A 288,358-nucleotide genomic window follows, 5' to 3' on the forward strand; every position below is an offset into this window, starting at 1 on the left:
TTCTCTGCTCAAAGCTACTGCTCCCTGCTACTGCACCACTTGAACTCTAGGTGCATGAAGCAAGCTGAGCCGTCTGTGCTTTCTAAGTTGGAGTAAAAGAAAGGCTGACACACATTGGATAGATCATAATCGTCCATGTTTACGGTCGAAACTGTCCATAGACATGGAAATGGCAGACCCTACCCTAAGACCGCCCCTCTGACACATTTCATCCAATCAGGACTAATCTCTATGATTAAACCTTTATTTGGTGAAGCGCGTTAGAGGGGCAATCCTAGAGCGAGACTGCCATTGCCCAGTCTGTGGACAGTTTTTACAATAAACGTTGACACTTGTGATCTATTCAGTGTGTGGCAGCCTTTTCTTCTACTCCGAGCAGGAGCTGGGGGTTTAGTCCTACTTTCCTAGATGACCTACTTGCCTCCTCCACTAAAAACTTGGGCAGAAATACAGAAAAAACTGATTTGCTCCCAAAGCCATGGATTTCATCACTTCATAACGACATTGACATACTTCTCTGTATGATGCTGCATTATTTTTTCTTTAAATGTGATCAACTATATACCTGGTGAGTAGGAACATGTTTGATGACATCCTCTTAGAAGAGGGTAGTGCTGAAGTAATAGACTACAAAGGCTCCTATTTATTGACAACTGGTGCTGAATGATATGCAGCCTAGTGTCTCTTTTTGGCCTCAGAGGTAGCTACAACCACCATACACCAATGGCAGATGTGCCCGTGCTAGTGGTCAGGATGTTTTAGAACCCACCTACAGCACTCAATGAGAGATACAACACCCAACATACTGTAGAACTGCAAACTCATGTCTTAAACAAAGAAATTAGTTATATGTCATGTATATTATACCTTTGTATACAGTATAAAGACTATACTGAGGAAGAACTAGTTTGGAGGCTGCCACTACTGACCTCCCCTTCTAAAAATACTGATTCCCTGAATGTCATGCTGACCCAATGACTTCAGTACTGTCTTGACACAATTACGCACATTAGGTGTTCTGTCTTTACAGATCAGTATGCTTGTTCTAGGCCAGTGGCTCTCAAAGCATTGAATTTTAAAGACAGCCAGGCAGAAAATCATGTACCGTAAAAATTCAGTACAGGTTTCCTTAAATAGCAGATAACTAATGTATTGCCTGTGGGGTCAACTTATAATTGTATTTTTGTATGCTATTAAAAAAGAAGGGCATTAAGTGAAATTAACACTTTCTATTTGTTTTTGGTAATAATATTGGGCTGGTCCTTTATGAAATGTGTAAAATAAAATATGGTCAACAAGAACCATTTAGGTTTTGCAATTACTCACAAATATATGATGGCTTGTTCTGGACCAATTGACCCTGATTTTCTTGGAAAGGGATTGTAAGCACCAAATGTATGTGTTCTAAATTAGTACATTTAGAAAAGATAAATATTAGACAATAAAAGATAGTAAATTAGAGATGAGTAGTTTAACATAACTGACACAACAGGCCTTGTGATGATAATCAATCTATAAACATTTGTCCTCATATGACTGTTCTCTACTGTCATCTACATTTCTAATAAAACCTACCTCTTGCAGGGTATTAGGCTTTTTCTGTCTTCCAGAATCCGAATTCTCTGTTGTTTGGCATCATAAGTGACATTTGCCCTAGTGTTTGTACCAGTGTTGTGGTCGTACACTACTATCCTGCCTTCCCATTGCAAAGGTGCTTCACATGGGGTCACTGGATCCAATGATGATATAAACCTAGCATTTACGGAGCTGGTCACGGTGATTAGTAAAAGGCCTACAATTATGAAGCAGCATAAACCTTGCACTTGTCCTGTCTCCATCATCTGTGTTTCCAGCCAGCAGTGTTTACCCTTCCCCCTCCCTTCTCTCTTCTGTGCTGACTATCTGCAAAGGGAGGAGCAGTCAGTAAATGCAGTGATGTAATGCACTCAGATCACAAGATAGAGGAGCATAGAGCATTCATTGTAATTTATATACACAATTACTATAAGAAATTATAGGTCATATTTCAATATCCTACACACACTTACTGGAGCAATGTAGTCATACATTGGGCTTCTTAGAGCAGAATAAATGTAAAACATGTACAGACACACTTTTAATCAGCTTAAATGCTTTGCTCAGCCATCTGAAATAAAGGTGAGCTTGGCTTCAAAGGGAGCTGTTAGTCCTGGGCCAGTCAGCTACTGGTGGGGGATCAGCTGCAGCTACACAAAGGTACAGGGATGCTCATTATAATATTTTTCAAATATGGCCACATAGCCATATTAGGTCAATGGTCCTTTGTACACGTGAAGCTGGGGGGAACCCCCCTCCCACAGCTGATTGTCACGACACTGACAGCTTCCTTCTGGATTGAGATGAACATTAGTTCCAATCAGACCCAAGCTCCTCCCTAGCCTGAAAAGTTTCTGGAGATGTAGCTTACACAGCATTGTGAACTATCTGTGTTAGGCAGGCCACAGGTTATGCAGTTTTCTTTCCTTCCACCACAGGTGAAAGGAAAGAAAATTGCTCAATTCCACCATCAACACAGTCAGTGTTGATGGGGGAATCCCTCCTGTAGCTCTATTGAGTTTTGCTGGCAGGGAGCAGGGGATGCCTTCCCTGCCGGCAGAACACAATGATTAGTGTTGCCGGCTATAGCTCCAAGCACTATATACAGTATATATAGCTCCTGGCTATAGATCGACTTGTGTACAACCAGGGTGCCCATACATGGATTGAAATCCGTCTGGTACCTGCTGAAATTTTGGACTCATGTATGGCTGGCTTTATAGCACTGGGCCAAATGGCTCCTTCAGACATGCTCCTTCATACCAAAATTACTAAATAATTCATTTGGCTCCCGGTACTGAACACAGTTGTGAGGGAATGAAGTAGAGGTAGGCATACCCCATGAGCTCTGAGGGCGGAGTGAAACACATTGGGGGCATGGCCTGGCAGGGATCCAGGCTGAGACTGCCATTCACTGTCACACAGCAGGCTTTGACTTGATGTGCAGCTCCCGGGACACCTATCACTTTCTGCCTATTTTGCATTTTTGGGAGCGATTTTCCAGCAGAAAAAATTATGAATGGTTCTAACTGCTGCTAAAATGCTGCTAAAAGCTGGCACTGAAACGCTATGATGAGCGTTTTTCAGCCAGTGTTTTTCTGGCATATTTTTAGCTTATAGTGTGCATGAAGCCTAAGGGTTCTCTTTTTCCTCAGTCAGGAGTTTTCCTGGGAACTGGGCCTTGGGCCATGAGGAATCCTTGTTGGCATTCTGCCTAATACAGGTAGTGTTTATATTCATACATTGTTGCAATCTGAGGTGGCTTCAGCATCCTATGAGAACAAAAGATTTGTTGCTCCCATATGCGGGACCACTAAGGATAACTGGTTCCATGCCATGGCTATTGGGATACTTCGAGCATGCTCAGAAGCTACAGCTTTGCTCAGCGTTTAGGACATCTTTGTCACTCTCTCTAGTAGAACTAGTGGCACAGAGATATCATCCAGAATAATGGCTGGATGGGTCATTCCAGCTAGCCAACAGGCTCATAGAGCTTAAGTTTGATTCTTACGAAAGCAGTGACAATGCACTCAACCAGGAGTGTGTAGACTTTGTGGGCTCCCTGTGAAATTGCACCAAGAATATTTGTAGGGGGTAACATGTCTTCCATTAAGGTTGTCCTGGCTCATTTTGTGGTGTAGCTAACTTCTTAATACTGTTAATATCTATCCATAAGGTTTCTGTTGGCTAAGTGCTATGTATGAAACCCTACTTTTTTCGACATCCCACCCTTGTTTTTTTGGGCTAGTTAGGTCCAAAACATGTGCTGCCATGAAGTCTGTCCAGAAAACGGAAAATGTCCTATCAAATACTTATACTGATGGACTCCATGGCAGCAGGAGTTCCATCCCAGTGTCAAGAGTAGGCTAGTTACAGAACAGGGCCTCTGGCTCAGCCTGACAATTTATGGGAGTGGGGTCCTATGGGGTAGGAGCGAGGGTGGAGCTACCCAAAGGTATGCTGCCATGGAGTCCATCAGGAAAGGAAAATTATAGTAAGTATTTTATAGGAAATGTTCAGGATGTGTAAGGATGGTGCAATAGAAGTGGCTGGGTAACAGAGCAGCTACAGTGGTGGTAAAGTGATAATGATGGCTTTGGATGATGCAGATACTGATTGTGTTGCTTAATGGAAATTTTAAAATAATGACAATAATGGTAATTGTAGTATATCAATTTTATGACATGAGTAATAGGTAGCAGATAGTAATTGTTTATTCACATATCTCATATTTTGATAGTATTGATACTTTCACGCATCATTCTTGTGTGTGTTTTAAATGACAATGCCACCAGCCACACTAAATACAGTCTAAGAAAAAAATTGAATGGTGAACAGGAGAACACTAGAATTGGATCTCCTCTAGTTTGCAGAAGTCATTGATTATGGTCACAAAGACAGTTGATTTAAGCTGTGACCATCCTGTCCAACTACTATAAAGCTTTTTAAAGCATTGATAGCCTGCTGGAGAAGTTCACAGACTGGATCATACCAAGACACGACAGTATATAACATAAATATACATAAAAAAAGGATACCTTAACCACTTCAATACCCAGCCATAGTCAAATGACGCCCACAGATGGGATCTCCCATCCTGGGTGGGCATCATATGACATCCTCAGCTTTCCGCCGCTACTGCGGGCCCCCGGGGGCCCGCAGAGTGGTGATCAGGGATCTGACGTGTTCCTCGGGACACAGCCATTCCCCGATGGGGGTACTGGAGCGGCGGGCAGCAGAGCTTCCAGAGCAGCGTGACCGGCTGTCATTGGTCACTAGGCAGAGCTGCTTGTAGCGGCGTGCACGGCGCCCGTGCGCCCCCGGGGGTGGGCAGAGCAGCGATCAGGGCTGAGGCTTTTCCCTTGGATACAGCCCAGCCCTGATCAGTGTAAAAGGCCAATGAAATTGCCTCTCTAGTGACCGGCTGTGTCCAATGACAGCCGGTCACTAAATGTAAACAAACACTGTGTGTAACTGCTGTTGCTGGGTTCTCCTCTTCACACACCGATCCAGTGTGAGGAGGAGATCAGCTAACAGTGAGTTACATATTACATTACTATATATGAACTACTGTGCCCAGATTGCCCCTAAATAAGGAGGACCTGTCATCTAGTACCTGTCATCAGGAGTACCTGTCATCTAGTACCTGTCCATCAGGAGTACCTGTCCATCAGGAGTACCCGCCACCTAACCAGAGTACTCACCACTTCACCAGAGTACCTGCTACCAGAGTACTTGCCACCTCACCAGAGTACCCGCCACCAGACCAGAGTACCTGCCACCAGAGTACCTGCCACCAGAGTACCCACCACCAGAGTACCCGCCACCTCACCACCTGCCACCAGAGTACCTGCCACCTCACCACTTGCCACCAGAGTACCCGCCACCAGAGTACCTGCCACCTCACCAGAGTACCCGCCACCTCACCAGAGTACCTGCCACCAGAGTACCTGCCACCTCACCAGAGTACCTGCCATCAGACCAGAGTACCTGCCACCAGAGTACCTGTCACCAGAGTACCTGCCACCAGAGTACCTGCCACAAGAGTACCCTCCACCGGAGTACCCGCCAGCAGGGTACCCGCCACCTCACCACCTGCCACCAGAGTACCTGCCACCTCACCACTTGCCACCAGAGTACCTGCCACCAGAGTACCTGCCACCAGAGTACCCACCACCAGAGTACCCACCACCTGCCACCAGAGTAACTGCCACCAGAGTCCCCGCCACCAGAGTACCTGCCACCTCACCAGAATACCCACCACCTCACCACCTGCCACCAGAGTACCTGCCACCAGAGTACCTACAGCCACTATGTCCAGAAAGGTTTACACCCCAGAAGAGGGATACCAAATACTCAGTCTGACCGATGAGAGCAACGAGGAGCTCTCACCGCTCAGTTCTGATATCGATTCTGGTTCGGAATATGAGCCCCCGAAGGCAGCACATCATGATCCGAATCAGGGGAGGAAGCAGTCCGTCCAAAAAGAAGATGGTCTGAACACCAGGCAGCTACCAGCAGTGCCAACGGCGGTAGACCCCAGGAGGGGAGCCCCAGTACAAGCGCTGCTAGACCCCAGGAGGAAAGGCCCAGTACAAGTGCACGCCAAAGAATTAGGGCCTAAACCCAGCTTCCAGATGCCTTGGCAAACCCATTGTGGCTGCCTTCTACCACAGGGTCAGCCACGATCCCCCCTTTTACAGCACAGCCAGGTGTGCAGGTCAACACTGCAGGTTTTTCCCAAATGAATTTTTAAAATGTATTTTTCCCTGACAAATTAATTCAAGGCATCGTGGACCAAACCAACCTTTTTGCCCAACAATTCATTACAACCAACCCCAGCTCCAGCTATGCCCGCCCTTTTTAATGAAGACCCCTAACAGTGGTAGAGCTTAAATTGTTTTTAGGCCTAACGCTCAACATGGGGCTTACAAAAAAAATGAAATACATAAGTATTGGTCGACCAAACCCATCCACCATATGCCAATTTTTTCATCGGCCATGTCCAGGTCCCTATACGAAATTATAATGCGCTTTCTGCATTTCAGTGACAACTCACAGTGCCCCCCCTGAAAACTTTGATAAACTGTATAAAATTCGCCCCCTAATTATTATTTTTTTTTAAGAAGTTTGCCGAACTTTATGTCCCTGACAAAAACATATCTGTGGACGAATCCCTGGTGCATTTCACAGGCTGGCTGGGAATCAAGCAATATATCCCCAGTAAGAGGGCGAGGTACAGCTTGAGGTTCAACAAGCTCTGTGGAAGCACCACCGGTTATGTGCACTCATTCCGCGTGTACAAAGGCAAAGATTCCCAGATCCAGCCCCCTGAGTGTCCATCGTACATGGGAATAAGTGGAAAAATAGTTTGGGAGTTGGCATTCTCTCCACTCCTCCAAAAGGGTATCATATTTACATGGACAACTATTACACCAGTTTGCCCCTTCTCCACCACCTGTACCTAAAAAAACTTTGGCCTGTGGTACAACAAGGAAAAACAAGGAAAAACTGAAAGGGCTTCCCACAGCGTCTTGTCACCACAACCATTCAAAGGGGGGAATCGGCAAGCTTGAGGAACGAGGAAGTGTTGGCTGTGAAGTGGAGGGATAGAAAAGACGTATACATGATGTTCACCATCCACGATGACACCTCGGTGGAACTTTGCAGAAGAGGCAGTCCCGTTCGCAAGCCTTCCTGTATCAACGAGTACAATAAATAATAAATTTGAAAGCTGCGGAACCCCATTAAAGTCTATGGGTCACTAACATGAAAAACCAAAAGTGCTAGTTTTAAAGGCTCATATGCAAGTTATTGTCATAAAAAGTGTTTGGGGACCTGGGTCCTGCCCCAGGGGACATGTATCAATGCAAAAAAAAGTTTTAAAAACGTCTGTTTTTTCAGAAGCAGTGATTTTAATAATGCTTAAAGTGAAACAATAAAAATGAAATATTCCTTTAGATATCATGCCTGGGGGGGTGTCTATAGTATGCCTGTAAAGTGGCGCAGTTTTCCCATGTTTAGAACAGTACCACAGCAAAATTACATTTCTAAAGGTAAAAAGTAATTTAAAACTGATCGCAGCTGTAATGAATTGTCAGGTCTCGGCAATATAGATAAAACTCATTGAAAAAAACAGCATGGGTTCCCCCCCAGTCCATTACCAGGCCCTTTGGGTCTGGTATGAATATTAAGGGGAACCTCGAACCAAAAATGTAAAAAAAAAATGCGTGGGGGTCCCTCCAAAATTCATACCAGGCCCTTAAAGTCTGGTATGGATATTAAGGGGAAACCTGCGCCAAATAAAAAAAAAAAAAGGCATGGGGTCCCCCTCAAAATCCATACTAGACCCTTCATATAAGCCTTTAAAATTAGCACTTTTGATTTTTAATGTTCATGTCCCAAAGACTTTAACGGTATTCGTGTATTTGTCCAAATTTTTTGCCTGTTCGCAAGTTCTGGTGTGAACCGAACCGGGGGGGTGTTTGGCTCATCCTTAAACAGGACTCTATATGGACCAGGACTGCTCTTATAGAATCCTAGATATACTTGCCATCCCCTGTTAACCCCTGGGAAAGGCTGCTTAGAAAAGATTAGTGAGAATCTGCCCTCCTGTTATTTGTACTATTTTTTTGATTATCCAGATTTCTTAACCCCAATCCTGTTCAAGGTATTCAGCAATGATTTCTAAAAAGACATTTCTTAGACCATTCCTGAATTGTTGCTGTGCATGGAACTGTGCTTGTGACTGGCAGCCTCTGTACTAGCAAGGGACACCTGGGTCATATTCAGCAGCCCGGGGGTGAATGCTACAACTATAATTAATAATCACTGGAGAAACACACCGCCTATACAAAATGTACAAATGTGAAAAGTCACCTTCTAATTACATTATGCAGAACCCAAGTGCTCTGCAGCAAAATGTCAGAAAAATAACATTGTTATATTTCGCCCATTTCTTTAGGTAAAAATAGATATCTATCTAAAATATGCAATAATGTATTTTAATTGTTTTTTTGCAAAAAAGCATGTTGTGTTGCTAGAAACATTAGAACCAGGCATAAAAAAATGTCCAGGACTGCACGACTTACACCCAGGTTAACACCCTGAAAACTCATGGTCTAAAGCAGGGGTCTCCAAACTTTCCAAACGAAGGGCCAATTTACTGTCCTCCAGACTTGGGGGGGGGGGGGGGGCTGACTGTAGCCATAGGGATTACAAAATGTTACAGCATCAGTGGGAATAAACAATCCCCCATCATTGGTGTCAGAGGGAGGAATTGCGCCCCATCGTTGGTGTTATTGCGACAAATTTGTGCCCCATCATTTTTGTCATTGGGCCCCATTGTTGGTGTTATTGAGAGGAATTGTGCCCCATCATTGGTGTTATTGGGTCTTATTGTTGGTGTCATTGGGAGAAATTGTGCCTCATAATTGGTGTTATTGGGCCCCATTGTTTGTGTCCTTGGGAGGAACTGTGCTCCATCGTTGATGTCACTGGTACGTATTGAGCCCTTCATTGTTGTCAGTGAATAAAATAGCACCACAAGGCCTAAGGGCCACATAAACGCAAGCAAAGGGCTGCATCTGGCCCCTGGGCCACAGTTTGGAGACCACTGGTCTTAAGGACACTTTAGAATGCAATGAGTTTAAACATACTGTAAAATAACCATAACAAAATGCACAGTTCCAACTTGGCTCCTCTTTAGAGGAATTGTCCTTTTTTTGACAATTACTGTAAGTCCCTCTTTCCTCCTCAGTTGTCCTTCCTTTTAGACAGATATAAACTCTTCTATAAAAATGTATTATTCAACTATTATAAAGTTTTACTTTGCATTAAGCACTTCAGCCCCAGAAGGATTTACTCCCTTCCTGACCAAGCCCTTTTTTGCGATACAGCACTGCTTCGCTTTAACTGACAATTGCGCGGTCGTGCGCTGTTGTACCCAAACTAAATTGACGTTCTTTTTTTACCAAAAATAGAGCTTTCTTTTGGTGGTATTTGATCACCTCTGCAGTTTTTATTTTTTGCGCTAAAAACAAAAAAAATAGTGACAATTTTGAAAAAAAAGTAATATTTTTTACTTTTTGCTATAATAAATATCCCCAAAAATATATATATAAAAAACAAATTTCTACCTCAATTTAGGCCAATATGTATTCTTCTACATATTTTTGGTAAAAAAAATCGCAATAAGCGTATATTGATTGGTTTGCGCAAAAGTTATAGCGTCTACAAAATAGGGAATAGATTTATGGCATTTTTATTATAATTTTTTTTATTAGTAATGGCGGCAATCTGTGATTTTTGTCATGACTGCAACATTGCGGCAGGAAGATTGGACAATTTTGACACTGTTTTGGGACCCTTGGCATTTATACAGCGATCAGTGCTATAAAAATGCACTGATTACTGTGTAAATGTCACCGGCAAGGAAGGGGTTAAACGCTAGGGGGCAATCAAGGGGTTAAGTGTGTTCCCTCAGTGTGTTCTAACTGTAGGGGGAATGTGACAGAGATCACTGCTCCCGATCACTGGGAGTAGTAGATTCCTGTCATGTTGCTAGGCAGAACAGGGAAATGCCTTGTTTACATCTCCCCGTTCTGCCTCTCCGTGCCACAATCGCGGGCCACCAGCGGACATAGAGTCTGCAAGACCCGTGGGCACGCACGCGGCTGCTAGCTGCTGATGACGCAGTGACGTACGGGTACGTCGCTTTGCGCACCCGTGCCACTTTGCTGACGTATATCGGCGTGAGCCAGTCAGCAAGTGGTTAAACCCTTCATCTAGACACTAAATTGTTCCATTTGTTATAGAGTTAGTATAAAAGAAAAATAATGGTATAAAAAGCATTTGCTGATTTAAACAATCCTTTTCTGTGTATTGATTCTTCATGGTCCATAAAATTGTGGTATAGCAGGGGTGTGGGTGTCATACTTTGAGCTATTATGTCATACTTTGAGCTATAAAGTGTCCATCCCCCTATCTCTGAAAAATGAGAGGTTAGAAAAAAAAAAAAAGAGATAACAAATTTTTTAACTACTTCCGGACCGCCCACCGCACATACACTGCGGCAGGGCAGCCTGGCTGCACGAAACAGCGTACCTGTACGTTGTTTGCCCTCCCTGATCTGGGGCATGTGCAGCAATGTCGCAGTCCCACTAAAAATCGCTGATCGCTGCCATTACTAGTAGAAAAAAAAGTCCCTAAATCTATCCCATAGTTTGTGGACTCGATATCTTTTGCACAAACCAATCAATATACGCTAATTGGGATTTGTTTTACCAAAAATATGTAGCAGAATAAAAATTGGCCTAAACTGATGAAGAAATTAGATTTTTTACATATTTTTTTGGATATGTTTTATAGCAGAAAGTAAAAAAATAGGATTTTTATAACAGCTTACCTGTAAAATCCTTTTCTTGGAGTACATCAAGGGACACAGAGCCATAGTAGTTACTATGTGGGTTATATGCCACCTTCAGGTGATAGACGCTGGCACACCCTAAGACAGGAAGTCCACTCCCTATATAACCCCTACTACTACTACTGGGATTACCTCAGTTTTTGTAGCAAAGCAATATACGTGTATTAGAAGAGGGGAGGGACCTCTGTGTCCCGTGATGTACTCCAAGAAAAGGATATTAGAGGTAAGCTGTTATAAAAATCCTATTTTCTTTATCGTACATCACGGGACACAGAGCCATAGTAGTTACTATGTGGGATGTCCCAGAGCAATGCCAACTGAGGGGAGGGAGACACAACAGAATTAGGGCATCATGAGTCTAGAGGACTTATACTGCTGCCTGCAGCACACTACGCCCAAAGGTGATATCCTCATGCCTTTTTACATCCACCTGATAGAATCTGGTAAATGTATGGACTGAAGACCAAGTTGTGGCCGTGCAGATTTGAGCCATTGAATCTTGGTGAAGCACTGCCCACGAAGCACTAACAGTCCTAGTGGAGTGCGCTTTGATTTGAGAGGGTGGAATCCTCCTCTTCAAAACATAAGCTTGAACAATTACTTGCCAAATCAATTTAGAAATAGTAGATTTTGATGCTGCCTGTCCTTTTCTAGGGCCTTCAGGCAACACAAACAAAACATCCGTTTTTCGAATCTGAGCAGTCGCCTTCAAGTAAACTTTAACTGCTCTCACCACATCAAGAGAATGTAGTAATTTCTCTTCCGTAAAACAGGGTTCTGGGAAAAATGAAGGTAGAACAATATCCTGGTTTAGATGAAAACGAAACACTACCTTCAGAGGATTAAGCCGTGTTACCCCCTGAATAAAGCTTTGAACCAAAGAATGTGAAGCAAGTAGTCGTTGAAATAATACCGATAAGGCCAAGACCTTGATAGTACTCAAGGCCAGCTTCATTTCTAACCCCATCTGCAGAAAGTCAAGGATTCTACCTATGACATACTTCCTGGGGTGCCCACCCCTGGATCCACACCAGGAGACATATGCCTTCCAGACCCTATAATATATGATTCTGGAGGCCAGCTTTCTTGCATTAATCAAGGTAGATACCACTGGACCTGACAGCCCACGCTCCTTCAGAATGTGGGACCAATAGCCAAACCGTTAAATTTAGCATTTGTAAGGTAGGATGGAATACCGGACCTTGCGAGAGAAGGTCTGGATGTGGTGGTAGGGTCCATGGGTCCCCTATCGCCATCCTTATGATCTCTGCATAACAAGATCTTCTGGGCCACGCCGGGGCCACAAGAATCATTGACTTCACTTCCTGCTTGATCCTACGAAGAATTTGTGGAAGCAGCAGAATAGGAGGGAATGCATAAATCAGTGAGAACTGATTCCACGGGAACACTAAGGCATCTGTTCCGCATGCTAGCGGATGCCTTGTTCTCGACACAAAGTTGTCTATTTTCTTGTTGAACCTGGACGCAAACAGATCTACGTCTGGGATCCCCCATCTTCGGCATATTGCCAGGAAGATATCAGGGTGAAGGGACCATTTTCCCGGGAACAACTGCTGGCAACTCAAGTATTTTCTATTCCTGGAATAAAGACTACTGATAGGCAAGGTATATTGTTTTCTGCCCAAGTTAAGATATAATTCACCTCTCTCTGGGCCGCATGAATTCTTGTGCCCCCTTGGTGATTGATATAGACCACTGCTGTGGCATTGTCGGATAGGATCCTGACAGGACTGTCTGTAACCTGAACGTCCAGGCCCTCAGGGCCAAACTCGCTGTAGAATGGGCCCGGATCTGTAGAATGTTGATGGGCAAGGTCATTTCTGATCTGGACCATTTCTCTTGGACAGTCGCCTCCTCCAGGACTGCTCCCCAACCAGAAGGGCTGGCATCTGTTGTTACCAACTTCCAGGTAACTGGTAGGAAGGATTTTCCCTTCTGCAGATTCTTGGTTATCAACCACCAACTGAGGCTCCGGCGCACCCTCGGAGACAGAGACATTGGGAAATCTAGAGCTTGGACCTCTTGTTCCAAGTCGATAAGAAACTGTTTTGCAGCAGCCTTGAATGAAACTGAGCATAAGGAATGGCCTTGAATGAAGCCACATCTTTCCCAACAACCTCATGCAAAGTCAAATAGAAGGATTCTTCTTTGCCTTGACCACCTGAATCAGTTCCTTTATGGCACTGATCTTCACCTGGGGCAAGAATACCCTTTTCTGGGCTGTATCAATGATCAGACCCAAGTATTCTAATCTCTTTAATGTTTTTTAAGGAGGATTTCTCTAGGTTGAGAATCCAACCTAGGTATTCCATGTAGTTGACTGTGGATCATACTTTTGTCTAAGTGGGCTACCGACTGGTCTATAAAAGAAGATTGTCTAGGTAAGCTATAATCGTTATACCTTGGGCCCTTAATCTGGCTAGAGGAGGGGCCAGGACCTTTGTAAATACTTGAGGTGCAGTAGCTAGACCAAAAGGCAGAGTTACAAACTGAAAATGAAGATTTTCTACCTCGAAATGTAGATATTTCTGGTGAGCGGGAAATATGGGCACATGGAGGTATGCATCCTTGATGTCTATTGACACCTTGTAGGATGGAGACCACTGATTGGATTGACCCCATGCGAAAAGAGCGGATATTCAGAAACCGGTTTAGATCTTTGAGATCTAGAATGGATCTGACATATCCATTTGGTTTTGGTACATACATTTTTTTGGACATAGAAATACCCTTTTTGTGGTAAACAGGCATGTTTTTAAAAACATAAAACAATACACAACTCAGGAACTTACAAAGTTCAACTTTGATAAATTGAAGGCAATATCAGACATTAGTATGTCCAAACTGTGTTGATCTTGCTTTCATCAGATGGGGTGATCTCACCCCTGTAAAAGCCAAATTTTGAAGATGCACACAAATTGGGAGTCAAAATTGGGATTTAGCCTCCTGATCCCATGCCTAATGTCAACATGTGCTAGCTCCCATCATGGGGGATCAATGGATGTTTTTTCAGGGGTGCAACCCCTTCCTCTCATGTACTTTAGTTGCGAGGAAGGGGTAGCACCCACAAAATGTGTACCTTGATATCCCATGATGTCAGTTATCACATGTTGGCACACTGTGTGCATCTTCAAAATTTGGCTTTCAACATTTTTTAGAAAAGTTATAATAAAAAAAAATCAAAAATTAGGGTGTGTTTTATATTCTGCCTAAAACATTAATGATGTTTTTGAGTCTTTTCCCACATCATTGATGTCTTCCTTGATCTTCTGTAAATCCCGATTGCACACCATGATCTCCCCAATGAGGACGTGTGCACTTGCACTTGTGAAATGAGATTCTTCTTCCACAACATCCACATCACCTAAAATAAAAAAACACACCATGTATTATAAATATGCAGTCATACATCTATTACCTGAAGCTGTGGTCTCAGACACTCACCTGTTGTGGTCACTATTTTACCCACTTCATAAACCTCTCCTTCTTCCACATCCTGAGGTTGTGGTTTTGGGATTTCCCCTTCTTTAGGAGGTTGTGGGTCCCTGGTGTCCTCTGATGTCCCGATTCTTTTCTCCCCTATGTGAATAAAAATAGGTATACTTAGCACACAGATATTTGAGGCAAGAAATAGGAATATGAAACATTGCTTGGAAGTGTCATACAATTGTCTGTTTTAGCAGAGTTCCAAGCTGAAGACATGATTTTTCCCCTTTTTTTTTACCTTTTTGGGTAAAGTTTCACACATGGAGACCACCCCTATTATCCACTGGAGCACCTGTGTGGGACACCCTAAAAAGTTTGTTCTGGTGTCCCACACTAGTGCTCCTGAGTCCAGATGTGTAAACAGCTACTGAGTGTCCTCTCCTTACACTGAATCAAGCTTGCATTTCATTCTAGTTACAAACCAATCTAGACAACAGTGTCCTAAACTTCTTTTAATCCAAATAGGCATGAACAAATGTAGTTAACCTGCATCTGCCAAAAACATCGTATTAGTGGGCGAACGAACGATGTTTACTATGAATGATTTACTGTGCCCACGAACCTGAAACTTGCCATTTTAAACTGTACAACAGTAAAGAAAAGCACATGAAGCAGCACGAACGTAATAAGAATAATAGGGACACACGACAAATACTTACTTTTTTTGCAGCACTCTCTTGATTCTTCTGTACCGATCCTGCTCCCTCAATTTGAGGTCTGACCATCGTTTTCCTCAGTTGATCCTTGGATCGCCGTACCCCAAAATTCTTCTGCAGACTTTTCACAACTTTAGTCATGATCTTGGCCTTTCTGACATTTGGGTTTGGGTAAGGTCCATGCCTCCCCTCATAGTCAGCCCTCTTCAAGATGTCCACCATCTCCACCATCTCTACAAAAGACATATTAGAAGGCTTAAATCTCCTTCGGATCGGGACGTTCATAGCTCCGGGCTTTCGTCATTGCTGCTGTCTTCATGCACTTGTTCTTTCTCCACCATGTGTTCTCCCACTGCGCTGAAAGAGAAGGGGTGGGGAATATACTATAAAGAAGGTCAGGGGCGGGCAGAGTTTCACACATGCGCAGTGTATATAAAGCGCAACACGCGTGTGTCGTATTTACGATCTGTGAGCGAAGGACGGAGTAGCGGAAGTGCCGATCGTTCTAACGAAGGTACAATTTTAACTTGGGGCATCAGTGGCCTATACTGCTTATAGATTGAGGCCTATATTGGGACAAGATTATGCAAGTTTAGCCTGACATTAGGGTTTGTCTTGTGTTGTGTCTTGCAGATAAAATGGATAGATTCAACAATCATGATTTCCTCCCCCAATTCATTGATTTGTACAGAGAGCTGCCCTGTCCGTGGCAGACAAAACACCCCTTTTATACAAATCGACTAAAGAGGAAGGCAGCACTGGATAAATTACTGGTATTTGTGAAGCCGCAGATCCCCACAGCAGACATCAACTATTTGAACTGCAAAATTGGTGGCCTGAGGAGAACATATAATAGGGAGCGCAAGAAGGTCCAGGATTCCCAGAGATCAGGAGCAGCAGCAGATGACATTTATGTCCCCAGGCTGTGGTACTATGACAGACTGCGATTTCTGTCAGACCAGACTGAAATCAGGCCATTACTTTTAACCCTTCCTTCCACTCTTCCTTCCACCTCAGCTGAGGCTTCCGATGTCCAACCTTGGCATTCCACCCAGGAAGAAGATGTGGAGGAGCCCAGCATGAGTCAGGTATAGCATTGTTCAACTTATTTCTCAAAATTGTGTGTGATTGATGAACAATAAACTAAAACTATGTCCCTTTTTCATACACAGGAAATCCTCAGCCAGGTGAAGGCTGTAGAAAGTGGCAGCCAGGAGGTGGCAGGGGAAAATGGCAGCCAGGAGGTGGCGGGGGTAAGTGGCAGCTAGGAGGAGGCCAGGCCCAGTAGCCTGACCGAGTCCCAGGTCCCTCCCCTCCGCCTTCAACAAAAAAGGCCCAGGAAGGAGAGGAGCATGGAGGAGTCAGCACCTGGGTTAATTCAGTAGGCTTAAGCGGCCCTCAGAAACACCCCCAGTCTTCTTGAGGCCTATGCCTGCATGGCTGCCAACAAGATGCAGGAAATGGAGGTGGGCCACGCCTCTTTTGTGAGGAAGTGATATATATGGCCCTAAATAAGGGATTGAGGGGTGAACTCACAAGCAAAACCCACCTGTGTGAGTTGGACCATCCTCCTCCTCCTCCACCTCCTCCACCTCCTGCTAGACATGTGCACACTGAAATATTTTGTTTCGGAATTTCGTTTTCATCCGAAAAATAAATTTATTTAGTTACTCCTGAAATTCATTTTTATTTGTTTCGTTTTTCGTTAAAAATTGCATTCGTCTAGTGATCATCATATCGCAGGGACAACTGATAACGTTCGATGATCTGAAGAGTAAAAAAGGCCTCCCAAACCAGATGTTCTTTAGATATCTTCAGATAAGACATGCTTTTCGCTCCCAGTTTCCCAGTCTGGTAACCTTACAGATGTTCGACTTGGAAACTGAACTTCGGGCACCTGAAGGCACTAGACTGCTCTTGACTATTTATAACAGACTTGCCCTGTTGGACACATCTAGAGTCTCACAATTAATGTCACTCTGGCAGCGGGACATCCCTGACCCGACTGATGCCGATTGGGATGAGGGGGGGCAGCAATATCTAACCCTGACCATTTCCTCTAGGGACAGGTTTACCCAACTGAAATTTCTCCATCGTGCTTATTACTCCCCATCGCGCTTAGCCAAAATTTATCCAGATAGAACAGCCATTTGTCCCCGGTGTGGCTCAGACGATGCAGATTTTTATCATACAGTGTGGACATGTCCGAGGATAGTGGATTTTTTGAAGACAGTCCTGGATGATATTAACAGTCCTATACCCCTCCTACTGGGCATATGTGACTCTCTTGAGGCCCCCAAAAGGAAAAAATGTTTTGTTTTTTACACAGCGTTGTATGCCATAAAGGCGATTCTCCTTAGTTGGAATCAGCCTCAACCACCCACTAAACAACTATGGCTCTCACTCATCAATGCAGCTCTGCCCCTATACAAACTAACATATATGGGAAGAAATTGTCCGAAGAAATTTGATAAAATTTGGGCGGGCTGGGTGGAAGCCAAACACCTGACCATTCCGTAGACAAACAGAGTACTCCACCCTATACTCTTGGATATCCACTCATCCCTGCTTCATTTACTTTTGCCCTGGGCATGGCCTGCCCACTAAACAGTTAATATATAAATAGAGTTGGAGGGTCCCTGCCGGGCCCCCCCAACCCCTCCCCCTCCTCCCCCTCCCCCTCAAGAGGTCTCCTATAGCGATCCTGATTTGATTTCTTAAAAGTCTACTTTCGCCATTGATTGTGCTATTGAAATGTAACATCATTAATGTACTTATTGATTTGACATGGTATGGCTGATTATTGTACAATATCTGTCTTAAGCTAATGTAACTTGCTTTTTATTCTGTTTGTTTGTGACAAATAAATAAACTTTATGTTAAAAAAAAAAATAGCATTCGTCCGAAAATCCAAATCCCACCCTAGCCCAGCTGCAATTCAGCAGTCCAAAAAGGTACCATATCCCACTTGTGGCTACACAACAGCAGGCTCGCATCATAAATAGTACCTCGGGTCTGGCAACCTCTTCCAACTGTCCCCCTCACCTGTGACTGAGATGGAATAGCTGCGAGTGTTCTGTCCTGCTTTTATAACCAGCACTCTGTCTTTATAAATAGCCCGCCCAAGCTTCCATTCTCGATGGATGTCCTTAAAGCAGACCCAGACCTCACCTACTGGTACCCACTGTGGTTTTGGGATATGCAGGTAGTCCCAGATCATGTAATTCTCCCACTGCTCCCGGGAGTTTTCAACAACCTCCATGACATGATCCGGAACATAGGGGTAGTCCAGGCCCCACTCCCAAGCAACCCTCTGCTGTACCTCCCTCTGGAACCGGGATAGTCTAGGCAATTCTTTGGGCCTTCCTCGGCCAGGCAAAACACAGGAGTCAGGGGCCCTGCTGACCCATTGTCGGTACATAGATATTCCTTCAGAAGAAACACTTGGCAAACTAGTGAAAAGTCTGTGAGGTTGGACTAGGGGTTGTGCTGGGCGCGGTAGTTCCTCCATTGCCTTCGTTGAAGATCCAGGGGATGGAAAATAACCTAGGACCCATGGCTCCTCATCACTAGATGAGCCTTCCTCTGGGGAGGACCACTCGAATAGATTCTCCACAGATCCATATTTCTCCAGCATTTGGGGAGAACCCCAGTCCACAGCCCAGCCCTTGCTCACCTTGTCCAGCTCACCCGAGGGATCCCCCTCCTACAACCTAGGCTCCTTCCGAACAGGCGCCACAAAGGACTTACTTGAAGCAGGCTCCTCAGGGGTGTCTTCCGGAGTCTGCCCACTGACACTGGCATCTTCCGGGCCCCTGGCCAGGCCATGGGCCTCCTCAACATTTCCTTTGGCCTTGGCCTCTGAGAGCTCCGAAACAAACGAGTCAGACGAGAGCTCCTTCACCGCTGGGGTGGGGGATGCATGGCCCTCTCCGGCCTTCCGGGTCACCTGGATCTGCGGCAAACAAAGTCCGGTTATCAAGCTGGTGGAGTAATACCGGACCCCTTTCTGTACTGGTCCCAGAAGAGTCAATTGGTCTCCGCAGTGTCCACACCGGGTCCATGGGCTGACTCCAGCTGTAGGTCTGTGACATCCCAGACAGAGCATACATAACCGCTCCACACCTGAGATCACTCCCAAGGCCAATCCTCCAATCGGATGCCTGTATCGATCAACACCGATCCTGCATATCAGGCGACCACTGCATGGTGGGTGTGCTCTGAACACCTTCCGCCATCTTCCTCCGCCTCGTGTATGGTGCGCAGCACACTAAACACTTTCCGCTGGGGCGTAGCTCCACCCTCCACTTGTTGGTTCAGCGTGTGAGGAACTGTAACCATACATTTTCAAAGTGTACCAGGGCAACACCTGGCAGAAGACACTGTTGAATTGCAGGCTAACTTGGCAGCAGTCACCAATGACACAGGAAAGTGTCACCATTGCGATGTCCTACCGTAAGGGACTAACACGTGCAGATACCCCCGATAACCCCTTGTGTCCATGTTACTAAGGGCAACAGTAGACATCCACAATCTCACTCCCCACTCTCAACTGTGTTTAGCAGGACAATGAAGCTGTTTGCAAACAGTGGATGATGCCTGCACCGTGCAAAGCGTCAGACATATTTGTAATCCATTGGGCGCGATCACCCGCCATGGTTGCCACAGACGACAGCACAGTCACTGAGTTGCAAGATTTGTTACTGTTGTGAGTGTCCATTGGTACAACTGGGTGCAGGAGGCGTGCAGGCTGCACTGATCCTGCTATGGGCAACAGCACTTGGCAACAAGCTTGATTTGGTTGCTATGGGCAATTACCTGTAACAAAGTCACTTTTAAAAGCAAACACACAGTCCTTTTACTCCGATGCATCCCAAACTCGGCAAAACAGGCAAAGTCTCCCCCGGCTGTTGGGGGTTGCTAGGGGTGACGGCCAGCAGGTTAACTTTGAAGGCATATCTCGGTGGGACCTCCAAATGTAGCGGTATATTCACCACTTGGTTACTTAGCAATCCGCCACTCACCCTGCTGCCAGACCCCCAACTATCAGTGAAGACAATGGACAGTCATTTGCGCAGCTTTGTTACGTTTATTGAGGGATACAACTTGAATTGGGGAAAGGACGATATGAGATGCCCATAGCATTTAGCACATTATCAGAGATTATTCGGTGACCGTGGCCTTGCAAACTGGATGCACTCCTTGTGCCACCAGTATCCTTCCTTTGAATAACTTTTCTGCAGACTGTTACTCCTTCTTTACCTGTACAAATCCTTTGCTGCAAAACTACTGACATTCTATTTCTTCACTTCCACTGGGACAAGAAAGAATCACTCTGAATAATTGCTCCTTGCAGACCATAATGGTATTGTCTATGCGAATCAAAGAGCCATAAGCATACACAGCCTCTCCCCAATGGCCCAAAGAATCAGACAGCCACACAGTCTTTTGGAAGGTATTACCATTATGCTAACCAGACCAGAGATACACGGTACCTCCCCACGGTGGCCTGACACATGGTAATGGGCGGACTACTGCTTTCAGCCAGTCCATGACTATCAATGCTGCATTCCCCGGCCACAGCATTCTGCACTGACCTTTCTTTTAGAGTATAATAGTTCTATAATAGTATAATATATAATATATAACTATAATAGTCACAGAATGCTGCTCTACTCTCCTCTGCTTGACTGCTACTTCTTCCATTCTGATCTTCTCCAGCATGCAAGTCCCGTGTTCACCGGTCACAGCAGCTTGATACTTCTTAGAGATGAAGATCTTTATCTAGGACTCCCTCCTAGTGGTTCCTCCATCCCTCCTCTGCGCTCGGCGCATCCCCACGTGGGGACGCCCGGAACAGCAACTCAATACTCCATTCTGTCTGTTCCTGCTCTCCAGAACTCCTCCCTGGCAGCATGTGACCTCAGCTTATATGGGAGGCCTGCCCCTGCCAATACCAAAGGGTAATTGGTCAGAGCTCCTCACATGAGCTGCCTTCCTCTCAAACCTCGGCTCCAACCCCTCTTCCAGAACAATCCTTCTGAAAGCAGGGGAGGCACCTCTGAGTCAGAGCACAGTTGGCCACACCTACCACTGCACTGAACACTCCCAGTCCCAAAATAAAAAATAACCAGGTCCAGCCTAACGCACAGGCCTGGCTAAATTTACCTGTACTTGAACCCTGGGCTATAGAAAAAAACTATTTTAGCACCTACCTTCAGGTAGAGGGTGCTACATACAGTTTAAAATGGCAACTTTCATGTTCATGGGCACAGTAATCGGTCATAGGAAACATTGTTTGTTCACCCACTTATAAGATGTTTTTGGCAGATACAGGTTAACTACGTTTGTTCAGGCCTATTTGTATTAAAAGAAGTTTGTTGTCTACATGGGTTTGTAACTAGAATGAAATGTAAACTTGATTCAGTGTAAAGGAGAGGACACTCAGCAGCTGTTTACACATCTGGACGCAGGAGCACTAGTGTGGGACACCAGAACAAGCTTTTTAGGGTGTCCCACACAGGTGCTCCAGTGGATACTAGGGGTGTCTCCATGTGTGAAAATTGTACAAAACAGGTAAGTATTTCAGCTTTAGAAAGGAATTAAAAATTTCTTCAGCTTGGAACTCTGCCAAAACAGACAAATGTACGACACTTTCAAGCAATGTTTCATATTCCTATTTCTGCCCTCAAATATCTGTGTGCTAAGTATACCTTTTTTTTATTCACATAGGGGAGAAAAGACTCGGGACATCTGAGGACACCAGGGACCCCCCCGCCTCCTAAAGAAGGGGAACTCCCCACACCACAAGCAGAGGATAAGGAGGGAGAGGTTTATGAAGTGGCCGAAATAGTCACCACAACAGGTGAGTGTCTGAGACCACAGCTTCAGGTAATAGATGTATGCCTGCATATTTATAATACATGGTGTTTTATTTATTTATTTTTAGGTGATGTGGATGTTGTAGAAGAAGAATCTCATTTCACAAGTGAAAGTGCCCAGATCGTCATTGGGGAGATAATGGGGTGCAATCGTGTTTTAGAAAATATAAAGTAAAACATCAATGATGTTGAAAATGAAGAACATCATTGATGCTTTAGACAGAATATAAAACACACAAAAATTGTACCGTTTTATTGTGTATTTTTGCTTTGAAAAACAAGTTTTAAAGTATTTCAAAAGCTAAATTTTGCACAGGATGTGTCAACATGTGTTATCTGCCATCACGGGATATCAATGTACACGTTTTGTGGGTGCAACCCCTTCCTCACAACTCAAGTAGGTGAGAGGAGGGGGTTGCACTCCCAAAACACGTCCATTGATCCCCCATGGTGGGAGCTAGCACATGTTGACATTAGGCATGGGATCAAGAGGGAAATTCCCAGTTTGAATCCCAATTTGTGTGCATCTTCAAAATTTGGCTTTTACAGGGGTGACATCACCCCATCTGATGAAGGCAAGATCAACACAGTTTGGACATACTAATGTCTAATATTGCCTTCACTTTATCAAAGTTGAACTTTGTAAGTTCCTGAGTTGTGTATGTTATGTTTTTAAACATGGCTGTTTAACCAAAAAAAGGCTATTTTCTAAAAAAAAATGTCATACAACAAAGATGTTGGTTTGTTCAAAAACCCTTTTCTAACGCACATGTGAACGTGCTTTGAGTAAAATGTTTTCTACTCAACAATGTTTGGCTTCTTATTTCAAAGCTCAAAAGCAGTTTTTGTAGTAAGTTGGTGTTTACAGTGACAATGGGGGTTTATTACTAAAGGCAAATCCACTTTGCACTACAAGTGCACTTTCAGTGCAGTTTCAAGTGCACTTTTGCAGTGCACTTGGAGTGCAAAGTGGAATTTTCTTTAGTAAATAATTCCCACAGTGCTTTATAATTTGCCACAATCATGCCATTTTCGTGACTCCACAAATTTCAGTCATGGTGCTGAAAATTATGAATATTTTTATCAGTAATGCATTATATACATTAACAACAAAAACAAGGCATGTGTGCGTAGCAGACCCACAACATAATAGTTTGCTGAAGAAGAGATTGTCACCTCATGTATCCAAAAAGTGATGTTTGCAATATTGAACAAAAAGGGAAAAAAGAAAAGCCCATTGGATAACCTAGTACAATCGAAAGTTTTTCCTCTTAAATGGGATTTTGGAGGGCGGAAGTCTCAAATAATATATCAAAAAGTATAAAAAATATATGTTTTTATTATATCAAAAGATTAAAAATATGACACATATTATATAAAAAACAACAATGGGAACAAAATGGATGCCACAGTTGGCAATTGATGATAAAAAGATATACAACACAAATCAGGAGAGCTGCACTTAACCCTCAAAACGCTGTTTCAGGAAGCAGGAGCTAATAGGAGGTGCAGGTCCGACGCGTTTCGAGGTTTTTATAATGGTTATGACCTCTTCTTCAGGGGCTGGAGATGAGATATATATCTTTCATGAAAAACAGCATCACATGGCAACCAATTGGAGAGGGGGAGGGGAGGAAACTGTCAGCCACCGGGGTCCAGACCCGAATATCACACTGGTGGAGACACCAGACCGAGTGTGCAGCTGCCAGGATCTGTTAAGCCGCTGAATATAGGCGCTTTATTATTGTATCCTCCTGCACTGTGGCCTCTGCCAGCTAATAGCTGCCATAGACCACTTTCTCTTGTGAGCCGGCATAGGGATTAATCATCCATTACTAGTCCATAACATCTCTCATCTACCCCACATATCTGGCATGGTGTCAGTTGACGGATAATTATTCCTTAAAACGGAATAGGGACTTTTTCAGTCTTCATGTATTTAACGGCCCATTAGATCACTCATCATTCGGCTGACGGACGTGACGCCCTTTGTGTCCGGTCGTGTTCCGCTGATGGTTTTGGTCTCGCAGTGGCAGCACTGATATTCGGGTCTGGACCCCGGTGGCTGACAGTTTCCTCCCCTCCCCCTCTCCAATTGGTTGCCATGTGATGCTGTTTTTCATGAAAGATATATATCTCATCTCCAGCCCCTGAAGAAGAGGTCATAACCATTATAAAAACCTCGAAATGCGTCGGACCTGCACCTCCTATTAGCTCCTGCTTGCTGAAACAGCGTTTTGTGGGTTAAGTGCAGCTCTCCTGATTTGTGTTGTATATCTTTTTATCATCAATTGCAAACTGTGGCATCCATTTTGTTCCCATTGTTGTTTTTTATATAATATGTGTCATATTTTTAATCTTTTGATATAATAAAAACATATATTTTTTATACTTTTTGATATATTATTTGAGACTTCCGCCCTCCAAAATCCCATTTAAGAGGAAAAACTTTCGATTGTATACAAATATAGGGATGTGGACGGATTGTCTCCTTCCATAAAGTCCTTGTCACCATCCTCTGTTCTATTGGATAACCTAGGAGCCAGCTAAAAGAAATACAAGCAGTAAATCAAAGTAAATATTATTTCCGTTTAAATAAAAAAAAATATTTTTCACATGTTTGTTAAATATTTTGTGGCATATCAATGGCCCCCCCTACCCGCAAAGTACTCTAGATACTTTTCACAAACTTCATGGGCTCTTTGGGGAGCAAGCCAGGACGGCCAGCTTCAAGAGCCATCAGGGTTGTTGTATCTGGTAATAAGCCGGCCTCAGTCCCAACTGAGGCCACGTAGTTTAATGCATTTTTTCTGAAAAAGTTATGCAATATGCAGCATGCCATAGCGATGTGATTGATTTTATATTCTGCCATGTTTATTGCAGTGAGGAATAGGCGTAACCAGCTGGCTATTATTCTAACTCCACCACTCTTCTGGCTCTGGCCAGCCGGTAGTTAAAAACCCTCTGCTCCGGGGTGAGGGTCCTCATTGGGAATGGCCGCATCAGGTGTTCACCCAGACCAAATGCTTCATCAGCGACAAAGATGAATGGGAGTCCTTCCATGTTCTCTTCAGCAGGTGGCAATCCCAAGCCACCATTCTGGAGTCGTCTGTAAAACTTGGTCTGGGCGATGACTCCACCATCCGACATCCGGTCATTCTTTCCCATGTCCACATACAGGAACTCATATGTCTCAGACAACACCGCCAACATTACTATACTATTAAACCCCTTGTAATTATAATAGTATGACCCCGAGTTGGGGGGTGGGACTATGTGGATGTGCTTCCCATCAATTGCCCCTCCGCAGTTGGGAAAGTCCCACCGCTGGGCAAACTGGGATGCCACAGTCTGCCATTCCTGTGGCGATGAAGGAAACTGTGGAGTCAAACAAGAAATACAAAATGAGTCATTTTGCACATAAACATTACAAACGGATTAGACACAAACATTCTTGGCCAAAATCAGTGTTAACATTTATTTGAAGGAGTATTTAAAGACAAAAAGAGAAGGTCCACTTATCAGATGCCTCACCCCCTCTAATGGCCCATTGTTAAAATATTAGGGGGGGGGGAGATGTTTTGGACAGGTAACCCTCTCCACTTCATTGAGAGCTGAACGCATAAATAATGTGTGTTACTTTGGCCAGCCCCTCCTTACTTACACTATTAGCAGCCCACTGGACAGTTAAGAAGTGTCATAATACAAAAATATAAATACACACTGTACATATTGAAGCACATTTTTACATTCTGCAATTACCTATCAAGATAATAGGAGAACAAAATTTTAAACAGTACCATTTGAAAGTATTCAGGCAGGCCCTTTCACTACATGCTTTGGTGAATTCACCCATAAATCTGAACACAAAAGAGGTGGTTATAGTGTGTATGGGTTTGGCAAAGTCAGCAGATAGAGGATTGGTATCAGTTAGCGGTTGGGGGGAGGGAGGGTTCAAAATGATTTTGAGACCCCAAAAAAAAGCCTCTGGCACTCTGCATGAATTTAAGGACACAAATAACATTTGTACACATTTTAGGGGGTGTTTAGGGTAAAGCGCTACTATGGAACTGTCAAAATACATTGTTAAGTGACTAGGATAGATGTGTATGGGCCTAGGATAGCATGCTGGGGAGGTTAGTGAAAGCAAATATGCATGAAGGACAAAAAAGGAACTTTAAAAGCTTCCAGAATGCATGAGGACAAAGGGGACATTCACAGTATATTACAATCATGGTAATTAGGGAATGATTAAAGAAATACAATACATTAGCAAACATTAAATACAAATAATGTGATGTTAAACAAGAAATCTTACCTTAATATAGTCCTTCTGCAGGACCTGAATGATGGCAGAACAGGTATCTGGAATAATGATCCCCAGAGCCTGGGGGGGAGATGCCTGTCGAGAACTTGATGTCCTGCAGACTTCTCCCTGTCGCCAAGTACCGCAACGTGGTGACTAGCCTCTGTTCAGGAGTGATGGCTTGCTGCATGCAGGTGTCCTGCCTGCTAAAATAAGGAGACAACAAAGCCAACAAATGGTGAAAAACGGGGTCCGTCATCTGGAGATAATTCCTGAAATCATCAGGATTATTCTCACGGATCTCCCGCAACAAAGGCATATGAGAGAATTGGTAATGCTGGAGCAACCAATTCTTGGTCCATGAACTCCTCCCCGCCCTGTTCATGGACTGGGCTTGGGTCAAAGCAAGAACCCCAACACCAAGCCCCCGCACAGCACAAACTTTACGACGAGTACGTAACTGCAACATGGATTCAAAACGGTCAGCTGGTCAGAACGAACTAACAGAAAGTACTGAAAAACAGAAAGGCCTGAGAAGAGCGAGCTGAAAATCGGAAACGAGCAGACAAGAACGCACTAGGAATCAAATACATACTATAATAATAATACGCACTGACAAACAAATGTGAACTGACTACACGCACTGAAAACCAGATACGAACCCACAAGCACAAACTGAAGAGCAGTAACGATCTGAAAAGCACGAGTCTGAAAAGCGCGAATCGTCTCTCACCAAACTTCTACTAACAGGAGATTAGCAGAAGGAGCACAAAGGGTGGCGCACTTGGTATTGAACTTCCCTTTTCTAGTGCCGTTGTACGTGTTGTACGTCAGTGTGTTCTTGGCGTTCGCAAATTCTGACCAACTTTGTGTGACTGTGTGTATGCAAGACAAGTTTGGGCCAACATCCGTCGGAAAAAAAACATGGATTTTGTTGTCGGAATGTCCGATCGCGTGTACAGGGCATTAGGGAGCCTGAAGGCAGTGATTGGTTTTCGGGCTCCCAAAAAGTCTCACACATGTGGTATCCCCATACTCAGGAGTAGCAGCAGAATGTATTTTGGGGTGTAATTTGACATTTACCCATGCCATGTGTGAGCAATATATAATTTAGTGACAACTTTGTGTAAAAAAAGATAAAAAATTTATTTTGCCAAAACTTGTGGCAAAATATAAAATATACCATGGACTCAACATGCCTCTCAGCAAATAGCTTGGGGTGTTTACTTTCCAAAAAGGGGTCATTTTGGGGGGTTTGAACTGTGCTGGCATTTTATGCCCAACATTAAAAGCTTATGCCACACATCACCCACTCTTCTAACCACTTGAACCACCAAGTCCTTTCTGATACTGTTTGTTTATATGAAAAAATATAGTTTTTTTTGCTAGAAAATTACTTTGAATCCCCAAACATATATATTTTTTAAAGCAGAGGCCCTACAGATTAAAATGGTGGGTGTTGCAATTTTTTCTTTAATAAAGTATTTGCGCAGTGATTTTTCAAACGCAATTTATGGGGAAAAAAAACGTTTTCAAATTTTAATTCACAAAAACACACTATATTGCTCAGACGTTTAGTGAAATATAAAAGATGATCTTATGCCGAGTACATAGATACCAAACACGAGATACTTTAAAATTACGCACACCCGTGCAGCGGCGACAAACTATATACATTTTTAAAAGCCATTACAGGTTACCACTTTAGATGTACAGAGGAGTTCTACTGCTAGAATTACTGTCCTCTATCTGACGTTCACGGTGATACCTCACATGCATGGTGCAATTGCTGTTTACATACGACAGGAGCCTGACGCTTGCGTTCACCTTTGCGTGCGTGGGGACAGGGATGTTTTGATTTTTTTTTTTCAATTATTCATTTTGCTTTTGATTTTATTTGTACATTGCCCCTTTCATTTTTTTTTGTTTTTTATAATTTTTATTGTTATCACAGGGAATGTAAATATCCCCTATGATAGCAATATGTAGTGACAGGTACTCTTTTTTGAAAAATTTGGGGTCTATTAGACTCTAGATCTCTCCTCAGCCATTAAAGCCTCTGACCACACCAAGATTGGTGTGATAATATGCTTTTCCAATTTCCCAATAGCGCTGTTTACATCCAGCGAAACCAAAGTCATGAAATGCTCTTAGCTTCCAGTTTCTTAGGCCATAAAGATGATTGGAGCCATTCTAGTCTCTGATCAGCTCCATGGTCAGCTGGTGGAACCACTGGCTGCATTATTGGGGTTCCCCGGTGGAACAGGAGAGCCAGAGAAAACCATGTAAGATGGCGGGACGGGGGGACGTGACCGCATTTCTACAGCAGCAGCAAAGCCAAAGCTCGTCACCCGAGGTGGCCAGAGTGTGGCACAGACTGGAGGAAAATCTACAATAAGAAGTTATGGCATCAACTGACTCTGCAACTGCTGGACTTTGTGCAAGATCCTGAGTGCATTAAAGGAGATGGACTTATCAAGGAGTGACCAGACCATAGGAAGCTGTTAAAAGCCTGTTAAGGAAAAATCAGATCAGAAAAAAGTTCTGTAGGCTATACTAGTGCCACAGTGACAGAGAGTGAAAGGGTTAACTGGGGGTGATCAAGGGGTTAAACCTTTATTAGAGACTATATGGCGGGTACCCTAAACCTATCTGGGACTACTGCTAACTGCACTAACACTGTTTAGTGTCACAAGTGACACAAATACAGTGATCAGAAAAGAGATCTGTACACTATACTAGTGACACAGTGACAGGGAGTGAAAGAGTTAACTGGGGGCGATCAAGGGGTGAAAAGTGTGCCTATGCGGTCTGGTGTCAGTGTAGTGCTTGGTGTACTCACTATGGATGTCTTCTGCTCGCTCGCTGGAACCGAAAAGGGCTCCACGAGGGGAGAAGACATCACTTCCTCTGCCTGTGTTTACTATACACAGGCAGAGGAGGCTTTTCATTTGCCAGAAGCGATCAGCAGGTCCAGGCCATAAATCATTGGCCTGGACCTGTAGATCGATCGGTTCTGTAGCAAATCTGATCGCGGGCACGAGCGATGTATACCTACGGCGATTCACGCAGTCGAGCCACCTTGCCACAGTATAACTGTGGTGGATGGTCAGAAGCTGGTTAATTTCTATCTTAAATCATATTGCTAATTGCATATTGTACTTGTTTGTAGCCTAAATACTGAAATTTGCACTTAAAACTGTAATTTTGAAACATTTGGAAACGGCAGTAAAAACTTGGCTATGCCAGTAAATTTTGGGTATCGTGACAGTAAATTTTATTCTGATAGGTTGGCAACACTGGTGGTGGTGTGTGGATAGGAGCTCATTGCAGGGATTAACCCAGAGGTTGAATGGGAAGGGGAGTGGGAGAGCAAGTGTGCATGAGATACTGTATGCAAGACAAGAGCTCCAAGATCAGAAGGGATTAACAAAGATCTCTTACTTAAAATTGAAGGTAGAGAGCTAGGAAATCAGAGGAGACCTGGACATACTACAGTCGTATGCAAAAGTTTAGGAACCCCTGACAATTTCCATGATTGTCATTTATAAATATTTGGGTGTTTGGATCAGCAATTTCATTTTAATCTATCAAATAACTGAAGGACACAGTAATATTTCAGTATTGAAATGAGTGTCTGGATTCTGGATGAATGTATTTTGGACCATTCCTCCTTACAAAACATCTCCAGTTCAGTTAGGTTTGATGGTTGCCGAGCATGGACAGCCCGCTTCAAATCACCCCACAGATATTCAATGATATTCAGGTCTGGGGACTGGGATGGCCATTCCAGAACATTGTACTTGTTCCTCTGCATAAATGCCCACGTAGATTTTGAGCAGTGTTTTGGGTCGTTGTCTTGTTAAAATATCCAGCCCTGGGGTAACTTCAACTTTGTGACTGATTCCTCAACATTATTCTCAAGAATCTGCTGATATTGAGTGGAATCCATGCGACCCTCAAATTTAACCAGATTCCCAGTACCGGTACTGGCCACACAGCCCCACAGCAGGATGGAACCTCCACCAAATTTTACTGTGGGTAGCAAGTGTTTTTCTTGGAATGCTGTGTTCTTTTGCCGCCATGCATAACATCCCTTGTTATGACCAAATAACTCAATCTTTGTTTCATCAGTCCACAGCACCTTATTCCAAAATGAAGCTGGCTCGTCCAAATGTGTGTTTGCATACCTCAAGCGACTCTGTTTGTGGCGTGTGTGCAGGAAAGGCTTCTTTCTCATCACTCTCCCATACAGCTTCTCCCAGTGCAAAGTGCGCTGAATTGTTGAAGGATGCACAGTGACACCATCTGCAGCAAGTTGATGTTGTAGGTCTTTGGAGGTGGTCCGTGGGCTGTTTTTGACCGTTCTCACCATCCTTCGTCTTTGCCTCTCCAATATTTTATGTGGCCTGCCACTTCTGGCCTTAACAAGAACTGTGCCTGTGGCCTTCCATTTCCTCACTATGTTCCTCACAGTGGACACTGACAGCTTATTTGTCTGCGATAACTTATTGTAGCCTTCCCCTAAACCATAATGTAGAACAATCTTTGTTTTCAGGTCATTTGAGAGTTGTTTTGAGGCCCCCATGTTGCCACTCTTCAGAGGAGAGTCAAAGAGAACAACAACTTGCAATTGGCCATCTGAAATACCTTTTCTCATGATTGGATGCACCTGTCTATGAAGTTCAAGGATTAATGAGCTCACCAAACCAATTGTGTGTTCCAATTAATTAGTGCTAAGTAGTTACAGGTATTCAAATCAACAAAATGACAAGGGTGCCCAAATTTATGTACCTGTCAAATTTCGTTTTGATGCATATTGCGCATTTTCTGTTAATCCAATAAACCTCATTTCACTACTGAAATATTACTGTGTCCTTCAGTTATTTGATAGATCAAAATGAAATTGCTGATCCACACACCCAAATATTTATAAATGACAATTATGGAAATTGTAAGGGGTTCCTAAACTTTTGCACAGGACTGTATATGAGATAAAAGGCTGAGGAGATGGTTCTGTTGTGAAGAAGAACACATGGTAGAGTGTCAGTGGAAGTGTATTATTGACAAAGAGGGAAGAGCGAGGACAAGAGTGGAACGTGCAAGACAGTATGAGAGAAGGGAAGTAAAAAGTAAAGCAGCAGGAACAGATTACATACATCAGAGGGAAGAAAGGAGTCAGCAAGTACAGACTGTAGTTAGAAAAGGAGATAAAGGGGACAATGGGAGCTGCTTACAAGAGAAGTATGGGTATCCCCCCCATTCATACTTATCTAGGTGGATGAAGCATTGGTCTGATGCTGCAAATCACAGGAGTGAAAAACTAAATGCACGTACAGCGTGCAGGGTTCTGGGGTGAGCTACATACAGAGGGCAGGGTTCTGGGGTGAGCTACGTACAGCGTGCAGGGTTCTGGGGTGAGCTACGTACAGCGTGCAGGGTTCTGAGCTATGTACAGTTCATACATACCTAGGTGGATGCAGCATTGGTCCGATACTGCATATGTCCCCCGGCACTTCTACACTGAAAACTGAGCGATCGAACATCCCCGATCACTCGGTTTTTAGAGCTTCGTGAGCAGAGAGCTGCAGACTGTCAGTCACAACTCTCTGCTCTTCTCCCTCCTTGCTCACTGTGGAGAGGGCGGAGTGGCCATCTCAGGCTCTCAGCGGCACGCTAAGAGGCTGATATGGGTGTCAGTCCAGGCACCTGGCGGATCCAGACTCCCATTGTCGGGATGACGCGGTGCCTGGACAGACTGGGTCACAGGAGTGAAAAACTAACTGCACTCCTGTGATCAGTGCAATCTTAAGTGCATTATAGGCCCCTGGGCAATACAGTGCACTATCTACACAATCACGCACGAATGCCCATCAATTGCAGCTTTACTGAGCTACATACAGCGTGCAGGGTTCTGGGGTGAGCTACGTACAGAGTGCAGGGTTCTGGGGTGAGCTACGTACAGAGTGCAGGTCTCTGGGGTGAGCTACGTACAGAGTGCAGGGTTCTGGGGTGAGCTACGTACAGAGTGCAGGGTTCTGTGATGAGCTACGTACAGAGTCCAGGGTTCTGGGGTGAGCTACATACAGAGTGCAGGGTTCTGGGGTGAACTACATACAGAGTGTAGGGTTCTGGGATGAGCTATGTACAGAGTGCAGGGTTCTGGGGTGAGCTACGTACAGCGTGCAGGGTTCTGGGGTGAGCTACGTACAGCATGCAGGGTTCTGGGGTGAGCTACGTACAGAGTGCAGGGTTCTGGGGTGAGCTACGTACAGAGTGCAGGGTTCTGGGGTGAGCTACATACAGAGTGCATGGTTCTGGGATGAGCTACGTACAGAGTGCAGGGTTCTGGGGTGAGCTACGTACAGAGTGCAGGGTTCTGGGATGAGCTACCTACAGCGTGCAGGGTTCTGGGGTGAGCTATGTACAGCGTGCAGGGTTCTGGGGTGAGCTACGTACAGAGTGAAGGGTTCTGGGGTGAGCTACGTACAGAGTGCAGGGTTCTGGGGTGAGCTACGTACAGCATGCAGGGTTCTGGGGTGAGCTACGTACAGCATGCAGGGTTCTGGGGTGAGTTACGTACAGCATGCAGGGTTCTGAGCTATGTACAGAGGGCAGGGTTCTCGAATGAGCTGTGTACAGAGTGTGCAACGACAGGGCAAGCTGACACATGGCACTGGAAACACCCCCCCTGGAGGAGCCTGGCAGTCCCAAACACTCCACCAAAGTCCTCCCTGGAGCTGCACATTGCTGATCTGTCCATACATGGGGCTGACAAGTATCTGGCCAGCTTGGATCCAATGTACCCCAGGTGCAGAACAGCTCTAGCAGTGATCAGAGCCACCAGGAGAGCCCTGTGGTGCCATGTCCAACTCATCCCCTGTCCCCCAGTACAAAGCCAGGCACTCACAAAACCAGCATAAAAAATAGTATAACTGGCTTTGTAAATACTCCATAGTACTTAAAAAGCCTGCAATAAAGCAGTAGTTACAAAGCTAATTAAATAAAAACCCTTAACTTTTTTGCATATAATGGTCTGCCCAACAGCCTGAGCCAGGTGCATGGCTGCTGAGGGGAAAAGGACTGAGAAACAGTAAGTGCACACAGCTCATTAATCAGATCGATGTGCAGTGTACAGAAAAGCCTGGCCATGAGCCTGCTTACAATAATTAGCATTACAATGGTAATTACCATTTCAAAATGAGAGCTGCCTGGAGAATTCAACTGCTTCTGTGCACACTGAGAAGTGCAGAACGGACGCTGCAGGAAAAGAAGTGGGCGGGAATAATGGTGGGCGTGAACCAGCCGCACTGCTCTCCATGTATGCAGCTGCTGGCCGGCTTTTATGTGTATTGCCGCGTACACACGACCGGACTTTACGGCATACTTGGTCTGGCGAACCGGAGTCCGTCGGACAATTCGATCGCGTGTGGGCTCCAGCTGACTTTTTTTCCCCAAAAGTTTGACGGACCTAGAAATGAAACATGTTTCAAATCTTTTTGACGGACTCGAGTCCGGTCGAAAAGTCCGCTCGTCTGAATGCTAGTCCGACGGACAAAAACCGACGCTAGGGCAGCTATTGGCTACTGGCTATGAACTTCCTTGTTTTAGTCCGGTTGTACATCATCACGTACGAATCCGTCTGACTTTGGTTGATCGTGTGTAGGCAAGTCCGTTCATTCGTAAAGTCTGTCGTAAAGTCCGTCGAAAAGTCCGCAGGACAAAGTATGCCGCAAAGTCCGGTCGTGTGTACGTAGCATGACTCTCGTGTGCCACCGGGTTGCTGACCTGAACAATAAAGATATCAGGACAGAGCCCTTAATGGGGCCCCGGGCCCCCCACTGGCCAGTCCGCCCCTGGTCTCAGCAGACAGTCAGCTCCTTGGGCAGCTGGGCTTGAGGCCAGCTGCCTTGCAGTTGGTTCCTCTGGCTCTGTCCTGCTCTTCGGCCGCGATCCGCGCTGCCAGTGCCTGGCACTCCACAAACAGACTCCCAGCCCCTCCTCACAAAGAGAGATCACTCCACAGCAGGAGTCAGGACGAGTGGGCGGCAACGCTCCCCGGCTGGATCTACACAGACACTACAGCCTTGGCTGGAGAGACTGAGCAGAGCAGTGTGAGCGGAGTCATCAATATTATTAAAAAAAAGTCAGCGGCGGCCAAGCACTGCTCGCATACTTCCCACACAGCGGGATCGCGGGACAAGGGTGCAATCTGGGACTGTTGGGAGGTACCCTCGCTGGGGTCGCTGGGCAGGTGGGCCCCCCAGGCAAGTGGGGCCCCCGGGCAACTGCCCAGCGTGCCCATGCGAAAAAACGACCCTGCCTGTGATCCATAGGAGAAGTCCTATAAGAATAAGAAGATGAGGAGATGCGACAATATAATTCTGGGCTGTTCCCTTCTCCTGTGGACAGGAATAACAGTTCATACTCTTTTTCTCTTTGTGAGAAGTGTTGGTGCAACTTTTTAAAACAGTTATTACATGCTAAACCAGAAGTGGGTAACTGAAGCCCTCCAGCTGTTGTGGAACTACATGTCCCATGATGCATTGCAAGACTGACATTTACAAACATGACTCCCAGAGGCAAAGGCATGATGAGAAGGCTGAAAGTTACTCCCAGTGGCAGAGGCATGAATTAACCTGTAGATTCCCAACAGCTGGACAGTTGACCACTCCTATGCTAAACAGATGTAAGAGGAGGGTTCATGTTGTCTGGGAATAGGACTTTAGCAATTTTAAATATTACATTACCACTTGCTGCCAAATCATGTACCTGGTACGTCTTTGGACTTCAAGTGGTCGTACCTGGGTAATGCCTGCTGATGTTCTGCACTCTTGTAATAGCAATCAGAGGGGCTAACTAGCAACTCGATTGTTATTACAAGCAGTGGGAGGGGATATCCCCCCTACCACCGCCTTCCACGGTTTGCTGGTCTTATAGACCCCAGATTTCCATAAAGAGCACCTGTCACATGCCTATTGCTGTCACAAAGGATGTGATCATTTTTTTTTTTTTTAAAGCAACAGTGTAGAAGTAAAAAAAGCTAAATAAAAATGTTAAAGTGCCCCCGTCCCCCCATCCCCCCGTGCTAGCACGCAAAGGCGAACGAGCTTCTAGCACTAGACCTCCGCTTTAAATGTAAAGTGGTTACCTGTAAAGGCTTTTAAAATGCTGCCTAAGGATAGTAAAATGTACATTGTTTGTTGCCATTGCACGGGCATGCACAGTTTTAAAGCGTGACATGTTTGGTATCTATTTATTCTGCATAATATCATCTTTTATACTTTACAAAAAAAACTAGGCTATGTATTGTTTTTTTTTTTCATTTAAATTAAAAAAGTGTATGTTTTCCCAAAAATTGCATTTGGAAAAACGGCTTCACAAATACCATGTGACTTTAAAAAATTGCAAAACTTAAAAATGTATTCTCTATGGTCTCTGCTTTAAAAAAAATCAAATAATGTTTGGGGGTTCTAAGTAATTTTTTAGCAAAAAAAATTATTGTTACATATAAACAAAAAGTGCCAGAAAAAGCCTGGTCTTCAAGTGGTTAAACAAGTATTTTCTACCTGCCTGGAGTTCAGGGTTAAGAAAATCAGGTAAGAAGTCATTCAAAAACACCCCAATTTAGAAAAAGTTTTAAACAAAAGAACAGCAACTCGCTAAACATGGCTGTGCTACCTAACACAGAATGACAGGTTCTGTCACCGAAAATTGAACTGGGAAATTACATATTCACAAGACTTGACTGAAGCAATTAATCAATGGCAGCGCCGTAAGCCTGCAGTGGAGATGAAGAAAGCAGGAGGACTAAGGAATGGCCTGGGGACACTAAGAACTCTAGGCAGAGAGAAAAGAGGTCACAGTAGTTTCTGTAGGAAGGAAGGCAAAAGGTGTAGTGATAGTTGTGCGGTTGGGGGATTTCAGCAATGTAAGGTGAACTGTATGAAATTCCATTCCCCATCCATCACAGAAGCAAATGGTTTAAAGACTTCTGCGTTGCAGGTGTTTCCTGGCAAAGAACCGTGAGTGCTGAGATGTTAGTTGTGTTGCCTGGCAATTTCTTCTTTCCTGTTGCAAGCTACTGTTGAGAATTTTCCTTTAAGAGAGGCTCTGCCTGACAATCAAGCCGTAACATCTAAGATAGCCTAAAGCCTTAGCTTATCTAAAAATGTCCTTAAAGTGAAACTTATCCTTTAAAAAAATTATATTTAACCACTTTAGCCCCAGAAAGGATTTACCCCCTTCCTGACCAGAGCACTTTTTGCAATTCGGCACTACGTCGCTTTAACTGACAATTGCGCAGTGGTGCAACGTTACACCAAAACAAAATTGACGTCCTTTTTTTCATTTGATCACCTCTGTGGTTTTTATTTTTTGCGCTATAAACAAAAAAGAGTGTCAATTTTGAAAAAAAAAAAGCAATATTTTTTACTTTTTGCTATAATAACTATCCCAAAAATATATAAAAAAACACATTTTTTTTCTCAGTTTAGGCCAATATGTATTCTTCTACATATTTTTGGTAAAAAAAAAAAAAAAATCACAATAAGCGTCTATTGATTGGTTTGCGCAAAAGTTATAGCGTCTACAAAATAAGGGATAGATTTATGGTATTTATATTATTATTTTTTTTATTAGTAATGGCGGCGATCTGCGATTTTTATCGTGACTGCGACATTGCAGCGGACACATCGGACACTTTTGAAACCCTTTTGGGACCATTGTCATTTATACAGCGATCAGTGCTAAAAAAATGCACTGATTGCTGTGTAAATGACAATGGCAGAGAAGGGGTTAAACACTAGGGGGTGATCAAGGGGTTAAGTGTGTCCTAGGGAGTGATTCTAACTGTAGGGGGGATGGGCTCACTACAACATGACAGAGATCACTGCTCCTGATGACAGGGAGCAGTAGATCTCTGTCATGTTGCTAGGCAGAACAGGGAAATGCCTTGTTTACATAGGCATCTCCCCGTTCTGCTGCTCCATGACATGATCGCGGGACACCGGCGGACATCCGCAGGACCTGCGGGCACAGTCATGCAGTATGCGGAGGGTGCGCGCCCACTAGCTCCCAAATTAAAGGGGACGTACCTGTATGCCCATTTGCCCACCACTGCCATTGTGTCGATGTATATTGGCGTGCGGCGGTCGGCAAGTGGTTAAGTATTTATACTTAACTCAAAAAAAATATCTTCTATTGCTCTCAGCCTCCTTCTATTTCCTTTTTCTTTTTTGCTGCTGTGATTTAACCTCCTGTTAGAGGATGGCTACATGCATTCTAGATGGTCCCACTGTATGTAGGAACATAGCCATTCTCTCTTGTTCTCTCTTGAGATGGACTAGGTGCCCTGGATGTGTACTAATTTGTAACATGTATAGAGCAATGCACATACCTGCAACTAATATGCACTGCTTTTTCCAGAGTTGAAACTTCAAATCACCAGGCTCATTGATTCTGTCTGCAGAACTAAGAAGTCAAACTTGTAAAGAGTGTAGAAAAGAAAAAAGAAGAGCAAACGCGCTGTCTCTATAAACAATGTGTGATAGCAGCCAGCACAACCAAGGATCAATTTCTGGATGAATAAACTATATGTGTGGTAAAGTGCAGCGCTAATTTTAACAGTATTGAAGAGTGACTTCAACTACACAAACAATCGCTTGTATGCAGAAAATAATATGAAATGTAAAAGTTATGATTGGTGAACACAATATTTAGCATACAAAGAAGAATTAGTGCAAAAAGTACAAATTAAAGTGCGGTGATGCACAATATAAAGTGCATGTGCATTCTTAAATATGTAAACAGTCCAAACAGTGAGTGTTCTCAATGAATAAAGTGACTTCAAAAGGCATTCGTGTAGACAAGTTTGTCTGTAGATACTCCACAACCAGTAAAAATGAAGGCTTACCGGAAGAGTTGAACTCAGATAAGCGTACGCCTAATGAGTCAACTAAGCTTGTGGTGTTTTACACCAAGGGGAAACGTATATCAGCATACACACCTACCGATGCAAACGTATAGACTGCAATGGTCTGCCACAATGTAGTTTCCAATGGATTGCAACCAAGAGATTAGTGACCGTAGACAGGATCAAAAGAAAGGGATGGTGCTTGCTCTGGGTGCTCTGTAACCAATGACAGTCTTTTCCCTGCAACCGATTGCAATGTTCTTCTATAAAGATGATTCCTTTTTTTTTGCTTTTCCTACTCCGGGCTGCGTCTTATAGGCTGTGGCTTCTTTATATGTGGTTAGAGCAGCTCTGCCTCTTCTATAGCATGAATGACGAGCCTTCTTGGATTCACCGTCTCTTGAATTTCTGGCTCAGAGTCTTCCGAGTGTCGGACACTTCCCCCTAATTGGCTCCTCCCTCTTCCTCTCAGAAGGCTCCCGGCAGAACTGCGCAGGCGGGAAGTGGCTGTGGCGGGAAGAAGACTCTAAGACAGAAATCCAAGAGACAGTGAATCAAAGAATGCGATGTGAGCACCCACCCGATCCCCCACACCATCCTGCTCCGCAAGCCTCAAAATTGGTTAGAACTCTGCCTCCATCCCTAATTCATGAATACAAAGACATCTTTATATCTTTGTAGATATCTTTATATCTTTTTACATTCTTTACAGATATTTGTAGCATCTGCTCCTGATGAGTCGTATTTATCGATGCTTCATTCACTCGGGTTTCAATGCACTCCCAGTGGACATTGGTTCTCTCACACCATTTTGTGGCTGTGCTACCTGATTTTCTACACAAATAATATTTCATTTACTTTACAGACTTTTTTGTAGCCATCGATTGGCACAATACTTACCACAATATGATTACTTTTATCCTCCTTGGGATGCTCATATCTATGCCCGGTGTTCCTGCAGATCCCAACACCTGGCGACTCTTTTGGGTTAGACCATTCATTCACATCTCTCCCATAATATGGGTTTCCATTTAGACCATTATACATTTCCTTATATCTTTTCACATTCTTTACAGATATTTGAAGCATCCGTTCCTGATGAGTCGTATTTATCGACGAAACGTGTCGAGCTTCATAGGATCCAGCCTCATTTCCACACATATCACATGCTTTATCAACATCACATCTCCATCCAATATGGTTTGCTCTATTACATCTATGTACATTGTACATTGTTTTCATGACATGATACAATTTGTTTTATACTATGGCCCCATTTATGTGCAATTTGTTTTTTTGCTATTCCTGTTGTGTTCTGCATGCTAAAGGATCATTACCCTTTATGTACCTACCTATTGCTATGGGGTTTCATGCCCATGTCAATAAATGTGTCATTACCCTTTATATTTGTGTTATTGCCTGCCTCATTCAAAGTCCCAAAACTTTCTTTTTTTGTATCCAGATTAGGGATGGAGGTGCACCTCCCTTTGTGCAACTCATTTAAAGTCCCAGTATATGTAGATATACATTCTCCCTCTCTTTGTATTCACACTTGTAATGCTGGCGTTGGGGAGAGGCAAGGGAGAGAACAAAGGGTTTGGGATGCCACATCGCTGGATCGTGGGACAGGTGAGTGTGTGTTTATTAAAAGTCAGCAGCTACACTTTTTGTAGCTGCTGACTTTTATTAAACATAAAAAGACTGGAACTCTGCTTTTAATAGACTGAGCTCTTCAAGACACCAGGAACAATGTCCCCTTTAACCACTTCAATACAGGTAACTTTCTCCCCCTTCCTGTCCAGGCCAATCATTTTTTTGAGACATATAGAGCTTTCTTTTGTTGATAATTAACCACTTGCCTATAGTGCATTTTCAGCCCCTTCCTACCAAGGCCAATTTTCAGCTTTCACCTTGAATTACAATTGTGCGGTCATGCAAAGCTGTACCCAAATTAATTTTTTATCATTTTTTCCCTTAAATAGAGCTTTCTTTTGGTGGTATTTAATCACAGCTGGGTTTTTTATTTTTTGCTAAAACAAAACAAAAAAAGACTGAAAGTTTGTCAGTGAGGGACCCCTTGAAGACGATCTGGGCTGCTGTGTGCAATACCATTGCACAGAGCAGGCGAGTATAACATGTTTATTATTTTAATCTAAAAAGTAGCATTTGGTAACATTTTAGGGGCCCATTCAAACTACTGTGTATGTGTTTTAACGCTACTTATGCTGTGCATTAACATTTGTTGTATTAAGGCAGCCCTTCATTTTAATGGGCTGGTTAATGTAGCATTGCAATTAAATGAAGCATTGATGAGGTGCACTGGAGTGCCATTCAAAATGGTCAAGAGCCTACTACCACATTGCACCCACAGCTTACCAGTCCTTAGATGTGGTGGCTCCATTAGTTTTCTTTTTTAGACATTTTCTGCATATACAGAAAACTATTGATATTGTCAGGGTCCCAGTGTCCTTGTAACTTCCTGTACAGAACTGACAGCTCAAACGATTCTATCAGCTTTCTCCGCTATTTTCAGTGAACTACAAAGCAACTTCTCTCTATGTAATGGAGATACAGTAAATAGAGGAGGAGGTGTTTGTAAACCGAACTGGGAGGGCACCTTATGCCGCGTACACACGAGCAGACTTTCTGGCGGACTAGGTCTGACGGTCTTTCCAACGGACTTTCGGTGGAGTTCCGACGGACTTTCCGAACCAACGGACTTGGCCTCACACGATGGGACTATGTCCGTTCAAAAGTCCGGTTGGTTTGAACGTGATGACGTAAACAGGACTAAAAAAGGAAGTTCAATAGCCAGTAGCCAATAGCTTTCCTTGCGTTGTATTTGGTCCATCGGACTAGCACACAGACAAACGGTTTTCCCTATTTTTAGTCCGTCGGACAGATTTGAAACATGTTCTATTTCTAGGTCCGCCGGATTTTTATCCCGAAAAGTTATTGGACTAGCTCACACACTATCAGATTGTCCACCGGACTAATCCCGCCGAACCTAGTCCACCGGAAAGTCTGCTCGTGTGTACGCGGCATTAGGGTTACAAAGCTGTTCCATAAGTGTCAAAAGTCCAGAAATTAAACAAGAAGATCCTTTGCATTGGCCGCAACATCTATGAGGCCTAGCTCGGTGAAATTCACTATAGATATGCTTTTAGTATTTATGCACACCTTGATTTTGTAATTTTTGTGTTTATTTTTTATATATGATATGTTCTAATAAAAATTACTCATTTTTAAAAAATCTTGATATGTACCGTGTTTTCCTGGCACCGTCATAATCCCTATATTCCCCTTCTTTGACCTTATCAAGAAGATGTGGGATCCTCCGCTCAAAGTGGGGCTTAAACCAGAGTGCTTGTGTCTCATTACCTCCAGGAAGAGAAGAGATGCTGATGCAAGTAGAAGAGAACAAGAAGACCCGGACAGCCGCACACTGGAATGGATAAATCCATCTTTTTATTCAAAATACAGGATCATGGGGTACACAAAACACGACTGTGGGGTGGTACAAGAATAGCTGATGCGTTTCGCACTTACACCAAGTGCTTACTCATAGCTAGCTAAAATGGGAATGAAAAGCCATATATATACTAAAAATATTAGAACATGTGACCATGCAATGGTGAGAAGATACAGAACAGCTGAGAAGCAGCCGTATGAGATCTCCGCACCTGCTGCTGGTTAGTAAATCTAAAATGGAAATCCCCATAGCAAATAGGCATAGAAACAACAATTTGGAGATGTAATAAAATAAAATAAAGTGAAAAAGTGAATGAGATAAAAATAAAAATAAGTGTTAAAATAATGTGATATCCATAAATGTATAGAATACACATATAATGAATGAGCACATGTGAAAAAATGTGTGTGGTGATATGTGTTATAATATGAACAAATAAAACAATTTATAACCCAGTTATCCAGGGTCAAAATTTTTTTTTCAAAATGTGAATGTGCGTAGTGACAAAAGGGCAGTGATATATATGTTATCTGAATAAAGACTGAGCATGTATGAAAAAGATGTGTAGACACAGGGCAATCAATTCTAAAAATATATGTGTATAATAAGATGAGGACTGAGGGTAAATGCATGTGAGTGAATATGTGCAAGACATGCACGCAAAATTAATATGCAATAAATCAACGACAGGTGCCGTGATCTCAAGACAGCATGATTGTTAGATCTACATAGTCCATAATCATCAAGCCCACGATCTGAAAGAAAAACAAATATGTCACAGACAAACATTCAAAAACAAGTACAAAAAATATATTTAGAATATATAAAGAACTTTTTAGTTATGTGGTAAAGACGTACCTGTAACATATAAAAACATCATATACAAGATTAATATTATGTTTCTAGAATGGTGATGAACCATAAACTTGGACTCATCCATGTGGATGTGTAATTACACAAAGGTATATATATCCATGTGCATATATTGGTTCAAAACCTGAATGAAATTGGGGTACTGGAATGGTGTATGAAGTAAAAACGTCATGGGACAGCAGGCAGGAATCCTTAATAACTGAATAACTATAATCACTTAAATAATCACTCAGACAACTGTTGGATAAATAAGGCCGCGGCTGCTTTATTATTGGTTTAAAGACAATATTTTATTCAACATAAATAACACCAACTCAATAAACTTAAAACAACCTAGCCACTACGGCTCAGGCTGCATAAATATTATCAGAAACCAAATTTATCCACAAAATATTACTAATATCAGAAAAGCTTCAAGAAACAGATTTGTCCCCCTTTGTATAATCCTCTTTTTTTTTTCAAAGGTGACACCACCACATAATTACAGCCGCAAAAGAAAATAAAAATCAAAGGGAAGGGGGGAGGGGAACACCACAGCTCCTGTCTTCTGAGGCGGCTGAGGCTGACTAGACGGAACCCCCTTTATAAAGCCCTATAATCCACTAGATCCGACCAGATCTAACCAGTTTTTAACCCTAGTACTGCAAAAAGCCCGGAAAAGTCACATGTACTGCTCTGCCAGGCCATGTGAGCACCAGGTGTTCACCTGAGAGCCTTTATCTAGCTCCCCAAGGGGGAGACCTGAAACTGCTCATCCTGCCGCTCTCCCATGAGGAAAAAGGGGTTATTGAAACCGTTTACCCCTTTTTCCTATCATGGGACAGCAGGTAGGAATCCTTAACTGCTTGCCGACCGCCGGCCGTCAATTGACGGCCAGGCGGCGCAGCTCTCGTTGAGGACGGACGTCATATGATGTCCTCGCTTTCCTAGGCCACCAGGGGGCGCGCGCGCGCCACCGCCAGCGATCGCGCGTGCCCGCCGTGTCACTAGGCACCCGGTGCGCGTGCCCGACGGCCGCGATGTCCGCCGGGCACCCGCGATTACCGGTAACACAGCAGGACCATGGATCTGTGTGTGTAAACACACAGATCCACATTCCTGTCAGAGGAGAGGAGACCGATGATGTGTTCCCAGTACAGCGGAACACCGATCGGTCTCCTCCCCTAGTGAGTCCCCGCCCCCTACAGTTAGAATCACTGCCTAGCAACACAGTTTACCCCTCGATCACCACCTAGTGTTAACCCCTTCACTGCCTGTCACATTTATACAGTAATCAATGTATTTTTATAGCACGGATCGCTGTATAAATGTGAATGGTCCCAAATATGTGTCAAAAGTGTCCGATGTGTCCGCCGCAATATCGCAGTCATGATAAAAATCGCAGATCGCCGCCATTACCAGTAAAAAAATTTAAAAAAATTAAAATGTTTTAAAACTATCCCCTATTTTGTAGACGCTATAACTTTTGCGCAAACCAATCTATATACACTTATTGCGATTTTTTTTTTACCAAAAATATGTACAAGAATACATATCGGCCTAAACTGAGAAAAAATTTGTTTTAAAGAAAAAAAAATTGGATATTTATTATCGCAAAAGGTAAAAATTATTGTGTTTTTTTAAAAACTTGTCACTCTTCTTTTGTTTATAGCGCAAAAAATAAAAACCGCAGAGGTGATCAAATACCACTAAAAGAAAGCTCTATTTGTGGGGAAAAAATGATAACAATTTCATTTGGGTACAGTGTTCTATGACCGCGCAATTGTCATTCAAAATGCGACAGCGCTGAAAGCTGAAAAATGGCTTGGGCAGGAAGGGGGCGAAAATGCCCAGTATTGAGGTGGTTATTAACTGAATAACTATAATCACTTAAATAATCACTCAGACAACTGTTGGATAAATAAGGCCGCGGCTGCTTTATTATTGGTTTAAAGACAATATTTTATTCAACATAAATAACACCAACTCAATAAACTTAAAACAACCTAGCCACTACGGCTCAGGCTGCATAAATATTATCAGAAACCAAATTTATCCAAAAGACAGGTGGACTCAAAACCACCTGTCACCAACACCCCGCACCGCGGCCATTTCAACACAAGTACTCAAATTTGTGTTAAAAATATCCAAACCTATGTCGGATAAATGAATTCCATCCTTTCTATATAGACCTTTTATATTTCCCTCTAATTCCACATGCCTAAATGAAATAATACCCAATGCTTGTAAAAATTTTGCAACTGCCTTATTCACTCTCTTTCTAATTTTTTCCCCATGGCGCATGCAAGGTGGAGAGAGCCATCTCAACCTTTGCACAATTTCTGAAAAAACAATAACAGTGTGAGGAAAGGACAATTGTAACCTGTGTAAGTCATCTCTAATTTTGAAAATGATGTCTAACGTTTTTTGTTTTCCTATATCGTTCCCCCCCAGATGTATAATTAATACATCTGGAGGTGGAAAACGCTGAAGAAGCCTACCTATTTCCGACATTAAATTATCCCACACCATACCTCTTTTTCCATGCCAAAAAAAGCTAAATTGCAACGGATCCAAACCTAAATTATTAGAATACACTCTATTCTTAGCTCTCAGATGTGCCCAGAACACATATGAATGTCCAACAATCCATATTATCCGGCATTTACCTGAAACGAATCAAAAAGATTGATTAGGACAAATATATAATAAATAACTGTCAGATTTCCATCTACCAACTTTCTTTATCATATTAGTCACTCCAATTCTAAAAGAATGCGATGTCAGGTGAGAATTCTGTAAATTCAAAAATTCTAAACATCTTTTAAATACACAGTTGAATTGATACTTTGTTAATGGGGAACCAGACTCATGTATGAAAAATTTATCATAAAGGAAAGGTCTAATAGAACAGTATTTACCCAACAATTGAACAGGGCAAATAGGAGAGCTACTACAAGCATATAAAGTGATCCAAATACCTTTACCTAGTTGATCAGTTTTTGATCTTCTAATAAAAATTCTTAACCTTGTGTCAGAAATATTAATGTCAGAGGCCTGTATAAAAAACAATTCCGACACCTTAAGCGCGGCAAAAAACGTAATAGAAAAAACTGCATTAAAGAGTATTGATTCAAATAAGGAAAACCAGACTTGTTCAGTGATTGAACAAAGTTTTCTTAAGATATCAGGAGTAATAGGTTTACGCTGGTCCCATGTAAAATTCTTATAACCCTAATGGGTTCTTATACTAATGGCTAAAGCCAATGGACACTATTCTGTACTACTTCTCCTGGATCTCTCTGCTGCCTTTGACACAGTGGACCACCCCCTCCTCCTCAAAAAACTCCACTCCTTTGGTCTCCGTGACTGTACTCTTCGCTGGTTCTCATCCTACCTATCCCACCGCTCCTTCAGTGTCACTTACAACTCTACTTCTTCCTCTCCTCTTCCTTTGGACCTCTCCTTTTCTCAATCTACACCACCTCCTTGGGTCAGTTGATTGCCTCCCACGGCTTTAAATATCATCTCTACGCTGACGACACCCAAATCTATCTCTCCACCCCCCAGCTCTCTCCATCTGTCTCCTCACGCATTACCAACTTACTAGCAGACATATCAGCCTGGATGTCACATCACTTCCTCAAACTCAACCTATCCAAAACCGAGCTCATGATATTTCCTCCCTCAGGTGCCACTTCCCCTGATTTCCCTGTCAATATCAACGGCTCAACTATCAACCCATCTCCCCACGCCAAGGTCCTAGGTGTAATCCTGGACTCTGAACTAACCTTTCGAACCTTTCGAACCCACATTCTATCACTATCTCAATCTCCACAACATCTCCAAGATACGCCCCTTCCTAACCAATGTCACCACAAAGCTTCTAATCCACTCCCTGGTCATCTCCCGCCTCGACTACTGCAACTCCCTCCTCATTGGTTTACCTCTAAATAGGCTATCCCCACTTCAGTCCGTCATGAACGCTGCTGCCAGGCTCATCCACCTCACAAACCGCTCAGCGTCTGCTACACCCCTCTGCCAATTCCTCCATTGGCTGCCACTCAGTCACGAATTAAATTCAAGATACTAACTATAACTTACAAAGCCATCCACAACCTGGCACCCAGCTACATCTCTAACCTAGTCACAAAATACCAACCTAATCGTTCTCTTTGCTCCTCCCAAGATCTCCTGCTCTCAAACTCCCTTGTCACCTCATCCCATGCTCGCCTTCAGGACTTCTCCAGAGCCTCCCCCATCCTCTGCAATGCTCTACCCCAATCCGTCCGATTTTCTCCTACTTTATCCACTTTCAGACGATCCCTGAAAACTCATCTCTTCAGAGAAGCCTATCTGGCCCCCACCTAACAAGTGTACATTTATCTTCTCATTCAGCACATTACCCACAGTTATTACCTCTTGTATCTCTTGACCTTCCCTCTTAGATTGTAAGCTCTAAGGAGCAGGGCCCTCTGATTCCTACTGTATCAAAGTGTATTGTATTTGTACTGTCTACCCTCAAGTTGTAAAGCGCTACGTAAACTGTTGGCGCTATATAAATACTGTATAATAATAATAATAACCCTTCAACGCTTGACGAACGGAAAAATAGCGCAAGCAAGAAGGTAAATTCTTAAGCTTAAGAAAAAATGAAACTCCGGAAAGGGTCCTTTGCACATAAGACCACGAATATCCTTTGTTGAATAAAAAATTCAAAAAGAGCAGCACTAAATTTTCAGAAAACGAATTTTCAGGCTCACTGATGATGGATTCCACCGCTGACATCCCGACTTCGGCCGTCGAGCTCCCTGGACCTCCTGCGGCTGTTGTGGCTCCCACCGGAGCCTCTTGACATGGAGCCCGAGGTAGGTCTAAGCATCACCGGATCCATTCTTCACCTCCCTCCTCACCTGCCCGTTCGATCAGCCGCCGCATCAGGCTCATCTTCTGGCCCCAGAAGACTCTGTTTGCTCAATGGAGATAACTCCTAGAACACCACAGCTCCTGTCTTCAGAGGTGGCTGAGGCTGACTAGACGGAACCCCCTTTATATAGCCCTATAATCCACTAGATCCGACCAGATCTAACCAGTTTTCAACCCTAGTATCCCAAAAAGCCCGGGAAAGTCACATGTACTGCTCTCCCAGGCCATGTGAGCACCAGGTGTCCACCTGAGAGCCTTTATCTAGCTCCCCAAGGGGGAGACCTGAAACTGCTCATCCTGCCACTCTCCCATGAGGAAAAGAGGTTATTGAAACCCCTATCAATCCAGACGCCCCTTAGCAGAACTATTTTGAAACGCTCTCCAAAAACTTAAAAATATATGTTTAATCATTCGTATTAAGCAGCTAATTTTAGTAAAAATATGGATATAAGTACAACGAAATATATGTGCGAGCTCTCAGTGAACAAAGGGGAACCTTTTGTAGAAAAAAAAATTCAAAAAATACGGCACTTCAAATAACAATTCAGCAAAGAGAAGAGAGGAGGAAAAGGAATGGGACGGGAGTTGTGAAAACAAAAAATGTTGTTAAATGTTGGAGAACAATTTAAGTCCGCCCTTAGGTATAACCATGTTAGGATTAGAAGGATAAAGATTGGTGTAAGTGCGAAACGCGTCAACTATTCTTGTACTACCCCACAGTCGTGTTTTGTGTACCCCATGATCCTGTATTTTGAATAAAAAGACGGATTTATCCATTCCGGTGTGCGGTTGTCCAGGTCTTCTTGTTCTCTTCTACCTGTTCCATAAGTGTGTTTTGTCATTCTAGGGCAGAAAGTGTTACTGACAGGAAAAACAAAAATATGAGAAACAAAACGAATACACCACATCTAATGCCGCGTACACACGGTCGGACTTTTCGTCTACAAAAGTCCAACGGACGCTGACGGACTAAAGCTGGCTGGTAATCCGATCGTGTGTGGGCTTCTCCGGACTTTCAACGGACTTTTTTAGCCTCAAATCCGACGGACTTTAGATTTGAAGCATGCTTCAAATCTTTACGTCGTAAGTACGACGGACCCCGAAGTCCGCTCGTCTGTATGCTAGTCCGACGGACAAAAACCCATGCTAGGGCAGCTATTGGCTACTGGCTATGAACTTCCTTATTTTAGTCCGGTGTACGTCATCACGTACGAATCCGTCGGACTTTTGTGTGGTCGTGTGTAGGCAAGTCCGTTCGTTAGAAAGTCTGCTGCAAGTCCGCCGAAAGTCCGCCGGAAGTCCGCCGGAAGTCTGTCGGACAGGCTGTCGGACTTTTGTAGACGAAAAGTCCGACCGTGTGTACGCGGCATAAGGACTGGTAAAATGCAATATGTTTAATATGTTTTTTGGGGTTTAAATATGCTTTAAGCATACACTAATTAAAGCTTGGGAAGCATTGCATAATGCGCAAACCTAGTGGTTCTTAAGCACTAGGTAGCAACCTTGCTCTGGGCCACAGCCTTCCTCTTGCCAAGCAGTGGCTTTCTGTGTGCTTCAGAGTCCACAGCCATGATAGCTCTGAACCCAGCATTGTAAGTGGCAGTCCAGCAGGTGTTCCCTGAAAATAACCCCTGCTGCAAACCCCGTGCTGCGAATCCTCGCTATGATTTTGGACTGTTGGGAGGCACCACTGTCTCCTCTCCACTTGCAGCAGTGGAGCAATCACACAGAGACTAGGGGGAATCAGTGGCAGCATAGGTGAGCAGAGGAGACATACACTGAATGACACACACCTAGCACTAGTAAATGATCTGTAGCTGTAAAAATGTTGCCTGCCTAGTGCCTTTATTCTGCCCCACGTTTATGCAATCTTTTTGTGTTTTATTATACCGCATCAGGTTATTATTATTTTGTAGTATGCTAACACAATGTCTAATGACAGTTTGAGCCACTACAGCTTGTTTACTATGTGATTCTAGTTTCTCCCTCTGTCCTCTCCTGTTTGATGCTAGATAGTTCAGTCCTAGATAGACCTTTCCTGTTTTTTCCATGTTCCCTCAGTCAGTGTTACTTCACATAGACAGGGCTTGGGAAAGACATTGGAGTCTTACATTTCAAAAGACTGGAAAAACATCCTCTATTCTAATAGCTGCTGAAGTAAAATTGCAACAAAATCAATTTCTTTTAATCATCTTTCTTATTGAGGACTTAAGCTGCCAGTGGGTGGTGCAAAGTCAGCAGGTGACCATACTGTCTGGACTGACTGGGTTTGAGGAGGTATGCCAATGCATAAAATGGCATTTGAAACAGAACAGCCTGTTTTGTATGTCTATAGATCTAGCTTGTAGTCATGTTATTTTTAATCATTTCTTTTTAATGGCACCCAATTCACGAAAGTAGCCCAAGGCATCTGCATTGTAGCATGCCACATGGTAGTTTGCTGTGTTATAAGAAAGAGTTGTGTATAAAGTACGATTTTAAGCATGTTAGGGTGAGTTGGCAGCCCATTCATTTTGAGGCATTGAAAGTTTTGGAAATAAATTCCTGGCCCTGGTCTTACTAAGGTTGAGAACTATTGCACTAACCAATGCATGATATGGATATTTCTAAATATTATGTCAAATGTCAATAGTATCTATTTTCAGAAATATTTCAGAAAATTTTGCAATATGGTATGCTTTAACAATCATACTCCTGCGCGAAAGGAGTGACTTGTGAAAGTGAACCTTTTTTTTTGCAGTTTCTGAAAACTTAAGGTGTCTGTAAGAACAAACATGCATGAACTTATTCTTTCAGGCAACAAATACGTTTAAACACTCTTCAAAAATGTACTAGCAGGAAAAAAATCTGCAACTTCAAATGATTCATTGTAAGCAAAAAGTTCCGCGCTAGAAGCACAAAAGGATAAGCAGCAGTAAACAGTGCGACAACACCAAAAACAAAAAAAATATATATAAACTGCGCTAAACAAAGGTTATATGTGTTGAGGTGGATAAATATTGTGATCTATCACACAAAACAAAAATTATAAAATTGTCAAAATACACAAATCAAAAATGAATAAAGTCCAAATTTCCCACGTAGTAGGTATTCAGTATAAATGTAAAATGCTGATCCAAATGAGCTATGATTGCTCTTACCAGATCTCCAAAGAAATGTGCGGATGGCAAAAAACCCTTGCCAGGGCCTCTGGGGTATCAGACCAATCAGCACCGTCCGTGGTTAGATCAAAATCCCCTCAATGGATACAGGATAAAAGCAAACACAAGAAAAAAGAAGACTGGCCATAGTGTAGTATATTAAATACTGGACATGGACAAACGAACATACCAATCACCCGGGTGTGCACATATAAACAACCAAAAGACAGGGGGGGAGGGAAGTGAAAAACCCCACCACCGTGGCTGTAGATTGTGCTTACCGACTCACGGTGATACACAGGCTTTTAATAGGATGGGAGCTGACATATAGCTGGCAAGAAGCACCTTGATAAGTCCTCATTACACGAAGTCCACAACGTCAGTATACCACCCAGAATAGAATAATAAACTCTCCATGGTGAAGTACGTTTTAAAAGAAAATTTAATAAACAAAGTATTGCACTTACATAATAAAAGCAGTTAATATCGCATCAGTAAATATCGCCGGCCGGCATACAAGCATGGAAGCGAAGCTCGTCCTACTTCCTGGTCACGTGGTAGCGTCGCTGCGTGCGTACCCAGACGCGTTTCGTCATCAAAAGGACGTTCTCAATGGGGACGAGCAGCGCAGTGAGCCACCACCATTAAATAGACATCCAAGCCTCGTTCTGAGTTGCGAGCGCGAGGACGCCATCTTAAATATGGGAAAAAAAAACTAAAATATCCCAAAAAACGTGTGCTTAGCTGAGATGTTCACAATATCTACAAAAACATGTAAACCCTCACAAAGAGTATGGGCAAATGTCCTAACCATTAAAAAACAAGCAAAAAAAACGCACCCTAACTAAGGGTACGTAAAAGGTCACCAACGTGCCCAAAAATAGTGACAATTCAAGAATATGAAAATTTATTAACATAGGATGATAAACAAAAATTAAATTGATAAAATAATAAAAGAATAAATAAAAAATAAAAATTAGATAATGGAGTGAATGGGAAAGTGAATGAAAATATTATAAAGTATAAAATGTGCCACATATCTAAGTATGGAATATGACCAGATTAGATCTTAACTTTCACATATGGATCATAACATCCTATAATAGGACATAGTGAGAAAGAGTAGATGTTGTAGGGTTATGTTACAACTCCCAACAATATATAGCTGTGAAAAATCCAATAAAAAAAAAAAAAATATTAAAAAAATTCTTAGGAAGAATATTAAACGCAATCAGTTCCTGTGAATGGAAACCAAAAATGGAAAACAAAAATAAATGAATATAAAAATAAGAATAAACCTCCCTAAACCTAATGTTTAATAACAGTATACAGATTGCCTCAATTATTGCACATGGCGTCCTCTAGCGAGCATCCCAGAACTGGTATACTTATCGCATATGTTTATATAAAAAACAAATAAAAAGTACAATAAAATTACATCATGAATTGTCTATAAACGCGTTCACATCCATATCGATGTTTAACCCATAAGGTACATAAGTCCTTAACTTATGGATCCAGCTCATCTCGAGCTGGGATATACCCCTAATTAGGGCACTGCCCCTCCAATGGGGTCTAAACTTGTCTATCCCTAAAAAGAGGGTTCCTGAGGGGTCCCTATCATGCACCAATAGGTAGTGCTTCGACACTGAATGGTTCCTGAACCCCGTGCTAATATTAGTAATATGTTCGTTAAGTCGCACCTGGAGAGGGCGCTTAGTCCTGCCCACATATTGAAGGCCACACGGGCACTGCAACAAATAAACAACCCTCTCCGTGGTGCAAGTAACGAACGGCTTAATGTTGTGCGTTACTCCTGTGCTAGTAGAGGTAAAGGTCGTGGTCCTTCTATGAGAACATGCATTATACTTACAAACCCTGCATTTCCTGCACTGATAAAAGCCAGTCAATTGGTCAAAGAATGTTAGTTTGGTAATAGGAGGACTTAGAATATTGGGGGCCAACTGATGGCGTACCGAAGGCGCTCCCCTAAAAACGACACGAGGTCTATCTGGCAAGATGTTATTGAGGGTTGTGTCACTCTTAATTATATGCCAATGCTTATATATTAAACTTTTAATGTTATGATGTTGTAAAGAAAAGGATGTAACAAAAGGGACCCCTAAATCTAACTGGCCTCTATCAGCAGAGCTCCTCTCGACCAGCAGATCATCTCTATTGACAAGTTGTACATTCTCAAGAGTCTTAACAAGAGAATCTTTTGAATAACCTTTTTCCAGAAATCTCTCAGTGAGAATTCCGGCCTGTACTTCAAAATCTGCATGGCTGGAGCAATTCCTTTTAATCCGAAGATATTGACTCTTTGGAATCGACTCCAGCCACGGACGATAATGGCAACTGTCGACTGGTATGAACGAATTCCTATCTGTTTCCTTAAAAAACGTAGAGGTGGTCAATCTGTTACCTTCCACCGAGATTCTAAGGTCCAGAAAGTTAATAGTAGTCTGACTCCTCTCATAGTTCAACTTAATCCCAATAGAATTAGCGTTGAGGGTAGTTAAAAAATCATCCAAGGCCGAGAGCTCGCCATTCCATAGGAGGAGGATGTCATCTATATATCTAGCCCACAGGACCAACTGGGGGGTGTCCCTGGCATAGATGACATCCTCCTCCCATTTACCCATAAAAAGGTTGGCGAGACTAGGGGCGTATTTAGCCCCCATAGCCACCCCCACATCTTGTCTATAAAACTTATTGCCAAACCAAAAATAATTATGAGAGGCGGCATACCTCAATAAGTCCATCAAAAATGATATTTGAACCTGAGCAAGATTGGAATCTCTAATCAAATAATGTTCAACTGCCTGAAAGCCCAATAGGTGTGAGATATTGGTGTATAAGGAGGTCACATCCGCGGTGACCAACCACATTCCCGTCTGGTGCTGAACTCCTTTAAGCATTCGAATAATCTGTCTAGAATCCTTAACATATGAGGGCAAGCTCTGTACTAAAGGCTGTAAAAAGAAATCAATATATCTGCCCACCCGGGACGTCAGGGAATCAATCCCACTAACAATAGGGCGTCCCGGGGGGCAGATGGGATTTTTATGTAATTTAGGCAGGTAATAGATGGTAGGGGTGCGAGGGGCCGTAGGAATTAGATATAGGCCTTCCTTCTCCGTCAAAACCCCCATCTCCCTACCTTTCCTAACCAACAACTTTAAAGACTTCAAATACTTTAATTTGGGGTCTGAGGGGAGGGGTGTATAAGTGGTGGTATCATTCAGAATATTTAACATCTCATTAATGTAGTCCTTTCGATCTAGGACAACAATCCCCCCCCCCTTGTCCGCTGGTCTAATGACCAAATCCCTGTTGTTACATAGGGAATTCAAACCCTCCTGTAGAGTTGTATTGAGTCTGGCCTTTTTAACTTCTAATTGTTCCAAATCTCTCAGGATACCATCTCTGAAAACGCGCAAAGCTGGTGCTAATGCTCCCGGGGGATTGAACAAAGAAGCATTCCTCAATCCAGAATGGGTAATCCCCATATCATAAACCTCAGCACTCCTAATGGGGCGGTTGGCCATGTATCTTTTTATATTTAATTTTCTAACAAATTTATGAATGTCCATAAAAGTTTGGAATTTATTAAGTTTAGTGGGGGGGACAAATTTAAGTCCCTTATCTAGTATTGCTTTTTCAGAGCTAGTTAGTAATTTAGAGCTGAGATTAAAAATCCCAGCGCCAACTACATTCTGGGTTTTTTTGGCGGCTCGTATCCTCCTCCCCCCTCTGGTTCCTCTCCTCTTTCTCCCAACCTTTTGATACCTTGATTTGGTTTTTGAAAACCCCAACAGTTGGGGTCAATAGGTGCAGAAGCACCCATGGGGGGCATTTGTCCACCAAGAGTGGGGTATGGCAGAGTAGGGGTATTACCTCCACTTAAATTGAAGTCCCTATCGGGGCCCTCTCTATCTTGCAAAGGAAAAAAGGAATTAGAAGTGGGTATATTAGCCTCCCATTCAGTTCCTGTCGGGAAACCTGATCCTCCTTGCGGATAGTCAGGGTAACCCCTACCATATGCCCTCCAATCTTCATATTGATTCGAAGGGCGCCCTCTACCCCTTTGGTTGTAATAGGAACCCCATCCTCTCCCTCTCTGGGGAGGTGGTGTCCTATATTGGGACCCATACCCTTGCTGGTACGACATGGGGTTATGGTCCAAAGGTAGGGGGAATCTAGGGGGTCCATTTTGTCTTAGTTGTCCTCTAAGGGAGCCCCTATAATTGGCATTGTTTGTTCTATGGGGAGATTGCTTAGGATATTCATTCCTTACTTTTTGTGTTGATTTCACATAGGGTGCCCCCTGTTTATTCTGATTCCGTGGCACCACTGAGGAGACCCCACCTGAGTGATTGGTTTCAGCCACTATGCCAATCTCCATATTGGTGTCGTTTTGTTCGGCTAAAACCTCTAAGAGTTTTTTCTGCCAATCAAAAACGACTTTACCATGATAATCTGTGAGGTCCCTATTAAATTTTTTCTTTTTCTTAATCCTTTGATCCTTATCTTCTTTTTCAAGAATTTTTAGAAGGTTCTGGGATTTAGCCAGATAATCTTCGCTCCCCATAAGGGGGTGTAGTTTCTCTCTAATTATCTTGATCTCTTCATCAAGCTTGGTTAGCTTAATGGTTTTCCTATCTATCAAGAATCTAATTAGAGAGAGACCGGCTTGATTAAAATATTTAAACCAGCCCTCTAAATCAACATCTCCCTTTTGAGGTGCCACATCCCACCTAAGACTTCGGGGGACCATTGAGTGTTTAATATAAGTTTCTAAATAGGCTATATCCCATTTAGTATGGTTCTCAGACACCATGAGATTCTTAAGTCTCATAAAGGTTCCTCCCATATCATTAACATCACTACTGTAGGCTTCAAAAACCCCTTCTACATTAACCACATTAGTGGCACGAAATTCAAACACATCCATAGCACTGTGTCAATGAACAACACCAATATTAACCAGCTGCAGAAAATAAGTCGGAATACAATGTAAGCAAAAAGTTCCGCGCTAGAAGCACAAAAGGATAAGCAGCAGTAAACAGTGCGACAACACCAAAAACAAAAAAAATATATATAAACTGCGCTAAACAAAGGTTATATGTGTTGAGGTGGATAAATATTGTGATCTATCACACAAAACAAAAATTATAAAATTGTCAAAATACACAAATCAAAAATGAATAAAGTCCAAATTTCCCACGTAGTAGGTATTCAGTATAAATGTAAAATGCTGATCCAAATGAGCTATGATTGCTCTTACCAGATCTCCAAAGAAATGTGCGGATGGCAAAAAACCCTTGCCAGGGCCTCTGGGGTATCAGACCAATCAGCACCGTCCGTGGTTAGATCAAAATCCCCTCAATGGATACAGGATAAAAGCAAACACAAGAAAAAAGAAGACTGGCCATAGTGTAGTATATTAAATACTGGACATGGACAAACGAACATACCAATCACCCGGGTGTGCACATATAAACAACCAAAAGACAGGGGGGGAGGGAAGTGAAAAACCCCACCACCGTGGCTGTAGATTGTGCTTACCGACTCACGGTGATACACAGGCTTTTAATAGGATGGGAGCTGACATATAGCTGGCAAGAAGCACCTTGATAAGTCCTCATTACACGAAGTCCACAACGTCAGTATACCACCCAGAATAGAATAATAAACTCTCCATGGTGAAGTACGTTTTAAAAGAAAATTTAATAAACAAAGTATTGCACTTACATAATAAAAGCAGTTAATATCGCATCAGTAAATATCGCCGGCCGGCATACAAGCATGGAAGCGAAGCTCGTCCTACTTCCTGGTCACGTGGTAGCGTCGCTGCGTGCGTACCCAGACGCGTTTCGTCATCAAAAGGACGTTCTCAATGGGGACGAGCAGCGCAGTGAGCCACCACCATTAAATAGACATCCAAGCCTCGTTCTGAGTTGCGAGCGCGAGGACGCCATCTTAAATATGGGAAAAAAAACTAAAATATCCCAAAAAACGTGTGCTTAGCTGAGATGTTCACAATATCTACAAAAACATGTAAACCCTCACAAAGAGTATGGGCAAATGTCCTAACCATTAAAAAACAAGCAAAAAAAACGCACCCTAACTAAGGGTACGTAAAAGGTCACCAACGTGCCCAAAAATAGTGACAATTCAAGAATATGAAAATTTATTAACATAGGATGATAAACAAAAATTAAATTGATAAAATAATAAAAGAATAAATAAAAAATAAAAATTAGATAATGGAGTGAATGGGAAAGTGAATGAAAATATTATAAAGTATAAAATGTGCCACATATCTAAGTATGGAATATGACCAGATTAGATCTTAACTTTCACATATGGATCATAACATCCTATAATAGGACATAGTGAGAAAGAGTAGATGTTGTAGGGTTATGTTACAACTCCCAACAATATATAGCTGTGAAAAATCCAATAAAAAAAAAAAAAAATATTAAAAAAATTCTTAGGAAGAATATTAAACGCAATCAGTTCCTGTGAATGGAAACCAAAAATGGAAAACAAAAATAAATGAATATAAAAATAAGAATAAACCTCCCTAAACCTAATGTTTAATAACAGTATACAGATTGCCTCAATTATTGCACATGGCGTCCTCTAGCGAGCATCCCAGAACTGGTATACTTATCGCATATGTTTATATAAAAAACAAATAAAAAGTACAATAAAATTACATCATGAATTGTCTATAAACGCGTTCACATCCATATCGATGTTTAACCCATAAGGTACATAAGTCCTTAACTTATGGATCCAGCTCATCTCGAGCTGGGATATACCCCTAATTAGGGCACTGCCCCTCCAATGGGGTCTAAACTTGTCTATCCCTAAAAAGAGGGTTCCTGAGGGGTCCCTATCATGCACCAATAGGTAGTGCTTCGACACTGAATGGTTCCTGAACCCCGTGCTAATATTAGTAATATGTTCGTTAAGTCGCACCTGGAGAGGGCGCTTAGTCCTGCCCACATATTGAAGGCCACACGGGCACTGCAACAAATAAACAACCCTCTCCGTGGTGCAAGTAACGAACGGCTTAATGTTGTGCGTTACTCCTGTGCTAGTAGAGGTAAAGGTCGTGGTCCTTCTATGAGAACATGCATTATACTTACAAACCCTGCATTTCCTGCACTGATAAAAGCCAGTCAATTGGTCAAAGAATGTTAGTTTGGTAATAGGAGGACTTAGAATATTGGGGGCCAACTGATGGCGTACCGAAGGCGCTCCCCTAAAAACGACACGAGGTCTATCTGGCAAGATGTTATTGAGGGTTGTGTCACTCTTAATTATATGCCAATGCTTATATATTAAACTTTTAATGTTATGATGTTGTAAAGAAAAGGATGTAACAAAAGGGACCCCTAAATCTAACTGGCCTCTATCAGCAGAGCTCCTCTCGACCAGCAGATCATCTCTATTGACAAGTTGTACATTCTCAAGAGTCTTAACAAGAGAATCTTTTGAATAACCTTTTTCCAGAAATCTCTCAGTGAGAATTCCGGCCTGTACTTCAAAATCTGCATGGCTGGAGCAATTCCTTTTAATCCGAAGATATTGACTCTTTGGAATCGACTCCAGCCACGGACGATAATGGCAACTGTCGACTGGTATGAACGAATTCCTATCTGTTTCCTTAAAAAACGTAGAGGTGGTCAATCTGTTACCTTCCACCGAGATTCTAAGGTCCAGAAAGTTAATAGTAGTCTGACTCCTCTCATAGTTCAACTTAATCCCAATAGAATTAGCGTTGAGGGTAGTTAAAAAATCATCCAAGGCCGAGAGCTCGCCATTCCATAGGAGGAGGATGTCATCTATATATCTAGCCCACAGGACCAACTGGGGGGTGTCCCTGGCATAGATGACATCCTCCTCCCATTTACCCATAAAAAGGTTGGCGAGACTAGGGGCGTATTTAGCCCCCATAGCCACCCCCACATCTTGTCTATAAAACTTATTGCCAAACCAAAAATAATTATGAGAGGCGGCATACCTCAATAAGTCCATCAAAAATGATATTTGAACCTGAGCAAGATTGGAATCTCTAATCAAATAATGTTCAACTGCCTGAAAGCCCAATAGGTGTGAGATATTGGTGTATAAGGAGGTCACATCCGCGGTGACCAACCACATTCCCGTCTGGTGCTGAACTCCTTTAAGCATTCGAATAATCTGTCTAGAATCCTTAACATATGAGGGCAAGCTCTGTACTAAAGGCTGTAAAAAGAAATCAATATATCTGCCCACCCGGGACGTCAGGGAATCAATCCCACTAACAATAGGGCGTCCCGGGACGCCCTATTGTTAGTGGGATTGATTCCCTGACGTCCCGGGTGGGCAGATATATTGATTTCTTTTTACAGCCTTTAGTACAGAGCTTGCCCTCATATGTTAAGGATTCTAGACAGATTATTCGAATGCTTAAAGGAGTTCAGCACCAGACGGGAATGTGGTTGGTCACCGCGGATGTGACCTCCTTATACACCAATATCTCACACCTATTGGGCTTTCAGGCAGTTGAACATTATTTGATTAGAGATTCCAATCTTGCTCAGGTTCAAATATCATTTTTGATGGACTTATTGAGGTATGCCGCCTCTCATAATTATTTTTGGTTTGGCAATAAGTTTTATAGACAAGATGTGGGGGTGGCTATGGGGGCTAAATACGCCCCTAGTCTCGCCAACCTTTTTATGGGTAAATGGGAGGAGGATGTCATCTATGCCAGGGACACCCCCCAGTTGGTCCTGTGGGCTAGATATATAGATGACATCCTCCTCCTATGGAATGGCGAGCTCTCGGCCTTGGATGATTTTTTAACTACCCTCAACGCTAATTCTATTGGGATTAAGTTGAACTATGAGAGGAGTCAGACTACTATTAACTTTCTGGACCTTAGAATCTCGGTGGAAGGTAACAGATTGACCACCTCTACGTTTTTTAAGGAAACAGATAGGAATTCGTTCATACCAGTCGACAGTTGCCATTATCGTCCGTGGCTGGAGTCGATTCCAAAGAGTCAATATCTTCGGATTAAAAGGAATTGCTCCAGCCATGCAGATTTTGAAGTACAGGCCGGAATTCTCACTGAGAGATTTCTGGAAAAAGGTTATTCAAAAGATTCTCTTGTTAAGACTCTTGAGAATGTACAACTTGTCAATAGAGATGATCTGCTGGTCGAGAGGAGCTCTGCTGATAGAGGCCAGTTAGATTTAGGGGTCCCTTTTGTTACATCCTTTTCTTTACAACATCATAACATTAAAAGTTTAATATATAAGCATTGGCATATAATTAAGAGTGACACAACCCTCAATAACATCTTGCCAGATAGACCTCGTGTCGTTTTTAGGGGAGCGCCTTCGGTACGCCATCAGTTGGCCCCCAATATTCTAAGTCCTCCTATTACCAAACTAACATTCTTTGACCAATTGACTGGCTTTTATCAGTGCAGGAAATGCAGGGTTTGTAAGTATAATGCATGTTCTCATAGAAGGACCACGACCTTTACCTCTACTAGCACAGGAGTAACGCACAACATTAAGCCGTTCGTTACTTGCACCACGGAGAGGGTTGTTTATTTGTTGCAGTGCCCGTGTGGCCTTCAATATGTGGGCAGGACTAAGCGCCCTCTCCAGGTGCGACTTAACGAACATATTACTAATATTAGCACGGGGTTCAGGAACCATTCAGTGTCGAAGCACTACCTATTGGTGCATGATAGGGACCCCTCAGGAACCCTCTTTTTAGGGATAGACAAGTTTAGACCCCATTGGAGGGGCAGTGCCCTAATTAGGGGTATATCCCAGCTCGAGATGAGCTGGATCCATAAGTTAAGGACTTATGTACCTTATGGGTTAAACATCGATATGGATGTGAACGCGTTTATAGACAATTCATGATGTAATTTTATTGTACTTTTTATTTGTTTTTTATATAAACATATGCGATAAGTATACCAGTTCTGGGATGCTCGCTAGAGGACGCCATGTGCAATAATTGAGGCAATCTGTATACTGTTATTAAACATTAGGTTTAGGGAGGTTTATTCTTATTTTTATATTCATTTATTTTTGTTTTCCATTTTTGGTTTCCATTCACAGGAACTGATTGCGTTTAATATTCTTCCTAAGAATTTTTTTAATATTTTTTTTTTTTTTATTGGATTTTTCACAGCTATATATTGTTGGGAGTTGTAACATAACCCTACAACATCTACTCTTTCTCACTATGTCCTATTATAGGATGTTATGATCCATATGTGAAAGTTAAGATCTAATCTGGTCATATTCCATACTTAGATATGTGGCACATTTTATACTTTATAATATTTTCATTCACTTTCCCATTCACTCCATTATCTAATTTTTATTTTTTATTTATTCTTTTATTATTTTATCAATTTAATTTTTGTTTATCATCCTATGTTAATAAATTTTCATATTCTTGAATTGTCACTATTTTTGGGCACGTTGGTGACCTTTTACGTACCCTTAGTTAGGGTGCGTTTTTTTTGCTTGTTTTTTAATGGTTAGGACATTTGCCCATACTCTTTGTGAGGGTTTACATGTTTTTGTAGATATTGTGAACATCTCAGCTAAGCACACGTTTTTTGGGATATTTTAGTTTTTTTTCCCATATTTAAGATGGCGTCCTCGCGCTCGCAACTCAGAACGAGGCTTGGATGTCTATTTAATGGTGGTGGCTCACTGCGCTGCTCGTCCCCATTGAGAACGTCCTTTTGATGACGAAACGCGTCTGGATACGCACGCAGCGACGCTACCACGTGACCAGGAAGTAGGACGAGCTTCGCTTCCATGCTTGTATGCCGGCCGGCGATATTTACTGATGCGATATTAACTGCTTTTATTATGTAAGTGCAATACTTTGTTTATTAAATTTTCTTTTAAAACGTACTTCACCATGGAGAGTTTATTATTCTATTCTGGGTGGTATACTGACGTTGTGGACTTCGTGTAATGAGGACTTATCAAGGTGCTTCTTGCCAGCTATATGTCAGCTCCCATCCTATTAAAAGCCTGTGTATCACCGTGAGTCGGTAAGCACAATCTACAGCCACGGTGGTGGGGTTTTTCACTTCCCTCCCCCCCTGTCTTTTGGTTGTTTATATGTGCACACCCGGGTGATTGGTATGTTCGTTTGTCCATGTCCAGTATTTAATATACTACACTATGGCCAGTCTTCTTTTTTCTTGTGTTTGCTTTTATCCTGTATCCATTGAGGGGATTTTGATCTAACCACGGACGGTGCTGATTGGTCTGATACCCCAGAGGCCCTGGCAAGGGTTTTTTGCCATCCGCACATTTCTTTGGAGATCTGGTAAGAGCAATCATAGCTCATTTGGATCAGCATTTTACATTTATACTGAATACCTACTACGTGGGAAATTTGGACTTTATTCATTTTTGATTTGTGTATTTTGACAATTTTATAATTTTTGTTTTGTGTGATAGATCACAATATTTATCCACCTCAACACATATAACCTTTGTTTAGCGCAGTTTATATATATTTTTTTTTTGTTTTTGGTGTTGTCGCACTGTTTACTGCTGCTTATCCTTTTGTGCTTCTAGCGCGGAACTTTTTGCTTACATTGTATTCCGACTTATTTTCTGCAGCTGGTTAATATTGGTGTTGTTCATTGACACAGTGCTATGGATGTGTTTGAATTTCGTGCCACTAATGTGGTTAATGTAGAAGGGGTTTTTGAAGCCTACAGTAGTGATGTTAATGATATGGGAGGAACCTTTATGAGACTTAAGAATCTCATGGTGTCTGAGAACCATACTAAATGGGATATAGCCTATTTAGAAACTTATATTAAACACTCAATGGTCCCCCGAAGTCTTAGGTGGGATGTGGCACCTCAAAAGGGAGATGTTGATTTAGAGGGCTGGTTTAAATATTTTAATCAAGCCGGTCTCTCTCTAATTAGATTCTTGATAGATAGGAAAACCATTAAGCTAACCAAGCTTGATGAAGAGATCAAGATAATTAGAGAGAAACTACACCCCCTTATGGGGAGCGAAGATTATCTGGCTAAATCCCAGAACCTTCTAAAAATTCTTGAAAAAGAAGATAAGGATCAAAGGATTAAGAAAAAGAAAAAATTTAATAGGGACCTCACAGATTATCATGGTAAAGTCGTTTTTGATTGGCAGAAAAAACTCTTAGAGGTTTTAGCCGAACAAAACGACACCAATATGGAGATTGGCATAGTGGCTGAAACCAATCACTCAGGTGGGGTCTCCTCAGTGGTGCCACGGAATCAGAATAAACAGGGGGCACCCTATGTGAAATCAACACAAAAAGTAAGGAATGAATATCCTAAGCAATCTCCCCATAGAACAAACAATGCCAATTATAGGGGCTCCCTTAGAGGACAACTAAGACAAAATGGACCCCCTAGATTCCCCCTACCTTTGGACCATAACCCCATGTCGTACCAGCAAGGGTATGGGTCCCAATATAGGACACCACCTCCCCAGAGAGGGAGAGGATGGGGTTCCTATTACAACCAAAGGGGTAGAGGGCGCCCTTCGAATCAATATGAAGATTGGAGGGCATATGGTAGGGGTTACCCTGACTATCCGCAAGGAGGATCAGGTTTCCCGACAGGAACTGAATGGGAGGCTAATATACCCACTTCTAATTCCTTTTTTCCTTTGCAAGATAGAGAGGGCCCCGATAGGGACTTCAATTTAAGTGGAGGTAATACCCCTACTCTGCCATACCCCACTCTTGGTGGACAAATGCCCCCCATGGGTGCTTCTGCACCTATTGACCCCAACTGTTGGGGTTTTCAAAAACCAAATCAAGGTATCAAAAGGTTGGGAGAAAGAGGAGAGGAACCAGAGGGGGGAGGAGGATACGAGCCGCCAAAAAAACCCAGAATGTAGTTGGCGCTGGGATTTTTAATCTCAGCTCTAAATTACTAACTAGCTCTGAAAAAGCAATACTAGATAAGGGACTTAAATTTGTCCCCCCCACTAAACTTAATAAATTCCAAACTTTTATGGACATTCATAAATTTGTTAGAAAATTAAATATAAAAAGATACATGGCCAACCGCCCCATTAGGAGTGCTGAGGTTTATGATATGGGGATTACCCATTCTGGATTGAGGAATGCTTCTTTGTTCAATCCCCCGGGAGCATTAGCACCAGCTTTGCGCGTTTTCAGAGATGGTATCCTGAGAGATTTGGAACAATTAGAAGTTAAAAAGGCCAGACTCAATACAACTCTACAGGAGGGTTTGAATTCCCTATGTAACAACAGGGATTTGGTCATTAGACCAGCGGACAAGGGGGGGGGGATTGTTGTCCTAGATCGAAAGGACTACATTAATGAGATGTTAAATATTCTGAATGATACCACCACTTATACACCCCTCCCCTCAGACCCCAAATTAAAGTATTTGAAGTCTTTAAAGTTGTTGGTTAGGAAAGGTAGGGAGATGGGGGTTTTGACGGAGAAGGAAGGCCTATATCTAATTCCTACGGCCCCTCGCACCCCTACCATCTATTACCTGCCTAAATTACATAAAAATCCCATCTGCCCCCCGGGACGCCCTATTGTTAGTGGGATTGATTCCCTGACGTCCCGGGTGGGCAGATATATTGATTTCTTTTTACAGCCTTTAGTACAGAGCTTGCCCTCATATGTTAAGGATTCTAGACAGATTATTCGAATGCTTAAAGGAGTTCAGCACCAGACGGGAATGTGGTTGGTCACCGCGGATGTGACCTCCTTATACACCAATATCTCACACCTATTGGGCTTTCAGGCAGTTGAACATTATTTGATTAGAGATTCCAATCTTGCTCAGGTTCAAATATCATTTTTGATGGACTTATTGAGGTATGCCGCCTCTCATAATTATTTTTGGTTTGGCAATAAGTTTTATAGACAAGATGTGGGGGTGGCTATGGGGGCTAAATACGCCCCTAGTCTCGCCAACCTTTTTATGGGTAAATGGGAGGAGGATGTCATCTATGCCAGGGACACCCCCCAGTTGGTCCTGTGGGCTAGATATATAGATGACATCCTCCTCCTATGGAATGGCGAGCTCTCGGCCTTGGATGATTTTTTAACTACCCTCAACGCTAATTCTATTGGGATTAAGTTGAACTATGAGAGGAGTCAGACTACTATTAACTTTCTGGACCTTAGAATCTCGGTGGAAGGTAACAGATTGACCACCTCTACGTTTTTTAAGGAAACAGATAGGAATTCGTTCATACCAGTCGACAGTTGCCATTATCGTCCGTGGCTGGAGTCGATTCCAAAGAGTCAATATCTTCGGATTAAAAGGAATTGCTCCAGCCATGCAGATTTTGAAGTACAGGCCGGAATTCTCACTGAGAGATTTCTGGAAAAAGGTTATTCAAAAGATTCTCTTGTTAAGACTCTTGAGAATGTACAACTTGTCAATAGAGATGATCTGCTGGTCGAGAGGAGCTCTGCTGATAGAGGCCAGTTAGATTTAGGGGTCCCTTTTGTTACATCCTTTTCTTTACAACATCATAACATTAAAAGTTTAATATATAAGCATTGGCATATAATTAAGAGTGACACAACCCTCAATAACATCTTGCCAGATAGACCTCGTGTCGTTTTTAGGGGAGCGCCTTCGGTACGCCATCAGTTGGCCCCCAATATTCTAAGTCCTCCTATTACCAAACTAACATTCTTTGACCAATTGACTGGCTTTTATCAGTGCAGGAAATGCAGGGTTTGTAAGTATAATGCATGTTCTCATAGAAGGACCACGACCTTTACCTCTACTAGCACAGGAGTAACGCACAACATTAAGCCGTTCGTTACTTGCACCACGGAGAGGGTTGTTTATTTGTTGCAGTGCCCGTGTGGCCTTCAATATGTGGGCAGGACTAAGCGCCCTCTCCAGGTGCGACTTAACGAACATATTACTAATATTAGCACGGGGTTCAGGAACCATTCAGTGTCGAAGCACTACCTATTGGTGCATGATAGGGACCCCTCAGGAACCCTCTTTTTAGGGATAGACAAGTTTAGACCCCATTGGAGGGGCAGTGCCCTAATTAGGGGTATATCCCAGCTCGAGATGAGCTGGATCCATAAGTTAAGGACTTATGTACCTTATGGGTTAAACATCGATATGGATGTGAACGCGTTTATAGACAATTCATGATGTAATTTTATTGTACTTTTTATTTGTTTTTTATATAAACATATGCGATAAGTATACCAGTTCTGGGATGCTCGCTAGAGGACGCCATGTGCAATAATTGAGGCAATCTGTATACTGTTATTAAACATTAGGTTTAGGGAGGTTTATTCTTATTTTTATATTCATTTATTTTTGTTTTCCATTTTTGGTTTCCATTCACAGGAACTGATTGCGTTTAATATTCTTCCTAAGAATTTTTTTAATATTTTTTTTTTTTATTGGATTTTTCACAGCTATATATTGTTGGGAGTTGTAACATAACCCTACAACATCTACTCTTTCTCACTATGTCCTATTATAGGATGTTATGATCCATATGTGAAAGTTAAGATCTAATCTGGTCATATTCCATACTTAGATATGTGGCACATTTTATACTTTATAATATTTTCATTCACTTTCCCATTCACTCCATTATCTAATTTTTATTTTTTATTTATTCTTTTATTATTTTATCAATTTAATTTTTGTTTATCATCCTATGTTAATAAATTTTCATATTCTTGAATTGTCACTATTTTTGGGCACGTTGGTGACCTTTTACGTACCCTTAGTTAGGGTGCGTTTTTTTTGCTTGTTTTTTAATGGTTAGGACATTTGCCCATACTCTTTGTGAGGGTTTACATGTTTTTGTAGATATTGTGAACATCTCAGCTAAGCACACGTTTTTTGGGATATTTTAGTTTTTTTTCCCATATTTAAGATGGCGTCCTCGCGCTCGCAACTCAGAACGAGGCTTGGATGTCTATTTAATGGTGGTGGCTCACTGCGCTGCTCGTCCCCATTGAGAACGTCCTTTTGATGACGAAACGCGTCTGGGTACGCACGCAGCGACGCTACCACGTGACCAGGAAGTAGGACGAGCTTCGCTTCCATGCTTGTATGCCGGCCGGCGATATTTACTGATGCGATATTAACTGCTTTTATTATGTAAGTGCAATACTTTGTTTATTAAATTTTCTTTTAAAACGTACTTCACCATGGAGAGTTTATTATTCTATTCTGGGTGGTATACTGACGTTGTGGACTTCGTGTAATGAGGACTTATCAAGGTGCTTCTTGCCAGCTATATGTCAGCTCCCATCCTATTAAAAGCCTGTGTATCACCGTGAGTCGGTAAGCACAATCTACAGCCACGGTGGTGGGGTTTTTCACTTCCCTCCCCCCCTGTCTTTTGGTTGTTTATATGTGCACACCCGGGTGATTGGTATGTTCGTTTGTCCATGTCCAGTATTTAATATACTACACTATGGCCAGTCTTCTTTTTTCTTGTGTTTGCTTTTATCCTGTATCCATTGAGGGGATTTTGATCTAACCACGGACGGTGCTGATTGGTCTGATACCCCAGAGGCCCTGGCAAGGGTTTTTTGCCATCCGCACATTTCTTTGGAGATCTGGTAAGAGCAATCATAGCTCATTTGGATCAGCATTTTACATTTATACTGAATACCTACTACGTGGGAAATTTGGACTTTATTCATTTTTGATTTGTGTATTTTGACAATTTTATAATTTTTGTTTTGTGTGATAGATCACAATATTTATCCACCTCAAATGATTCATTATCTGCCTATCAATATGCTCACCTCTCCAGTACATTTCGATTAGTTCTATGCTACAACACTATGGACCTCTAGTGGCGAATTAGAAAAATGCAGCAGGTTCACATGTGCTTCTTCACCCTCCTAAAAAAGGGAAGGGAGGGGAGAGCAGATACTCTTGAAAGTTAAACCCTCTGCTATTATAAGATCTTTTTATTTTTCTAAGCTTTGCTTTGCTCTAATAAGACCTGAAAAGATGGGAGAAGTGGAAGTGGCTTCTTTTTTTTTTTTTTCCACTGCAGTTCTGGAGAAAATAACTTTGGGAGGAGGAGACTTTAATTGGAAATTGAACTGAAATTTAGTGATGTCGCCCTGGGATTAAAGGAATAGAGATGATGTAACTGTGTCTGCCAAGGAGAGAAAAAAAATGAATTATGCAGCCATCTAAAAAATAGAAGTGATGCACGTCACTTGTGGTACTGCTATAAAGGTAGTTGAACAATGTCCACTCTTCTCTGCAGTGGAGTCTGGGAAGCTGGAGGAAAGAAAGTTCTCAGCCTGTAATCTTTTACTGAGGGTTTAGCACAAGCAACTTTCTGGCATTGCTCTTATATGTTCTCATCAAGTTGCCTGTGAGTTACTCACTTCCACAATTAACCTGGCCAGACCTACATCTAAGAGCAGAAAAAAGAAATATTGCCTACAGCTAGAGTTTTCAGAGCAGTTAAGGCTGTTTTGCAACCATGCTGCTGGTTACAGCTGTGCTTTGTGCCCTGGTGATGGAGAGGGGAGTGCACCCAGCTCCCTGTGAAACTGTCAGGATCCCCATGTGTAAAGACATGCCTTGGAATATTACGAGAATGCCCAACCACCTGCACCACAGCACTCAGGAGAATGCTATATTGGCTATTGAACAATATCAGGAGCTAGTGGAGATCAACTGCAGCCCAGTACTTAATTTCTTCCTGTGCGCTATGTATGCACCTATCTGCACACTGGAATTCCTTCATGATCCAATTAAACCCTGTAAGTCTGTGTGCCAAAGAGCCAAGGATGGTTGTGAGCCTATCATGAAGAGGTACAACCACAGCTGGCCAGAGAACCTGGCATGTGACGACCTGCCAGTGTATGACCGAGGGGTGTGCATTGCACCCGAAGCCATTGTTACAGACATCCCTGAAGGTAACATTCCAATATAAAATGTTTTTGAACCAAACTCACTTAAATTTGAAATAATATGATGCTGATTTATAAAATGTTGGGAGAGGTGGTTGTGGTTTAGCATATTCAGGTAGGAATTAGGTTTAATTTGCTAACAGCTGGATTCTGATTGGATAATGCTGAAGGCATTTCCAGTTTTCTACCACCTTTTATTGATGTCTATATTTGTAGACTGTAATCTAGTTGGGGCGATGATTTAGCTAGTCCAGCAAAAAAAAACCAAACAAACAAAAAACGTTTTTGTTTTTTTCTTATAAATAATATTTGGTTAAACAAAAAATGAGATTTGAGAGGTTGGTGCAAGCAATTAGCTCCTATGGATCTCCCCCTAGATTTATAAGAGGTGCGTACCCAGTATTGGAGTATTGAACCTAGTCACAAATCCCACAAATAGATTGCAGTGGGAATTGCAAATAAGTATTGTGGTAATGCAGCAGAGCACTATCTGGTCTTTTCTTTTTTTTAAACAGACTGATAGTTATGTTTAAAGGAATTCCATACTAAGAAATACAATATACCTTACCTAGGTTACAATTGCTGATGGCCTTATGAAAATGCAACCCCTCTCCACCTTAAACAATAACCTCCTCCCCACCTCTTTACCCTAAACATTACCCCCCTCTCCACCTCTCCACCCTAAGCAATAACCTCTTCCCCACCTCTTCACCCTAAACATTAACCCCCCTCTCCACCCTAAACAATAACCCCTCCCCACCTCTCCACCCTAAACAATAACCCCTCCCCACCTCTCCACCCTAAACAATAACCTCCTCCCCACCTCTCCACCCTAAACAATAACCTCCTCCCCACATCTCCACCCTAAACAATAACCCCCTTCTCTGCCTCTCCACCCTAAACAATAACCTCCTCCCCACCTCTCCACCCTAAACAATAACCCCTCCCCACCTCTCCACCCTAAACAATAACCTCCTCCCCACCTCTCCACCCTAAACAATAACCTCCTCCCCACATCTCCACCCTAAACAATAACCTCCTCCCCACCTCTCCAGCCTAAACAATAACCTCCTCCCCACCTCTCCACCCTAAACAATAACCTCCTCCCCACATCTCCACCCTAAACAATAACCCCCCTCTCTGCCTCTCCACCCTAAACAATAACCTCCTCCCTGCCTCTCCACCTCAAACAATAACCTCATCCCCACCTCTTCACCTCTAAACATTATCCCCCATCCCCACCTCTCCACCCTAAACAATAACCCCTCCCCACCTCTCCACCCTAAACAATAACCTCCTCCCTACCTCTCCACCCTAAACAATAACCTCTTACCCACCTCTCCACCCTAAACAATAACTCCATCCCCACCTCTCCCCCCTAAACAATAACCTCCTTCCCTCCTCTACACCCTAAACATTGACCCCCCTCTCCACCCTAAACAATAACCTCCTCCATACCTCTCCACCCTAAACAATAACCTCTTACCCATCTCTCCACCCTAAACAATAACTCCCTCTCCACCTCTCCACCCTAAACAATAACCTCCTCCCCACCTCTTCACCCTAAACATTAACCCCCCCTCTCCACCCTAAACAATAACCCCTCCACCTTTCCACCCTAAACAATACCCTCCTCTCCACCCTAAACAATAATCACCCTCCCCACCTCTCCACCCTAAACATTATCCCCCCCTTCCCATCTCTCCACCCTAAACAATAACCTCCTCCCCACCTCTCCACCCTAAACAATAACCTCTTACCCACCTCTCCACCCTAAACAATAACTCCCTCCCCACCTCTCCACCCTAAACAATAACCCCCTCCCCTCCTCTCCACCCTAAACATTAACCTCCTCCCCACCTCTCCACCCTAAAAAATAACCTCCTTCCCATGTGTCCACCCTAAACAATTACTTCCTCCACACCTCTCCACCCTAAACAATTACCTCCTCCCCACCTCTCCACCCTAAACAATAACTCCCTATCCACCCTAAACAATAACCCTCCTCCCCACCCCTCCACGCTAAACAATAACCTCCTCCCTGCCTCTCCACCTCAAACAATAACCTCCTCCCCACCTCTCCACCCTAAACAATAACCTCCTCCCTGCCTCTCCACCCTAAACAATAACCCCTCCCCACCTCTCCACCCTAAACAATAACCTCCTCCCCACCTCTCCACCCTAAACAATAACCTCCTCCCCACATCTCCACCCTAAACAATAACCCCCCTCTGTGCCTCTCCACCCTAAACAATAACCACCTCCCTGCCTCTCCACCTCAAACAATAACCTCCTCTCCACCCTAAACAATAACCTCCTCCCTGCCTCTCCATCCTAAACAATAACCCCTCCCCTCCTCACCCTAAACAATAACCTCCTCCCCACCTCTCCACCCTAAACAGTAACCTCCTCCCCACCTCTCCACCCTAAACAGTAACCTCCTCCCCACATCTCCACCCTAAACAATAACCCCCCTCTGCCACTCCACCCTAAACAATAACCCCCCTCCCTGCCTCTCCACCTCAAACAATAACCTCCTCCCCACCTCTCCACCCTAAACAATAACCTCCTCCCCACCCTAAACAATAACCCTCCTCCCCACCTCTCCACCCTAAACAATAACCTCCTCCCCACCTTTCCACCCTAAACAATAACCTCCTCCCCACATCTCCACCCTAAACAAAACCCCCCTCTGCCACTCCACCCTAAACAATAACCCCCCTCCCTGCCTCTCCACCTCAAACAAAAACCTCCTCCCCACCTCTCCACCCTAAACAATAACCTCCTCCCCACCCTAAACAATAACCCTCCTCCCCACCTCTCCACCCTAAACAATAACCTCCTCCCCACCCTAAACAATAACCCTCCTCCCCACCTCTCCACCCTAAACAATAACCTCCTCCCTGCCTCTCCATCCTAAACAATAACCCCTCCCCACCTCTCCACCCTAAACAATAACTTCCTCCCCACCTCTCCACCCTAAACAATAAGCTCCTCCCCACATCTCCACCCTAAACAATAACCCCCCCTCTGCCACTCCACCCTAAACAATAACCCCCTCCCTGCCTCTCCACCTCAAACAAAAACCTCCTCCCCACCTCTCCACCCTAAACAATAACCTCCTCTCCACCCTAAACAATAACCTCCTCCCTGCCTCTCCATCCTAAACAATAACCCCTCCACACCTCTCCACCCTAAACAATAACCTCCTCCCCACCTCTCCACCCTAAACAATAACCTCCTCCCCACATCGCCACCCTAAACAATAACCCCCCTCTCTGCCTCTCCACCCTAAACAATAACCCCCCTCCCTGCCTCTCAACCCTAAACAATAACCCCCCTTCCTGCCTCTCCACCCTAAACAAATAAAACAATTAACCTCTGTGTTTAATGATGGGTTAGTATGAGGGAGGGGGTCCTGTGTACAATGGGGGGTAGTGTTGATGAAGGGGTCCTGTGTAGTGATGGGGAGAGGGATGGTGGTAAGAGGGATTAATTTGTTTAACCACGCCCCTTAAGCCCCTTCCACTGTTAAGAGTCTGGCCACACCCACTTTTTGGCGTGACGTGCCGCATGCTTACATCAGCCTCAAGCATCCCTCATTCTCAAGTTCTAAGTTGGGAGGTATGTACTCTGTCCTGTGATGGTAAGCTGTATACTCTGTCCTGTAATGCTGAGCTGTATACTCTGTCCTGTGATGCTGGGGCTGTATACTCTGTCCTGCGATGCTGAGCTGTATACTCTGTCCTGTAAAGCTGGGGCTGTATACTATGTCCTGTGATGCTGGGGCTGTATACTCTGTCCTGTGATGCTGAGCTGTATACTCTGTCCTGTGATGCTGAGCTGTATACTCCTGACACTATGGGTGAAAGCAAGTGGAATACAGGGAATGGAGTGTGTGGATCTATAAGGGGTGGGGCTTATGAGAAGTGCGAGGGATCAAAAAGGAGGGGCAGGGTCTGGTGCCCCCCATCCTAAAACTTCACTAGCCGCCACTGACCATGACAGGTTTGAATTCAGATCAGTGATGGCAGCCACCAAAGTTTTTGCATAACATTACCCCATTTTTTTAACCAGACTGATAGTTATGTTTAAAGGAACCCCACTATAAGAGATTTACATACTGTAGGTTACCATTGCTGACCACCTTATGAAAATTCAAGTTACCTGGCAGTCATTCTGATACAGGGTTGTAATACTCTAAATCACAAACCCAGAACAAGTATGCAGATCCTAACCTGTATATTTGTTCCAAGTTGGTGAAAATATTACAGCCAATTGGTCATCACCATGACAGGTTCGGATGGAGATCAGCAATGGCAGTCTCCAAAGTTTACACACATCACCCTATTTTTTTTAACCAGACTGAGAGTTATGTTTAAAGGAATCCCACCATAAAAATACATAGGTTAGCATTACTGACCTCCTTATGAAAATGCAAGTTTCCTGGTAGTCATTCTGATACAAGGTAGCAATACTCTAAATCACAAACCCAGAACAAGTATGCAGATCCTAACCTGTATACTGTATCTGTTTCGAATTAGTGAAAATATTAAAGCCAATTGGTCACCATGACAGGTTCAGATGGAGATCGGCAATGGCAGCCATCATAAAACATCACCCCACTGTGACCCTGTTACACCTTTTTAAGACCTTATGCACAATGGCCTTTGCCTTAAGAACATTAGCCATGCAGCATAGAATTAGGAATGTGCATCTGTGTGTGTTCCTAGTTCTTTGATTTACTGATACATTAGTCGTTGGGTTTTTTCCTCATGTTACTGACACATATTGAAGCTGCTAAATTTGGTCTGAGCATCTCGGCTTCACAATCTTCATTCATGGAAGGGTTAAACACTACTTTTCTGACAGTGAACTCATAGACCCTCTAATTAGCTATTTTCTTTCATTATCCTGGTACAGGGCTTGTGATCATTGAGGGATGCTTATGTTCCACTTGTTATTGCGTCAAAGTAATAATGATTGTCTGCAATTCCCTAGACAACATTCTGTAGTATATGTTATGAATGTTTAAAAAAATTCCACATTTTCTTTTTTGCTTGGCAGCTATGGTATGCAGTAAAATATATATTTTTAGATGAATGTCTTGCTTTCCTGCTTCACAGTGTACAGTATGTTTACCAGAGAGGGAGAGTCAAATATTAATTACACTAGGGCTGATTTTTTTAAACAGGTGCAAAAGCGGAACTGTTGCCCAAAGAAAGGAGATTGTTTCATTTTTAAGAAGAGCCCTGATTAGTTGCTAAGGACAACTGTTCCACTTTTTCTTCATAGAAATAAGAGAAAATGCAGTAAAGGAAACATTTGGTCTTGTGTAAATGTTACATCATTTAGTAATTAGCCCTTTAATCTAAGTAGGTCTTTATTAAAATAAAAAGCTGAGTCAAATTCACCAGAAATTTTTATCCTTATAAGTTCACTGTTGCAAAATTTAGAACGGCAACTTTTGTAAAGTTGCAAGTGTGTGATAATGAGAGGAAATGACTTTAGCACCTGTTTAAATAACTGGACAAGTTAAAAAGGAAATGGTTTGGGCCATGACTTTTATGTTTAGTTTGGACAGCCCATAGACCAACTAAGAACACACCATGTAATAGGTTCATTTATATAGTTATGCAACTTTATTAAAATAAAAGTGTTATTAAAACAATAATGTAATGCAGCCATCAAAAACACAAGTTCCTATGAAAGATTTATTTTAGACTTCTAAAAGTATTTATATTGCAGATGTGGAGAAATCGTCTTGTCCAGTTCAAGAGGTGTATTTAAAGACTCAAATTACTCCTGGTGTGTTTGGCATAGTGCAGTTATTTTCATTGGCAACTAATGTCTTGTTCTTTTTAGATATAAAGTGGATGGAGTTTACACAAGATGTCATAGTCCCAGAAAGACCAAGAATGATTCACTGCAAAAGTTTAAATATGGGTAAAGTCTGTATTTTCTTGTGATAACTCAAACAATACTAGTTATTGTAATTTGTACCACATGCAGACCTGTCAAACATACCTAACACAAACCAGTTTATATCTTTCATCATGTACCAGTCACCTTACCCTGCAGAAAATTTATTGATAGTAAATCACTATTTTGTTGCTTTAACCGCTTGCCGACCAGCCACCGCAGTTGTACTGCTGCAACATGGCTCGGCTGCGCAAATCGCCGTCATGTTATGTCGCTTCTCTGTTTATCCACTAGGGGCATGCACGTCGCGCCCACAATACGAGTGCCCGGTGGTCACGATCACCGCTGGGCTCCCGTGATCGCTCGGGGCACACGGAGAACCGGGGTCTGTATGTGTAAACACACAGTTTCCAGTTCCTGTGGGGGGAGAAGAGACAGATCGTCTGTTCCAGGGGTCTTCAAACTATGGCCCTCTAGTTGTTTAGGGACTACAATTCCCATCATGCCTAGTCATGTCTGTGAATGTCAGAGTTTTACAATGCCTCATGAGATGTGTAGTTCCGCAACAGCTGGAGGGCCGTAGTTTGAAGATCCCTGGTCTGTTTATACAGAGTATGAACAGCGATCTAGCTCTTCCCCTACACAGTCCACTCCCACTTCAGTTAGAACACACACTAGGGAACATAATTAACCCCTTGATCGCCCCCTAGTGTTAACCCCTTCCCTGCCAGTGACATTTTTACAGTAATCAATGCATTTTTATAGCACAGATTGCTTTATAAATGCCAATGGTCCCAAAAATGTGTCAAAATTGTCCGACGTGTCCGCCATAATGTCGTAGTCCTGATAAAAATCGCAGATCGCCGCCATTACTAGTACAAAAAAAATTAATAATAAAAATGCCATAAAACAATCCCCTATTTTGTAGACGCTATAACTTTTGCGCAAACCAATCAACATATGCTTATTGCGATTTTTTTTTACCAAAAATATGTAGAAGAATACATATCGGCCTAAACTGAGGAAAAAATAGTTTTTTTTATATATTTTTGGGGGATATTTATTATAGCAAACAGTAAAAAATGATGCATTTTTTCAAAATTGACGCTCCTTTTTTGTTTATAAAAAAATTAAAACCACAGAGGTGATCAAATACCACCAAAAGAAAGCTCTATTTGTGGGGAAAAAAAGGACGTCAATTTTGTTTGGGTGCAACGTCGCACGCACGACCGCACAATTGTCAAAGTGACGCAGTGCCGAATCACAAAAAGTGCTCTGGTCAGGAAGGGGGTAAAATCTTCCGGGGCTGAAGCAGTTAAAGAAGAACCCTGATCTGATGGAAAAGCAAAATGTTAAAAGTTGTTTAAACCTTTATGTATACCTAATACTATTATTATTATTATACAGGATTTATATAGTGCCCTCAGTCTGCACAGTGCTTTACAAAATAAGGGGAAACAGTACAGTTACAATTTAACTTGATGCAAGAGGGTTAGGAGGGCTCTGCTCAGGAGAGCTTACGATCCAAAGGGAAGGGCTGAGTGATACAAAGGCAATAACTGTGAGAAATGAGCTGATGGAGAGAGAAAAAGTCCAGTTCTTAGGTAGAGGTGGGATAGGCTTCCCCGAAGAGATGAGTTTTCAGGGATTGCCTTAAGGCAGACAGAAGGGGAGATAGATAGACAGATTGGGAAAATATGGGTGATAGCTTAATAATGGATAACTGTATATTTTTGAGGATTGTTACAAAGAAAAATGCTCTATGGGAAAAAAATGTAAAGCCTAGAACACCAAACAGAATCCTTGTGTCATTTTTAAATGTGTTTTGCAGAACTGACAGATACATTAGGATTGATTTCATAAGGAAAATAGGCTGTTTACTTTGCAAGGGAATGTCCACAGAGCTCAGTGAATTAAATTAAGTTCAATTTGCAAAGAATATCCAATCATGTGCAAGGAAAAGAAAACAGCATTTTTGCCTATACTCAATTGGATGATGGAAATCAGCAGAGCTTCCCCTCATTCAAGCCCTGGTGCAACTTACCATGCAATGTAAACAGTCTATTTGCTTTTAATAAATCAAGCCCATTATCCCTTGGACCTTTGGTATCACACCAGCGCTCACAAGGAGAGCTGATGGCCTTGACATATGAGCATGATTTTACTAAGAACTGAGAATATTTTATATTAGCCACCAAACAGATTTAAACTTAATCTAACATATACCACAATCAAACCTCAACGCTCACTCGTTCTCACATCCATTAGTGTGGCAATATTTCAGGCGATGCTGCTCTCCTTGAACATGGAAAGTCTAGAACACTATAGTGAGAAGAAAGGAGGGCGCAAACGCCTAGTGCATTTATTAAAAAGCCAAAAACATACTCACAAACAAGAGAAGAAATATAAGCCCATCAAAACACAACTCCAGTATGGTGGATACTCAGTGTCTGTAGTTGGAAAGCTGACGTATTTCAGGAGACAAGTCCACTACCTTAACTCTCTGAAACATGCACTAGTCACTCCCATACCTAAAAAGTCCTCCTTGGATACCCACCATTCCTAACAACCTATGACCCATCTCTTTGCTTCCCCTTTACCTCCTTGAACACCTGGTCTTTAACTGACTGACCTACCACCTCATTAAGAATAGCTGGATAGCCTATGTAAAGGTAATCCAACAAGGACAGAGTTGCAGTAATCAAGGCGAGAGATAACCAGGGAGTTAATTAGAAACTTTGTGGTGTCATTTGTTAAGCAGGGGTGTATTTCGGAGATGTGGCAGAGGTTGATTTGGACAGTGATTGGACGTGGGGCCAAAAGGAGAGTTTAGAGTCCATGATTACACCTAGTACCCTAGCATGAATACAATGTACCTCAAATGAGGAGAGGAACAGAGAGGGAGGTGAGTGAAGAAACTGAAAAGTCCTTTCTGGGGATAGAAGGATTTCAACTCCACCTCCCTTCTCTCCACTAGTTTTGGGAGAATCCAGAGAAGACCACCATGGGAGAGGGAATAGGAGAAGCAGAGCCGGTTTCTTAAATCCAGGTTTCAGTAAGAGCAAGTAAATTAAGTGATAAAAGGTAGTGATAAAAAGGTCATGGGGAGAGGTGAGTTTACTACAGAATGAGCAGGATGTGTGAGAAGAAAAGGCTAGTTTTGGGAAAAAGAGGAATAGAAACAAAATTGTATGGATTGCGACTACTGCCAGAAGGTTTGGGGTGATGGGTGTGTTGGCCACAGTTACATGATGGAGGCCCTGGGTTTGGGGATATATCTCCAGAACTTGGAAGAAACAGAGGAGTGAGGGATGTAATATTGGAGTGCAATTTCTATGAAGGAACATGCCTCAATGTCCTTGGGGTTTTATTAGTATGTGGGTTTTAAATTACCAGGAGTTGATGTGTGCAATAATAAAAGAGGACAGAAGTAAAGGTTATTTATATGGGGTTGAGAGGGGGTAAAGGAAAGAGAGTATAAGGAGAGAGGGCACAACCATGAGAAAGAGAGGTTGAGAGTGCATTTTACAGAGTGGAAGGAATAAGAAGAATACTGAGTAAGAGATGAAAAAGATGAATGTGGAAACAAGGTCACCTTTAGTCTGAATAAGTGTTTTGGAAAGCAGTTTGCCATAGATTTTCACTTTGTGCATTCGCTGAATTACAGAGTGGAAGTGCCTACTTAATCAAAGAAACCCACTTTATTGAAAGAAAACCAGCCTATGCCACCCTGCCATTTGCCCCCTGCACCACCATATAAAGGTTATCTAGCTTTATACTGTGATGGGTGGGGGTAGTATTTAGCAATTGGTCATTTAGGAGTTAATAAAAGACACATGGCTAGCAGAGCAATCATTTCCAAGCAGACTCAAACTACAAGAGGAGCAAGAGGGCATAGTTGTAAAGATTTGTTTCAGGTGGCTGTGAAAAGCAGCAGCATAGATGCATCAATTACCATATAACACAATGAGTGGCTATTCTTCCCAGTGCCAGATTATAGATTCTACACACATGTAGCTAGCCGCTACATTGCCTTGAAGTCTCGCCAGACAGCTGAAATATAGGCCCAAGACAGTGAGCCGACCCGCAGCAGCGGCCGCTACATACATTGCCTTGCAGAGAATGCTGCGCTGCATAGGCTCTGTACTAGTGTGCTGAGGCTGAGTGCACTCCTCCCCTTGACGTTCGGGGCAGCATGACCTCATCCAGAGGCCGACCCGAGAGGCTGGTGGGAAAGGAGAGTGGGCGGTGACGGCACCGCTGCAAGCAAGGAGGAGGAATCACCGTACAAGTACAAGAACAAGTAAACTCTGCCTCTGCATGGGGCTGGGGAAGTCAGGCAGATAAGTGCAGCTCAGTGTACTGGCTCTGGCTGAAGTGGGTTAACTGTTTGGGAGGGAGGGAAGGCGGGGGTCTGTCAATGCCTCCCAGGCCTATCACTACCAGTGCTCATTAGTGCAGCTCATCAGTGCCAGTGCCACCTATCAGTGCAGCTCATCAATACCACCTAACAGTGCCACCTATCAGTGCAGCTCATCAGTGCCACCTGTCAGTGCCAGTGTCACCTATCAGTGCCGCCTATCAGTGCCAGTGTCACCTATCAATGCAGCTCATCAGTACCACCTATCAGTGCCAGTGTCACCTATCAGTGCAGCTCATCAGTGCCACCTGTGTATGCCAGTGTCACCTATCAGTGCCAGTGTCACCTATTAGTGCAGGTCATCAGTGCCACCTGTCAGTGCCAGTGTCACCTATCAGTGCCACATATTAGTGCCAGCGTCACCTATCAGTGCTACATATCAGTGCAGCTCATCAGTGCCACCTGTCAGTACCAGTGTCACCTAGCAGTGCCACCTATCAGTGCCAGTGTCACCTATTAGTGCCACCTATCATTTCAGATCATCAGTGCCGCCTATCAGTGTTAGTGCTGCCTCATCAGTGCTGCCTAATCAGTGCCCATAAATGCCGGAAATCAGTGCCCATCAGTGCTGCCTATCAGTGCCCATCAGTGCTGCCCAGGGGCGTTGGTAGGTGGGAAAAAGACCAGGGGTTTGGCCCAAAGTTGGAGCCTGGCTCCTGGGGGGGTGTTGTGTGGTGGGGAAGCTCACTTGCTGGTTGATGCCTGGCTTACCAGTGCCCATCAATGCTGACCACTAAAAACTGACCTACATGACCCACACTGACCTACCTGACACACACTGAACATTACACTGACCTACCTGACACACACCGACAGGGCAGCCATCAGAAATTATGGGGCCCCTTACACAGCTTCAGGCCTGGGTCCCCCTGGGGCCTGAGCACCAACATTCCCCAGTGCCCACCTACTGGCCATCCCACTGAGTCCTTTGGTGCACCCATTTTCATTTTAACACTATCCCCACCTCTGACCCAGCACCATCTATCCCTCTTCACAATATATCCCCACCTGGGCCCAGCACCATCCATCCCTCTCCACAATATATCCCCACCTCCGCCCAGCACCATCCATCCCTCTTCAGAATATATCCCCACCTCCGCCCAGCACCATTCGTCCCTCTCCACAATATATCCCCACCTCCGCCCAGCACCATCTATCCCTCTCCATAATATATCCCCACCTCCGCCCAGCACCATCTATCCCTCTCCATAATATATTTCCATCTCCATCGAGCACCATCCATCCCTCTCCATCAAATATCCCCACCTCCGCCCAGAACCATCCATCCCTCTCCATCATATATCCCCACCTCCACCCAGCACCATCTATCCCTCTCCAGGATTCTGGCCGGGGATGGGGATATATTGTGGAGAGGGATGGATAGTGCTGGGCGTGGATGGGGGATACATTGTGAAGACTGGAGGGATGGATGGTGCTGGGTGGGGATGAAGATGATTGAGTTGCAGTATGAAAATGGATAAGGATGACTCTCCACAATGTAACTCATTTCCACCCAGAGTCATCCTCATCCATTTTCACACTGCAACTCAATCATGCCAGCTTGTCAGCCAAGGAGAAGGAGCTAAATAAAATCCAAATCAACTACAGCACAGGGGGCACAGCAGCACACACTAACTTTTTTTGACTTACCCTCCATGCTGCTTGTATTTATCTGCATGCACCTGATAGGGCTGGGTCCACATTCACCGCTGACCACACCCCCTGTCCATGTCCCGGCCAATCATATTGAAAACTAACCTCACAACAGCAGCAGCAGCCAGGGAAGGAAGAGCGAGTGCTGGCCGTGATCACCTGCTGGGGCGGGGGGGGGGGAGAGGGGATCCACTAGTCAGAAAGGCAGTGCAGGCTCGCTTGGGCTTGCTGTATTATATGATAATACTTTTTTCCTCTTCTCTATAGTGAGCGAGCGAACAAGGAGGGGGGGCTAGTGAAAGTGAGGTGAAGCATGCTCTTTCTCCCTCTCTATAGTGGGTGAAGGCTAGCGGCGACGCAGGTGACATTTATATTTCATGTGCTGCTGTAGGTGGAGCGGGCCCTGGCCAGGCGGGCCCCTTGGGACATTCGAGCCCCTTACATGGGTTCTGCCTGTACCCCCCTGATGGTGGCCCTGCACACGACCATTACACTGACCGACACTGACCTACCTGACACACACTGACCTACCTGACACACACTGATCATTACACTGACCCACACTGACCTACCTGACCCACACTGACCTACCTGACCCACACTAACCCACCTGATACACACTGACCTACCTGACCCACACTGAGCTACCTGACACACACTGACCATTACACTGATCTACCTGAAGCTCACTGACCTACCTGATGCTCACTGACCTACCTGACCCACACTGACCTACCTGACCATTACACTGACCTACCTGACCCACATTGATCTACCTGACCATTACACTGACCTACCTGACCCACACTGATGTACCTGACCCACACTGACCTACCTGACCATTACACTGACCTACCTGACCCACACTGACCTACCTGACCATTACACTGACCTACCTGATGCACACTGACCTACCTGACACATACTGGCCTACCTGACACACACTGACATACCTGACCATTACACGTATTTTCAGCTTCTTTAGTAAATCAGCCTGAGTGTGTTTTACATTTTTGCTAGTTGAGGTTTGCACTTTTGGGCATTTGAAAGTGTACCAGGGTTTTGCACTGAGCCCACAGCGGATTATTAATATTCCTGAAGAGAAAATGGGATTTTAGTACAGACCTTTGGAAAGCTAAAAAGCAGCTAAATTTTTTCCAGTTCATTGGTTTTCAACAGCCTGGATCTTTACAGAGAAACAAACTGACAGGGGTGTAAACAGATGGCAGTGTAAAGCTGGCCATACACCATACAATTTTCTTATTCAATTTTCTTTAGATTTACCTTCAACTATGTAGTGCAAGCGCCTGGCTGATTGCATACAAATTGAAAGTGTTTAGGTTTTACCTCATATTATATAGTTTTGGTAAATCTAAAGGAAAGTTGTACAAGAAAATTGTATAATGTATGGCCAGCCTAAATCAGTATATTTGATATCAAAGGAAGCTTGGATAATTATTTTTGAGGGTTGAAATAGAAGCTATAAAGTCTCTTCAGTATCTTTAGTAATTGTCTTGAGAGGTACATTGCTTTTTATTTGGAACATATACATTGTCTACTGTGATTGGATTATCTAAATAAGAGAATTAACATGAGAAAATAACTTATAGGGTCAGAGATAATGACTGTAACCTTTAAGGTGGTTATCTTACTTAACCACTTCAATACAGAGCATTTTCACCCCCTTCCTGCCCAGACCAGTTTTTAATTTTCAGTTTTAAATTTATGTCCTTTTTTTCCCACAAATAGAGCTTTCTTGTGGTGGTATTTGATCACCTCTGCGTTTTTTTTTTTTTTTTTGCGCTATAAACAGAAGAGCGTCAATTTTGAAAAAAACTCAATTTTTTTAACTTTTTGCTATAATAAATATCCCAATTTAAAGAAAAAACAAAACACATTTTTTCCTCACTTTAGGCCGATATGTAAGCAAAAGTTATAGCGTCTACAAAATACGGGATAGATTTATGGCATTTTTTTTTTTTTTTTTTTTACTAGTAATGGTGGCGATTTGTTTCGTGACTATGACATTGCGAAGGACATATAGGGCACTTTTGACACATTTTTGGGACCATTCACATTTATACAGCTATCACATTTATACAGTGTAGGGGTTAACATTAGGGGGTGATCGAGGGGTTAATTATGTTTCCTAGGGAGTGATTCTAACTGTAGGGGGCGGGGACTCACAAGGGGAGGAGACCGATCGTTGTTCCTCTGTACACGGAACACACCATTGGTCTCCTCTTACCTGACAGGACATGGATCTGTGTGTTTGCACACACAGATCCACGGTCCAGCCCGGTTAACGGACAATCGTTAAACACGCACCGGGTCCCGAGCAAAGCGGCACTCTCCCTAGACAGCCGGGAAGCCTAGGACCTCATATGACGCCCACCCAGGATGCGAGATCCCTCCTGCAGGCGTCGTATTACTATGGGCGGGTAGGGAAGTGGTTAATCAAGACCCCCACTCTAGCTCAGCTCTTTTCTTTGGGCCAGAGCCAAGATAGTGCTGGCCGTTTTTTTATGGCAAGGTAAATTACAATCTTTAGAAAGAGCCTTCTGTACAGAAACAGTGTCTGCCCCTATTTTTCATCAGTTTTAATATAATATATTTTTGTATGTAGTCTAAAATCCATTTTGCATTAACAAATAGCAACTTAACTTTAATTATGTAATGGATGGGGAAAGAGTAAGGAAGGTCACCTGCCATAAAAACTGCTCATTGACGTAATAGGTATTCATATGAAAAGCAAACTCGTGAAACTTACCAAAGCTAATTTAACAGTGTGCAATCTGCTAAATCCCTTAGGACAGTGGTCATCAACCCTGTCCTCAGGGCCCACTGACGGACCAAGTTTGCAAGATAACTGAAATACATCACAGGTGATATCATTTGCTGCTCAGTGATTGCAGTATTCTAGTCTGCATTTCCCAAAGGTAATACATAAAACCTGGCCTGTTAGTGGGCCCTGAGGACAGGGTCCACTAACAGGCCACTGCCTTAGCAGGTAGAAGCAGAGTAAAGTCAGACCTTACCTATGGTATTATTTTTCATACCTTGTGTTTGGAGGTAAGAGTTCCAGCATGAAAAGAGGCTTAGGGAAAATCAATTCATTCCTAGTAGGGTAGACCCTGAGAATCTAAGTTCAGTTTTCAGGTAGGGTTTCTGAACCACTGGTTTATCAGTCAGTTGGGTGGGAGGCATGAGAAAGATGAGGTAAAGGTTGGGAAGTAGAGAGAGAGGCTTTAAACCTAGCTGTTGGTGGAAAGTAGGTACAGTGGGGACGGAAAGTATTCAGACCCCCTTAAATTTTTCACTCTTTGTTATATTGCAGCCATTTGCTAAAATCATTTAAGCTAATTTCTTTCCTCATTAATGTACACACAGCACCCCATATTGACAGAAAAACACAGAATTGTTGACATTTTTGCAGATTTATTAAAAAAGAAAAAATGAAATATCACATGGTCCTAAGTATTCAGACCCTTTGCTCACTATTTAGTAGAAGCACCCTTTTGATCTAATACAGCCATGAGTCTTTTTGGGAAAGATGCAACAAGTTTTTCACACCTGGATTTTGGGATCCTCTGCCATTCCTCCTTGCAGATCCTCTCCAGTTCTGTCAGGTTGGATGGTAAACGTTGGTGGACAGCCATTTTTAGGTCTCTCCAGAGATGCTCCATTGGGTTTAAGTAAAGGGCTCTGGCTGGGCCATTCAAGAACAGTCACGGAGTTGTTGTGAAGCCACTCCTTCGTTATTTTAGCTGTGTGCTTAGGGTCATTGTCTTGTTGGAAGGTAAACCTTCGGCCCAGTCTGAGGTCCTAAGCACTCTGGAGAAGGTTTTCGTCCAGGATATCCCTGTACTTGGCCGCATTTATCTTTCCCTCGATTGCAACCAGTCGTCCTGTACCTGCAGCTCAAAAACACCCCCACAGCATGATGCTGCCACCACCATGCTTCACTGTTGGGACTGTATTGGACAGGTGATGAGCAGTGCCTGGTTTTCTCCACACATACCACTTAGAATTAAGGCCAAAAAGTTCTATCTTGGTCTCATCAGAACAGAGAATCTTATTTCTCACCATCTTGGAGTCCTTCAGGTGTTTTTTAGCAAACTTCATGCGGGCTTTCATGTGTCTTGCACTGAGGAGAGGCTGCCGTCGGGCCACCCTGCCATAAAGCCCTGACTGGTGGAGGGCTGCAGTGATGGTTGACTTTCTACAACTTTCTCCCATCTCCCGACTGCATCTCTGGAGCTCAGCCACAGTGATCTTTGGGTTCTTCTTTACCTCTCTCACCAAGGCTCTTCTCCCCCGATAGCTCAGTTTGGCCAGCTCTAGGAAGGGTTCTGGTCATCCAAAATGTCTTCTATTTAAGGATTATGGATGCTACTGTGCTCTTAGGAACCTTAAGTGCAGCAGAAAATGCAGCAGTGCAGCAGAAAATGTTTGTAACCTTGGCCAGATCTGTGCCTTGCCACAATTCTGTCTCTGAGCTCTTCAGGCAATTCCTTTGACCTCATGATTCTCATTTGCTCTGACATGCACTGTGAGCTGTAAGGTCTCATATAGACAGGCGTGTGGCTTTCCTAATCATGTCCAATCAGTATAATCAAACACAGCTGGACTCAAATGAAGGTGTAGAACCATTTCAAGGATGATCAGAAGAAATGGACAGCACCTGAGTTAAATATATGAGTGTCACAGCAAAGGGTCTGAATACTTAGGACCATGTGATATTTCAGCTTTTCTTTTTTAATAAATCTGCAAAAATGTCAACAATTCTGTGTTTTTCTGTCAATATGGGGTGCTGTGTGTACATTAATGAGGAAAAAAAGTTAACTTAAATGATTTTAGCAAATGGCTGCAATATAACAAAGAGTGAAAAATTTAAGGTGGGCTGAATACTTTCCGTCCCCACTGTACTTTGTGCAGAGCCTCTAAGACAAGGTACCGGCCCGCGGACCGGTTGCAAACTGCCTGCAGGACTGGTCCACCAGGATCAGGGCTGGACTGACCTACTGGGATACCGGGAAATTTTCTGGTAGGCCGCCTGCCCTGGGGCCGCTTTAAGCTGTGGCTGCAGCGACAGGGCCGATCCTGGGCAGGTGCACAGAGTGCACTGCACCCAGGCACTGCAAGCTGAGGCAGAGAGGGGGGGCGCCAAAGTGCCAGAGTGCTCCTCTCCCTCCTCCTCTCCTTGTGTACGTCACACACAGCGGTGATCTTCCGCTGTGTCACAGAGCTTGGGTCTGAAATGTTCGACGGCGCTGTAAAAAAGTCCTGTCTCCTAGACCGTCTCCTGTGATAGGCGGCACAGTGATCCAATATCAGGAAATTGAATCAGTGTGATATGTATCATAGGATTAAGTCTAGGAGGTGGGACTTTGTTACAGTGGCCACCTGGGTAATTCAAATCCAAGCTCCGTGACACAGTGGGAGATTGCCACTCTGGGTGATCCAGGCACTGGTAGGCTGCATTTGATGGGCACTGATTTTTTCCGACGGATGTTGGCTCAAACTTGTCTTGCATACACACGGTCACACAAATCTTGTCGGAAATTCCAAACGTCAAGAACGTGGTGACGTACAACACGTACGACAAGCCGAGAAAAAGGAAGTTCAATAGCCAGTGCGGCGAATTTCCGACGTCAAGCTCCCATCGAACATTTTCAGTTGGAAAATCCGACCGTGTGTACGGTGCATTAGTGTTAAATTCAAGTCCTGAAAAGTAATAGTAAACAATCTGTTTGAAAATTACAAAAAACGTCCTTCGAAAGTAAATAAAACAAAGTTACTGGTGCCTTATTCCTCTCAGTGCTTTTAGAAGATATCTTATGGTGCAGGTGCTTAACTCTATGCTCTTATTATATAAATGCACTTACCAGAGGGCTCTCCCCTCTAGGGGGTGTTGCGCCTTCACAGCCACAATGCTGTATACTGGAGCAGACCTCCGGTGGTAATAATCCTTGTCAGCCCCTTCTCCTCATGATTGCACAGTATATACAAAGAGAAAATGACACCCTGTAGTGCAATATCATTTGACTCAGTTTATTTTTCCATAAACATATAGATGTGCACTTACATTGGTAAATAAATTGATTGGCAGTGAAAAAAACGGGAAGTCCATGATTCCCATGAGTTGCACAGACCACACAGGAAGTAACGCAATGACGCTGTGTCTCCTCCCTACATGTTTTGTCATCAAGCTTAGGCGGCTCCCAATAAAGTTTTCCAAATCCTCCTGCACATGTATTTCACCCCCCCCCCAATATATTGCTGCTCATCTTCAACCAGGTTATGTTGAATAAAAGGATCATCGTGTTTTCTTCCAGTTGATCTCTGTACACCCCCATTCCCCTATCTTTTAGGTCCTTCAATGCTTAGGTAAAAATATTCTGTAAATTATTCTGTGTAGAAATTTGGTGTTAGGAGGGAACTAACTCTGGGAAATTCTAAAACAAATAACAGATTTCATATGGTCATTGCTCAGATGTAGGTTTTTTTTCTCGAGAAGGCTTTAGAAAGCAGAACTTCAATAACTAAAGACCTCCACACCTTTCTCGGTGAGCGCACCTACTCATAAGGTCTATCCCCCCAAAAACATAGGCTATGCAAACAGTGAGTAGAACTGAGTGGCAATCATGTGATATTCTTAGGCACCTGGACACCTTAAAAGAAATATTCTAGACATCAGGAATTAAACAGTTCCTGTGTATATCGATTTTTAGTGTGTATAGAGCTTTTTTTCTCTCCTCGTTTTTTCCATCTTCTCCATTACTTTCTATTTGTTCTTTTCTTTATCATAGTAAACCTATTTAGAAAAGTAAGCTTTCTTTACTTACCTTTCCAGCAGCTCGTATGTTGAAAAGTCCCCAATATAAACAAATAATTAAAGTAGCCAGCAACAGAGAAAAAGCATGCCAAGTCTGTGAATCATTGTATCACTTATATAAAACTAATACATACGTGAAATACATGTTAAAGCAGCAAAAATAAATACATACAAATTCAAACTTTTAACACATGTGTCATTACCAAGTTCTAGAAAAAAACATAGAATGCATCTTTATTTTTAAGGAGGGAGTTTGATTAGGTTAGATATAAACCTATTTTCTTCTAATGACGTCTTTCCCTAAAAATGCACCATGCTACAGGCAATCAGAATTTGTTTTTGTTCTACACCAAGACAGACTATAGTAGCAACATGTCCACCATTGTGAAGACACATACAGAAAGAAGACTTTTGGGTAAAGGAGAGGGTTACCTGATTATCTTTAACAAAGTTAGTAGAAAATAAGTTTGGGTGGAAATCTTTAAGTGGAACAAACATCAGAAATACAGTGTGTTTCACATCAAGTGCACACATGCTAAGTAATATATAGTATACAGTAAGTGTAACTTTTACTACTTGTTCATACTAAGGTGGAGCTGATTCTTCATGTTGTCCCCAGAGCAGTCTCTATAATGAGCAAGAATAAAAGTGTAAGGTGGGGCAGAATGTCCCCATCCCAACACTTATGGGATCATGGCAGACAATATAAATTACCTGATAGGTTAAAATAAAATTGCAAATACTTAACTGAAATCAACCAATCAAAAGTTGTCATTTACAAGTCAAGTTAGGCTATATAAGAATAGAAGGCATCATTAACGGGCAGAGGAGAGAAAAAAAAACGTTATTTTAACTTGGCATCTTGCTAGTATCGTCATGGAGTCCTTACTTCACTTGATGATGGATCGCGCTGCCTCTGCTGGTGGAGATGAATGGATTCGCCGCTGCTTATCTATTCTGTTGCCGCTGCCATCGTTGGATTCCCAGGGACTAGCTGCCGGTTTTACCGACGTTCTGACCGTGGATTCCGGGGATGGTATTGCCTCTGGATCTGGTCCCCCTTGCCATTCTTTGTCTGCCCCTTCCGCTTCTTATTCCGGATCTCTGACCCGGGAATGTTTTTCCTTTGCAGGTCCGCCTTCTGACCTCAACGCTTCGGGCCTGACTGCTGACTGCGTCATAGCTCCGCCTGCTGAGAGGTTTGATGGACAAGGCGATGACTCGGTTAGGCCTGGAAGGAGGTTGCATAGGAATTTGGTTCGAATCCCCAGCGCGTCCAGTGCCTGGGGACAGAGGAATGAAAAAGAAAAAGGGTAATAATACTAAATGTATTGGTTCTAATAATTTCTTAATTAATGCTGATAATTCTAGTAATGTATTGGATTCTGCTCGGAATGATTTTCAATCTATTGAGTCTGTTGTGTTACCTGTTTCTGCTGATGCTGTTGTTTCGGACTTAAATAATCTTGGTGATGCTGCGGATGTGATGGCATTGCGTCCTCCGTTACCTGATAAACCTAAGAATGCATCCATCCCTGCTGCCTTTACCGGGCATGGTGAGTCTAATAATATTGCTCAATTGAAAACTATTTTTTCATCTTTTAAAAATTTGATAGATAATTTTGATGTTAATGCTAATGTACTTGATGATTCTAATGCTTTAAATGCAGGTGTTGCACGTGCATGGTTGAATTCGCCTTCTGCTAGTCCTTTAATACCGATGCAGTCCGCAGCGACTATCTGTGTTGAACCTCCTATCCCGCCTCATTCTTCGGTTGTTCCAGATAATTGTCTTCGTGAAGTTATGACGTGCGAATTGTCCCCCTTGGGTTTTCATTTGAATATTGCTGTGAAAGAAAAAATTTGGCGTGGTGACTACATCGAGTTATTGTCTCTTCTACCTTTGAGTAGGGATTTTAAATTTGATAAATCTAACGATAAATTTGAGGATGATAAGCGTAAATCTCCTCCTTGATCGTTTAACAATTGGTTGCAAGCCTTTTGTATTTTTGCTGGTGTGCTGGGGGAAAAAAGACCGGATTTGTGTTGCGGTTTGTTTCAGCACGTTGAGATAATTCTTGAGGCTTACAAAAAATTTCCTGGGTTGTCATGGTTTGTGTATGATGAGTCTTTTCGTCAGAAGTTATCTGTACATCGATCAATGAAGTGGGGAGTTAAAGATGTGGGTCTCTGGCTGAACCTTTTGGTTCCACAACGGCAATTTGTTAGGCCTCAATTTTTGGTACAGCACTCTTTTCGTCGTGGAGTTTGTTTCCACTTTAACGATGGGCAGTGTAAATGGCCTACCACGTGTAAGTACAAACACGAATCTAATTTTTGTGCTGGTAATCATCCGGTGTCTCGTTGTTTTAAGAAATCTTATGCTATTGTAGCCCCTGCGAAAGAGCCATTTCTCAAAAGCAACCACTCCGGTGATTCTCAAAAATATGTTACCATGGCTTCTTCGTTACCCAGATCGTCGGAGAGCTAAAATCTTATATGATGGTTTTTTATTTGGATTTCTGTTGCCTGAGTTTCAAGGCCGGGGATGTGTTGTTTTTGATAATTTAAAATCTGTTCATCTGCATTCCGATATTGTTCGCTCCAGGTTGTTAAAGGAGCTTGCTGAAGGTAGAATTGCTGGCCCATTTTCGATTGCTCCCTTTCCGAATTTTCATGTATCCTCTTTAGGAATTGTTCCTAAGAAGGATTTGAATTCTTTTCGACTTATTCACCATTTGTCGTACCCATATGGGCTTTCATTGAATGATGACATGGATCCTAGCTTTTGTTCAGTTCATTATGCGTCGTTTGATGACGCGTTGTCTATCATTAGGGGTGTTGGTGATTCTGCGCTGTTGGCTAAAGCGGATATCAAGTCTGCATTTCGCCTCCTTCTGATACACCCTTCGGCGTTTAATTCTTTGGGTTTTAGATTTGAGGACCAATTTTACTTTGATCGCTGCCTCCCTATGGGGTGTTATTATTTTGAGTTGTTTTCTTCCTTTATCGATTGGGTGATTCGTCAACGTACTGGCCTGGATTCGGTTTTGCATTATCTTGACGATTTTTTTGTTTGTTGGTAGGGCTGGGACTCCTGATTGTTTATTTTTGTTCACTGAGTTTCGTATTCTTTGCAGGGAATTTGGTGTACCTTTGGCTGAAGAAAAATCTGTTTATCCAACTTCATGTTTGGATTTTTTAGGTATTCAGATTGATACAGTTGCCATGGAATTTCGGCTTCCCGTTGACAAAGTCTTGCGCATTCAGGCGTTGTTAGTTTTTGTTATGTCTCGGAGGAAGGTTCGCTTGAAATTCTTGCAATCATTGTTGGGTTTGCTTGCGTTTGCTTCCCGGATTATGCCTATGGGTAGAGTTTTTACTAAACGTCTTTATCGGGCAATTTCAGGTATTACTTATCAGTCTCATTTTGTTCGTATTACGTCTGCTCTAGTGGCAGACCTCAGGGTATGGCTTGATTTTTTACGTACGTTCAATGGTTGTTCACTGTGGCAATTTTCATTTTTGCCGGCATCTGCTTTAAAATTTTTTACTGATGCTGCGGGGTCATGTGGTTATGAGTCCTGGAAGTCTAAGGGTCTGACTAATAATATTGTATTATTGGAATTGTTTCCCATTTTAGTGGCTCTTGATCTTTGGGGTTCTCAGTTGATTAATAGACGCATATTGATTCATTCTGATAATAAAGGGGTGGTTTATGCTATCAACTGTTTGTCTTCAAAATCATTACCTGTTATATCTATTTTACGTGAAATTGTGTTTAGATGTTTGACTTTTAATATTTGGTTGCAAGCTACCTATATTGCTGGTGTTGAGAATGTTATCGCTGATTGTTTATCCCGTTCACAGATACCGGAATTTCGGAGATTGGTGCCGAATGCAGATCCTGTCGGTCTGGTTTGTCCTCCTCATTTATGGTCGATGGTATGAATCCCGTTTTTTCGTCTATTAGGAATTCCATTGCTCCTTCTACTTGGTCTTCCTACTGTACGGCATGGAATTCATGGCGTTCCTTTTTGGCCTCCTCTCATTGCTCTTCTCATTGTTTTTCGGAGAAGTTGGTGCTGTTCTTTGAGTTCTTTAATGTCAGCTTCTTATTCTTATTCTTACATTGTTAAGACATTGGCTGGAGTATGCTTTTTTAGACGTTTGCATGGGGAGTCTTCCTGTATGCAATTTTTTACAGTGAAATGTGCTTTGAAGGGTTATCGAAAGCGTCATATGTGTGCTGATTCCAGATTGCCGATCACATCGGATCTGTTATTTAGGATTGGTAATTCAACCAACGATGTCTGTTTATCGACTTTTGAAGCCTTATTGTTTAAAGTGGCTTTTTATTTATGTTTTTTTCGGGGCCTTTAGGATTTCTGAGTTGTTGCCGGCTAAGTCTATGGTTGGCTCTGGTATTTTATTCCAGGATGTTTATATAGCATCTGGTTCTCTTTCAATATTTTTGAGACAAAGCAAAACTGATAGGTTGGGGAAGGGTTGTTGGATCACATTGCAATCTGCTGCTGGTAATGTGTTTTGTATTGTTGAATTGGTTTGTCAATATTTACTGTTACATCCAGCTGGTTCTTCTTATTTGCTAGTCCATGCCGACGGGAAGCCTTTGACTGTATATCAATTCAAGGCAGTGTTGAAGAAATGTCTTTTTAAATTGAATTTAGGTCATCTGCATATCACTTCTCACTCTTTTCGTGTTGGTGCAGCCACTGAAGCAGCTAAGTATGGTTTCAATGATATGATTAAACATGTTGGTAGATGGAATTCTAAATGCTTTTGTTCCTATGTTTGTCCTAATGTTTCTTTTGATTTCAGGTCACATTCATAATGTTTGGATAGTCGGCCACTCCTTTGTTTTTTGGGCCAAGCATAGAGCAGATCGGAGGAACTATGGCTCTAATCTCAATTTGGAATTTGACGCCTTTAAAGTGCTTTGGTTTGGACGTAAAGGAATGCTGTGGAGAATGTTTCGTGATTCTTTGTCTTCTTTGCATGAGAAGTGGCCATTGCCTCGTGTTATTATTTTGCATTTGTCTGGCAATGACATTGGTAAATGTAACACGTTGCAATTGCTTGCTCATATGAAATTGGATCTACAATGTTTACATGCTGTATTGCCTCAAACCATTCTAGTTTTTTCAGAAATAATTCCTCGTAAGGCTTGGCTTATTTCTTCTGAGTTTCATTACTTTGAAAAAATTTACAAGCGTGTCGAAAGAGCGATGGCCAAATTTATGCCTTCTGTAGCTGGATTCTCTTTCCGGCATATTGATTTAGAGGGGGGTTTGGCAGGCTTCTATAGGGAGGATAATGTCCATTTGTCTGACATTGCTCTGGACATTTTCAATCTTGATATGCAGACCTGTGTTGAATTGGCTGTCGCCCGTGGGGTGTGCCAGGCTCTTTAATTTGCGCCTGGAGTGTGGGATGTTGTTTTTTAATAGTACTGTATTAGCTTGAGCTTGTGTATAGCTGAGCTATATATATATATATCTATTAGTACTTCTATGAAAATGATTTAAAGTGGTTATTAATAAATTGATTATTAAAAGATTGATTATTTATAACTGTTATTAAAAAATATATTATATATACCTATAATAAATGGGTCACGGCCTATTAAACCACAGGTGCTGCATTAGTGTGTTTATTATATTAATTGTTCTGTCTATGATCCCATAAAAGTGTAAGGTGGGGCAGAATGTCCCCATCCCAACACTTATGGGATCATGGCAGACAATATAAATTACCTGATAGGTTAAAATAAAATTGCAAATACTTAACTGATTGGCAGTTTTAAATCAACCAATCAAAAGTTGTCATTTACAAGTCAGGCTAGGCTATATAAGAATAGAAGGCATCATTAACGGGCAGAGGAGAGAAAAAAAATACGTTATTTTAATTTGCCCGCCCTACCCTCCCGAATTTTCTTTGTCGTGGCCCTGTTATGAGGTATTTTAAATCCCTCTCCTCGAGAGGGAATGTTTTTTATCATATTTTGGATTGGTGTGTGTATTGGGATGTTGTTTTTTAATAGTACTGTATTAGCTTGAGCTTGTGTATAGCTGAGCTATATATATATATCTATTAGTACTTCTATGAAAATGATTCAAAGTGGTTATTAATAAATTGATTATTAAAAGATTGATTATTTATAACTGTTATTAAAAAATATATTATATATACCTATAATAAATGGGTCACAGCCTATTAAACCACAGGTGCTGCAGTATTGTGTTTATTATATTAATTGTTCTGTCTATGATCCCATGCACAGCATACTAGCACATTATGGAAGACCTACCCCCTAGTGTGCCCTCCTCCAGCGATGTGCATGCGCACAGGAGTTACATTACTCCCGGGAATTATATCACTCACAGTTGCTGGGATTGTACACTGGACTGTGCATGCACATCAGTATATAATTAAAAACAAAATCTTGGAAGGGGGATTAAAGCCGCGTACACACGAGCGGAATGTCGAACAGAAATATTCAGATGGAGTCTTTTCATTGGACTTTTTTTTTTTCGAAAATTCTGATGGACCCAGAAATGGAACATGTTCTAAATATTTTCGACGGAACCAATTCCTATCGAGAAAACCGCTCGTCTGTATGCTGTTCCGACGGACCAAAAACAACGCATGCTCTGAAGCAAGTATGAGACGGAAGCTATTGGCTACTGGCTATTGAACTTCCTTTTTCTAGTCCCGTTGTACATGTTGTATGTAACCTCGTTCTGGACGGTCGGACTTTAGTGCGACCGTGTGTATGCAAGACCGCTAGAGCGGAATTCCGTCGGAGTTCCGCGGAGGAACCTTCGGAGTTTATTCCGATGGCAAAACCGGTCGTGTGTACGCGGCATAAGTTTTAGGGAGACATACAGAGTCCATCTGATCTAAAAATATACCTGATAGCAATTTATTTAAAATGCAAATGTAGTTCTGCTTTGGAAATGACAGCACACTTCCTCACAATGTTTTCTAATTCCCTTTTTCCCAAAAAGACAAGGACCATCTTTTGTCATCATTCAGGATCAGAATCTACTTATGGGCAAAGATTCCAGCCCAAGGATGATGCAGTCATGTATTAAAGTAAATCTACATCGGATGACATTTAATGTGCTAAAGCATTGTGTGCCATAAATGATTGCCATGTTTTTTCCTCAAACTGCTGTTTTCACATTTTTCATCTCAATGCCCCAATCTCCTTCAGGTTTTTTCAAACACTTCTTGTATACATGCATTTGATCCAGCGTCGACTACACATCATTGCTCTGGACAAGCTTTTTGATATGACAGCAGTGGAACATGCCTGTCCAATGTGTGTCCATGAGTAGCAAACATGGGAGTTCTTGCCCAATGCCAGGAAGTGCTTGAGGGCCATTATGGTAGGATCACAAAACATTCTTTTAATGAAAGCTACAGTTTCAGAAAAAAAAAATTTTGAAGTTAGATGTTACATTTTACAGACATTTCAGTGATATAGTTTAGTTCTACTATAAATTGTGATGCGTCAAGAATTGCTGTAAACGGGCTTATAAAGTAATGAGTAGCTCTGCACTGAGTAGTGTGAAGAAGGAAGAGAGAGCAGCGCAATATGTTAGTTAAAAAGCTTTAAATTTGCCTGAAAAGTAAACTCACATTTGAGCAGTGGTATACAGGCATTGGTTTTTGTGGTTCTGTAAGCTGTCCTGGATGTTCCCTTGGTTCTAGCTGGGCAGCAGTGATGGGTCAGTCTCGGCCGCTCTGGTGGCGTCTGTAGCTCAGAGGCTGGAGGATATCACAGCAGGCACGTCAGCAGGCATGTCAGACGCTTGAGAACAGGGCGGCGTGGCTTGAGCGCTCGCGTTCGGAGCATGCGTATTCCTTCATCAGGCGTATCATCATAAACCTGATGAAGGAGCATGCATGCAAGCTGGCTGCTGCTTTCAACGCCCACCAGAACCTTTGAAAATAAGAAGAAAGAAATTGAAAATGGACTAAGCTTCCAAACACTAACTGGACTTCTACTATTATTATTATTATTATTGTTTTTATATCTCACTAGCAGCCCCTGCCAGCGCTCCATCCTACCCTCCTTACTGCACTGAGTAGTGTTCAGCTTGTATTTTTATTATGGTATAGTGTAAAGTTTTTCTTCTATTACAGATCGTTGTAAATGCAAAACAATTAAGCCGACTCTAAATATGTACTTGGCAAAGAACTACAGCTATGGTAAGTGAATTTTATTTTTGTGAAACGGCGCTATATGGGAAAAATATGAGAAAATATGTCTGAGTCATGGCAGTATAGGAGCTAACTTTATTTCCACAAGACCAATTGGATGACTGTAAAATATTTAGAGCTGTTGGATCAAGTACATAAACTGTGTGAAATGAAGACAAATCATCTCCTTAAGGTATACTATTTCAAACACACAAACAAGATAAGCACAGTGTATATTAGAAACAGATCACTTTCCTGTAAGAATTTATGCTAAAAAATTTGAAGATTTCTGTTTTTTTCCGTAGCGTGCTTCATCATTTTCTTCTTTTTATTATTACCATTGTTTTTTTTCCCCCAAAAGTATAACTAAAGCCATTATTTTATTTGGAAAAACTGGTGAGAGGTTAAAACTTCTTTAAGGTTATTTTTTTAATTTATTCTCTAATTGCCCTGATCTCAAATGTCACCAGGAATAAATGTGAGGGTAAAGTCCAAATGTTTGGGTTGTCATCAGAATGGGAAATGTTCAAATGGGTACACCTGTTCCCATGACAACTGGAGGGGATTTCCTTCACATGTCTATAGATATCTTCTCACAGGACAGGAAGCAAATAAAAATCTTAGACAGAGATAGCAAACAAAAACTGACAGCATTTTTAACCCCACTCCTCTCTATCCAAAATGAAAGAAAAAGTTTTGCATTCAGGGACGTGCGGTGAGGTCAGTGGCTGGTGAGGCACTGGCTAGTATCACCAGATAGACACAGGTTACATACGCCACGATCGTTAAAGCGAGAGCAATGATTCTAGCACTAGACCTCTTCCGTAACTCTAAACATGTAACCTGTAAAAATGTTTACACGGTCGCCTATGGAGATTTTTACTTTATTTTATTTTAAGTACTGAAGTTTGGCGGTATTCCACAAGTGTGAGCAATTTTAAAGCGTGATATGTTCAGTATCTATTTACTCGGCGTAACATCATCTTTCACATTATACACTGCTTTTTTGTTATTTTTATTCATGAAACCGTTTCTTTCCAAAAAAAACGCGTTTGAAAAATTGCTGCGCAAATACCGTGTTACATAAAAAGTTGCAACGGGGGCATGGTCAAGATGGCGCCGTGAGCGGTCGGTCCTTTTGTGAGCTCCGCCGCTCCGTCTGTTAAATCCGGATCCATCGGCCTATATACTGCAGCGATCGCATCCCTGCTAGCTGGGGGGGACCCAGGGAATCCCTATCTACCGGAGAGTGAGGGAATTTTTCGCCTCCTGGCCCGAGATCGGCTCCCGGCCTACCGTGGGTTACTAGGCCGAAGCCGCGGACTTTCCTGCCGGCCCGCGCGGTGGACCGGGGGCCTCTATCACGGTCGGACACGCTCCCGGGCTTCATCGGACGCCGCAGACTCCGGACGGAAGGGGGTGAGCTGCTTCTACAAGGCAGAAACCCAGTGATTAGGCCCTGCTGCCTCTCCCTTTCCCCACGTTGTACTAGGCCGCGGCCGCGGCCTCTCCTGGAGCTCCGGCCTGTCAGTGTGGCCTATTTGAGGAGACCCTGGGTCAGCTGAGGAGGACTGCCTGATAGCAGGAGGAGACCATAGAGCGCCCACATCCTTCCCACCCAGGCTGTGTGGAGAGGTGGATGGGCTGAAAATCCTTGTGGCTCAGTGTGGGCCTGAACTAGTCTGCTCCTCCATCATACATTTCCAGGTGAGGGGGAGTACTATTAAAGGGGACACTCACTTTGCCCTATTTACTGCCTGAACACCCCTCACTCTGCGGACAGGTTCCCACACCCAGCTGTTGATAATCGCCCAGATCTGGGCCACTGTTATCTGAATGAGGCGCAGGAACTCCAGCGCAAAGTATAACAAAGGGGGTAAAAAGTTAACCTTCCCACCACAACCGGACTCCCCTCCGACGCTCAGCTGTCCCCCCCCAGAGGCCCTCCATACACGTAGCACCCAAAGGGCTCCACAGACAATTACTATGGAGCCGGATGACTCTCGGCCCCCCTGGCTGGCGGATGTTATGGCGGCCATAGCTACTTGTCAATCCACGCTAACAACAAAGATCGAAGCAGTCCAGCTAGATATGGGTCTAATTCGCCAAGATATTGATAAAATCCGATCACGAGTCACTGAGGCGGAGCAGAGACTGAGTACCGCTGAAGATACCATTGCGGAACATGGAGCATCACTCCGTACGCTTCAAACCAAAGTGAAGGCCCTTGAATACAGAGCCGAGGATGCGGAGAACAGAAACCGGCGTAATAATCTTCGCATTGTCGGATTACCGGAGGGGGCGGAGGGAGGCGACCCTACCTCCTTTATAGAGGGTCTGCTTCGTGATCTCTTACCCGAGGCCCGCTGGTCACCTTACTTCGCGGTGGAGAGGGCTCACCGCATACCGCCTAAGCCGGGGCCTCCTGGATCCCCTCCTCGTACCTTCATCCTCCGTCTCCTTAATTTCAGAGACAGAGACGAAGTCCTCCGTGCATCTAGAAACGTAGGGGAACTTAGATTCCAGAACACGAAGTTGATGATCTTCCCCGACTAGTCTGTGGAGACCCAGAAGCTCAGGAAATCTTTTGACCAAGTCAAAGCGGCTCTACGTTCACGCAGGATTCGCTACAGTGTGCTCTTCCCTGCCCGTCTGAGACTCCAGGACGGCGAGACAACCCGCTTCTTTACCAACCCGAGAGAGGCTTCTGCCTGGCTGGACTCGCTACCACGGATTCGCTGATGATCCACCTGGTATATGCTGTGTGGCCCCCTCTTGTTTACTCACCATAACCTGGGCTCAGGTCTCCGTTATCACACGAACTTCCACATGGATGACTTATTATGTTGCATAAGTTATGCCCAGTTCATTCCATGGTGTGTACGGCCTGGTGGGGGGATGATCCCTACCAGGGAAATTCTAAGATAGTGCCCCTGCCAAAGAACTTGGTCAGGAGATCGTTGAAGTATAAATCTTCTTCTACATATGCTTGTTTCCTTGAGGAATGCTGGACCTCTGGTTCGGTATCTCCACCCAAAAGATGGATCGAATTTACTGTGGGGTCGCATTATGGCTATTTCCCTTTGTTTGAATTTTTAAGCTCCCACAGCCTGCTGTATCACAAGCGGAGTTTTCACATACATAAGACGCTTGAACTACTACTTTCCCCCCCATGTGAAGTCTCGGGGGGGTGAGTTGCCTCTTCCACGGACCCCCTGTTGCAGCCGGCGAGCTGTATAAGTTAGGGATCGAAACCTGCCTCAGTTTTGGGAGGTTGGGTGGGGTGGGGGGTGGGGTAAGTTCCCCTAATGGGGCTAAATTCATCTACTTTAAATTTTGGTATTCGTTACCTGTTGTTAATTTGGTTTTGTTTTTGTTTGATATTTGTACAAAAAAAAAAATTGACTCATCAGCATTGCACTGTTTACAGAGGTATCCGCTTCGAGGGATGGGGTCCGGTCCGAGAGCCGTGAATTCTATTGATCCTAATACTCTCCATATTCCCAGTGGTCATGTCCTCCCTTAACATCATCTCCTGGAACACCGGGGGACTGAACTCTCCGGTCAAGCGCTCCCTGGTGTTCCAATTCATTAAAACCTATAACCCACATATATGTGTACTCCAGGAGACACACCTAACAGGACGCAGGGTTCTGGCCCTTAAAAAACCATGGGTGGGACACCACTACCACTCCACACACTCCTCATTTTCTAGAGGTGTTACCATACTGGTATTGAAGTCACTTCCATTCCGGCTCTTGGATTTGGCCCTGGACCCTGATGGTCGGTATGTAATTATTCATGCTAAAATATACACTCTAACGTGGACCATTGTGGGCTTATATCTGCCTCCCCCGGCCTCCTTGCTGGTGCTCAATCAGATCGCTAGCAGGATAGCCGACTTCGCATCGGACAATAATGTTATATTGGGTGATTTCAATCTGGTCCCTAACCCGGACTTGGATAGACTGACTCCTGCGGGACATCACTGCCCCGGGTTGGCTGAGTGGGCTGATACCTTTGGTCTGACTGATGTCTGGAGGTGGCGTCACCCCCAGAGCAGGGCATACACATGCCACTCAGCCTCTCATGGAACGTTCTCCCGCATAGACTTGGTCTTCGCAGGGGCTCAAGTCCTTCCACGGGTCACAGATATACAAATATTGCCTAGGGGAATTTCCGACCACGCACCCTTGTTGTTGTCATTGGACCTTTCCCTTGGCTCAGTAGAAAGGATATGGAGGCTCTCCAGATTTTGGATTTCAGACACTGCAGTAGACTCCCAATTTAGAACGGAAATGCTAGATTTTTGGGCTGTAAACGAGGGCTCGGCTGACCCCGTGGTTGTGTGGGATGCCTTTAAAGCCACGACGAGGGAACATTACCAGACCATCATTGCCAGAGTCCGACGGGAGCACAGGGCAGACTTGATTAAGGCTGAAAGTGAGGCGAGTAGCGCGGAGGCTCTTTTTGTTTGTACCCGAGACCCTGCGCACTATTCGCATCTACAACTTATGACGAAAGAGGTGGTTCGTCTCCGTACCTCTCTTACCCAGAAGAAAATGCTGGCTCAATCCCAACGGATTTTTGAGCAGGGAGAGCGATCGGGTCGCCTGTTGGCCTGGCTTTCCAAGGAACAGGCAAGCGGAATGAGCATCTCACATATTAGGGACCCCTCGGGACAGTTGATTCATACCCCGGAGGGAATCAACCGCTGTTTCGCGGAGTACTACGAATCCCTCTATGGGTCCAGGGTGGACTATAGAGGGGAGGATCTGGTAGCATACCTAGATGACATTGATATCCCAACCCTCACTGTAACATATCGTGACAAGCTTGATGCCCCAATCATGTCCTTAGAGATATTACAGGCCCTTAAATTAATGCAGACAGGGAAAACTCCGGGACCCGAGGGTGTCCCTGTGGAGTTTTATAAACAATATGCTGCGGAGCTAGTCGATAAGCTTCAGGCCCTCTTCTCTGCATCGACGCACCTCGGAAAACTCCCGGACACCACGAGCGAAGCGATCATAGTGGTGATCCCCAAGCCAGGGAAGGACCCCACGTTGTGCTCCTCGTACCGCCCTATATCCCTTCTGAATGTGGATGCAAAAGTACTGGCTAAAGTACTGGCCAATAGGCTTAACCTGGTAATTACTGCTCTCATCCACAGGGATCAAACGGGCTTCATGCCCGGGAGAGGTACGGACATTAATATTAGGCGTCTCCATACCCACATAGATAGGGCGGACGAGGCGACTAATGGAATGGTGGCCTCACTCGAGGTGGAGAAGGCTTTCGACTCCGTCGAGTGGGGCTACTTATGGGAGGTGCTCTCGCGATTCGGGTTTGGCCCGGGTTTCACGAAATGGCTCCGCATGTTATATCATTGCCCCTCAGCAAGAATACGTACTAACGGAAGCCTCTCGGGAGGGTTCCAATTGTTTCGGGGTACACGACAGGGATGTCCCCTCTCCCCGGGTCTATTTGCTCTGGCGATGGAGCCCCTGGCTATACTACTGAGGGCTGACCCTGGGGTGAGGGGACTCCAGGTGGGTCCCATTGAGGAGAAGTTGTTGCTGTACGCGGACGGCGCTCTGCTTTACTTGGCGGATGCGTCGTCCTCGTTGCAGACTGCACTCGAACTGATTAACCGATTTGGTGGGTTCTCGGGGATTCGTATTAATTGGGATAAGTCGGTTCTTTTCCCACTCCATCCCTCGACCCCTAGAACACCTCACCCCCAGCTTAAATGGGTAGATGACTTCAAATATCTGGGGATAAAAATTAGTGGTAAAGTCCAAGATTACATAGATAACAATCTGCGTCCACTCATGGCACAACTCACGGCTAGGTGTACTGCATGGCGTTCCCTTCCACTGACCCCGGTAGGCAGAGTAAATTTATTAAAAATGATTTTCCTCCCGAAATATCTATATTTTTTCCGCAACACACCCATACCCATCCCTAAGATTTTCTTTCGTAGGCTGGAGAGTCTGCTGATACACTTTGTTTGGGCTGGGAGGCCACCCAGGGTGGCCAGGCAGATCTTATACCTCCCGCTTTCGGGGGGGGTCTGGGACTGCCGAATTTTCAAATCTATTACTGGGCAGCTGTTTTGGTCACGATTAGGTGGTGGTTCTCCCAGCCCGCGCAGAATCCGGCGGTCACTCTGGAGGCAGCCATCATGGGTTCCTTTGCTGCCCTTAGCAATCTCCCGTTTCGCGGTCTTAGGGCCAGTTTGTCTATGACGACTTCAATGCGCACCACTGTGAGGGTATGGCAGGAGGCTAGGAAAATCTATAGGAAACCCAACCACATTTCACCCCACATGCCCCTATGGGGTAACCCTCTACTCTCCCACTTTTACACTATACCGGACCCCTCTCTTTGGGCAAAAAAGGGAATCCTCACATTAAAACATATAGTTAAAGATGGCAGGCTGATGACTTTCCAAGCCCTGAGGCAATCCTTTGCTATCCCATCCTCCTTCCAATTTAGATATTGGCAGCTGAAGCACGCCTTTGAGGCTCAGTTCCCTGCCCCCCTCACTCTGGAACCGGACTCCATTGAAAGGCTCCTGACCTCCAGCGTGATGGGGAAGCCTCTCTCAACAATATATTTGTACCTTACGGTGGAATATGATGCAAAACTGACCAAAACCTGGGAGAGGTGGAGGATTGACATTCCCTCTTTAGACGAAGAGGAGTGGAGGGAGTGTTTAGTCTCCTACATTCCTTCTATGATCGCTGCAAGGGATAGGTTCATACAGTTTAAGTTCCTACACAGAGCATATTTTACCCCACAGAGACTGGCGCGTATATACCACCAAAGAGATCCCAACTGTCAGAGATGCAGGCAGGAGGTGGGTACTTTCTGGCATATGGTCTGGTCGTGCTCCAAACTAAGACCCTTTTGGTCAGCAGTGGCCTCTACACTGGGCAATGTCATAGGTTCAGACTTGCCGGTTGACCCCCAAATTCTACTGCTCAGTCATCTGGAGGATGTTGAGGGCGACAGGTATGATAAACTGTGTCTAACCTTCGCATTGTACTACGCTAGGCGGGAAATTCTACTGCGATGGAAACTGGAGGAGCCTCCTACTCTGGCCTCGTGGATAAGGTCGGTGAACAAGGTACTTCCCCTCTATAGGCTGACGTACGAAAGCAGGCAATGTCCAGGGAAGTTTGACAAAATCTGGTCGTCCTGGATGGACGCTTCTGGGGACCCCGAACCCCCTACCCCGTAAGTAATACACGAAACATAGGAGAGGACATCCTGCATCTCAAGCCTATTCTTCTTATACCCGTTTCTCTTCACCCCCTTCCTTCTTTCTCCCTTTTCCCTCCCCCCCCTCTCTTCCTTCATCTTCCCTCCCCTTCCTTCCCCCCCCTCCCACCTTCTTCTCTCCCCGCTCCCCTACCCCCCCCCCAGACGCCCCTGTCAGGAATGATTGAATACTGGGTTATTTACTTCATATCATCCAATAATTTTTCAAGATGACACAAGCCATGAGAACTATGGTTAGGTGAAAATTCTGTTAAGTACGCATTTGGAACAACTGATAAACAGTAGTTATTGTTTTAAGGTAAATCCCACTGTAATTATTCTCACCATAATGACTGTACTAAGTTCTTGTACTGTAATGCTGATTTGTTTAATAAAAATTTTTCTGTTAAAAAAAAAAAAGTTGCAACGACCACCATTTTATTTTCTAGGGTGTCTGCTAATATATTTATAATGTTTGGGGGTTCTGAGTAATTTTCTAGCAAAATTACATTCTGATTTTTACATGTAGGAGAGAAGTTTCAGAATTGGCCTGGGTGGCAAGGGGTTAATTACCATAAGTAAGTAATATACAAATAATTATTATATATTGTTTTTAAGGTGATTTATTAGTTATAGCTTTAAACCAGTAATTTCACAGTAAATAGGTAAATAATAAATTATTATGTTTAACATATAGCATGAAATATATGATTTAGTTTGATTAAAACAGTACCATTTCAACAGCAGCAGATTATCATTCTCCCTCTTAACTGTGTGAGAAAAACATGGGTTTGTGGGTAAATCTTATATCCAAAAACCCATGTTTTTCCCTTCTAGTTAAGAGGGCTGGGCTGAAAGGGAGAATGTGTCTTTTAGACACATGCCCCCTTCTATGACACTGCAGTGAGGGGAGAGACTCCACTGCAGCATTTTTTCTGGACAGCTTGGGCCAATTGTACTTTTCCATTGGTCCAAGACTCAAAGCTGTCCATTGAGCTTAGTGCCTCTGACAAGAAGGGAGGAAAGGCACTGTGAGCTCATCCTCTCAGTCTGCTGCAAAAAGAGTGTCCCAGCTTGTATTTAAACTGGCCACACTGTATGTAGCTTCTGACAGGCTGCACAAAGAGCCCCGTATCTCTGAAACCATAGGTCATTGGTGGGGGAGAATAGCAGCTACCTGCCCCCAAATTTTGACCCCAGGTCACTGAGCTACGACCCTCGAAGCTCTGCCTCCCCTGCCTCGCCTGACTGCACGTCCCTGCTTCAGATATACTTTAATCTGTAATTTGTAAATTACAGGATTGGCAAATTGGTTGGTTTGTGCGTAATGGAATGTACATGCTCTTGTTGATGTTTTTCATTTTAATAAATGTAACATGTTGAACTCTTTTTCGCATATAGTGTTTATGTTAAAAAGAGGAGGCTGTAAAATATTATTGCCAAAAGAGAAAATTATTTTCTGTAAACAAATCTTTACAAAACCAGTCCCAGTGGGCCCTCTCATGAAGTTATAAATTATTTCTGTATCTAAGAGTTGTGTCACACAATAGCTTTTCTTGCCTGTAATCACATGCCTGCTATCTTATCAAATGAAAGAATCTTCTCCAAGATATATGTGAGAGATTCAGTGCGTTTTTCATCAGCTCCAACATTATAATGAGATGAGAAGCTGAAACATGTCCATTGTGCTAGACCTGTGAATGGCAGTTTTGTTTGGGATTGGCTAACAGTGCAATTACCAGGATCACCACATTCTTGAGGGTTCCCAGAAGCTTCCCCATGCTTCCAACCTTCCCATCACATGAAGAGGTGCACCATTACAGTTATTGTGTCAAATACTCAGCATGACCCACTCCACAATGTAAAAAAAATACTCTGGTTCTGAACTTCCTTCATTGAACATTTTAGAAAATTAAAGGTAGCAAGATGCATGGGAGTAGAGCATTCATTGCCTTATGAACTAAGTCATGTTGAGGGGGTTCCAATATTCAGTAAAAGGGGTCTAAGTTTGACTTTTGCTGTTATATAATGCTGTTAAATATGTCAATGTATTGCCCTCTAAAGCAGACCTGAAACCTACCTAAACCCAGTTCATTAGCATTCCCACCTTCTTATCACCTAAACTGCTTTAAAAAACCCTGTATAATACATGTGAGCAGCTCTGAGCTCTCTCTGGCTGCTGGCATCTGAACATAACAAATGATCCATACGCTGTCTGTTAAATGAAGACGCTCAGGCAAAGTCTCTCTGACAAAAGGATGGTTGACAGACAAGTATAACACAGGTATTTGTAAAGTAGTTTAAGTGATAAGATGGGGTGACTTAGGTTTTCCTGAAGAGGCTGTAACCTGCTTAAAAAATTGCAGATAAAAGAAAAAATATATCGAGTATGTTTACTTGCAGCATTTTTTCTGCCAGAAACCATTTTTTTTTGTATTCACTTACAATATGCCCTTGAATTTGAAATAAAATCTAGCTTTAAGGGAATGTAAACCACAACAATGAACATATCTGATAGACTTTGGCAGTGCTAATAATAGTAATTGATCATACACCATGAACAATCTAAATAGTATATACATTCAATCAAGTCCGTGTACTCGTATAAAACCAAGATAGTACAGAGAAAAGTCCAGAACTTCAAAACTCAAGTCCTAAGGAGCAAGATCCTCAAAGATAATTGTTGTCACCCCAACGGATTCCACATCACACGTGCTCAAATAAAGAGGGGGGTATGCAAGAGAACCCCCTCTTAATAAGACTCTTACGGGATCAGAACTTGATCATTAGCGTGTATGTTGGTCACAAACCGTGGGAATCCATACCGGTATCCTCCTTCTGTTGTCAGGATTGGGAAAGGTATTTCAATGTTTCAGACAATGAAAAAGAAAGGAACGGACATAGTGTGATCCCGTTTTTAACGTTTTATTATTTAAAAAAACAAAGAGAATACCCCCTTCAAGGTGTACTCTTATAAGAAATTAGTATATAACGAGCGGTGTTCACAAATCAACATCAGGCAACGTCAGGTTAACAGCGTCTCCTACTGCTCTCAACAGGTACCATCTGTCTTTCCCTGAGTACACCGGTGTGTCTACATACGTCATGTGGCTCCACTCTGACGTGTTTCGTCACTCATGACATCATCAGAGGGTGTAGTCACACGGCACTTGCACTCTTTTAAGCATCTGGGAAATGCCTCTGGGTATTAACACTTCAGGCAACAGTGTTAAGCTGTCTAGTGATTGGATCAAACCCGTCTGACTATAGTTAGGCTTATGTACTGTGGGCCCTATTGACAGACAACAATACATACTAACCTTGACTGAACGCCGATACAGTGGAGATAAAAAGAGCACGCATCACACCCAAAAGCGCAGCCCTCCCGCCTACACTTGTATCGGACGATCAATATGCTGGCAAACCATCCACACTGTCCAGCAGACAGAACTCCGCTGGTCAGATATCCATGAACCGCCAAGCTAAGAATAAAAAAATGAACCATACTTCAACATAGATAATCAAAACGTCAACTGGAGACTATCTACTTGAAATTAGTAAATTAATTGCCTCTTTTAGTTTGTGCTTATTCTGAGTCAGCAGCATAGATATTTTAATCATATATGTAAAGGGTCAACTGCGTCCTGACAAGGCATATACACGGTGCAACACAAATCGGTGACGATCCACCGATAAGGTTGCCCATGATATCTAAATACCGAATACATTTAAAAATCAAATAAAACAAAATAAAATAAACTTGCCATCGGTAGTGGTCAACCACATCGTACAGTCTGCAAATATCATCGAATGAATATAACAAATGATGTCCCTTTTTGCTGGCGGTGGTTCCCAAAGTCGCACACGAACACTCCAACATGTTCGCCAGCAACCTCGTGGAACCATAATCCTCAATTCACAGTGGCATTGCGCATAGGCAATAAACCATTAGACAAATAAAACACATATGAAAAATGCATCTGAATAATACTATACTAATCGGGAATTAATTAATGAACTACTAGGCAAATCTGGAACACAGACTATTCCAGAAGAGCTGTTATAAAAAATAAGTTTATAAGACACTAATATAGAACCAAAAAGAGGAAGGCATGGGAAACAAGATATAATCTTGACATAAATTGCACATATGAAAAATTGACTATGGATGAGAATTAAAACCATCAAAAAACATCATAAAAACAACAAGAAATCAATGAATGGGAACAAGGGTCCGCATGTCAACTATAGATGGCGGTTCCCATTGACTGAGCTCGTGGGCAGCACAAGTCGGCTGCCCGACTTCGACAGCGTCAATGGCGTGTCATCTCATTCACTCATCAGCTCTATCAAACATCAAAACTTCAGAGGAATATATGTTAATAATAGAATCAATAAAAAGGCATGGGAAACAAGATATAATCTCGACATATAATTGCGCCTATGAAAAAACGACTATGGATGATAATAAAAAAGCCATCAAAAAGCATCATCAAGACAACAAGCAATCAATGAATGGGAACAAGGGTCCACATGTCAACGACAAATAGTGGTTCCCATTGATAAAGCTATCAGAGAAAGTGGGCAGCACAGGTCGGCTGCCCGACTTCGACAGCGTCAATGATGTTTTATCTCATTCACTGATCACCTCTATCAAAAAAACTTCGGAGGAGTATATGCTTATAATAGAATCCATAAAAATGATTATTAAAAAGGTCTAATGATCATAGTCAACTAATAGACAGAGCATGATCAATCTTGTAGAAAAAATGCATCAGATAAAAGGCGGATGAAAGAATCGCCCCAAAATTACACCACCTAAATTGTCCAAGTCTTTAAAAAACTTTTAAAAAATCTTTAAAAACAATCTATATACAACCATCTGAACGAGAACAGACTGAATGTATGTGAAGTAATAAAGACATTGGGCAGATGGAATTGGAGAGATATGCATCATCATCGTTCTAATAGTCACTGATGAAACAATTAACGTCCAATTCCACGTTTAAGCCACTAGGGCTAGTAGGGCTAGTATTCATTGAATATATCCAACGAGATTCTTTTTTGGATATTTCTCGTACCAAAATTCGAACCCCTCCAGTTCGGATGAATTCTATCAATCCCCCAAAATTTTAAACCGGAGGGGTCCTGGTTATGATGCGTTTTGAAATGCAACGAAACCCCATGGTACTTAAAGCCAATTTCAATATTGTGGATATGTTCTGAGATGCGTTTTTTAAGAGTCCTTTTCGTGTGTCCGACATTCATAAGATAACAGGGACATTGCAGAACGTAAACCACATATGTGGTGCTACATGTAATAAACTCTTTTATTTTGAAAGACTTATTATTCCCTGTTGAGATGAACTTGGTCATCCCACGGATAGGATGATTAATTTTAGCACAGGTTTGACATCTCTTGCAGGCTTTGAAGCCTGCCTGATCCCAAAACATCATTGGTCTAACTGGTGGGTCGAGAACTTTCTTAACGACCATATCGCCAAAATTATGAGCCTTCCTATAAATATAAATAGAGGACTGATCGGAAGAGAGGGGTTCAACACTTTATCCATGCGTAATACAAGCCAGTGTTTTCTGAAAATGTTCTCTATTTCCCTGTATTGTACATGAAAATTGAAAATAATTATTTGGTCTGTTGTAAGGATTAGCTAATTTGCCCAGGTTCGGTTTGCTGGGGGTTCTTTGGATTTTGCCATGGATCCAAAAACCTCCAACTTAGCATTAAAATGTGTCAAAAGTGTCCAATCTGTCTGTTACAATGTCGCAGTCCCGCTAAAAATAACTGATCACCGCCGTTACTAGTAAAAAAAAAACATTATAATAAAAATTCCATACATTTGTCCCTTATTTTGTAGACGCTATAAATGCTATTTTGTATACGCAATATATGCTTATTGTAATTTTTTACCAAAAATATGTAGAAGAATACATATTGGCCTAAACTGATGAAGATTTTTTTTTTTTTAATTTTGGGATATTTATTATAGAAAAAAAGTAAAAAAATATTTTTTTTTTTCAAAATTCTCTTTTTTTATAGCGCAAAAAATAAAAACCGCAATTTTTTTGGGGTACAGTGTCGCACAATTGTCAGTTAAAATAACGCAGTGCCGAATCGCAAAAAATGGCCTGGTCATTAAGGGGGTAAATCCTTCCGGTCCTTAAATGGTTAAATAAAAGGCTTTGGTAGGTAATTCTTGTTGCGATGCTATTTCTTTTATCTAGTGGCAATATGCTTAAATTAAACTGCGGAAGTAGCAGTCACAACAAATCTAAAAGCTATAAGAAAATATATTCCTAAAATAAATAAAAAGCTCTCAACTTTGAACTTTGAACTTTGAACTGGTATATATATATATATATATATATATATATATATATATATATACACACACAGTGGGGACAGAAAGTATTCAGACCACCTTAAATTTTTCACTCTTTGTTATATTGCAGCCATTTGCTAAAATCATTTAAGTTCATTTTTTTCTTATTAATGTACACACAGCACCCCATATTGACAGAAAAACACAGAATTGTTGACATTTTTGCAAATTTATTAAAAAAAGAAAAACTGAAATATCACACGGTCCTAAGTATTCAGACCCTTTGCTGTGACACTCCTATATTTAACTCAGGTGCTGTCCATTTCTTCTGATCATCCTTGAGATAGTTCTACACCTTCATTTGAGTCCAGCCGTGTTTGATCATACCGATTGGACTTGATTAGGAAAGCCACACACCTATCTATATAAGACCTTACAGCTCACAGTGCATGTCAGAGCAAATGAGAATCATGAGGTCAAAGGAACTGCCTGAAGAGCTCAGAGACAGAATTGTGGCAAGGCACAGATCTGGCCAAGGTTACAAAAAAATTTCTGCTGCACTTAAGGTTCCTAAGAGCACAGTGGCCTCCATAATCCTTAAATGGAAGACGTTTGGGACAACCAGAACCCTTTCTAGAGCTGGCCCGCGGCCAAACTGAGCTATCGGGGGAGAAGAGCCTTGGTGAGAGAGGTAAAGAAGAACCCAAAGATCACTGTGGCTGAGCTCCAGAGATGCAGTCGGGAGATGGGAGAAAGTTGTAGAAAGTCAACCATCACTGCAGCCCTCCACCAGTTGGGGCTTTATGGCAGAGGATCCCCAAATCCAGGTGTGAAAAACTTGTTGCATCTTTCCCAAAAAAGACTCATGGCTGTATTAGATCAAAAGGGTGCTTCTACTAAATACTGAGCAAAGGGTCTGAATACTTAGGACCATGTGATGTTTCAGTTTTTCTTTTTTAATAAATCTGCAAAAATGTCAACAATTCTGTGTTTTTCTGTCAATATGGGGTGCTGTGTGTACATTAATGAGGAAAAAAATGAACTTAAATGATTTTAGCAAATGGCTGAAATGAAGGTCAGCGTACAGGCAGTTTCTTTAAAATCTGGCGGGTTGCCAGCTTTATTTACAGGTAGTTTCTAAAGTCATAAAAATAAACAAAACAGTAAAACAAATGCTTGCCGCCGTCCGGCGCTAAACTAAACAGTGCACTGCTCTCTATGGGGCTGGTTCCCGTCACCCACAAAACATGAGGTAAAGCAAACCTTTGTTTTCAATCCAAACAAACAGGGCTCTACTCTCTCAGAAACCCTTGTTATGCCGTGTACACACGGTCATATTTTCCGACGGAAAATGTTCGATGGGAGCTTTTTGTCGGAAATTCCGACCGTGTGTAGTCTCCATCGGACATTTTCCATCAGAATTTCCGACACACAAAATTTGAGATCCGGATCTCAAATTTTCAAACAACAAAATCCGTTCTCGTAAATTCCGATCGTGTGTGCACAATTTCGAAGCACAAAGTTCCACGCATGCTCAGAATCAAGTACGAGATGGAAGCGCTCGGTCTGGTAAAACTAGCGTTCATAATGGAGATAGCACATTCGTCGCGCTGCAAATTTTTAAATCTTTTAATGCAGCGCATTCTCTTCTGCTTTAGAATGCTAGAATAATTAAGTTGTTTTGCTGCTCATATTCACACAGAGTTCTGACAGCCTGATTTCTTTATTATTTCTTGTGATCTCATAAATAATTGTTATTTTTTTTTCGTCAGATCTCCATAATAATGTTTAGAATTTTTGGTTATAGTGTTTTTTTTTATAGTGATCTCCATAATTTTTTCTTTCATTTTGTGTCAAGTTACACCATTATTATCTTGTATTTTTTAACCTCAAGGAGGTTGGTGTTGGTGTCCCTTGTTAATTTGACATTGTATTTTTGAAATGTACCTGCCTACTCACAAACAAACTGGCCTTTTTGAAGTTAAACACATAGCCAATAGGGATGAGCTTCGTGTTCGACTCGAACCCATGTTCGACTCGAACATCCTGTGTTCAGTCGTTCGCCGAATTACGAACGATATGGGCCATCGTGCCAAATTCGAGTGGCGCGTCACGGCCCATAATTCACTGCGGCATCGCAGTGCATTGCTGGCTGATGATTGTATAGTGTGGGGCGTGTACTAAACCCCCTGAGCCATCATTGGCCAAAACCACCCTGGCTTTGGCCAATTATGGCTCTCTGTACAGACGGCGCTGTGATTGGCCAAGCATGCAGGTCATAGTGCATGCTTGGCCAATCACAGCGTCGTCTGTACAGAGAGCCATAATTGGCCAAAGCCAGGGTGGATTTGGCCAATGATGGCTCAGCGGGTTTAGTACACGCCCCACACTATATAAGGCCGCCTACACGGCGGCCCTGTGTAGTGTGTTCCGGCGTTGAGAGAGAGATAGATAGACAGAGAGACAGTGTCATTTGATTTAAGTTAGATAGAGTGGGCAGGCGAGTCAGTTAGCTGCACTTACAGGGTATTGTGTATCTATATACATCCTAGGTGTTGTGTGTATATATATATATATATATATATTCCTACTGACAGGCAGGCAGGTGTTTTTACAGTATTTACAGCTACCTGAAGAAAATTGCTGATGTTCTTCTGAACCTATTAGTCCTGTTAGCAGTATTTGCAGTTAGTGTAGTGTGTCCTCTGCACAGTGTGCACCTAAAGCTACCTAAAGAAAATTAGTGGTGTTTTTCTGATCCTATTAGTACAGTACCGCAGGCAGCTGCAGTATTTACAAGTTAGTGTAGTGTGTCCTCTGCACAGTGTGCACCTAAAGCTACCTGAAGAAAATTAGTGGTGTTCTTCTGATCCTATTAGTACAGTACCGCAGGCAGCTGCAGTATTTACAAGTTAGTGTAGTGTGTCCTCTGCACAGTGTGCACCTAAAGCTACCTGAAGAAAATGAGTGGTGTTCTTCTGATCCTATTAGTACAGTACTGCAGGCAGCTGCAGTATTTACAAGTTAGTGTAGTGCGTCCTCTGCACAGTGTGCACCTAAAGCTACCTAAAGAAAATTGGTTGTGTTCTTCTGATCCTATTAGTATCATAGGCAGCTGTAGTATTTACAAGTTAGTGTAGTGTGTCCTCTGCACAGTGTGCACCTAAAGCTACCTGAAGAAAATTAGTGGTGTTCTTCTGATCCTATTAGTACAGTACCGCAGGCAGCTGCAGAATTTACACGCTAGTTTATTGCATCCTCTGTACAGTGTGTACATAAAGCTACCTGAAGAAAATTGGTGGTATTCTTCTGATCCTATTAGTACCGCAGGCAGCTATAGTATTTACAAGTTAGTGTAGTGCGTCCTCTGCACAGTGTGCACCTAAAGCTACCTGAAGAAAATTGGTGGTGTTCTTCTGATCCTATTAGTACCGCAGGCAGCTGTAGTATTTACAAGTTAGTGTAGTGCGTCCTCTGCACAGTGTGCACCTAAAGCTACCTGAAGAAAATTGGTGGTGTTCTTCTGATCCTATTAGTATCGCAGGCAGCTACAGTATTTACAGTTAGTGTACTGTGTCCTCTGCACAGTGTGCACCTAACGCTACCTGAAGAAAATTAGTGGTGTTCTTCTGATCCTATTAGTACAGTACCGCAGGCAGCTTCAGTATTTACAAGTTAGTGTAGTGTGTCCTCTGCACAGTGTACACCTAAAGCTACCTAAAGAAAATTGATTGTGTTCTTCTGATCCTATTAGTATCGCAGGCAGCTGTAGTATTTACAAGTTAGTGTAGTGCGTCCTCTGCACAGTGTGCACCTAAAGCTACCTGAAAAAAATTAGTGGTGTTCTTTTGATCCTATTAGTACAGTACTGCAGGCAGCTGCAGAATTTACATGCTAGTGTAGTGCATCCTCTGCCCAGTGTGCACCTAAAGCTACCTGAATAAAATTGGTGGTGTTCTTCTGATCCTATATTAATACCACAGGCAGGCAGCTACAGTATTTACAGTTAATGTACTGTGTCCTCTGCACAGTGTGCACCTAAAGCTACCTGAATAAAATTGGTGGTGTTCTTCTGATCCTATTAATACCACAGGCAGGCAGCTACAGTATTTACAGTTGGTGTACTGCATCCTCTGCACAGTGTGCACCTAAAGCTACCTGAAGAAAATTGCTGTTGTTCTGCTCCTATTAATACCATGCAGCTACAGTATTTACAGTTAGTGTACTGTGTCGTCTGCACAGTGTGCATCTAAAGCTACCTAAATAAAATTGGTGGTGTTCTTCTGATCCTATATTAATACCACAGGCAGGCAGCTACAGTATTTACTGTTAGTGTACTGTGTCCTCTGCACAGTGTGCACCTAAAGCTACCTGAAGACAATTGCTCTTGTTCTGCTCCTATTAACACCACAGGCAGGTAGCTACAGTATTTACAGTTAGTGTACTATGTCCTCTGCACAGTGTGCACCTAAAGCTACCTGAAGAAAATTAGTGGTGTTCTTCTGATCCTATTAATACCACAGGCAGGCAGCTACAGTATTTACAGTTAGTGTACTGCGTCCTCTGCATGGTGTGCACCTAAAGCTACCTGAAGAAAATTGCTGTTGTTCTGCTCCTATTAATACCACAGGCAGGCAGCTACAGTATTTACAGTTAGTGTACTGTGTCCTCTGCACAGTTTGCACCTAAAGCTACCTGAATAAAATTGGTGGTGTTCTTCTGATCCTATATTAATACCACAGGCAGGCAGCTACATTATTTACAGTTAGTGTACTGTGTCCTCTGCAAAGTGTGCACCTAAAGCTACCTGAATAAAATTGGTGGTGTTCTTCTGATCCTATTAATACCACAGGCAGGCAGCTACAGTATTTACAGTTAGTGTACTGTGTCGTCTGCACAGTGTGCACCTAAAGCTACCTGAATAAAATTGGTGGTGTTCTTCTGATCCTATATTAATACCACAGGCAGGCAGCTACAGTATTTACAGTTAGTGTACTGTGTCCTCTGCACAGTGTGCACCTAAAGCTACCTGAAGACAATTGCTGTTGTTCTGCTCCTATTAATACCACAGGCAGGCAGCTACAATATTTACAGTTAGTGTACTGTGTCCTCTGCACAGTGTGCACCTAAAGCTACCTGAAGACAATTGCTGGTGTTCTCATACTAATAATACTACAGGCAGGCAGTTGATTCTGCTAGCTGCAGTATCAGTATATATATACATCCCAGCTTTGTGCAGCTACATCTCACTGCAGGCCATTAGTATGTCTGGAAGGCCAACAAGGAGAGCCAGACAGTCACAAGCCAATAAAAGAGGGCAAGCAGGCTCTGTGTCCAGAGGCAACAGTGCTGGTCGTGGAGACGGTGCATCCTCATCAGTACGTGGCCGTGGGACACGCTTGTCCTTTTTTCGGCAGTTAGCCGTGTTGAGCCGCAACATGCGGAAGACTTGGTAGAGTGGATGACCAAGCCATCCTCATCCTCTCTCACCCAGGCTCAGGGTACTTTGTCTGGCAAAGCAGCTGCCCAGCTGATGCCCGGCCTCTTCCCTCGGCTCAATGGCATCAGTCACTCTTTTCCTAGCCCCACCATGTCCTCCTGAGGAGCCCCCCGAACTGTTTGACCACAGTGTTGGGTACAGCGTTTTGAAGGCTCCGATGATGGTACCCAGCTAGAGGAAGGCAGAGGGGGTGCCCAAGAATGACAGCAATCTGGCAGTCATTTTCCCCCAGCTGCAGCATACTGCCAGCTTTGCTCCAGTGATGAAGAGGGAGGGGATGATGAGGTCACTGACTCCACATGGGTGCCTGATAGGAGAGAGGAGGAGGAGAAAGCACATCACCAATGAGGCAGGATGCCCTCCAGGGGCCAGCTTAAGGGCAGCACACCGACTGCATTACACCGCAGAGCTCTGCATATGCAGGGCGCTGCTGTCTCTGCGCGTTATTCCAAAAGTTTTTTTGGCGTGAGCCTTTTTTGAGACGAGTGCATCAGATCCCACCGCTGCTATTTGCAACATATGTCTCAATCGTATCTCGCGTGGCCAAAACATCTCCTGCTTGGGCACCACATGCTTGACCAGACTTATGTTGACCTGCCATGCAGTTCATTGGCAAGCGTACCTAAAAGACCCACACCAAAGAACAAAGAGGACCTCTCCTTGCTCCTCATCAGCTGGGATCTCCAACCCCACTATACCTTCAGTCCTCTCTGAGACCTGCACTGAGAGGAATGAAGGTGTAGAATTAGGTGTGTCACAGCCAAGTACTTGCGGGCAATCTGCTATCGGTACACCAACGTCAGATTGTACCAGGCAAATTTCCCTGCCGCAGCTGCTGCACCGCCGAAAGAAGTTCGCTCCCAGCCATCCACATGCCCAGTGGTTGAATGCTAGCTTGGCTAAATTGCTAGCACTTCAACTGCTGCCTTTTCAGTTGGTAGACTCTGCCCCCTTCCGTGAGTTTGTGGAATGTGCGGTTCCTCAATGGCAGGTTCCCATGCGCCACTTTTTCTCACAGAAGGCGATTCTGGCTCTCTACCGGCAATGTCTTGGCCTCGCTGGACAGGGCGATCAGCGGTAAGGTGCATATTACCACTGACTCATGGTCCAGCAGGCATGGACAGGGACGTTACCTATCTTTCACCACGCACTGGGTGACTCTTCTGGCAGCTGGGAAGGATGCAGGACAGGGTGCAGTAGTGTTGGAGGTTGTTCCGCCACCACGCTTCCAAAATACTACTAGTGGTGATTCTGCCACACCTCTCCTCCACCCCCTACTCTTCTTCTTCCTCCATGGCCTCTTCCTGTGCTGATTTGTCTTCGGGACCAGCGGTGCTCCGTAGGCGTTCAAGGGGCTACGCAAGCACGTATATGCCAAAATATGCCATGCGGTGCTTGAGCTGGTGTGCTTGGGGGACAGGAGCCACACTGGGGCAGAGATTCTGTCAGCTCTGCAGGGGTAGGTTCAGAGGTGATTGATGCCATGCCAGCTTAAGGCTGGTAGGGTGGTTTGCGACAATGGCACCAACCTCTTCTCCGCCCTCCGACAGGGACAACTGACCCATGTGCCCTGTTTGGCTCACGTCCTTAACTTGGTGGTGCAGCGGTTCTTGGGCAGGTACCCGGGTTACAAGATGTCCTGAGGCAGGCCAGGAAAGTCTGTGTGCATTTCTGCAGGTCATATAATGCCAGTGCTCGGCTGGCTGACCTCCAAAAGGAATTCAACCTGCCCAAGAATCTGTGACATGCCCACCAGGTGGAACTCAACGTTGGCCATGCAGCAGCGGCTGCACACGCAGCAGAGGGTCATCAATGAGTACCTGTGCGACTATGGCACCAGGACAGGTTCGGGGGAGCTTGTTTTTTCTCCCCACGCCAGTGGGCCATGGTCAGGGATGCATACACTGTCCTGTCACCATTTGAGGAGGCCACGAGGATGGTGAGCAGTGACAGTGCATGCATCAGTGACACTGTCCCCCTTGTCTACCTATTCTAGCACATGCTGCATGGAATAATGGACAGGGCACTTGAGGCAGAACAGAGGCAGGAAGAGGAGGACTTCCTTAGCTCTCAAGGCCCCCTTTATCCAGATAGTGTTCCTGCGTGCCCGCCGATCACACAGGAAGAGGACGAGGAGGAGGGGGAAGAGGAGGATTGTGTCAGCATGGAGGTGGAGCCTGGCACTCAGCATCAGCAGCAGTCTATAAGGGATAATTTACAGTCCCAAGAAACCCATGGACTTGTACGTGGCTGGGAGGAGGTGGCTGCGGATCATGTAGTCCTTAGTGACCCAGAGGACTCCGGACCGAATGCCTCAGCAAACCTACGCTGCATGGCCTCCCTGATTCTGTTAAGCCTGCGGAAGGATCCTCGTATTCATTGTATCAAGATGAGGGATCAATACTGGCTGGCAACCCTCCTTGATCCAAGTTACAAGGGTAAGATTGCGGACCTTATCTTGCCGTCGCAGAGGGAGCAGAGGATGAAACATCTTCGGGAGGCCTTGCAGAAAGGTCTGTGCAATGCGTTCCCAGAGACTGGGAGGTTACAAACTCCTGTTCCTGGACAACGTGTTGCTGAGGCTTCGGTCAGTCAAAGAAGGAGCGGTGGATAAGGTTGCCGTCTGATCGATGCTTTCAGACAATTTTTTAGTCCGCAACCCTAAGGTATGATTGGTTCCAGCAACCATCGCCAGCGTCTGTTTTACATGGTGCAGGAATACCTAGGGGCAAGATCTGACTTGGACACCTTTCCCACCGAAAATCCTCTGGGTTACTGGGTCTTGAGGATCGATCACTGGCCAGAGCTTGCACAGTATGCAATTGATCTACTGGCCTGTCCTGCATCCAGCGTTCTTTCGGAACTCACATTCAGTGCTGCTGGAGGCTTTGTAACCGATCACAGGGTGCGCCTATCCACCGACTCGGTCGATCGACTGACCTTCATAAAAATGAATCAGTCTTGGATCACCACCAGCTACCAAGCACCTGATGCTGATGTAACCGAATATTTTTTTTTGAAATGTCAGATCCCTTCAAGAATGCCAGTGCTGATGCTGAGTGACTATCCTGTTATGCTGAGTGACTATCCTCTTCCTCCTCAATGATCATGCTATTATTGTAAGAATATTTTTGGTTCTGGGTACCGCCACTAGTGGCTAAGACCCAATTTTTCAGCCCCTGTTTAACAGAGGCGTGTAATTACAATTTTTGATGCAATATTTTGCAAGGAGGGTTCGTTGCTGCACTCAATTAGAGTATTTGTGAGGGGTTACAGTGTTGTGGCACCAGCACCAGTGCCTAAGGCCCAATTTTTCAGCCCCTGTTTAACAGGGGTGTGTAATTACAATTTTTGATGCAATACTTTGCAGCAGGGCTTGTTCCTGCGCTCCAACTAGAGTATCTGTGAGGGGTTACAGTGTTGTGGCACCAGCACCAGTGCCTAAGGCCCAATTTTTCAGCCCCTGTTTAACAGGGGCGTGTAATTACAATTTTTGATGCAATACTTTGCAGCAGGGCTTGTTCCTGCGCTCCAACTAGAGTATCTGTGAGGGGTTGCAGTGTTGTGGCACCAGCACCAGTGCCTAAGGCCTCATTTTTCAGCCCCTGTTTAACAGGGGCATGTAATTACAATTTTTGATGCAATACTTTGCAGCAGGGCTCATTCCTGCACTCCAATTAGAGTATCTGTGAGGGGTTGCAGTGTTGTGGCACCAGCACCAGTGCCTAAGGCCCAATTTTTCAGCCCCTGTTTAACAGGGGCATGTAATTACAATTTTTGATGCAATATTTTGCAGGAGGGCTCATTCCTGCGCTCCAACTAGAGTATCTGTGAGGGGTTGCAGTGTTGTGGCACCAGTGCCTAAGGCCTAATTTTTCTGCCCCTGTTCAACAGGGACATGTAATTACAATTCTTGATCTAATATTTCACAGCAGAGCCCGTTCCTGCGCCCACCAAGAGTAACTGTGAGGGCTTACAGTGTTGTGGCAACACCAATACCTAAGGCCGCTATTTCTGCAGAGTATATAGGGCAGGCCCCTACTTTCAAACATCCAACTTTCAAACGACTCCTACTTGCAAACGGAAGGAGACAACAGGAAGTGAGATGAAATCTACCCCTAGGAAGGGAAATTCTCTCCTGTAAGAGTTAATATGGGAAGAACATGTCTCCTCTCCACTGATGCTCTATCACCAATCCTTGTTTCACTAAAAGCCCCAAATTGTCAAAAAACATTTGTCATTGGGACAGAAAGTGAGGTGAAATCTTCTGCAGAGGTGCACAGACAGCAAAACAAATGTTACAGGGGTGATAACCCTTCCCTATGTTTTCCAAAAAGCTTAAAAATATATTTTTTGGCTGGAGCTACACTTTAAAAATGTACCAGTTCAAAATTACAAACAGATTCTACTTAACAACAAACCTACAGTCCCTGTCTTGTTTGCACCGCCTGTATACTGCTGTTCAGAGTATATAGGGCCTGGGGGCCCCACGCCTTTCCTTTTTTTAATTTGGGTGCAGGGTTCCCCTTAATATCTATACAAGACCCAAAGGGCCTGGTAATGGACTGGGGGGGGTACCCGACATTACATTAAAGCCGCAAGCAGTTTTAAATGACTTTTATTCCTTTAGAAATGTCATTTTGTGCAGGGACTGTTCTAAGCACGGGAAACACGCGCCACTTTACAGGCATACTATAGACACCCCCCAGGTACAATATTTAAAGGAATATTTCACTTTTTTTTCACTTTAAGCATCATTAAAATCACTGCTCCCGAAAAAAATGGCTGATTTTAAAACTTTTTTTTGCATTGATACATGTCCCCTGGGGCAGGACCCGGGTCCCCAAACCCTTTTTAGGACAATACCATGCAAATTAGCCTTTAAATTTAGCACTTTTGATTTTGAACGTTCGAGTCCCATAGACTTTAATGGAGTTCTACCATTCGTGCAATGTTTCGGTCCGTTCGCAGGTTCTGGTGCGAACCAAACCGGGGGGTGTTCAGCTCATCCCTAATAGCCAAGTGTTTTTGAAAAATAAATAGCCATTTTTATGGGTCATAACAAAATAAAGAGGAAGGCAAGGCTGGAGAAACTGGTGAAATTTGCAAAGCCTTTGTACCCCAGGGCACACATAAATTATTTTACAGTCAAAATTGTTGGCCTGAGGAGTCCTTATAATAGTGAGCACAATCCGGTCCAGGACTACAAGAGATCAGGAACAGCAGCAGATGACATATCTTTCCCCAGGCTGTGGTCTTACCACAGCCTGCATCTTTTGTCAGACCACACCAAACCCAGGCCATCACTTTCTTGTCTTCCATTCTACGTTTCCTTCCACACTTGCTTCCAGGCTGTGGCAGGATGTGGAGGAGGACCATTGTTGAACTCACAAACGAGGCTTTGGCTTGTAAGTTCGCCCCTCAACCTCTTATTTAGGGCTTGTAACATAACTTCCTTGCATAAGAGGCATTGACCCTCCTCCATTTCCTGCATTTTGCAGGCTGCCATGTAGGCATAGTCCTCTTGAATATTGGGGGGTTCTGAAGGCCACAGTAGCCTTCAGAAATAGGCCAAGTGCTGCCTCCTCCAGGTTACTCCTCTTCCTGGGATTTTTTGTGGAAGGCGGAGGGGTGGGACCTGGGATTTGGGCAGGCTACTGGGCCCAGCCACCTCCTGGCTGCCACTTACCCCCACCACCTCCTGGCTGCCATTTTCCATGGCCTCCTCCTGGCTGAGACTTTCCTGTGTATGAAAAAGGGACATAGTCTTAGTTTTTGGTTCATCAATCACACACAATTTTCAGCTCATGACTTTTGCAAATTGAATGTTAATAAACAGAAAGACTATCGTTCTGACCCCCAACATTTTTCCTTCTTGTGCCAATCATTTGTGGCTACTACTGTCTATTGATATTTAAAACACTGTAAAACCAGAAATTACTGATCAATAATAACATCTAGTTAACATAATTAATTATTTGACTAGAAATATGTTGAACAATGCTATACCTGGCTCAAGCTGGGCTCCTCCACTTCTTCCTGGCTGGAAGGCCCAGGTTGGATGTCGGAAGCCTCAGCTGGGGTGGAAGGAAGCCTTGAAGTAAGATTGGAGAGTGCTGGCCTGGGTTCAGTCTGGCCTTCCAGAAAATGCAATCCGTCATAATACCACAGCCTGGGTACATAAATGTCATCTGGCCTTTATAGAGATGATGGAGACGGTGGACATCTTCAAGAGGGCCGACTATGACAGGAAGCATGGACTGTACCCAAACCCAAATGTGAGAAAGGCCAAGATCATGACTAAAGTTGTGAGAAGTCTGCATAAGAATTTTGGGGTACGACGATCCAAGGATCAACTGAGGAAACGCTGGTCAGACCTCAAATTGAGGGAGCAGGATCAGTACAGAAGAATCAAGAAAGTTCTGCAAAAAAGTAAGTATTTTGTCATGTGTTCCTATTCTTCTTATTACGTTAGTGCTGCTCCATGTGCTTTTCTTTACTGTTGTACAGTTTAAAATGGCAAGTTTCAGGGTCATGGGCACAGTAATTGTTTGTAGTAAACATTGTTCGTTCACCTCATAATATGATGTTTTTTGCAGATGCAGGTTAACTACATTTGATCATGCCTATTTGTCTTAAAAGAAGTTTAGTACATTGTTGTCTAGATGGGTTTGTAACTGGAATGAAATGCAAACTTGATTCAGTGTAAGGAGAGGACATTCAGCAGCTGTTTACACATCTGGATGCAGGAGCACTAGTGTGGGACACCAGAACACACTTTTTGGGTGTCCCACACAGGTGCTCCAGTGGATACTAGGGGTCTCTACATGTGTGATACTTTAACAAAAAAGGTAAGTATTCCAGCTTTGTAAAGGGAAAAAATCATGTCTTCAGCTTTGAACTCTGCCAAAACAGACAATTGTACGACAATTCAAAGCAATGTTTCATATTCCTATTTCTTGCCTCAAATATCTGTGTGCTAAGTATACCTTTATTTTATTCACATAGGGGAGAAAAGACTTGGGACATCTGAGGTCATCAGGGACCCCCAACCTCTTAAAGAAGGGGAAATCCAAAAACAACAACCAGAGGATGTGGAGGATGTGGAGGAAGGAGAGGTTTATGAAGTGGGCGAAATAGTGATCACAACAGGTGAGTGTCTGAGACCACAGCTTCAGGTAATAGATGTATGCCTGCATATTTATAATACATGGTGTGGTTTTTTTTAGGTGATGTGGATGTTGTGGAAGAAGAAACACATTTCACAAGTGCACAAGTCCTCATCGGGAAGATCAAGGTGTGCAATCAGGATTTACAGAAGATCAAGGAAGACATCAATGATGTTGAAAAAAGACTCAAAAACATCATTGATGTTTTAGGCAGAACTGAAAACACACCAACATTTATCAAATTCTTTCTATTTTTCTAACTTTTCTCAAAAAATTGGCAAGCCAAATTTTGAAGATGCACACAGTGTGTCAACATGTGCTATCTGCCATCACGGGATATCAATGTACGCGTTTTGTGGGTGCAACCCCTTCCTTGCAACTCAAGTAGCTGAGAGGAAGGGGTTGCACCCCCGAAACATGTCCATTGACCCCCCATGATGGGAGCTAGCACATGTTGACATTAGGCATGGGATCAGGAGGGAAATCCCCATTTTGACTGTCAATTTGTGTGCATCTTCAAAATTTGGCTTTTACAGGGGTGACATCACCCCATCTGGTGAAGGCAATAGCAACACAGTTTGGACATACTAATGTCTGATATTGCCTTCACTTTGTCAAAGTTGAACTTTGTAAGTTCCAGAGTTGTGTATTGTTTTATGGTTTTAAACATGCCTTTTTTAAACACAAAAAAGGCTATTTGTACTGTCAAAAACAAAAATCTTATTACTAAAATATGTTGGTTTGTTCAAAAACCCTTTTCTAACGCACATGTGAATGTGCACAGAGTAAAACGTTTTCTACTCAACAACGTGTGGCTTCTTCTTTCAATGCTCAATATAATTTTTATTGGCTAAGTTGGTGTTTACACTGAAATGGGGGTTATATCCTAAAGGCAAATCCACTTTGCACTACAAGTGCACTTTCAGTGCAGTTTCAAGTGCACTTTTACAGTGCACTTGGAAAGCAAAGTGGATTTTCCTTTAGTAAATAACTCCCACAGTGCTTTATAATTTGCCACAATCATGCCATTTTCATGACTCTGCAAAATTAATTCATGGTGTTGAAAATGTATATTTTTAACAGTAATGCAATACATACATTAACAACAAAAACAAGGTGTGTGTAGCAGACCCATAACATAATAATAGTTCGCTGAAGAAGAGATTGTCACCTCATGTATCAAATAAATTACGTTTGCACTATTGAAGAAAATGTCCAAAAAAAAGCCCATTGGAGAACCTAGGAGACAGCTAAAAGAAAAACAAGCAGTGAATCAAAGGAAACATTTCAGTTTAAATAAAAAAAAATATTTTTAAAATGTTTATTAAACATTTTCTGGCATATCAATGGCCCCCCTACCCGCAAAGTACTCCATATATTTTATACGGACCTCGCGTGCGCTTTGGGGGGGCAAGCACTGACAACCAGATATGAACCCACAAGCACAAACTGAAGAGCAGTAATGATCGGAAAAGCATGAGGTTGAAAAGCACGAATCGTCTCTCACCAAATTTCTACTAACACAAGATTAGCAGAAGGAGCCCAAAGGGTGGCGCACTTGGTTTTGAACATCCCTTTTCTAGTGCCGTTGTACGTGTTGTACGTTATCGCATTCTTGACGTTCAGAATTTCCAACAAGATTTCTGTGACCGTGTGTATGCAAGAAAACTTTGAGCCAACATCCGTCGGAAAAAATCCATGGATTTTGTTGTCGAAATGTCCGATCGTGTGTACGCGGCATTAGTCTTAGGCCAGAGCACTACTGTGCTCTCTTCATGGTCATTTGAAGTCCACCTGAGCATTGACTCAAGTGGACAACAAGACCCGGACCGGAACCAAGCCTGCCACAGAGGCTGTAAAAATCCGGGCCGGATTCCGGTTCAGTCTCTGACATTAGAACAAATGCATGGTGAAATATATTGATTATCGATGACCTCACCTTGCACACCGTCCCCTGTGGCTGAGCAATTGTCCCAAACCTTGTCTCCAGGCCTATGGCACACTTTTTTGGGTTGGCCGTGAGCCTTGCTTTCCTAAGGGAATCTACCACTGATTGTATTCGGGGCAAGTGCGATTCCCAATCTGGGCTGTGGCTGACCACATCGTCCAAATAAGCAGCTGCATACGGGCAATGTGGTATCAAAGTTTTGTCCATCATTCGCTGGAATGATGCAGGGGCTCTATGCAGACCAAAAGGCATCCGCTTAAACTGAAACGAGCCCTCAGAAGTGAAAAAGGCAGTCTTCTCCTTGGCTGATTCAGTTAGTGGTATTTGCCAATAGCCTTTCGTTAGGTTGTTATGTAGCGAGCCTGTCCCAACCTGTCTACGAGTTCGTCGACCCGAGGCATCGGGTATACAGCGAACTTAGACACACTATTGAGTTTCCTAAAGTCGTTACAAAACCTGATAGTGCCATCAGGTTTTGGGACCAGCACTATAGGGCTCGACCACTCACTGCGGGATTCTTCTACCACGTCCAACTCTAACATATTTTTGATTTCCTGTCACCTGGCCTCTAGGATTCTATATGGCTTTACATTTACGTGAACCCTGGGTCCCCATCACCCACAAAACATGAGGTAAAGAAAACCTTCGTTTTCAATACAAACAGGGCTCCTCTCTCTCATATTCCCTCAGGCCAGAGCACTGCTGTGCTCTCTTCCTGGCCATTTAAAGTCCACCTGAGCATGGACTCAAGTGGACCACAAGACCAGAACCGGAAATAAGCCTGCCACAGAGGCTGGAAAAATCACAGAGGCTGGAAAAACCTGATTCTGGTTCAGTCTCTGACAATAGAACAAATAGGAGGTAAAATATATCGATTATCGATGACCTCACCTCGCAAACGATCACAATATACAGTATCTCACAAAAGTGAGTACACCCTCTCACATTTTTGTAAATATTTTCTTCTATTTTTTCATGTGACAACATTGAAGAAATGACACTTTGCTACAATGTAAAGTAGTGGGTGTACAGCTTGTATAACATTGTAAATTTGCTGTCCCCTCAAAATAACACACAGCCATTAATGTCTAAACCGCTGGCAACAAAAGTGAGTACACCCCTAAGTGAAAATGTCCAAACTGGGACCAAAGTGTCAATATTTTGTGTGGCCACCATTATTTTCCAGCACTGCCTTAACCCCCTTGGGCATGGAGTTCACCAGAGCTTCACAGGTTGCCACTGGAGTCCTCTTCCCCTCCTCCATGATGACATCACAGAGCTGGTGGATGTTAGAGACCTTGTGCTCCTCCACCTTCCATTTGAGGATGCCCCACAGATACTCAATATTGTTTAGGTCTGGAGACATACTTGTCCAGTTCATCACCTTTACCCTCAGCTTCTTTAGCGAGGCAGTGGTCATCTTGGAGGTGTGTTTGGGGTCGTTATCATGTTGGTATACTGCCCTGTGGCCCAGTCTCGGAAGGGAGGGGATCATGCTCTGCTTCAGTATGTCACAGTACATGTTGACATTCATGGTTCCCTCAATGAACTTTAGCTCCCCAGTGCTGGCAGCACTCATGCAGTCCCAGACCATGACACTCCCCCCAGCATGCTTGACTGTAGGCAAGGCACACTTGTCTTTGTACTCCACACCTGGTTGCCGCCACACACGCCTGACACCATCTGAACCAAATAATTTTATCTTGGTATCATTAGACCACAGGACATGGTTCCAGTAATCCATGTCCTTTGTCTGCTTGTCTTCAGAAAACTGTTTGCGGGCTTTCTTGTGCATCATCTTTAGAAGAAGCTTCCTTCTAGGACGACAGCCATGCAGACCAATTTGATGCAGTGTGCGGCATATGGTCTGAGCACTGACAGGCTGACCCCCCACCCCTTCAACCTCTGCAGCAATGCTGGCAGCACTAATACATCTATTTCCCAAAGACAACCTCTGGATATGACGCTGAGCACGTGCACTCAACTGCATTGGTGGACCATGGCGAGGCCTGTTCTGAGTGGAATCTGTCCTGTTAAACCGCTGTATGGTCTTGGCCACCATGCTGCAGCTCAGTTTCAGGGTCTTGGCAATCTTATTATAGCCTAGGCCATCTTTATGTAGAGCAAGAATTCTTTTTTTCAGATCCTCAGAGAGTTCTTTGCCATGAGGTGCCATGTTGAACTTCCAGTGACCAGTATGAGAGAGTGATTGCGATAACACCAAATTGAACATACCTGCTCCCCATTCACACCTGAGACCTTGTAACACTAATGAGTCACATGACACTGGGGAGGGAAAACAGCAAATTGGGCCCAATTTGGACATTTTCACTTAGGGGTGTACTCACTTTTGTCGCCAGCGGTTTAGACATTAATGGCTGTGTGTTGAGTTATTTTGAGGGGACAGCAAATTTACATTGTTATACAAGCTGTACACTCACTACTTTACATTGTAGCAAAATGTAATTTCTTCAGTGTTGTCACATGAAAAGATAGAAGAAAATATTTACAAAAATGTGAGGGGTGTATTCACTTTTGTGAGATACTGTATATATATATATATATATATATATATATATATATATATATACACACACACACACACTATATTACCAAAAGTATTAGGGCGCCTGCCTTTACACTTTAATGGCATTCAAGTCTTAGTCCGTAGGGTTCAATATTCAGTTGGCCCATCCTTTGCAGTTATAACAGCTTCAACTCTTCTGGGAAGGCTGTCCACAAAGTTTAGGAGTGTGTCTATCGGAATGTTTGACCATTTTTCCAGAAGCGCATTTGTAAAGTCAGGCACTTATGTGGACAAGAAGACACGGGCCTCATTTTGCCCAAGTTATTTGAGCTGCAACCCCTACCCTATATAATCTATTTGAAATATCCTCATCTGCAATTTGTTTACGGCAAATTCCATCTGCAATTTGCTTATTTGTTTTTTTGCTTGCTTTTTTTATTTCCATTTAATTTTTTTTCTGTATTTTTTGGTATTGATGTGGTGTTTGGACTGCACACAGCAGAGGTCAGGAAAGTCTACAATTTCTTTGCTTTGCCAGTATAATTATTCTTCTCCCAGGCACTCGGCAGATAGTTGTATTTTTTAATTTATGTTTTCTATTTATTTACAGTCAAGGCAATGAAATAATAGCCATAGGCTGCCCATACTTCCACAATGCAGGTGAAAAGGCAACCAGCAGCAAATGTAGGGGGGAAATCCTACAGCCATTGGGGAAAGGCAAGCTGCGGTAAAAATTAAACAAAGAATTCTACATAGTAAAAAAAAAGGACAGGCAAATCTAAAAGCAGAGGAAGAGGTGCTTCCACAAGTAGGTAGTAGATGGCCAGCCTTACTAATGTGACTTATTTCTCCTCCTCCCTTCACTTCTCCTCATTCCCCCTCTATTTCTAGTCCCCTTTCTCCTAATACGCCTCCCCCTCCCTCTACCTGTTCTCCCCTATCTTCCTTAATGTGATAATATCATGAGTAAATACTCTTGGAAACTGGGTTTATATCTCACCCATCAGTGGCTCATCATGCAAGAAGAAGTGAAGTGGGTCACAAAGTCTTTCTCTTCTTGGCCCCTTCAGGTGCAGACCAGACACTTGCCTGTAAGTGTTGCTAGGGTGCCCTTCATTCTCCTCTTCTCTAGGGTGTAGACCAGCTTCTTACACTCAAATGCTGCTAATGTACCCTTTTCCTCTTTCTTCTCTACTGTTCAAAGAGCCAACTGTCTGCAAGTACTGCTTGTGTGCCAGCTTCCTCCTCCTCTTCCTGTACTCTCCAGGGTGCAGAGCAGCCACTCACCTACAACTGCTGCTAATGCGCCCTTTTTCCCCCATACTCCTCTATTCCTCAAGTGTGTAGAGCAGACACTTGCATGTAAGCACTGCTAAAGTACACTTTACTTCCTCTTTCTTCTCTAATCCTCAAGGGCATAGAGCAGCCATTTGCCTGCAAGTGCTGTTATTGCATCCTTTTCCTTCTCTTCCTCGACTCCACAAGGAAGCAGAGCAGCCAATTATTTATCTTGATAACGACTGTCATATACTAAAGGTTGTGTGTGTGTTGTGTCTGTAGCAGGTCTACACAACTTTTTTTTTAATTGTCCATTTACATTATATATTTTTTTTTTTAAAGCAGTATTAAACCCAAAAGCAAACATTTATTATATTGCAGCGTACCAATTCTTAGATGTGATGGCTGAAATTGTTTCCTTTTTCAGGCTTTCTGTCTTCTGTTTTCATCTTGTGATTCAGCCAGTAAGTCTGAAGCTCAAGCTCTCCAGCATATTGTATCAGTTTCCTGACATTAGACAATCTATTTACCACTGACAGGGATGAATAAAATCAGCTTTTATTTATTCATGTAAAACTTTAATCCCAGAAAGAAAAAACATTTTTTTGCTGTAACCAGTTATATAGCTGTAACTAGTTATAAAGTGTTAGCTGGAGTTTAACTGTCAAATCTGCTAATACATTTAACACTCCCATCCCCCTAGACTGACAATGCTGCTGTCTTCTATGTCCTGTGCTCTTTCCTTCAGAGTGGTGTCCAACTAATACTGGAGGTGTGTCACTGGCTAGATCACCAGGTAAAATCAGAGGGAAAAAAGCCAAAGAAAAGAAAACTGATGCAGCCACCACATCTAATGATTGGTAAGCTGCAATGTAACACATTTTTGGTTTTGGGTATAAAACTGCTTTAAGGTTAGCACTGCTGTTCAAGCAAACAATTAGAAAATATGCCCTGTAAAAAATGCACACAACCTGTTGTCACTGTAGTGCATAGGGACAGTTTGTAAAAGGGCTGTGGATAAAGAACAGGTGTAGTCAGTAATAATTATCATGTCCTGTTATTATTGTAGTGCACGTGGACAGGGAAAGGCTGTAGTGTCTTTGAAAAAAGCTGTTACAACCCACGACAATTAGGAAACACGATATGTGAAACACATGCAGCCTGTTATCAATTTAGTGCATGCGGACAGGGATAGGTTGTGAAGAGGCTGCAGGACATTCAGTAGGGGTTTATTAAAAGACCAGCCAGTGCCTACAAACCTTACAGTAATATGTTCCTATGCACTTTATCAGAAGGACTTCCTATGCTTTCTCTATCATCGCCAAAGCACATTATCAATATGGCTACTGGAAACCAAGCCTTTCATGATAAGGGGGGCTGGATTATCCAAAAGCCCCCTTATTAACCCTTGTAAGTCAGTTGACCTAAGTTTAAAGGCCAGAAAGTATATTATGCTAAATTGGTTACTATGGTGGTAAAATCTAGCATTAGTTCGGTGCATCTGCAAACTGCTAATGGGCAGAATCCGCCTCAAACCTATGTCAGACCCAAACCTGAATCTCCTCCCTAGTCTGTAAATATACAAGTTAAAATGTTTTGCCATATCTGTTTGATAGTAAATAGTACTGTTGCAAATAACAGGACTTTTTAGGTACCAACAATATCCACACATACTGTAACTATATTTAAAATATATTTTATAACAGCATTTATCATATTATTATATAATATCTATATTAAAATCCATTATCATAAAAGGAAGGCTGGGTGATGATCATTATTAGCATGTGATAACAAACATTAATTTATATAAATCCATGTATTTTTGGCACCTAAAAAGCCTCATGAATTGCCACAGGACTCTATATGTTTACTAGGGATGTGGTGCCTGAGTGACTTCCCATGTCTACTTTAATGATTCCTATATCTGTTTGATAAGTGCAAAAATACCTGTTGATCCTTCCAGAAATCCTGAAAGGTGATAACTTTCTGTGGCCTGTGCTGAAGTTTAATCACTTACATTCTCATTTTTTCATCTAATTATGAGGACTACAGAACTTGTCTTTTCTATGTTATGAAGAAGAGGCAAGAACGAGATTATTGTATTCTATTTCTGGGATGACAACACAGCTTCGTCGCAGGTACAGTATGGAAAGTGAGTGTTGTCATCTTGGGACAGGATGTATGTTACTGGAAAAAAAAAAAAAAACGAACATAGCTACTACATCTAAGGATAGATAAGGTGCAATCTCTGCAATTTTTAATCTCTGTCTAAATATTCAATTCAGGGGGAGGCCATTGTGAGATGCTGGGAATACCACTAATAGAAAAAACTCAAATACTGCGGGAAACAACATCTGTTTTTTTTTTTTTTTAAAACAACCCGAAGTGCCCAAATAAAAATTATTTGTATATGAACCCTTGGAGATATGCATAATTTTTTCATGACCCATAACTTGACGGTCATCCAAGCACCATTCTGACACAGCAGGAACCATGGGAGATTCAGTATCTTCTAAATGTTTGGTAAAAGAGATTTATTGTATTTGCTGGTTGCCATAGGAGTGTTGGGAAACAGGACAAAACATGAAAAAACAAAGAGGGAAGCGCAAACCATAGTGCAATCAATCAGTTTATTCAAATATGTGTAAAAAATAAATGAATGCACTCGCATGCTCAATGAGCAAGCATGCTTTTAAAAACCAACAACAGAATTCAAGATGGCCTGGCCAGGGCTCTATCTCGTTCTGCAACAGGAAAGTCTTTCTCCCATCTGTGTGACTACTGCTAGTGCTGATGTGCTTAACAACCACTTAATAAAGTGGTTAATTGCGCTATGGTTTGCACTTTCCGTCTTTGTTTTTTCTTGTCTTGAAGTTATCCGCGCATCCTTGTCATGACCTAAGGGATGGCTACAGAGTCCTTAGCGCTACAGGGTGGACATTTACATTCAGTGTGGTTTATCTAGTGGAACACCTGATCTTGTCATTGGGACTAGTTTCCTTTGGTTTGGATGTTACGAAACAGAACCACACAATGATTCTTTGGTATTGACACATGGAGGGTTTTTGAGCAGACATTAAATATTTTATTTGAAAATGGCTTGAATAATGGACGAAATTATGAAATATTGGAGTGGATGCCTAAAAAATTGCAGCCTCACTGGCATCAAAAGGAAATCTGTGCTAATATTTAATGTAGCCGTGGTGTTTGGCACATCAAGAGATATTTTTTTGTAATTGGTTTCTTGTATATTAGGGCTGTTAGAGGAATCATGAGAATTAGAGGTCCCTGCATCATCTTTTGGTGAGGACATATACCCTCTACCATGTCTTACTCCATCACTGATAGGTCCACATTCTTCCTCCTTTCTCCACCCACAGATGCTGATATTCTCCTCCAGTGTTCTTTCAAGTTTGGTGTCCTACACGTATGCCATTGTGCAGCCACTGGTGATGTGCCACTTTACATGTGCTGGGAGTTACATCATTCCAGCACAGATGTTGGGAATGCTCTGAGATTATGCGCATGTGTCACAAACAGTGTACACTACAAAAAATTGTTATTCAAGTAAACCAATATTTTCACAGAAGAAGCCTATAAAGTCTCTACTAACCCAAAAAAATGTACCAGCTAACACATTTTTAATTTTTAACTTTAATTCTACTTCAAAGTAATTGTACACCCTAGTTTCTTTTTATAGAAATAACAAACATGTCATACTTACCTGTTCTGTGCAACAGATTGCACAGCAAAGCCCTGATCCTCCTCTTCGAGGGGCCCACGGCTCTCCTGGCTCCTCCTCTTCTTCTTGGTGAGCCACCAAAGAAAAACACTTCCTTTTGTGGCACACCTGTGGTCTCAATCCTGAACTGCAACATCTGGTCTGCATCTATTGGCACAGACAATGCGGCTTGGGCCCCCCCACTCCCTCATCACAGGATTTGATTGACAGCAGCAAGGGCCAGTGGCTTCTGCTGCTATCAATCTACCCTGGGAGGAAAGAAAGAGCACAGCGCTGGATTGAGAATGGGCTCAGGTAATTATAAGTGGGGGCTGGGGGGAGCTGAACACAGAAGTTTTTTCCTTAATGCATTCTATGAAAAAACTTCTACCTTTACAGCCACTTTAAGCAACAATAACATGAAAAAAAGTAAATCAAAAGAATACAATAACACACACACATCCTAATAAATACATGCACTATATAAGAAAAGGAAAAAGATAAAAAAAATAAATTCACATCAGCCATCAAAATCTAACAATATATAATACAGCATTTGCCAGACAACTGAATGTGATATGATGATAATAAAGGGTTAAAAAAGAACAAAAATAAAATTTAGTAAGGGTTTCCCATGATATCTGAATTGATAGGTAACAACAGTAATTTTGAAAATAAATAAAAATAAATTCCAAGCTAACAATCTGTATCATCATAAAGTGGCAATCAATGGGAAATATACTGATCTTGTCACGCATGCAGAACAGGATTGTCAGGATCCCAAGCATCCAACTGCAGACAAGGAAAGCTCTTGTGTCACACAGGCCTATGGTTGACACCTATTATTATTTATGGCTTTTTTTCTGCAATCCATTTGATTTTATTAAAATATAATTTATTATATAATGTATAATATGTTTTTTTTCTGCCTACAAATAAATATATTGTTTTTGCAATTTCTTTTAAATAAAAAGAATAACAAGCACATTGGAATCATATTTCATTTTTTTCACCCTTTTTTGAGTAATCCATGCAAAAGTGAAAAGGGTCACAAGAAGCAACTGCAATGAGGTAACTACAGTGGTGGAAGTTAAAGAAACACTGAAGTCATCTACAACAATTCCAAGGTCCCAGGTTCCTCTTATTACCAACTCTTCCTGTCAGTGTCCACAGCTATTCCCTAATCAGGATGTGCTCATCATGTGTTACCAGTGGCGTTCAAGGTAAGTAGGTAGTTTATAGATAAATAAATAAATCATGTGCTGCACTATCCACTTAATGATCTGCTGAACCTGCAGCAAAAACCTAAAAAACAAAATTGTTAATTAAAGTGATGTGCCTATAAAGCTAATCCAAGAATATAATAATAAGCGACCTAAGGTGTAGTTCAGCTTTCAATATCATAAAGCGTGAATATGATGTTGAAAGCTGAATGATGACTTTAATCGCTTACATATTATTATTATATTCTTAGATTAGATTTATAGGCACATCACAAAAAGTGATCCATAAAGTGCTCAAGTGCATATAAGTCCGTGATACTTTGACCACCCAGGATCAATTGTTAGTGTCCTTAATACATCAATAATAAACGTGACTTGATAGGTGACTGTGAATATAGCGATCTGCAGCAGTTATCACGTGCTCCCTACCCCAAAGTAATGGCCGCTCACCTCAGAGCGTGTGACCTCGCAATTAAGTTTGGTCAATACACGCTTTTGAATCATCAAAATGGATTCCAGGTCAGGTTGCAAGGTCCAAACACTGCTCAAAGATGTAGCCTCCTCACATATAAATATCAAAAAGAAATTCCGTAGTGTGATACCATTTTAAAAGATTTTATTTACTGCAAACAAAGCCCTATTATAGGGTACTCACATGGGTCAGGTGTGTTAGTGCACCTCTCTATAGCATGCCTTAATAGCGCCAAGCCGTGGATGAGATCGTGTGATCCTACTCCATAAGGTAGACTAGCTGTCTCCTGCAATGTCCAGTCCCCTCCCCTACGCATGTCGATACAAGAGAAATATCAAATCTTCATCAGCATCCCCCTGATGAAGATACGATATTTCTCTTGTATCGACACTTGAGCACTTTATGGATCACTTTTGTATCAATATTTATATTTTAGGAAATGTGTGTATATTCACGCTATATGATGCTGAAAGCTGAATGACGACTTTAGTCGCTTACATATTATTATTATATTCTTGGATTAGATTTATAGGCACATCACTTTCATTAACAATCATTAACCACCTCAATACAGGGCACTTACGCCCCCTTCCTGTGCAGACCAATTTTCAGCTTACAGCACTCTCACACTTTGAATGACAATGTCATGCAACAATGTACCCATATGAAATTTGTGTCCTTTTTTTCACACAAATAGAGCTTTATTTTTCATGGTATTTAATCACTAGTGGGTTTTTTATTTTTTTTTTCTATAAATAAAAAAAGACCATAAATTTTGTAGTAAATATGCCTTTTTCTTTGTTTCTGTCATAACATTTTGCAAATTAGTAATTTTTCTTCATAAATGTTGGTCAAAATGTATACTGCTACATATCTTTGGTAAAAATAATCCAAATTAGTGTATATTGTTTGGTCTTTGTGAAAGTTATAGAGTCTACAAACTATGGTGCCAATTACTGAAAATTCATCACATCTGGTCACACCTGATGTACTGAAGGCCTATCTCATTTCTTGAGACACTAATAAGTCAGGAAAGTACAAATACCCCCAAATGACCCCTTTTTAGAGAGTAGACATTCCAAGGTATTAAGTAAGTAGCATGGTGAGTTTTAAGTTATATATTTTTCCCACAAATCTTTGCAAAATGAAGATTTTTTTTTACAAAATTGTCATATTACCAGGTTATTTCTCTCACAGAGCATATGCATACAACAAATTACACCCCAAAATACATTCTGCTACTCTTCCTGAGTATGGCGATACCACATGTGTGAGACTTTTACACAGCCTTGCCACATACAAAGGCCAAACATTGAAGTAGCACCTTCAGGCATTCTTCGAGCATAAATTACACATCTCATTTCTCAACCACCTATTACACCTTGAAGGCCCTGGAGCACCAGGACAATGGAATTGCCAAAAAATGACCCCATTTTGGAAAGCAAACACCCCAACGTATAATCTATGAGGCATAATTAGTCTTTTTAACGGTTCATTTTTTTCCAGAAGTTTTTGGAAAATGTGGAAAAAAAATGAAAACACATATTTTTACACAAAGTTGTCAATTTATAAAATATTTCTAACACATAGCATGTATATAGCAAAAATTACACCCCAAAACACGTTCTGCTACTCATCCTGATTATGACGATACCACATGTGTGAGACTTTTACACAGCCCGGCCACATACAGAGTCCCAACACTGAAGTAGTACCTTCAGGCATTCTAGGAGCATAAATTACACATCTCATTTCATTCCTACCTATCACAATTTTGAAGGTCCTTAAGCACCAGGACAGTGGAATTACCCACAAAATGACCCCATTTTGGAAAGCAAACACCCCAACGTATATTCTATGAGGCATGGGCTGCAGATAGGTAACCGGGTACTCTGATGGGCTGCAGATAGGTACTCAGGTACTCTGATGTGCTGGAGACAGGTACTCGGGTAACTTGATGAGCTGCAGATAGGTACTCAGGTACTCTGATGGGCTGGTGACAGGTACTCGGGTACTCTGGTGGGCTGGTGACAGGTACTCGGGTACTCTTATGGGCTGGTGACAGGTATTTGGGTACTCTGATGGGCTGGTGACAGGTACTCGGTTACTCTGATAGGCTGGTGACAGGTACTTGGGTACTCTGATGGGCTGGTGACGGGTACTCGGGTACTCTGATAGGCTGGTGACAGGTACTTGAGTACTCTGATGGGCTGGTGACAGGTACTCAGGTACTCTGATGGGCTGGGGACAGGTATTTGGGTACTCTGATGGCCTGGTGACAGGTACTCGGGTACTCTGATGGGCTACAGATAGGTACTCGGGTACTCTGATGGGCTGGTGACTGGTACTCGGGTATTCTGATGTGTGGTGACAGTTACTCTAAAGGGCGGTGACAGGTACTCAGATGGGCTGTGACAGGTACTCAGATGGACTGTGACAGGTACTCAGGTACTCAGATGGGCTGTGACAGGTACTCAGATGGGCTGTGACAGGTACTCAGATGAGTTGTGACAGGTACTCAGATTGGCTGTGACAGGTGCTCAGGTACTTGGGTACTCAGATGGACTGTTACAGGTATTCAGGTACTCAGGTACTCAGATGAACTGTGACAGGTACTCAGGTACTCAGATGGACTGTGACAGGTACTCAGGTACTCAGATGAACTGTGACAGGTACTCAGGTACTCAGATGAACTGTGACAGATACTCAGATGGGCTGTGACAGGTACTCAGGTGGGCTGTGACAGGTGCTCAGGTACTCAGATGAACTGTGACAGGTACTCGGGTACTCAGATGGACTGTGACATGTACTCAGATGAACAGGTACTCAGATGGACAGTGACAGGTACTCAGATGGACTGTGACACGTACTCAGGTACTCAGGTGGACTGTGACAGGTAATCAGGTACTCAGATGGACTGTGACAGGTACACAGGTACTCAGTACTTATATGAACTGTGACGGGTACTCAGATGGACTGTGACAGGTACTCGGGTACTCAGATGAACTGTGACAGGTACTCGCGTACTCATATGGACTGTGACAGGTACTTTGATGGGTGGTGACAGATCCTCTTTGTTGGGGGGGGGGGGGGGGCAATCAGTGTGATTGGTGTACACTGTAAGCAGTAATGAGATGTTACCGCAATCTTCTTCTGAGGAGGAGAACCCGGTAACATCTCGTTACCGTTCTGTGTTTACATTTAGTGATTGGCTGTGAAAGGATCACTGCTGATCACGTGTAAACAGCTGATGGCCAATGGCTGTTTACCAGCGTCGGTGACAAGCAGTGTTCCCGGGAACACACTCCCACCGACGTGCACACGCAGCGCGTTCGCTCAATGCACCGTGCAAAGTGGAGAGGTACCATCTGGGATTGGCCATGACTTCATCACAGCCAATCATGTGGTAAACAGCCATGCCCAATGGCTGTTCCCCCCCCTCAGTGACAATCGGTGTCTCCGTGACATGCCGCCACTAACAGTACAGGGCTGCATGCACACGATCGCGCGCATGCCCTGTTTAAATGGACGGACATCTTATGACACCCACCCAGAATGAGAACCGCGCCACCCGGCCGTCATATGACGGTGGGCGGGTGGCAATCGGTTAAGGGGATAGCACAGCACATGATTTATTTATTTATCTGTGATTCTCACCCGTTAGTATGGGACGTGATTAGTGCTAGCAGCTGTCATTATACTAATATAAGACAGGAGAACTTTGATTTGGTAGCTCGCAAGACCTTTACTATATTTTTTGTCAAGTGGGTAGTTTATGTTATTAAATACAAAAATGATACTGTGCATGTGAAAAGATTATTGAGTGTGAAAAAAAAGCAGCACCACAAATGTAAGGTATTACCACAAAAAAACAAGAAACAAAATAAAGGTGTGTTGCGCTACAGTGATTGATCTGAAGGGTTGCATTAAATATGGTGACAGGTACTCTGATGGGCTGGTGACAGGTGCTCAGGTACTCTGATGGGCTGGTGACAGGTATTCGGGTACTCTGATGGGCTGGTGACAGGTATTTGGGTACTCTGATGGCCTGGTGACAGCTACTCGGGTACTCTGATAGGCAACAGATAGGTACTCGGGTACTCTGATGGGCTGGTGACTGGTACTCGGGTATTCTGATGTGTGGTGACAGTTACTCAGATGGGCGGTGACAGGTACTCAGATGGGCTGTGACAGGTACTCAGATGGACTGTGACAGGTACTCAGGTACTCAGATGGGCTGTGACAGGTACTCAGATGGGCTGTGACAGGTACTCAGATGAGTTGTAACAGGTACTCAGATTGGCTGTGACAGGTGCTCAGGTACTTGGGTACTCAGATGGACTGTTACAGGTATTCAGGTACTCAGGTACTCAGATGAACTGTGACAGATACTCAGGTACTCAGATGGACTGTGACAGGTACTCAGGTACTCAGATGAACTGTGACAGGTACTCAGATGAACTGTGACAGATACTCAGATGGGCTGTGACAGGTACTCAGGTGGGCTGTGACAGGTGCTCAGGTACTCAGATGAACTGTGACAGGTACTCGGGTACTCAGATGGACTGTGACATGTACTCAGATGAACAGGTACTCAGATGGACAGTGACAGGTACTCAGATGGACTGTGACACGTACTCAGGTGGACTGTGACAGGTAATCAGGTACTCAGATGGACTGTGACAAGTACACAGGTACTCAGTACTTATATGAACTGTGACGGGTACTCAGATGGACTGTGACAGGTACTCAGGTACTCAGATGAACTGTGACAGGTACTCGCGTACTCATATGGACTGTGACAGGTACTTTGATTGGTGGTGACAGATCCTCTTTGTTGGGGGGGGGCAATCAGTGTGATTGGTGTACACTGTAAGCAGTAATGAGATGTTACCGCAATCTTCTTCTGAGGAGGAGAACCCGGTAACATCTCGTTACCGTTCTGTGTTTACATTTAGTGATTGGCTGTGAAAGGATCACTGCCGATCACGTGTAAACAGCTGATGGCCAATGGCTGTTTACCAGCGTCGGTGACAAGCAGTGTTCCCGTGAACACACTCCCACCGACGTGCACACGCAGTGCGTTCGCTCAATGCACCGTGCAAAGTGGAGAGGTACCATCTGGGATTGGCCATGACTTCATCACAGCCAATCATGTGGTAAACAGCCATGCCCAATGGCTGTTCCCCCCCCCCCCCCCCGGTGACAATCGGTGTCTCCGTGACATGCCGCCACTAACAGTACAGGGCTGCATGCACACGATCGCGCGCATGTCCTGTTTAAATGGACGGACATCTTATGACACCCACCCAGAATGAGAGCCGCGCCACCCGGCCGTCATATGACGGTGGGCGGGCGGCAATCGGTTAAGGGGATAGCACAGCACATGATTTATTTATCTGTGATTCTCACCCGTTAGTATGGGACGTGATTAGTGCTAGCAGCTGTCATTATACTAATATAAGACAGGAGAACTTTGATTTGGTAGCTCGCAAGACCTTTACTATATTTTTTGTCAAGTAGGTAGTTTATGTTATTAAATACAAAAATGATACTGCGCATGTGAAAAGATTATTGAGTGTGAAAAAAAGCAGCACCACAAATGTAAGGTATTACCACAAAAAAACAAGAAACAAAATAAAGGTGTGTTGCGCTACAGTGATTGATCTGAAAAATCCTGGAAAAAAAATTATAAATAAAAAAACAGTCCAGAAAAATCAATCTCTCAAATGGACCATAATGGTCAAATGGCAAACTCCATTATTCAACTGTGGATAAGGTTACCCAATCCCTTCATCAAGTTTACTCGCCACCGCCACAATAGGTTGGATTCTTACCAGAGAGCCTGGACCCTTTATTACGAAGGGTCAAACAGGCTTGATGAATATGTCCCGGTAGGGATCATCAGCATAGAGATTAGCCCGACCGGTTTCGTCGATAAAAGGACTTCTTCCAGGGCATGAAGAAACTGGTCGGGCTGAGCTGTATGTTCCTGTTATCGTGCATTTTACATGTTTGGATGTTCTGTGGAGGCCGCCTTCCTTTTTTCACCATGCAATGCTGTTTTTACTATGGATACAAGTAAGTGCAATACTTTATATTTAATGCAACCCTTAAGAGTAGGAATGAGCTTTATGTTCGGGTCGAACATGAGTTCGACTCGAACATTGGCTGTTTGCCGATTAGGGAACAATTTGGTGTGTTCGCGGCAAATTCGAAAGCCGCAAAACACCCTTTAAAAGTCTATGGGAGAAATCAAAAGTGCAAATTTTAAAGGTTAATATGCAAGTTATTGTCATAAAAAGTGTTTGGGGACCTGGGTCCTGCCCCAGGGGACATGTATCAATGCAAAAAAAAGTTTTAAAAATGGCCGTTTTTCGGGAGCAGTGATTTTAATAATGCTTAAAGTGAAACAATAAAATTGAAATATTCCTTTAAATTTTGTACCTGGGGGGTTGTCTATAGTATGCCTGTAAAGTGGCGCATGTTTCCCGTGTTTAGAACAGTCCGAGAGCAAAATGACATTTCTAAAGGAAAAAAAGTCATTTAAAAGTACTCGCGGCTATTAATGAATTGTCGGTCCCGGCAATACACATAAAAGTCATTGAAAAAAAGGCATGGGATTCCCTCACAGTCCATTACCAGGCCCTTTGGGTATGGTATGAATATTAAGGGGAACCCCAAACCAAAATTAAAGAAAAAATTGCGTGGGGGTCCCCCCAAATTCCATACCAGACCCTTCAGGTCTGGTATGGATTTTAAGGGGAACCCTGTGCCAATTTAAAAAAAAAATGGCATAGGGGTCCCCCCAAATTCCATACCAGGCCCTTCAGGTCTGGTATGGATATTAAGGGGAACCCTGCACCAATTAAAAAAAAATGGAGTGGGGGTCCCCCCAAAAATCCATACCAGACCCTTATCCAAGCACGCAACCTGGCAGGCTGCAGGAAAAGAGGGTGGGATGAGAGAGCACACCCCCTCCTGAACCATACCAGGCCACATGCCCTCAACATGGGGAGGATGTGTTGTGGGGGTATGCGGGCGCAGGGCTTATCGGAATCTGGAGGCCCCCTTAAACAAGGGGACACCCAGATCCCGTAATGGGGTGCAGATGTACCCCTACCATTTCACAAATAAAGTGTCAAAAATGTTAAAAAAGACAATAGCTGGTTTTTGACAATTCCTTTATTAATGTCTTCTTCTTTCCATGCTTCTTCTTCCATCTTCTTCTGGTCTTCCTTCGGTTTTCTCCTTCTTCCTCCATCTTGTTCTTTCCCCGCTTCTTCCTCTATCTTCCTCTGCTTCTTCCTCCGGTCCTCTGCTTCTTCCACCGGTCTTCTCGATCTTCCCCGGCATACCGCCCGCATACCCCCACAACCACCGGGCAAGGGTTGTGGGGATGAGGCCCTTGTCCCCATCAACATGGGAACACAGTGCTTTGGGGGGCTACCCCAAAGCACCCTCACCATGTTGAGGGCATGTGGCCTGGTACGGTTCAGGAGGGGGGGCGCTCTCTCGTCCCCCCTCTTTTCCTGCGGCCTGCCAGGTTGTGTGCTCGGATAAGGGTCTGGTATGGATTTTGAGGGGGACCCCCACGCCATTTTTTTTTAATTTTGGCGTGGGGTTCCCCTTAATATCCATACCAGACCTGAAGGGCCTGGTTTGCAATTTGGGGTGACCCCCACGCAATTTTTTCTTTTTAATTTTGGTTCGGGGGGTTCCCCTTAATATTCATACCAGACCCAAAGGGCCTGGTAATAGACTGTGGGGGAATCCCATGCCGTTTTATTTAATAACTTTAATGTGTATTGCCGAGACCGACAATTCATTATAGCCGTGAGTACTTTTAAATTACTTTTTTCCTTTAGAAATGTCATTTTGCTCCTGGACTGTTCTAAACACGGGAAACGGGACATATTCATCAAGCCTGTTTGACCCTTCGTAATAAAGGGTCCAGGCTCTCTGGTAAGATTCCAACCTATTGTGGTGGCATCAGGGCCGATCCTAGGGTCACAGACGCCTGGGTGCAGAAATATTTCTGGCGCCCCCACATGGTCATCTTACTAACTCCTTCCCTTTACAATTTTTCTATGGCAATGACTCAAACACAGAGATGCTCCCCTAAGAATTCTTTGTAACCCTGGGATGCTCCCATGATCTTTTAACAATAAAGAAAATACAGGAAGAGAATACACTAATGGGACCTGGAGGGGAGTCTCTCTGATGCACACAGAGAGGGTCAGAGACTGCAGGCATAGTACAGGAGATAGTCAGTGACTTCAGACATAGTACAAGAGACTGTCATGGAGAGGGTAAGAGACTGCGGATATACTACAGGAGATGGTCAGAGACTGTGGACATGATACAAGAGAGGGTCAGAGACTGCAGACATACTACAGGAGATGGTCAGAGACTGCAGACATTCTACAGGAGAGAGTCATAGACAGCGGAAATACTACAGGAGATGGTCAGAGACTGCAGACATACTACAGGAGATGGTCAGAGATTGCAGACATACTACAGGAGAGGGTCAGAGACTGCGGACATGATACAGGAGAGGGTCAAAGACTGCGGTCATACTACAGGAGATGGTCAGAGACTGCAGGCATAGTACAGGAGACGGTCAGAGACTGCAGGCATAGTACAGGAGATGGTCAGAGACTGCAGTTCCTATGGATGGCAGTAGATAAAGGCCAACTCACCCTCTCACCTGACAGAGCGATACAGCAACAACGGTTCTTCTGATCAGGAGTCAGCTCAACCTGAATTGCCCATGGCAACTCCGCTGGGTAGCACTCAGATCTAGTTTCTGGCAATGACTCCATTCCTTTCTTCACCAGAAATGGCGATACGCTGTGTGGCTTTTCCCTCTGGTGCAGGGCAGTGGGGTTCTCTCTCTCTGATGGCATCCCCTCAGCACTGTCTTCTCCCTGGAGTCCTGGGTGCACTTCCCTGAAAGCTTTCCCAGGCTCCTGTCTCTCTCTCTCTCCCTCTCCCATTCAGCTGGGCATGCTGTGTGGGTTGCAGTTTCCGAGTTACAAAGGGGCCACCAGTCCTCGGAACTACATGTCTCACAATCCTCTTATCTGCTCCTTTTTTATTGTATTTCCTCCCTGGCCAATATGAAGGAGGGAGAAGAAACATAGAAACACTCACTAGTACAGCAGTGCGAGGAGGATAGGGAGGGGGGAAAGAAGAGCCCACGGCTGCTCTCTCTCCACACAGAGGCACGGCCGCTCTGATCTCCACCTGCTTTGCTCTCCTCCTCTGACAGGAAGAGGGAGGGGGGATGGGCAGGAAACACAGAGAGCCATCTTTCCATTGATAACAGCGGCGGTGGCACAGTCTCTGCTCCTTTTATCCTCTCCTGTCAGTTGCCGGCAGAGAGAGCAAGCGGGGATAGGGATCCACACCATCTGCTACATGCGCTAGGCAAATTAGGTGATTGCGAGGCCTAAGGCTACTGCTTAATTAGAGAGCCGCCTCTGACAACAGAAAAGGAGAGGGGGGGAGCACTCTGGAGCTCCGATGCCCTCACCTCTGCGGCACCTAATATCAATCACTGTAGTGCAACACACCTTTATTTAGTTCTTACCCTTCACTACTGAAACAAATGTTAATACATTTGTATTAATAAAATCTCCATAATTCAATTTTTTAATTACCAAATATGTCAAGACTCGGGGCCCTTTCACACTGATTCGTTGCAATATGAGCACACCGCAGGTGCAGCACAGTGTACCCGCAGGCATGGTGCCGGTTATCTGCACTTTCCCATAGAGTTCCATTTTGTCCCATGGTTTGGTGCACTTTTTGAAAGTGCACCAAAACTCCTGCATGCACCAAAACTTTATTGCTGTAACAACAAACCAGGATGTACGGAAAATATAAGCCATATTCTATAATATGTTACACGCCTAACTTGTTCTTCATGAAGATTGTTCTTTTATTGACGTAAGTGTAGCACCCGCCTAGATAGGTGCTTAGATTAGCTAAATTTAGTTCTGGCTCCCTGCATTCAGTGAAGCTGCTGTTTTGTCGTCAGGTAAATTTAGTGTTGTTCACTGTAATCAGTGAAGCTGTGTTGATTATTCTGGTCTGTTCAGTGTTTTACTTGCTGCAGGTTTGATTACTCTCTCTGCTTTCTGGAGTACTGTGGATCTCTCTAGAACATGGATGTGGAGTAAGGCAAATGGGCAGCATGAATATATATACAGCCCTGAGCAATCCCTGGGAGGATGACCCAGATGGCAGTTGGGAGTCTGTATAAATACTATGAGACACAGAGCATCCAGTTTTTTTCCTATGGGAGAGGAACATAGCCTAAGGGGGGCTGGTTTACCCCCTTAACCGGTTCACGACTGGCTCGCGTACATATACTGCGGCACAATGGCACCGCTACGAGAAACCTCGTATATATACGGGGTTCCTTTAAGAGCCGCCAGAGGCCGGGGGGGAACCGATGTGTGTGGCCGGTGGCCGCGATCGCTGCCAGCCATGCGTGATCGCGTGCACAAGCACCAGCATGGGGATTTGTGTGTCAGAGGAGAGGAGAAATTTCATTTGTTCCTAGTAAGTAGGAACAGCGAAATGTCTCCTCTCCTACTCAGTCCTACCCCCATACTGTTAGAACACACTTAGGGAACACACATTTAATGCCTTGATCACCCCCTAGTGTTAACCCCTTCCCTATCAGTGTCATTTACACAGTAATCAGTGCATTTTCATAGCACTGATCACTGTATAAATGTCAATGGTCCCAAAATGTGTTAAAAGTGTCTGATCTGTCCGCCGCAATGTTGCAATACTGCTAAAAATCGCAGATCACCGCCATTACTAGTAAAAAAAAATAATAATAAAAATGCCATAAAAGTTTCATAAATTTTTCCCATAGTTTGTAGACGCTATAACTTTTGCGCAAACCAATCAATATATGCTTATTGCGATTTTATTTACCAAAAATATGTAGAAGAATATATACTGGCCTTAAATGATGAAGAAATTACTTTTTTAAAAACATTTTTGAGGATATTTATTATAGCAAAAAGTAAAAAATAATGTTTTTTTTTTCAAAATTTTCGCTCTTTTTTGTGTATAGCGCAAAAAATAAAAAATGCAGAGGTGATCAAATAGCACCAAAAGAAAGCTCTGTTTGTGGGAAAAAAGGATTCAAACTTCGTTTGGGTACAGCATTGCATGACCGCGCAATTAGCAGTTAAAATGATGCAGTGCCAAATTGTAAAAAGTGCTCTGGTCAGGAAGGGGGTAAAACCTTCCGGAGCTGAAGTGGTTAAGCAACTCTGCCATGTGCTTGCTTGCTTTTGCAAGGACTTTTGCTTCCTTCTACAGAAGGAAGTTTACTGTTCTCATCTTGTACATAATTCTTTTTGGAGTATCCCACTCAATCCCCCTACCCTATCCAAGTTACCCTAAAAAACAAAACAAAAACAGAACCTCCCTGGATGGGTTTTTGAGCCGAAGAGTGACTGTGACAAAGTGCCTGGCCAAGGGGCAATTACTGGAAAAAAGAACCTGGGCACAGTTTCTAGCGGCTCCTTCAGGAGTAGTGCTACATAAGTTGCAAAACAGTACAACAATTCAGAATCACACAAGGTGCTTCATTAGGGCAGGTTCACACTGTTGAGCTGTGCTAACATGCATTACTGCAGAGCAAGAAAATGCAAATTTTGCATTTTGTTACAGTATATTGCAGTGCCCTTCTTTTTCAATACCACCCCAATGCACCTCAGCAACACACCTGCATTGTGGTGTGCTACGATACAGAAAATAATTCACCACAGAAGTGTAAACCTAGCTTTAGGCAATGTAACATGCCGCATGTCATGTTTTTCAAAATGTCCAAAAAACTTAAAATCCTCATGAACACAAAACTGTGCAGAATTAAAAAAAAAAAAAAAACGAAAATGTGCATGCAGAAACGCATCTGAAATGCATCCGGACTGACTTTCTGTGGTGTGAACTGGTCCGTGGTGCACAAACAAAACACAAGTATTTATAAATTACCACTCATCACAGTGCATAGGGCATTCCCTGTGTGGAGATGGTTTACTCAGAGCACAGGAGTTTCTTACCTGTGGACCAAAGAAGCCATAGGTCAAGCTTCCTTAATCTTTTATGATTACAGATCCCCAATTGGTGTCTCTATACCACCTTCATTAGACTCTCAAAATCTTCAACAGTCCTATTAGGTACCAGTGTGATGTCAAAGATATCAATAGCTTACAATACATGTAGGTAGTAAGGAACAAAACAGGTAAAAATATTTATCGTATTCATTTATATATAATAACCAAATTGTAGCAGATTTGTGCTGTTGTTTTTCTGCAATCAAAACATAATATTGTGGCACAATTACTGACAATGTTACTCAGTTGTCATCTGACACATCAAATTGATTTCTCCATGTTGGTTTTAGGCTTACAAATGCAGATAATCTCATTTTAATAAATTCAGTTATGCAGAGATCTAGTCCCATATCCCCATCTTTTGTTTTTTCATACCCAAGTGGTGTAGTTAAACCATTCTTTAACAACAAGAAATCATAGGATATAATATTATGGCAAGTCATAATTATACACATCTGGATTTCCCATGTTTCAATGGGAAATTCAGGTCTCTGTAACATGTATCATATATTTAAAAAGCAAAGGTTACAAGCCACATATTCTTGTTTTGCATGTTTGAAAACTGTATCGTGTATAAAATAATTAATTTTATTTACTGTACATTTTTTTAATTTCAGCCATTCGGCACAATTCACAAAGCTTATACTCTAAGTTAAGTACACTTATTTACAAAAAAGTGATGGTCTTTTTCAATTGACTCCAATGAGTGTTATGCCCCGTACACACGGTCGGATTTTCTGATGGAAAATGTGTGATAGGACCTTGTTGTCGGAAATTCCGACCGTGTGTAGGCTCCATCACACATTTTCCATCGGATTTTCCGACACACAAAGTTTGAGAGCAGGATATAAAATTTTCCAAAATCCGTTGTCAGAAATTCCGATCGTGTGTACACAAATCAGACGGACAAAGTGCCACGTATGCTCAGAATAAATAAAGAGATGAAAGCTATTGGCCACTGCCCCGTTTATAGTCCCGACATACGTGTTTTACGTCACCGCGTTTAGAACGATTGGATTTTCCGACAACTTTGTATGACCGTGTGTATGCAAGGCAAGTTTGAGCCAACATCCGTCGGAAAAAATCCTAGGATTTTGTTGTCGGAATGTCCGATCAATGTCCGACCGTGTGTACGGGGCATTACAGTTGCCTGGCTAAATTGGAGAGATTTATCCTTGTGTTAAAGCTTTGTCATTGGAGCCTACTGAGCTATGTGAACATTTTACATTGTTTTTATACATAATGTACATAATGTACAAGATTGTTTTTGTTCCTAGGATGATGCTTCTTGATGGGTGTTTAGTAGAAAAATGGAAAGAACAACTAAACAAAAGGTTCAAGGTAATTTATGTCCATTTGTGATTATACTTGTTTTTTTTCTAACAAGGCATAGTGATTAAAGAGACCCTGCCATGTTATAACATTTTAAGTCAAGCACATACTGTGCCTGTAAAGAAGAGGGAACTGATTTGTCTTTCCTACTGCCTACTTTGCCCATAGCTGCCCCATTGCAAAGAACTGGTGCTATGAAGTCCACTGGGGAGCCAAAATTTTGTGGAGTGTCAATCTCAATCTCAGGGGTCCCCTGCAACACCTGCTGTAGATTACATAGAGATATGATGTTAGAAGGAGAAATCAATAACCTGTGAGGAACCACAAAGATCGACACTACTGGGAGTATTAGTTTTCTACCTGACTTTGGAGGACTAGTTCTCTGTAAATGGGTGGCAAGAAAGAATGAATTTACAGTGCCTTGAAAAAGTATTCATACCCTTTTAAATTTTCCACATTTTGTTATGTTGCAACCAAAAATGTAAATGTATTTTATTGGGGTTTTGTGTGATAGACCAACACAAAGTGGCACATCATTGTGGAGTTAAAGGAAAATAATAAATGGTTTTCAACATTTTTTACAAATAAATATCTGAAAAGTGTGGTGTGCATTTGTTTTCAGCCCCCTGAGTCAATAATTTGTAGAACCACCTTTAGCTACAATTACATCAGCAAGCCTTTTTGGGTATGTCTCTACCAACTTTGCCCATCTAGATAGTGACATTTTTTTTTTTTTTTTTTTAATTTTTTTTATTGCATTTTCAAGACAAACAATACATATACAACTTAAAAACTAAAAAGAGAAACTGTGGTGCCTATATAAAGTATCCCACACATCACATGACAAGATATTATAATTTGTGTTATTTATCACATGATGAGTTAACCGATGGCTCGCTTCTTTTGTATCTATTTATAGGTCACTTGAGACTTCAGGCCCTCTCTCCAATCGTAGCCAATAAGTTCTCACCACTCCCCCCCCCGCCACCCCCATCATATTATTTGAAGACTCAACCAGCTGTTTCCACATCCTCTAACCATGTACGCCAGACTCTATCGTACTTCAGCGGGCACCCTCTATTGAAGTATGTGTCTTTATATAGAGGAAGGTTATTATTGACCAGACTTTTCCATTGTGTCAATGAAGGGGGAGTGGGCTTCTTCCATTGCATGGCAATGTTTTTCCGGGCATAGAATAGCAATAGCCCTACCAATGTGCGTTTTGCCATTGTTGGTACAAGTGTTTCAATTAACCCCAATAGACAGACTTCCATGGCATGTGGTAGTGTAGTTGATGCAACTCTATTTACCGTGTCGAGTACCTCACTCCAATATTGCTGAATTTTAGGGCAATGCCAGAAAATATGAGAGAAATCTCCTGGGGAGATTCCACATCTCCAGTACTCCGATGGACATGTAGGGTTCATTTTATGGAGTCTATGTGGAGTAAAGTACGCTCTATGCACTATTTTAAATTGGATCAGCCTATCCCGCATAGAAACTAAGGAGCGGAAAGGGAAATCCCAAACAGATAGTGACATTTTTGCCCATTCTTCTTTACAAAATAGCTCAAGCTCTGTCAGATTGGATAGAGAGCATTTGTGAACAGCAATTTTCAAGGCTTGCCACTGATTCTCATTTGGATTCAGGTCTGGCCATTCTAACAAATGAATTTTCTTTGATCAAAACCATTTTATTGTAGCTCTGGCTGCATGTTTAAGGTCATTGTCCTCCTGGAAGGTGAACCTCTGCCCCAGCCTCAAGTCTTTTGCAGACTCTATCAGGTTTTCTTCTAAGATTGCCCTGTATTTTGCTCCATCCATCTTCCCATAAACTCTGACCTGCTTCCCTGTTCCTGCTGAAGAAAAGCATCCCTACAACATGACGCTGCCATCACCATGTTTCATGGCGGGGATGGTGTGTTCAGGGTGATGTGCAGTGTTAGTTTTCCGACACACATAGTGTTTTGCTTTTACGCCAAAAAGTTCAATGTTGGTCTATTCTGCCCAGAGCACCTTCTTCCACATGTTTGCTGTGTCCCCCACATGGTTTCTTGCAAACTGCAGATGGGACTACTTATGACTTTCTTTCAACAAAGGCTTTCTTCTTGCCAGGGATCCATAAAGGCCAGATTTGTGCATGACAAATAGTTGTCCTGTGGACAGATTCTCCCACGTGATCTGTGGATCTCTGCAGCTCCTCCAGAGTAGGGATGAGCCGAACTCCCCCCAGTTCGGTTCGCATCCAGAACTTGCGAACAGGCAAAAAATTTGTTTGAACACACGAACACTGTTAAAGTCTATGGGACACAAAAACGAATAATCAAAAGTGCTTATTTTAAAGGCTTATATGCAAGTTATTGTCATAAAAAGTGTTTGGGGACCTGGGTCCTGCCCCAGGGGACATGTATCAATGCAAAAAAGAAGTTTTAAAAATGGACGTTTTTTTCGGGAGCAGTGATTTTAATAATGCTTAAAGTGAAACAATAAAAGTGTAATATTCCTTTAAATTTCATACCTGGGGGGGTGTCTATAGTATGCCTGTAAAGGGGCGCGTGTTTCCCATCTTTAGAACAGTCTGACAGCAAAATTACATTTCTAAAGGAAAAAAAGCCATGTAAAACTACTATCGCTAGCGCTGGCTATAATGAATTGTCGGTCCGGCAATACACATAAAGGTTCATTAATAAAAACACCATGGAATTTCCCCACAGGGGAACCCCGAACCAAAATTAAAAAAAAAAATTTGTGGGGGTCCCCCTAAATTCCATACCAGGCCCTTTCTGGTATGGATATTAAGGGGAACCCCGTGCCAAAATGTAAAAAAAATGGCGTGGGGGTCCCCCTCAAAATCCATACCAGACCCTGAAGGGTCTGGTATGGACTTTAAGGGGAACCCCACACCAAATTTTTTTTAAAAAATGGCATGGGGTCCCCCCAAAAATCCATACCATATCCTTATCTGAGCACGCAACCTGGCAGGCTGCAGGAAAAGAGGGGGGACGAGAGAGCGCCCCCCTCCTGAACCGTACCAGGCCACATGCCCTCAACATTGGGAGGGTGCTTTGGGGTAGCCTCATCCCCACAACCCTTGCCCAGTAGTTGTGGGGGTCTGCGGGTGGGGGGCTTATCAGAATCTGGAAGCCCCCTTTAACAAGGGACCCCCAGATCCCGGCCCCCCCGTGTGAATTGGCAATGGGGTACAAATGTACCCCTACCATTTAAAAAAAAAAGTGTCAAAAAGGTTAAAAAACACAAGAGACGGTTTTTGACAAGTCCTTTTTTAATTCCTTCTTTCTGCTTCTTCTTCCATCTTCTTTCTTCTGGCCTTCTTTCGGTGTTCTTCTTCTTCCTCCATCTTCTTCTTCTCCATCTTCTTCTTCTCCATCTTCTTCTTTCTCCACTCTTCTCGTCCCGCATCTTCCTCTGGCTTGTTCTCTGCTCCATCCACACGATCCGCCTCAGTGGGAGTCTTCTGTCGTGTGACGCGTCGGTTCTTCTGACACTTCTTATATAACGGAGGGCGGGGCCACCTGGTGACCCTGCCCTTCCTCTGACACACTGGGACATCCTTCAGCGGAGGAAGAAGAAGACGGAGAAGAAGAAGATAGAGGAAGAAGAAGAACACCGAAGGAAGACCAGAAGAAAGAAGATGGAAGAAGAAGAAGTTAATAAAGGACTTGTCAAAAACCGTCTCTTGTGTTTTTTTAACCTTTTTGACACTTTTTTGTGAAATGGTAGAGGTACATTTGTGGGGATGAGGCCCTTGTCCCCATCAACATGGGGATACCGTGCTTTGGGGGGCTACCCCAAAGCACCCTCCCCATGTTGAGGGCATGTGGCCTGGTACGGTTCAGGAGGGGGGGCGCTCTCTCATCCCCCCTCTTTTCCTGCGGTCTGCCAGGTTGCGTGCTTGGAAAAGGGTCTGGTATGGATTTTTGGGGGGGACCCCACGCCTTTTTTTTTTAAATTTTGGCGCGGGGTTCCCCTTAATAACCATATCAGATCTGAAGGGCTTGGTATGGAATTTAGGCGGACCCCCACGCATTTCTTTTTTAAATTTTGGTTCGGGGTTCCCCTGTGGAGAGACTCCATACCGTTTTTATCAATGAACTTTTATGTGTATTGCCGGACTGACAATTCATTATAGCCGACACTAGCGATAGTAGTTTTACATGACTTTTTTCCTTTAGAAATGTCATTTTGCTGTCAGACTGTTGTAAACACGGGAAACATGCGCCCCTTTACAGGCATACTATAGACACCCCCCAGGTACGAAATTTAAAGGAATATTACACTTTTATTGTTTCACTTTAAGCATTATTAAAATCACTGCTCCCGAAAAAACTGCGTTTTCAAAACTTTTATTTGCATTGATACATGTCCCCTGGGGCAGGACCCGGGACCCCAAACACTTTTTATGATAATACCATGCATATAAGCCTTTAAAATTAGCACTTTTGATTTCTTCCATAGACTTTTAAAGGGTGTTCTGCAGCTTTCGAATTTGCCGCGAACACCCCAAATTGTTTGCTGTTCGGCGAACGGGTGAACGGCCAATGTTCGAGTCGAACTCATGTTCGACCCAAACATAAAGCCCATCCCTACTCCAGAGTTAACATGGTCCTCTTGGCTGCTTCTCTGATGAATGCTCTCCTTACTTGGCCTGTCAGTTTAAGTGGATGGCCATGTCTTGGTAAGTTTGCAGTTGTGCCATACTCTTTCCATTTTCGGATGATGGATTGAACAGTGCTCCGTGAGATATTCAAAGCTTGGGATATTTTTTTATAACCTAACGCTGTTTTAAACTTCTCCACAGCTTTATCCCTGACCTGTCTGATGTGTTCCTTGGCCTTTATGATGCTGTTTGTTCACTACTGTTCTCTAACAAACTTCTAAGAGCTTCACAGAACAGCTGTATTTATACTGAAAATAAATTACACACAGGTGGACTCTATTTACTACTTAGGTGACTTCTGAAGGCAATTGATTCCACTAGATTTTAGTTAGGGGTATCAGAGTAAAGGAGGCTGAATACAAATGAAAAATTTTGAAAACCATTTATCATTTTCCTTCCACTTCACAATGATGTGTCACATTGTGTTGGTCTATCATATAAAATCCCAATAAAATACATTTCCGTTTTTGGTTATAACATGACAAAATGTGGAAAATTTCAAGGGCGATGAATACTTTTTCAAGGCAGTGTATGTGTTTGGATAAAAATAAGAAAATTATGGAATGGTAAAAATAATTTTAGTAGATTATTTAAATCACTAAATATTCCTACATAAATGTGTAAAAGATGTTTGCATATTCAAAGTGAATGAACTTCAATGCTAACATTACATAATTAATTGATGTAAACTATTTTTTACTTGTGTAAATGTGTGTGATCAGTTTAATGTAGGTAATCTCTAAGCTGCACCCTCTGAAAGCACCAGTCACAAATTACATTTGCAGCGGTCTCCAGTCCTTACCTATTTTTGTTATCTAGCACACGGTTTCCTTGCTTGAACTCCTCTATGTACACATTAACTTGTGTTTATTTTTTTTTGTTTGGCATGCTTGGCTCACTGGGCGCTTTAGTCCCTCGGCATTGCCATTCCCATCATGGCGCTGGGTCAGGCTTCAGCAGCGCACAGCAACTGACACAGGCGGTGTGCTCTCCTCTCGCCAGTTCCCAAGATGGCATCGGGCGCCTCAAATGACTACTGCGCATGCGCGCGCGTGACGTCAGGGCCGCCGCGACGGCAGCCTATTTAAAAAACTAAGATTTCTGTGTTTTAGCTCCAATGGAGGTAGAAGCTTTCTTACCACACCGGTTCTGCTCTTCACATCGCTGCCTTGCTACCCCAGCTTTATTTCTGACACTGGTAAGTCTTTATCACCATTTCTCCTTTCCAGCACTGCATATCTAGCCTTTGCACCTCTTGCTGAAAGACCTCTTCCTTTCAGGTACACTCTATCTCCCTCCATGGAGGCCGCTGCTCCAGCAGACCATCCATGAACTACAAGGTAAGGGGGCATACTTGGGTAAGTAGTGAAGAGGAGAAAAAGAGAGCCTTGCCACTAATGCTATCTCATCCTGGTAGCTCCGGCAGATCATCAAGGTCATTGCGCTCTCATCGTAAAGACCACGCTCCTTCAAGTCACTCACATTCCCGAAGAAGTCGGTCAAGAACTTCCTCCCATCGCCACAGAGATGCGGCTTCATCCCACCAGTCTCACGATGACCAACGTACCCATCCTGCGGCCAATTCCTGCTGGGTCTGCGGAGCATTAGCTCTGCCTAGTAAATTAGTCTGCCAAACCTGTTTGGACAAAGCAACCCGTGATAAAGAATCGGATGCAAGGGAGGCATCCAGCATAATAAGAGAGTCAGTGAAAGAAACCATTATGCAAGTGGCGGCTTCTGAACCAATCAGGCAACCTACAATGGCCTCAACTTCTTATATACCCCAAGAACAAGAGGATTCTCCAGAAGAAGACGAAATTCTAATGCCCACTTCATTTGATTTTGCACTCACAGATCCTTTTGCAAAATCTGTAAAAGAGGCAATCGGTTGGGAGGAGGAGAAGGACGCTCCACGCAAATTAAGGAAGTACTCTCCTAACCTGAAAAAGGATCCTGAAACTTTCCCTTTTATTGAAGAACTCGAGGAGTTAATAAAGGATGAATGGCAAAAACCAGATAAAAAATCTGGCCTAAACAACAGGATAGCCAAGCTCTACCCACTAAGGGAACCAATGGTAAACCCTTTAACCTCAGCTCCAGTGGTGGATTCTTCATTAATGCGCTTGTCGCGTCATGTAACTCTCCCGATTGAGGATGCCGTCACCTTCAGGGATGTAATGGATCGGAAAATAGATCTCAATCTTAAAAAAGCCTACTCAGCGGCAGGAGGAGCATGCAGACCAGCAATCACTCCGGCAGCGGTCGGCAGAGCGATCACCAGCTGGGCATCCAACATTGAAAAACTGTTGCTGGAAGCAGCGGACCAAGAAAAAAATCATATCCGCTATGCATGAACTCAGCCTAGCAGGAGACTTCGTGGCGGAAGCAGCAGTGGATATAATAAGATCCTCGGCGAGGGCAATGTTGGCCTCAGTAATGTCCAGGAGAGCGCTGTGGGTAAAACCCTGGGTCGCAGATGCGACTTCTAAATCAACTTAGTGTAGAATCCCCTACGACAGCACCAACTTGTTCGGTCCTAAGCTTGATACTGCAATCTCGAAGGTTACGGGAGGAAAATTGGGTCTCATTCCTTCTGATAGAAGACCCAAACAACAAAAAAAAATCTACCGTTTAGATGCCATTTGCCGGAAAGATACCGAGAGGCAAGATCTTACAGACCGGGGAAGGAATTCAAACGAAACTGGCAAAATCCCCAACCGTCCTTTGTGAGGGTGCAAAAACCTAAAACACCCAATTCAGGAGATCAACAGAGGGGCATAGGATTCTACTCTCCACTTTTTCTAGTAGCAAAGAAGACGGGAGATTGGAGGCCAGTGCTAGATTTGAAAAACCTAAACGAAAAGATTACAGTTGAATCCTTCAAAATGGAGAGCCTCCATCCCATACTGCTAGGAACAAAGGACTGGATGCTCTCGGTCGATTTGTCCGATGCCTATCTGCATATTCCGGTGCACCAAACCTTCATAAAATACCTACGCTTTGCAATAGGTCACCAGCACTTTCAGTTCCAGTGCATCCCGTTTGGGATATCTATGGCCCCCAGGACCTTCACAAAGGTCTTACTACCAGTGATAGCGCATCTGAGAGTAAAAGAACTGAGAGTCCTTCACTATCTCGACGACATTATCCTCCTGGCCGACAGCCAACAAACTCTCCTTCAACATTGAGCAATTCTAATTTTCACACTTCAACAGTTCGGCTGGATAATAAACTGGAAAAAGAGTAGCTTGGTTCCCGCACAAAGAATGATTTTCTTAGGTACCGAATTGGACACCAGCTTCAATACGGTCGGACTTCCCCAAGAGAAGATAGGACCGTTGGTTCACAAAATAAAAAGCCTCTTGGAGGCAGAACACCTTCCTGCCAGAATGTGTCTGAGCATCCTGGGCATAATGTCCTCTACCTTCCTAATGGTCCAGTGGTCCCAGTGGAATTCAAGGATCTTCCAAAACTCATTCCTGTCACAATGGAACGGGTCTTCGATGAACCAACGAATAGTCATCAATCAGGCTGTGAAAAAATCCGCATGGTGGTGGACACGAGTCAGCAATCTAACACGTCGTCGACCCATAGTCCCTCCATTACCAGAAATAGTCATGACAGATGCCAGCCTTCTGGGATGGGGAGCACATTACCAGCATCAGGGAGCACAGGGACGTTGGTCCTTTCCCCTAAGGGCATAGTCTCAAACATACTGGAACTCAGGGCCGCCTGTCAGGCCCTTCTAACATTCGTGCCTTTCCTTGCAGGAAAGAACGTTCTCTTGCGTATGGACAACACGGTGGTGGTGAACTACATCCACAGGCAAGGAGGCACCAGGAGCAGGACGCTTATTTAAGAAGTTCGTCCCATACTCGAGTGGGCTCAAGTTCACCTGGTGGACTTGAGGGCGATCTATGTTCTGGGAATACAGAACCAACTAGCGGATAACTTGAGCAGGATATTTATATCGAACAACGAGTGGTCCCTCAGTCCTCAGGCCTTCGCTCTCCTTGCTCGCAGATGGGGAACTCCCGACATAGATCTGGCGGCAACTCCAGAGAACAGCAAATGTCCCCGATTCCTAGCAAAGGCCGACTACCCTATAGCAGCAGGGATCGACTGTCTTCACCACCCATGGAAGTTTCACCTGGGGTATATATTTCCTCCAATTCCCCTAATAGCCAGATTTCTGGCCAGACTGAGGAACTCGACATCCACGGTCATAGCAGTGTTGCCATTCTGGCAGAGGAGACCTTCCGTATTACAGTTGAACACAGACGAACCGCTTCCGCTTCCGGTGAGCTCGGATTTGCTTTCGCAGGGTCGATTCCTACACCCATCACCAGAATGGATGTTTACTTCGAGTAGTGACCACGCTACAACAGGCCAGGAAAGGGTCAACAAACAGCACATATAACAGGATCTGGGAGAGGTTCACCGCTTTTGCTCAGCAACAGTCTTGTGATCCACTCTCTCCATCAGTCTCTCAAATTCTAGAATTCTTGCAACTAGGCCTAGAAACGGGCCTAAGTTCGAGCACTCTCAAGGTACAAGTCTCGGCCCTGTCTGCAATGATGGAAACCAGATGGGCATTAAACCCTCTCATAACTCAATTCCTAAAGGCATGCCTGAAGATAAGGCCATCCAGGAAACCAATCTTTCCAACCTGGGACGTATCCATTGTTCTAGAAGCCCTTTCAAAAGAACCATTCTTTCCTCTTGAATCAGTATCCTTATGGGATCTAACGCTAAAACTTTTATTTCTGATCGCAATAACGTCGGCCAAGAGAGTTTCAGAACTGCAAGCTCTGATAATTAAAGAGCAGCATCTAATCTTTTATCCAGATAAAGTCGTCCTCAGACCCTCGGAAAAGTTTATACCCAAAGTGGCATCTACCTTCCACTTTAACTCTGAAATCTTCCAGTCTTCCTCGCTAATGAGGGGGATCCACACCCCTTGGATGTGAAATCTGTTATTTCTTCCTACCTAGAAGCTACTAAACCGTTCAGGAAGACGGAAAACCTGCTAGTTTTTCCGCATGGCCCAAATAAAGGACAAGCAGCCTCCTCAAGAACAATAGCGGCTTGGCTAATTAAAACCATCAAAAGAACATACCTTAGACAATCACTCCCAATACCGGATGGACTGAAGGTTCACTCGACCAGGGCAGTAGCCACCTCCTGGGCAGTGTACTGTAGAGTGTCATCAGAAACCATTTGCAAGGCAGCAACTTGGTCTTCCAGAACCACGTTCATGTCACACTACAGAATAGATCCGGCTCAATTAACTACGGTTGAGTTCGGGAGATCAGTCATTCAAACTAACTCTTCTATACCTTGTACCTGAGTAAATAAAATCTTCTGAAAGCACCCACCCATGTAGCGAGTTATTTCCCAATGTGTGTGCTGCCATGATGCGTCAGGAAAACGGAAAATTGTATACTTACCTTCCGTAATTTTCCTTTCCTGACGCATCCCATGGCAGCACACAGAATCCCACCCTTCTAAGGTGATAGTTACTGAGAATACAACGGTGGACTCCTCTTCAAAACTTATAGCTAACCAGTCCTATCAGCTTGTGGAGGCAGAGTCACAACCCAATGTGTGTGCTGCCATGGGATGCGTCAGCAAAGGAAAATTACGGAAGGTAAGTATACAATTTTCCGTTTTCTGGCTAACTGTAGTGGTATTGGGCTCACAGTTCCCTACGGCAAACAGTTTTATTGCATGGGCTTCCCTTCTGCTGGCTCTCTTTTTACTTAGTGAGAGAGCACAATTCTGGTCAGGTACCTGAGCCATAGCCCATATGCAATATAAAATCTATCTGGGAGTAGACCCTTGGGCTGTTTTTCACCATACTTATTGCTGAGCTGGAACCAGGCTATTCGCTACAGTATATGCTAGTACCTTGTGGACACACACCACACACACACACACACACACACACACACACACACACACACACATACATAGTTTTAGGCAGATGTTAAAAAAAATGCTGTAAATTAAGAATGCTTTCAGAAATGTAAATGTTAATAGTTTATTTTTATCAATTAACAATATAGAAAGTAAATGAACAGAAGAGAAAACCAAATCAAATCAGTATTTGGCGTGAACACCCTTTGCCTTTTAAAACAGAATAATTTCTTCAATTCTTCTAGGTACACTTGCACGCAATTTTTGAAGGAACTCAGCAGGTAGGTTGTTCCAAACATCTTGGAGAACTAAGCCCAGATGTTCTGTGGATGTAGGCTGCCTTAAATCTTTCTGTCTCTTCATGTAATCCCAGACAGAATTGATGATGTTGGGCTCTGTGTAGGCCAAACCATTACTTCCAGTACTCCATGTTCTTCTTCACACTGAAGATAGTTCCTAATTAGGGATGAGCCGAACACCCCCCTGTTCAGTTTGCACTAGAACATGCGAACAGGCAAAAAATTTGTTCGAACACGCGAACACTGTTAAAGTTTATGGGACTCGAACATGAATAATCAAAAGTGCTAATTTTAAAGGCTTATATGCAAGTTATTGTCATAAAAAGTGTTTGGGGACCTGGGTCCTGCCCCAGGGGACATGTATCAATGCAAAAAAAAGTTTTAAAAATGGCCGTTTTTTCGGGAGCAGTGATTTTAATAATGCTTAAAGTGAAACAATAAAAGTGTAATATTCCTTTAAATTTCATACCTGGGGGGGGGTGTCTACAGTATGCCTGTAAAGGGGTGCATGTTTCCCGTGTTTAGAACAGTCTGACAGCAAAGTGACATTTCAAAGGAAAAAAAGTAATTTAAAACTACTCGCGGCTATTAATGAATTGTTGGTCCAACAATACACATAAAAGTTCATTGATAAAAACAGCATGAGATTTCCCCACAGGGGAACCCCGAACCAAAATTTTAAAAAAATGGCGTGGGGGTCCCCCTAAATTCCATACCAGGCCCTTCAGGTCTGGTATGGATATTAAGGGGAACCCCGCACCAAAATTAAAAAAAAATAGCATGGGGGTCCCCCTCAAAATCCATACCAGATTCTTCAGGTCTGGTATGGATTTTAAGGGAAACCCCACGCCAAAATTTTTTTAAAAAATGGCGTGGGGTCCCCCTCAAAATCCATACCAGACCCTTATCTGAGCATGCAACCTGGCAGGCCACAGGAAAAGAGGGGGGGACGAGAGAGCCCCCCCCTCCTGAACCATACCAGGCCACATGTCCTCAACATTGGGAGGGTGCTTTGGGGTAGCGGCCCCCCAAATCACCTTGTCCCCATGTTGATGAGGACAAGGGCCTCATCCCCACAACCCTTGGCCGGTGGTTGTGGGGGTCTGCGGGTGGGGACTTATCGGAATCTGGAAGCCTCCTTTAACAAGGGGACCCCCAGATCCCGCCCCCCCCGTGTGAAATGGTAATAAGGTACAAAAGTACCCCTACCATTTCACAAAAAAAGTGTCAAATATGTTAAAAATGACAAGAGACAGTTTTTGACAATTCCTTTATTTAAAGTCTTCTTCTTTCCATCTTCTTTGGGTCTTCTTCCTTCCTTCTTCCTTCGGTTTCTTCCTCCATCTTCTTCTTCCTCTGGTTCTTCCTCCGATCCTCTGCTTCTTGTTCCAGTGTTCTCGTCCGGCATCTTCCTTCGTGGCGTCTTCTTCCCCGCTTCGTTCTTAGGCCGCTCCGCATCCATGGGAGGCTCCCACTGTGTGACACTTCTCTTCTTCTGACACCTCTTAAATAACAGAGGGCAGGGCCATCCTGTGACCCCGCCCCCCTCTGAAGCACAGGGACTTGACGGGGACTTCCCTATGGCTTTCCCATGATGTCAGAGGGGGCGGGGTCACCCGGTTACGTAACGTGTGACCCCGCCCCCTCTGACATCAAGGGGAAAGCCATAGGGAAGTCCCCGTCAAGTCCCCGTGTGTCAGAGGGGGGCGGGGTCACTGGGTGGCCCCGCCCTCTGTTATTTAAGAAGTGTCAGAAGAAGAGAAGCGTCACGCAGCGGGAGCCTCCCATGGATGCGGAGCGGCCCAAGAATGAAGCGGGGAAGGAGACGCCGCGAGGAGGATGCCGGACAAGAACACCGGAGCAAGAAGCAGAGGATCGGAGGAAGAACCAGAGGAAGAAGAAGATGGAGGAAGAAACCGAAGGAAGAAGGAAGGAAGAAGACCCGAAGAAGATGGAAAGAAGAAGACTTTAAATAAAGGAATTGTCAAAAACTGTCTCTTGTCATTTTTAACATTTTTGACACTTTTTTTGTGAAATGGTAGGGGTACTTTTGTACCCCATTACCATTTCACACGGGGGGGCGGGATCTTGGGGTCCCCTTATTAAAGGGGGCTTCCAGATTCCAATAAGCTCCCCGCCCACAGACCCCCACAACCACCGGCCAAGGGTTGGGGTTGAGGCGGGTGTTCCACGGCTTTCGAATTTGCCGTGAACACCCCAAATTGTTCGCTGTTTGGCGAACTGGCGAACAGCCGATGTTCAAGTCGAACATGAGTTTGACTCAAACTCGAAGCTCATCCCTATTCCTAATGACATTGGCTGTATGTTTGGGCTTGTTGTCCTGCTGCAGAATACATTTGGGGCCAATCACATACCTCCCTGATGGTATGGCATGATGGATAAGTATCTGCCTGTATTTCTCAGCATTGAGGACACCATTGATCCTGACCAAATCCCCAACTCCATCTGCAGAAATGCACTGTCAAACTTGCAAGAAATCTACACCATGCTTCACTGTTGCCTGCAGACACTAATTATTGTACAGCTCTCCATCCCTTCATGAACAAGCTGCCACCTGCTACATCCAAATATTTAAAATTTTGACTCATCAGTCCACAGCACCTGCTGCCATTTTTCTGCTACGTTTTTGTGCATAGGATGTGGAAACAAGACTAAAGCAACTCAACTATGCTTTGGCCTCCACAGAGTCCTGATCTCAACATCATCAAGTCTGTCTGGGATTACATGAAGAGACAGAAGGATTTGAGGCAGTCTGCATCCACAGAAAATTTGTGGTTAGTTATTCAATAAGTTTTAAACAACCTACTTGCCGAGTTCCTTCAAAAACCTGTGTGAAAGTGTACCTAGAAGAATTTAAGAAATGACGCTGTATTGAAAACAAAGGGTGGTCACACGAAATACTGAATTGATTTGGATTTCTCTTCTGTTCATTTACTTTCTGTTTTGCTATTTGAAAAATATAAACTATTACTTATATTTCAGAATTTCTGAAAGCATTCCTAATTGACAGCATTTTTTCACACTTGCCTAAAACTTTTGCACAGTACTGTGTATAATATATATATCTATATATATATATATATAGATATATCTATCTATCTATAGATATATCTATATAGATCGATCGTATCTATCTATCTATCTATCTATCTATCTATCTATCTATCTATCTATCTATCTATCTATCTATTTTTTTTTAATTTTTTTTTTAGATTCATTTTTATTTTCTTGTAGTGTCAGAGGGCAACGCTGAGGCACTTTACTGCAGTTCCTCCTGGCAAACTCACTCATGGCAAAAAGTATGTAGATCCCCTTTCACATAATTGGGTTCAAGAGATTCCAGTGAATGGTACTGTCAATTCTGCACCATGTACAAGACATTTTAGAGAATGTAGTTGACTAAATATGGGCTTGTGTCCATAAAAGAGCACTGACGTCATCAGCATCTCCCCCTTTAGTTTACATGTGCTGACAGGCAGGGAATGGCCTGGCTTGCAGATGATTGGATTAGAAAAACAACACGATTTGATAGTTCAGATAGAGATGAGTTTGGAGGATATTCAAGCTCATCTCTATTGTGGAAGAATTCATGTGGCCTACACAGATTTCCAAGATCAACTCTCCTGAATCCCTTTGGGCTGAATCGTAATGCTGATTTTAGACCAGGTCTTTTTGTCAAACATTAGTACTTAACCTCATAAATTCTATTTTGGCACAAATTCCCACAGACACATTACAAAACCTTTTTGGAAGCCTTCTTTACAAAGGGGGGTGCAACTATAATACCAATGTCAATGGTTTTTAAATGGGATGTCCAACAAGTTCCTATAGGAGTGATGATCAGCTGTCTGCAAACATTTGGCAATATAGTGTATATTAGGGATAAGCTTCGTGTTCGAGTCAAACCCATGTTCGACTCAAACATCGTATGCTTGCCCATTTGCCGAATTACGAACGATATGGGCCGTTCGCGCCAAATTCGAGTGGCGCATCACGGCCCATAATTCACTGCGGCATCGCAGTGCATTGCTGGCTGATGATTGGCCAAGCATGCACTATGACCCGCATGCTTGGCCAATCACAGCGCCGTCTGTACAGAGAGCTGTAATTGGCCAAAGCCAGGGTAGCTTTGGCCAATTATGGCTCAGGGGGTTTAGTACACGCCCCACACTATATAAGGCCGCCTGCAGGGCGGCCCTATGTAGTGTGTTCCGGCATTGAGAGAGAGATAGATAGACAGAGAGACAGTGTCATTTGATTTAAGTTAGAAAGAGTAGGCAGGCGAGTCAGTTAGGTGCACTTACAGTGTATTGTGTATACAGTGGGGACGGAAAGTATTCAGTATTCCCCCTTAAATTTTTCACTCTTTGTTATATTGCAGCCATTTGCTAAAATCATTTAAGTTCATTTTTTTCCTCATTAATGTACACACAGCACCCCGTATTGAAAGAAAAACACAGAATTGTTGACATTTTTGCAGATTTATTAAAAAAGAAAAACTGAAATATCACATGGTCCTAAGTATTCAGACCCTTTGCTCAGTATTTAGTAGAAGCACCCTTTTGATCTAATACAGCCATGAGCCTTTTTGGGAAAGATGCAACAAGTTTTTCACACCTGGATATGGGGATCCTCTGCCATTCCTCCTTGCAGATCCTCTCCAGTTCTGTCAGGTTGGATGGTAAACATTGGTGGACAGCCATTTTTAGGTCTCTCCAGAGATGCTCAATTGGGTTTAAGTCAGGGCTCTGGCTGGGCCATTCAGGAACAGTCATGGAGTTGTTGTGAAGCCACTCCTTCGTTATTTTAGCTGTGTGCTTAGGGTCATTGTCTTGTTGGAAGGTAAACCTTCGGCCCAGTCTGAGGTCCTGAGCATTCTGGAGAAGGTTTTCATCCAGGATATCCCTGTACTTGGCCGCATTCATCTTTCCCTCGATTGCAACCAGTCGTCCTGTCCCTGCAGCTGAAAAACATCCCCTCAGCATGATGCTGCCACTACCATGCTTCACTGTTGGGACTGTATTGGACAGGTGATGAGCAGTGCCTGGTTTTCTCCACACATACCGCTTAGAATTAAGGCCAAAAAGTTCTATCTCGGTCTCATCAGACCAAAGAATCTTATTTCTCACCATCTTGGAGTCCTCCAGGTGTTTTTTTAGCAAACTCCATGCGGGCTTTCATGTGTCTTGCACCGAGGAGAGGCTTCCGTCGGGCCACTCTGCCATAAAGCCCCAACTGGTGGAGGGCTGCAGTGATGGTTGACTTTCTACAACTTTCTCCCATCTCCTGACTGCATCTCTGTTGCTCAGCCACAGTGATCTTTGGATTCTTCTTTACCTTTCTCACCAAGGCTCTTCTCCCCCGATAGCTCAGTTTGGCCGGACGGCCAGCTCTAGGAAGGGTTCTGGTCGTCCCAAACGTCGTCCATTTAAGGATTATGGAGGCTACTGTGCTCTTAGGAACTTTAAGTGCAGCAGAATTTTTTTGTAACCTTGGCCAGATCTCTGCCTTGCCACAATTCGGTCTCTGAGCTCTTCAGGCAGTTCCTTTGATGATTCTCATTTGATCTGACATGCACTGTGAGCTGTAAGGTCTTATATAGACAGCTGTGTGGCTTTCCTAATGAAGTCCAATCAGTATAATCAAACACAGCTGGACTCAAATGAAGGTGTAGAACCATCTCAAGGATGATCAGAAGAAATGGACAGCACCTGAGTTAAACATATGAGTGTCACAGCAAAGGGTCTGAATACTTAGGACCATGTTATATTTCAGTTTTTCTTTTTTAATAAATCTGCAAAAATGTCAACAATTATGTGTTTTTTTGTCAATATGGGGTGCTATGTGTACATTAATGAGGAAAAAAATGAACTTAAATAGTTTTAGCAAATGCCTGCAATATAACAAAGAGTGAAAAATTTAAGGGGGTCTGAATACTTTCCATCACCACTGTATATATACATCCTAGGTGTTGTGTATATATATATATATATATATATATATATATATATATATATATATATATATATATATATATATATATATATATATACACTGTATTCAGTTTAGCTAGATCCGTTCCTGTTATTCTCTTCCTACTGACAGGCAGGCAGGTGTTTTTACAGTATTTATAGCTACCTGAACAAAATTTCTGGTGTTCTTCTGATCCTATTAGTCCTAATAGCTACAGTATTTACAGTTAGTGTAGTGCGTCCTCTGCACAGTGTGCACCTAAAGCTACCTGAAGAAAATTAGTGGTGTTCTTCTGATCCTATTGGTATCGCAGGCAGCTGTAGAATTTACAAGTTAGTGTAGTGCGTCCTCTGCACAGTGTGCACCTAAAGCTACCTGAAGAAAATTAGTGGTGTTCTTCTGATCCTATTAGTACAGTACCGCAGGCAGCTGCAGTATTTACAAGTTAGTGTAGTGCGTCCTCTGCACAGTGTGCACCTAGAGCTACCAGAAGAAAATTGGTGGTGTGCTTCTGATCCTATTAGTATCGCAGGCAGCTGTAGTATTTACAAGTTAATGTAGTGCATCCTCTGCACAGTGTGCACCTAAAGCTACCTGAAGAAAATGAATGTTGTTCTTCTGATCCTATTAGTACAGTACTGCAGGCAGCTGCAGTATTTACAAAATAGTGTAGTGCGTCCTCTGCTCAGTGTGCACCTAAAGCTACCTGAAGAAAGTTAGTGGTGTTCTTCTGATCCTATTGATACCACAGGCAGGCAGCTACAGTATTTACAGTTAGTGTAGTGCGTCCTCTGCACAGTGTGCACCTCAAGCTACCTGAATTAAATTGGTGATGTTCTTCTTATCCTATATTAATACCGCAGGAAGGCAGCTACAGTATTTACAGTTAGTGTACTGTGTCCTCTGCACAGTGTGCTCCTAAAGCTACCTGAATACAATTGGTGGTGTTCTTCTGATCCTATATTAATACCACAGGCAGGCAGCTACAATATTTACAGTTAGTGTACTGTGTCCTCTGCACAGTGTGCACCTAAAGCTACCTGAATAAAATTGGTGGTGTTCTTCTGATCCTATTAATACCACAGGCAGGCAGCTACAGTATTTACAGTTAGTGTACTGTGTCCTCTGCACAGTGTGCACCTAAAGCTACCTGAAGAAAATTGCTGTTGTTCTGCTCCTATTAATACCACAGGCAGGCAGCTACAGTATTTACAGTTAGTGTACTGTGTCCTCTGCACAGTGTGCACCTAAAGCTACCTGAATAAAATTGGTGGCGTTCTGATCCTATATTAATACCACAGGCAGCTACAGTATTTACAGTTAGTGTACTGCGTCCTCTGCACAGTGTGCACCTAAAGCTACCTGCATTAAATTGGTGATATTCTTCTGATCCTATTAATACCACAGGCAGGCAGCTACAGTATTAACAGTTAGTGTACTGCGTCCTCTGCACAGTGTGACCTAAAGCTACCTGAAGACAATTGCTGTTGCTCTGCTGCTATTAATACCACAGGCAGGCAGCTACAGTATTTACAGTTAGTATACTGTGTCCTCTGCACAGTGTGCACCTAAAGCTACCTGAATAAAATTGGTGGTCTTCTTCTGATCCAATATTAAAACCACAGGCAGGCAGCTACAGTATTTACAGTTAGTGTACTGCGTTCTCTGCACAGTGTGCACCTAAAGCTACCTGAATACAATTGGTGGTGTTCTTCTGATCCTATATTAATACCACAGGCAGGCAGCTACAGTATTTACAGTTAGTGTTCTGTGTCCTCTGCACAGTGTGCACCTAAAGCTACCTGAATTAAATTGGTGGTGTTCTTTTGATCCTATATTAATACCACAGGCAGGCAGCTACAGTATTTACAGTTAGTGTACTGCGTCCTCTACACAGTGTGCACCTAAAACTACCTGAAGAAATTTGCTGTTGTTCTGCTCCTATTAATACCACAGGCAGGCAGCTACAGTATTTACAGTTAGTGTACTGTGTAATCTGCACAGTGTGTACCTAAAGCTACCTGAATAAAATTGGTGGTGTTCTTCTGATCCTATATTAATACCACAGGCAGGCAGCTACAGTATTTACAAGTTAGTGTAGTGAGTCCTCTGCACAGTGTGCACCTAAAGCTACCTGAAGACAATTGCCGTCCTTCTGATCCTATTAATACCACAGGCAGGCAGCTACAGTATTTACAGTTAGTGTAGTGCGTCCTCTGCACAGTGTGCACCTCAAGCTACCTGAATTAAATTGGTGGTGTTCTTCTGATCCTATATTAATACCACAGGAAGGCAGCTACAGTATTTAGTTAGTGTACTGTGTCCTCTGCACAGTGTGCACCTAAGGCTACCTGAAGAAAATTGCTGTTGTTCTGCTCCTATTAATACCACAGACAGGCAGCTACAGTATTTACAGTTAGTGTGCTGTGTCCTCTGCACAGTGTGCACCTAAAGCTACCTGAAGAAAATTGCTGTTGTTCTGCTCCTATTAATACCACAGGCAGGCAGCTACAGTATTTACAGTTAGTGTACTGTGTCCTCTGCACAGTGTGCACCAAAAGCTACCTGAAGAAAATTAGTGGTGTCCTTCTGATCCTATTAATACCACAGGCAGGCAGCTACAGTATTTACAGTTAGTGTACTGCGTCCTCTGCACGGTGTGCACCCAAAGCTACCTTGAGACAATTGCTGTTGTTCTGCTCCTATTAATACCACAGGCAGGCAGCTACAGTATTTACAGTTAGTGTTCTGTGTTCTCTACACAGTGTGCACCTAAAGCTACCTGAATTAAATTGGTGGTGTTCTTCTGATCCTATATTAATACCACAGGCAGGAAGCTACAGTATTTACAGTTAGTGTACTGCGTCCTCTGCACAGAGTGCACCTAAAGCTACCTGAATACAATTGGTGGTGTTTTTCTGATCCTATATTAATACCACAGGCAGGCAGCTACAGTATTTACAGTTAGTGTACTGTGTCCTCTGCACAGTGTGCTCCTAAAGCTACCTGAATACAATTGGTGGTGTTCTTCTGATCCTATATTAATACCACAGGCAGGCAGCTACAATATTTACAGTTAGTGTACTGCGTCCTCTGCACAGTGTGCACCTAAAGCTACCTGAAGAAAATTGCTGTTGTTCTGCTCCTATTAATACCACAGGCAGGCAGCTACAGATAGCTACAGATAGATATAGGTATACGTATCTATCTATCTATCTATCTATCTATCTATCTATCTATCTATCTATCTATCTATCTATCTATCTATCTATCTATCTATCTATCTATTTTTTTTTTATTTTTTTTTTACATTCAGTTTTATTTTCTTGTAGTGTCAGAGGGCAACGCTGAGGCACTTTACTGCAGTTCCTCCTGGCAAACTCACTCATGGCAAAAAGTATGTAGATCCCCTTTCACATAATTGGGTTCAAGAGATTCCAGTGAATGGTACTGTCAATTCTGCACCATGTACAAGACATTTTAGAGAATGTAGTTGACTAAATATGGGCTTGTGTCCATAAAAGAGCACTGACGTCATCAGCATCTCCCCCTTTAGTTTACATGTGCTGACAGGCAGGGAATGGCCTGGCTTGCAGATGATTGGATTAGAAAAACAACACGATTTGATAGTTCAGATAGAGATGAGTTTGGAGGATATTCAAGCTCATCTCTATTGTGGAAGAATTCATGTGGCCTACACAGATTTCCAAGATCAACTCTCCTGAATCCCTTTGGGCTGAATCGTAATGCTGATTTTAGACCAGGTCTTTTTGTCAAACATTAGTACTTAACCTCATAAATTCTATTTTGGCACAAATTCCCACAGACACATTACAAAACCTTTTTGGAAGCCTTCTTTACAAAGGGGGGTGCAACTATAATACCAATGTCAATGGTTTTTAAATGGGATGTCCAACAAGTTCCTATAGGAGTGATGATCAGCTGTCTGCAAACATTTGGCAATATAGTGTATATTAGGGATAAGCTTCGTGTTCGAGTCGAACCCATGTTCGACTCAAACATCGTATGCTTGCCCATTTGCCGAATTACGAACGATATGGGCCGTTCGCGCCAAATTCGAGTGGCGCATCACGGCCCATAATTCACTGCGGCATCGCAGTGCATTGCTGGCTGATGATTGGCCAAGCATGCACTATGACCCGCATGCTTGGCCAATCACAGCGCCGTCTGTACAGAGAGCTGTAATTGGCCAAAGCCAGGGTAGCTTTGGCCAATTATGGCTCAGGGGGTTTAGTACACGCCCCACACTATATAAGGCCGCCTGCAGGGCGGCCCTATGTAGTGTGTTCCGGCATTGAGAGAGAGATAGATAGACAGAGAGACAGTGTCATTTGATTTAAGTTAGAAAGAGTAGGCAGGCGAGTCAGTTAGGTGCACTTACAGTGTATTGTGTATACAGTGGGGACGGAAAGTATTCAGTATTCCCCCTTAAATTTTTCACTCTTTGTTATATTGCAGCCATTTGCTAAAATCATTTAAGTTCATTTTTTTCCTCATTAATGTACACACAGCACCCCGTATTGAAAGAAAAACACAGAATTGTTGACATTTTTGCAGATTTATTAAAAAAGAAAAACTGAAATATCACATGGTCCTAAGTATTCAGACCCTTTGCTCAGTATTTAGTAGAAGCACCCTTTTGATCTAATACAGCCATGAGCCTTTTTGGGAAAGATGCAACAAGTTTTTCACACCTGGATATGGGGATCCTCTGCCATTCCTCCTTGCAGATCCTCTCCAGTTCTGTCAGGTTGGATGGTAAACATTGGTGGACAGCCATTTTTAGGTCTCTCCAGAGATGCTCAATTGGGTTTAAGTCAGGGCTCTGGCTGGGCCATTCAGGAACAGTCATGGAGTTGTTGTGAAGCCACTCCTTCGTTATTTTAGCTGTGTGCTTAGGGTCATTGTCTTGTTGGAAGGTAAACCTTCGGCCCAGTCTGAGGTCCTGAGCATTCTGGAGAAGGTTTTCATCCAGGATATCCCTGTACTTGGCCGCATTCATCTTTCCCTCGATTGCAACCAGTCGTCCTGTCCCTGCAGCTGAAAAACATCCCCTCAGCATGATGCTGCCACTACCATGCTTCACTGTTGGGACTGTATTGGACAGGTGATGAGCAGTGCCTGGTTTTCTCCACACATACCGCTTAGAATTAAGGCCAAAAAGTTCTATCTCGGTCTCATCAGACCAAAGAATCTTATTTCTCACCATCTTGGAGTCCTCCAGGTGTTTTTTTAGCAAACTCCATGCGGGCTTTCATGTGTCTTGCACCGAGGAGAGGCTTCCGTCGGGCCACTCTGCCATAAAGCCCCAACTGGTGGAGGGCTGCAGTGATGGTTGACTTTCTACAACTTTCTCCCATCTCCTGACTGCATCTCTGTTGCTCAGCCACAGTGATCTTTGGATTCTTCTTTACCTTTCTCACCAAGGCTCTTCTCCCCCGATAGCTCAGTTTGGCCGGACGGCCAGCTCTAGGAAGGGTTCTGGTCGTCCCAAACGTCGTCCATTTAAGGATTATGGAGGCTACTGTGCTCTTAGGAACTTTAAGTGCAGCAGAATTTTTTTGTAACCTTGGCCAGATCTCTGCCTTGCCACAATTCGGTCTCTGAGCTCTTCAGGCAGTTCCTTTGATGATTCTCATTTGATCTGACATGCACTGTGAGCTGTAAGGTCTTATATAGACAGCTGTGTGGCTTTCCTAATGAAGTCCAATCAGTATAATCAAACACAGCTGGACTCAAATGAAGGTGTAGAACCATCTCAAGGATGATCAGAAGAAATGGACAGCACCTGAGTTAAACATATGAGTGTCACAGCAAAGGGTCTGAATACTTAGGACCATGTTATATTTCAGTTTTTCTTTTTTAATAAATCTGCAAAAATGTCAACAATTATGTGTTTTTTTGTCAATATGGGGTGCTATGTGTACATTAATGAGGAAAAAAATGAACTTAAATAGTTTTAGCAAATGCCTGCAATATAACAAAGAGTGAAAAATTTAAGGGGGTCTGAATACTTTCCATCACCACTGTATATATACATCCTAGGTGTTGTGTATATATATATATATATATATATACACTGTATTCAGTTTAGCTAGATCCGTTCCTGTTATTCTCTTCCTACTGACAGGAAGGCAGGTGTTTTTACAGTATTTATAGCTACCTGAACAAAATTTCTGGTGTTCTTCTGATCCTATTAGTCCTAATAGCTACAGTATTTACAGTTAGTGTAGTGCGTCCTCTGCACAGTGTGCACCTAAAGCTACCTGAAGAAAATTAGTGGTGTTCTTCTGATCCTATTGGTATCGCAGGCAGCTGTAGAATTTACAAGTTAGTGTAGTGCGTCCTCTGCACAGTGTGCACCTAAAGCTACCTGAAGAAAATTAGTGGTGTTCTTCTGATCCTATTAGTACAGTACCGCAGGCAGCTGCAGTATTTACAAGTTAGTGTAGTGCGTCCTCTGCACAGTGTGCACCTAGAGCTACCAGAAGAAAATTGGTGGTGTGCTTCTGATCCTATTAGTATCGCAGGCAGCTGTAGTATTTACAAGTTAATGTAGTGCATCCTCTGCACAGTGTGCACCTAAAGCTACCTGAAGAAAATGAATGGTGTTCTTCTGATCCTATTAGTACAGTACTGCAGGCAGCTGCAGTATTTACAAAATAGTGTAGTGCGTCCTCTGCTCAGTGTGCACCTAAAGCTACCTGAAGAAAGTTAGTGGTGTTCTTCTGATCCTATTGATACCACAGGCAGGCAGCTACAGTATTTACAGTTAGTGTAGTGCGTCCTCTGCACAGTGTGCACCTCAAGCTACCTGAATTAAATTGGTGATGTTCTTCTTATCCTATATTAATACCGCAGGAAGGCAGCTACAGTATTTACAGTTAGTGTACTGTGTCCTCTGCACAGTGTGCTCCTAAAGCTACCTGAATACAATTGGTGGTGTTCTTCTGATCCTATATTAATACCACAGGCAGGCAGCTACAATATTTACAGTTAGTGTACTGTGTCCTCTGCACAGTGTGCACCTAAAGCTACCTGAATAAAATTGGTGGTGTTCTTCTGATCCTATTAATACCACAGGCAGGCAGCTACAGTATTTACAGTTAGTGTACTGTGTCCTCTGCACAGTGTGCACCTAAAGCTACCTGAAGAAAATTGCTGTTGTTCTGCTCCTATTAATACCACAGGCAGGCAGCTACAGTATTTACAGTTAGTGTACTGTGTCCTCTGCACAGTGTGCACCTAAAGCTACCTGAATAAAATTGGTGGCGTTCTGATCCTATATTAATACCACAGGCAGCTACAGTATTTACAGTTAGTGTACTGCGTCCTCTGCACAGTGTGCACCTAAAGCTACCTGCATTAAATTGGTGATATTCTTCTGATCCTATTAATACCACAGGCAGGCAGCTACAGTATTTACAGTTAGTGTACTGCGTCCTCTGCACAGTGTGACCTAAAGCTACCTGAAGACAATTGCTGTTGCTCTGCTGCTATTAATACCACAGGCAGGCAGCTACAGTATTTACAGTTAGTATACTGTGTCCTCTGCACAGTGTGCACCTAAAGCTACCTGAATAAAATTGGTGGTCTTCTTCTGATCCAATATTAAAACCACAGGCAGGCAGCTACAGTATTTACAGTTAGTGTACTGCGTTCTCTGCACAGTGTGCACCTAAAGCTACCTGAATACAATTGGTGGTGTTCTTCTGATCCTATATTAATACCACAGGCAGGCAGCTACAGTATTTACAGTTAGTGTTCTGTGTCCTCTGCACAGTGTGCACCTAAAGCTACCTGAATTAAATTGGTGGTGTTCTTTTGATCCTATATTAATACCACAGGCAGGCAGCTACAGTATTTACAGTTAGTGTACTGCGTCCTCTACACAGTGTGCACCTAAAACTACCTGAAGAAATTTGCTGTTGTTCTGCTCCTATTAATACCACAGGCAGGCAGCTACAGTATTTACAGTTAGTGTACTGTGTAATCTGCACAGTGTGCACCTAAAGCTACCTGAATAAAATTGGTGGTGTTCTTCTGATCCTATATTAATACCACAGGCAGGCAGCTACAGTATTTACAAGTTAGTGTAGTGAGTCCTCTGCACAGTGTGCACCTAAAGCTACCTGAAGACAATTGCTGTCCTTCTGATCCTATTAATACCACAGGCAGGCAGCTACAGTATTTACAGTTAGTGTAGTGCGTCCTCTGCACAGTGTGCACCTCAAGCTACCTGAATTAAATTGGTGGTGTTCTTCTGATCCTATATTAATACCACAGGAAGGCAGCTACAGTATTTAGTTAGTGTACTGTGTCCTCTGCACAGTGTGCACCTAAGGCTACCTGAAGAAAATTGCTGTTGTTCTGCTCCTATTAATACCACAGACAGGCAGCTACAGTATTTACAGTTAGTGTGCTGTGTCCTCTGCACAGTGTGCACCTAAAGCTACCTGAAGAAAATTGCTGTTGTTCTGCTCCTATTAATACCACAGGCAGGCAGCTACAGTATTTACAGTTAGTGTACTGTGTCCTCTGCACAGTGTGCACCAAAAGCTACCTGAAGAAAATTAGTGGTGTCCTTCTGATCCTATTAATACCACAGGCAGGCAGCTACAGTATTTACAGTTAGTGTACTGCGTCCTCTGCACAGAGTGCACCTAAAGCTACCTGAATACAATTGGTGGTGTTTTTCTGATCCTATATTAATACCACAGGCAGGCAGCTACAGTATTTACAGTTAGTGTACTGTGTCCTCTGCACAGTGTGCTCCTAAAGCTACCTGAATACAATTGGTGGTGTTCTTCTGATCCTATATTAATACCACAGGCAGGCAGCTACAATATTTACAGTTAGTGTACTGCGTCCTCTGCACAGTGTGCACCTAAAGCTACCTGAAGAAAATTGCTGTTGTTCTGCTCCTATTAATACCACAGGCAGGCAGCTACAGTATTTACAGTTAGTGTACTGTGTCCTCTGCACAGTGTGCACCTAAAGCTACCTGAATAAAATTGGTGGCGTTCTGATCCTATATTAATACCACAGGCAGCTACAGTATTTACAGTTAGTGTACTGCGTCCTCTGCACAGTGTGCACCTAAAGCTACCTGCATTAAATTGGTGATATTCTTCTGATCTTATTAATACCACAGGCAGGCAGCTACAGTATTTACAGTTAGTGTACTGCGTCCTCTGCACAGTGTGACCTAAAGCTACCTGAAGACAATTGCTGTTGCTCTGCTGCTATTAATACCACAGGCAGGCAGCTACAGTATTTACAGTTAGTATACTGTGTCCTCTGCACAGTGTGCACCTAAAGCTACCTGAATAAAATTGGTGGTGTTCTTCTGATCCAATATTAAAACCACAGGCAGGCAGCTACAGTATTTACAGTTAGTGTACTGCGTTCTCTGCACAGTGTGCACCAAAGCTACCTGAATAAAATTGGTGGTGTTCTTCTGATCCTATATTAATACCACAGGCAGGCAGCTACAGTGTTTACAGTTAGTGTACTGCGTCCTCTGCACAGTGTGCACCTAAAGCTACCTGCATAAAATTGGTGGTGTTCTTCTGATCCTATTAATACCACAGGCAGGCAGCTACAGTATTTACAGTTAGTATACTGTGTCCTCTGCACAGTGTGCACCTAAAGCTACCTGAATAAAATTGGTGGTGTTCTTCTGATCCTATTAATACCACAGGCAGGCAGCTACAGTATTTACAGTTAGTGTACTGCGTCCTCTGCACAGTGTGCACCTAAAGCTACCTGAAGACAACTGCTGTTGTTCTGCTCCTATTAAAACCACAGGCAGGCAGCTACAGTATTTACAGTTAGTGTACTGCGTCCTCTGCACAGTGTGCACCTAAAGCTACCTGAAGACAATTGCTGGTGTTCTCAAACTAATAATACTACAGGCAGGCTGTTGATTCTGCAGGCTGCAGTATCAGTATATATATACACATCCCAGCTTTGTGCAGCTACATCTCATTGCAGGCCATTAGTATGTCTGGAAATATCAGTATATAGATATATATATGCATCCCAGCTTTGTGCAGCTACATCTCACTGCAGGCCATTAGTATGTCTGGAAGGCCAACAAGGAGAGGAAGACAGTCACAAGCCAATAAAAGAGGGCAAGCGGGCTCTGTGTCTAGAGACAACAGTGCTGGTCGTGGAGACAGTGCATCCTCATCAGCATGTGGCCGTGGGACATGCTTGTCCTTTTTTTTGGCAGCTGGCCGTGTTGAAGACTTGGTAGTGTGGATCACCAAGCCATCCTCATCCTCCTCATCCTCTCTCACCCAGGCTCGGTCAAAGCAGCTGCCAACCCGGCCTCTTCCCTCGGCTTACTAACATCAGTCACTCCTTCCCTAGCCCCACCATGTCCTCCTAAGGAGTCCCCCGAACTGTTTGACCACAGTGTTGGGTACATGCTCCAGGAGGATACTCAGCGTTTTGAGGGCTCCGATGATGGTACCCAGCTAGATGAAGGCAGTAATGTGAGCCCAGAGAGAGGGGGTGCCCAAGAAGGACAGCAATCTGGCAGTCATGTTCCCCCAGCTGCAGCATACTGCCAGCTTTGCTCCAGTGATGAGGAGGGAGGGGATGATGAGGTCCCTGACTCCAAATGGGTGCCTGATAGGAGAGAGGAGGAGGAGGAGGAGGCACATCACCAACGAGGCAGGATGCCCTCCAGGGGCCAGCTTAAGGGCAGCACACCGACTGCATTACACCGCAGAGCTCCGCATGTGCAGGGCGCTGCTGTCTCTGCGCGTTATTCCAAAAGTTCTTTGGTGTGGGCCTTTTTTGGGATGAGTGCATCATATCCCACCACTGCTATTTGCAACATATGTCTCAAGCGTATCTCGTGTGGCCAAAACATCTCCTGCTTGGGCACCACATGCTTGACCAGACATATGTTGACCTACCATGCAGTTCATTGGCAAGTGTACCTAAAAGACCCACACCAAAGTACAAAGAGGACCTCTCCTTGCTCCTCATCAGCTGGGATCTCCAACCCCACTATACCTTCAGTCCTCTCTGAGACCTGCACTGAGAGGAATGAAGGTGTAGAATTAGGTGTGTCACAGCCAAGTACTTGCGGGCAATCTGCTATCGGTACACCGACGTCAGATTGTACCAGGCAAATTTCCGTGCCCCAGCTGGTGCACCACCGAAAGAAGTTCGGTCCCAGCCATCCACATGCCCAGTGGTTGAATGCTAGCTTGGCTAAATTGCTAGCACTTCAACTGCTGCCTTTTCAGTTGGTAGACTCTGCCCCCTTCCGTGAGTTTATGGAATGTGCGGTTCCTCATTGGCAGGTTCCCAAACACCACTTTTTCTCATGGAAGGCGATTCCGGCTCTCTACCAGCATGTGGAAGACAATTTTAAAATAAATTGTAGCGCTAAAAACACACAAAAAAAATAATAATAAAATTGAAGTTCAAAGTGCATATAAACGTAATGTCCCAGGAAAAGCAAGTGTGTGATCCAAAGGAACAAAAAGTCCACAGTGAAAATAAATGATCCGTATATCAATCCTGTCTGCTTCTCAACCTTCAGCTTGTATATCATCAATTTAAGCGAATAGATGGAATATGCTTACCAGAGAAGTTGGATTCTACTGCCATGAGCATAGAATCAATGGAGCTTAATGCCACCCAGGGCGAAGTGGTGAAGTGTTGGAGGCAAGGGTAGAGCCTCTAGCAGGCCGGGACGTCCCCTCTCTACCCACCGAAGCAGAGCCGAAAATGGGTTCCAGAAAACGAAGTGGTTTCTCAGTTCCCCAGGATATGTGGAAAAAAGAAAAAATGCTCCCACATAGTGTAACTTCTGGGTGTTTTTATTCATAAAAAACCACGATACATAAAAATGTGATCACAACGATGAAATAAAAAGCAGTGTATAGGGTCTATAAAAAGCCACCCTACGCGTTTCGGTCCAATGACCTTCAACAGGGACATAGGGGACCCTCATAACACTGCCCAAATTTATAAAATACTATATGTCATCTAAAATAGTCAAGACCAATAGGCTGTACACAAACGAACAACAATGGATACCATTGGACCTAGGGAACATCACCTGTTGAGGTATACCACACCCCCTAAGAGTATCCAATCAGTGAACTTATGGCATAAGATTTACTATATCTTTTAGGTCAATATGAATGTAGAATTTCTCTATGTCTGTATCTATGCTTGTGGCTGCAGTGGGCGTCCTCGTGTGAAAAACCCGGGAACACTGCTAAACATATGCGTATGGCGTCAGTGACTGGGAATGTGCGGGCCGTACAGGAGGGTTGCCTGGCAACCGTACACGCTATTTCCCGAAAAGCCCGCGAACTAGGGAGGCGTGTACGCGCGGCCGTCACCTGACGCAAAATGCCAGAAGTATGCAGACCGTGCAAGAGGGTTGCCTGGCAACCCTGCACGTGACCGCCCGAAAGCCCGCAAACACGAAAAACGTGTCCGCGCGGCCTCACGTGATGCCGAGTTGTCCTTCATGTGATGACTGACGTCATTCACACATGGACGCTTGGGATAAGTTGCCAGGCAACGACATCACCAGGCCAGGAACACCTACGAACCCGAAGGGGATGTCCGCGCGGCCGTCACATGACCCTAGGTTACCAGTCATGTGATGACAAGCGGACACTGGAGACAAGTTGCCAAGCAACAAAGACACAATGTCAGGAAGGTCTGCAGTAGTGCGGACGTGCCCGCACTGTAATCACCTATTCAGGAAGAGTCTCACACACCCTGATCATTTTTGATCAATGTGGAGAAGGCACCCTGATAATTTTTGATCAGGGTGCCTTCTCCACATTGCCATCCTTTCTAGCCCACTGGCGTACTCTCAAATATCGATTTACGTCAGCTGTTATGTGTGAGACTCTTCCTGAATAGGTGATTACAGTGCGGGCACGTACGCACTACTGCAGACCTTCCTGAAATTGTGTCTTTGTTGCTTGGCAACTTGTCTCCAGTGTCCGCTTGTCATCACATGACTGGTAACCTAGGGTCATGTGATGGCCGCGCAGACATCCCCTTCGGGTTCGTAGGTGTTCCTGGCCTGGTGACGTCGTTGCCTGGCAACTTATCCCGAGCGTCCATGTGTGAATGACGTCAGTCATCACATGATGGACAACTCGGCATCACGTGAGACCGCGCGGACATGTTTTTCGTGTTCGCAGGCTTTCGGGCGGTCACGTGCAGGGTTGCCAGGCAACCCTCCTGCACAGTCCGCATACTTCCGGCATTTTGCGTCAGGTGACGGTCGCGCGTACACGCCTCCCTAGTTCGCGGGCTTTTTGGGAAATAGCGTGTACGGTTGCCAGGCAACCCTCCTGTACGGCCCGCACATTCCCAGTCACTGACGCCATACGCATACGTTTAGCAGTGTTCCCGGGTTTTTCACACGAGGACACCCACTGCAGCCACAAGCATAGATACAGACATAGAGAAATTCTACATTCATATTGGCCTAAAAGATATAGTAAATCTTATGCCATAAGTTCACTGATTGGATACTCTTAGGGGGTGTGGTATACCTCAACAGGTGATGTTCCCTAGGTCCAATGGTATCCATTGTTGTTCGTTTGTGTACAGCCTATTGGTCTTGACTATTTTAGATGACATATAGTATTTTATAAATTTAGGCAGTGTTATGAGGGTCCCCTATGCCCCTGTTGAAGGTCATTGGACCGAAACGCGTAGGACGGCTTTTTATAGACCCTATACACTGCTTTTTATTTCATCTTTGTGATCACATTTTTATGTATCGTGGTTTTTTATGAATAAAAACACCCAGAAATTACACTATGTGGGAGCATTTCTTCTTTTTTCCACATATCCTGGGGAACTGAGAAACCACTTCGTTTTCTGGAACCCATTTTCGGCTCTGCTTCGGTGGGTAGAGAGGGGACGTCCCGGCCTGGTAGAGGCTCTACCCTTGCCTCCAACACTTCACCACTTCGCCCTGGGTGGCATTAAGCTCCATTGATTCTATGCTCATGGCAGTAGAATCCAACTTCTCTGGTAAGCGTATTCCATCTATTCACTTAAATTGATGATATACAAGCTGAAGGTTGAGAAGCAGACAGGATTGATATATGGATCATTTATTTTCACTGTGGACTTTTTGTTCCTTTGGATCACACACTTGCTTTTCCTGGGACATTACGTTTATATGCACTTTGAACTTCATATTTATTATTATTTTTTTGTGTGTTTTTAGCGCTACAATTTATTTTAAATTTGTTTTCCTTTTTGTCACATGGTTTTGTAGCAGCTGTTTTTATTTCTTTTGGGTAGCGCATTAATCATCCCCTTTTTCACTACTTTTTCATGTGGAAGGCAATGTCTTGGCCTCACTGGACAGGGCGGTCAGCGGTAAGGTGCATATTACGGCTGACTCATGGTCCAGCAGGCATGGACAGAAACGTTACCTATCTTTCACCGCGCACTGGGTGACTCTTCTGGCAGCTGGGAAGGATGCAGGACAGAGTGCAGTAGTGTTGGAGATTGTTCCACCACCACGCCTCCAAAATACTACTAGTGGTGATTCTGCCACACCTCTCTACTCCACCCCCTCCTCTTCTTCTTCCGTCATGGCCTCTTGCTGTGCTGATTTGTCTTCAGAACCAGCGTTGCTCCGTAGGCATTCAAGGGGCTACGCAAGCACGCAGGCCAAAAGATGCCATGTGGTGCTTGAGCTGGTGTGCTTGGGGGACAGGAGTCACACTGGGGCAGAGATTCTGTCAGCTCTGCAGGGGCAGGTTCAGAGGTGGTTGATGCCACAACAGCTTAAGGCAGGTATGGTGGTTTGCGACAATGGCCTCAACCTCCTCTCTGCCCTCCGACAGGGTCAACTGACCCATGTGACCTGTTTGGCTCACGTCCTTAACTTGGTGGTGCAGCGGTTCTTGGGCAGGTACCCAGGCTTACAGGATGTCCTGAGGCAGGCCAGGAAAGTCTGTGTGCATTTCCGCAGGTCATATAATGCCAGTGCTCGGCTGGCTGACCTCCAAAAGGAATTTAACCTGCCCAAGAACTGCCTAATCTGTGACATGCCCACCAGGTGGAACTCAATGTTGGCCATGCTGCAGTGGCTGCACATACCGCAGAGGGCCATCAATGAGTACCTGTGCAAATATGGCACAAGGACAGGGTCAGGGGAGCTTGGTTTTTTCCCCACGCCAGTGGGCCATGATCAGGGATGCATGCACTGTCCTGTCACCATTTGAGGAGGCCATGAGGATGGTGAGCAATGACAGTGCATGCATCAGTGACACTGTCCCCCTTGTCCACCTGTTGGAGCACACGCCGTGTGGAATAATGGACAGGGCACTTGAGGCAGAACAAAGGCAGGAAGAGGAGGACTTCCTTAGCTCTCAAGGCCCCCTTTATCCAGACAGTGTTCCTGCGTGCCTGCCAATCACACAGGAAGAGGAAGAGGAGGATTGTGTCAGCATGGAGGTGGAGCCTGGCACTCAGCATCAGCAGCAGTCTTTAAGGGATTATTTACAGTCCCAAGAAACCCATGGACTTGTACGTGGCTGGGAGGAGGTGGCTGCGTATCATGTTGTCCTTAGTGACCCAGAGGACTCCGGACCGAATGCCTCAGCAAATCTACGCTGCATGGCGTCCCTGATCCTGCAAAGCCCGTGGAAGGATCCTTGTATTCGTGGTATCAAGGAGAGGGATCGATACTGGCTGGCAACCCTCCTTGATCCACGTTACAAGGGTAAGGTTGCGGACCTTATCTTGCAGTTGCAGAGGGAGCAGAGAATGAAACATCTTTGGGAGGCCTTGCAGAAAGGTCTGTGCAACGCGTTCCCAGAGACTGGGAGGTTACAAACTCCTGTTCCTGGGCAATGTGTTGCTGAGGCTTCGGTCAGTCAAAGAAGGAGCGGTAGAGAAGGTGGCCATCTGACCGATGCGTTCAGACAATTTTTTAGTCCACAGCCCCCAGGTATGATCGGTTCCAGCAACCATCGCCAGCGTCTGTTTTACATGGTGCAGGAATACCTAGGGGCAAGATCTGACTTGGACACCTTTCCCACCGAAAATCCTCTGAGTTACTGGGTCTTGAGGATGGATCACTGGCCAGAGCTTGCGCAGTATGCAATTGAGCTACTGGCCTGTCCTGCATCCAGCGTTCTTTTAGAACGCATATTCAGTGCTGCTGGAGGCTTTGTAACCGATCACAGGGTGCGCCTGTCCACCGACTCGGTCGATCGACTGACCTTCATAAAAATGAATCAGTCTTGGATCACCAGCAGCTACCAAGCACCTGATGCTGATGTAACCGAATAATATTTTTTGAAATGTCAGATCCCTTCATGACTGCCTATGCTGATGCTGAGTGACTATCCTGTTATGCTGAGTGACTATCCTCTTCCTCCTCAATGATCATGCTATTCTTGTAAGAATATTTTTGGTTCTGGGCGCCGCCACCAGTGGCTAAGGCCCAATTTTTCAGCCCTTGTTTAACAGGGGCATGTAATTACAATTTTTGATACCATATTTTGCAAGGAGGGTTCATTGCTGCGCTCAACTAGAGTGAGGGGTTGCAGTGTTGTGGCATCAGCACCAGTGCCTAAGGCCCAATTTTTCAGCCCCTGTTCAACAGGGGAGTGTAATTACAATTTTTGATGCAATACTTTGCAGCAGGGCTCGTTCCTGCGCTCCACCTAGAATATCTGTGAGGGGTTGCAGTGTTGTGGCACCAGCACCAGTGCCTAAGGCCAAATTTTTTAGTCCCTGTTTAACAGGGGCGTGTAATTACAATTTTTGATGCAATACTTTGCAGCAGGGCTGGTTCCTGCACTCCAACTAGAGTATCTTTGAGGGGTTGCAGTGTTGTGGCACCAGCACCAGTGCCTAAGGTCCAATTTTTCAGCCACTGTTTAACAGGGGCGTGTAATTAAATTTTTTGATGAAATACTTTGCAGCAGGGCTCATTCCTACGCTCCAACTAGAGTATCTGTGAGGGGTTGCAGTGTTGTGGCTAAGGCCCAATTTTTCTGCCCCTGTTTAACAGGGACATGTAATTACAATTCTTGATCTAATATTTCACAGCAGGGCCCATTTATGCGCCCACCAAGAGTAACTGTGAGGATTTACAGTGTTGTGGCACCAGCACCACCACCACCAAAGGCCCAATTTTTCTGCTCCTGTTCAACAGGTGCATGTAATTACAATTCTTGATCTAATATTTCACAGCACGGCCCATTTCTGCGCCCACCAAGAGTAACTGTGAGGACTTACAGTGTTGTGGCACCAGCACCACCACCACCACCACCAAAGGCCCAATTTTTCTGACCCTGTTCAACAGGGGCATGTAATTACAATCCTTGATCTAATATTTCACAGCAGAGTCTGTTCCTGCGCCCACCAAGAGTAACTGTGAGGGCTTACAGTGTTGTGGCAACACCTAAGGCCGCAATTTCTGCAGAGTATATAGGGCAGGCCCCTACTTTCAAACATCCAACTTACAAACGACTCCTACTTGCAAACGGAAGGAGACAACAGGAAGTGAGATGAAATCTACCCCTAGGAAGGGAAATTCTCTCCTGTAAGAGTTAATATGGGAAAAACGTGTCTCCTCTCCACTGATGCTTTATCACCAATCCTTGTTTCACTAAAAACCCCAAATTGTCAAAAAACATTTGTCATTGGGACAGAAAGTGAGGTGAAATCTTCTGAAGAGGTGCACAGACAGTAAAACAAATGTTACAGGGGTGATAACCCTTCCCTATGTTTTCCAAAAAGCTTAAAAATAGATTTTTTAGCTGGAGCTACACTTTAAAAATTTACCAGTTCAAAATTACAAACAGATTCTACTTAACAACAAACCTACAGTCCCTGTCTTGTTTGCACCGCCTGTATACTGCTGTACAGAGTATATAGGGCCTGGGGGCCCCACGCCTTTCTTTTTTCTTAATTTGGGTGCGGGGTTCCCTTTAATATCCATACAAGACCCAAAGGGCCTGGTAATGGACTGGGGGGGTACCCTTGCCGTTTGTCTCATTGATTTTCATCCATATTGCCGGGACCCGACATTACATTAAAGCCGCAAGCGGAGCAGCATGCCTTCAACACGAGCTGATCACGCTCCCGGCTCGGCCGCCATTGGCTGAGCGGAGGCTGAGGCCAGCGCTGATTGGCCCGCGGCTCTTTCCCCCCTCCCTCCCTTGGTTGTGCAATGAGTGCGATGTCCTCACCTTGCCTTCCCCGCCTCCCCTCCCCGCTGTGTGTTGGTGTGCACGCCGGAGCCGGGCCCTCCCATGCAACATGACGACGAGGTAACATCCCCAATGCAAAGGAGGCGAGCTTGTTATTGCTGATGAGCAGCCCCGGCTCTGGCAGGCGGCACCACGTCCTGCTACCGACACCGCTCCATCCTTTGTTACCCTGGACCGGCCTGACACCATGATCAACGTCACCACCACCGACAGGGCTGTTGACTTCATGGACATCTGTGAGTCGATCCTGGAAAGGAAGAGACATGACAGCGAACGTTCCTCCTGCAGCACACTGGAGCAGAATGACTTTGAGGCGGTGGAAGCTCTGGTGTGTATGAGTTCCTGGGGTCAGCGATCTCACAAAGGAGAAGTGCTGAAGATGAGGCCACTGACTCCAGCTTCTGACTCCTCCGATTGCCTACTACAATACGAGTCCTCCCCATCCATATCGAAAGATTTCCACTCTCTAGCCACCCTGTGCATGACTCCTCCACACAGTCCAGAATTTACTGAGCCTTGTACAACACTCCCTCCTGCCTGCCAAGTGACATATTCCAAGCCAGTGACTGTCATGTCCAGCAGTTCTCATTGTTCTGTGTCTTCTTCTAATGCGTCCAAGCCTTTTACTCCAGCAGTCCACAGCTTGTCCTCGCAGAGCTGCGAGATGTCAGAAAGGTCACAGCCCTGCAGGGCAATGGTCACCAGTGTCATACGTCACACAGCTGACACATCTGCCTTCCACCACCTCCCCCAATCTCCACCTAAAGCACCAACAGCCGTATCCTCCCGAAACTGTGATGTTAAACATTCCAAGCTCACCAAAGAGACTCCTGTCCAAGAGGACCTGTCCAGAAGCAACTCCCCTATGTACCTTCCACAGACTGAAATTCCCTGTGCAAATGCAAACACTGGGAGACAACAAACTGCCAGTGTACAGACACAGGAGCCAGTGAAATGTGAAAATAAACACTCAAACGAGACCAATCCGTTGGTGTCCGTTCCTGCTTCTAGTTCCCCTGTTCTCTGCCAGATGATTCCAGTAAACGGGCAACCTGGTGTTCTCTCTGCTTTTATTAAGCCACCTTCTCAACCCATGTGCAATACCATTAAACCCATTTTGCCCCAAACCACCTCCCTTTCACAACAAGTCCTTATGGGCACACCAATGTCTCCAGGGACTGTTATGTTTGTCCTTCCTCAAGCATCTGTCACCCAGCCATCTCAGCAGTGTCCACAGACTCTAATGACAGTCGGAAACACAAAGCTATTGCCTCTTGCCCCAGCTCCTGTATTTATTACTTCTGGGCAGACTAGCCCCCCACAAATGGACTTTTCCCGAAGGCGCAACTACGTCTGCAATTTCACTGGGTGCCGGAAGACCTACTTCAAAAGTTCACACCTAAAAGCACACCTTCGAACCCACACAGGAGAAAAACCTTTCAGCTGTAACTGGGAGGGATGTGATAAAAAGTTTGCCAGATCAGATGAACTGTCTCGACACCGCAGAACCCACACAGGCGAGAAGAAATTTGCCTGTCCTTTGTGCGACCGACGATTCATGCGCAGCGATCACCTGACCAAGCACGCCCGACGACATATGACCACAAAAAAAGTTCCCTCCTGGCAGGCAGAGGTTGGAAAGCTAAACAGAATAACGACGTCCGAGCAGACAAGAAATCCGGGACCGTCTTTAAGTATGCTGGTGTCCATGTCCCCTCCAGTATAAGAGTGACTGATCAAATATGTTGAAATCGAATAAAGCCTTTTGATTCACGCACTGAATCACCCAGAGACTTAAACCACAAACTCAGTGCTTATCTTTGTTACGTCGTCTTGGGCTGTGTCCAGTTTTATGACATTGATTTGTACCCTTTATGAGTGATATAAATATATTATACAAATATATATAAATCTTACCTACCAGCATTTTTACACAAGAAAATAAAAAAACTATTGTATTGGCAAAAAAAAAAAAAAAAAAGAAAAAAAAAAAAAAGCCGCAAGCAGTTTTAAATGACTTTTTTTCCTTTAAATATGTCATTTTGTGCAGGGACTGTTCTAAGCATGGGAAACACGTGTCACTTTACAGGCATACTATAGACACCCCCCAGGTAGATATTTAAAGGAATATTTCAATTTTTTAACTTTAAGCATCATTAAAATCACTGCTCCCGAACAAACGGCCGTTTTTAAAACTTTTTTTTGCATTGATACATGTCCCCTGGGGCAGGACCCGGGTCCCCAAACCCTTTTTAGGACAATACCATGCAAATTAGCCTTTAAATTTTGCACTTTTGATTTTGAACAATCGAGTCCCATAGACTTCAATGGGGTTCTAAAGTTTGCGCAAATTTTCGGTCCGTTCGCAGGTTCTGGTGCGAACCGAACCGGGGGGTGTTCGGCTCATCCCTAATGTATATGTAGGTAGAACAAGGAGCACCCACAAGATTTGCCCTGAATTATGAAGGGTGTTTTGTGACTACCATTTATGTGGAGTACAGAAAGTTGGTCGGGTCCTGTGAGGGCTTTTTGTTAAATCTGAACTCCAGGAAATATATTTGATATAATTATTTTACTTTATAGTGTGAATAGTGGCTTTCACCAAAAAATATCAAGTCTATTACCAAAAAAAATCAAGTTTTTTCTATATTTGCATTATCCTGCTTTAATAAATTATTAGTCTAGAATAATGCTTCCTTTCACTAAGTTATATTGACAGTTTGATTTGTTTTAAGAGATGGGAACAGACTTTACAAGAGCAACAAGTGAAGACAGCGCAAGAGAAGAACAAGAATGCAAGTCGCACAGGTCGCAGTGGGCCACCAAAGACAAGCTACAAAACCCCCAATCCTCCCCCTGCACTCTCCAAGAAGAATGTTAAGAACAAGAAGGACCAGAAAGACAAGAGGGCATAAACTAAGCCATGTTGTCCTTGAAAGACATTTCCAATGCATGATGAGAGTCACTAGCTGGCTTCAGTGGCAAAGCATATTATTCTCAAACTCATCCTCTTGGAAACGTGACTTTAATTTGCTGCACTTTACCTAGCTTTTTTTTACATGTTGACCACTACAAACCCAAAATATAAGGTTTGTACTGAAAAAAAAAACAAATGTTGGTTACAAATTTGGTGGCCAAGGTGCAAAATATTGTCCATATTTTGTTATCATATTACAATCTCTTAAGTTGAATCAATGAATTTATTGCACTCATGCCTTGTTCTTTACAGATAAACAAGCATTTGCACACGTATTGCAACCTTTATGTACATTTTATTATAGTTTTACTTCAGACTGGCCTCTGTTGTTTAGATAATTACCATATATTACAATCTCCTCAAGTTATGATATCAGATCAGATTTTTAATTACATAAAATAAAAAAACTCTATGAGGTAGTAGATTTTTGTTTGGTAAGAACCCAACAGTTGAAAGATGTTTATTTTGTTTGATTATCACATAGACATGCACACTCTTATCCTTTGGGGAATAAGCTGTAATTTTACCCTTTTCTGTTTTTACATGTCACATATAAAGATACCATTGCTGCTTAAGTCATTTTACTTTTCAAGCAAGCTCCTTGGCTGTCATCTATCAGTATTGCATCTGTTGTTAGGGTGTGTAACTAGACACATATATTTTTAGTTTATGGATAGTGTGGGGAGGAATCAGAACCCCTATGGAGTTCTGACTGCTTTGTTGGTTTCTGTTACAGAAAATTCCCCTCACTGCCTAGGTGGTCACCTATCAGCATTTATTTGACTGTAGGAGTAAATGGGGGGAACCACTCTAACACAATGCAAATATACTATAAACTCCAAGCAGTCAGTCTCAGAACCTCAATAATGGAAAGGCAAAGTAAACATAGTAACATACAGAACAGTCATTAAACTTACAAATGTTACTTCTATAGGTTTATTCATTGTACAGTAAACACATAGCAACTTTTTTCTTTCAATGCAATTCTGATTAAAAATATTGTGAAAGTTTGCCACATTATGTACAAGCTTTGGTCATTACAAATCCTTAGATTAGATCAGAAAGAGCATGCTGAATTGAACAATTACCAAACACCACTATACTATCTATCTAACAAACAAGTAAAAATCACCTTATTTGACTATTTTTTTAGAGATTGTCATCTTATGATCCCATCCACATTGTTGTGTGTGCATGCACATGTTAAAGTAATAGTAAAGGCAACTTAAAAAGAAAAACAATGTTATACTTACCTGCTCTGTGGTTTTGCACAGAGCAGTCTCAATCCTTCTCTTCTCGGGTCCCCCACTGAAACTTTTCACCCCTCCCTCCTGCCAAGTGCCCCCAGAACAAACAGCTTGCTGTGGGGGCACCCAAGCAGGCTTGCTCCCGAGCCGGTGCTTTGCGTGTCCATTCAGACACAGAGCATCAGCTCTGCCCGCCTCCTCTCTCTTCTCATTGGCTCACTGGCTGTAATTGACCAGCCAATGGCTCCCGCTGATGTGTGTCAGCCAAGAAGGAGACAAAGTCCCTGGAGAGCTGAGGCTCTCGTGTACATCGCTGGATCGCGATGGGGCTCAGGTAAGTATTGAGGGGCTGATACACACAGGTTCTTTACTTTCATGCATAGAATGCATGAAGATAAGAAAACTTGAGCCTTTAGAACTACTTTAAAGCTAAACTTGCACAAAAACTTTCATTTAAAAAAATTCCATAATAGCCACAAAGGATATAAGTCCACACTGCGTGAACAAAATGCCTTTGCAAGCCTAGATCTAACCTTGTAAAAGTACAGGTAACATCATCGCTGGGCTGCACATGAGCAGAGAGCAGAGCTGTGGGAAAAACTCAGGCGGTCCACCCACTACAGTCTGTCTGCAGAAACCTACAAGGGGAGAATACAGCAAAAGACGAGTCACTCCACACAAGGAAAAAGAACAGCAGTGATTGGCCCTTTAAAGGTAGCTCCTGCATAAAAAAGTTTCTCACTGGATTGCTGCACAGACTTGGAGAAATACACAAAGCCCACACAGGTTCAAGTAAAAATATACATTATATCTAGATCATTTTTGATTATCCCTTAGTTCAGCTTAATGGTGTTTGAACAAACCGACCTAAATTTGCAGAATTATATAACTAGGGAGTTCAGACCTATTCACAAAACTCAAAACACTAGAGGCGAAACATAAGCGCACATTAGCTCAAAACACCCATGCAGAACTTACCGAGCTCCGCTCACACATACAAGAAGAACTAGGCCGTAACCTAAAAAGAAAATTCATTACTTTCTCAGAAACTCTTCTATGAGTATGGCAACAAATCAGGACATCTACTAGCTCAGGCTCTTCGTTCGAAAAGAGCCAAGAATACCATACATCAAATACACTCTCCGGCAGGCAATACACACACGAAGAACATGGATATCACACAGGAATTTGAACAATATTATGCATCTCTATATAATCTCAACAGGACCAACAACAACACCCCTCCCTCCCAACACAGACAAAAAGAAATACAAAACTTCACAAGCGACTTCGGTGCAGGGAAAATCCCAACAGACACAGCCAAAACACTTGAATCACCAATCACCCCAGCTGAATGGTCACAAGCAATAAAGCAATTAAAACCCGGCAAGAGCCCGGGCCCAGACGGACTATCCGCGGCATACTATAAACTATTTGCAGAGACACTTCAGACCCCCTTTCTAAAAGCATTTAACTCAATCTCCCCCTCAAAAACACTTACCCATGGACTATTAGAAGCCCACATAACAGTTATCCCTAAAGAAGGCAAGGACCCCACTAATACAGGAAGTTACAGGCCAATCTCTTTATTGAACGTCGATATCAAGATTTTTTCAAAGATTTTAGCAAATAGACTTCTCCCTCTTCTCCCCTCCCTTATCACTGCAGACCAGGTGGGTTTTGTCCCTGGACGCGAAGCCAGGGACAACACTATAAAGGCCATCAACCTACACTATCTGATGACACACACCGGAAAAAAAGGCCTTTTCCTGTCCCTAGACGCGGAGAAGGCGTTTGACAGAGTGGCATGGGATTACATGGAAGCAGTACTTCAGGCCATAGGTTTGGGACCCCGCATGCTAAGCTTTATCTTATCCCTGTACTCCAACCCAACGGCCAAAGTCAGGGTCAACGGCACTCTGTCAAACGCCTTCTCCATCCGCAATGGTACAAAGATGCCCCCTATTCCCCATCCTTTTCATCCTCACTTTGGAACCCTTCCTACGGTAAATAAGGCTAAATCAGGACATTAAAGGACTCCAAACTCCTCACAAGGAATACAAATACGGCCCTTTCGCGGATGATATATTACTGTTTCTCACAGAACCCCTAACTACCATACCTATCCTACTGTCCGAATTTCAACACTTCCAATCCTTATCCAATCTTAAGATTAACTTCTCCAAATCATATGCCCTTAACATATCACTCCCACAAGAAAAAAAAACACAATGCATGGTCAACTTCCCATTTCATTGGAAAAATGATTCTATTACATATCTAGGCATCCAAATCCCTTCCAATTTATCCGATCTTTACACAACAAATCATTTACCTCTGCTAAATGCGCTTAATAAAGACCTTAAAAACTGGAACAAACCCATATTCTCATGGTTTGGCAGAGCAGCAATCCTAAAAATGAATGCCCTACCAAGAATACTATATGTATTACAAACAATACCAATCCACGTCCCACAAACCTTTTTAAGGCAAATAAAAGCATGTGTTCCAGATTCCTCTGGGGAGATCGGAAGCCCAGAATCAGCTTCCAGCAACTCACCCGACCAAAAAGATTAGGGGGAATTGGTCTCTCAGACATCCACAAATACTTCTCAGCCACGCACCTGTCCAGAATAGTCGACTGGAACATTCATTCCCCACACAAAGAGTGGGTCCCCCTAGAAGAATCCCTCATCTCCTTCCCCTAGCTTCTCTTCCCTGGATGAATCCTAAACATATCCCGTCGACAATCCAGCAACACCCACTCATAGGACCAACACTATCGTGCTTCCAAAAACTGTGCACCCACACAAATATATCCTCCATACCGGGACCACTAACTTCAGTCAAACTAAATCCTGACTTCCCTCCTGGAATGTCCCACCATTTCCTCGCAGACAACTGGTCACAGGACCAAACACGAACACATCAATTCTTTAACGCGGGGAAACTCCTGTCGCCCTCTAATTTAGCTGACCAAATGAATAGGCCTCCCATCCCACCCTGGACATATCTATTGATCGCCCATTTCCTCAAATCACTAGACAAAGATCTACAGTGCTCGAGACAACTAACATCTTTTGAAAAACTCTGCTCCCGAAACCCCCCCAACGACACCTAATAGCTTACACACACAACCTCCTTTTTGAGAACATACACCCCAACACAAGCAAAGCTTGTTCACGCTGGGAAGAAGACCTATCCCTTTCACTCACTGACGAACAATGGGAATACATCTTTCTAAACATCCATAAGGGCTCCTTGAACGTCAGCACACAAGAAAACGGCTACAAGATTCAATCCCGATGGTACTGTACACCCGCACTGCTAAATAGACTTTACCCTTCCACACCAGATAAATGCTGGAGATGCCACAAAGACAAAGGAACACTCTTGCACATCTGGTGGTCATGCCCCCTAATACAAACCTTCTGGAAAGAAGTATGTAGAATCACCTCCCAAGTAACCACGTATGAACTAAATCTAACTCCAGCCCAGTTTCTCCTTCACCACTCCCCACAACCACACAGGACATACCATAAGTCCCTGACAATGCACATGATCAATGCGGCACGGCAATGTATCCCTATATACTGGGGTTCCCCCCAAATACCCACAGTCAAAGAGTGGTTCCACAGAATACGTAAAACCGCAGAGATGGAAGAGCTAATTCACATATCACGAGACACACCCTCGAAATTCAGTACAAAATGGGCATGCTGGGTACATTTCCAAACCACACCTGCATACTACTGAGCGCTCGAACCACCACCATAAAGTAACAGGGAGCATCTAAACCAACCTAAGTTAACACCATACAAAGGCGAGGGACAGAGAAAAGAGAAGAGGGGACAACACTGGAAGCAGAGAATGGGGCAGGGGGATTACAACTAAATCTTTGCACGAAATACAATACTCACCCAGGTCTGCCCCCGGATACCCCAAAACAAACCCACATGGTAAATAAAAACGGAATCCCCCACTCTCTCAGATAAATCGGGAAGAGGAGTCAGAGACGGAACACCCCCCTCTCTTTTCCCTTTTTTTTTTTTCTTTTTTTTTTTTCTTCTTCCTCTCCATCCCCCCCTCAGGTGCCCCCTTCCCTTCTGCCCCCACTACACTTACAATGAAAATACCAACCAGATCACTTACAGATTATCTCCTTAACTACATCTCACCACACCTATTCTTCTGTCAAACTCATTTAGTTCCACGGCCAGGTCGGGGACACAACATACCAGTTCTCGCTAACACCTACAAACCCTACTAACTGAGCTCAAAAGTAACTTTCCCAACCACCCTGAATAACCATTTTCTCTGGGCAGTAAGCCCGAGAACCAGAAGATAGGTAAACACTACACAGGTATTATTATTAGGCCAAGTCTAGTAGAGCAAGTTGTATTACTACATAGAAACTACAAGACCCGGCGACAGCAAGAAAAGGCTATTACTGGACTGTTGATATTTGCTCCTGCACTGCAGTATTGCAATGCCAACACCTGTATGTGTTTCCATGATGTTTGAGTTTTCTGTACTTGTTTTCTTTCAAAATAAAAATTTTATCGAGAAAAAAAATAACTAGGGAGTCACGCAACCTGAATTATTATTATTTTTTTCCGATGGATCCTGCCACTGGATTTCCAAAACTCCCCTCTGGCTCTTCAGTAGCTATATCTCGCCAACCTTGTTCTCAGGTCTTCCTACATTTGAGGCCATTATAAATGGTCCTCACCTTACGGATGTTGATACAAATGTCAGGAGGAAGGTAGAATTCTGATTTCAGGACAGGCTTCTAAAAAAATGCATTAAGAAAGTGTAAGTCTTATCCATAGCAATAATTAATAAATAAATAAATACATAAATATTGCCTTTTATTTTCCAACCTCCACCAGCAGAGTGAAAGCCAGGGTCTGATTGCTTGCTACCTGCTATAGTGCAAGATTTACAGGTAAATTCAACTACTATGTTGACTCAAAAGGTCCAGTTAAATTGCAATTATTATTAGAATGTTTTTTATACATTATGGGCAAATTATGTTATTATGATGTTCAATGCACTTTGTCCAGTGCACTCATCCTGGAAAGTAGTAAGATTACCATGACAAAGCTCTAAAACTGCAATATATAGGTCTTAGTACCGGATTGAATTGGGATTTTTTTTTGCTGAAACTAAAAATAACTGTATGTATAATCAAAGCATTACATGGTCAAATGATTTTTCAAAAGAAATCATTTTTGAGTTTGAGCTAATTGTTCTATAATGTATTCGTACTTCACTTATACCATGCCACTGTATTTTTATTTTTTTTTAAATCCTCTAAGTACCCTATTCCTGCAGCACTGTTGTGTGGTCAAATGATTTTCCCTGTTCTATGGCATCTGCAAAAAAAGATCTTTGGGAGGGACTTCTATTACTCTACTGATGTACTGTATGTTCTTTACAGTGTGTCTGTGTCTGGCCATCTCTGAAAAACAGTTTCAAAAGAGCAATTCAAATGAGATTATAAATATCAAATAACTCTTTTACAGCTCCCTATAAATCTTTATTGAACATCAAATGTGTTTTGGGGAATTAATATGGTGTAGGCGGAGTCAGAGGTGACTGAAACTAGCTTTCATTGTCTTCAGACAGCATATATGGGCATGGGACTGGCCATGGCAGAGTTAAAAAAAATTGAACACTTTTCCCAAATTACCATAACAACTTAAAATATAGTGGCAACAAAACAAGATCAAGGTCCCATTGTAGGTGAAACAGAGTAGACAAGGCTCAACAAAGTCTTCAGACACACCCAAGTATGGTGCTGCATGTAATAGTATGCTTGGATGGGACGAATCCCCAGTGGCATTTCCAATGACCTGCCTGGCCGCAGTAGCAAATAGTTTTTACAGGGCTGGTTTGCTTGTCCCAGCACCCAATCCTCCTCTCTTCGCTTGGGACCGGCCATGGCAGAGTTAAAAAAATTTTGAACACTTTTCCCAAAATAGTAACGACATAAAATTTACTGGCAACAAAACAAGATCAAGGTCCCATTGTAGGAGAAACAGAGTAGTCAAGGCTCCATAAAAACTTTGGGCACACTCAAGTGTGGTACATGTAATAGTATGCTTGGTGTGGTCATTCTTAGGCCTGTTTGGCTGAGATCCTGATGGATCCCCAGTGGCTTTTTCAATGACATGCCTGGCCGCAGTAGCAAATAGATTTTACAGGGCTGGTTTGATTGTCCCAGCACCCAACCCTCCTCTTTTCGCAGCCGGGCTTGGAACTGGCCATGGCAGAGTTAAAAAATATTGAACACTTATCCCAAATTTGTCATCGTAACGACTTAAAATATAGTGGCAACAAAACAAGGTCAAGGTCCCATTGTAGGAGAAACAGAGTAGTCAAGGTTCCACAAAGTCTTTAGACACACCCAAGTGTGGTGCTGAATGTAAATGTATGCTTGGTGCGCTCATTCTTAGGCCAGTTTGGCTGAGATCCTGAAGAATCCCCAGTGGCTTTTCCAATGACCTGCCTGGCTGCAGTAGCAAATAGTTTTTACAGGGCTGGTTTGCTTGTCCCAGCACCCAACCCTCCTCTTTTCGCAGCTGGGCTTGGGACCGGCCATGGCAGAGTTTAAGAAAATTCAACACTTTTCCCAAATTAGTCACCGTAACGACTTGAAACATAGTGGCAACAAAACAAGATCAAGGTCCCATTGTAGGAGAAACAGAGTAGGCAAGGCTTCGCAAAGTCTTTAGACACACCTAAGTCTGGCGCTGTATGTAATAGTATGCTTGGTGCGGTCATTCTTAGGCCTGTTTGGCTGAGATCCTGATGAATCCCCAGTGGCTTTTTCACTGACATGCCTGGCCACAGTAGCAAATAGTTTTCACAGGGCTGGTTTGCTTGTCCCAGTACCCAACCCTCCTCTTTTCGCAGTCGGGCTTGGGACCGGCCATGGCAGAGTTAAAAAAAATTCAACACTTTTCCCAAATTAGTCACCGTAACAACTTGAAATATAGTGGCAACAAAACAAGATCAAGGTCCCATTGTAGGAGAAACAGAGTAGTCAAGGCTCCACAAAGTCTTTGGACACACCCAAGACGCACCCAACCCTCCTCTTTTTGCAGCCGGGCTTGGGACCGGATTTGGCAGAGTTTAAGAAAATTCAACACCTTTCCCAAATTAGTCACCGTAACGACTTGAATTATAGTGGCAACAAAACAAGATCAAGGTCCCATTGTAGGAGAAACAGAGTAGTCAAGGCTCCACAAAGTCTTTAGACACACCCAAGTGTGGCACTGAATGTAATAGTATGCTTGGTGTGGTCATTCTTAAGCCTGTTTGGCTAAGATCCTGACAAATCCCCAGTGTTTTTTTCAGTGACGTGCCTGGCCGCAGTAGCAAATAGTTTTTACAGGCTGGTTTGCTTGTCCCAGTACCCAACCCTCCTCTTTTCGCAGCCGGGCTTGGGACCAGCCATGGCAAAGCTTAAAAAATTCAACACTTTTCCCAAATTAGTCACCGTAACAACTTAAAATATAGTGGCAACAAAACAAGATCAAGGTCCCACTGTAAGAGAAACAAAGTAGTCAAGGCTTCACAAAGTCTTTAGACACACCCAAGTGTGGTGCTGCATGTAATGCTTGGTGCGGTCATTCTTAGGCCTGCTTGGCTGAGATGCTAACGAATTACCAGTGGCTTTTTCACTGACGTGCCTGGCCGCAGTAGCAAATAGTTTTTGCAGGGCTGGTTTGCTTGTCCCAGCACCCAACCCTCCTCTTTTCGCAGCCGGGCTTGGGACCGGCCATGGCAGAGTTAAAAAAATTCAACACTTTTCCCAAATTAGTCACTGTAACGACTTGAAATAAAGTGGCAACAAAACAAGATCAAGGTCCCATTGTAGATGAAACAGAGTAGTAAAGGCTTCACAAAGTCTTTAGACACACCCAAGCTGTGTATGCAGAGCCTCATTCACTCCGCTCCTCCCCTCTCCCTCATCTCCATTGCTGTGCTGAGAGACCCAGAGGGGGAGGAGCATGGCTTGTGTACAGGGAGGAGGGAGGGAGGTGTTGATCGGAGGAAGGTCTGGGGAGGTGAGCTGACACTTTTATATCAGGACCCTGGAGGATTGGTTTGCAGGACATGACAAGGGATCAGCTAATGAGGATGGGAAGAGCAGGGAGCGTGTGGGGAGTCGGCTGAGTGTGCAGTCTTCCTCACACCTATCACATCTCTCCCAAGCTGGCACACATCACTATATAATCCTCCCCCAGCACTCTGTGTATGTCCACATCATGTCACCTTATCACCATTCCATGTCACCCTGTGTTATCCAAACTCTCTACAAAGTCTAACCTAAGAGGGCTTTCACACCAAGCCGTGGGGGGCGTCGGCGGTAAAGCGGCGCTATTTTTAGTGCCGCTTTACCGTCGTTTTAGCGCCGCTATTCGGCCGCTAGCGGGGAGGTTTAAACCCCCCCGCTAGCGGCCAAAAAGGGGTTGAATCCACCTGCAAAATTCCGTCGGATCGGCGTTTTGATGGCGGGATCGCAGCGCTGCCCCATTAATTACAATGGGGAGGAGCGGTGAGTTCAGCTCTCCAAAGAAGATGCTGGCAGGACTTTTGTGATGCCCTGCCAGTGCACCGCTCCAGTGTGAAAGCCCTCAGGCTTTCACACTGGAGTGAATTGAGCCGCTTCTTTCAGGCGCTATTTTTAGTGCTGTAGCGCCTGAAAAATGCTGGCAGTGTGAAAGGGGTCTAAACCCTCTATATAGAAATTACCAGAGAACAGCGCTGGGTAATCTGCTATTTACATAGCAGTACAATTGTATGAATCTAACAAAAATCCTGCACTTATCCCACCTTCAAACAAATTTGCAAAAAAAAAAAAATTTAAATTAATCAAATCATTGATCATAAAAATAAAAAAAATGAACAGTTGTGAGAGCCGCAGCCCAGTAGGTCCGAATACAAGACTCAGAAAAAAAATTTAAAAGTGACTTGCTGCGCTTCTCTAAGTGAGCAAAAGATAGCAACAAATTTACATCCAACAGTAATAAAATAGTAAGAAAAAACTGTGTATATAGAGTGCAATGTCATGTCAATAATCCTTAAAAAGTCCTTCATGAGGATTCATATACATAAATCCACTACTGACAGTTCAATTGAATATAAAATATCCCAGTGATTAATCTGTGTATAGAATCAACAGACCCAGCATGAAAAGGTGCTCATAGAAAGGCCATCCCCACATAAAGTCATGCCTCTTACCAGAGATTTTTGTATTTTAAATTATGGAGATCTGATTCGCTTTTTAAAATTTCCACAAGAAGCCTTAGTTATAAGGAGGGAGGGGGTTTCATCCACATCCAGCCTCAGCAATAAGGATGAGTTCAGGCGTGTTCGCAAACCGCACGTGCAGAGCCTGCCAGGAAGTTGGCACTGCACAGCGCTAATCGCAAGCAGTGAGCCATTTCCCGATCTCTGCAGCCTCGCATCGGGACAATATCTCACTGTGATTAGCGCTGTGCAGTGCTGACTTCCTGGCGGGCTCTGCACGTGCGGGTTGCAAACACGCTTGAGCTCATCCTTACTCAGCAATATTAACTTCCAAGAATCTCAGCCAGTGTTCAATGAAATATATATAGGTTGGCCCGTGATGGTTCTCAAACAGGTCTACCGGTGGTGAGAGGAATGATACACACAATAAAACTACACGCATCTGTCCAGACAGGGTGGAGGTGTGTGTAGTTTTAGTTTTCCTCTCCTGTACATACTCTCCACTGTCATACCATCCACTCTCCTCTCCTGTACATACTGCCCATTGTCATACCCTCTACAGTCCTCTCCTGTACATACTGTCCACTGTCATACCCTCCACAGTCCTCTCCTGTATATACTGCCCACTGTCATACTATCCACACTCCTCTCAGTGACCATGAGAGGGAGGAGGGCGGGACACAGACTACTACAGCTTGCTGGGGGCAGTGCAGATCTGAGGTGAAGGGGCCCCTCACCTTGTAGGTTTGAAAAGTATGACCTCCTCAGCAGTAAATTGAGATTTGCCCAGCAGGCCTGAGGTGGAAAGCCTTGTCACTATCACCCTGTAAGAGCAAAGAGAAGGGGTCATCACCCTGTATGCCTGAGGAGGGGCCCCTGAAAGTATACTTCAAGCCCTCCCCCCTCATGTGAAGACTTAAAGTTGAAGGGCCCCATACTGAGTGCTAATGGGGGCCGCTTACCTTCTATGCCTGAGAGAAAGGGACCCCTGACAGTACTGGCAGTAAAGGAGGCCTTGCCCTGGAGGTCTGAGGTTAAGGGGCCCCTCAACGTGTCATTATGAGAAGGACCATTTACCGTGCACTTATAACGTGTATTGGCCCCTGACAGTAAAGGGGGCCCTCAGTCTGCAGGTCTGAGGTGGAGGGGCCCCTATCCTATAAGACTAAAGACGAGGGGCCCCTGACAGTGTGCAGTAAAGCAGAGGCCTGAGGTAGAGGGGCCCCTCACAGTGCTTAGTTTGGGGGCCCTAACCTTGTAGTAGTTATGGCTTCTAGCAGTGTACAGTAAAGAGAGCCATCACCCTGTATACCTGAGGGGTAAGGGGTCCCCACTCTGCAGGGCTGGGGGGAGGTGGCCTTGAAAGTATATTGTGACCCCTCCCCCCATATATGTTAATGCCTTTATTTTTCATGTTTAAAGTGTAAGGGACCATACTGAATGCTACTGAAGGGGAGAGAAGCTTACTCATTAATCCTAAGAAAGAGAGCCCCCCCCCAATCCAGGGGCGGACTGACAACACTCAGGGCCCCCGGACCAAATAAAGCAAGGGCCCCTTCTCAGGCCCCGCCCATGACCCGCCCCTACATTTTCACATTCAACAATAACCGATATACAGGAAGTGAAGCAGGCAACTCTAATGGGACCTGGAGGGGGGTCTCTCTCTAACAGAAGCCCTCTCTGTGTCCATTAGAGAGTCCTTTAGAAAGTTTCCCCTCCAGGCCCCATTAGAGACTACAACAGAGTCTAATGGGACCTGGAGGGGGGTCTCTCTCTAACAGTGTCCATTGGAGAGTCTCTGTTAGAGAGACTCCCCTTCAGAAACCATTACAGACTACAGAGGACTATAATAGGACCTGAAGGGGGGTCTCTCTCAAACAAAGGTGCCCCTTTCGGTGTCCATTAGAGAGTCTCTGTTAGAAAGAGCACCCTCCAAAGGAGTCTAATGGGACTTGGAGGGGGACTCTTTCTAAAAGAGTGTACAGTAAACACCTTCATTGACTCGGGTCCTCAGGGGACCCCCTCCTTGTGCCATGACTCTCACCCCTGCCCCAACCTCTCACAAAGTAGAAATAAAATTGGCGCTGTGTAGCGCTCCTCTTACCTTACCTATGGGTACTGTAGCTGTGGCTGCTCCCGCATCCTCTGTGGCTGGCTGACTCCCTGCTGTGGGTAGGTGGCTGACACCCTGCTGTGGCTGGGTGCCTGGCTAGCTCCAGCATCCTCTGTAGCCGGATATTGTGGGTGGCTGGCTGGCTCCCTGCTGTGGGTAGCTGGCACCCTGGTGTGGCTGGGTGCTTGGCTGGCTCCCACGTCCTCTGTGGCTGGCTGGCTCCTGTGGGTGGCCTCCTGTGGGGGGCACTCAACAGGAGGGAGGAGCCAGCAGTGCCGGCAAGGGATCCAAGAAGAGGAGGATCCAGGCTGCTCTGTGCAAAACCACTATACAGAGCAGGTAAGTGTAACATGTTTGTTATTTTTAACCACTTGCCTACCAGGCACTTACACCCCCTTCCTGCCCAAGCCATTTTTCAGCTTTCAGCGCTATCACACTTTAAATGACAATTGCATGGTTGTGCTACACTACACCCAAACAAATTTTTTATCATTTTCTTCACACAAATAGAGCTTTCTTTTGGTGGTATTTAATCACTGCTGGGTTAATTTTTTCAAAAAAAAGACCAACATTTTTGAAAAAAAGAATGTTTTTTACTTTTTTTCTCTCAGTAAATTTTGTAACAAAGTAATTTTTCACCTTCACTGATGTGTGCTGATGATGAACTGGTGGGCATTGATGAGGTGGCACTTATGGGCACTGATGAGGAGGCACTAATATGCCGCACTTATGGGCACTGATAGGTGGCACTGATATGTGGCACTGATGAGCACTGATAGGCGGCACTGATGTGCACTAATAGGCGGCACTGGTGGGCACTAATAGGCGGCACTGGTGGGCACTAATAGGCCGCATGGATAGGCATTGATGGGTGGCACTGATGGGCATTGATTTACAGCAGTGATGGGCATTGATGGGCAGCACTGATAGGTGGCACTGATTGCCAGCACTGACTGGCATCGCTAATGGGCACTGATTGGTGGAACTTGTGGGCAGTGGTGGGCACTGATTGCTGCCACTGGTGGGCACTGATAGCTGCCAATGGTGGGCACTGATTGGTGACACTGTATTGCACTCTTGTAATCAGGGCACTGATGATCAGTGTCCTGATTACATTCCTAGATGTCCCCCCTGTGAGGAGATGCCGCTGATCGTCTCTCCTCTCCTCACACTCTGTCAGTGTGAGGCGAGAAGAGCCAATTACCGGCACTTCCTTGTTTACATGTGACCGGCTGTGATTGGACACAGCCGATCACATGGTTAAAGAGATGCGGACGCAGATCTTTACAGAGATCGGGGTTGCGCCGTGTCCTAGCAACACGGTGCGGCAGCGATTGCCGCGCTGCGCGCCCCTGCGAGAGTGACCATTCTGGGACGCCGTCATATGACGGCGTCCCAGAACGAGAGCTGCACCGCCCCACTGTCATTTGACGGTGGGTGGGCAGCAAGCAGTTAAAGAAAAAAAAACAAGACTTTAGTATCACTTTAATTTGCATGCTAAGCTTTTTTATGATGGAAGAAACACTCTGGTGTCATAAATGGGTCGTCCAGTCAAAATCTTTTAAGTTTTTTTATTTTTTTTATTTTGTATGGAATGGAGAAGCATTAGAACGCCTGTCAGATTTTTACTGTGGTAATTCTATGATATCCTAAAGAGACCCTGTCACCAGACTGTTCATTGCAGCAACAATTTACCCAAAAGATTATATGTACATTGAACATTATTTATTCATATTATTTACCTGTCAAATTTTTCCTTCTGTAGATGTCCAAAAACCCTGAGACTGCTGCTGGTTGCCTCCATGTTGGACATGGTGTCAGCAGCCCCAGCTGATTTAGCACTGTCATTCTAGTGACTTATAGCAGTGGTGGTCAACCTTCTTGATATGGAGGGGCCTCAAATGCAGCCCTCGACAATGCCAAGGGGCTGCAAATACAATTCAATGAATATTCGGTGTCAGAGACAACAGACACAACAAGATATAGTCAGAGACTACAGGCATGATACAAGAGATGATGAAAGACTTGAGACATGATATAGGATTTGGTCAGACACTGCTGACATGGCACAAGAGCTGGTTAGAGACTGTGGACATGGCACAAGAGCTGGTTAGAGACTGTGGTCATGGCACAAGAGCTGGTTAGAGACTGTGGACATGGTACAAGAGCTGGTTAGAGACTGTGGACATGTCCAAGAGCTGGTTAGAGACTGTGGACATGGCACAAGAGATGGTCAGAGACTTTGAATATGCAGCACTAGACTGTCAGACTGTGAACTTGCTACTGAGCCATAGAAGACTGTGGACATGCTTCAGGTGACAATAATAGACTGGAGACATATTACACAAGACTGCAAGAAATCTCTGCTAAAACATGGCAATGGGAAAACAGAGATCAGTGTCTGCAGGGGCCCTGAGGGCTGCACAAAAAGTGCCAAAGGGCCACAGGTTGGGCACCAGTGATATATAGTATTCCCCTTCACTCCTCTCCTGGCTGCTACATAAAGGGGAGGGGGACACAAGGAATCTCAAAATCAGGGACAGTTGGGAGCTATGCTATGGGTGACGTCACCAAACAGACATTCAATAAGTATATGTATCTTCCTTTCACAGGGTAGTTTATAGGTGTTAGAAGGGTGGTGGGAGCAGGCTTAGGCTTAGTTAGTATTATCCCAAAGTTTTACTTTAACCTTTCCAGCCATCAGGAGCAGGCCTTTTAAACATTCACGATGCAAGTGGCATTATATGGGCTTCCCAGTCATGTTATCACTGATTCCCACAATGATGTGATCAAAAGCCCACTACACCTGCTTCAGATCTTGACCAGGAGCTGCCTGTGATAGCCAAGTCACTATTCTGGTGTACACAGCACAAACAGGTGGTGCCTGCTGTACGCATATGTGTGGCAGCTCAGGGTTAAAGATCACTATCGCACCGCTGCATATATACAGCCTGCGTTAAAGTTAAGTTATTTTTATATATATATATATATATATATATATATATATATATATGTATCCCTCAAGGTAGGTGCTAGAAGACAGTATATCCTTTTTGGCTTTTCTGCTTAACAGAGAAGCAGCCAGGTACATTTTTAAACAATTTTTATTGTCACATATGAAAAAGTATACAATGAACATTTGAAAGTTGATATATTCACACATACGATTCATGTATACCAAAACATATTACTCCAAGAAGACAAATAGAATCATGACTTTATAAATCATATACATTTCTTATTATATCCCGTTCACATATGACCTTAAACGCATGGATGAGCATGAATGGGGATGGATGAGCCGTGGATGGGGATGGCTGAGCATGGTTGAGCCATGAATGTGGATGGCTGGGTATGGCTGAGTATGGATGGGATGGCTGAGTAAGGCTGGGGATGACTGAGCATGGCTGAGTATGGCTGGGGTTGACTGAGCATGGCTGGGCATGGCTGAGCATGGCTGGGCATGGATGGATGGATGAATGCTGGAATGGGCACAGATCAGTGCTGTGGGCACTACAGATCCAGCTCACAGCATTTCTGCACCCGATCTCTCCCCTTGCACTGTACCGATTGGTATGGAGAGAGGAACCGGACATGACGCCGGTTTGTTTACAAGTGATCACATGGTGAACAGCCGCTGTCATTGTCCATTTACCATGATCCGGATGACCCGGTGGTCACGCATATTCCAAGACTTTGGGAGGCCATCATAGTACACCCTCCCAGAGTTATTGAGCCGCGCCGTAGCCGTCATTCGGCTATAGCTCGGTTGTTATACCATATTCTTCTAAATTTTTTGGGGCATCCTCTAGCCTCAAATGTCATCTCATATAGTATAATATCAGAATCAACTAGTTTCTTCCAAGCTATTAATTCAAGAGTAGTAGTACATTAGTAGTAGTACAATTTATCACTATTAGCCAGCTAAATATAGATGATCTCTGCCTACCTGGGTGCAGGGATTCATTGGTGCTCAGATGCTGCTCATATTGTCTGAATGTTTCACACTGGTCCAATAGGGGGACATATTGGACCGTGGGAGTAAACCTGACAAATAAAAGCATAGGCATAGTTACAGCCCTAGTGATTGACCGAGGAAAGTGCCTCAGTGCATGCTTTGTGACTGTATATATATATATATATATATATATATATATATATATATATATATATATATACCAAGGGCACATGTGCTCGGGGTCATCGGCTGGAGAGCGGGGTCCCAAAGGGAGGGGATGCCTGCCCCTCCTCTGTAGAAGCTGCCATGCGACCTCAGATAGCTGACCTGAGGGCCTGAATCTGAGAATAGCTGCAACCCAGATGTCCTGCAGAGCTGACTGGAAGGGATATACGCCAGGAAGGATCTGTTTAGGCCTACAATGAGTACAGATCTGTGTCATGGAGCCTGTCCTATGAGGGCCATCCCTTCAGCTAGTAGAGTCAGTGGACAGGTGTCAGTCAAAGGGGATAAGGGGATACTAGTGAGTGTCCTGAAGACGAACAGTTTAATCAAGTCTGCCAGAGTAAGCAAAGGACTTAAATGGGTTGTAAACCCTTGTGTTTTTTCACCTTAATGGATCCTATCCATTAAGGTGAAAAAACACCTGACAGTGACTGGCCCCCCAGCCCCCCTGTTTTACTTACCTGAGCCCTGGAATTTCACAGGCCGGAGACGCGCTCTTCCTCTGCCCGGGGTTCTCAGCTCTTGATTGGATAGATTGATAGCAGCGCAGCTATTGGCTCCCGTTGCTGTCAATCAAATCCAATGACGCGGGCTCCGGGGGAGGGGCCGAGTCAGACATTCGTGTCTATGGATGCAAATGCTGAACTCGGGAGCGTGCTCACAAGGTAACCCCCCCCCCCCCCGGGAGAGCGCTTCTCCTAGAGGGTTATCTGATGCCGGGAGGAGCCGCGAGAGCTGCCGAGGGACCCTAGAAGAGGATGTTCGGGGCCACTCTGTACAAAACGAGCTGCACAGTGGAGGTAAGTGTGATATGTTTTTTATTTAAAAAAAATAAAAAACTAGCCTTTACAATCACTTTAATCTTCCCAACAAGTGTTGTATGGTATAACAGAAAGTCTGTTACCACATTCAACCTGGTGAGGCCGAGTGAGAGTTGTCCTCATCTGTAATTAGTTCCAGTTGGAGTATCTCACTCTTCCCTTCTCCCATACAAGTTCCAACAATAAATACCAAAAAACCCAAATCCTGGGATTGATTATTGGAAACAAGCGAATGAGAGTATGGGTGGTTGTGTGAGAAACATTAGTAACTGGCTGCAGAAGAAGAAGGGGAAAAGCCCAGGGAAGTCTACACACAGCAATCCCTACGGGGGTAGTGCTACATAAATATATACATATAATTTTTTTTGGGTCCCTGGTTATGCTATATTGTGCTAGTATGCACCGCAGATTAGCACATTATGGTATACTTGCATGGCAAAGAAACCTTCCAGTGAAGCACCGTAATCGACCCAACAGGCCCCAGGCGCATTCATCTACATCTGGTCTTCTTTCCGGGTTACATGCCTTCCGTGTTTATTAATCTAGCATAATGTGAAAGCTAGCAGACTTGTTTGCAGACATCACTGAAAAAATATTTTTTTAGTTACTAAGAGGGCTGGTAGTGAAAAGGCATACGTTTAGAGACTGATCACTAGTGGATCAAATGAGTCCAAAATAAAAACTGGGACAAGTCACACACAGACTTTTACTCAAATAATAACATAAATATATTTTTAGAGAAGTATAGCCAAAACATTTTTTGGTCATACTTCTCCTGTGGATCACAGGAGTGCACTTAGTTCTGTTATCCTGTGACGCAGATTCAACCGACAGCAGGCTAAAGCCGTCACAAAGCCACTCTAGAAAGATCGCAACCTCTTCCACCCCCTCCCCAGCCTGACACTCCAGGGAGAGAGTGATGACTGACAGTGACAGCCATCTGCTTAGAGAAAAGCCAATAACTGAGCTATCAGCAGTCACATGATTGCTCAGTTCTCAGGCTTAGAGCCTTGCGGGCAAAGCTTACAGCATTGCAAATTCCTGCAATCTCTTTTCACATTGTTGCCAGGATACATATGCTAGTCTCACCAGATTTGGAGTGAGATCTGGTGATGTAACTACTGTGCTGTGCACAGTCCTTGCTGGAGAGAAACCTGCAGTGTAAGGATCTGCCTGCTTCTTTCATTCTGTGGATATGTTTCTTGAAGTGGAAATTTAGGTAAAAAAATAGCAGACAGGATTTTTAATGCAGAAGAGACATACTATATTGCTTTTGCATTAAAGTTCCTTACCTGCCTGTACACTGGACTGCACACACACAGCTCAGTGTATCATTTTGGCAATGCCAAGATGAATGAACTCCTGCACATGTGTAGGATTGAGGCCAATAAAACTTGGAAGGCAACCAGCCAAAGATGTCTGGGGCCGGTGGGGAGCTCAGGGAGACCGCAGCTCTGTATTCCTGTCTGCTTGAGTCATGCTGCCACCTTAATGTGAATGGACACTGAGCAAAAAAAACAGAAATTTCCTACCCAAGTTTTCCCCTCACCCCCCTTTTACTTGAGTCCTCATTTGATCCAGTGCTGTGCACATCTGTAGCTCTTCTCTCCCCTCACTTCTGAGTCTCTATGGCTTTGCTGTGGCACTGAGAACCATTGTCTTCTGCTGCTGTCATTCAAAGCCAGCGATGAGGGGCTGTGTCAGTGAACGCAGTAGCGGTGCTCGGAAGCGAGCATGCATTAGTGACCATAAGAAAGTGGCTCTGGACAGAGGGGAGGAGCCAGGAGCGCCGGCAGGTGACCCGAGAAGAGGAGGTTTGCAGACACTGTGCAATTCAATTGCACAGAGCAGGTAAGTATAGACAAGTTTGTAATAGTAAAATTAAGAAAAAGATAAAATAACAATCTCTTTGTCAATCAATGTGTGCAAATTATCAATAAAACGGAATCATTTCTGTCAAATAAAATGCAACGTGCAAAAAACATGTGCTATGTCCTATAAATAAAGTGCAAACATGTAAAAAATTAACAGTCTCTGTGTCTTTTATTCTTCAATATCCTCCAGATGATAAATAATGTGCAAATGTACCAAAGATTTAGTGCAAACGGATTATCTTCAAAAGACAGTCCTTTAGGCAATTAAAAATACTAATTGCTCTCCTCTTCACCAATATTCAAGTGCTCATTTCTTCCTAGGCTAGAATGACTTACCAAAAATGAAGGACCTTTTGATTAGGAAAAGGTCTAAAAGTGCTTAGGTATGTGATCTGTTATTAGCCTTCGAGTAGTTGTAAAGGCTGAAGAAAGAAACCTTCAGAGTGCAGCCCCATCCTCTAATACTTACCTGAGCCCGATCCAGTGATGTGCACTAGAGCGGAGGCTCTTCCGAGTCTTTCTCCTCATTGGCTCAGACACAGCAGCGGGAGCCATTAGCTCCTGTTGCTGTCAATCACAGCCAGTGAGAAGGGGGTGGGGCTAAGCCATGCTTTGTTTGTCCCATAGACATACACAGGCAGCTATGCAAGCACATGAGTGACCTCAGGGCAAGCAAAGTAGAGCGTTACACCCTTTCCACACTGAGGCGCTTTACAGGCGCTACAGCGCTAAAAATAGCGCCTGTAAAGAGCCTCTCCTGTGTCTCCAGTGTGAAAGCCCAAAGGCTTTCACACTGGAGCGGTGCGCTGGCAGAACGCTAAAAAGCCGCTAAAAGTCCTGCAAGTAGAATCTTTGGAGCGGTGAAGGAGCAGTGTATACATGTCTCCTAAACCGCTCCTGCCCATTGAACTGAATGGGCAGCGCTGCCGAACTGCTGGCAAAGAGCCGCTGCAGCGGCGCTTTACGGGTCGTTTTGACCCTTTTTCAGCCGATAGCGGGGGTTAAAACCGCCCCGCTAGCGGCCGAAAAACTCTGCAAAAACAGCGGTAAAGTGCTGTTAAAAATAGCGGCGCTTCACCGCTGATGGCGCCGACGCCTGTGTGTGAAAGGGGCCTTAGAGCAAAGAGTTCTAATGAAAGTTGGTGGGTGTTTTCTATCTTGGATCAATATTTTGTGTCACTTTAAAGAGGTCCTTTAGCCTGAGCCAGCTATCTTTAGACCATGGTACAGTAGTTTTGTGAACGCTACATTCACTTATGTAAATCCTGTCCGACTTTAAAAGTAACACACACATTTTTTTACCTAAATTTCCACTTCAAGAAACATATCCACAGAATGAAAGAAGCAGGCAGATCCTTACACTCATTCACATCGGTCCATACCTTTAAAAGATAAGTATGGCCAAAGATATCTTGGCCCCACCTCTCTTGCTGGTCACAGGAGTGCACTAACTTGACCTCACAGAGCCACTCCAGGCACTGGAAGGATCCCAACAGTAATGTCGGGATCCACACAGCTGCCTCATTGCCAGATTGCTCAGCCTCTCTGCACAATGATGAGAGCCTGAGACAGCCACTCCCACCCCCTTCCCAGTGAGCTCAGTGCCCCTCATCAGTGCCACCTCATTGGTACCACCTTATCAGTGCCCCTCAGTGCCACCTTTTCAGTGCCCGTCAGTGCAGCCTCATCAGTGTCCATCAGTGAAAGAGAAAATTTTTACTTATTTACAAAATATTATAACAGAAACAAAGAAAAACCTTTTTTTTTTCAAAATTTTCGGTCTTTTTTATTTGTTGTGCAAACAATAAAAACCCCAGTAGTGATCAAATACCACCAAAAGAACGCTCTATTTGTGGGAACAAAATGATAAAAAATCTGTTTGGGTATAGTGTAGCATTACCGCGCAATTGTCATTCAAAATGCGACAGAGCTGAAAGCTGAAAATTGGCCTGGGAAGGAAGGGGGTGTAAGTGCCTGGTATTGAACACCAGTCAAAGCCCCTGTCACTAAATAAAATAGTTAGCTTACAGTCCTGTTTACACCTTGCATTTGCTTTGCTTCAAAAATGATGTCCCATGTCGCTTTAGTGGTGCTTCAAAGTGTCTTTAAAGTCTTCATAGAAGTCTATGACAAAGCTCGCTTTGGACATTTTTGAATTTTGGACAATTTCATGTTCCCATGTTTGTGGGGACAGTTTGGGGATGACCCCTTCCTGTTCCAACATGACTGCACACCAGTTAGGGTGACCACATTTCCAAACTGCCATTCAGGGACACCCCCCCACACCCACGCCTGCCCAAAAAAGCATGTTTTGTTATACTTTTTTTTGGCAATTTTTGGGAAAAAAACAGTGGTAACCACTCCTGCAAGCCGCATCTTTCCAGCGGTAAAGGAGCGGGTATATACACCACTGCTAAACCGCTCCTGCCCATTGATCTGAATGGGAACCGCTGGCAAAGCGCCGCTTTGCGGGTCGTTTTAACCCTTTTTCAGCCGCTAGCGGGGGTTAAAACCGCCCCGCTATCGGCCGAATAGCGCCGCTAAAACGACGGTAAAGCGGCGATAAAAATAGCGCCGTTTTATCGCCGGCACCCGCACTACCCCAGTGTGAAAGGGCTCTTATATATACACAACACATCGATTTTTGTAATCCTTGCTATTATGTAATAGTATGTATGCAAACTCTTCAAGGTACAGTCCTTCAGTGGGATAAGATGCTTTATATCAGACATCTCATCACACTGAATTGTACCTTGAAGAGTTTTCTTTCCATGTAATACCAAGGATAACAAACATTGTTGTGTGGTGTATATATTGGAGCATTTCCTAAAACACCAAGCAAGAGGCTCCTCCTGTGGGGTGTCAATGAAAGCTACTTTATTGGTATTTTCAGCTCAATAGAGCTTGATTTGGAATAGATAGCCAGACTTTAAAGGTGCCACACCTTTAAATTTTTATTGTTACGAACATACAGTATCTAGAAGTAACATTGTTAAAAGCATTCTTTCAGACCTTACAGATGCTCTTCTGAAAGAATGGTCAAACATTCCCATAGACACACTCCTAAACCTTGTGGACAGCCTTCCCAGAAGAGTTGAAGCTGTTATAGTGACTCGGTTAAATTGATGATAGGTAACTCCTATCCTCATATTGATTAGTGGGTCCAAATTAAAAATAACTACTGCAATAGGGAACAGACACAAAAGATACGCTCAGCATCTTTCCAAATAACTGTTCTGCTCTATTATGACGCAATTGAAGGTTTTTATGCACATGATTACGTAGGTATCACATTAATATTACAATTGTACATTTATGGTAACAAGGGGCGTTACATAGGCAGGCTAATTCTAATCAGGACTCGAAAGAATGTAAACATGTACTGAAAACATTATTAGTGCCGTGTGCACAGTGAGGGCAGTGTGCAATACATACAAAATACAATACAATTATATACAGAACTTACAAATTTCCATTACAGTCTCCCCTCTTTTGATCAATATTTTGATCACTAACCATAACTGCTATCACCTTTAACCTGGAACCTCCACACGCTTAGGTAGAGGTAGTCCTGGCCAAAGAGGCAAAAAACTCCATTGTGGAGAAAATAATAGCTGAGCAACTTTTTCATTACAAAATGACTTTTCATTGTGAAAAACAAATGATTGATAAGACATATTTACAGAGTACTGGCTGTACACTCCTGTGGCCAGAATGGCCTTCTAGCTGAATTGTTGGCATACTGACTTATCAGCACATGTAAACACAGACAATTCTACATAAAATGGAAGACGTACAAAAGACAAATATGACTTCAACATGGCTAAACTACTTTTCAAATATATATCCCTTACAATTAAAGTAATTTAATCAAAAAGTACCCTAGACTGTGATCACAAGAGGGAAACAAATCAAACTCAGAGATTTCTTTAATTTAGTCATGTTTGCAGTGTCTGGTGTGGATCCAGGTGACTTTTTCTTCACGTTTTGCAAAAACTGTACATGAAATAGATGCTGTATTGAGTCTCCAAACATTTCCTTATATATAAATGTCTCTTAACAATCCACAAGTCACTTGGCTTTAGTTTTAGATCCTTCCAAACTTTTAGGATCTGGAATTGGGGAGAAAACACATAAATGAGTTTGCCAAAAAACCTTAAAAGATCAGCAACATTCTCTGTGAGATCCGAATGAAGGACTTCAGCTGCTATGACAAAATATAAGCAAGTGAGTAACACACTCCCAAACCAAATCTCATAGGGAGAGAGTCCAACATCCCCCTTAGTGGCTTTATAAAATATAAGAAAACATTCAGGCAAAAGTTTTCTAGTTTCTTACTCTACTTTTACCACTACATTGTAGACAGTAGGGGGGTTACTCTCTGTACTTTCTGGCACTCTGTACTTACAAACTACTTCTGATAACACTTTTTACTGTGGCCTTTGCAGTAGCATTTGCCACTGGACATCCAAAAATAATGTCCATACAGACAAAATGCATACTCTTAAGATCCTGACTTGGGCATCTGGATATATCCTTTTTGTAATCTCTGGAAGGGATGTTCAGCTTTTGGTAACACCTTTGGTAACAGGTAAAACAAGAAGTGGTATGTTATAAAAACAACTGTGGTGAACCCTGGCTCTATCCCACGCTCATTTACTAAGGCAGCCATAACTGCTTGTGACTGATGACACGGTCCATGTGTCAAGCTGGAGGGAAAAGGGTCGCTGACAGACATAAATGATCACCTTTTCCAAAGTCCTGTTTCATAAGAAGTTGCCCCCTGTGGACCACTTGTTCTTCTCGTTCTGGGGTCCTTAAAGTTGAATTATTAATCCCAGCTATACTGGGCCAGAACTAGGGTGGAATCTGTGAGTTGCACAGACCCATCAAGTGTCTGGGGCTGTAAATGCAGCATCCTGGTCTGCTTCCATGTGTGAAAGTTAATATGGCTACCTCAGCAAGAACCTGGAAGGCTGAAAACAGCCGATCAAATTAACTTGGCATGCTTTATTGGTTTACCTGCCGAAGTAAAAACAAACTTCTGGCCCTTCAAATGGAACCAAAAGCTCTCTATATCTCGACTATCTATATAAATATACACTCTTTTATAGATCACAGGCTTTGCTAATACATGGAGCTCTGCTTCTTGAGCTGGGCAAAAAGGATCCAATGACTTTGAATACAGAGTATCCTTCTGGGTGATAAACTGCATACTCAAATCTACAAAAAATGTAATATCTGGGTCTTCAGGGAGTGTGTCCTGCACTGGGCTCACAGCAGCTGATTCCCACATCAATTTAACACACATGTCTTCCTTTGTCTCCAGCCTCCTCCAATAGAGGCAATAAGGTGGCTGGATTCAAATGTACGCATTTTTCATTGTTAGAGTTGTACATAAACAAACTCATATTTTAAACCTTTCATTAGACAAACATTTAGTTATCTGTATATTTGCTGCGCAGAATGTCGGACCATTAAAAATGAAATGTTTGACCAAAACAATATCTAACTTTGTCTAATAGCACCTTTGCATAAAAGCTGCAGCTCTGATATATTGGGATGAACCCTTCATTACTGGGTCCAGCTTGCATAAATATATTACAATGGCTTGTTTTCCATCATGCTGTTTGTGTAAGAACTCCAGTTTCATGTTTCAAAAGACAACTTTTTCCTGGCAATATTATAACAAATGATAACAATACCCTGCGGTCATGGAGAGATGCCCATAAATCCAAAATATTCTTCTGCTTATACCACTGTACTTACAAGAAAAAGGGGCACATCATTTCACAATCCACACATTCTGCTTTGGATTTCAAAAATGAAAATAAATAAAACAAAAGGACCAAGAATCTGTATGATGGAACAGAAAGCATCAAAAACTATAAAAAAACTGGCTGCAGGTGGCATCTATCCTAACAGGGTGTGTGGACTTGATGTGATGGGTCTGTCACATCCAAATTCCACTTATTATTACTCTCACATCATGGACCGCACATCAAGTTATTATCAAAAACCTTAAAATTTCATTTTTGTAGAAGAACTTCTTATGTATTCCATCCATCTTGGCTTTGTTAAATATTATGGCAGCTTTATTCAAAATAACAACCTCATCTTAATCTTTTTTTCTCTCAATAAGGGCTTATTGAATAAATGTAAAATTACAAAATTGTTATCTTAATCTAAACTAATCCCATTTTTACAAATTTCCCCAATAACCTGGATTTCATTTCCAACCAAAGGTTGTCTAAACCAGTTTCAATATATCTATATTATTAATAAAATTGTTAAACTCATATTAGAAATGAATACTCATTACTTAATTTCCCTTTTTTAAATGCACTGTTTCCACTATCAAAAGATATTCAATTTGTGTAATACACGGTTAAATGTAACCTTCATTTTACCATGTTTGGAAAACAGATTCAAAATAATTGTGATCACATTGTTTACCATTAGATTCGTTAACCCGGCACATGTTTTGTCTAAAAAACTGGAATTGGCATGGTGTCCTTCCAGCTTATCACTGACCTCTCATCTCAGCCACATTTCTTTCAGGAGAGCACAAAGGAGGGGGTCACATCTGCGTACATGACACACACAAGCAATAGAACTAAAGGTCCCAGCATTCGCACACACATACACCAATATCTCTCTAAAATCGCTTACATTTTCCCATTTGTACACAACACATGCATATCATTCTCTCACTTTCTTTTAACTCTTTAATATTTCCCTGGTTAAATTCTGCATTCCTTATTTTGTTCAGATATCTTTTATATCTAGCTTCTATGATCAGACAGGCAGCCAGAGTGCTCATCCCATCTTCCCTCTCTGACAACATATAAAGTATTCTGTTTTACCTCTCATTTCTCTGTTTCTGACTCTAATAGTTGTAGTGCCTGACCCCAAATTCATCCCACAACTTAACATGAAAATGTCCCTTCCTGTCTAGTGTTAATGTCACCCTTGATCCATCCTGCTCACATAGATAGCTGTTTCTCTAGCTGTTTACTCTGCATGATTCTTAGTCCCTGTGGACCTTGGTAACCCAGTTACCCATTGTGGATCCATGTCCACTTTAACCATTAATCTAGGGGCTCAGTATAGGCAGAACCGCACCTTTGGTTCATATATAGCGCTCCTCTAGCGCTGGGCATTTTTGAGGGTCTCTTACCCTTCATTCCCTTACTTAATTCAATGCCCATAATGACTGGCCAGTCTTCTCTCTTCTCTACGTGTGCCTATACCCTCTTGCCTCTAAACTACTTTATCTAGCAGATTTACTACATATACCTGTGAACAGCACTATTCTTCCCTTTCTTATCTATAACACTCCGATGGACAATAGACAGGGACAACATAACATATAGCCACCAATCAATACTGTTCGATTAAGGGGAGTAAAATAGGTACCGTTTTTCCCGAAAATGCCTTACCGATCAAGGAAGTCTGATAACTCAAATGTAAGCAAAAGGCTTACCTCAGCCGGCTGATTATCAGAAATTCCCGGATCGTCTCAAGCTCCTCGTTTCGGATACTCAGGGTCACCTGGAATCCCCTCCTAAGGCAAAGCTCGCCATGCTGACTCGGTTAAATTGATGATAGGCAACTCCTATCCTCATACTGATTAGTGGTTCCAAATTAATAATAACTACTGCAGTAGGGAACAGACACAAAATATACGCTCAGCATCTTTCCAAATAACTGTTCTGCTCTATTATGACGCAATTGAAGGTTTTTATGCACATGATTACGTAGGTATCACATTAATATTACAATTGTACATTTATGGTAACAAGGGGCGTTACATAGGCAGGCTAATTCTAATCAGGACTCGAAAGAATGTAAACATGTACTGAAAACATTATTAGTGCCGTGTGCACAGTGAGGGCAGTGTGCAATACATACAAAATACATTACAATTATATACAGAACTTACAAATTTCCATTACAATAGCATATGTCATGTGCGTGTAAAGGCAGGTGTCCTAATTCCTTTGACAAAATAGTGGGTGTGTATGTGTGTGTGTGTGTATGTATATATATATATATATATATATATATATATATATATATATATATATATATATATATACACCCCTCACATTTTTTAAAATATTTTAATAAAACTTTTCATGTGACATCACTGAAGAAATTACACTTTGCTACAAAGTAGTGAGTGTACAGATTGTATAACAGTGTAAATTTGCTGTCCCCTCAAAATAACTCAACACACAGCTATTAATGTCTAAACCACTGGCAACAAAAGTGAGTACACTCCTAAGTGAAAATGTCCAAATTGCCAAAAGTGTCAATATTTTGTGTGGTCACCATTATTTTTCAGCAATGCCTTAACCCTCTTGGGTATGGAGTTTACCAGAGCTTCACAGGTTGTCACTGGAGTCCTCTTCCACTCCTCCATGATGACATCACGGAGCTAGTGGATGTTAGAGACCTTGCGCTCCTCCACCTTGCATTTGAGGATGCCCCACAGATGCTCAATAGGGTTTAGGTCTGGATACATGTTTGATCAGTCCATCACCTTTACCCTCAGCTTCTTTAGCAAGGCAGTGGTCGTCTTGGAGGTGTGTTATCATGTTGGAATACTGCCTTGAGGCCCAGTCTCCGAAGGGAGGGGATCATGCCCTGCTTCAGTATGTCACATTACATGTCGGCATTCATGGTTCCCTCAATGAACTGTAGCTCCCCAGCGCTGGCAGCACTCATGCAGCCCCACACCATGACACCACCACCACCATGCTAGAGAGTCCCGGAGCCATACAGCAGAGCTATAGGTGCAGGGACGGCATGACAGTGCTGGACAGTACAGTTGCCGTTTTAAGGTAGTTTCCCCTTTTAGAAAAGGGGAGGGGGAGTTAGCCTTGTGGAGGAAAAAGTAGGAGAGAGGGGAAGTGACATCAGTCACAGAACAGTGGAGGAAGAGATTACACAGCACCCCCACTGCTCTGCATCTCCTTCTTATAGATAGCTAATGGCGGCAATGGAGGGATTTCTCCAGCAGTTGAGAGCGGCGGTTGCCGCTCAGGGCGCGGACTGGCTGCATGAACAGCTAGCGGCGATAGCGGCAGACGGCGGAACGGACCCCAACGGGGGGGGCGGCGACACCCCGTGCACGGCGGTCCCGGCCACCAGAGAGATTCAGCCCAGAAGCAGGCCCCAGCGGATCGCAGAAGAAGCGACCGCCAGCAGGAGGGAACGAACAGCGGCCCTCTGGATCGCAGGGGAGCAGGATGGGAGAGGTGAGGGGAACCCAGCGCAGAGGCAATGTCCGTGGGGGAAGAGAGCCCAGCATAACCCATGGTTCTTCCCCCCCTGCACGTCGCAGATGTACTGAGAGGACTGAGGGGTCTGCAGGAGAGGAGCGGAGTGGACAAGGGACACAGGAACGGGGCATCACGTAGGGTGAGGCGGCGAGGTCAACAGGGTCGGCCAGCAATGCCAGACAGTCCAGGAGATGTAGTGGGAGAGTGCTAGGTCAGGGGCAAGTGCAGGAGACAGCCAGTGGGTCAGCGCACGACAAAGTCGCAGACGCAGAAGCACGTCACGAGAGGCACCGAGCGGGTCTGGCAGGACGGCGGTGAGAGAAGGTCGAGCACAACACCACAGACTCACAACACCCAGGTCTAACACCTCTGGGGTACCAACGGCTGTCGTCAGCAACGAGATCGACAGCGATAGATCGGAGGGGGAGCTGTCTGGATCAGACGGAAGTGTGGATCGTGAAAACCCGGCGTCGGTGGTTCCAGGAGTGGCGGCTGATGGGCCCAGTCCTGAGCAGCCCAGTGAGTGTGACTCTTCCTTATCTATTTCCACCTTATTGCACAATTTATTGGGACAGACTAGGCAGAGCGGGCAGGCAGGTCATAGGGGGACACCTAGGGTGGTGAGTTCAGGGGCCAACCCAGCACCGCCCCCAGAGGCCCCCCAGGCTGGGAACGGGGGGTTCAGGGAACTACTTTCAGGCCTGAAAGAGTTAATACAACGGGTGGAGGCTGGGAATACAGCTGGTCCGGAGCGTGCTTGGGCACCGGCCCAGAACAATCCGCCAGCGGTGGACCACACAAGTGCCATGGGCACGTCGCCTGTTGCCATTGCGGGTGCGACTAGGGCTGTCGGCGAGTCTTCCAGCCCAGCAACTAGCGTGGCGGCTCCTGCAGAACAAGAGAAAGTGGGTGATAAAAAGGTGGAGTCGGTTAGGTTGGCGGATTCCACAAAGAGCGAAGTGTATGTATGCTTTGAGTGTCCCTTGGGGGCTCATCTTAAAGCAGAAGTCAGGGAAAAATTTGGAAAAGGGAATACTTGGAGATATTCACGTTATTGCCGTTGGAAAAGTTCAATCTGGACAGATTGAAGCCGGTTGAGGGCAAGAAGGAAGATGAGGAGAAGAGGAGATACCGGTTAACCCGCGTAACTTTCAAAATTGACTGCAGGCCTTTGCGATTTTAGCGAGCGTGGTAGGAGAAAAGGCCCCCGAACACTGCTCGGTGCTGTTCGTTTACCTGGAAGCCATTAGTGAGGCACATAGGACTTATGGAGGGATGGCCTGGCTACGGTATGATGAGCAATTCAGACAACGGATGGCTGTATGACCGACACTACGCTGGGACCATAAGGATATAAGTCTCTGGATGAAGCTGATGACCGCTGCGCGGGCCCCGAATCAGTTTGTTTTCAGGCAGGAGTCGGAGGTTCAGCAGCCCCAGGACAACCGACCGAAAAAAATGGGGGTTCTGCTGGCAGTTCAACGAGGGCACATGCAAATACAGGGTTAACTGTCGATTCAAGCATTCGTGTTCCGGCTGCGGGGGATCACATGCGCTGTCCAAGTGCTTTGAAAAAGGTAAGAGCCGTGCCAGAGAACATGCAAACAAGAGGGAGGACGCCGGTGCGGGTGGAAAGGATTCTACCTTTCCTCAGTAGATACCCCGACCGTGTGGCGGAAAACATCTTGCAGGCAGGTTTTTCCAATGGTTTTAGAATACCTTGTTCGTTTGCGACTGTTCCACCGGAGGCTAAGAATTTACGGTCAGCACTGCTGCACCCAGCAGTGGTCTCCAAAAAGTTGGGGAAGGAGGTTATGCTGGGGCGCATGGCGGGCCCCTTTCCAGAGGTGCCAATCTCAGGTTTGGTGGTCTCTCTGCTGGGTGTAGTTCCCAAAAAAGAGCCTAACAAGTTTAGACTTATCCACCACCTTTCATTTCCGAAAGGAGGGTCGGTTAATGACGCTATTGCACCGGAGGAGTGTGCGGTAACGTACACCTCTTTTGATGCGGCGGTTTCCTGGGTGAGGAGATACGGTCAGGGGTCTTTGATGGCCAAGTCAGATATTGAGGCGGCTTTCCGGTTGCTGCCGGTGCATCCGGACAGTTTTCGGCTGCTCGGTTGTACATGGAATGGGGCATATTACGTTGACTGTTGCTTGCCGATGGGATGCTCGATATCATGTGACCTATTCGAAACGTTCAGCTCATTCTTTGAATGGGCAGTTTGGGATGTGTCAGGTATCAATTCAGTCATTCATTATTTGGACGATTTTTTATGTGTAGGCCCGGCTGGGTCCAATATCTGTGCAGTCCTGTTAGGGACGTTACAACACCTGGCGGATCGATTTGGAGTGCCACTAGCTTCGGATAAGACGGAAGGACCAACGGCGTTGATTACATTTTTGGGAATTGAAATAGACTCGATCAGAATGGAGTGCCGCTTGCCGAGAGACAAATTGGAAAAGTTGAAGGAGGAGGTGCGTGGGACTATTGGGGTACGGAAATTACAGTTACGCCAATTACAATCCCTGCTGGGCAAGCTTAATTTTGCTTGTCGCATAATTCCGATGGGTAGGATTTTTTGTCGCAGGCTGGCGGCTGCCACTGCGGGTGTAAGGGCTCCTACACATTTTGTGAGTCTCAGTAGAGAACACAGAGAGGATTTGAGGGTGTGGCAGCAGTTCCTAGAGTCATTCAATGGGCGTGCTCTTTGGATGTCAGGCCCCATCAGTAATTGTGACCTGAAATTGTTTACAGATGCGGCGGGTTCTACAGGATTTGGGGCTTTCTGTAAAGGACAGTGGTGTGCAGCCAGATGGCCGTTAGCATGGTGGGAGGCCGGGTTCTTGCAGAACCTGGTGCTGTTGGAACTGTTTCCAATCGTTGTGGCCATGGAAATTTGGGGTGAAGCCTTTCGCAACTTGAAGGTCCGTTTTAATTGCGACAATCTGGGTGTGGTGCAAGTGGTTAATCGGCTGACAGCGGCATCCGTGCCGGTAGTCAGGCTTTTGAGACATTTGGTCCTCTGCTGCTTGCAAGTGAATGCATTCATATATGCTGTGCATTTACCGGGAATTGACAACACTTTGACTGACGCTTTGTCTCGTTTTCAGTGGGACAGGTTCCGGAAGTTGGCGCGGAGGTGGAACAACACGGGGTCGCCTGTCCCGACTGGATGTGGACCATTGCCATGGGACCGCAGCAAAGTGGATCAAGCAATCAGTGAGTACGGCTACGTGGAATGCCTACTCAAAGGTATGGAGGGACTGGTTTGCTTGTTTGAATGAGCTAGGGATACCCTCGGGGGGCCGGAAATAGCTCAGGCTGTACTCTTTTTTTCTTATGCAAGGTTTGGAAAGGGGAATCTCGGCAGCTGCCATCGATCGCGAATTGGCAGGTTTGGCCTTTCTTTTTAAATGGCAAGGGCAAAGGGATTACACAAAAGACTTTTGGGTACGACAGGCAGTAAAAGGATACAGGAAGGCACATAAGAGTAGGGATGGCAGGCGCCCAGTCTCATTCGAGATGTTGCAAGTTTTAACTGGGAGTTTGGAAAAGGTCTGCAGTTCCTGCTACGAATGTGTCTTATTTCGGGCAGCCTTTGCTCTGGCTTTCTATGCAGCATTACGGATAAGCGAGTTGGTCAGTCCTTCTAAAAAGGTGGAAGGGGGGTTATTATATCGGGATGTAGAGCATGTACAGGATACTATCAGGATTTGGATCAGGCGATCTAAGACTGATCAAGCTGGAAGGGGCAGACAGTTGGAGTTACACAAGATTGAGGAGTCCAGCATTTGCCCTGTTCGGGCGGTGTTGTCATTTCTGGAAGTGCGACCGGTAGTCGGTGGGGCGTTTCTCGTTCACGAGGACGGTTCATTTTTATCGAAGTTTCAGTTACAGCGGTGTTTAAAAAATGCGTGGCACGAGGGGGATACGACCCGGACAGTTTTTCTTCCCATTCTTTTCGCATAGGGGCGGCCACGGAGGCAGCCCGGGTGGGCCTTAGTCAGGAGGCCATTAAGCGCATAGGTCGGTGGGACTCGGACAGATTTAGATTGTACATTTGCCCACACATGTTAATAGTATAAGGGGCAGCTATGTTGGGTTGGTTTATATGGCACGGTTATGGGTGTTTATTTGTTTCTGTGTTGTTATTTGGTTCGCAGGTCAAGAAGTAGGCCTAGTTTGGATTCTCGGACACTCCTACGTTTTTTGGGGGGCTAAGAGAGCGGATGTTCGGCAAAATGGCAGGCAGTTTTGCATCCCGAGACAGGAGGCGAAAATCAGGTGGATTGGTGTCCAGGGCATGCGATGGACTAGGGTATTGGGGGAAGTACATAGGTTCTCCCGTCTTGATAGGGCCCCCGATGTCCTGCTTTTACACGTGGGGGGCAATGATATGGGAGCCAGATCAATGAGAGATCTAATTTGGACATAAAATGCGATTTTTTTTTTTTTTTTTTTTACGTCTTCAAGCGGCTTATCTGGGCATGATAATTATATGGTCAGATATGGTGGGTAGATTATCATGGACATGGGCATGGTCGGCGAAAAAGGTTGATAGGGCTAGGAAAAAAGTTAACAAAGAGTTCAGTAGGTTTTTTATTAAAAATGGGGGTTTAGCCATTCGCCACAGGGAACTGGAAGTAGATACCTGGAGGTATTTGTGGAGCAACGGGGTACATCTCAATGAGGTAGGGACGGATTTATGGTCATTGGGCCTACAGGATGGGATACAGCGAGGGCTTAGGGTGTGGAGGTGTGGCTGTGTTTGTGTCGCTGGAATTTGAGCGACAATGGTTACATGTCTGGAACATGTTGTACCCATCCATGGGATGGGAGTTATTTATGGTACTCATTCATTTGATGGGAGTTATTTGTACCCATCCATGGAAGGATGGGAGGTTGAATTCAGGTTTTTCAAATTATGATGGGGTAACCTGGAAGGGGTTAAAGGTTAGGTCACTGGGAACGTTTTGGGTAATGTCTCCGAGCCAGGGGGTTGCCGACTGGAGGCCAAAAGGGGAAGAGGTTGTTTACAGTGACCAAGGGTAGGATTGTTTTTCTATATTACCCCTTAAAAAGGTTTACTAAAATGTATGGTTATTTATTGTTATTTATGTTAATTTATAGTTGTTAATAAATAGGCCATAAGGGCCATTTACTCCAAGAACCGGGTCGTGTCATTTATAAGGTAAAGCTTAAGGGTAGAATTGGGGTAATAGGCACCCAGCTGACTGGACTTAAGTCCTACAAATGTCATGACTGTAGGCAAGACACACTTGTCTTTGCACTCCTCACCTGGTTGCCGCCACACACACTTGACACCATCAGAACCAAATAAGTTTATCTTGGTCTCATTAGATCACAGGACATGTTTCCAGTAATCAATATCCTTACTTGTCTTCAGCAAACTGTTCGTGGGCTTTCTTGTGCATCATCTTTAGAAGGGGCTTCCTTCCGGGACGACAGCCATGCAGAGCAATTTGATGCAGTGTGTGGCGTATGGTCTGAGCACTGACAGGCTGACTCCCCCACTTCTTCAATGCAGCAATGCTGGCAGCACTCATACGTTTATTTCCCAAAGATAACCTCTCGATATGATGCTGAGCATGTGCACTCAACTTTTTTGGTCGACCATGGCGAGGCCTGTTCTGAGTGGAACCTGTCCTCTTAAACTGCTGTATGGTCTTGGCCACCGTGCTACAGCTCAGTTTCAGGGTCTTGGCAATCTTCTTATAGCCTAGGCCATCTTTATGTAGAGCAACAATTCCTTTTTTCAGATCATCAGAGAGTTCTTTGCCATGAGGTGCCATGTTGAACTTCTAGTGACCAGTATGAGAGAGCGAGAGACATAACACCAAATTTAAAACACTCGCTCCCCATTTACACCTGAGACCTTGTAACGAGTCACATGACGCCACGGAGGGAAAATGGCTTATTGGGCTCAATTTAGACATTTTCATTTAGGGGTGTACTCACTTTTGTTGCCAGTGGTTTAGACATTATTGGCTATGTGTTGAGTTATTTTGAGGGGATAGCAAATTTACACTGTTATACAAGCTGTACACTCACTACTTTACATTGCAGCAAAGTGTCATTTCTTGAGTGTTGTCACATGAGGTACTGTTTATAAAATACCGTATTTATCGGCGTATAACAGGCGCCGGCGTATAACACGCACCCCAAGTTTAGGAGGGAATTTTAAGGAAAAAAACTTTTAGGAGGGAAGTTTAAGGAAAAAAAACTTACATTAAAATGCCCATCAATGCAGCCTTATCGTGTCCATCTGCAGCCTTGTCAGTGTCATTGCAGCCTTTTCAGTGTCAGTGCAGCCTTGCCCCAGTGTCCATTGCAGCCTTGTCAGTGCAGCTTTGCCCCAGTGCAGCCTTGTCAGTGCAGCTTTGCCCCAGTGCAGCCTTGTCAGTGCAGCCTTGTCATTGCAGCTTTGCCCCAGTGGTCAGTGCAGCCTTGCCCCAGTGGTCAGTGCAGCCTTGCCCCAGTGGTCAGTGCAGCCTTGCCCCCAGTGTCCATTACATGCTTGGACAGATCGCCGTCGACATACACATAGCATGTAGTTTTAAATATGGCGCAGCGGAGTTCGGAGAGACTCGGCAGGGCTGAACGAGCGCCGCCAAGATACACAGTCGAGTGTACTCGGCTCTTTCCGGCGCCGCTCACAGTCCCGCCCTATGATGGACATAACACAGGTCCAATGGTGGGACTGGGCGTGACTGTGAGCAGCACCAGAAAGAGCCGAGAACACTCGACTATGTGTATCTCGGCTCCGCCCAGTCACTGTGATCTCGGCGGCGCTCGTTCAGCTCCGCCGAGTCCCTCCGAACTCCGCGGCGCCAGATTTAAAACTACACGCTATGTGAATGTCGGCTGCGATCGCGGCGATCGCTCCGATAGATCACAATTAGCGGGGATCGGCGTATAACACGCACCCACGATTTTCCCCTGATTTTAAGGGGGAAAAAGTGCGTATTATACGCCGATAAATACGGTATATATATATATATATATATATATATATATATATATATATATTCATTATAGATATACAGTATATATATTATAGATATACATCTATATTGTCAGAGTGAGAGCCCCTGTCTCTCTGAAAATGAGGGTAAAATGCACACAGGACTCTCAAAGAGTCAAGGGAGTTGGTGTGGGAGCAGTTGCTGCAGCCAGGAGGGAGGTGTGCTACCGTTTAAGAACCCAGGCATTATCCTTGAGATGGCATTCCTTGTGGGAGAGGTTCCAGGTCAGTGGACTGAGAGTTGGGCCAGCTGAGAGAGTCAGGGAGACCATAGCTGAGACAACTGGAAGAGGGAGTCCTGGGGACCAGAGGGGACCGTGAGTCTTGGAGGAGTGTGAAAGCCTGGAGTGTCAGGAGAACTCCTTCCTAGAGGCCAGGTGTGGGCCTGCGCAGCTTTGTATTGAGACCAAGGCTGAGTGAGCCTTGAGAGCCAGGTGGCTTGGCATTTTCGTTTTTGTTGTAATTTTTGGGAGAAGAAACCCTGTGTGGGCAACCCGTGCATGTATGAACTTTCATTTTTGTTACTTTCAATAAAAGTGGGATACCACGCCCTTAAACTGAAGTTTCTGTTGGCTGTGAACTCACTGAAAATGCATCTACCACTGAGCTAGACGTCCACCAACATCACTATATATATATATATATATATATATATATATATATATATATATATATATAACCAATATTTGAATACATACAGTATATAGAATGAATTGTATGGTTAAACACTTATAAGGCATTTAACACATAGAGTAGGGTGAATTAGAGAGTTAATTTTGTAAGTTCAAGTTGTAAATATGTTGTGCTTCAGATGGAGTAGTCTTATCAAGACACAAAGGGGGTTATTTACGAAAGGCAAATCCACTTTGCACTGCAAGTGCACTGAAAGTGCAATTGGAAGTGCAGTTGCTCTAAATCTAATGTCGCGTACACACGGTCGGACTTTTCAGCTACAAAAGTCCGACAGCCTGTCCGACATACTTCCGGCGTACCTTCGGTGGACTTGCGGCAGACTTTCTAACGAACGGACTTGCCTACACACGACCACACAAAAGTACGACAGCCTAGTACGCGGTGACATACACCAAGTCCGACGAGACTATAAAACGGAAGTTCAATAGCCCGTACGACACCCTTTGGGCTCCTTCTGCTAATCTCGTGTTTATCTCGTGTTAGTAGAAGTTTGGTGAGAGACGATTCGCGCTTGTGAGACTCGTATTTTTCAGTTCGTTTTAACTGTTGTTCAGTCTGTGCTTGTGAGGTTTGTATCTGCTTTTCAGTGCGTTTGGTCAGTTGGCATTGAGAAATCTTTGTTTTATTGTCCGCTCGTTCCTGATTTTCAGGTCGCTCTTCACAGGCCTTGCTGTTCTTCAGTGCGTTCTGTTTAGTGCGTTCTGAGCAGCCGACCGTTTTGAAACCATGTTACCTGTACGTACTCGTCGTCGAGCTCGTGCATTGTATGTGTTTGGTGCTGTAGTTTATTCTTCAGACCAAGACCAGTCCATGAACAGGGCGAGGAGGAGTTCATGGACCAAGAATTGGTTGCTCCAGCGTGACCAGTTCTGTCACATGCCATTGCTCCGTGAGATCCGTGAGAATAATCCTGAGGATTTCAGGAACTTTCTCTGGATGACGGACCCCGTTTTTGACCGTTTGTTGGCTTTGCTGACCCCCTATATCAGCAGGCAGGATACCTGCATGAGGCAAGCCATCACTCCGGAGCAGAGGCTAGTTGCCACGTTGCGGTACTTGGCGACAGGAAGAAGCCTGCAGGACCTCAAGTTCTCGACAGGCATCTCCCCCCAGGCTCTGGGGATCATTATCCCAGAGACCTGTTCTGCCATCATCCAGGTCCTGCAGAAGGACTATATTAAGGTAAGATATTTTTCTTTTATTAGCATCACATGTTCTTTTATGTAATCTTTGATAATGTAATGTATTTCTTGCTTCAAACACTACTTACCATCATTGCAATATAGTGTGAATGTCCCCTTTTTATCCTCACACATGCTGGATTTTTTTCCTGTTATTTTTTGTCATGCATGTATATTTTCCTTCAATAACCTCCCCAGCATGCAATGATGGGAACATATCCACCTAGTCTACTCATTTTGAATGTATTTTGTTTGAGTGTATTTAGTGTGCTTATAATTAGCAATTAGCTTGATTTCCCAACCCCCCCTCCCCCCCCACCCTTGTAAAAATTTGCTTGAATGTTCTGTGGTGTTGATTTGTCTAAAGCAAATATATGTTGCACTTTGCAAAATGCATGTGCACTCTACAAGTGCATTTGTTCCAGTGCTTTAGTAAATGAGCAGAAGCTCTGCTGATTTCCATCATCAAATCATATGCAAGCCACAAAGTGTTTTCATTAATTGCCCTTGCATGTGATTGTGTACTCCTTGCAACATGAATGCCTTTTTACCTTACCTCATTTACTGTAAGCTGGTTAGCAACTGCACCTGCAGAGTGCGACAACTGCAGTCTTGTAGCCTTTTTAGTCCCTAAATTCCTGCGTGTCCTAAAAGTAATCTTTTTTAGGGATTTCACAACCCCCTAAAATGTAATCAATGTTCCATCAGAGGGGGTGAGCAATCTGATAAGTGTGCCTTTCCATATTAGTTATTCCAGAAGAATTAAATTATTTAATGTTATACTGATGCTGGGGAATAATGTTTTTAATTGTATAATTTTCTTGCAATGTTAGCTTCCAAATTAATGATTTTGGTTTTCTTGTTTGATTCCCCAGTTTCCTTCAACGCCACAGGAATGGCAGACTGTGGCATCCCATTTTGCCAGCCGTTGGGACTTTCCCAATTGTGGAGGGGCTATAGATGGGAAACATGTCCACATCGTGCCACCACCCCATTCGGGGTCATACTATTTTAATTATAAGGGGTTCCACAGTATTGTTTTAATGGCGGTGGTGTCGGCACACTATGAATTTTTATATGTGGACGTGGGGAAGAATGGCCGGATGTCGGATGGAGGAGTATTTGCCCAGACGGAGTTCTGCCAGCGTCTCCAGAGTGGTGGCCTGGGATTGCCACCTGATGCGGATAACGTGGAAGGACTCCCCTTTGTCTTCATTGCCGATGAAGCCTTCGCTCTGAGCAAGCACCTCATGAGGCCATTCCCCCAAAGAACCCTCACCCCGAAGAGGAGGGTTTTTAATTTCCGGCTGGCCAGAGCTAGAAGAGTGGTTGAGAATGCGTTTGGAATTCTGGCCAGCCGGTTCCGCCTGTTTCAAACATCCATTAATTTGGCGGAATACAAACTTAATTTTATAATTTTATCGTGCTGCATTCTGCACAACTTTTTACACAAACATTCTCTAAATTATATAGGAACAGTTGGGCCTGAGGCCGGACTTATAGATGACAACCTTACGGGCCTGGATACTGTCCGTACTGGCTTGGCCCCCCAAAGTGCCCGTCAAGTTAGACAGCAATATGTTAATTATTTTATGGGTAGGGGGGCCATTGCAATGGGCCAGGATATTTAATTTTTTTAAATAAAAAAAAAATATTGATGAAATCTGGAATTATATTTATTGCTTGCCTTTCTTTTGGGCTTTCTCCTAGGTTATGGTCGAGCAGTTGTAGTGCCAACTGTATTTTCCTTTTAAATGTCTAAATAAGCTCCATTGCCACTGTAAACAACTTTTTTACAATTATAACCAAACTGATACTGAGCATTGAAATAACAAACCACACATTTATTTAATTCCTATAAGGAGATGTTTTTATTAATCGTTGTTATGCATTCAGTTATGCATTTAGTAGAAAATGTTCATAGACAAAAATATCATGATATCTTAATAATTTGCAAAAATATAATTATATTTAAATATTTCTACATAATCCACAAAAAAATTTTTTTGCCTTTTTGATTTTCGCAAACAGGCTTTTTTTTTTTTTTTTTTTTAAATCCTTTTTTGTTTATTTTTTGGTTTTTTAAAATCCTTTTTTTTTTTATTTATTTTTTTTTGTTTTTTTAAATCAAGTTTTTTTTTTTTTTTTTGGTTTTTATAAAATCAATTTTTTTTTTTTTTTGTTTTTTTAAATCAAGTTTTTTTTTGGGGGGGTTTTTATAAAATCAAGTTTTTTTTTTTTTTTTGTTTTTTTAAATCAAGTTTTTTTTTTTTTTGTTTTTATAAAATCAAGTTTTTTTTTTTTTTTTTTTGGTTTTTTGGAAAATCAAGTTTTTTTTTTTGGTTTTTATAAAATCAAGTTTTTTTTTTTTTGTGGATTTTTTATGTATTTTCTAGAAACAGCCCTCCTTTTTTAAATTATGTTAAATAGCCATATATGTTCAGCCAAAAAAAAAAAGAGAAGGCCCAGAATGGGGTCAGCAAAACAGGAAATGAAGGACATGATCGATGTTTTGGGGTTTCAAAAAGGGCATTTAGATTCTACCCAAAACATCAATCATGTCCTTCATTTCCTGCTGCATACGATCCAGCCGATTACGCATTTCATCGATCTCCTTATTCCAGGCCATTATTTGACCAATTAGCCGTTGGGCACTGTCTGAGGTGAAATAGTCACTTCTTGTACCTAAAGTGGAATGAAACCAAAAAATGTGTTTAGAAATATGCACACATACATAGTTTACCTTACCATAATAAAGCTGTTGTCTCAGACACTGACCTGGTGGGGTGCCCATGTAGCATAATTCCTCCACATCCTCGGGGGTGGCACTGTTGCTTGAATCAAGCACAACCAGATCCCCTAAAATAGAGTAGAAAAATTACATTAAAGAAAAGACAGCCATGCATAGATTACCGTAAGCTGGTGTGTCAGACACTCACCTGGTGGGGTGCCCATGTCGCCCACCTCTCCTTCCTCCACATCCTCAGTGGGGCTTGGGCTGATTTCCCAATCATGTTGTTTGGCTTGGGGTGGACTGTCTTCTTGTTGGCTGAGTGAATTTTCCCCTATGTGAAACAAAAAATTAGTAATCTACTTAGCACACAGATATTTTAGTACATAGTAATTTTCAAACATTTGGAGTGAAGTGGTTTGTGTAGAGTTCCTATTTTACCTCAATATTTAAAATTATAAAGACATATCGGATAGATAGATATCTAGATATCAATATCTCGAAATATAGTTAATAATCTTTTGATCTCTCTCTCTCTCTCTCTCTCTCTCTCTCTCTATATCTGGAACAAAATCTAAATATATAACTAAATGTAAAGAAAAAAAAAAGATAACTTAAAATATTCCAAAAGAATGTTTTACATTTCTATATCTATCTATCTATCTACCTATCTCTCTCTCTCTCTCTCTCTCTCTCTCTCTCTCTCTCTCTCTCTCTCTCTCTCTATATATATATATCTATCTATATATCTATCTATATATACACACATATATATAGATAGATATATCTATAGATATGTAACGAGGTTTATTAAAAGATCGTTTGAAACGATGAGCAAAAAAATCGTATAGGAAGGAAAAGCACATGGAGCAGTATACAAGGTAATAAACACAAGAGAAAAACACGACAAGTACTTACTTTTTTTAAGCACTTTACCGATCCGTCTGTATTGATCCGGCTCCCTGAGCTTGAGGTCAGACCATCTTTTGCGAAGTTGATCCTTGGAGCGCTGGACCCCAAAAGAAGCCTGTAAAGTGTCCACCACCTTTGCCATTATTTTGGCCTTGCGCAAATTTGGCCGTGCGTACGGCCCATACTTCCCATCATAGTCCTTTTTTTGAAGAATGGCCACCATCTCCACCATCTCTTCAAAACTCATATTGGAGGCCTTAAATCTAGGCCTCACAGATCTGGTTGACGTTCCAGCCTCCGGGCTTTTTTCGCTACCTGAGGTAGTCAACATGTCAGGTGTCTCCGCCATTATTTACCCCACTACGCGCCGTAACTAAAAATGGGCGGAGAACATGAGTTAAAATCGAACGTCAGGGGCGGGCGACGCAGGCGGAGTTTCACACATGCATAGTGTATAAAGAGAGGCCTTGCGCACGTGTCGTACGTACGTTCTGTGCGTCGAATTAGGGGGCGGAGAACATGAGTTAATTTCGAACGTCAGGGGCGGGCGACGCAGGCGGAGTTTCACACATGCGTAGTGTATAAAGAGGGGCCTTGCGCACGTGTCGTACGTACGTTCTGTGCGTCGAATTAGGGGGCGGAGAACATGAGTTAATTTCGAACGTCAGGGGCGGGCGACGCAGGCGGAGTTTCACACATGCGTAGTGTATAAAGAGGGGCCTTGCGCACGTGTCGTACGTACGTTCTGTGCGTAGGTGATAGTGGACCAGGACGTTACAAAACGAAGGTAATTTTAAATAGTTTTTTTTTTTGGTTTTAGGTCATGACTTTGTAGCAAGCGGCCTATATGGCTTGATAGATTGATGAGGCCTACATAGGGAGAAGATGATGAGGGGTTAGCAGAAACCTAATAATAAGTGTTTTTTGTCTTGTGACTTTATCTTTTCCAGATATAATGAATCCCCTATTTAAGGATCCAGAGTTCCTTACAGCTTTCATATCTAAATATCGAGAGATGAGGAATTTGTGGGAGGTGAAACACCCTCAGTATTATGCAAAGCATGTGAGGAAGTCAACGCTGGAGAGACTTCTGTCCTTTGTCCAGGCGACCATCCCGGAAGCAACAATGGAGACATTGCTCAAGAAAATTGGGGTCTTGAGGAATATGTATAAGAGGGAGCATAAGAAGATCCAGGAATCAATGAGATCAGGAGCATCAGCAGATGATGTTTATGTACCCAGGCTGTGGTACTACAATCAACTCCGTTTTCTTGATGACCAGAATGAAGCTAGGGCATCACTTTCAACCCTTCCCTCCACCCTTCCCTCCACCCCAGCAGAGGCTGATGAGGAGCAAGCTGGGTCTTCCATCCTGGATGAACCGGATATGACCATCTGGAGTCAGGTAAATTATATTAACAAATATTTACTGTACTAATATTAATGATGTTAACTGGATGTTATAATTGTCTAAAATAATTTTGGCCTCAAAATTGTGTATACATATCAATTGACAGGAGTGGCTAAATATGTTTGGCACCTGCTATAAAAAATTAGGGTGTCTGATTAGACTCTTTTATTAAAGAGATGTATTCACATTGAATTTGCTAGTCATGAGAAGCAAATTGTGTGTCATTGATGAACCCCAAATAAATAAATAAAACTATGTCCTTTTTTTATACACAGGATGAGTACATCCAGGAGGAATGTGTGGAAAGTGGCAGGCAGGAGGAGACCGGGCCCATGGACAGCCTGGAGGAGGGCGGATTCTCCATCATCCTGGAGGAGGCTGGGCCCAGTGTCAGGCAGGAGGTGGCTGGTCCCAGTGAGGTGGCTGGTCCCAGTGAGGTGGCTGGTCCCAGTGAGGTGGCTGGGCCAAGTGAGGTGGCTGGGCCAAGTGAGGTGGCTGGGCCCAGTAGGAGCATGACCCAATCACAAGTGCTTCCCCTCCACCTTCCCAAAAAAAGGGACAGGAAGGGGACGGTCACACAGGAGGCATCCCTGCGCCTCATGCAAGAGGCCACCCGTTTTTTGAGAAGCCCCCCCGAAGCAGAAGAATCCCTTTGGCTGCTACTTAGCCAGCAGGCTTCTTCAAATGGATTGGGAGCAGCGTCTCATTTGCGAGCGCCTATTTGGGGAAACTATCCAGAAGGGGCTGCAGGGCACGCTAACCCGAAACACACAACTACATGAGGCAGCCCCCCCTCCTCCTCCTCCTCCTCCTCCTGCCACAACTGAAACACCACAGCCACAGCCTCCAAAGAAGGCTACAGGGAAGGCTGCAGGGAAGGCTGCAGGGCAGCGTGGAGGAAAGGCTGCAGGGAAGAGAAGAAAGTGATGACCTGGGTTCAGTCTGGTCTGACAGAAGACGCAGGCTGTTGTAGGACCACAGTCTGGGGACATCTAGATCATCTGCTGGTGCTGTTGATCTCTGGGATTCTTGGACCAGATTGTGCTCCCTCTTATATGGACTCCTCAAGATCCCAATTTTCTTGTACACCGACTTTTTCCAGCGTTGACTTCCTCTTTATTTTATTTTGACCATGAACAAATGGATCTTTTTTGAGTTTAGCAAAAGACTTTATGTGTTTTCTTTTAAATCATTGATTTTACACACAATGTTAAATTAACAAGGGACAACAATCTCATTGAGTTTGAAAAAACACACCAAAAATACATTACTAATGTTAATAATGTTCAAGTGGTAAGTCTTGAAAATAAAAAAATCTACATAACCAAAAACGGTGCTTTGGGTTAACTTTATCTAAAAACTAAAAAATAAGCACTAGAAAAACAAAACTAGAATAATGGGTTCTTTGTGGTAACTTTACAAACCTAAAAAAAAAAAATAAATAAAAGGTAAAAAGTATTATTAGTATGGAAACATTGTTTTTAAAAAGCATACTATATCATTCATGAGATCAAAAAGAGAAAAAGAATCCAGAAATCAGTTTGGGAGAACTCTGAATATGAACAGCAAAACACCTTCGTTCTTTAGAGCATTCGTAAAGAAGAAATAAAATGCGCTGCATTCAACGATCACAGATTTTGCAGCGTGATGAATGTGCTACCTACAATACGAACACTAGTTTTACTAGACCGAGTGCTTCCGTTTAGTTTTTGCTTATGAGCATGCGTCGTTTTTTTGTCCGTAGGACTAGCATACAGACGAGCGGACTTCGGGGTCCGTCGTAGTTACGACGTAAAGAATTGAAGCATGTTTCAAATCTAAAGTCCGTCGGATTTGAGGCTAAAAAAGTACGTTGAAAGTCCGGAGAAGCCCACACACGATCGGATTACCAGCCAGCTTTAGTCCGTCAGCGTCTTTTGGACTTTTGTAGCTGAAAAGTCCGACCGTGTGTACGCGGCATAAGGGGTAGATCTGAAATGAGTGGAAGCTCTGCTGTTTTTACCATCCAATCATGTGCAAGCTAAAATGCTGTTTTTTATTTTCCTTGCATGTCCCCCTCGGATCTACAGCGACTTTACTTCCAAGTGCACTTTCAGTGCACTTGCAGTGCAAAGTGGATTTCCTTTAGTAAATAACCCCCATTGTCTAGATGCAAAAGCCATGGGCATTCTTACCTGAATCTTGGTGTTCTTTGTGTATTTCTTCCAGATCTGTGCACTTTGCCTCCTTTCTACAGACCGGTCACTGCTGCTCTTTTATTGTATACAGTGACTGCTTTTGTATGCGCCCCCCTCTTGTAGTTTTTTGCAGGCAGCCTGTAGTGTATGGAGCTATTGGGTCCCTCCCACAGCTGTCCTATTTGCACAGGCTGAATACAGCAAGGTGATGACATCACTGCTACTTTTACAAGGTAATATCTGGGCTCGCAAAGGCATTTGGAGCACACAAAGTGAGTACATTTCCTTTGTGGCTGTTAAGAAATATATTTAAGAAAGTTTTTATGTCTGAAGTACAGCTTTTTTTTTTTTTCGCTTTGGACAAAACGCGTCCAGTCAAGTTCCTCCACCCCAAACTCGCTCATCCATGTCTTTATGGACCTTGCTTTGTGCACTGGTGCGCAGTCATGTTGGAACAGGAAGGGGCCATCCCCAAACTGTTCCCACAAAGTTGGGAGTATGAAATTGTCCAAAATGTCTTGGTATGCTGACGCCTGAAGAGTTCCCTAGAAGTAAGGGGCCAAGCCCAACCCCTGAAAAACAACCCCACATCATAATCCCTCCTCCAACAAATGATTTGGACCAGTGCACAAAGAAAGGTCCATAAAGACATGGATGAGAGAGTTTGGGGTGGAGGAAATTGACTGTCCTGACCTCAACCCAATAGAACACCTTTGGGACGAATTAGAGCGGAGATTGCAAGTATGTATGTATGTATATGTTTATATGTGTATATATGTATGTGTATATATATATAAAATATATATATATATATATATATATATATATTTATGGTTGGAGCCCTCTGTCCGGAGAGACATGAACCACATAAACACGTCACAAGACTAGCAACATAAAGTAGACCTGAAGTGTGCCCTGGTCTGCTGGATGGTAAGCCCTGGTCTGCTGGACGGTATGCCCAGAGGAGGGGGCATACCCTAAGAAAATAAATGGATGTTTCTGTAGAGAAATTGTTTTAGGAGAAGTACCTTGAGAAGGGGAATGGGTGGGTGGGTACTGCGCACTGGAAACGACACAGACCATCATGGGTGGTCTGCTTAAATACCCCCCGGGCTCCTCCCATAATTTCATGCCACCATACTGGCCTTCCTATTTATGGTCGGAGCCCTCTGTCTGGAGAAATATGAACCACATAAACATGTCACAAGACTAACAACATAAAGTAGACCTGAAGTGTGCCCTGGTCTGTTGGATGGTAAGCCCTGGTCTGCTGGACGGTATGCCCAGAGAAGGGCGCAAAAGACTTGGTTAGGGAGGTAATTATTTATTTAAGTTTACTAACATACTACAGGGCAAGCTTGCTGAAGGCTCGTGACCTTTCTGCTTGCGGATTAGGGATGTATCGAGCGAAGCAAGTGGATTTCCACCTGCCCATCTTCTTGATGACGTGGTCTGGGACCCTGTTTTGTGACTCTGCTAATGCTACGCCAATGCGAAAGAATTTCCAGAAAAGAATCCTCACGTGTCTAGTGAACTGGTTGCTACTTAGAGGGCTAGTAGGGAATGGTAGTAATGGCTGTCCTCCGAGAGGTCGGACAGATGAGCTAATAACTGGTTTAGAATGGCCACGGGGCACCAGGCATTGCGAGCCTGGAAAGTTTGATATCTACCCCGGGACCAGACTGTTGTGTTTTGGACACCATGAGGTGCGGGATGAAGTAACTCTGATGGCATGTCAGGTGGCGTCTACGTAACATCTTACAACTGGGATGGTGACTGAATTCACTGGGGCGTAAGAAGCCGTAAAAAGCCAGGTAGATGGCTGCTTGAATGACCAGGCTGGAAATTAACCCAAAGCGGAACGTGACAGAATTGTAGGCATGTCTCGGAATATGGCGCTGGTCACAGGTAGATGTTTACTACTGATTTGGGGTTGTTGTCTGTGAATACCGCACAGGATGGTCTTGACCACATGGGCGGCAAACAAAGATGGTTTGGTAGGATCTTGTAAGGAGATGAAATGCTGGATGCCAGCTAAGTAGAGTCTAATAGTATTGTGTGACAATGCCAACTGTGTGTGGCAGCATGATATGAAGGCCAGGATATGATGGAGATCTCCTGATAATTCCCTGGGGTTTGAGGCTAGGAACCTGTCATAGATCTTCCAGGCAGTAGGCCTTCAGGGTGTTGTGAGACAATGATAGATTAATAGAGCAGGTAGCATCGTGAAGGTGTTATTTCAATCCGAGGTTAGCTACGATCAATGTGGGATAAGAATTATGGTCGGGTCGGTTCCAGGTTCCTGCGAAAAGAATGACACAAAGATAAATCGGGTAGTGCGTCGGCCAGAATATTGCATTTGCCTGGGATGTAGACGCCGAAGACATTAAATTGGTGCTGTGGGGATAGTTGCACCTGCCTGCGCAGGAAGGCCATGATGGCCAGCGACTTAGACCTGCTTTTATTTATAATACTGGCTGTGGCTTGGTTGTCTGTGGCAAATGTCACTGTTTGTCCTGCCCAGTTGCTGCCCCAGACTTTGAGCTGCTGCAACAATGGGGTAGAGTTCGAACAAAGAGGGGGACTAACTGAACCCAGGAATCAAGAGGATTTCTGACAGCCATGGCCCTGCAAACCAAAGATGGCCAAAAATTGCCGCGAGGACCTGTGGAGGCTGCGGCGTCCGTGACTACCTGAGGTGAAGAGGGAGATGCTGACGGAATGAACATTGATATGCCATTCCAGTTCGTGAGAAATTTGTCCCACATGGGCAGATCTGCTATTGCTGGCACGTGTAATTTATGGATTTAGTCAGGGTCTTGTACCTGGGAGAGAAACACTAAGAAGCGTGAGATAAAGGATCACACCGAGTCTGGCTGCTGCCTTAGCTGAAAATGAGCGATGACAGTCATAGAATGAGCACCCTGCGTACTTGTGAGCTAGATCCACTACTGCATGTAGATACGGGTCCGATTCTTCCCTCCTGTTGGGGTTGCCCTGCATAGCACGTTTTTGACCATCCCCAAGGCTAGCACAAACTCTGTGACAGTGAGCTTGCAATTAAGTCTAGGGTCTTTGGCCTTCAGGACGATGGAATCATCTCCTCACGAATATGACTTGTTTTCGGCCAAGTCGTGTACTGCTATGAGGAGGGATGCTAAGTTAATGTTATTGCCGTCCAAGATGTCCTTCCTGATGCCCTGCTGGGACAAGGTGTGCACAGAAGACAGTGGTGTCGATGTCGGGCGTACCTGTAAGTGAAGGTACGGGAATGACGGTGGTGACTGGAGCTGGTAGGGGTGCGGCTGAGTGTACCTCCAGGGCTTCCACTCTGGCTTGGACGTCGGTGACTGCTGTTGACAGTGTGGTCACCAAGGAGTGCAGCTGGGGGTGCGTGTCCAAGATGGAGACCGGAGCAGACGTGCAGTGAAGGAGCTCCGCTCAGTCTCCGGCTTAAAGCTCTGTTTCCCTGCAGACCGGTGATCTTATGCAGCCTAGGACGGCTGCGCTGACGGCGGAGAACGGTATGACAAAGGGGAAGGGGTCCTTGTCCACCTGAAAGTCCCATAAAGCTGCTCCAAGTACCGCTACATGGAGCTCCCGTCCCGCCACTGGCTCCAATATGTCGTCCCAGACAGAAGATACTGAGACTGACCCTGCAGAGAAGGAGCAATCTAACTTTGAGGCTCTCATGCAGGCAATCACTAATTGCCAATCGACCCTCATGGGCAAGATTGAGCAGATGCAGCTGGACATCAGCCTCATAAGGAGAGATATGGACACTTTCCGTTCTCATCTTACTGAAGCTGAGCGCCGCGTGGGGGACACAGAAGACTCACTTCGCACGCTGCAAACTAAAATTAAATCCCTGGAAACCCGCGCAGAAGACGCAGAAAACAGGAATAGGAGGAACAACCTCAGCATGGTGGGGCTCCCTGAGGGGGTTGAAGGAACAGACCCCACGGCCTTCACGGAACACCTCCTGCGCACACTTTTACCCCAGGCGCCATTCTCTGACTTCTTTGTGGTGGAGAGGGCACATAGGATGCCTGCTGCCCGGGGGCCCCCGGGAGCTCCTCCACGCACATTCATTCTGAAGTTACTTAATTTTAGAGACCGAGACTTAGTTCTGCGTGAATCAAGAAAAATTGATCAACTGAGGTATGAGGGAGCCAAATTAATATTCTTGCCGGACTTCTCGGTGGACACACAGAAGCAACGCCACTCATTTGACCAGGTGAAGCTCAATCTGCGTAACAGAAAGATAAAGTACAGCATGCTGTTCCCAGCCAGGCTGCGAGTCCAAGATGGTGAGACAGTGTGCTTTTTTACCTCCCCTGAAGATGCATCGCACTGGCTGGAGACCCTACCCAGGCATTGACGACTGCTAAGAGATACATGGTATGTTTGAACTATCCTGTTTATTACCCCATGGTTTACAAGACCTCCCTGGCCATTGCAACTAAACACGCTTGGGGTGTTGGAGCACATGTTTTTGCTCCTTGTTGGGACTTTTCGGCTGCTACATGTGTGTTAGATTTTGAGCTCATGTTTTTCCTACATTAGGGGTCAGTGCCGCTCTGATCTCTCTCCACTAGATGGCAGGGAAGATCTCCCTGATGATGTTCTAAAACTGGTGAATAAGGTTCTGTTATTCTTGTGTATGTTCATATGCAGTCTGTTACTGATAATGCTGATTTTTTGCCCTCCTTTATTCCCTATAAGACTCCAATGACTCCCCTAACTGTTTTGTCTTGGAATGTTCGAGGTTTGAACTCCAAGATACAGAGGTCTTTGGTATTCAACTTTCTCAAGAAATATAACCCACACATATGTGTGCTTCAGGAGACACATTTGATTGGGAGTAGGACGCTGGCACTCCAGAAAACCTGGGTGGGTGCGTACTACCACTCAACCTATTCCGCCTATTCCAGGGGTGTCAGTGTCCTGGTCTACAAGTCACTTGGGTTTACCCTGTTGGATCTCCATCTGGATCCGGAGGGAAGATACGTGGCCCTTCATGCAATGTGCAACTGGAGCTGTTGATTGTGGGCATATATATTCCCCCTCCTGCCTCGGTGGATATACTTGGGAAGCTTACTCCAATAATAGCACTGTACCCATTGGCTGGAGTTATATTACCCGGAGATTTCAACATGACCCCAAATGCTGCTCTGGACAGACTCAGTGTGGGACCCCCCAGTGTATCCTCTCTCTCTCAATGGGCAAAAAATTTGGGTTTTAATTATGTGTGGAGACTAAGGCACCCGGATAAGAAACAATATACCTGTCACTCGGCCACATTTCCTCTTGCCTCTTTCTCCAGAATTGATTTGGTTTATACCACTGACTCCCTGCTCTCCCGCATACAGGAGGTTGAGATCCTGCCGCGAGGCATTTCGGATCACGCACCCCTCCTGCTTAAAATACAAACAGACTCACCAGCAGGCACCGCACTGTGGCGGCTCTCCGGTTTATGGATTACAGATGAGAGGGTGGCCCCCCTGGTGGAGGGAGAGCTGGGGCACTCAACGAGGGTACGGTCTCCCCACCGGTACTTTGGGATGCCTTTAAGGCATACAACCAGGGCCAATATAAAATTGCGATCTGGAAGGTCAGAAAGGACACGAGGAGGCAGAGAGGAAGGTTCTCCTGTTAGAAGACAGATATTTGCATACTAACGATGTGCTGACATATGACGCTCTGCAATCCTTACACAGGGAAATCTCTCTGATGAGGGTTGAGACCACCAAGAAACAGTTGCTTGCTAAGTCACAGAGAATTTTTGAAAAGGGGGAGAAGACAGGTAGAATGTTAGCGTGGTTGGCTAAGGAACGCTCCTCCCTATCACATATTGCCCACATAAAGGACGACACGGGAGCGCTCCGTTCTGACCCCATTGGTATAAACGAACAATTTGCTAGATATTATGAGCATCTTTATACTTCTAAAGCCACCTTTACTAGAGAGAACCTTCATAACTTTCTAAATAAAATAGAATTCCCACAACTCTCTGATGAGGCCCGCAATACATTAGATGCCCCAATTACTGTCAAGGAGGTCCAAACAGTGGTGACAGCACTCCAATCAGCAAAAACCCCGGGCCCTGACGGCCTACCGGCGAAATTTTATAAAGCAAACAGTGAACTTTTTGTCCCTAAATTCCACAACCTGCTCCTGACAATGCTACAAGAGGGTTGCCTCCCTCCATCTATGTCAGAGGCGGTTATTGTGGTTATAGCCAAACCTAATAAGGACCCCACGTCATGTGCCTCATATCGCCCCATATCGCTTTTAAATGTGGATGCCAAGATAACCACTAAAATACTCTCAACTAGGCTCAATTCGGTCATCCTCTATAATTCACAGTGACTAGACGGGCTTCATGCCGGGCAAAGGTACCGACATTAACCTACGTCGACTATATACTAACATATATCTTGCAGAGAAAATGGACCTCCCGGGTGTGGTGGCCTCTCTGGACGCTGAGAAGGCCTTCAACTCGGTTGAGTGGGAGTTCTTATGGCAGGTCCTTGAACGGTTTAACTTTGGCCCCAAATTTATCTCCTGGATAAAACTCCTGTATAGTAGCCCCCACCGCAAGAGTCCTCACAAACGGAATGCTTTCCCCCCCTTCTCCCTGGGCAGGGGAACCAGGCAGGGGACGCTGATTCATGCATTGTTACACCTCCCAGATGCCATCTGCTTCATTGTCGGCAGCACTGGAAATTATTAACAGCTATGGATCTTTCTCAGGCATTCGGATTAACTGGACCAAATCGAATTTTCATTATCTCTGACCCCAACTCCCGTGGACCCGGGGGTACCGCTAACCATGGTGTCTAAGTTCAGGTACTTGGGGATTGAAATACAACGAGAACCGTCTCAATATCTGACAGATAATGTATATCCTATCCTACACCAACTTGTCACCAGGTGTCAGACTTGGAAATCTCTCCCCCTTTCACCTGTAGGAAAGATTAATCTTCTTAAGATGATGTTCCTCCCCAAGTTCCTCTATGTTTTTCGCAATACCCCTGTTCCCATCCCTAATTCCTTTTTTGCCAAGTTGGATCAAATAGTTAACACATTTGTGAGGGAAGGACAAACCCCTAGAGTTGCCCGGACCACCTTACAGCTCCCCTTGTCGTTGGGGGGGTCTGGCACTCCCCTGTTTTAAAAAATATTACTGGGCAGCGATTGTTGTAACTGTCCGCAGGTGGTTCTCCCAGCCAAAGTCCAATACAGCGGTCAACCTGGAGGCCGCTATATTGGGATCCTACTCGGCGTTGAGTAATTTGGTGTTTAGGGGCCCCAGAGCGCACCCAGATATGACAACTCCAATGCACACGACAGTTAGAGTTTGGGAGCAATTGTCGAGGAAACTCACTGGACTGAATACTATCTCCCTGTACACACCACTATGGGGTAATCCAAAACTGAAGCATCTTCAAACAGTCCCAGACCCAGCCTTGTGGGCAGGACATGGGGTTAAGATACTACAACAAATAATGTTAGGGGGGAGGATCCTCCCCTATGATAAATTAAAAAATGACTTTCAACTCCCCTCGATATTTGCAACTGCGCCATGCAATACAGGCCCAATACCCGTCGGGGATTACTTTACAGTCACATGGGGTAGAGACCTTCCTGATCTCCAGAAACGTGGATCGCATTTTATCCTCCCTATATCTGCGGATACTAGGTGAGGAGCCGACTGGGGGGACCAAGCTCTTTGACAAGTGGAAAAAGGATTTGCCTGCCCTTGCAGCTGATGATTGGGAGGAAGGAGTACAACAGTACATTCCCCTCATGGTTTCAGCGAGAGATCGCTATATTCAGTTCAAATTCCTCCACAAAGCGTATTGTACGCCGCAGATATTATCTAAAATATATCCGACACTATCAGACAGATGCCCGAAGTGTAATGGGGAGCTGGGTACCTTTATACATGTTGTCTGGTCGTGACCTATTATACAACAGTTTTGGTCAGAGGTGGTAGACGTTATTAATACGGTGGGTAACCTGCATATACAAGTGAACCTGATTGTTTTACTTTTGGGAGTATTTGATAACCTCATAACTTATACCCATAAAAGACTGTTTGTATTTTATACCTCGTTTTATGCTAGGAAAGCTATCCTGATTAAATGGAAGCAGCCCGACCCTCCCACGGTCCCCCAATGGAAAGCCTTAGTAAACTCCACACTGCCACTCTATAAACTCACCTATATTAACCCCAAGTGCCCTAAGAAGTTCTCAAAGGTTTGGGGAGCATGGTCTAAGCAGTAAGATTAACATGACTTGTGGGACGCGTGGTGAACCCCCCTCCGGTATGTCCTAACCCCCCTCCGGTATGTCCTCTCCCCCCCTTCCCTTCCCTCGGTTCCCTTCCTGCCTCCCCCCTTCCTTTCCTCTCCCCCCCTTCCTTTCCTCTCCCCCCCCCTCCCCCTCTTCGAATTCTTGACCCTCCATAATCCATTTTTAGGTACCCAAAAAAATGGTTAACATTTCCACCTGACTTCTCAGCTGAGGGTATTGTCAGCTGGCAGTTGATACCGGAAAATTGTATAAGCAAATACATTTTGTATTTACGGATGTACTCTTATGCCCCGTACACACGGTCGGACATTGATCGGACATTCCGACAACAAATTCCTAGGATTTTTTTCCGACGGATGTTGGCTCAAACTTGTCTTGCATACACACGGTCACACAAAGTTGTCGGAAAATCCGATCATTCTGAACGCGGTGACGTAAAACACGTACGTCGGCACTATAAACGGGGCAGTAGCCAATAGCTTTCATCTCTTTATTTATTCTGAGCATGCATGGCACTTTGTGCGTCGGATTTGTGTACACACGATCGGAAATTCCGACAACGGATTTTGTTGTCAGAAAATTTTATAGCCTGCTCTCAAACTTTGTGTGTCGGAAAATCCGATGGAAAATGTGTGATGGAGCCTACACAAGGTCGGAATTTCCGACAACAAGGACCTATCACACATTTTCCGTCGGAAAATCTGACCGTGTGTACGAGACATTACAGTGACCTCGACCCATGGGTTTACGTCCTCTGCAGCGTTTTCTTGGCTTTGCCAACTATTGAATAAATAATAAATAATTCCGCGCCAGATAAAAATAATGTAAAAAAGAAAAAATGAGTGAAGCAGCTACACCCTAAGCAAAAAATGAAAAAAATTCCATAAATGCATGAATGTGAAACAAGAGGGGTTGGGGAGCGCTACATAAGTGACCAAAAAATTAAATATATATATACCAAAGGAATCCTTAAAAATGTGAGTAAATTCAAATGAAAAAATACCAGCCTGCCCATAAAAATAAACTTGAGTGAACAAAATTCATAAAACTGAATACCAGTGAACAATAATAATTGTGCAATCGTGACATGTGATGTCAAAAAAATATATTATAAAATAATTATATATCAAATATAAATTAGCATCAATAACAAAGTCCATCCAGAATTGGTGCAAGATCCTGATGTAAATCTTTGATAACAAAAACGTGAGCAGCAAAATCCCTTCACCATCACTGAAAAAGATTCACCAATGTGCTCATAGAAATGGATGTCCGCTTACCAGATGGAGTTGACCAATTTAATTAAAAAAAGGTCAAATAGGCTTTAGCAAGATATTGCTTGCTGCAATGGAGAAAAATATACCAAACTCTTGTCCTCACATCACAGGGTCTCACGCATGGGATATAAAATAGATGGAGAGGAACCGAACATAGTGTAATACCATTTATTAGGAATAAAAGTAAAAACAGAACATAGCCAAATGGCTACTCACATAGAAGGTGCCATCGCCCGGCACTGAGGCTGGAAAGCGTATCTAAGGATGGAGAAATCCGATCTGTGGGAGAAGTTTCCCGGATAATCACGGCAGCAGCGTGCGTTCCACCCTCGACGGACAGACAAACCACGGAGGCCGGAAGTGATGTAATTGCGTGACCAAGTACCGCCTCGACGTACGTTTCGTTTTACACGTCTTCAGGAAGCGTACTTGGTCACTATGGAGACAGTTTAAATAGAGTATAAAATTTGCATAAAGAGGAGGAGTTGAATGCTTCACAGCCTCAGTGCCGTTCATAGAACACCGTACAACCTTCTCAAATAGCAGTTTGATTGACAAAGGTAGATTCGCTTCAACAAAATCATTTACACAATATGAATATTTGTATATATTATTACTAATAGGAAATAAGTTTCAATATTGAAAATGAAATGAAGAATATTCCGCCAGTACCTAGCTATGAAAAATAAGACAATTGAAAAATAAAAATAGATATAAAAACTTTTATATATTCACTAATCATAGTGAGTATAACTCAATATGAATTGAGAATAAGAATAAGAAACCGGCTAAAAAAGACTAAGGCGCAACAGTATATAGAAAAAATGTCATATATAAAAAAATTTATATAATGAATAAAAAAATGAAAAAAATTTGAAAAAAAATATATAAATAAAAATAAAAAATATTAAATAAAAATGAAAAAATTAATTAATTAATTGAATAATAATCAAATCAACAAATTAATATTTTAGAATAGTGGATATAAACTTTCAATTTAAAAACAATATTCAATAGACAAAAAATATTAGTAGAAATTAAATGATAAATATTAGGAAAAATTGATTAATTATGTCTAAGAAGAAACCAGCATAAACCTAATCATTAGTCAAAAAACAATTTAAATCTAGTTCAATATTCAGGCCCTGCGGCTGCATCGTTTGTAAACGGTACAGCCACTGGGTCTCATTCTGAGAAACAGCCTTTTTAAGGTCAGTACCTCTCCAATTGGGGGTGATCTTATCTATACCATAAAAAGTAAGTAATCGGGGGTCTCTATTGTGGACCATACGGAAGTGTCGTGATACACTATGGTTTAGATAACCTTTAGAGATGTTGGCTACATGTTCGTTGATACGAACTCTCAATTTGCGAGTGGTGCGACCTACATATTGGATTGAACAGGGGCACTCCAACACATAAGTAACATAGCTAGAGTTGCATGTAATCAGAGGTTTTATGGAGAATTCTTGTCGGGTAACCTTGGAGTGGAATTTAGAAATCTTTTTCCCTGCTCTATTTGTAGTACGGCAGGCCTTGCATCTGGTGCAATAATAGAAGCCTGATCCATCCAAAAAGGTAGACAGTTTTTTTGGGGGGTCAGGCACATTTGGGGCTATCATATTCCTAAGTCCTGGTGCGCGTCTATAAATAAACTTTGGTTTGGGGGGGAGTAAATTCTGTAAATCTCTATCCTTACAAAGTATGGGCCAGTATTTATGAAATATTTTTTCCACACCTCTGTATTGGCAATGGAAACCTGATATAAATGGGATGTCCCCCAAAAAGGGGGCTTTTTCCTTAGAGACTAAAAGGGAATCTCTATTCATGGCCAAAACTTGGTTTTTGGTTTTTAAAAGATTTTTAAGGGGATAGCCCTTCTCCTGAAACTTTTGGGTAAGGATCTCAGATTGTACATGGTAATCAGTAATATCATCACAATTTCTCCTAATGCGCATATACTGACCCTTGGGGACGGCTCCTAACCATTGTGGATGGTGACAGCTGTTTACTGGCACAAATCCATTACGGTCAGTAGCCTTGAAAAATGTTTTGGAAACCAACCTATTCCCTTGTTTGGTTAAAGTAAGATCTAAGTAATTGATAGTATCCCAACTAAATTCAGCAGTAAACTTAAGTCCATAGGTGTTGTCATTCAGACTTAGAAGAAAATCTTGAAAGTCCGATATGGTGCCCTCCCACAAAAGAATGACGTCGTCAATGTACCTTTTATAGTACCTTAACGATCTATTAGGTTGATGGTAAATGGTTTCATGTTCCCATTTATTGAGCACTATATTTGCTACACTGGGGGCATACCTAGCCCCCATGGCAACTCCTTTGACCTGATTGTAAAACTGGTGGTGTGCCCAGAAATAGTTATTCCCCATAGCCAATTTTAGTCCTTCGACTAAAAATTCAATTTGCAGTAATTTAAGTTTTGATTGATCAATAAGTGCTAATTTAACCGCTACCAGGGCATCTTGTTGTTTAATATTGGTATAGAGTGATTCTATATCAATAGTCACTAGTAAAGTGTTTGAAGATATCGTGATATTCTGTAGAGATTGAATAAGAGCTCGGCTATCTTTCAAATATGATCGCCCAGAGATGACTAAAGGCTGAAGGTAAATGTCCAAGTACTCTCCTACACGGGAATATAAAGACCCTATCCCGCTCACTATGGGTCGGCCGGGGGGTTTTTCTTTACATTTGTGTATCTTGGGCAATATATATAGGACTGGGATACGTGGGGCTTTAGGAATAAGATAATGGGCTTCCTTTTTATTGAGAATATGTAACTGTAAACCCTTGTTTACCCAACAAGAGAGTTGTGTTGTAAATTGTGGTGTGGGATCTGACAATAACGGTTTATAGGTGGTAGTATCTTGTAGCAATCTTTGAATCTCTAAATTATAGTTCTCTTTGCTGAGAACTACTACTCCTCCCCCTTTATCCGCTGGTCGGACTACTATTTGTTTATTATCTTCTAATTTTTTAATACCATCACGGATAGACTGATTAGTACTGGATTTTGGGATTTTAAGTGATTTTACTTCCTCCAGAACCATGTTTTTAAATACTTCAATGTGGTGATGAGTGCTTTTCTTAGGATTAAAGACTGAATTATTCTTGAGTCCACTATGCAAAAAAGTGGTCTCAATCCCTTCAGAGAAGGAAGGAACATTTGTTTGTGAAGAAAAATGTTTTTTGATATTTAGTTTCCTAATAAATTTCTCTATATCAACAAATACATCAAACTTGTTGATATTTTTGCTAGGTGCAAATTTTAACCCTTGTGATAATACTAATAGTTCTTCCTCTGACAGATCTACTCCAGATAGGTTAAAAATCCCTGTATTTAATTGTCCCGTTTTCTCTTTCTTTCTCCTTCTCCCTCTACTCCCTCTTTTTCTGTAGGCTCTTTGAAATGTTGGGGTGTAGTGTAGGTACATTGACGACGTCATTCTTTTGTGGGAGGGCACCATATCGGACTTTCAAGATTTTCTTCTAAGTCTGAATGACAACACCTATGGACTTAAGTTTACTGCTGAATTTAGTTGGGATACTATCAATTACTTAGATCTTACTTTAACCAAACAAGGGAATAGGTTGGTTTCCAAAACATTTTTCAAGGCTACTGACCGTAATGGATTTGTGCCAGTAAACAGCTGTCACCATCCACAATGGTTAGGAGCCGGCCCCAAAGGGTCAGTATATGCGCATTAGGAGAAATTGTGATGATATTACTGATTACCATGTACAATCTGAGATCCTTACCCAAAAGTTCAGAAGGGCTATCCCCTTAAAAATCTTTTAAAAACCAAAAACCAAGTTTTGGCCATGAATAGAGATTCCCTTTTAGTCTCTAAGGAAAAAGCCCCCTTTTTGGGGGACATCCCATTTATATCAGGTTTCCATCGCCAATACAGAGGTGTGGAAAAAATATTTCATAAATACTGGCCCATACTTTGTAAGGATAGAGATTTACAGAATTTACTCCCCCCCAAACCAAAGTTTATTTATAGACGCGCACCAGGACTTAGGAATATGATAGCCCCAAATGTGCCTGACCCCCCAAAAAAACTGTCTACCTTTTTGGATGGATCAGGCTTCTATTATTGCACCAGATGCAAGGCCTGCCGTACTACAAATAGAGCAGGGAAAAGATTTCTAAATTCCACTCCAAGGTTACCCGACAAGAATTCTCCATAAAACCTCTGATTACATGCAACTCTAGCTATGTTACTTATGTGTTGGAGTGCCCCTGTTCAATCCAATATGTAGGTCGCACCACTCGCAAATTGAGAGTTCGTATCAACGAACATGTAGCCAACATCTCTAAAGGTTATCTAAACCATAGTGTATCACGGCACTTCCGTATGGTCCACAATAGAGACCCCCGATTACTTACTTTTTATGGTATAGATAAGATCACCCCCAATTGGAGAGGTACTGACCTTAAAAAGGCTGTTTCTCAGAATGAGACCCAGTGGCTGTACCGTTTACAAACGATGCCGCCGCAGGGCCTGAATATTGAACTAGATTTAAATTGTTTTTTGACTAATGATTAGGTTTATGCTGGTTTCTTCTTAGACATAATTAATCAATTTTTCCTAATATTTATCATTTAATTTCTACTAATATTTTTGTCTATTGAATATTGTTTTTAAATTGAAAGTTTATATTCACTATTCTAAAATATTAATTTGTTGATTTGATTATTATTCAATTAATTAATTAATTTTTTCATTTTTATTTAATATTTTTTATTTTTATTTATATATTTTTTTTCAAATTTTTTCTTTTTTTATTCATTATATAAATTTTTTTATATATGACATTTTTTCTATATACTGTTGGGCCTTAGTCTTTTTTAGCCGGTTTCTTATTCTTATTCTCAATTCATATTGAGTTATACTCACTATGATTAGTGAATATATAAAAGTTTTTATATCTATTTTTATTTTTCAATTGTCTTATTTTTCATAGTTAGGTACTGGCGGAATATTCTTCATTTCATTTTCAATATTGAAACTTATTTCCTATTAGTAATAATATATACAAATATTCATATTGTGTAAATGATTTTGTTGAAGCGAATCTACCTTTGTCAATCAAACTGCTATTTGAGAAGGTTGTACGGTGTTCTATGAACGGCACTGAGGCTGTGAAGCATCAACTCCTCCTCTTTATGCAAAATTTATACTCTATTTAAACTGTCTCCATAGTGACCAAGTACGCTTCCTGAAGACGTGTAAAACGAAACGTACGTCGAGGCGGTACTTGGTCACGCAATTACATCACTTCCGGCCTCCGTGGTTTGTCTGTCTGTCGAGGGTGGAACGCACGCTGCTGCCGTGATTATCCGGGAAACTTCTCCCACAGATCGGATTTCTCCATCCTTAGATACGCTTTCCAGCCTCAGTGCGGGCGATGGCACCTTCTATGTGAGTAGCCATTTGGCTATGTTCTGTTTTACTTTTATTCCTAATAAATGGTATTACACTATGTTCGGTTCCTCTCCATCTATTTTATATCCCATGCGTGAGACCCTGTGATGTGAGGACAAGAGTTTGGTATATTTTTCTCCATTGCAGCAAGCAATATCTTGCTAAAGCCTATTTGACCTTTTTTAATTAAATTGGTCAACTCCATCTGGTAAGCGGGACATCCATTTCTATGAGCACATTGGTGAATCTTTTTCAGTGATGGTGAAGGGATTTTGCTGCTCACGTTTTTTGTTATCAAAGATTTACATCAGGATCTTGCACCAATTCTGGATGGACTTTGTTATTGATGCTAATTTATATTTGATATATAATTATTTTATAATATATTTTTTTGACATCACATGTCACGATTGCACAATTATTATTGTTCACTGGTATTCAGTTTTATGAATTTTGTTCACTCAAGTTTATTTTTATGGGCAGGCTGGTATTTTTTCATTTGAATTTACTCACATTTTTAAGGATTCCTTTGGTATATATATATTTAATTTTTTGGTCACTTATTTAGCGCTCCCCAACCCCTCTTGTTTCACATTCATGCCTTTATGGAATTTTTTTCATTTTTTGCTTAGGGTGTAGCTGCTTCACTCATTTTTTCTTTTTTACATTATTTTTATCTGGCGCGGAATTATTTATTATTTATTCACTGGTTTGGTTCTAAGGCAAAAAATAATTTTTGTTGTCTTTGAATTTTTTTCACGCAGCCATGGATGTCTTTAACTTTATGAAAGGGCGTCAGATTAACATTGAGGAAATTTTTCAAAAACCACCTAGCCCCAATTTAGATCTTGAATTAGGCTTTAAACAATTACAATCAGATATGGAAAAACAGGTTAGGCTGTGGTGGGACATAGCCTCATTTGATTTATACATTGAAAAAAATCTCACACCCAGAAGATTACGGTGGGATGTAAATCCCAATGATGGAGTTTCGGATCCTACTTTTTTAGAAGAATGGTTCCAATTTTTCAATGCTTGCGAGCAGAAGCTCATGCAAATGATGGTGAGGAGGCGCCAAGCCAAGGGACGCATCCTTGAAGCCAAAATTTCTGAGCTTAAGGAAAAAATGGAACCATTCAAAGAAACTAAAGAGTTTTTAGATAAAGCCCAACAGTTACATACACATTTGTCCAAATATGATACTGACATTCAGCAAAAGAAGCTTAAAAAATACCAGAGAGATATTAAAGACTTTGAACAGAATCAGGTTTACAAATGGCAAACTGATTCAATTCCAACCAATTCCAATGTACCTCCAGTCGTACGAGACCTGGAAATACATAACGCTGTTAATCAATTAGCCAAGGATTTTAACAAGAGGGCAACCCCTCCCACTCCAGCAAGAACCTCCAATAAACCAGTTTCTCACCCCAGGAATAACCCCCCTCAGAGGGGTAAAAATTATTCTTTACCAAATAATACTAACTACTCTTATCCAACACCTTATACGGTACCTACACAAAATAGGTTTGCGCCTTTGTCAGATAGACCATCTGATTATGAGTATCAATATCATAATCAAGAATATAACCATTACCCACCCAGACCCCCTAGAGGCAACTATAGGGGCAATTATCGAGGCCGACCCTATTATAACCATTACAATTATCATCAACCAGGGGGGGAATGGAAGGAATGGAAAGGACCTTACAGAATCCCACCCACTACACCCCAACATTTCAAAGAGCCTACAGAAAAAGAGGGAGTAGAGGGAGAAGGAGAAAGAAAAAGAAAACGGGACAATTAAATACAGGGATTTTTAACCTATCTGGAGTAGATCTGTCAGAGGAAGAACTATTAGTATTATCACAAGGGTTAAAATTTGCACCTAGCAAAAATATCAACAAGTTTGATGTATTTGTTGATATAGAGAAATTTATTAGGAAACTAAATATCAAAAAACAATTTTCTTCACAAACAAATGTTCCTTCCTTCTCTGAAGGGATTGAGACCACTTTTTTGCATAGTGGACTCAAGAATAATTCAGTCTTTAATCCTAAGAAAAACACTCATCACCACATTGAAGTATTTAAAAACATGGTTCAGGAGGAAGTAAAATCACTTAAAATCCCAAAATCCAGTACTAATCAGTCTATCCGTGATGGTATTAAAAAATTAGAAGATAATAAACAAATAGTAGTCCGACCAGCGGATAAAGGGGGAGGAGTAGTAGTTCTCAGCAAAGAGAACTATAATTTAGAGATTCAAAGATTGCTACAAGATACTACCACCTATAAACCGTTATTGTCAGATCCCACACCACAATTTACAATACAACTCTCTTGTTGGGTAAACAAGGGTTTACAGTTACATATTCTCAATAAAAAGGAAGCCCATTATCTTATTCCTAAAGCCCCACATATCCCAGTCCTATATATATTGCCCAAGATACACAAATGTAAAGAAAAACCCCCCGGCCGACCCATAGTGAGCGGGATAGGGTCTTTATATTCCCGTGTAGGAGAGTACTTGGACATTTACCTTCAGCCTTTAGTCATCTCTGGGCGATCATATTTGAAAGATAGCCGAGCTCTTATTCAATCTCTACAGAATATCACGATATCTTCAAACACTTTACTAGTGACTATTGATATAGAATCACTCTATACCAATATTAAACAACAAGATGCCCTGGTAGCGGTTAAATTAGCACTTATTGATCAATCAAAACTTAAATTACTGCAAATTGAATTTTTAGTCGAAGGACTAAAATTGGCTATGGGGAATAACTATTTCTGGGCACACCACCAGTTTTACAATCAGGTCAAAGGAGTTGCCATGGGGGCTAGGTATGCCCCCAGTGTAGCAAATATAGTGCTCAATAAATGGGAACATGAAACCATTTACCATCAACCTAATAAATCGTTAAGGTACTATAAAAGGTACATTGACGACATCATTCTTTTGTGGGAGGGCACCATATCGGACTTTCAAGATTTTCTTCTAAGTCTGAATGACAACACCTATGGACTTAAGTTTACTGCTGAATTTAGTTGGGATACTATCAATTACTTAGATCTTACTTTAACCAAACAAGGGAATAGGTTGGTTTCCAAAACATTTTTCAAGGCTACTGACCGTAATGGATTTGTGCCAGTAAACAGCTGTCACCATCCACAATGGTTAGGAGCCGTCCCCAAGGGTCAGTATATGCGCATTAGGAGAAATTGTGATGATATTACTGATTACCATGTACAATCTGAGATCCTTACCCAAAAGTTTCAGGAGAAGGGCTATCCCCTTAAAAATCTTTTAAAAACCAAAAACCAAGTTTTGGCCATGAATAGAGATTCCCTTTTAGTCTCTAAGGAAAAAGCCCCCTTTTTGGGGGACATCCCATTTATATCAGGTTTCCATCGCCAATACAGAGGTGTGGAAAAAATATTTCATAAATACTGGCCCATACTTTGTAAGGATAGAGATTTACAGAATTTACTCCCCCCCAAACCAAAGTTTATTTATAGACGCGCACCAGGACTTAGGAATATGATAGCCCCAAATGTGCCTGACCCCCCAAAAAAACTGTCTACCTTTTTGGATGGATCAGGCTTCTATTATTGCACCAGATGCAAGGCCTGCCGTACTACAAATAGAGCAGGGAAAAAGATTTCTAAATTCCACTCCAAGGTTACCCGACAAGAATTCTCCATAAAACCTCTGATTACATGCAACTCTAGCTATGTTACTTATGTGTTGGAGTGCCCCTGTTCAATCCAATATGTAGGTCGCACCACTCGCAAATTGAGAGTTCGTATCAACGAACATGTAGCCAACATCTCTAAAGGTTATCTAAACCATAGTGTATCACGGCACTTCCGTATGGTCCACAATAGAGACCCCCGATTACTTACTTTTTATGGTATAGATAAGATCACCCCCAATTGGAGAGGTACTGACCTTAAAAAGGCTGTTTCTCAGAATGAGACCCAGTGGCTGTACCGTTTACAAACGATGCAGCCGCAGGGCCTGAATATTGAACTAGATTTAAATTGTTTTTTGACTAATGATTAGGTTTATGCTGGTTTCTTCTTAGACATAATTAATCAATTTTTCCTAATATTTATCATTTAATTTCTACTAATATTTTTTGTCTATTGAATATTGTTTTTAAATTGAAAGTTTATATTCACTATTCTAAAATATTAATTTGTTGATTTGATTATTATTCAATTAATTAATTATTTTTTTCATTTTTATTTAATATTTTTTATTTTTATTTATATATTTTTTTTCAAATTTTTTTCATTTTTTTATTCATTATATAAATTTTTTTATATATGACATTTTTTCTATATACTGTTGGGCCTTAGTCTTTTTTAGCCGGTTTCTTATTCTTATTCTCAATTCATATTGAGTTATACTCACTATGATTAGTGAATATATAAAAGTTTTTATATCTATTTTTATTTTTCAATTGTCTTATTTTTCATAGTTAGGTACTGGCGGAATATTCTTCATTTCATTTTCAATATTGAAACTTATTTCCTATTAGTAATAATATATACAAATATTCATATTGTGTAAATGATTTTGTTGAAGCGAATCTACCTTTGTCAATCAAACTGCTATTTGAGAAGGTTGTACGGTGTTCTATGAACGGCACTGAGGCTGTGAAGCATTCAACTCCTCCTCTTTATGCAAATTTTATACTCTATTTAAACTGTCTCCATAGTGACCAAGTACGCTTCCTGAAGACGTGTAAAACGAAACGTACGTCGAGGCGGTACTTGGTCACGCAATTACATCACTTCCGGCCTCCGTGGTTTGTCTGTCCGTCGAGGGTGGAACGCACGCTGCTGCCGTGATTATCCGGGAAACTTCTCCCACAGATCGGATTTCTCCATCCTTAGATACGCTTTCCAGCCTCAGTGCCGGGCGATGGCACCTTCTATGTGAGTAGCCATTTGGCTATGTTCTGTTTTTACTTTTATTCCTAATAAATGGTATTACACTATGTTCGGTTCCTCTCCATCTATTTTATATCCCATGCGTGAGACCCTGTGATGTGAGGACAAGAGTTTGGTATATTTTTCTCCATTGCAGCAAGCAATATCTTGCTAAAGCCTATTTGACCTTTTTTTAATTAAATTGGTCAACTCCATCTGGTAAGCGGACATCCATTTCTATGAGCACATTGGTGAATCTTTTTCAGTGATAGTGAAGGGATTTTGCTGCTCACGTTTTTGTTATCAAAGATTTACATCAGGATCTTGCACCAATTCTGGATGGACTTTGTTATTGATGCTAATTTATATTTGATATATAATTATTTTATAATATATTTTTTGACATCACATGTCACGATTGCACAATTATTATTGTTCACTGGTATTCAGTTTTATGAATTTTGTTCACTCAAGTTTATTTTTATGGGCAGGCTGGTATTTTTTCATTTGAATTTACTCACATTTTTAAGGATTCCTTTGGTATATATATATTTAATTTTTTGGTCACTTATTTAGCGCTCCCCAACCCCTCTTGTTTGCCAACTATTATTGGAAGTTTATTCTTCTCGTCTCTGGTCAAGCCCCTGACTGATATGACCAGGAAAGACGGCAACCCACAGAGTTAGTCTCCGGAGTCCATTAAGGCCTTTGAGAGTCTCAAGCTTGCCTTTGTTTCTGCTCCTGTGTTGGCACACCCTGATCTTACGTTGCCTTTTATCCTAGAAGTTGATGCTTCCGAGACTGGAGTTGGCACCCTTCTTTCTCAACGTCCTAACTCTGAGTGCACTATGCATCCGTGTGGCTACTTTTCCAAGAAATTGTCACCGGCAGAGTGCAATTATGAGATTGGTGACAGAGACCTGTTGGTGATCATTTTAGCCCTGAAAGAATGGAGACATCTCCTTGAAGGTACCACTGTGCCGGTTCTCATTCTTACTGACCATAAGAATCTCGCATTCTTGTCTGAAGCTAAGTGCCTCTCTCCCCGAAGGGCGCAATGGGCTCTTTTCTTGTCGAGTTTTAATTACATTGTCTCATTCTTACCCAGTACTAAGAATGTAAGGGCTGATGCCTTGTCACAACAATTTTTCTCCACCTCCAAGATGGAGTCAGTTCCGGTGATTCCTCCTGATCGTATTCTGGCTACGGTCCGCACCAGTCTTACTTCTCCTTTGGGTGACAAAATTCTTGCTGCTCAGGTCGATGCTCCTCCTGAGAAACCTTGTGACCGCTGCTTTTTTCCTGAGAGTCTCCATACTGCTGTGCTCCAGACTTACCATTCTCTGAAGGCTGCTGGCCACCCTGGGAAGAATCAACTCTTTTGGGCCATTTCCCAACAATTCTGGTGGCCTAGTCTACGTGCTGATGTAACCGCCTTCGTAGCTGCCTGTTCCATGTGTGCTCAGAGTAAGACTCCACGACACCTTCCAATGGGCCTCCTACAACCCATACCCAATGGAGAGAGGCCCTGGACCCACCTGTCTATGGATTTCATTGTGGAGTTACCCAATTCCCAGGGCAACACAGTTATCCTTATGGTGGTTGACCGATTCTTGAAAATGTCGCATTGTATTCCACTCAAGAAGTAACCTACTTCTAAGGAACTGGCTTCTATTTTTGCTTGGGAGATCTTCCGCTTACATGGGCTACCCAAGGTGATTGTCTCAGACAGGGGTAGTCAGTTTGTGTCCCGGTTCGGGCGAGCCTTTTGTGCACAGTTGGGTATTCAGCTTGCTTTCTCCTCTGCGTATCACGCGCAGTCTAATGGGGCCGCAGAACGAGCCAATCAGTCCTTGGAGCAATTCCTACGTTGCTATATTTCTGACCAGCATAACAACTGGTCAGACCTCTTACCATGGGCGGAGTTTGCTCACAATAGTGCCCAGAATTCAGCTTCCCGTTTGCCCCCGTTTATGGCGAACTATGGTTTCCAACCTTCCGTGTTGCTTGCCTCATTTGTTCCGCAGAGTATTCCTACATTAGAGGAGCATCTCCTTGGTCTTCATTCCACTTGGGCACAAGTCCAGGAGGCTTTGTGACATGCTAACGATAGGTACAGACTCCATGCTGACTGCAGACGCCTGCCTGTGCCTTCCTACCAAGTTGGGGACAGAGTCTGGCTGTCGTTTCCCAACCTCCAACTTCGTGTTCCTTCTTTGAAGTTTGCACCTTGGTTTATTGGGCCTTTCCGTATCCATCGCAGGATTAATCCAGTGGCTTACGTGTTGGACCTTTCTCCTAGTATGCGCATCTCTAATGTGTTTCACGTCTCCTTATTGAAACCTTTGGTCTGCAACCACTTTACCACCTAAGTGCCATGTCCTCACCCTATACAGGTTGAGAACCATGAGGAGTATGAAGTACAATCCATTGTTGACTCCCGTAGGTTCTGTGGGTGCATACAGTACCTGGTGCATTGGAAGGGGTACAGTCCGGAGGAACGCTCCTGGGTCTCATCCTCGGACCTACATGCCCCTCTCCTTCTCTGTGATTTCCATAGACATTTTCTCCTCAAGCCCGATGGTCCTCCGAGGGGGAGGGGTCATTGAGGAGGGGGTACTGTCAGGGCTGAGCTCAGCCCTTCCTTCTCTGAGCTGGCCGCTCAGCTGTCTGCTAATTGCCAGCTCCTTTCTCTCCACAGTGACTCAGCTGTTGATGATCTGCTCGTCAGTCCTGCCTACTTAAAGCCGTCCAGCTCACTTCATCTCTGCCTTCGCCTTTGGTCACATCTCAGAGACTTTCTCCTGTGTTCCTGTTGAAAACTTGCTCGACTGACATCCCTTCTGGCTCAGATCGTGCTTTCTTTACTACTACGTTGATCTCTGGCTCTCTGACATTGGCATTGGCTGACTATCCGATCTGGTTACTGAACTCAGCACACTGAAGCTTGTCTGACAAGCTCTTACACTAGCTGCAAATATACACAAGACACACACGCAGAGACATGCAGCTGTTCAAAAGCTAATGTGGACTTGTAGTTCCACCAGGAGGAACACACTTTTAAGTCAGTGTCCTACTATCTCCTTATTACCACTGATTTTAGCCCTCTTAGATCTTAGGCCACATGGAAATTCTATTGGAACAGAAAGCTATTTCACTCTAACATGGATACAAAAAAAAAAATAAAATATAATCTATATTTCTCCCACTTTCTCCTCAAAGATGTATGGTTTATCCTATACATCTGCAGGGTATATCAGTTAACCAAGGGTGATCAACCCTTCTCGCTTGCACAACTGAACTGCTAACAGGCCTAAAACAATTTGCATTAACAATACAATAAACTTTAACACATACACATATACCAGCCAAAACCGTCAGATCTGCGCATCCACTCACTCATGAAATATTTCACAGAACTTTCAGGACCACTCAAGCAGGGTGTCACGTACCTGGTCGGAGGCTGAAATGCTGAGGGCTCCCCTTGTGGCTAAGTGCAGTACACCCCTGAAGATGGTACAGAAGGTGTAGTGCCCAAAGAAGCACAGGTTGCTAGATGGCAGAGTAGAGCCGGTGGTCACCTGAAGTATACCACATAATGCAGGATACACAGCTGGGCCAAAGTCTCTAGGAATCTTCAGTAACACCTGGCAATGGTGTGTGCAGGAGACAGTAGTGTAAGCCAGGCCAGGGGTCAAACACTGTAGATCCGACAGGGGGAAGAGGCAGTTAGCAGGAACTGGGTCAAGCCAAGGTCAAATACAGGAAGGCAGGCCAGGAACAGGTAGCAGTAGCAAAGTCCGTGGTGCAACCTGGGATCAGACACTGGAGATAATTTAGTAAAGCAAGCCAGGGGGTCAAACCAGGAGAGCAGATCAGAACGGTACGGTGCAAGTCGTGTCACAACGGGAAATCCAAGTAGAATATGCACAGAGGCTCATGAACACGGGAAGGCTGACAACAATCCACTAATGTGATGGGCTCAGCAGCAGTCTTATATAGGCCAGTAGGTGGCCGCATCTGTCACATTGTGCGTACGCGAGTTTGGCAATTAGCGCCCTATTGCACATGCGCGTTCGCATGTTAGCACTGTTGCGGACCTGCATACGCCAGTTCGCACTTCTTGTACTAGTGCACATGGCAATGTGCCGGAAGCATCCATTACCAGCACTGGCACTATTGCCAGTTCTCCTATGGCCATTTCCCTGACACAGGGCTTCAGAATTCACGAACCAGCGCAAATCTTGTCCACAGTAGAGGAATGCTTTCAGTTCTGGGTCTCTTGTAGAGTTAATACGGGGTGGTGGTGCGATGTTGGTCTAATGAGTGAGGTGGACCCACATCCCAAAATTCAGGGAGAAATGGAAATTTGATCCTCTTACGGGACTTTAAAGGGGACACCTACTCATGGGTAATAGAATATAATAAGGAGTATAGAAGGTGTAAGTTTGATTGCAAAGGTTTAGGTATTTATTTAGGTATGGGTTCGGGTAAATATAGGGTACAACAGATGAGTTGGCACAAGGTACAGGATACAAAATACAAACATAACACATGGCAATACAATATGCAAAAGATCCACAATCATAGGACTCCAGGTATGTATGGAACACACACACAGAGAGTACCCGATGTGTTTCGAGATAAACTCTTCCTCAGGGGTGTCTGATAGGGATCAGCAAGCAAGGAGGTATGTCATATTGTGTTGCTTGAAAGGCATGTATTACTGTATTGTATCCATAAAAGCACTCAAATGGAAGGGGGGTTGTTTGGGGGGATATAAGAACACACCACTGGACTTCGGCAGACCGCTTGCTCCCAGTCCACGCCAGGCCCGTAGCACCCAAGCCCGGCGGGGCAGCCTGAGAGAGAGCTCCTCAGCAAAGGGCGCCACAGAGCCACCGTAGTGATGTCATCTCTGGTGGAGCCTTTTCGTTCCGGCGCCCGAGGAGAGAAGACATCAGAGTTAGTTACACCAATAGCACACTAACACCAGTACACATAGGCACAAACATCACCCCCAATCACCCCCACTGCACCCTCTGTCACCCACTGTCACAGTGACACCAATAGCAGTTTTAATTTTTTTTACTGATCACTGCATTGGTGTCATTTTGTGACTGTGTTGGGGCTGTTAGTGGTAGGCCTCTTTAGGTCTAGGGTACCCCCCTAACCCACCTAATAAAGGTTTAACCCCTTGATCGCCCCCCACTTAACCCTTTCACCCCCTGTCACCAGTGTCACTAAGCAATATTTTTTCTGATGGCCATATTAATGTCGCGGGTGACGCTAGTTAGCCTGTTAATTATCTAGGTTCACCGTCAGCTTTTTATAGCATCAGGTGCTCCCATATACTACCTAATAAAGGTTTTGACCCCATGATTGCCCCCTAGTTAACCCTTTCACCCCCTGTCACCAGTGATCACCGTATAAGTGTTGCGGGTGATGCTGGTTAGTTAGGTTGTTTTTTATAGCATCAGGGCAACCGCCGTTTATTACCCGATAAAGGTTTAACCCCCTGATCGCCCGGCGGGTGATATCAGTTAGGTTTTAGGGTCAGTTAGGGTCTGCGTCACCCCTGGCAGCGTCAGATTAGTGCCAGCAGCGCTAACACCCTCACACGCAGCACACACCTCCCTTAGTGGTATAGTGCCTGAACGGATCAATATCTGATCTGATCAGATCTATACTAGCGTCCCCAGCAGTTTAGGGTTCCCAAAATGCAGTGTTAGCGGGATCAGCCAGATACCTGCTAGCACCTGCGTTTAGCCCCTCTGCCCAGCCCAGACCACCCTAGTGCAGTATCAATCGATCACTTACAAAACACTAAACGCATAACTGCAGCATTCGCAGAGTCAATTTTGAGCCCAAAATGGCAAATCGAAGGTACACTAGTGAAGAGGCCTACATGTTTCTGAGCATGACAGATAGTGAAGAGTAAGTCACTCATCTGTCAGATTCAGGCTTAGAAAATGATCCTGTAGACCACAGTGGCTCCATGACAGATAGCTCTGACAACAGAGTTGTGGTCCCTGCCAAGGTCAGGCGTACCAGACCCTGATCTTCTTCTGCTGTTGAGGTGCAAGAACCGCAGGGCTCTCATATGGAGCAGAGAAGTACTAGTGCCGCTCATCCTTCTGGTGAACTCGCAAGCACCAGCGGCCTAGTACACCCTGGTCGTACATCCAGCACTGCAGTATCACGAGGTGATGTGGCGAGTCCCATAAGTGCAGTTCAAGCTGGCGAGGTGGCAAGCACAAGTAGTGTCCTGCTGCCACCAAGAAGACAAAGACAGGCCCGTCGTGCTCATAGTGTCCTTCCTGCAGAAGTTGCCAATCCTAATTGGGAACCCACCACTTCTGCAGCACCCGTACTTCCCCCATTCACTGGCCATCCCGGAATTCAGGTGGAAACAGTTGATTTTACGTCACTTGATTTTTATTCGCTGTTTTTCACGGAAGATCTCTATAGATCTATTGTGGACCAAAGTCATTTGTATGCTGGTCAATTCATCGGCGCTAATCCACAGTTGTCCTCCCTTGCCAGAGATTAGAAACCAATTACGGTTTCCGAATTTAAGACCTTTCTGGGCCTATCCCTCCTCATGGGCGTAACTAAAAAGAGTGAGTTGCGGTTATATAGGTCCACTGACCCAATTCACCATACGCCCGTGTTCTCTGCTTCCATGGCCAGGGCACGATACGAGCAGATCTTGCGGTTCATGCACTTCAACAACAATGAACTCTGTCGTCCTTGTGGAGACCCTGGATACGATCGGCTCTACAAAATTCGGCCCCTCGTAAACCACTTCAACCAACGTTTTGCAGCCTTGTTTACTCCCGATCAAGTTGTTTGTTTAGATGAGTCCTTGATTAAATTTTCTGGCCGCTTGTCTTTCAAACAGTATCTTCCCAGCAAGTGTGCCAGATACAGGGTCAAGATGTATAAGCTCTGTGACAGGGCCACAGGCTATACATGTAGATTTAAGGTTTACGAGGGAAGAGATAGTCACGTAGAGCTGCCAAACTGCCCAGATTACATAGGGAGCGCTGGCAAGATTGTGTGGGACTTGTTGTCACCCTTATTCAGAAAGGGGTACCATTTGTATGTGGACAATTATTACACGAGCGTGCCACTTTTTAGTCACTTGTTTGATCATTAGATTGGCGCATGTGGCACTGTGCGATCTAATCGCGGGGGCTTACCCCAGAGGCTTGTAGATTCCCGTCTTAGGCTGGGGGAGAGAGCCTGCTTGAAGTGTAGTAATTTGCTTGCTGTGAAGTGGAGGGATAATAGGAATGTTTTTGTTCTGTCCTCCCTTCACGCAGACACAACGGTCCAAATTCCTACGGTGACTGGTGTTGTGGAGAAACCCCTGTGTCCACGAATATAACCAAAATATGGGAGGGGTGGACCTCAGCGACCAGTTGTTGGTGCCGTACCTAGTTGCCCGTAAGGCCAGACGCTGGTACAAAAATGTGTCTGTATATTTATTTCAATTGGCTTTGCTGAACGCTCATGTGCTATACAAAGCTTCAGGACGGACTGGATCCTTCCTTAAATTCCAGGAAGAGATCGTCAGAGCCCTTCTATTTCCAGACGGTGCTTCACCTCACCTTCCCAATCCAAATGCAGTAAGCCGGCTGCGTGAGAGGCATTTTCCGTATGTGCTCCCTAGTACCCCTACCCAACAAGCCCCCCAAAGATGTTGTGTCTGTAGTAAGCGCGTGTTGTGTCTGTCCTGACAATCCTGGTCTTTGCATTGGTGAATGTTTTAGCGTAAGGTACAGCACTGCACAGACTAGGACACACTTTCACAGGGTCTCCCAAGATGCTATCGCATTTTGAGAGACCCGAACCTGGAACCGAACCGTTACAACCGCTACAGTTACAGTTACAAATAAAAGTGTAAAAAAAAAAACCCCAAAAAATATATAAAATAAAAAAAACAAAATAGTTGTCGTTTTATTGTTCTCTCTCTCTCTATTCTCTCTATTGTTCTGCTCTTTTTTTACTGTATTCTTTTCTGCAATGTTTTATTGTTAATATGTTTTATCATGTTTGCTTTTCAGGTATGTAATTTTTTTATACTTTACTGTTTACTGTGTTTTATTGTTAACCATTTTTTTGTTTTCAGATACGCCATTCAGCTGCAGTGCAGATTTATTTATCTTGACAGCAACAGTGTTTGCTCCCACGATACATAAAGCCTTGACTCCAGTGCTGTAGGAGGTGATTTCACCACCACAGTTAAAAAAAAGAGCATATATGCCGAAGCATGGGGGCAGCAGGGGTGGAGGAGCGATTTGCTCCTAACTTTTGGGGCGGATGCCCCCATGCTTTGTAGGGGTGCTGAAATTAATCGTTGCATCGATGCATCGCGATTCGGGTGTCCCCGATGCGGCATCGATGCATAAAACCCCGAAAATCGATGTTTGGTGACGTCATTAGTAGCCCCGCCCCTCCCGGGAAAGCGCTCGAGAAAATTTTTAAACCGTCTTTATTTTAATAAATATATTACAAAGGATGGTATGCCCCCGCTGTATGTGCTTTTTTAAAAAACAATGTCACTTCATACCGAACTTCGCCGGTATACGATCATGTGACTCCCGGCCCGCCCCGCCCCTCTCCGCTCTTTTCTTCGCTCTCCGCTTCCGCCTCCTGAGTCCTGACGTCAGCGGGGATTTCTCAGTCCCGCCCGCCTCTCTTCTGATACGATAACTATAGTCTGCGGGCGGGACTGAGAATTCCCCGCTGACGTCAGGACTCAGGAGACACGTGAGCGGAAAGCGGAGAGGGAAGAGGAGAGCGGAGAGGGGCGGGACGGCCGGGAGTCACATGATCGTATACCGGCAAAATTTGGTATGAAGTGACATCGTTTTTTAAAAGCACATACAGTGGGGGCACACCATCCTTTGTAATATATTTATTAAAAGAAAGTAATTGGGGGGGGGGTCAGTGATGGCTGCGTTTGGCGGGCACAGGTGGCTGCGTTTGGGCACAGGTGGCTGCATTTGGGCACAGGTGGCTGCGTTTGGCGGGCACAGGTGGCTGCGTTTTGGCACAGGTGGCTGAGTTTGGCGGGCACAAGTGGCTGCGTTTGGGCACAAGTGGCTGAGTTTGGGCACAGGTGGCTGAGTTTGGCGGGCACAAGTGGCTGCGTTTTGGCACAGGTGGCTAAGTTTGGTGGGCACAAGTGACTGCGTTTGGGCACAAGTGGCTGCGTTTGGGCACAAGTGGCTGAGTTTTGGCACAGGTGGCTGCGTTTTGGCACAGGTGGCTGAGTTTGGCGGGCACAAGTGGCTGCGTTTGGGCACAAGTGGCTGAGTTTGGGCACAGGTGGCTGAGTTTGGCGGGCACAAGTGGCTGCGTTTTGGCACAGGTGGCTAAGTTTGGTGGGCACAAGTGGCTGCGTTTGGGCACAAGTGGCTGAGTTTGGCTGGCACAAGTGGCTGAGTTTGGGCACAAGTGGCTGCGTTTTGGCACAGGTGGCTGAGTTTGGCGGGCACAAGTGGCTGCGTTTGGGCACAAGTGGCTGCGTTTGGGCACAGTGGCTGCGTTTGGGCACAGGTGGCTGCATTTGATGGGCACAAGTGGCTGCATTTGACGGGCACAAGTGGCTGCATTTGACGGGCACAGATGGCTGCGTTTGACGGGGGAAGTTCAGTATTTTTCAGTTTGTTTGCGCCCCCCCAAAAAATTTTGAGCACCAGCCGCCACTGGTCAGCACAGAGACAGTACAGATAACTTCCCAGGGCTGTTTGTCATCTGTGGATTCTTTCCCTTTTGACCTCCCAGCAGCAGTGTGTGTGAATCTCTGTACCCTGTAGTGCACCGGATTAGTGCACTTTTTTAGGGAGTGAGGTTATTTTTAATTCAAAGCGGAGTTCCAGTCAATTTTTTGTTTATTAGAAGTCAGCAGCTACAAAAAAAGTGCATCTTCTGACTTTTAATAAAAAGACACTCACCTGTCCCACAATCCAGCGACGTTGCCACCCAAACCCTCCCTTCTCTCCCCCACCTGTCCACAGTGCTGGCAATACTACTGTGGGCATCCGGCTGTGACAGCTTGCAGCTTCACAGCCGGGTGCGCATGTCTCACTGCGCTGTCCTGCATAGCCGGGCAATCTTTTGGGTACTGTGATGTGTCCTAGAAGATTGCAGGGTGGAAGGGTCACCTAGGCGGTCCAAGCGGAAGTGGGAGCTCGTCGGTAATCGTGATGCATCGTGATGCATCGCGGAATCGAATCGAATCGAATCGTTGACCAGATAATCGTAATCGAATCGAATCGTGAGACCAGTGAAGATGCGCAGCCCTAATGCTTTGGCATATACACGCATGCTCAGAATAAATTAAGAGACGAAAGCTATTAGCTACTGCCCGTTTATAGTTCTGACGTACGTGTTTTACGTCACAGCGTTCAGAACGATCGGATTTTCCGACAACTTTGTGTGACTGTGTGTTTGAGCCAACATCCGTCGGAAAAAATCCATGGATTTTGTTGTCGGAATGTCCGATCAATGTCCGACCATGTGTACAGGGCATAACTGTTTTGTTTTTTTTTTTCAAATAATTTTATTGGTAAAACATTACATGTTACAATAACATATCGTATAAAGTATATTTTATACATCTGGTACAGTCAAAATTACAGTTAACAGGATATCGTTCACAATTAAAGACTGTAACATATGCGTATTTTCAATGTATTACATGTAAATAAGATTTTATGCAATACAAGAGCATATCTGAACTAGTAATTATAAACTGTGCGACTAATGAGGCTGTGAACATCAATTCGGGTTATGAGGCTGAGAGGTTTGTGTGTATCATGTATGTGGATCCAAGAAAAACAAAAATTGCCAGTGCATCACCCTCGCACCCCTAATGGGAACATGCTGTGCGAGGGAGACAGCCATGAAAGTATCACTTGTAGCGATAACATTGACGATCCACGTTGGAATGTATTAGTGTACCTCGTGCCTCTGTAGCAAGGGTGGGAAGAGCCAAATCTCCTGCCCTTCAATGGGCAAGAAAGCGTATGGAAAATAGTTAGTGTGGTTTTTGGAGATGATACTGGTACTTAATATCTTGAAAGAGATCCATTCGCCCCTAATAATTAGATTTAATAAAATGGTTGAACAGTATTTTGAGATTTGTACTCTGAGGGATGTATTGTTAAGACATAGGAAGGGTCTTGTCGTTTCACTTTATTAACGAAAAAATGAAAACAAAACCAACAGGAAAACAAAACTAACATGGCAGCTACGGTGGACGTTGAAGTTTGAACTTTAAAGTATCCCTAAATAAAGATTCTCAGTTTTCTTTCGCTGTAGGGTACAATTACGAGTTGTGAAGGATTTCCTGATATTTTGGAGAATCCCTGAAGTGTATCCAACAAGCCCAAATCTTCCCATATTTAGAGGGATATCATTGGCTTGATGAATTAGGTTTTCCAATTCAGATATTCTTTCAATACGTTTGAACCACATTGCTATCGTAGGAGGATCAGTGTTTCTCCAAAGTACCGGTATGCATTGTTTAGCAGCGTTGACTAGGTGGAGTGTAAGGGATTTTTTGTAAGCATAGTGTGAAATTGATGAGTGGTGTAGGAGGTATTGGGATGGCGTAAAAGATAAGGTGTATGTTGTGATATATGTTATCGTCTCGTGCACTTTTTCCCAGAATGGTTTAATTCATGCGCAATTCCACCATATATGGAGCAAAGAGCCTACTTCAACATTGCATCTCCAGCATATAGGTGAAACAGATGAGTGGTACCGATGAATTATATCCGGTGTTCTGTACCATCTCGAGTATAGTTTGTAAGAGTTTTCCTGTGCAGATACATTTATGGATCCTTTATGTATGTGTTCATATATATTTTCCCATTCTTCAGTAGTGATGTCTAACCCAAGTTCTGTTTCCCATTTTTGGTTGATTGCATTGGTTTTTGGATCATACTTGCTGAATAGTAATGAGTATACTTCTGAGATAAGATGTCGTTGTGGAGGAGTGCTAGTGCATAGTGATTCAAAAGGTGTCTGGTCTCTAAACCACTGGGATGTAGGTCTGGCATTGTTCAGAAAGTGCCTAATTTGGAGAAATTTAAAGAATGGTATGTGTTAGTCCGGGAAATGTGAGAGTAGCGCCGTAAATGGAAGAAGGATCCCGTTTTGGAAAAATGGTGAGGCTCTAAGAGGAGGTATTACCTGGGTATGAGATTGGTTGTGAAGTGGCACTCCAGGCGCAAAGTCAGGATTGTCAACTAAGGGGGTCAGCGGTCCTGGGGACAGGTACCATTGTAGAGATTGGGATATGTTCCTAAAAGTGGTGAGTGTGGGACCCGTCAGTGGGTGCGAAGCATATTCCTTAGGTGTAGTCGTCGTATCAATCCATGGCAGATGAGCAATGGGAACTGATGCAAAGGAATCTTCAAGGTCTACCCAATCTTTAGTGGATTTATGAATGTGCCAGTCAATTATTCTTGTAAGGTGGCAGGCTGCGTGATATTTATGAATATCGGGAAGACTTAAACCTCCTTTTACTTTGGGGGTGGACATTTTCTCCCAGCTCAATCTAGGGGATTTTGCGGCCCAAATGAAGTTCCGGCATATTTTCTTGTATGTGGTGAAGAAAGATATGGGTAATTTGACGGGAACGGTCTGCAAGAGATATAATATTCGGGGTAGGACATTCATCTTTATGATGGCAGGTCTTCCAAACCAGGAGAATTGGCCCGAAGTCCATTTGAGGATATGTATATTAGCGAGTATTGGTAGGTAGTTTCTATCATAAAGTTCATCGAGATGGGTCGGTAATTGTATCCCTAAATAGGTGAGGGAATGGGGTTCCCATTTGAATGGGAAGTTTGTCTTACAGTGCGTCACCCACCTCTGCGGGAGGGAGACATTAAGGGCCTTAGATTTTGTGAAATTAATTTTAAAATTAGATATGGTGTTGAAGTTGGCAAAGTCTTTTAGTAGATTGGGCATGGTGATCAGGGGGTCTGAAAGGAATAGTAAGATGTCATCAGCGTATGCTGCAATCTTGTATTGTTTGGCGTTGATATCTATGCCTTTTATATTGGGATTTGCTCTAATTTTACGTAGAAGGGGTTCTAGAGTGAGTATAAAAATAAGGGGCGATAATGGGCATCCCTGACGAGTGCCATTCGAAATGGAGAAGGCGTCCGACAGGCGACCATTGACTCTTATTCTGGCCGTGGAAGAAGAGTATAGTGCTAATATCATTTGGAGGAAACGTGTGGGAAACCCCATTGCCTGTAGCGTTGCTGACATATAGTCCCATGCCACCCTGTCGAATGCCTTCTCCGCATCGAGTTACAAGAGAAAACCTTGTTGTTTGGAGATGGAGGATGATGAAAGATGGTGATGTATATGGAGGGCTTTTATGGTGTTATCCCTAGCTTCTCTGCCAGGGACGAAACCAACTTGGTCAAGGGAGATAAGTTTAGGGAGGATAGGGAGTATTCGGTTAGCGAGAATTTTAGCGTATAGTTTTAAATCAACATTTAGGAGGGAGATGGGCCTATAGTTGGTCACTAGTGTATCATCTTTGCCGGGTTTCGGTATTAGGGTGATATGAGCCTCTAATAGGTCTTTATTGCCTTGAGGAGATGAGGATAATGAATTGAATGCTTTGGTAAACTGGGGGGCAAGTATATCCTGAAAGGTCTTATAGTAACCAACGGTTAGTCCATCCGGACCAGGACTTTTTCCTGTTTTGAGTTGTTTCAATGCTGCCGTGGTTTCCTCAAAATTAATGGGGTACTCAAGTGTCTTAGAATCTTCAATAGAGATAGGTGGTATACCATATTGTGATAGAAAGGTGGATATTGCTTCCTGTCTACTGCGATTGTGATCAGTCATTTCTGTGGGGGGTAAATTTGTAAAGTTTGGAGAAATAATTCACAAATTGGGTGGCAATGTCATCTGGGGATGTAAAAGATTTCCCGGAGGAGTTCTTAATTTTGTGTATGGTATATGCTGCTTTTTTATGTTGTAATGCTTTAGCCAGTAACTCTCCAGATTTATTGCCGAATTCATAATATAGTTTGTGATTCAAAATGTATTTGTGTCGTAATGCTTTGTTTATTTCTTCTCTGAGAGCTTCCCTAGCCTGTAAGAGCTCCTCAAGGGATTTAGTGGCGAGGGACGATTTATGAGCCCTTTCTAATGTATGGATTTTAGATAGAGAGCTTAGATATGTGCTCGTCTTTGTTTATTTCGGAAGGCAGCTATGGAAATGAAATCCCCTCTCACCACACATTTATGTGCAGCCCATATGGTGGGAGGTCTGGGTTCATCTGTAGAATTATCCTGGAAGTATTGGGTGAGTCGGGTAGAGATTTGTTTTGTGATTTCTGGATCTGTCAACAGTGAGTTGTCTAATCACCATATCGAGTGTGTGTGTTGAGACAATGAAAAAATTAGTGTCATTGAAATGGGATTATGATCAGAGAGTATCATAGGGTCTATGGTCGCTTGTTTGAGAAGGGGTAAATCATTTTGAGAAATGAAAAAATGGTCGATTCTGGAATACTTGTCGTGGGGGATGAGTAAAACGTAAAGTCCCTATCGTTTGGGTGCAATGTGCGCCACGTGTCATGCAGGGTCAATTCCTGCAACTGTTTCTTGATTGCTCTAAGCGCTCTGTAAGGTATTGAGGTCGCACCTGTGGAGGAGTCTTGTTGTGGGTTTAGGGCCACATTGAAATCTCCACCCACCACAAGAATCCCGGAATAAAATTCAGTGAGTAAGTGTAGTGTTTCTCGAAAGAACGTGACTTGTTGTTTGTTAGGAGCGTATATATTTGCCAAGGTAATGGGTCTGTTGTGTAACGTTCCTTTGAGAAATAAGTATCTGCCATTAGGATCTTGTTTGGATTCCGAAATTTTCAAGGGACAGTTTTTCGAAATTAATATAGCAACCCCCTTTGTTTTGGATGTGTCATTGGAAGCATGGTACACTGTGGGGTAATGATAATTACCAAGTTTGGGTATACTGTCAGTGCGAAAGTGAGTTTCTTGGATGAATTCGATTTACATTTTGTTTTTTTGTAATGTGTATAGCAGTTGGGACCTTTTTTCCGGGGTGTTCAATCCTCTAATATTTAGTGAGCCTAGTTTTATTTGTAAATCAGTCTGAGGCTTACGAGAGCCATACGCCCCCTGTTTATCAGTATCCGTAGCTGCCTTGTTAGAGGCTAGTTTTGGGTATCCTACTTGGAGTGGATCAGAAACTATGGAGATTCCTGTGCAGAGAATATAGTACCGAAAGTGTGGATATTCAGAAAGGGAAGAGAAAGAAAGGGAGGGTGAGGATGTAGGAAAGGGAAAGGGGAGTATTTAACTAACCTAATCTACAACGAGATAGGTCAGGTCTGTACAGTGCTTTGTCCATGGAATGCAGTCCAGAACCAAATCTGGATCTTCTCACTGCACTGTGTGGGGGTTGGAAAGTATCGAACGTAGGAGATAGTTTGTGATATACTTAGAGGGGATAACCCGCCATTGCGATCCATGTAATCGCATGAGTGGAGGGTGTCATATTAAATGTTTTAAATACATTTATATATAGGTATCTGTTTGAGTTACACATATAACCTCTTAGATAGATAGAGCAACTGAGTCAGTAGTGGAGATAAAACAGGTATAAAGTCCCTTGGATAAGGATAAAAAAAATGGAACCTTAGGTATCCTTGTTAAAGGGTCAGGTGTTGTCATTATAACCTTAGTATCTGAAGTATAAGCTATGGGATGATATAACAAAACACAGATTTGCGGTTGGTGTCAAAGTTAGCCTTGTGAGTCATATTATATACATACAGTAGTTCAACCTGTGTTTTGTGAAACCTCCCCCTAAAGGGGAACATCGCAAATAAAACGCCTGAAAGCATGTCGAGTCAGAAAACGAAAACTTGGTCATGTGCACCAACGGATGATCATATATTTCGTAGTGTAACCGTGTCCCCTTAATATTTTTCTGTTGTGTTTCTTATTTCCCCCTTCTTTTTTTTTTTTCTTTTTTTTAATTTTCCATTTATTTGTGTTTATTTGGCCCCCTTACCCCTCCCCCTCCGTCTCCCCTCAACATTACAGCTGTCAAATGTACCCCATCTCTTTAAGAGGTGTATGGACATTAACAGTCGCATATATAGAAATCTCTAGAGACCATTAGAAATTCAGATTGATTGATGGGAAGTGTGGTACTCGGCATATGCAGAGTAGAATGGATGTTTCTGAGAATACAGCTGACATCTCGATACGAGAGTGATAAGATGCACTCCGTCTGCTAATAATGTCGCGTGTATTTTTCGTTCAGGTTCTACTAAATCACAATTTAACTATATGGTTATGGCGTGGCAGACTCATAATCCTATGGTCAACTGTCATCATTGTCCTTCCGTTGCTGAGTGACTAAATAATGTGCGGACATTTTGGAGGTTAGAGGTCCCTGGCGAGAGGATATACATATGCGTGTCAGCGAGATGGAGGAAGGTTACTGTCTAAGGAAGGTGGGGGTGGTGATCGTAAAAGTTAATACCTAGAGCAGTAAATATTACCTACACCAGTAAACGAACGGGAAAAAACAATGAAGCCTGCATTCGGATAGGTAGTACTGGGGTCTTTAGCTTTCAGATGCATAATGATCCTTCGCTGAGAGTCTGTCTCCTGCTGGAGAAGTATGTGTAGATCCCTTGTCGGTGGTTGGGATGGTTGGTCTGTTGGAGGGGGCCCAGTTTCTGTTCAGGGAGAAGTCTCATCCGAGGTCCAAAGAGTATGCATTGATCATCGGACATCCTTTCTTGCTGAGTGCTGAATATGAGGCAGAGCTAATACTAAATATTTGCAGCATGAAGGTAGCAAATGTGAAAGCTATCTGCTGGCCGGAAAATATGTCAGTAACTGAGAAGAACAGAGACAGTTTCGTTTCTATGCATTAAGAGGAGGTGTAGAGGCTGTGGATTAACAGTGATGCCTAACATGGCAACTTGAGATCCTGAAAACATGTAGAAGACAACACACCTCAGTAGTTCCTGCGGGCTCTCCGAGCTCTCAGTGAGATCATGGGCCGTGACCGCGCTGGATACCCTGAGATGAGGCATGTGTTCTGTTGCCTGACGGGGACCTTCTCCTGCGATGCTGGGATTCCTGTGCTTCCATCGGTTCTTCCTGGGGTGAATGCCTCCCGCTAGCATAATGGCGGAATTCCGCATACCATGTCGGAACGTCCACTAGGGGTATGCCCAGGCTGTCGCAGAAATAAGGTAGGTCTTCCGGCACCTTGAGAAGGGCCGTACGGCCCAAATGTGTAGCCACTAAGCAGAATGGGAACTTCCATCTGTATAAAATCCAGTGAGTGCGTAAAACATCAAGTAGAGGTTTCAAATCCCTGCGATGCTGCAAAGTGATGCTGGATAGGTCTTGAAAGATCTGAAGATGTGCGCCATTGTATTGTAGTGGGTGTTTGCTCCTTGCCTGCCTCAGGATATCTTCCTTCAGCTTGTAATCCACTATACAGCAGATAATGTCTCTTGGCGGATCAGTTTCTCAGCCTTTGGGGCGTAGTGCTCTATGGATCCTTTCCATTTCAATTTTGGTCTGAGGCGGTCTGTCAAGTAGGCCGTTAAACATTTCAGTCACAGCAGGGGTTAGGTGCTCATAATCAATGGCTTCCGGTAAGCCTTGAATTCTGAGATTGTGATGGCGGCCACAGTTGTCGAGGTCTTCAATGCGGCGTTGCATTGTATGGGTATCAATCTTCCTTGTGGCTTTACGGAGGACAATGTCATGTTTTGCCGTGGTTTTTTTCAACTTCCAAAACCCTGTCATTTAAGGTATGAATGTCCACTCTGACCTCAGCAATGGCGGCTGACAGGGTATCTTTAATGTCATTAGCAATAGCCCTCAGATCATGTATGTTGAGGCCGGGAGGTTGAGGGTTATCTATCAGTCCCAATGGCATGGGTTGTGACACTTGGGGTGTAATCAAAATGTGCGGTCCTATATCTTGTGAGGAGCTGTGACGGGACGACGCCATATTGCTCCTCTGTGTCCTGAACATTTCAGGGATATTTTGGCTAGGGTTCCCTGGATTTTCACGTGGCGAGCGGGACCTTGAGGCCGAGGTGTGACGGGAAGCTGTTCCCCTTGTGTCAAACAGAAAAAAGCGCTAGTTACCTCCGGTAATACCGATATAGAGGGATGCAACAGCGGGAGCTGTTCTTTCAGGCAGCCATCTCCTAGCTCGTCCAGGCCATGCCCCCACAGGGCATAACTGTTATACTGTAATGTTACTTTGTTTTATTGTTAACCATCATTTGCTTAGCAGGTACGCCATTCAGTTGCAGCGCGGATTTATTTATCTTGACAGCAACAGCGTTTGCTCCCACGATACATAAAGCCGTGACTCCAGTGCTGTAGGAGGTGATTTCACCACCACAGTTAAAAAAGAGCATATATGCCGAAGCTTGTGGGCAGCAGGGGTGGAGGAGCGATTTGCTCCTATCTTTTGGGGCAGATGCCCCCATACTTCGTCATATATATATTTTAGGTACAGATTGCATTAAAAAATGTTTAATTTTTTACTATTTTTTTTTGTATTTGCTTTGCAGGTATGGTATGTCTTATTGTTATACTGTATTGTTACTTTGTTTTATTGTTAACCATCATTTGCTTAGCAGGTACGCCATTCAGTTGCAGCGCGGATTTATTTATCTTGACAGCAACAGCGTTTCCTCCCATGATACATAAAGCCGTGACTCCAGTGCTGTAGGAGGTGATTTCACCACCACAGTTAAAAAAGAGCATATATACCGAAGCTTGTGGGCAGCAGGGGTGGAGGAGCGATTTGCTCCTATCTTTTGGGGCAGATGCCCCCATGCTTCGTCATATATATATTTTAGGTACAGATTGCGTTAAAAAATGTTTAATTTTTTACTATTTTTTTTTGTATTTGCTTTGCAGGTATGGTATGTCTTATTGTTATACTGTATTGTTACTTTGTTTTATTGTTAACCATCATTTGCTTAGCAGGTACGCCATTCAGTTGCAGCGCGGATTTATTTATCTTGACAGCAACAGCGTTTGCTCCCACGATACATAAAGCCGTGACTCCAGCGCTGTAGGAGGTGATTTCACCACCACAGTTAAAAACAAAATGGTGCATGTATGCCCATAATTAGAAGTGGGTGGATGAAGGGAGGTATTCTAATGGTGGGCATACCCACCGATCATTCTCTTTTTTCCGTTCAGCCCACAGGCTGCATGAAAAAAAAGATAACAATATTTTCCCAACAAGGACCAGCAATGTACTGGTATGTTGCTGGACTTTGAGTGGTTATACCAGAATGATGCCTGCGGGTTTAGGTATCATGTTGGTATCATTCTTTTCAGCGAGTGTTCAGCTTTCATGTAAAAGCAATCCTAGTGGCTAATTAGCCTCTAGACCCCCCACCGTCTTCCATGGTTTTCTCTGGCTCTCCTGTCCCAACAGGGAACCTGAGAATGCAGCCGGTGGTTCCGCCAGCTAACCAGAACGGCTCCAATCATCTCTATGGCCTAAGAAACCAGAAGCTACGAGTATTTCATGACTGGTGAGGTCAGATGCTTTTGGGGCAGAGGAGAGATCTAGGGTCTCATAGACCCCAATTTTTTCAAAAAAGAGTACCTGTCACTACCTATTGCTATCATAGTGAATATTTACATTCCCTGAGATAACAATAAAAATGATTAAAAAAAATGAAATGAACAGTTTAAAAATAAAATAAAAAAGGAAAATAAATAATAAAAAAAAAAAGAAAAAAAAAACCCTGTCTCCCCCTGCTCTTGCGCAAAGGCGAACACAAGCGTCGGTCTGGCGTCATATGTAAACAGCAATTGCACCAAGCATGTGAGGCATCAACGCGAAGGTCAGATCAAGGGCAGTAATTTTAGCAGTAAGTAGACCTCCTCTGTAAATCTAAAGTGGTAACCTGTAAAGGCTTTTAAAGGCTTTTAAAAATGTATACATTTTGTCGCCGCTGCACGTTTGTGCACAATTTTAAAGCATGTCGTGTTTGGTATCCATGTACTTGGCCTAAGATCATCTTTTTTTATCCCATCAAACATTTGGGCAATATAGTGTGTTTTAGTGCATTAAAATTTAAAAAAGTGTGTTTAAAAAAAAAAAAAAAGCATTTGAAAAATAATGTGTGAAAAAAAATGCAACACCCACCATTTTAATCTGTAGGGCCTTTGCTTTAAAAAAATATATAATGTTTGGGGTTCAAAGTAATTTTCTTGCAAAAAAAAATATTTTTTCATGTAAACAAAGTGTCAGAAAGGGCTTTGTCTTCAAGTGGTTCGAAGAGTGGGTAATTTGTGACATAAGCTTCTAAATGTTGTGTATAAAATGCCAGGACAGTTCAAAAGCCCCCCAAATGACCCCATTTTGGAAAGTAGATACCCCAATCTATTTGCTAGGAGGCATGTCGAGTCCGTGGAATATTTTATATTTTGACACAAGTAGCAGGAAAAAGACAATTTTTTTTTTTTTTTTTTTGCACAAAGTTGTCACTAAATGATATATTGCTCAAACATGCCATGGGCATATGTGCAATTACACCCAAAATGCATTCTGCTGCTTCTCCTGAGTATGGGGATACCACATGTGTGAGACATTTTGGAAGCCTAGCCGCGTACAGGACCCCAAAATCCAATCACCGCCTTCAGGCTTTCAAATGCCCCGTACACACGGTCGGATTTAACGACGGAAAATGTGTGATAGGACTTTGTTGTCGGAAATTCCGACCGTGTGTAGGCTCCATCACACATTTTCCATCTGATTTTCCGACACACAAAGTTTGAGAGCAGGCTATAAAATTTTCCGACAACAAAATCCATTGTCGGAATTTCCGATCGTGTGTACACAAATCCGACGCACAAAGTGCCACGCATGCTCAGAATAAATAAAGAGATGAAAGCTATTGGCTACTGCCCCGTTTATAGTGCTGACGTACGTGTTTTACGTCACCGCGTTCAGAATGATCGGATTTTCCGACAACTTTGTGTGACCGTGTGTATGCAAGACAAGTTTGAGCCAACATCCGTCGGAAAAAATCCTAGGATTTTGTTGTCGGGATGTCCGATCAATGTCCGACCGTGTGTACAGGGCATAAGGGTGTAAATTTTTGATTTCACTCCTCACTGCCTATCACAGTTTCGAAGACCATAAAATGCCAAGATAGCACAAAACCCCCCCAAATGACCCAATTTTGGAAAGTAGACACCCCAAGCTATTTGCTGAGAGTTATGGTGAGTATTTTGCAGATCTCGCTTTTTGTCACAAAGTTTTGAAAACTGAAAAAAGAAAAAAAAAAACATTTTTCTTTTCTTTCTTCATTTTCAAAAACAAATGAGAGCTGCAAAATACTCACCATGCCTCTCAGCAAATAGCTTGGGGTGTCTACTTTCCAAAATGGGGTCGTTTGGGGGGTTTTGTGCTATCTTGGCATTTTATGGCCCTCGAAACTGTGATAGGTAGTAAGGAGTGAAATCAAAAATTTACGCTCTTAGAAATCCTGAAGGCGGTGATTGGTTTCAGGGCCCCGTACGCGGTTAGGCTCCCAAAAAGTCCCACATATGTGGTATCCCCGTACTCAGGAGAAGCAGCAGAATGTATTTTGGGGTATAATTCCACATATGCTCATGGCATGTTTGAGCAATATCATTTAGTGACAACTTTGTGCAAAAAAAAAAAAAAAAAAGTTTGTCATTTTCCTGCAACTTGTGGCAAAATATAAAATATTCCATGGACTCAACATGCCTCTCAGAAAATAGCTTGGGGTGTCTACTTTCCAAAATGGGGTCATTTGTGCTATCTGGGCATTTTATGGCCTTCAAAACTGTGATAGGTAGTGAGGAGTGAAATCAAAAATTTACGCCCTTAGAAATCCTGAAGGCGGTGCTTGGTTTTCGGGATCCGGTACGCGGCTAGGCTCCCAAAAAAATACAGGGATTTGGTCACACTATATGGTCATATAGTGCTAAGCCCACTTACTGCAACAAAGTAACCCGAATTAGTGGGTCCTACCCTAGTAATAGAATGGAAGAACCCGCGTCTCAACCATGGGAGCTGAACTCCTCTATGTGGGAGAACTGAAGGGGATTCATCCTATGCACTGGTGGGCACTAAATAAGAAGTAATGAAGAGGGAGAGGGGTGCTCCAGCCCAAAAAAACCTAACTAGCCTTGAAGGAAATGTCATTCTTGAATGTGTGCGCAGTAATATGTTTTGTACTGTTTATTGGTCTTATAGCAGCACCTTCTTGAATTTAAACACATTTTAGGGTGTGCACCCAAATATGTTTTTGTATATTGTAATAGACCCTGACCAGGTTTTTTTGGGCTGGAGCACCCCTCTCCCTCTTCATTACCTCTTATTTAGTGGCCACCAGTGCATAGGATGAATCCCCTTCAGTTCTCCCACATAGAGGAGTTCAGCTCCCATGGTTGAGACACAGGATCTTCCATTCTATTACTAGGGTAGTACTCACTAATTCGGCGTACTTTGTCGCAGTGGGCTTAGCACTATATGACCATATAGTGTAACCAAATTCCTGTATTTTTTTGAATATGTTCAGGTGTTTTTAACTAGCCTTGCAGGAAATATAATTCTTGAATGCGTGCGCTGTAATATGTTTTCTACTGTTTATTGGTCTTATAGCAGCACCATCTTGAATTTAAACGCATTTTAAGGTGTGCCCCCCAAATATGTTTTTGTAGGCTCCCAAAAAGTCTCACACATGTGGTATCCCCGTACTCAGGAGAAGCAGCAGAATGTATTTTGTGGTGTAATTCCACATATGCCCATGGCATGTTTGAGCAATATATAATTTAGTGGCAAATTTTTTTAAAACAATTTTTTTTTTTTTGTCATTTTTCAATCACTTGGGACAAAAAAATTAAATATTTAATGGGTTCAACATGCCTCTCAGCAATTTCCTTGGGGTGTCTACTTTCCAATATGGGGTCATTTGGGGGCAGTTTGTACTGCCCTGCCATTTTAGCACCTCAAGAAATTAGATAGGCAGTCATAAACTATAAGCTGCGTAAATTCCAGAAAATGTACCCTAGTTTGTAGACGCTATAACTTTTGCGCAAACCAATAAATATACGCTTATTGACATTTTTTTTACCAAAAACATGTGACTGAATACATTTTGGCCTAAATGTATGACTAAAATTGAGTTTATTGGATTTTTCTTATAACAAAAAGTAGAAAATATCATTTGTTTTCAAAATATTCTGTCTTTTTCCGTTTATATCGCAAAAAATAAAAATCGCAGAGGCAATCAAATACCATAAAAGGAACGCTCTAAAAATGACGCAAATTTTGTTTGGGTACAACATTGCATGACCGTGCAATTACAAGTTTAAGCGACGCAGTGCCAAATTGTAAAAGAGGTTGTCTATCCTCCAGGAAGCATGCTATAGTGTCCACTAGCGGCAGCAAATAGTGAATCACTGATTTTGACCCTGGTCATCTTTTAGTGACAGCTGGCCTTTTGATGTTCTGTAACAGGACATTTGAATTCACACCCCTCCAGGAGATCTTATACCTCACTTCAGGAGGCCCTTGAGAAGATCCTACTAGGATATAAATTCTCAGTCATGACTTCTTCATTATCAACACCCTGCTGGGTGCATTCCAGGCCAGGTGTATTCAGGTTTTAACCTTCCAGAAACATCTTATATTAACACACAAAAACCATGTTGCCTTCCAACATACAGTATCTCACAAAAATGAGTACACCCCTCACATTTTTGTATATATTTTATTATATCTAGCCATTAATGTCTAAACCGCTAGCAACAAAAGTGAGTACAAATGTCCAAATTGAGCCCAAAGTGTCAATATTTTGTGTGGCCACCATTATTTTCCAGCACTGCCTTAACCCTCTTGGGCATGGAGTTCACCAGAGCTTCACAGGTTGCCACTGGAGTCCTCTTCCACTCCTCCATGATGACATCACGAAGCTGGTGGATGTTAGAGACCTTGCGCTCCTCTACCTTCCGTATGAGGATGCCCCACATGTGCTCAGTAGGGTTTAGGTCTGGAGATATGCTTGGCCAGTATATCTCCTTTACCCTCAGCTTCTTTAGCAAGGCAGTGGTCATCTTGGAGGTGTGTTTGGGGTCAATATCATGTTGGAATACTTCCCTGCCGCCCAGTCTCCAAAGAGAGAGGATCATGCTCTGCTTCAGTATGTCACAGTAAATGTTGGCATTCATGGTTCCCTCAATGAACTGTAGCTCCCCAGTGCTGGCAGCACTCATGCAGCCCCAGACCATGACACTCCCACCGCCATGCTTGACTGTAGGCAAGACACACTTTTCTTTGTACTCCTCACCTGGTTGCCGCCACATACGCTTGACACCATCTGAATGAAATAAGTTTATCTTGGTCTCATCAGACCATAGGACATGGTTCCAGTAATGAATGTTCTTAGTCTGCTTGTCTTCAGCAAACTTTCTTGTGCATCATGTGCAACATCTTTAGAGGAGGCTTCCTCCTGGGATGACAGCGATGCAGACCAATTTTATGCAGTGTATGGTCTGAGCACTGGCAGGCTGACTGACTATATCTGTTTCCCAAAGACAACCTCTGAATATGACGCTGAGCATGTGCACTCAACTTCTTTGGTCGACCATGTCGAGGCCTGTTCTGAGTGGAACCTGTCCTGTTAAACCGCTGTATGGTATTGGCCACCTTGCTGCAGCTCAGTTTCAGGGTCTTGGCAATCTTCTTATTGCCTAGGCCATCTTCATGTAGAGCAACAATTCTTTTTTTAAGATCCTGAGAGAGTTCTTTGCCATGAGGTGCCAGTGACGTAAACGGGTGACACCGCCCCCTCTGACGCCACGGGGGAGCCATGGGGTCCCCCAGTTATGTCACCGGGTGGCCCCGCCCTCAGTTAGATAAGTCTGTCACAGAGAAGACGCATCACACGGCGGGAGCCTCCCATGGAGGGGGATCGGTTGCGGCTTTTTTTTTTTTTTTTTCAGTCCGTCGGGAGGTGTGATAGAAGATGAATGGACATCGTGGGACATTTTATTTATTTTTTTTAATAAAGGACTTATCCCAAGCTGTCTCTTCTTTTTTACCATTCTGACACTTTTTTGTGAAATGGTAGGGGTACATCGTACCCCATTACAAATTCACATGGGGGGAGGCCGGGATCTGGGGGCCCCCTGCCCGCAGACCCCCACAACCGCTGGGCAAGGGTTTTGGACGGATGAGGCCTACCCCAAAGCACCCTCCCCATGTTGAGGGCATGTGGCCTGGTATGGTTCAGGAGGGGGGGTGCTCTCTCGTCCCCCCCCTCTTTTCCTGCGGTCTGCCAGGTTCAGGTATGGATTTTGGGGGGGACCCCTACCCCATTTTCTTTTAAATTTGGAGCAGGGTTCTCCTTAATTTCCATATCAGACCTGAAGGGCCTGGTATGGATTTTAGGGGGACCCCCACGCATTTTTTTTTAATTTTGGTTCAGGGTCCCCTTAATATTCATACAAGCTGCCCATTCCTTTCAGCAAAAAGCCTCCAGTTCCTGTAAATTCTTGGGCTGTCTTGCATGAACTGCACGTTTGAGATCTCCCCAGAGTGTCTCAATGATATTGAGGTCAGGAGACTGAGATGGCCACTCCAGAACCTTCACTTTATTCTGCTGTAGCCAATGACAGGTCAACTTGGTCTTGTGTTTTGGATCAATGTCATGTTGGAATGTCCAAGTACGTCCCATGTGCAACTTCCTGGCTGATGAATGCAAATGTTCCTCCAGTATTTTTTGATAACATACTGCATTCATCTTGCCATCAATTTTGACCAAATTTCCTGTTCACCTACGTGTTTCACAGTAGAAATGGTGTACCTTTCATCATAAGCCTCGTTGACTCCTCTCCAAATGTAGTGTTTATGGTTGTGGCCAAAAAGCCAAATTTTGGTCTCATCACTCCAAATGACTTTGTGCCAGAAGGTTTGAGACTTGTCTCTGTGCTGTTTTGCGTATTGTAAGCGGGAAACTTTTTGGCATTTGTGTAGTAATGGTTTTCTTCTGGCAACTTGACCATGCAGCCCATCTTTCTTCAAGTGCCTCCTTATTGTGCATCTTAAAACAGCCACACCGCATGTTTTCAGAGAGTCCTTTATTTCACCTGCAGTTATTTGTTTTTTCTTTGCATCCCAAACTATTTTCCTGGCAGTTGTGGCTGAAATTTTAGTTGGTCTACCTTACCATGGTTTTGTTTCAGCAGAACCCCTCATTTTCCACTTCTTGATTAGAGTTTGAATACTGCTGATTGGCATTCTCACTTCCTTGGATATCTTTTTATATCCCTTTCCTGATTTATACAGTTCAGTTCAACTACCTTTTCCCGCAGATCCTTTGACAATTCTTTTGCTTTCGCCATGACTCAGAATCCAGAAACGTCAGGGCAGAACTGGATGAAAGATGCCAGGGTCTGTCAGGAGTCCAGAAATTTATTGACCTTTTATACACACACACTAATTACAAGAAAACAGATCACAGGTGAGGATGGTTACCTTTAATAGCCATTTAAACCCCTTTGTGTCAACTTGTGTGCATGTTATCAGGCCAAAATCACTTGGGTATGTAAACTTTTGATCAGGGTTATTTGGGTAGTTTTTGCTGCCATTATGATTTAAAAAGAGTAAAAACAGTTGATTGATAATAAATGTCTTCAGCCAAACACTAACCATGAGTGAAAGAAAGTTTTTGTGTTATCATTCATATTCTCTGAAAAATGGCCAGGAAATCACAAATTCTGCCATGTGCCAGGTATGTAAACTTATGAACACAACTGTATATAACAACAGAGGGCCTTCATTATAGATTTACTGTAGTTTAATCCTATGTAAGTGTTATTGTTGAGAGTATCGCAATCATTAAAACACGTTATGTCACAATGTATTTATTATATCAAATAGAGGTCGACCGATATGGGTTTTTCTCTGGCCGATGCCGATATTCAGAAATCGCGGTGGCCGATGGCCGATATGTGATGCCGTTTTTTTGGGCCGATATAGTAGGCCGATTTTTTTTTTTTTTCTTCTTTTTTTTTACCTTCATCTCAAAAAATCTAACAGTTAGACCCCTTTCACAATGGGGCGTTTTTCAGGCGCTTTTGGGCTAAAAATAGCGCCTGTAAAGGCTCCCCTGCAGTCTCAGTGTGAAAGCCCGAGTGCTTTCACACTGAGGCGATGCGCTGGCAGGATGTTAAAAAAAAAGTCCTGCAAGCAGCATCTTTGGAGCGGTGTATACCACCACTCCTGCCCATTGAAATGAATGCGCACCGCTGCCGAAGTGCCTGCAAAGCGTTTCGGCAGCGGCGCTTCAGGGGCGCATTTAACCCCTTCCTCGGCTGCTAGCTGGGTTATAAGCTCCCTGCTAGCAGCCGAATAGCGCTGCTAAAATGATGGTAAAGAGCCGCTAAAATTAACAGCGTTTTACCGCCAACGCATGCCCGCTCCAGTGTGAAAGCAACCATCAGTGATACAGAAATTTTTTTACATTTAAACATTTATTAAACAAAACAAACCTCCAATCAGTTCACTTGTATGTAGAATTTAGATTAAAAAAAAACCTCTCTTAAATATTAAATACACAAAAACAGGTAATCAAAACTGGATGAAAAAAAATGGGCTAACTTTACTGCTTAGTTTTCTTTTAAATTTATTAGTGTATTTTTTTTTTTTTTAAATTGCATTTGAAAGACTGCTGCGCAAATACCGTGTGACATAAAATATTGCAACAACCGCTATTTTATTCCCTAGGGTCTCTGCTAAAAAAAAATATATATATATAATGTTTGGGGGTTCTAAGTGATTTTCTAGCAGAAAATACAGGATTTTTACTTGTAAGCAACAAATGTCAGAAAAGATTTAGTCTTTAAATGGTTAAACTGAGAGCTTTTAATCCATTCATAAGTGTAAACATTGTATCCTTCAGGTTCTTTTTATCAGATTTGGCAGGCTGCCCAGAGGGGGAAGTGCTTCACAGTTTTCAGGCAATTTGCATTGACTTCTATTACAGAAGTCATTTGCAAGTCACGCTGAAGCTATATCGGCTTTTTTATCAGCACAATCGGCCGATGCCGATTAAGTAAAAAACACCAAATATCGGCCGATATATCGGTCGACCTCTAATATCAAATATAAGTAATAGTGGGCTCTTGAAAGATACTGTATACCTTTCTTAAGGCTAATTATAGTTATTTCGTTTAGGCCAACTTGCAGTTTATATTTACTGGCCAAGTTCAACATTTTCCCTTTTTATCTGAAGACAGTATGAAGGCAAAAATGCAGGTTGTTTCCAGCTCTGACAAGAGTTATGTAGAAAAAAAACAACCATTTGCCAATTTTGAGGTCAGAGAGACCACAACGCTAATAAACTTTACAATGTGATATTTCAGGAACGTTCAAGACTCAATTTTCTAACTTCTAAGGAAGTTTCTATGGTAACTTCTGATATGATCCAATATGATTTGGTTATTAACCTGCCTAAAGACAGAAATAGCTGGTCTAACACATGAAAACAAAAACAAACAATAGGCTATGCCGCTTTCCAAATTACAGTAATATTTCACGTAATGGTTTCAACTTTGCTCGCGGTACAAAATACTGTATATCAAGGCGAAAAGGAGTTTAAGTTGGCTAAACACTACTAAGGAAATTAAACCTTCCATCTCAGATCTTGTGTACAGCACTCATAGTTGCTTATATTTTTAGATTTCGTAATCATCTTTTTAGAGCTGAAAGAAGGGTTTGCTATATTACAAAATGATTGATAACAATGTATATTGATGGCAAATCAAAAATTAAGCATGCACAATAACCTGTTGCAGGAGAAGAGACCCAAAGTCCCGATTAACCACCATACCAAAATGGGAACTACCGCTGGGTAGTGGAAATGGTGGCTCTTTAATGACCAGAGCTCATTAGAAGTGGTGTCTCATTAACTCCTACAGCACAATGGGAATGGAAGCTTGTTTTCTATCACAGCACAGTGGAAATGGTATCTCAATATCTACCACAACAACTTAAGAATTTTGGCTCATTAACTACTGCAGCACTATGGGAATGGTAACTTATGGCCTACTGAAGCACAGTGTGAATAGTAGCATTGGCCCTACAAAGTCTTGGTGACCCAGAAGTTACTGCAGCCTTCCCTACTAAGGTTCTGTGGAACCCTTGGGTTGCTAGCGATCCCTTGAGTAGTTTCACCCTGATTTCTTTCATGATGGGGTCTGCATAGATCTGGCACCAATGTGACAGAGCTGGTGGAATAGAAGCAGTGGAGCTTTTCTTCTTGTTTCTCGGGTAAACTACCACTGACACCAATGATCACATCACTGTCTGTACAGGAGCATTCTTCTCACTGCTAACCAATGTAAGGAGCATTGTTCCCAAAATGTTCTAATGTATAGGAGCACTACATTGACCAACAATACAATGAGCACTCTTTCTATGGACTACTATGGACTCTAGTGGTCTCCTGCCTTTGTCTGAAGTTGTTCTGTGTTTATACTTATGTTAATGTGTATTGTACCTTCTGAGCTTGAAGCCGGCAAGTCTTACCTGCAATCAGACAACTGAGTCATCCAGGTGTCTGATTAACGTAATGTTTCTAGTATATGTCGGTTGTTGTAATTTTATTCCTGTGTGCAGTTTGTATTGTTAGGGTAATATGATCAGGAGGGGGGATGTTGTCCTGGGATGTATAAAAGCCTGTATTCTTGTCCAAATAAACAGTTCTTTTTCTGGTTTACTCCAAAACTGGTGTTACCTAGTTCTTGGGGTAACTATAGCCAGATTTGCTGGTCTCGTGTTCCAGAGCTTGGGAAGAAGTTTCTTGGTGGAGATACCCAGTCTGGGTGTTCAGATTCCGTTACAATGAAGGGATGGAGTTTTGGATGGAACTGATGAAGCAATGAAGGGTGAGGTAGATTGATAGAGAAATGGAGAAATAGACCAGGGAATTGATGGAGAGATGGAGTGATGGAGACAGGAGGTAATAGAATGATGGAGACAGGAGGGGATGGAGGGATGGAGACAGGAGGTGACGGAGTGATGGAGACAGGAGGTGACGGAGTGATGGGGACAGGAGGTGATGGAGAGATGGAGACAGATGGAGACAGGAGGTGATGGAGTGATGGAGACAGGAGGTGATGGAGTGATAGAGACAGAAGGTTATGGAAGGATGGAGTGATGGAGACAGGAGGTGATAGAGAGATGGAGACAGATGTAGGCAGGAGGTGATGGAGACAGGAGGTGGTGGAGTGATAGAGACAGAAGGTTATGGAAGGATGGAGTGATGGAGACAGGAGGTGATGGAGGGATGGAGATATGAAGACAGGAGGTGATGGAGGAATGGAGTTATGGAGTGATGGAGATAGGAGGTCTTTAGAATCTTTAGAATTGGAGACATAAATTCTGGTGATCCTGGTGGCTATCAAGGTTTTCCCCTCAATTTCTGTGATGGTTATGGAACAAAAATTAAGGGGGAATCTCTCCAGTTGACAGAGGTGACAAAAACTGTTGGGTTATAATAACCCACCCTTACTATATTGAACATAACATAAGAGATATGTTTTTCAACTTAATATCTAGCTTGAATCAAATTGCTAACTGCATATTGTACTTGTTTGTAGCTTAAATACTGAAACATTTGCACATAAAACTCATTTTGTAACTTTTGGAAAACGTCAGTAAAAACGTGGCTGTGTCAGTAAATTCCGGGTGTTGTGTCAGTAAATTTCAATCTGGTAGGTTGGCAACATCGCAATCAATGTGGATGAAGAAAAAAACAAATATTCCAAAGCATAGGAGCTACCGCCCACTGACCAACCCATGCTCCTAATGCTGGGCATACATGTTCTTTTTTTTTTAACTGGATCTGGAGAAATCTCCCCCTGCAGCGCTGCAGGCACTGCCATATGTATTCTGAGAGCAGCAACCTGCTGCTCTCAGAATACACAGATTAGTGCTGCAGCTAATTGGCGTTTCTGCAATACAAACAACAACATTTAACAATAACACATAGTACATTACATATGTGAGGTTTATTTGAGTGTAGTGATTCTTCATTTTTACTTATGCTAGGCTTATTGGAATGTACTGATTGAATTCATATTTTGATCATTTTTACCATGGATATACATGTCAATGAGTCTGGTTTTTATCTTTGCCACCCACATATCCAATTTAATATGTTTATTAGTCACTTTTATCCCACTGTATACATTATTTATATACTACATTATTTACATTTGTTATAGATGGATTTGCTGACACAATTTACATACTGGAGCTAATTGGACTACTGGTCTCAGCTGTCCAATTCCACCTAGTTGCCTGGGATATGCTGCCTTAGCTCCCCGTGGTTGGTGACCCTTCCGGCTGGCCCCTGGCCTCCCATGCTTTCACCCAGATCCACTGCTAGTCTCTAGGTATGATTGGACGTATACATACATCCCCATCTTTTCCATCTTCTTTGTTTAGATGGATTTATTATAACTACCCCTATATTACTGTAAATTTTAATTCTAAATATTATTGTTATAGACTCCTGCCTTTCTCCTGCTCCTGATGAGTGGCATTCAGCCATGAAACGCGTCAAGCTACTAGATGCCACGCTTAATACAATTCAAGATTACCATCCTACTAATATTACATATGCGAGGCTTATTGGAGTGTACTGATTCATCATTTTTACTTATGCTAGGCTTATTGGAATGTACCGATTGAATTAATATTTTTAGAATTTTTACCATGGAGATACATGTCAATGAGTCTGGTTTTTATCTTTGCCTACAATATGAACTTACATGTTACAATGCTATGTTATTACCATGTTATCTATCTTTATGTAATAAACTCTACTTACTCTATATATTTACTTTTGCAGCGTGCTATTATGTAACATGTGCGGTTCTTATAAATTATGTATTATCCACCAGACCCACCCTGTCGTGTTATCTCCTTGGCTGCATGATTCATAAAAAAGTCCCACATTCTCCTCCTTTTTTCTTCAATAACACATAATAACAATATAACATTAATTCAATAAAACAACTTTTTATTCAATTAAAATTTTTACTTTTTTAACTTTTTTGGTCACTTAAAGTGGTTGCACACCCTGTACAACCACTTTTACCTACAGGTAAGCCTTAATATAGGCTTACCTGTAGGTGCTTGAAATATCTCCTAAACCTCCACGTTTTAGGAGATATTTAAGAAAGTCCTGAGCGCCGATGACTACGGCGCATGCGCACTTTAGAAAGAGCACATCGTGTCGTTTCTAATAGGGGTCATGCCGTGACGGGCGTCTTCCGCGTGGGAGTAACTTCACGTGACTCCGGCCAGTCACAGAGCCGGAGTTCGCGGCCCCAGAAGGAAGAGGGGCGAAGATGGACGCTCCCTGCTAGTAGGGACAGTGGTGACATTGCGGGCTTCGGTATTAGGTAAGTGACACATAATGGGTTACTATGCTATGCATAGTAGCCCATTATGCTTTACCTTTGCAGGGAAATAAAGAAGAAGTAAAAACCACCAGGGTTTACTTCCTCTTTAACTTTTAGAACCATAACATTTCCAGCTTTTGATTTTAGTGTCTCTCAAAATGTGATAGACAGTTTCAGGACCTCTTTAGAGACCCTACTTCATTCAGAATTGTGTGCACGAGGTACTCTAGACAAATGCAAAGGCCAGGTTGGCCAAAAAAAAAGGTATCATTACACTTTTACTACATACTGTACATGACATCTTTTTTGGGGTGTCCTTTGTGTTGGGGTACCTGGGAGGACATCTGGAAAATGTCTCTCATGCAGCCAACTAACTGCATCTGGGCTTTGAGCCACAGTGCCTTCTGAAAACAAAAGGGCTAGAATTGTCGCTTCCTGAAATTTTAGGAAGGATCCAGTTCTAGTACCTTTATAAATAACAAAAGCATTGTATATAGCTAATTGAAATGAATATATAGATGCTTTTTTGTACCAGTGTCTAACTCTGTGGGGAGATAAAAACAGCTTCATCTTTGGTCATTGAAGTCTACACCTCCCATATAAAGATTATAGTCTTGGACACAGAGAGGCTTTTCAACTACACCAGGTGTCGTGTTAATTTGGACTGTTTGTGTCTGCGTCAATGGAAGATAGGATGAATACTAGTAGTTCTTCATTGCACAAGCAGGCTTTCTTCCCCTTTCACAAAGTGCGTAAAAACTAGACTTGAAAAAACTGACATAATGAAGATAGAACAAAGAGTACAGCATGAAGAAAAATATACATAAACATACAGTATCTCACAAAAGTGAGTACACCCCTCAAATTTTTGTAAATATTTTATTATATCTTTCAAACTGATAACACCGAAGAAAGGACACTTTGCTACAATGTAAAGTAGTGAGTGTACAGCTTGTATAACAGTGTAAATTTGCTGTCCCCTCAAAATAATTCAACACACAGCCATTAATGTCTAAACTGCTGGCAACAAAAGTGAGTACACCACTAAGTGAAAATGTCCAAATTGGGCCCAAAGTGTCAATATTTTGTGTGGCTGCTATTATTTTACAGCACTGCCTTAAACTTCTTAGGCATGGAGTTCACCAGAGCTTCACAGGTTGCCACTGGAGTCCTCTTCCACTCCTCCATGACAACATCACGGAGCTGGTGGATGTTAGAGACCTTGTGCTCCTCCACCTTCCGTTTGAGGATGCCCCACAGATGCTCAATAAGGTTTAGGTCTGAAGACATGCTTGGCCGGTCCATCACCTTTAACCCCAGCTTGTTTAGCAAGGCAGTGGTCGTCTTGGTGGTGTATTTGGGGTCGTTATCATGTTGGAATACTGCCCTGCGGTCCAGTCTCCGAAGGGGGGGATCATGCTCTGCTTCAGTATGTCACAGCACATGTTGGCATTCATGGTTCCCTCAATGAACTGTAGATCCCCAGTGCCGGCAGCACTCATGCAGCCCCAGACCATGACACTACCACCACCATGCTTGACTGTAGGCAAGACACACTTGTCTTTGTACTCCTTTACCTGGTTGCCTCCACACACGCTTGACACCATCTGAACCATATAAGTTTATCTTGGTCTCATCAGACCACAGGACATGGTTCCAATAATCCATGTCCTTAGTCTGCTTGTCTTCAGCAAACTGTCTGTGGGCTTTCTTGTGCATCATCTTTAGAAGAGGTTTCCTTCTGGGACGACAGCAATGCGGACCAATTTGATGCAGTGTGCGGCGTATGGTCTGAGCACTGACAGGCTGACCCTCCACCCCCTCAACCTCTTCAGTAATGCTGGCAGCACTCATATGTCTATTTCCCAAAGACGACCTCTAGATATGACGCTGAGCATGTGCTCTCAAATTGTTTGGTCAACCATGGCGAGGCCTGTTCTGAGTGGAACCTGTCCTGGTAAACCGCTGTATGGTCTTGGCCATCGTGCTGCAGCTCAGTTTCAGGGTCTTGGCAAACTTCTTATAGCCTAGGCCATCTTTATGTAGAGCAACAATTCTTTTTTTTCAGATCCTCAGAGAGTTCTTTGCCATGGGGTGCCATGTTGAACTTCCATTGACCAGTATGAGAGAGTGAGAGCGATAACATCAAATTTTACACACCTGCTCCCCATTTACACCTGAGTCCTTGTGACACTAACGAGTCACATGACAGCGGGGAGGGAAAATGGCTAATTGGGCCTAATTTGGACATTTTCACTTAGGGGTGTAATCACTTTTGTTGCCAGCGTTTTAGACATTAATGGCTGTGTGTTGAGTTATTTTGAGAGGACAGCAATTTTACACTGTTATTCAAGCTGTACATTTACTACTTTACATCGTAGCAAAGTGTAATTTCTTCAGTGTTGTCACATGAAAAGATATATTAAAATATTTACTAATATGTGAGGGGTGTACTCACTTTTGTGAGATACTGTATATATGAATATATATATACATAATAAAGACCCCCAAAAAGTACCTAGAAAAAATCAAGAATAAAACCAAAACAAAATGATGTTCTATCTTCATTACGTCAGTTTTTTCAAGTCTAGTTTTTACACACTTTGTGATTTAATGATTTATCTGATGTGTTTAATTACTATACATGTTGGTCAGCCAATCAAATCACACTTTTTTTGTTGCATCACTTTTGGGCGGAGCATTTAATAGCTTAGGTTTGGGGCTACATTTTTGTTGTGAACAAGCACGAGTTATCCGTGTGAAACCGGTCTGCCAATGTTCCTGTAACGTCCTGTCTACGTCCTTTGGCACCTTGAAAATAAAGTAACTATTCTACAGAAGTTCTTCCTTCCATGTTGTGCATACAGACACTGTACTAGAAAAGGCGGTGATCAGGGACCTATAGAGTGACTGTGATAGTGTGGCAGATAATCTAGCGCTAACTGACCCTGACTGGGATGGACGCTAACTGACTCTGACACTATCGGACGTCGCTAGTGACACTAATACAGTGATCAGTAATAATACTGTACACTGTCACTGTACTAATGGCTGGATGACAGGGGTGATCAAAAGGTTAATGGGGGCAATAAAAGGGTTAAATGTGCCTAACAAGTGTGTGCACGTGTAAATGTGCTGCTTTGACTCACTCTTCCGGAACTGAAAAGGATTCAGGAAGAGAAGAACTCAAAAGATCCTGTGTCTAAGTTAACAAAGGAGATATGGGTCACTATCAAATTTTAAAATTAATACACCTAAATCAGAGTGCCGTTGAGAGAGAAGTTAGCAGCTCAGCCCATGTTTCCCTTTGTGTGGCGTAAGGAAGAACTGGGGTACCTTGGAATTAAATTAACAACATCACTGAAGGGACTGTATAAGGCTAACTAAATTCCTTTACTTAATGCTATTAAAGAAATCTTCCTCAAATATAGACCCATTTTTTTGGTTAGGTAGAATAAATACATTTAAAACTAGTATTATGCCTAAAGTGCTGGATACATTTCAAATGCTCCCAATTTGCCTTCCGCAGGAATATTTTAAGAAACTTGGAACTTTCATATCGAAATATAAATGGGCACATACACGCCCCAGAATTTCATATGCTGTGCTGACCAAGGATAAGAAAGCAGGTGGGCTGGCATTGCCAGATCCTAAAAAATATTATCAGGCAGTTACTATTTCACGATTAACAGATTAGATTCATAATAGTAAAAATAAAAGTTGGGTTGAGATAGAGTTTGCACAAAGTAAAGTAGATTTAGGTAAGATGGTTTGGATCCCACAGTCATATTGAGATTTAGCAAATAGCACAAACCCACTGACAGAGAATGTTTTTAGAATATGTGATAATTTATGTAGGTAATATGACCGGGAGCACAACTCACCTTTGATTTCATGAATACACACAAATTACTTTGCACCTGGGATTACTTATATTTTGTTAGATGGGTAAAAAAGGAGATGATACAGTTACAAGATGTGATGATAGGAGATAGGATTTGCACATTTTCTGAATTAAAGCAAAAATGGGGTAGTATGCCACTAGAGAAATGGAGATACGCACAAATACAACACTTTACACAAATGTTACCAATGTTGCCAATAGAAAAATTGTTCGATTCTCCATCTAGTGTTCAGCATAGCATTTCAAAAATATATAAGGTATTAGTGAAAGAAATAGAACCTGAGTTTCCACCCTGTCTTGGGAAGAAGCGGGAGCAAGAACTGGGGGTAAGATTAAATGAGCATCAGAAGAGGAGAATATTAAAACTAGCATGTTGTTCCTCAAGAGACGTTAAGACGACAGAAATGAGCTTTAAATTCATGGCTAGATGGTATGTGAAACCGATGAGATGGCAGAGCTTCGGGGCGGACATATGCCCTCTATGTTGGAGGAAGTGCAGTTCACTGGGGACCTTTGCACTCCTATGGTGGGAATGTACTAAGATACAGACCTTCTGAAGGGAGATCTTTGAGGTTATTCAGGAAATCACAGGGGAGCACACACAGGCCGAACCCTGGGGATGCCTATTTCATAAAACCGTTAAGCCTGGTTAACCGTTAAAGACTAATCCAGGTTATGCCAATAGAAAAATTGTTCGATTCTCCGTCTAGTGTTCAGCATAGCATTTCAAAATTATATAAGGTATTAGTGAAAGAAATAGAACCTGAGCTTCCACCCTGTCTTGGGAAGAAGCGGGAGCAAGAACTGGGGTTAAGATTAAATGAGCATCAGAAGAGGAGAATATTAAAACTAGCATGTTGTTCCTCAAGAGACGTTAAGACGACAGAAATGAGCTTTAAATTCATGGCTAGATGGTATGTGAAACCGATGAGATGGCAGAGCTTCGGGGCGGACATATGCCCTCTATGTTGGAGGAAGTGCAGTTCACTGGGGACCTTTGCACTCCTATGGTGGGAATGTACTAAGATACAGACCTTATGAAGGGAGATCTTTGAGGTTATTCAGGAAATCACAGGGGAGCACACACAGGCCGAACCCTGGGGATGCCTATTTCATAAAACCGTTAAGCCTGGTTAACCGTTAAAGACTAATCCAGGTTATACCTTTCATAGAAAAGGCAATGCTTTCGTTGAGGGATAGCATTACTATAGTATCCAGAATATTCAGTATCTCCTTGAAACCTTTTTTTTTTTCACAAGAAAAAATCTCCTTCAAACCTTACTTTGTAAAAAAAACTCATACTGTATAGAATAGAAACACATGGCAAAATGTTTGTGGTCAGTGGCGGCTCGTCCATAGGGGGACGGGCCGCCACTGCAAGCTGGGAAGCTGATTTGCCCGTGTTTAGGCCGTGTTCAGGGCGCAAGAGATGCGCCCTAAACACTCCCCACTCTACCTTTATTTGTCTCTGTCCTCCCTTCCTGTATTTTAATTGGCGGGGATCGGAGGACGGTGGGCGGTGCTTTTTTCAGCACACCCGTGTCACTCCCAGTTTCCCAACTTACTGCTGTGTGGAGTGGACCCGGATCGACGGACTGAGACTGCCAGCGCAGCTTCGTAACTGTAGACGTAAGCCGATATGCAGGGCAGGTACAAGGCATGGAGGGACACATGCCCTGGGAGAAGCTCTCTGTGATGCAGGGATGAACTTGGAGTTGGAGCAGCTCATCCTCTCAATAGCAACAAGCAAATGCAGGGAAGTAAACCTTTCAATCACTCACATGATAACAGAGCTCACTGCACACTAGGCTCAGCCTTATTTATTGCTGGAGAGACACTGATCTTTCCTTGTGACAGGTTGCCTGAGCACTGCTATCTTCACCTCCGCTGGGTTAGCCCCCCCATAATTTTTGAAAAAATCTTATGCAGTTTGTTAGATCTTTGTTGGATCAGGTTAGATCAACGTTAGATCTCACACAGAAGAAGCAATATTAACAGTTATTTGCTGGGGGGGCTAACCCGTCATCAGCCCCCCCTTATCAAAAAATTGACCAAACAGTTAGCTATTTTGGAAGCTATTTGTTAGATCTGGTAAGATCAAGTGGTTTTAACGTTAGGTTTTACATAATTAGAGACTTATTAAGTGATTAATGAGGGGGGCTGCCCCCCCTTATCAAATT

General features: G+C 43.4%; 2 protein-coding genes and 1 pseudogene across 4 annotated transcripts in view; 2 read left to right on the forward strand and 1 right to left on the reverse strand.

Annotated features, from left to right (window-relative positions):
• Positions 1-1,928, reverse strand: part of EPDR1 (ependymin related 1) — a gene marked incomplete in the record, with an annotated part of 80,120 nt that extends 78,192 nt beyond the window's left edge. Inside the window, 1 exon segment of the mRNA XM_073630496.1 lies at positions 1,576-1,928. Within this exon segment, the coding sequence (XP_073486597.1) occupies positions 1,576-1,841 (266 nt within the window).
• A 65,680-nt stretch (positions 1,929-67,608) lies between these two features.
• On the forward strand, positions 67,609-185,231 carry SFRP4 (secreted frizzled related protein 4). 3 transcript variants are annotated; one of them, XM_073630498.1, is made up of 6 exons: positions 67,639-68,656; positions 74,516-74,596; positions 95,659-95,724; positions 132,496-132,694; positions 146,590-146,653; positions 184,544-185,231. In XM_073630498.1, the coding sequence occupies exons 1-6, from the start codon at positions 68,218-68,220 to the stop codon at positions 184,721-184,723; spliced, it is 1,029 nt and encodes a 342-aa protein (XP_073486599.1). In that variant the 5' UTR covers positions 67,639-68,217; the 3' UTR covers positions 184,724-185,231. The 3 variants fall into 3 exon arrangements, with proteins under 3 accessions (XP_073486598.1, XP_073486600.1, XP_073486599.1); XM_073630499.1 differs by lacking the exon at positions 95,659-95,724 and having other exon boundaries at positions 67,635-68,656; XM_073630497.1 differs by lacking the exons at positions 95,659-95,724; positions 132,496-132,694; positions 146,590-146,653; positions 184,544-185,231 and adding an exon at positions 92,326-93,566 and having other exon boundaries at positions 67,609-68,656.
• LOC141144628 (Krueppel-like factor 11 pseudogene) lies at positions 181,779-183,777 on the forward strand (annotated as a pseudogene).
• Positions 185,232-288,358: the final 103,127 nt, after the last annotated feature.

Source organism: Aquarana catesbeiana, linkage group LG05 (genome assembly GCF_042186555.1).
Source record: "Aquarana catesbeiana isolate 2022-GZ linkage group LG05, ASM4218655v1, whole genome shotgun sequence".
NCBI classification, from domain to species: domain Eukaryota; kingdom Metazoa; phylum Chordata; class Amphibia; order Anura; family Ranidae; genus Aquarana; species Aquarana catesbeiana.

Excerpts from the sequence above, each read along its gene's own strand:
- SFRP4 (XM_073630497.1), top strand. The coding sequence starts at position 68,218 with ATGCTGCTGGTTACAGCTGTGCTTTGTGCCCTGGTGATGGAGAGGGGA. Across the intron at positions 68,657-74,515 it reads TGTTACAGACATCCCTGAAG|ATATAAAGTGGATGGAGTTT; the intron begins GTAACATTCCAA and ends TGTTCTTTTTAG. Across the intron at positions 74,597-92,325 it reads CTGCAAAAGTTTAAATATGG|GTCACATTCATAATGTTTGG; the intron begins GTAAAGTCTGTA and ends TTTTGATTTCAG.